Source organism: Sarcophilus harrisii, chromosome 4 (genome assembly GCF_902635505.1).
Source record: "Sarcophilus harrisii chromosome 4, mSarHar1.11, whole genome shotgun sequence".
NCBI classification, from domain to species: Eukaryota; Metazoa; Chordata; class Mammalia; order Dasyuromorphia; family Dasyuridae; genus Sarcophilus; species Sarcophilus harrisii.
This window is the reverse complement of record NC_045429.1, coordinates 274,927,538-275,215,895: the sequence shown is the minus strand read 5'-3', so window position 1 is coordinate 275,215,895 and position 288,358 is coordinate 274,927,538. Positions and strand designations below refer to the sequence as shown.

Sequence of the window (288,358 nt, the reverse complement as noted above, 5' to 3'; positions counted from 1 at the left end):
TATGGACAATACACACAAAGTAATGTCCAGTGAGGCTTAAAAGATAAATTGGGCTTAGAAAGAAAAGGTTGTTGGAAAATCTATGACTTTGTCCCAAAAGTTCAGCAATAAGCTATTTGAAACCAATTATTCAACATCATGATCAAATTAGTTTTTGACTATATAGAGAACAGTATATATAACATAGGATGAAATGATCAACATAATTTGAGTTTTCTGAATCTAGTCATTATTCCATTATTGACATTTTATACAATATACCTAGGGAAGTGTTAATGAATCAAAGTTTAAATGTTTCCACAAATTTTTCACAAATGATTTTCACAATCAATTACTGATGACTGATTTTGAATGGACTACATTGCACACCATGGTAGTAAATTATTTAAATTTTAATAGATTATTTTTTTGTTTATGTTTAATTATTCTTTGCCAGGATTTAACAAAGATATGATAGAGCAGATTTTGGTTCCCAGTCCACATTCACTGAACTGCTCCCTTTTTTCCTATTGCTATTGTTCTCATAATTTCTTGTATATTAAGATAATAACAAATGTCATTTGTTCTGCCATCAAAACCACTTTGGCCTGTCTACTTGTCATTTTTGTTACACAGTCAATCAGCCTTTCTGAGTTAATTCACCCTCTTTGAAATTTAAGCCTTAATTTTCCTAATTAAAATTTTAGGTACCTCTTATCAGGGAAGTAGGATATTATGGTTAGTGATCTTACAATTTGTCAGAAATTGTCACATATTCCTAGTTCTTGATATTTCCTTAAATTTGGACCAGAAATAATTTTTCCTTGACATTACCTAGAAATGAATAGGTTTCTAAATAAAAACATGTTCCAAATAAACATAAATATTTTAGGCCAATTTGGATGCTTATATGAACAAAATTTATATTTTATAAGATATTTGTATCTTATATATTCTCACAAATAATAATATATTATATCTCATTTTCAGATCACTTTTTAGGGACAATCAGTATGCCCATTTGCTTATGGAGACAGTGGCAGGAAGCTCTAATATATTTCTCTCTCCATAGATCAGTAAAGATAGATAGCTAAGGCTTTTCTGCCAAGCTTACCATGATACCCCCACTCCTGGGAACTATGTTCAGTCCTTCACACATGTCCAGGAAATATAGAACTTTCTTAATGGTTAGTATTTGTTAAGGTTTGAAAAAGCTCAGTGCTTTACTCTCAGTTCTTTAGTGTTGGTGAGCCTCTTTTCTTTAATGCTGTCAAACTTCCCCTGTTTTATTATCTCCAAATGGAAAATTTACTTAGCTCTGCCAGCATTTATAAACAAATACAGACTATTTATCAGCCTGCCCTTCTCCTGTGGAGGTTTAAAGACAATTGAACCAATGTGAAAGTCCACATTCTTTTCTACTCTCCCAGAGTAAATTATTCCCAGAAGAAAGTAGAAGGCAGCTATTTGCAAGACCGAATTAGCACCACCACCATTCTCCTACATATCATTCTTTGACCTGCTCATGGGGTTCTGTGAAGACTTTCTGATTTTCCTTTGGCAGGTTGAGTCTATGTAAAATTATAGAGCATAAAGAGTGCTATTGCTTAGTAGACCTTAGAAATATTAGATTTCTAGCTACTGTAGGCTTAATCAAGTTTTACATTTTTTGATTTTTTCTTTCATTCTATAGCAAACAGTTTCAAAACTGTTGAAAAAAAAATTTTGGCAATAGATGTTCCTTAAGTTCAGCTTTCATTCAATAACAAGCCTTACTTAACATTTATTAAATTGATATTTCAGCACCTCACTGATTATCAGAACATACTAAATCATTTTGATTTTTATTCTACCCTGATTTTCATACTGATATTTTTTATATTTTGTAGTTGTATGAAAATGTGATTCATGTGTTCAAATGAGATAAAACATGTAAAGTGCTTTGCCAACATAAAAGTACTATAAAAATATTAACTATGATGGTGATGGTGGTGGTGGTGATGATGGTAGTGGTAGTTGTGACAATGATAAATTATAGGGAGGATAATTTTATTTAACATAAAGAAAAATTCTAATATTTGAGCTTTCCAACAATAAAATGGATTGCCTTATTAGTTAGAGAATTCACCACTGCTAAAAGTAGATACTAGATGAACACTTGTCAGGAATATTTTAGGAGAGATTCCTATAGGGATGAAGGAGGGAGTATATGTGTGAATTATATTACTTCTTGTGTCCCTTTCAACCTTAAGATTTATTCTAATTTCTCCATAGTTCATCAATAATTTGATTTATGCCATATCACTAGCACCCACTTGAGCCCTGCCCCTCAAAAGCCATTTATAAAGACTATTGAAATTATGTGATTCAACAAATAATCAAACATGAATTATGGTTGTGTTAAAAATCATTCTGAATTCACTGACTGGGAGAAAAGTCAAATGAACTGAAGAGGAATATGGAAAAGGAGGGAATAAACATTTATTAAGTGCATTCTATATACCATGTACTATGATAAGCATATTTATAAATATAATCTCATTTGATACTCATGAGAACTCTGGGAAGTAATTTTTAACCTTAAAATCTGACAGGCTAGATTTTAACTTGAATATTCCTCACTCTGGGCCTGCTACTCTATCCATTGTATCCCCTAGACAGAGAAAACAAAGGGAAAATATTTTAATTTCATGTATTTCTACCTTTGATTTTCTATTCTTGATTGCCCACTGCCTGATTTCCTTCAGATTATGACAGTTATGACAAGCTTCTTTTTCACAGCTGGTTTCATTTCACTATACTTTGTACTGTAGATTTTTTTTTTCTTCCCCAGATTCTTTTGCCCATGATCATTTGTTTTAGATAAAACCATCTCAGGAGCAATCAACTAGTTACTCTCAAATTATACTTTTTCGAGGGAGATACAATTAACTTGGGGCCTCTAAAGGAAATAAAAGAGCAGGTGTCCTTAAAGCAGTCAATCAGTCAATCTGCCAATACATATTTAAATATTTATTATGTGCAAGGTACCACTTTAAGCATTAGAAATAAGAAAATATTTTTTAAAGACATGATTCCTGATTCCAAAGAGCTAACATTCTAATTGGGAAGACAACATACAAAATATTGTACATATAAAATAAGCACAATGTTAGTACAAGGTAATCTCAAAGTGAAGACACTAGCTGTGGTGTATGGGGATTGGAGATGAGGGAGATAGGACCAAGAAAATCCTCCTGTGGAAAGTAGAATTTGAACTGAGTCTTGAAGAATGCCAAGAGATAGATCTGAAAAAAGATAAAAGTATAAGTATGGGGATAGTCGGTAGGATAGTCAGGGGATGGAGTTCATATGTAAGCAGCAGCAATAAGGTTAGTGGCAAAAGATCAGAAAGGACATGGAGAAAGATAAATGGTTAAAAATAAGTTTTTGTTGTAGTGGTGATAGTGATGGTGGTCTTCTGAGAGGCCTATAATTCTTAATTTGTCTTTATACATTCTATCTTTAAGATCAACATATTTTGCTTCTATAGAGAGGCCATTTTTTTCTATTGTTATTGCTTTTTGCTTCCTCTTTTTTTTCCTGTATTCAGACACAATCAGATCTTTCTCTGGGTATGGATAGCATTTTTCATTGTTAAGTCCTTCAGTATTGTCTTGGATCATTCCTTCCTTCCCTCCTTTCTTTCTCTCCCTCCTTCCCTTCCTTCCTTCTTCCTTCCCTCTTTCCCTCCTTTTCTCCTTCCTCCCTTCCTCCTTTCTTCCTTCCTCTCCTTCTTTCTTTCTTTCTTTCTTTTCTTCTTTCCTTCTTATTTATTTATTTATTTATTTTGCTGAGGCAATTGAAGTTAAGTGACTTGCCCAGGGTTATACAGCTAGGAAGCATTAAGTGTCTGAGGCCAGATTTGAATTCAGATTCTCCTGATTTCAGGGCTGGTGCTCTATGCACTGTGCAATCTAGTTGTCCCCTGCTCATTATTTCTTATAGCACAATAATATTCCATCACAACTATATACCACAATTTATTTATCCATTCCCTAACTGATAGGCATCCCCTCAATTTCCAATTCTTTGCCCTGAGAAAAAGAGCTGCTGTGAATATTTTTGTACATATAGGTCCTTTTCCTTTTTTAAAAAATCTCTTTCTCAAAAATTCATTCTCAAATAGTTGCTAGCTGCGTGGTCCTGAGCAAGTCAACGAATCTTGTCTGCTTCAGCTTCCTCAACAATAAGATGGGGACAATAATTAATCTTTATTTAAAGGGTTATAAATATTGAAAGGAATAATATTTGTAAAATGCTTTGTATAGCACTTGGAACACAGTAAGTGCTAAATAAATGCTTCTTTTCTTCCTTTCTATCTCTATAAATGAAGAGGAGTAAATAAGTAGGTCTCAGGAATTGAGTAGATTAGAATGCTTGAAGAAGTATTAATACATATGGTGAACTTTCCTAGTATGAGAGAAGGAGCTGGAGAACAGAAAAAGACTGTAAGCCAGACACTAAACTTATTGAGGAAAGAATAAAGAATATCTGAGGTTCAGTAGATAGCAGCTATTAGAATCCTGAGAGGGTGAAAAATTTAGTTTGAATGATCCTCAAAGGAAGATAGATTACTAAGGGGAGAGAGAAGGGCTGAAAATAACAAAGAGGAACAAGGAATATTCCAATATCACTACCACATCCAGTGAGTCAGAGGGTAGGAATGAAAGTGTGAAAGGCAGCCAGGGATGCTATGTCCTCAGGAAGAAGTCAAGAGATGAAGGGAAAAAGAAAGGAAATGGTTTGAGATGAAAGAAATTTTATTTTTTGAAGCAGGCATATTAGAGAGCAGAGTGGAAGGAATGGGTAGATATAGAAAGGGATACTGGAGAAGCAGAATTCAAGGGGAAAGGCATAAGTGACTTGGCAATGAGGTATGGAGAATGGGGTTTGTATGGCAGTGAAATATCAGAATCACTGATATAAGGAAAGTATAGCACATACTATGTACTTAATAAATGCTTGTGGACTGGCCATCTGACTGATAGAATGTGCTAGAGATGAATCCAGATAGAATATGAGAGGCTAGAGAAAAGTCCATTTAGGAGAATTAAACTGTTTAAAACCCTCCCTCAAGATCCACTCTCATGGAAAGAGGCTGAACCAGAGTTGTCACACATTTGGTCCACAACACTCTTTAGTGTGATCAGAGCCAAATTAAAATGTAATTAGGAAATATCTAACAAAATAAATAAAAATATAATAAAAGATAGATAATGTTAATGTGTGATTTTCTAAACCAATTTGTATCTACAGGGTTTTTACATAAGTTTACTGGTTCCTGTATCTATTTGAGTTTTATTCCACTGGTCTAGACAGGAAACAAGAGCTGGCAGCTCTAGGTAAGTCCGGTCCAGAAACATGATGCATAGCCTGAGAGAAGGCCATGGAGCAAAGACAGTCTAGGATGTGGATGATGTGGAACCAGAGCTGGCACAAGGTTCACGGGGAAATTTCAGTATCAAAGAGACCTGAGATGGGTAACCTGAATCTGAACCCGAAATAGAACTCCCTGAGAAGGACCTGGGTTGAAGATAGAGACCTAGAGAAAGATTGTCAGGATCTGTGACTGATCCACAGCTCCCTGATAAGCAGAATTCAAATTCACTTGCACCATCCAATTTCTCTTTCTTTCTCCTGGACCCTGCCCCAGAGGAGGAAGGGTGAATATAAAAACAGATAAATGGGAAGATATAATAATTATTATTATAATTGTAGAACTAATCAAATGTTAGGCACTATGTTAAGTGCTTTACAAGTATTGTCATTTGATTTTCACAACCAACCTTGAGAGGTAGGTGCTATTATTTTCATTTAACAATTAAAGAAACTGAAACAAATGGGTTAAGTAACTTTTTTTACTAGAATTTGAAGAGGTCTTACAAACTGGGTCAAACATACCATTATGTGCAAACCTAATTCTTTACCTTCACAATGAGAGGAGGAGCAAAAAAGGAGGAAAGAGATTTCAGAACTCAAAATTTTAAAGAATGAATATAAAAAAATGTTTTTACATGAAATTTTTAAAAATTTAAAAATAATCATGCTACAATGTGGAACTGGGAAGAAGGAAGGAAAAACTGTGTTGAAAAATATGGTTCAAGATACAGAAATGAAAAAGACAAATGGTTTATGTAATCAGTGGTTCAGTGGTTCACAAACTTTGTGCTCACATAGCTAGATATGAACTTTTGGGGCTACCTAGAAAATCATATTCATTTTAGTTTGTTAAGCCCCAACATAGACTAAACTCTAGGAAATCTCAAAATAAAGCTTGTGCTTAGTTTTCCACAAGCATAAGTAACTGAACCCTCATCTTTCATATAAACATTGCATTTGAGAAATGAAATTGCATTTGAGATAGCTATTATTTCACACCCCCCCCCATAGAAAATTTTGAAACTGCAAAAGATAAAAAAGATCCCATAGCCAAATGAAGACAAACATATAAAGGAACTGATAATAGCTCCTAAGCAATAAAATGTAAAAGTGAAGTTGGATGATTTATTCAGTTTCATTCCACTTTTAGCAAATAATCAATCATAAACCTTAGACTAAGTTTGAAGAGTTTTTGAAATTCCTTTAACCCAGAAATCCATTGCTAGTCCTATGCTCCAACAAGATCAATGAAATAAGAAAAAAGGTTATTTATATGCAAAAATATAGAAGCAATTCCAAAATCTGCAAACAAAAGTATTGCCCATCACTTGAGGAATGGCTAAATAAGTTATGATATATGAATAGATTAAAAATTACAATGCAAAATGTACTGTAAGAAATTAAGAAACAAAGATATGGAAGGACTCCTGTGAACTGATGAAGAATGAGGTAAGTTGTAGAGAGCCGCAGATAGTGGGGGGGACTCTGAATGAGGTATAATACCCTTCCCCAGAGGAAACCTGCTTAAAATATCTGGTTTGGCTTCCCATTTTCCCTTTGGAATTTCTCACTTCCCTCCCTGAGAAGTCAGTGAGGGCATGACCACCTGTGTTCTATTGGAAGCAAGGATATTTACAGCAGAGTGCTTATAGTAAACACTCCCACAGTGTGATTGATGAGATAATGGTTCTCTAGTTCACATATACTTAGTGTGATATAATGATGTAATCACTCTAGTTGGCATATACTTAGTGTGATATAATGATACAATCATATTGTGGTATGTAAGGGCTGAGAGGACTGGAGAAGAGATCTTAAACTTAGACACAGAGAGGAGAGACTCAGTCACAGAGGAAACATAGAAGATGGAGACAGAAACAGATCCTCCTGGTGGCTCTCCTGCCTTCATCACTCCTCCACCTAAGACCAAGGCTCGTCTAGAAATTCTCCCAAGAGCTAGTCCAGATATCACATTTTGGAACCTGAACAGGGACCTCCAGAAGGACATTACATTTTGGCACTAAACGTGGGGCCCTCAACGTAAGGCTCTAGACATAAGGACCTACACTAGGCAGTTTGACTGACGTGATCATAAACTCAGTAGAGAAATCCCTGTGACCAGAAAATAGGGTAAGTACAAAAATAGACAAGCAGGATACCTTGGTAAGGTCTAAACTAGTCACTTTAATTTTTCAACTGAAATGGGGCAAATGCTAAGAAAAGGGCCTCCCCCACATTGAGGGGAGTGTGTAGCATGCATAGTTAGGTTAATAAAAAAGCAAGGTTTGTTAGTAACTTGGAAGGAGATCAATGGACTCTTAAATATATTAGAGTGCACGTCTCTTTGTGTGAACTGATGAAGAGTGAGGTAAGTGGAGCCAGAAGGATAATTTATATTAGAACATCAATAGTACAAAAATGAACAATTTAAGACTTTATAAACTGATTAAAAATGAAATGAACAGAACCAAGAGAACAAATTTCCCAGTGACAGCAATCCTCTCAAGACAAATTACTCTGAAAGCTCTAATAGCTTTGTGATCAATACCATCTATGATTCTAGGGGACTGATGATGAAATATGCTGTCCATCTCCTAAAAGAGAAGTGATAGATTGAGGGTGTAAGATTAGATGTACTTTTAAAAGTAAACCATCAATGGGGGCTATTTTGTTTGACTGTACATCTTTATTAGAATTCTTGTTTTTTTCTTTTCTCTTTTTCTTATCAAGTAGTATGGGGCACAGGCTTTTAAGGGAAATAAAATAGATTTCTGTTCATTAATAAAAATAATTTTTAAAAATAGGTTGAGAAGTACTACAAATATGAAATGTTTCATGCACTTTCATATGATGTTACTGTAATGTTTTATCATTTTATTTTGTTATAAGAGAGCTCCCATAGAGTGGAAATAATTTGTAAATAAAAATAAGTGCAGCAACAAAACTTTAAAAGGAAGAAAGAAGGAAGGAAGGAAAGGAAAGAAAGGGGAAGGGAAGCAAAGAATAAAGCAGAGAAAGAAAGAGAAAGGGAGAAAGGAAGTAAGAAGGAAAGGAAGTAAGAAAAGAAGAAAGAGAGGAAAAGAAAGAAGAAGAGAAGGAAGGGGAGAAAAAAAAAGGGAGAGAGAAAGGAAGAAATGGAAGGAAGTAAATAGAAAAAGAGAAAGTGAGGAGAAAAAGGAAGAAAGGAAAGGAGGGAGAAAAAAGAAAGGGAAAAGAAAAGGAAGGAAGGGAATGAGAGAAAGAAAGAGCAAAAGAGAAAATGAGAAAAAGAGAATGGAAGAAGGGAAAACAAGAAGGAAGAAAAAATGGCTTTTAAAAAAGAAAGCCTTTTGGTGACAGGAAATGACATCTGACCATGCTTGTTAGGTAATAGAAGCCTAATATGTGTTTACTTACTTAATGATTGACAGACAAAAAAGTCTTTTCCAAAAAACTGAATTAGAATTGGAATCCTGTGTAAGAGCATCAAGTTAAGTGGAATCAGAGTTCCAGTAGTGGTAAGCAGGAGAAAACATTCCAGGATTTTATTGAGAAGTAACTATTCGGCATTTATTGAATACTATATACTAAGCAACTACTAATGGCACTATTGTCACTTTATTATATTGAAGAAAATGACATTAGACACCATAGTCTTTAAACTGACTGGGGAGAACAGGTGTAAACAGATACCAAAGTATTAAAAGGAATTAAGTGACATGTGGCCTGCCACCCAGGCATCTGATCCAACAGGAGATTTTGCCTCAACATTTTATCAGATTAGAAAGATAATGAACCAAATGCAGATGAAAACGATTTATTTATTCATCAAATTACTATACTCTATGAGAACCTCAGCTTCCTGAAGTGCACCCTTATAAATCTTGATTAGTATTTCAAAAGGAAGGAAAACAGAGTGAGAGATCAAAGAGAGATAGATCATTTGAGAGAGCAATCCATTTACCTTTTCACTCATTGAGAAACCCAGGAGGTAATTTTTATGTGATGGATCCTTTAGCAGTTTGGTGAAATCTATGGACCCCTTCTCAGAATAATATTTTTAAATACCTAAAATAAGACACATAGGAACACAAATGAAACCAATTATGTTGAAATATAGTTATCAAGGGGGCAGCTAGGTGGCAAAATGGATAGAGTGTGGGTCCTGAAGTCAGGAGGATCTGAGTTTAAATGTGTGAACCTGGGCAAGTCACTTGATCTTGTTTGCCTCTGCTCTTCATCTGTAAAATGATTTGAAAATGATATTTTTTTTGTATATTTGAAAGAAATAAGAAATTGAGCATTGTAGATTTGCAGTTTCATGTACAATCTTCTTTTGTTATTGTAATGTAAGATTGAAATGCCTGTTTTATTCCATAAATTTAAAATAAAAATTTAAAACATATTTTTGAAAATTGATTTGGAGAAAGAAATGGCAAACCATTCTAATATTTGCCAAGCCTCCCCTCCCAAAGCAAACAAACAAAAAAAATCCAAATGGGGTCATGAAGAGTCACACAAGATTGAAATGACTCTGAATATTAGGGGGGAAAAACAAGTTCACAAAACCCAGGTCAGGAAGCTTTGATTCTTCTCTGATCACCATCTTAAACATTCCCCATACCCAGCACTAATTCTGATGAATTATCATCCCTACTTCTCAATACTGGCTTAAGGGGAGGTAGAGAAGAAGGCTTGTGAGAGAGGGGAAAATGGAAGTGTCTTGGGTTGTATGGGATAACAAAAAAGTAAAGAACTCGATTTATGCTGAAAACAAAATCAAATAAAATTTTAAAAATAAAATTCCTCTCAAAGGGAAGACACTAGGGGAATGGTGGAGAAAGAGAGGTGGAAAGAGAAAATGACTAAAGAGAAAGAACAGAGAAAAGCCTCCTACTGAATGTGGAATTTGAGCTGAATATTAAAGAAGGCCAGGAAATCCAAGAGGTGAAGGTAAGGAAGGAGAGAATTCCCGGCATAGAGGATAGCCAGTGAAAAGAAACAGATAATAAATATTGGAAGACTGAATAAATGATTTCAATGGGCCAAAAACCCTACCTCTTCTCATTGGTCTGATCTCCGAATTGTGTATCAACTCACTTCTCTTTCCCTTAGCCTCATGAAGTCTTTTCAAGAATTTATGCATATTGCTATTCTAGGTCTTTTCTTGATTCTTTTTGTAAGGAGAAAAATTATCCTCAAACTTTCTCCATATTTTCTCTCTTTGTCCAGCTAGTCATCTTTCCCATAACGGGTCCAGATGTTCAACCTCACTTCAGAAGACTGTCTCTTTCTCTCTACTCCACATCTGGCTTTCCAAGGACTTCGTGATCCACTTCTCTAATCTTCCAACCTCTCTGCATTTGCCAGTTTTCATCAATACACTCCTCCCTCTAGCAGCATAGTTATGTCCATGTCTTTCTTCCTTTTCCACCACACTCTTGCTTAGCACACATATGTTCCTTCTTCCATGTTTCCATGTAGGGAGATTGTTTATGAATGGGCCATGGGCCCTCATTTCATTCTTCCATAGTCTGGGGCACACCCGTGCTTACGGAGAATTGCATAACATATTAATGGCTTCTGAAAATAATACCATTCCTCTTGGAAAACCAGGAGAACATTCACTTCAAATAAAATGACCTATGCATGTTTGAAAAAAGAAACCCACAAGAACCATTTTTTTTTAAACAAAACAGAAACCTTTTTGGACTAAGGCACTTCCTTCAATTTACTTGGTCAGGCCATAAAAGTCAAGCAAACAAGCCCCAACAGATACTTCTAGTCTGTTTCCCACCAAGTGAGTAAGGAACTCCATTTCCTCACTTTATCCTTTCATATGGACTAGAAAAAATACTAGATTTATATAACTAGATTGTAGATTCTCCTAAGGCCAAATTCAAACCCAGTCTTCCCCAAGCATCCAATTGTATCTCCAACATTGTTCTTCATACTTAAAAAAAGTACCATGTTTTGGCAGATAGAGAGTAGATCTTGGAGGCCGCAAGATCTCAGATCAAGTCTCATTTCTGATAGATAGTAGTTTTATAATACAGAGCAAGTCCCATGACTTTTCAAAGCTATAGGCAGTTCTCTAATAATGTAAGTTACAGATAAATTGGTAAATGAAGCTCTTCACTGGGAACTCCCTTCACTAGTGAAATTAAAGGTCCAATCCCTAGCCATATCACCTCAGAAAATGTACCTAATTTGCCATCAGTAAGATGTGCTATTTCTTTGAGGCTTCCCCCCTTCCCTCCCAATTGGGAATAAATCACAATAATCCTTCTACTTTTCTAATTAATAGCATAGTGAGATGGCTGCCTACAAAGTACAGAGAAAAACTAATTATCCCATTGGGGCATTTGAATCTTGTTCATGATTTTATTAGCACTCAAACTCCAATCAATTAAGCTAACAAGTCCCCCATAAGCATTCTCTGGGTTCAAACTGTCCCCTCTCCCCAGTATTTCTATAAAAAAGTCAGAATTGTTAATAATGGCAGACTCCCCAAACAGCAGCTGGATCCACATGCAAGGGTGGAGTTGATTGATTTACTCAACCTCAGCCCATTTAAAGTAAGTGATAAGCCATGCTATCAATCAATTCAATGAGAAGACTAACTGTAAATTTGAAAAGTCATTCTAACTGGAATGGCTTTGTTCAAGAATCCTCCTCAGATGGGCCAAAGAAACTTGGCTGTGCTCTGGGGATTATCTATAAATTATCAAGCAAGTTGAGAAGGCATTCATACCAGAAACTGGAGTTAAATGTGGTTTTCTAGCATACTCTGAGGAGGAACTGCCTGGGGCAGGAAAGGCAAAGCTTTGCCTTTTGCTTTGGCTAGAGACTTTGAAGGAAGACTTTGGAACTCTCCTAGCATCCTGATTGACTATGGTGTCTATCAAGAGCTTCAAACAGATGGACCCAGATCACTATGCTTGAAGAAAACTTTTTGAGAATACTGTGAATAAGAACTGTAGATTACTCCTTTGCCACATGTACTCTCTAAGTCAGGAAAAGAACATTTATTAAGTGTCTATTATAATAGACATATATGTCAGGCACTATGTTAAACATTGGGAATATAAATATGAAAAAGAAAGCCAGTCCTTGCCTTCAAAGAGCTTACAATCTAATGGGGAAAGACAACAATCAATAGGGGAGCAACTAGGTGGTGAAATGGTTGGACCACTGGGCTTGGACTCAGGAAGAGTCATCTTCATAAGTTCAAATCTGGTCTCAGGTACTATGTGACCCTGGATAAGTCATTTCACCCTGTTTCCCTTAGTTCTTCATCTATAAAATGAGCTGGAGAAGGAAATGGCAAACCATTCCAGTATCTTTTCCCAGAAGACTCCTAAGTGGGGCCACAATTAATTGGACAACTGAAATAATAACCACAACAACAACAAACATAAAAGAAAGCTGAAAAATAAGAGGTTGGGGAGTGAAGTACAGAATGCATTTCATATGATGGAGGTATTGTGAAAAAGAAAAGTCAAAAATATAGTTTTGTAACTCAGGGCAAGACTTTTTAAAGCTGTAGGCAGCTCTCTAATAATTGAAGTTATAGATAAATTGGATGAAGCTCCTCATTGGAAATTATCTTCACCAGTGAAATCAAAGGTCGAATTCCTAGCTATATCACCTCAGAAAATGTACCTAATTTACCATCAGTAAGATATGCTATTCCTCCCCTCCCAATTGGGAATAAATCACAATAATCCAGCTACATTTCCAATCAATAGCACACATTTGTGAAATAGCTGCCAAGAGTAAGAGGTATAATCCATACAGAGTACAGAGATAAACTAATTATTTGCCAAGAAAACACCAAATGGGGTCACAAAGAATTGGACAGGACTGAATATCAATAAAACTCTATACCTGAGAACTTTGATATATTGTATTAATATGTGAAGATGACAGCAATGATTTTAATGATTTTCTGTGTATTAATATATGAAGATGACAGCAATGACTTTCTGTGTATTAAATAGTATAGCCAAGTGGGAAATGAAGATGTGCTGTCCTTAAATGGATGTTTTGAAGTTTACGGTTTCCCTTCTAATTAGAAAGGCAGAGGGTATGATTACTGATGCGTATTCCATTTTGGGAATGACGAAGTTTCCCAGTGATGAAATTCCTGAGCATGGTAGAAGAAATCAGAGAGGTCCAAAAGTAATGCATCCAGATGGGAAATGAGTGCTAAATTTTAAGTACTCTTTCCTTTTGGTTGTCGCTATCCTTGCCTGAGAATATGTTACAGGGTTTTGGAAGAGATGCTTTGCTTTAATAAGTATCCATTTGTAAAATTTGTTTAAGGCTGGTTGATGGAATCTATTCTCCATGGTTGATCTTGAGGGGACAAAAACCAAAGTGGGGTAGGGGCTTGAACTACCCTGAGGGGAAGAGGTAGCCTTGTTCTTCAACCCAAAACTCATCTGTGAGAGTAGGACTTGGGATAAGGATCCCAACTTACATGGACTGCACAAATCAAAGACCTCTATGTGTGTACATTATGGATATTATTGCTTATTGAACTTTTTTTTCCTGAGGCAATTGGGGTTAAATGACTTGCCCAGGGTCACACAGCTAGGAAGTATTAAGTGTCTGAGGCCAAATTTGAACTCAGGTCCTCCTGAATTCAGGGCTGGTGCTCTATCCACTCCACCACCTACCTGCCCCACTGTACAATTTTTTTTTTTAATACACAGAATGTTATTGCTGTCATCTTCACATTAATACAATATATCAAAGTTCTCAAGTACAGAGTTTTATTGTTCAGTCCTGTCCAATTCTTTGTGACCCCATTTGGTGTTTTCTTGGCAAAGATGTTAGAGTGGTTTGCTATTTCCTTCTTCCCCTCATTTTACCGATAAGGAAACTGAGACAAATAGGGTTAAGTGACTTACCCAGGCTTACATAACTAGGAAAAGAGTAAAGTCAGCTTTAAAGTCAGAAAAGTCTTCCCAATTCCCAACCACTTAGCAGCTTCTCCTCACCAGCACCCACCCAGTTTGCTGGCAACTAGCTCCAGCCACCACTGGAAACTCAGGCAAACTCTCTCTGCCTTTAGTTAACTATAATTGCCTATTAAATATGAATGTTCTCCATTAACACATGAATACAGGGTGGGCTTTTATGGTTTTCAAAGTGAATTTTGGAACAAACAATAATACTACAATAGCATTAATTAATTGCATAAAACCTTCCTACTAGTATAGGATGAAAACTGTGTTAAGATAGCAATGGATATGGAAAAAAAATCTGAGTTGCTGGAACAAGATTCTCATACAAAATGCTGCTTCTTCCATGAAGTTTTCCTTGAGTTCTCTGATCTCTAATAACTTTCATTCTTGGACATCATACATTACTTTATTTTACCATGCTCTACCAGTGCAGATAGGAGACTTTATTTAAATTTATAATACTTGTTTGAATTGAGAGGTTAAATGACCTGTGTGGAGGTCTTACAACATGTACAACCAGTACATGTCAGAGAGGAAAAGAACCTAGATCATTTTTATAAAGATTTTTTAAAGAGTTACATTGAGCCAACCATTCTCAAGAGCAATTTGGAACTATATCCAAAGTGTTACAAAACAGTTTCTATCCTTTGATCCAGCAATACCATTGATAGGTCTTTATCCCAAAAAATCTGACAAAAGGAAAAAGGATATATTTGTACAAAATATTGATAGTGGTTGCTAAGAATTGTAAATTTAAGGGATGCCCGTCAATTGGAGAATGACTAAACAAGCTGTAATTTTAATGGAATATTATTATGCTATATAAAATGACAAGCAAAATGATTTGAGAAAAATCTAGAAAGACTTACATGAATTGATGCATAGTGAAGTAAAGAGTACCAGGAGAACACTGTACACAGTAACAGCAATATTATTTGGTGAAGAATTGTGAATGACTTAGCAACACAACGATCTAAAACAATCCCAAAGGGCTAATGATGAAATATACCATCTGCCTTTAGAGAAAGAACTGCTATTTTTTTAAAATATAGATTGAAATACGCTATTTTTTCATTTTCTTTCTTTAATTTTTTAAAATTCATGTCTTCTTGTACAAAATGACTAATATGAAAATATTGTTCATGTATAACCTATATTTGATTACTTGCCATCTCAGGATGGGGTAGAAAAGAGAGAAAAAGGAGGGAGGGAGGAAGGAATAGGATTTAGAACCCCAAACTGTAAATATATATGTTTTAAATTGGAGAAAAAAATAGGAAAAAAAAAGTTATGGTTATTAAAGGTCAGTTATAAAAGAATAAAAAGCAAAGGAGAGAGTAAGTCAAAATATTCTAATATGGAAAATTCTTATAAAATACACAAAGAATCATTATATTAAAAATCAAAATCTAGGTACAGATGGGTAATAGAACCAGTATTTCCATGAATCAACTTTTTTTCCTCCCTCCCCTAAAATACAAAACTGCCCTTGGAACTTAATTGTCCTGGTCTTCCTAATCCGATTTACTTTTCTTCCCCTCTTTTCCATTCCCATCATAAGGCATAGACCACAGGCCAACCCTCCCTAATCTTTAGAGATTCAATGTTTTTTGTTTTTATTTTTTTAGGAGTAGAAAGACTATGGCAATGACAAAGAAAAGGAGCCCAATTGTCCTTAGCTTCCTTGTGGCAGATTCCTAATAATTTAAGAGCACAAAATTTCCTAATCATGAGGACTTGAAGCCTCTTAGACAGAGTGGATTTCTGAAGACTATAGGAGTTAGTATTTCCTTCATTATACCCTTTGCTATGACCAGATGGGTATCCAGAAAAACTAAATATCATATATTGTAGCATATCCTTGCTGTGTTGAGCAAAATAAACCTCCTTTTGTTAACAGTTCAATAGATTTCAAGGTCATCTCACTGAGTCTGAACTATAAGAGAAATAGTATTAAGAGACACTTCTGACAATAGGGAAAAATATTGCTTTACTTACAAATGGATTTCAGGTTAAATGGAGAAAGAGACAGAGACAGAAATACACAGGAAGACACAGACAAAGAAAAACAAAGACAGACAGAGAGAAAGAGGCAAACAAAGGGAGGAGAGAGGGAGGGATTGAGGGAGAGATGGAAAAGGAGAAAGGGAAGAAGGGAGGAGGAAGGGAGGGAGAGGAGTCAGGGGAGAGGGGTTTGATGGATCTTCTTTTTCCATTAGCAATTCACAGACTGAAGCTAGGATTCCAGAATGGGAGAGAGAGGTGGGGGGAGAAGGGGGAAGCTTGGACTAGCTACATTCAGGATGAGGAACAGGATTCCCCATCATGATTGCTAAAGCATAAACCTCCTTTCAAACTCACCCCTCACCTGCCCAGGGCCTCTCTGTGACAAGACATACCTAGCAATGACATTTTGAAGTTGCCTCTCAAAAAGGATATATACAAAAGAGGGAGAGAAAATCATATAACCAAGAAGAAACATAAAAAAGTTATGTAAACCTGAAATAATGTTAGGAAAGCTAGAATCTTGAACTAAGGCTTGTAATTAATAATTATGATGATAACGATAACAATGATGAAGATGAGAATGATGATGATATGTTGGGCAACAAAAACAACTTTTAGCAATGATTTCCTACAGTACTGGCCAGGCATTTCATGAGTCTTAGAAGAAGGTTCATCCTGGATGAAACACTTTAGCAAACTATGGGAATCAGTGGTGTTCTGTCAAAGGGGGCTATTTTCAAGAAGACCACTAAATTAAAAGTTATGAAAGCAGATTCGTCTGCTGGAAAAGCTTTTCCCCCTGCCCTATGTGAATTGGCAAACTGTTTAAGGGAATCCTGCTCAAGAGATAGAGAGCTACAGTTCATCTGGACATTGCATCCTGTGTAAAATCCTAAAGGAAAAAAACACCAATAATCTTCAAAAGTGTTCTTTCTGAGCTGACTTAGCCTGGTCATAGACTTAATCTTAGCATAGCAATAAAATCCTTCTATAGGAGAGGCTTCCTAGTAAGACACAAAACATTTTTACACAGAATTTCTTAATCTCTGACTCCACGTGTAAGGATAAAGAGAGTGCAATAGGAATTTGGACAGGAATTTTAGAAGTGAAAAAGAAGAATGGAGGCTAGGGTTAAAATATCACTAGTTTGGATCAGACTTCCTCTGATAAAGATGTAGACATGCAACAGGGTCTTACCTCTCCTGCAATATTATGCAAGGGGACAAGAGAGTAACTAACAGTATTAGAAGTCCAACTTCTGTCTGTTTCTAGTCATTTTTGGTTATGAGTCTCAATTGTTCTGTATGTAGAATGAGGGCAATAATATTTATACTACTGAGTTAGAAGAGCTATTTTAAAGATCAAATGATTTGATCTAATCTTCACAACCCCTTTTGGGATTTTCTTGGCAAAGATGCTAGAGTGGTTTGTAATATCCTTTTCCAACTCATTTAGATGAGGAAACTAAAGCAAACATGGTTAAGTGACTTGCACAGGGTCACACAACTAGTAAATGTCTGAGTAAGTTGAACTTAGGTCTTCCTGACTCAGTCCTGGTGGTCCATCTACTGTGCTACCTAGTTGCCCCTAACCTTACCATAACATAAATCTGTCATTTTAACCATTTTCTTCATGAGAATAGTATAGAAAGTGGTTGACTACATTACCTAAAGAGCTGAGAGCAAATGTGGCATTTCTTGGCCTGGAAATAACGTAGGAGTTGATGCTGTGAGATCAGCAGATGGAAAACATAAAGGAGTAGATGCTAAGTAGAGAGGGTATAGTTTAACCCACTGCAAAATTTGAAGAGTTTTAAGTTTCAAAAACTTTAATTATCTCTAATTTGTCATCAGATAACCCAATCAGACAAAATCCAAAATCAGCAATTTAATCAAGCAAGCAGACATTTGCTTTTTTTTTTTTTTTTTTTTTTTTTTATGAGGGGATCCTTTAAGGACATGTTGAAGTATTAGTTAAATCAAACATAGTACAAGAAGAAACTCCATTAAAACTAAAAAGAACACAGCATAGTTTAATTGACAGGGAGTTGTATGGATTATTGGAGGCCAGTTTCAAACTCTTGTTTATTTTTTCACCACTCAGAATATGTCTGGACTGCTTCCCTTTGCCCTCATTTGGTGCTCTGGGGATGCAAATTCATTTTAATTCATGATGATTCAGAAGACATGTGCAGTTTTACAGGACTTCATGGTCATCATTATGAACAGAACTTATTGTAGCCTTTATTTGAAGGAGTATGGGTTAACAGAGTTGTGCTTAATAGAATGTAGGTTAAACAAGATTTTACTATATAAAGAAGCTTACTCTCTAATTGCAGCATTTTTTCACAACTAATTGGGGAAAGCAGAGGAAAAAAAGAAAACCAATTTCATGTTGTTTTTTCAAATTTTTTCCCAATTTCATGTTTATTTATTTATTTTTGTCATTCAGTCATTTCAGTTGTATCCATCTCTTTATGACTCCATTTGGAGTTTTCTTGGTAAAGATATTGACATGGTTTGCCATTTCCCTTTCCAGTTCATTTTACAGCTGAGTAAACTGAGGAAAACAGGATAAAGTAACTTGCCAAGGGTCACACAGGTGGTAAGTATTTGAGGTCCCATTTGAATTCTTATCTTTCTGACTTTAGGTCTGCCATCCTATCCACTGTGTCACCTAGATGCTCCAATTTTGTGCTTCCTTTATTTAAAATAAAAATTATGTTTCTTCAAAAATGTAAGATTAGTCATTTATTGTGGTTCATCTCAAAGAACAAAGGTATTAAACAAATTTTGTAAGCCATAATAATGAGGGTGGTAAGGCCTTTTAGGAAGTGTACTGAATAAACTCAGGTGACCTGACACTATTTCATAACTTCTTGTCTTGTTGAACTAAACAATGTGATAGTTTCAAGTTTGATCTTGGCTGTATGGCAGCTTCAGGAGTAGGCCAGCAAATTACTGGACTCTATTCTGCATTCACTAAATTCATGAAAGTTTTGATAAAGAGGCTTTAGTTTTGATGACTTCCTAAGCTAGCTGTCCTGCCTCTAAGAAATCAATAAATTCCTTAGATAATTCCATGATGGTATGGGATAAAGAATATGAGTGACTGTTTCTGAGGCAGATAAAATAAAACTCAAAGCCCAATGACCTGATAAATGAAGGAACAAGCATATAAGTGTTTACCATGTTCCAAGCATAGTGCTAAGTGCCAAGGATTTAAATACAAAAGCCAGATAGTCCTCACCAGTAAGGAACTTCCGTTAATTTATTTTTAATATTGAACTCAAGCACCAAATAAAATGAACATTTCCACATAAAAGCAAAACAGACAAAAAAAGATTATGTATGAAATTGCAAATTTCTATTATATATAGCTTACTTTACTTTTTAAACATATAATACATTCAACATGTAGCTTTCTTTTAGAATTTGATTTCTCTTGATACCTTTTGTTTCTTCATTGTCTAGATTAACACCTGTCTTTCCTGCCCCCTCTCCTTCTCTGTTCCAAAAAGTTATCCCTATTGGAAAAGTGGGATCAAAAACTACCCCCCACTCACTTTGGCTTGATACCTTAATTAAGTGAGAACACATTTCAGTCAGTTGGTCAATCAAAAGACATTAGACTAAGTGAGAAAAGTCTTTGAAAGCCATTTGATGAAGTGAGGAGGTATGTTCTAATGATTTGGGGATTTTGTCCCACCCTTTGGGTCCTATTTAACAGCATCAACTAAGCTGGAATGGGGAGCTTTCCAGACATTGGAGCATGTTGCTTTCCAGCACAGGAACTGCCTTGAAGGAAAGAGAGGCCCAGTTCTCTTTCTCTGATAGTTGGTCCTTTAACCTTTAACATCATAGAACCAAAATTACATTGTCTTTCTGAGGCAAATGCCCTATATATGGGCATCTCCTCCACATGTAATGTTTGGGCTAGCTTTCTGGAGGTCCTTCGGATGGGCCTTGGTTTCATCAGGATAGACACCACAAGAATGGTCAAGAATAGAGTCTAGAGTCTTTATTCTGGCCCAGTCTTGATCTTAGTGTAGGAGGCAGGAGGATGGTCAAAGATAAAATGTCTATCTTCCAGTCCTTCTTAGCCTTATATACCTTATTGTAATTATATAATTACAGCATACTGATTGTGTGAACTTAGAGAACCATTACATCACTATGCTAATACTAAGTATATATGTGAACTAGAGAACCATTATATCAATTCCACCGAGTTAACACCTTGTTTCAAGTATACGTCTCCAAAGTTCCATCTTCTACAGTAACAGAAGAGTAGAAATCAGATTTTAATAAAATTATATTGGTGCTAGTGAAGAGGATAGACTATCATTCAAAAAGAATATTCTAAACACATTTGGAAAAAGAAAATCATATACTGTTCTATCTTTATATTCCCTGTGATATGACAAAGGAGTTTGGGTTATTGTTTGCCTTTATCTTTCTTGTAAAGAGATATTCACAAAAATTGACTATATATGAATAACTCACATCACTAATACATAGTGTCCATGAACTTTTAAATATAATTATTATTCCATTTCAGACAATATTTTTATAATAAAAATGGAATATTTTGCATAAAACAAACATTCAGATGTTACCGTTAAAAATAATGATAACAATAATAATTGTAACAGAAGGAACATATCTGCCTTTCTGGTTTCCTTTGAATGATCATGTTCATATATCAGCTCAGTTTGCTTTCCTTTTACTTGTCTCATTACTTTTTAAGATGAGACAGATTCATCCTTTAATCTTTTCTTATCATCGCTGAATTCTTTCTGCTGATTCAGCGACTATAACTTTCTTCCTTTGTTTAAATCTAAAAGTAAAAATTTGCTATCATGTATGAGTAAATATTCTCAAGGTGATTGGAATTGAGAATTTCATATGAAATATTTCTTGACTCACTATCTATATATGTAAATGATTTCACATAATCCATCAGTTAATCCTAACTTAATATTCATTTCAATTCTATCACAGTTTTTATGGATTCTTACCTAATATCAAGCCATCCTCAAATTCTGTGTTTATTTGGATTTTTCTGGTCAAGTGTATATCTTCTTAGGGGACCACCCTTCTTGTTCTTAGTCTAGATAAAGGATTGTCCATTAGTGATAGGATTTGGGATAGTGGTTCCACTCTTCACACTCACTCAGTACTAATGCTGCTGTTGAAGGCCATAAAATGAGAATTTAATGTACTCATTCTAAGAAGTTAGGTGGTAGAGTAGACTGAGTGCCTGGCCTGAAATCAGGAAAACTTTTTGAAAACAAATTTGAATCCAAATTATAAATGTTGGAGGAAGTACCAAAAAATAGGCACATTGATGTGCTACATAGATGGACCTGTGAATGAGTACATAGACATTCTGGAAAACAATTTGGAATTATACACAAAAAGTTACTAAATAATATATGCTCTTTGCCACAACTATGCCAATGCTAGACTTATATACAAATGAGTCCTATTATGTTATAAGAAATGAGGAAAGGTAATTTCATAAAGATAGGGAAAAGTATAGGAAGTATTGGAAAGCAAAGTGAACAGAACTAGAATAATAATTTATACTATGATATCAATAATATAAAAATCAACTATTTTGAAGTCTTTCACAAAGTGATGAAGAATGCAATGAGCAGAATCAAAATAATGTGATAAGAACAACCTTGTAAGGACAAGTAGTACAGGATAGTACACACATATAATAAAAGTTTATGTGTAATGTGTATGTATGTACATGTATGCATATATGTAATATTTCTCTATATACACATTTATTGTCTTGACTGCATATTTTTACAAGAAATTTCTTTTTTTTTTCCACCCAATGTAATGGTGGGTAGAAACGAGAGAAAATAAAATGCTATTAATTTTTTTAATAGGGAAGTGTGGGTGTCCTACAAATGTAGAAAGCTGCATATGTTTTCAAATGAAGTTACTTCATTATTTTACTTTGTTTTAAGTGAACTCTCACATAGTGAAAGCAATCTGTAAATGTAATGTAAAAACAAACCACACCAAAAAAATTTTTTTTAATTTCCTTTAATAATAAACTGCTGAGAAAGCTGGAAAATATTTTGACAAAAATAAGTTTAGATCAACTTTACATACAATATACCACAATAAATTTGGAGTGAATAGATAATATAAATATAAAAAAAATGCTGTAAAAATTGAGGCAAATAGGAGCTTACATATTTCATAATTGAGAGTAAATTAAATATTTATAAATAGATATGGGATAGGAAATATGATAAAATGTAGAACCTCTCTATTATATACAATTAAAATATTTTGCATAGACAATATCAATGCAGCCAGAACCAGACCAAATATATGGATTTGGAAAATATTTATGTGAATTGTATCTGGAAAAACTTTAAAGTCCAAATTCTAGAAAGAACTGAAGTAAATTTGTAAGATTAAAGCTATTTCTCAGTTGATGAATGAGGGAAAAATTAGTTTTCAAAAAATATCTGAACTATAACAACTTATGAAACCACCAATAATTTTTAAAAATTATACTAAGACAACTTTAATCATTTAAAATTTATCATTCTATTAAAGACAGAAAAGATTGGAAAACATTATTTTAAGAGCAGGGATAAGTCAGACATTTCAATACACTTGGTGAATAAAGCTGTGAATTAACTTTAGTCATTATAGAAAACAATTTGGAATTATGCAATTAAAGTTTCCAAATTCATAGCCTTTGAGACAGATCATCCACTCCTGAGACAAAGGGCATATACTGAGACTGAGACAAAGAGGTTACTAATAGCTATACAAATATTAATAGCACATGTTTTTGCTATAACAAAAAAAAAAAAAACTGGAAACAAGATATGTACCCAATAATTGGAAAATGAACAATTATGGTCCAGGAATGTGATGAAATTGTACTGCAATATGAGGAATGATTAATATGAAAACATTTGAGAATTTTGGGAAGAAAGGTGAAGAAAGCAAAGACAAAAGAACATGTACAATGACTACAATGATGTAAAAAGAGTCAATATAGAGAAGCAAACTCAGTCAAAAAGTGGTCAAGATTAATATCAGATTGTCAAAATTAAAAGGCAGATTCTTTCTTTCTGTTAATAATCTTTAAACCATCTCACTTTAGCAAATGTACTTTGAAGGTCTATGGCATATGTATATGTCTGTGTAAGAAGACATGAATTGGAGATTTGTTGGGAAATATTCACCCAATAAGCATCTGTAAGGCGTTTGTTTTGTACCAGGTACTGCATCCTAAATGATAGGGATATAGAGAAATGCAAAAACTATGAAAACAGTCCCTTCCCTTAAGGAACTTCTGTCAAGAAACATCTTTGTATATACAAAATACATGAAATGGAGGGCCTGTTATATCCAGGCAAAATATATCAACATATTATTAAAAATGAAATAACCAGAAGAAAACTGAATGTTGTTGAGTTTTTTTAGTCTTTTCTGACTCTTCATGGCCATCTTTGGGGTTTTTTTGGCAAAGATACTGGAGTTGCCATTCCTTATTCAAGCTCATTTTACAGATGAGGAAATTGAGGCAAACAAAATTAAGTGACTTGCCCAGGGTCCTACAATTAGTAAGTGTCTGAAGTTAGATTTGAACTCAGAGAAAACAGAATATTGATATATGATTCCAACTGGTAACTCAGTGAAAGCCCAGATCACTTTTTTTCATTATTTATCAATTTATGACTAAAGAGAAATTTAAAGAAAAATTAAATTACCATAAAATGTCATTATTAAAGATTTAAAAAAGAAACAGAGAACATTGCGTAGTTTGGTGCATATTTATCTCCATTGAAATTAGGGGGTATATAATAAGCATGGTTTTGCTCTCCTGTTTTACACAGCAATATTTCAAGAGCCTAGAATTTTGAGGTGGACTTTATTTCTCATTATCTGACACACTTCTAACTTATGTAAACAGTAAGCATTTATTAAATGCCTACTACATGCTAGGCCCTATGAGAATATGATCACAAAAATAAAATAGCTTACATTCTGAGAGACAATATGCATATATATGTGTGTATACACATATATACAAACACACATGCCAAATATACATATATGTGCATACATACATGTAGAGAGAGGGGAGAAAGAGAGAAATACATATATAAAGAAAAATATGTTTATGTATAGGTACATATGTGTGTTCAGAGAGAGAAAAAGAGAAGGAATAAAGAGATAAAAAGAGGTGGAGACAGAGAGAGGGAGAGAGGGGAAGAGAGAGAGAGAGTATAAAGGTAATTAATACAAGGTAGTTAAGTAGGAACAACAGTACTAGCATTTGAAAAGACTTTATGTTAAAGTTCATAATTTAGCCAGGTCTTGAAGGAGATAAGATATTCTTTTAGGTGGAGGTAAGGAGAGAGTGCCTTCCTATGTGGGAAATAGTACAAAGGAACAGAGTGAAAAATTGAAGAGCTGTATTTGAGAAACTTAAAAGTGGTCAGTTTGGCTGGATCACAGCAGGAAGGAAGGGTATAAATATGCAATAAGGCCAGAAAGATCAGTTTAGGTCAGGTTTTAAAGAACTTAAAGGTCAAACAGGAGAGTTCATATTTTATTCTTGAGGTAATAAGAAGCCACTAGAGATGACTGAATAGTGAGGTGATATGGTTAGATATAAACTTAAGGAAAATATAACTTCAGGAGCTGGAGAATGGATGAGATTGCAGAGAGACCAATTAGTAGTTTGTTGTCTTAACTCAGGTGAGAAATGATGAAGGCCTGAACTAAAGTAGTTTCTGTGTAAGTAATGAGAAGGGGGAGCAGATTCAAAAGATATAAAAAAGTTAGAAATGGCAAATTTTGGTAATTGATTGAATATGTGGTGTGAGGAAGAGTAAGAAATTGGGCTAGAGTGGAGATTACAATCCTGGCACAATGGAAAGATGGCCCTCTATAAAATTTCAATAAGAGGGTGGGATTTAGGGGAAAAATAATGAACTCTGTTTTGGACTGGTTCATTTTGGGATGTTTATGTTTGAAATACCAAATAGGCAACTAATGTAGTTCTAGGAGAAGCTAGGTGGCACAGTAAAGAGAGTACTGAAGTCAGGAAGACTCATTTTTGTTAGTTCAAATCTGGCCTCAGACACTTACTAGCTGTGTGACCATAGACATGTCATGTCACCCAGTTTACCTCAGTTTTTTCATCTGTAAAATAAGCTAAAGAAGGAAAAGGCAAACTACTCCAGTGTTTTGTTTTGTTTTTTTAATTTTGTTTTGTTTTGTTTTTTTTTACCAAGAAAACTTCAAATAAGGTCATGAAGAATCAGACATGACTGAAAAACAACTCAACCATGACAAATGGTTCTGGAATATAGGACAGAGTCTGGCTGGATATATAAATCTGAGAGTCATCCTTATAGGATAGATAATGAAACTCTGAAAGCTGATAAAGTCATCAAGAAAGATCTTAACTCAATAGATTTAGATTATTTTAGAAAGAAAATCCAACAGACCAAGATTACCTTTAAAAGTCTTAGAGATAGTTATTGAGAAATTGCCCATGACTGTCTTTTTTTGTTGGTGCTGTTCAGTTGTTTTCAACTATGTCTGACTCTTCCTGACCCCAATTTGGGGATTTCTTGGCAAAGATACTGGAGTGATTTGTCATTTTCTTCTCCACCTCATTTTACAAGAGAGGAAACCTAAGGAAACAAGTTAAGTGACTGAGGCCTGATTTGACCAGGCCTGGCCACTTGCTGAACCTATGATACCTCTTAAAGCTATATAAGTTAATGATAGACTGATGATGAGCCTAAAGAAGAATTACTAACACACAGTGAAATACAAGAAATTCCAACTCCTTTTAGAAAGTGCTAACAGGAAAATCATTTTCTTATTCTGCACTTAGAATTCTTTTTTCCTGCCTACTTCCATGGAGTGTTGATTAGGACAGAATGCTATATTTATATAAAGTGGCAAGATATTCAGTCCAAAACAAAATGAAAACAAAACTATACTGAAGATCTTTCATTCAGCAATTTTCATAATAATATTTGATTGGTTGGCTCAGTTAGTTTGAATACTGTTCAAATAAGCCCAAACTGATGATTTGGTTCTAATACAGACTGGTTAATATCCTTTTGTTCCATGGCTACAGATTATTTCTTTAACTCTGGCTAGCCATTTTACATGTGCAAAGAGTTGGTCACAAGGGGAACCAGATGAAAGGTTGCAAATGGATTAGTGATAATCCAAAATAACTCAAAGCATATGCCTTACTGTTGATGGATTGTATTACCAGGTTCATTACTATTTAGGTTGACTAAGAAAACAGGAGACTGTTTCCTTGAAGTCAAGATTCCCAATATATCCAAGCTCTTGTCCCCTCAGGCATAATTTCCTAATTCAATTCCTTCAGTCTCAACTCCTCCAGTGATATCCTTCATATAATTACCATGCATAGATATGATTATGTCCTTCTTCTATGGATCCCTATTCCTTATGAAATATAGCTCTTAAAATTCTTCATATTTTTGTACATATACAAAATCTTGTCACTATGCCTTTCCAGCCTTATTTCATACACCTTCCTATGACATAGTCCAAGCATTAGTCAGTTGGACAATTTTCAGCCTCCAAAAAACATTTTCCATTTCTGCATTTCAGTTTGAACATTTTAGTTTGTACAAACTGTACTATCCCATTTTTGTGCATTAAAATCCTATCCACCTTTCAATACACAGTTTAAATGATGCCTCTTCCACAAAGCAATCTAGTGTAGTGGACAAAGCACTGGACCTGAACTCAGGAAAACCTGTGTTCATTTTCCAACCTCAAACTCTTGCTTGATGAGAAAACTTTGAACAAAATATTAAACTTCTTTAGCTCTCAGATTGTTCATTGACAAAATAAGTGTTGGCCTCCATGATCTCTAAAATTCCCCTCCAGATCAGAATATAGCAGTCTTTGAAACCTTTCTTGATAATCTCAATTGGAAATGATCCTTCCTTGCAGCTTATATAGCATTTGGTTTATTCCTCTAGTGATCTTGCTATATTCTTTCTTGTATTATAGGTGTTTCTTTATCTGTCACCCCATTTTCTCCCTCCACCTTGGATAGATTATAGGAGGGACCAGTTTAGGGACTACAACTCTATCTTCCCCATCAGGCAGTACAGTGCCCTGCACATAACAAATTACTGACATACTTTTGTGAATCAAAATTCATGAGAAAGAGTTAAAATTGGGAAAAAGAAGAAATGGGAGAACAGTTATGAAAATGTTGAAAAAGGAGTAGGATTTTAGACTGCTTTTGAGGATATCTCAACTATTTGAGTTTTATCGAGGATCAGTTGGGTACAGAAATTTTCTGACAATATTTAAATACATCATATCAACAAACTCAGTTGAGCTCCTACTGCAACAAGAAGGACACACTGGTATAATAAAATGATACTGCTTAAACCAGAGTATAAATTATACATTAAATTGGATCTTAAACAAAGAACTGAAGCTTTGTTCTTTTTATCCGTTACAGCCAGTGCTAGATGCAGTGGATAATGTTACTAATTATAAACAAGTAGACAATAGAGTTTGTTTTTCACACAGAAAAAGCTGAACTCACTCTCAAACATATTATTGAAAGAATCTCTCCCTCCTAGAAAATCATCCAAAAATCTACTCCAAACAATTCACAGCTTTAGCAAAGTTGCAGGATATAAAATAAACTCACACAAATCAACAGTATTTCTATATATTACTAGTAAAGCCCATTAACAAGAGATAGAAAGAGAAATTCCATTTAAAATAAATGTAGACAAAATATTTGGGCATTTACCTATCAAGACAAACCCAAGAACTATATGAATACAAATACAAAACACTTCTCACACAAAGAAAGTCATATCTAAACAATTGGAAAAATATCAATTGCTCATGCTAATATAATAAAAAAGACAATTCTGCCTAAATTAGTCTATTTGTTCAGTGCCATAGCAATCAAACTTCCAAACAAATTATTTTATAGAACTAGAAAAAAATAATAAAATTGATCTAGAAAAACAAAAAGTCAAGAATATTAAGAGAATTAGTGAAAAAAAATATAAAGGATGGTGGCTTAGCAGTACCAAACCTAAAACTATATTATATAAAGCAGCAGTTATCAAAACCATTTGTTACTTGCTAAGAAATAGAGTGCTAGATTAGTGAAATAGATTAGATATATATGACACAATAATCAAAGACTATAGCAATCTAGTATTTGATAAATCCCTAAACTTCGGCTTCTGGAAGAACTCACTGTTTGACAAAAAATGCTGGGAAAACTGGAAAATAATACCAAAATAAGGTATAAGATTTGGGCATAAAGGATGATACCATAAACAAAATAGAGAACAAAGGATAATTTACCTATCATATCCTTGGAGAAAGAAGGAATTTATGACCAAAGAAGAACTAGAGCACAATCACGAAGAGCAAAATAGACAACTCTGATTACATTAAATTAAAATGATTTCGTAGAAACAAAACCAACAAAAACAAGATTAAAAGGGAAGTACAAAGCTGCAAAAAAACTTTACATTATTTGTTTCTTATAAAAGTTTCATTTCTCAAATGTATAAAGAACTATGTCAAATTTATAAGAATACAAGTCATCCCCTAATTTGTGATCAAAGGATATGAACAGATAATTTTCATGACAAAATTAAAGCCATCTATAGTCATATGAAAAAATGTTTTAAATTATCATTGATTAGAGAAATGAAAATTAAAACAACTCTAAGGTACCACCTCACACCTCTCTGATTGGCTAAGATGACAGGAAAAGATAATGATAAATGTTGAAGGGAATGTGGGAAAACTGGAACACTAATACATTGTTGGTGGAGTTGTGAAATGATCGTTCTGGAAAGCCATCTGGAACTATGCCCAAAGGGCTATCAAACTATGCATACCCTTTGCCCTAGCAATGTCACTATTGAGTCTGTATCCCAAGGAAATCATAAAAAAGGGAAAGGAACACCCGTGCAAAACCATTTGCAGCAGCTCTTTTAGTGGTAGCAAGGAATTGGAAAATGAGTAGATGCCCATCAATTGGAGAATGGCTGAATAACTTGTAGCATATGAAGATAATGTAATATTATTGTTCTATAAAAGCGATGAACAAGATGGGTTTTAGAAAGACCTTCCTGGAAAAGAATTACATGAACTGATGTTGACCACAACAAGCACAACCAAGAATATATTGTACACAGTAAGCAAGAATGTACAATGATAAAGTATAAAAGACTTGCTTCTTCTCAGTGGTTCAGTGTTTCAAAGCAAGACTTTGGACAGAAAATGCCATCTGCATCCAGAAAAAGAACTATGGAGATTGAATATAAATCAACACATGCTATATTCATTTCTTTTTTCTGTTTTTTTCTCTCCCCTGGTTTTTCCCTTTTGCTTTGCTTTTTCTCTTCCATTATGATTCATAAAGCAATGTATATTAAAATAAATAATTAATAAAGAATCACTTCCAAATTTGAATACATCTTAAATTGTGATAGAATTCAGAAGTGCCTTTTTAATCCTTCATTAAATAGAACATATGGAGGTAGATGAACATTTCAATACTAAGAATTTCAATTTTCATACTAAGAAAAAATTCTTCTCTGTATTCAGAGAAGGATGTTAAGGGATGTGAAGATTAGTTTTTTTTTCTTCCACATGGTATTCTAGGGTTGAAAACAATTTTGAGGGGTTATCTCAAATTCTACATCCCCCTATCTCCAAAGAGAAAATTATCTAAGCTGGGACATATCTGATTTCCAGTAATCTCCTCCTGGGGCATTCCAGTGGTCCTCAGTTCCAGGAAGTTTTTCCTCATAGCCAAGTCTAACATTTATTGCTGCAGCTTAAAACCATTTGGCAGTGTCCTGATGTCATGGCAAAGAGGGGATAAAGTTCATCACTATCCTTTTTACAAATAATATCAATGTGACATCTTTCATCTTTCTCTTTTCCATGAGTAGAAAAGACATGCAAAAAAGATAAGTAGGTAGGTCTTTAAAAAGCAATAACTAGCCCTATATTCTTTATTGCTCCACCCCACCTTCCTTCTTTAAAAAAGTAGCTGAGAACAACTTCTAAGGGTCTCCTGCATTGTCATCTGTTGGCATATTTTTTAATCATTTCTTCAAAGTTCCCTATTATGCTTGATTTAACCCCCCCCCCCCAAAACACACACACACACACACACACACACACACACACACACACACACACAAAGTAAGCAGACAGGTAAAGATCTGTATGAGTATTACTAGAATTTGTTTTCCAATATCTTCTGCATTATAGTTCATCTGAAGTACAAAGTTAATTTCTGCAGGTTTAGAGCTCAGGCTGATTAGAGCATCAAAGCTTTGATTTGACCACTTGTTTTTGTACTATCAAGACCAATAGAAAAGAGATTTACCTCTTACCACAGACACCTGAGATGCCTGGGGGGAGTGGCCTGGGAAGCAGTCTGGAGTTTTCTATAAAGGAAAGATCAAAGTGATGCAGTTTGGATTAGTCTAAGCTCTTACTTAAGGAGTCATAGAGTCATCAGGAGAAAAGACACAGAAGAGATGAATTACTGTGTTTAAACATCAAAGAGAAGGAAAGACCGATAATGATTGAATATTTTAGTAGTATAGGGGAGATGTATAGAAATAATCAGATCTTGAAATGGTGCATCAGCTATAATGATTAATAGGGAAAGAGGGAGGAAGGAAGGAAGAAAGAAGGAAATAAGGAAGAAAAGGAGGGAGGAAGGGAAGAAGGAAGGCAGAGAGAGAAGAAGAGAGGGAGGAAGGAAGAAAGGGAGAGAGGAAAGAAGGGAAGGAGGGAGGAAGAAGGGAGGGAGAAAGGAAAGAAGGGAGGAAGGAAAGAAAGGAGGAAGGGAGGGAGGCAGAAAGAAAAGAAGAGAGGGAGGAAAGGAGGGAGAATGGGAGAGAGGGAGGAAGGGAGAGAGGAAGGAAGGGAGGGAGGGAGAAAACAGGGAGGGAAGAAGGGAAGGAGGAAGGAAGGAAAAAAGGAATAAAGAAAGAAAGGAAGGGAGGGAGGGAAGGAGAGAGGGAAGAGGGGAGGAAGGAAGGAAGGATGGAGAGAAGGAAGGAGGAAGGGAGGGAAGGAAGAAGTACTCAATCTACTGGACCATTTTTCTGTTTTCAAATTAAGTCATATTCAAACTTGCCTAAAAAAAAAATAACAACTGAAGGTAGCAGACATTCAGAGATCATGAAAATAATTTATTTCTCAAATTTTATTTACTTTTTGATCATTATCATCATTATTATATCTCTACATATGGTTAGAACAAACTGGGAGTTAATGCTCAAAAAGCTATCAAACTGTGCATACCCTTTGACCCAGCAGTGTTACTACTGGGCTTATATCCCAAAGAAATTTTAAAGACGGGAAAGGGACCTGTATGTGTAAGAATGTTTGTGGCAGCTCTCTTTGTAGTGGCCAGACTGGAAACTGAGTGGATGCCCATCAATTGGAGAATGGCTGAATAAATTGTGGTATATGAATATTATGGAATATTATTGTTTGATAAGAAATGACCAACAGGATGATTTCAGAAAGGTCTGGAGAGACTTACATGAACTGATGCTGAGTGAAATGAGCAGGACCAGAAGATCATTATATACTTCAACAACAATACAATATGATGACCAATTCTGATGGACGTGGCCATCTCCAGCAATGAGATGAACCAAATCAGTTACAATAGAGCAGTAATGAATTGAACCAGCTACACCCACAGAAAGAACTCTGGGAGATGACTATGAACCACTACATAGAATTCCCAGTCCCTCTATTTTTGTCTGCCTGAATTTTTGATTTCCTTCACAGGCTAATTGTACACTATTTCAAAGTCCAACTCTTTCTGTACAGCAAAATAACTGTTTGGACATGTATACATATATTGTATGTAACTTATACTTTAACATATTTAACATGTATTGGTCAACCTGCCATCTGGGGGGAGGGATGGGGGGAAGGAGGGAAAAAGTTGGAACAAAAGGATTTGCAACTGTCAATACTGAAAAATTACCTATGCATATATCTTGTAAATAAAAAGCTATAATAAAAAAAAGAAAAAAAAAGAACTGGGAGTTTAAAAGACTCAAGATCAATTGTTCCCTCAAAATACTTCTCAGAACCAACAGCAGGATGATTTCAGAGAGGCCTGGAGAGACTTACATGAACTGATGCTAAGTAAAGTGAGTACAACCCCGAGATCATTATACATGGCAACAAGAAGATTATACATGGCTCTCTTCAACAATGAGATGATTCAAACCAGTTCCAATTGTTTAGTGATGGAAAGAGCCATGTACACCCAGAGAGAGGATGGGGAGAACTGAGTGTAGTTCATAGCATAGCATTTTCACTCTTTTTGTTGTTGTTTGCTTGCATTTTATTTTGCTTCTCTCTCTCTTTTTTTTACTGTTTGATTTGATTTTTCTTGTGCAGCATGATAATTGTATAAATATGTATGCATATATTGGATTTAACATATATTTCTACCATGTTTAACATATATTGGACTATTTGCTATTTAGGGGAGGGCATGGGGGCAGGGGGGAAAATTGGATCACAAGGTTTTGCAAACGCTAATGTTGAAGAATTTTCTACTCATATGTTTTGAAAAATAAAAAGCTTTAATTAAAAAAAACACTTTTCAGGTAAATGATCTCAGATAGGTCATTTAATTTCTATTTGCCTCATCTGTAAAGTGGGGATATAATAGCATTTAACTCCTAGTGTTGTTGTGAGGATCAAATATTTGTAAGTCACTTTAAAAACTTTAAAATTATATATAAATGCTAGCTGTTATTATTATCATCAGCCATGATAAGAACACAACTACTAATAAATTGTAAAGTTGGGGGGGGGAGCCAAAAAGTATTTTTGCTAAGCTATCAATATATGTGTCTTTCTCCGAATAGCAATACATATATGTATGTGTATACACATTTGTGCATGAAAAAACTAGACAGTGACTTCTCTCCACTTAATTTTGAGTCCATCATTGTTGCTGCCAACTTTGCCACTTCCAGCTCTATTCTTATTTCTGGCTTGAAGGACTTTGATTAAGAAGTTCGAGGGATACCACTACCCCCAGTAGGACCTCTTCTCTATCAAATACTATTTTCCTTTCATTTCTTTGCAATGTCCAGGCTCTTGGACTATGATAAAACCTTTTCATCCCTCTGCTTGATTAATGTGTTTAGGAATCACATTGTAAATTCTGCATTTCTTTTGCCTTGAAAACAGAATCCTAGAATTTTAGGGGGGAGATTTTAGAGGAGACAAGATGATGAAATTGAGGGCTATTGAGGTAGAATGAATTGTGAAATGTCATCTGGAAAGAAAATGGCAGATCCAGGAATCAGAGGCCTTCAATCATTCTTCTATTTACTCTTTCCAGGTTAAGTCATGAATAAATTGTTCCACTCACCACCTCATAGTTATGTCTTTACTTTGAAATATTAAATCTTTGGATTATTGTAGTTTCTTTATGTTCCAGCAAATTATATGTGCATAGAGGTAGATCTCCAAACTCACCTTTAGGTATTGAAACCAGTCCTCACTCAAAAGATAGCTTTGTTCTCTCTGGGCTTCTAGCCATCCATCGCATCCTTCCTCAATTCTTATTGATTTTATCTACACTCGAAATGTGGAAGCAACTATAGGGCATCAAAGGCCTAAATACCTTAACATGGCTATGTTCATCTGTTACTAATGCACAGTGAATGCAAACATGAGCTAACAAAGGCAAGGGGGATAAGCACATTTAAGCCAGACCAATTTCCAGGGAAATCATTTTAAAAAGGTTCAAACAAGTGCTTCAAACACACACGTACAAATAATGATTTCCCCATGGAAGTATTTTGTGCTTGTTGGCAGTATAACTTTGGCTTTAAATGCAGGACCTAATAGAAAAGAAAAGTTAAGATCAAGATTAAAAGTAATAAACAACTCACAATGAGGAAAAGCCATTTGTGTTGTAGCAACAAAGTCCTTCTCCAAGATTGGCCAGCCAGAGCCCACTGACTGAAGATTTCAGATGCCAGCTGTTATCCACAGAAACAACATGTGTAAGGATCCTAGAAAAAGAGAGAATGAGACTGCTGCTTCCTGTGACATTATCTGTTCAATTGTAGAGGTAGATCAGAAAATATTTCCTGGGAAGTAGGTTTTCACATCATTATTCCCCCCCCCCCCTTTATTTTTACAGGTCTGAAAAACATGTAAAAAAAAAGAGATAACAAATAATTCACTGCCCTTTTTAGTTCTCATTTCTAATCTTCTAAGCAATACTAGATGAGTCCACAACAACTTTAAGTTATTAACCTCAATTGGACCCTTCTTAATGCTTGGTAATTTTTTGGAGCATCTCTAGTTGACTATCAGTAATGTTCCCAACATGGAATGTTTCAAACTTCTGTACTTTCCTTGAGCCCAGATTCAAGACATCTTTGCTACCTGACTCACTTAAACAATCTGACATATATCTTCTCAACTTTAATATAGCTATAATAATATTTTTAGTCCCATCTCTCTTACCTCTGTCAGATCCTTAATTTAGCAACTATCTACCCTATTTTCATTGCATCTTCAATCTTTCCCTCTTTACTGAATCCTTCCCTTATGCCTATAAACATCTCTAGGTTTCCTTTATCCAACCTACTCTGCTTCCCAAACTAACAATATTCAACCCTATTATGCCTCCAGGTTTCCTTCCTTCCTCAATCAATCAATCAACAAGCATTTATTTAGGGCCTGACTGTGCTAGAAATCATACAAAGAACTAGCTCGGTCTTTATCCTCAGGAAGAGACAGTATGACATATTCACAGATAGATACATGACATCTATATCTCTATCTCTCTATAGATAGATAGATATAAAAAATAAATACATAGTTGGAAAGGTGCTAAAACTGAAGAAATCAGAGAAAGGCTTTTTGAAGGTATGGACATGAACTGAGGCCTGAAAGGAAGTAGGGGTTTCAAGAAAAAAAGTGAGGAAGGAGAATATTCTGGACTTATGGGAAATATCTAAGCGAAGAAAAAGTTGGAAAGTTGTGTATTTTGTTATTCAGTTATATCCAGCTCTTTGTGATCCCATTTGGGGTTTCCCTGGCAAAAATACTGGAGTGGTTTTATATTTCCTTCGCCAGCTCATTTTATATATGAGAAAACTGAAGTAAACAAGGAATAAGGAAGGAATAAACATTTATTAAGTGCCTACTATGTACCAGGTACTGTGCTAAGAAGTACTTTTTTTGGGGTGGGGCTGAGGCAATTGGGGTTAAGTGACTTGCTCAGGATCACACAGCCAAGGAAGTATTAAGTATCTGAGGTCACATTTGAACTCAGGTCCTCCTGACTTCAAGGGTGGTGCTCTAGGGGCAGCTAGTTGGTGCAGTGGATAGAACACCAGCCCTGAAGTCAGGAGGACCTGACTTCAAATCTTGCCTCAGACACTAAACACTTCCTGGCTGTGTGATCCTGGGTAAATCACTTAACCCCAATTGCTTCAGATTGGCAATGTAAATAAATGGCAGATGAGTATAAAAATAAAAAAGAAATACTTTTTAAACACATCATTTCAAAGTAATACATAATATAAACATTACATAATTATATTATATATCAATTTATGTTATAATATATAAGTACATATTTTATTATAAACTTTAAAAGTAGTTCTATGTCCAAGAGTTGCTGTGAAGACCAGGATTTCCTGAACCCAGGCTTAGAATTCCATCCAGTGTGTCATCTAGCTGTTTCAAGTCAAAATAACTTTTTAAACCTGTAGATAGGCTTCATGGTCATCATTTTCCTTTTCACAATACTGCATTGAAATGACAATGTATTTCATAGATTTATCTGAGATGACCTCTGGTATATTCTCTGTAGTTTGTCTACAATAGAATTTAATTACATCTCTGCTTGACAACCAAATCTCTCTTGGATTCTGACAATGGTTGCCTTTGAGCCCAATATCTTTTAATTATTCCAGACCTTTCTCTGACATTTCTGTCTAATATGCTGGAATTCCCTGAAGCTGAATTAAATTAAAAGAAGAAGCACCACTGCCCCACACTTGACTCTTCAAGTTGTACTGTTTTTTTTTTTTTCCACAGTTTTGGCTTTCCCTGTGTTATCTCTTAGTTCTCAGTGAGCATCAGGAGCCCCTTGTTTTGCTGTGATATATCTTCCTGTTGTTCACATTTGAAGATGATGTTCTGGAAAGCACCATAATTAGATCTATGCATTAGCTATGGCCAGAAGAATTATGACCTTTTCTCTTGAATCTTTGAATAAGGGTAGACAGTTTTTTATTCAGTGGCCACTATTCAGAAAATTTATAATTTTTGATGCCTTTACCTCTCAAGTACCATAGTTTAGCCAAAGGATGTACTCACAAGCAATCTTCTATTTTTGATTGCCCTTTAGTATCTGGAGAAAGCAGGCAGAATTGGGGGCACATGTGCTCTCCCGAATTGGGTAGATATATATTTAGGATCCCAAGGAGTTGAGTAGAGTATACAAGGCCTCCAGTGACTTGTCTCCCTGGGAAAGCTGAAACAATGAAGATCCCATGCAGGTTATTCATAGGCCACATGACCATTGTCATCTGTGGGGTGGAGGACTCTCTTACCAAAGATATATTTGTTTATTTTATAAACTCAGTGTCATGTGTGTATTCAGAGGTTCTTGGGTGGCATAAAGCTTTGTTGGACTGTTTTGTTCCAAGATGAAATAATGGAGGAGCAAGACTTGGGGAGAGGGAAACAGTCCCATTCATAGCTGGGGTTTTAGCTTGAGGGTAATAAAACTAGCAGATAGGGTGCTGCTGTTCTAAACAAGTCAAAGGAAACTATGAAGAGCAAATTGTGTGTTTCTCCAGAGTTCTGGGTGTGTTTAATGAAGGAATGAATTTCTTTTCCCCAATGAGAGATAAAAGGACCAGTAGGACCTTTGCTTGTTGCACATTAAGGCAAGTCTCTATTGAACTATGCATAGAACTCCAGTCCACATTTGTTCCAAATTACTCTCTAATTATTTGTATGTTTGTGGTACTTAACTTGGCTTAAGCCAAGGGAAAAAATTCTCACCACCCAGAATGGACATGATGGAAGAGATTTTTTTGAACTGACCACTATAGCAGTGGCGAGGAGGTTTTCATTGAAATGCCTGGAGCCCTAAGTTAAATCATTTGGACTTCTTATCTCTGAGATTCAGAGCGCAGACTTGGGGTCACCAAATATGGTCTTTGGAAATTCCTTGGGAAATCTTGCTATTTTCCTCCTATTGTGATCATAACAGACACTTAATTGGTAACCAAACCAATTTTCAAAGAACTGAATAAAAGTCATGTTCAAATCAATAGAGTTATTTACATGTAGATACTAAATATCTTGTTCAATTTTCATGCCTGATCTAATCCTGAAGTGCAAAATCTAGAATTATCAAGCTGGATTGTGCTTTCAAGGAAGGAGTACTCTCTATATTGTGTTCATAAATTTATTCAGGCCAAGTCGATAAATATTAGTACTAATTATGTGCCTGTCACTATGTAAAGCACTGGGAAACAAAGAAAAGCAAAAGCAGTAGGGAATGAAAGTAGGGAAGAAGCTAGGAAAGGCTTCTTATAGAAGGTGGATTTGAGCTGAGTCTTGAAAGAAACCAAGAAGCAGTGATAAGGAGGGAAAGTATTTCAGCACAGGGAGCAGCCAAGGAAAAATCACAGATCTACAAGACAAAATTTCACGTCCAAAAAATGGCAAGAATGCAGAGGCTGATGGATTGTAGAATGGGTGTAGGTAAGCAAAGTAAAAAAAAAAAGTCTCAAAATATAAGAGGGCTCTAGTTCGTGAAGAACTGGAGTTTATTGAGTAGGGATGTGTGTGTGTGACATGATAGGACCTAGGCCTCAGGGAAAAAAAAAAGACTAAATGGAAAAGGAAGTACAGAAACTAAGTGAAGAAAACAACTCCTTAAATGTTAAAAATGGGCAATTGGGAGCTATTGGAACATTAAGAACGAATCAAACAAATGCAAAAGAATGAAAAAATAGATAAAGGAGAGTAAGTGGAGGCATCAATTGCAGAAATCTCTATCAGGAAATTTAGCCATGAAAGACATGAGATTATTATTCAGGATGGCTGAATCAAATGTAAAATATTTGTTTTAAGAATAAAGTAATACAAGGATGTCTGAAAGCACTGAAGTAGACAGAAGATAGGGAGAGGTTCAAGGTTAGTGAAAGAGTTGGGGTAATAGACAAGACAATCTTTTGGAGTAATCAATAGGAGGTCATATCAAGAGTTTTTGAAAAGGGATTGGCTTTGGCAAAGAGAAAGGACAACTCTGTCAGAAATCAGAATGAAGGAAATAATGGAGGAAGATAGCTGAATAATGTGAGAGAAGAAGAGAGGAAGAAGGGAGGCATTCTATGAATGGCCTTAATTCTTTCAGTAAAGTACAGTAGACCTCACAATTGATTTGTGATTTTCCTCAGCTTGGTTCAGCTATACATGAGTAGGAAAAAAGGCAGCGGATGGTGGTCTCAGGAAAATAAAACAAAGTGGTGAACATATTCTGTAGAAGCAAGAAGAGTCAGAGGAACATTACTTTCTATCTCAAAACTAGAAGGAAACCTTTCTCAATCTCACATAAGACATTCTCTTTAAATCATGTTCTTTTCTATTTTTATCCTTCTAATGTTTAGTCTCATGTATGCAAAAGAGTATTCTATGTGCAAAGATAATACTACTCAGCCAACAGCAGCAGGATATTGCTTTAAGTTGTTTTTTGTATAGCAGTTCTGAATTATAACTGAACTATTCATACTCAAACTCACTCCCTTAACAAGCTAGCTACCTTTTCATAGCTCTGATCACATTGCTGAAGAAAGCACTTGAGAGGTATCTTTGAGAAAAAGTCTGGAATCATTACAATCCCTTCTCCAGAATCAGGTGTTTTATTATCCTTTAATCTTGGATTTCAATCAAATTTACAAAAGAATCTTGAGACTGATTTACTACAAATTTTTGCTGCTCTTTGTTTTCCCTGTTATAACTATACCCCAATGGAAGGATGTATATAAAGTGCTGGACCTGGAGTTAAGAACACTTTTGACCTCTGACACTTATGAACTTGAACAAGTAACTTAACCTCATTTGCCTCAGTTTTCTCATCTGTAAAATAAGCTGGAAAAGGAAGTGGCAAACCACTCCAGTATCTTTGCCAAGAAAACTCCAAACAGGATCTTGAAGAGTCAGACAAAACTAAAAAAAATCAAAAACTGAACAACAGCAAAGCACCTTAATGTAGTCTGATAGAAAAGGACCTACTCTGGCATGAGAGGACCTGAATTTGATTCCCACTTCTTTTTACTAGATATGTGATTTTGGGCAAATCATTTTATTTCCTTGGGGCCAGAACCTTGAGACTGGTTTACTACAAATGTTTGCTGCTCTTTTTTTTTCCCTGTTATAATTATACCCCAATGGAAGGATGTGTATAAAGTGCTGGACCTGGAAAAAAATCAAAAACTGAACAATAGCAACAGTACCTTAATGTAGTTTGGTAGAAAAGGACTTAGTCTGGTATCAAAGAACCTGAATTTGATTCCTACTCCCTTTTACTAGCTATGTGACTTTGGGCAAATAATTTTATTTCCTTGGGGCCAGTTTCCTTATTTTAAAATCTAGAGGTTAGAATAGATAGCACTAGGTCCCTTTTTACATTTATAACTTCATGATTGTAAGCTGTAGATGAAAATTCAATTATCTCTCAATCTATCTTATTCTTGCACACCCTAGTTCCCATCACCCACTGCTCACATTTTCTATTGAAAATCTTTCACTATTGGCAACAGAACTCCCTCAATCCTTTGTCTTTTGTATTATATTTCTTCTACTTCTTCATATTGATGGACACTTGGCTTTTTTCTGAATATATTACATAACTATACTTTTCAGTTCTGCCTGTTAGTTAAAAACTTTGCTCCTCATTGCTAGCTACTTCCAGACTTGTGCTAGAAACCCCACCTTCTTTGAAGTTTATACCATTTGATTCTATCATCTTTTCCTTATACAGCCTTTGAAGAAATCCTCCCACATTGAATAATGACTTCAGTACCTGCTTAAAGTATTCCACTCACTTCCATAGTCTGGATTTTATATTGGGGTTGACGATCCTTCTAATTCATTCCTTGAGTCTTTAAACTCTTTTCTGCCACTCATCTTCCTACTTTGGTCTCTTTACAGAGATGGTCCCACATTAGACCTTGCAACTACTTTAAATGGCCAAATATTTAACTCTGCAATTCTTTTATCTAATCAAATTTCCTATTCTTCCACATCTCTCATATCCCCAGGCCTGAATCTGTTCTTTCCACTCATTGTAACATCTGATCTCTCCAGCTGCTCTCCTAGTCCATCATATCTGATCTCATTTCCCCTGAAGCATGTGGAGCTATTTCAAAGATTTCTCTCAAATCTCCTGGCTCCCTTGATCTTTTTGCCTTTCTGACCGTTATTATTCTTAGCCCTGGAAAATCTTCAGTGCTCACCTTCTCTTCTTCTTCTGGTGAACAGAGAAGAACTAATGGAAGAAGACATAGAATTATGCTGATTGAGTTGAGGGGACAGTATGCTACAAATGCATGCTATCTCATTTTAGCTGGACTCAATGATGCATGATAATTTTTTATTTATCATTTATTTATTCCCCATCACATGTATTTTATCAAAACATCCAAGTATCATATTTCTCATAGGAATTGTTCTCAAAATATTATATCTCCCTCTTTTTGCTATTAATGACTCACCTTTTAGCAACAAACCTCATTTCCTACCTTACTGAGAAGACAGCCATCTCCCTCAGTTCTTTTGTCCATGTCACAAACCTCTTCATGCCTTCTCTGATCCTCTTCTCCTTCCCTCCTGCCTCTGCTAATGAAATGGGTCTTATCCTTGTCAAAGTTAACTCTATCATATGTGTCCTACTTCCATTTTATCATCAATAATCATCTCCTATCTCTGTCTCATATATACTGCTTCCTTCCACTTTGCCAATATTTGTTGCATCTCAAACAATTTCTTTTTCCTTCAATGAATGAATGAAAAAGCATTTATTAAGCATTTGCTAGGTGCTAGGTATGGTACTAAGTGATGAAGATGTCAATACAAAAAGCAAGGATCTACCTGTATGTCTTACTGACACTTCAAATTCAATATGTCTATACAATTAACAAGACTATCAATCAATATAATCAAGCCTAGATTCACAGCATATTTTCTGTCACTCTGAATATTTGACAATGACTCTCTGGTTCCAGTTGGTTTCAGCAAATTTGTGGAACTGACATTTCTCAAGTATTCAGACCTTCATGTTTCCTTTTCTATAGGTCTCCAACCTTTTTTATTTCCTTCAGAAATCTTTACTTTTTTATCTTGCTCTATCTCTTTGTTCTTATGGGTTCCCTGAACTTCTTTTGATCAATTTAGTTCTTAATTTGACTAGTTGCTTAATCAACCTTTTCACCACTGTGAGTTTGGACCCCTTCACTTCATGACTTTCTTTCTAGACTAGGTTCTGAATTTTAATTCTAATGTCAGTCTTCCTTAATTATCCATTATTCACTGAAATAAACTAACAGGAATGCCACAGGATCTTGGCTTTGTCTATTTGAAAAATAATTCATGGTTCTACAATTTATTAAAAGAAGTATTATATATGCATATACAACATTGTATATGAAGATAAGCAAAAAACCTTATAGACTTCTTTAAGACATTCCTCCCCCGCCGCCCATTAGAATGTGAGCTCTTGAGGCCAGGCACTATTTTTTGCTTTCCTTTCTATCCTCAAAGCTTAGTACTATACCTGGCACATAGTACCTAATAAATGCTTGTAGACAGGTATAATCTTTTTGATACCTCTTTAAAATTATAAATTTTTAAAAAATTACTAATTGTAAAAGACTTACTAATCTCTATTAAGAAAGTTCTATATACACACAGACCTATATTCCCCCCAAACAATTTTATTCTTTTAAAGGGTAAAAATGAAAATGTTGGAAATATATTTCTAATTAATACATAGTCACTTGATCCAAAAGGGAAGTTATTTTCCATATAAAAAAAAGTTTGCTGCGAACTCCTAGACAAAACACAGATGGCAGGTTTGCACACTCACAACATCATTTGGTAAATACAGACATTTCCACGCCCATGGAATTTCATAAACACCCAATATCCTTGTTTGATTGCTGCATAGCTGTGGTTTCAGGCTGCCATCACTTCATCACTTAGTTGGATTTCCCTACTGTACTTTCTTTTGAAATACAAAATGAGAAGGGAGGGGGGAAATTTGTTTCTGTGTTGTCCATTTTGGTTACGTATATGTCCATATGAGTTCATATAAATGCAATTTGAGGGGAGGTATGAATAGTTTTCTCTGGAATCTTTCCCCCCATTTCAAGAGAGAGTAATTCTTCTAGATAGAGGGACAAAAGACTAGCCATTTTGCTTTCCTCAGACAGGAGGTATTAGTATCTGTCTGCTTCCCTAAATATTGCTAGTGTAACAAAATTGTTTCATTCTTTGTTTCAAGCTGCTTTCCTAGTCACTATTCCTTAAAGAGGAAAGAATACTCTAGGCTTATATTTGAAGATTTGGTCCCTTCCCCCCAAATGCTAATTACATAAAAGACCATCACAGATAGCAAATAGAAAGTAAATCCATTTATCCAATCAGATAGCCAAGACAAACTGGAGATATTATACAAATTAGAATGCACCATACCATACAAAGAGAGAATGAGTATCGCACTAGGAGCAATATATCTCAGCTCAAAACTATCTCAAATACATGATAAAGATTCCCTGATCTTATCCAAGGGGAAATCCCCCAAAGTCTGTTGGAAAGGGGGAACCTGTTGAGATATAGACCTTTCTTTATAGCTACCTGTTTCCAAAGCCTCTGTCTTTGTCTTTCGTCTTTCTGTCTCTGTCAGTTTGTCTGTCTGTCTGCCTCTGTCTCACTGTCTTTCTCTTTGTCTCCCTCCTCCCTTTCCTCTTCCCTCTTTCCTTTGCGCTCTCTCTCTCTCTCTCTCTCTCTCTCTCTCTCTTTCTCTTTCTCTCTCTCTTTCTTTCTCTCCTTCCTGCCTCCTCCCTTCCTTCCCATCCCTAAAGGATCCACCTGGATCTCCTCTTGAAATAGAAAGGAAAAACATGTTCCCTAAACTGTTGTGGGAACTTTACCTCTCATGCAGGCATTTAACATCATCCTCTCCATCAATGAAAAGAATCTTATGTAAATGTACTAAGCTTGAACCCTGGGTAACAAAAATAAATTCCTTTCATTTCCAAAAGATACTGTGTTCACTACCTCAATGGTACCTTAGGCTGTAGGTGAAACCACAATTGCTTTTATAGGGCTAAATTCAGTGCTCATTATGTGTTGAGCCCTATATCATTTGCTATGGTGCTGGGGAGTGGGAAAGAAAACCTATAATCATCATTTATTTATTTAGAAAATATCTAAAAAGTAGATTCCTATGTGAAAGGTGCTAGATGGGAAATACAAAAGTAAATAAAAATACATAGTTACTGTTTTCAGTGGGCTTATAATTTATTATAAGGCAATTTAAATTGCCTTGGGGAAAAAAATAAACAATTTGTCTACATTTAAACAATTTGTCCATATGTTGAGTTCCTTAAAATTAATATTTAATATTGACTTCTATATGTTAAATTTTCCATTATGTTCAGGTTTGGTTGATAGAGAATCCTAAAAATCTGTAAGTTCATTAAAGTTGGAATTCTCATTTCTCATTTTCTCATTCAAAATTATAGATGATTTTGCTGGAAATGATATTTTTGGCTTCAGACCTATTTTCTTTGATTGTTGGTAAATATGATTCTAGGACTTATAATATTTTATGGTAACTGCTGAGAAATCTTGTACAATTCTAATTGTAGCTCCTGCATATTTAAATTTTTTTTGGTTTGTTTCTTGAAAATTTTTCTCTTTGATCTGGAGGTTTTTAAATTTGGCAATAATATTTCTGGGTATTTTCCACAAAAGGATGTCTTTGAGATGGTGATCAGTGATTTTTTTCTATTTCTATATTCTCTTCATGTTCTATAACTCCAGGAAAATTTTCTTGGATTACTTCTTGCATTGTTGTTTTAAGGTTCTTTTTTTTTGGTCACAACTTTCAGGTAGTCCAATTATTCTTATATTTTCTCTTTTTGATCTGTTCTCCAGATCTGTTGTTTTTCTTATAAGATGTTTTACATTTTATTCTATTTTCTCGTTCTTTATAATGTTTTGTTATTTCTTGGTCTCTCACTGGCTTCCCCTTGCCCAATTCTAATTATTTTCACCTTTCAGACTCTATTCCTCTTTTTCTAGTTGGTTAACTTTTTTCAAAATCTTCTTGTTTTTCTTGAATGGTTTTTATGTTTATTTTTTACTTTTTCCTCAATGTCTCTCATTTGAGTTTTAAATTCTTTTTGAGTTTTTCTATTAAGGGACAGGTCATAACATCTGAAGGAGTTGCAAAGCAGCCTTTGCTGACACAGGTGTTGCAGACTGGGAATGAAATAAACTGGAGGCAGAGGGAAGAGAAGAGAGGCCAGGCGATGCAACAGCTTCTCAGAAAGGTCAGAAAACACCAACTGCTTCTCAGTCGCCTTGCATCATCCTCTCACACAAGGAGATCCATTCTGCAGATCTGGGTTAGATCTCCAGCAGCCACTGTCAGGTGACTCCCGTGTATTCCAACATTCTCTCTGGGCAGGGAGCCATTTCACATTTGCTTTTTGGGGTAAAAGCTTTTTTTTTTTTTTTTTTTTACTGAAGTGTCATCCTTTGAAGATGAACCCTGGTCTTCCCTGTTCTCATAATGTTTCAATGGTGGGATTCTTTCTTCTTTGCCAGTTTTTTTTTTAAATGAAAGGTATTAGTGTAAGCAAATCATGAAGTAGCAACAAGCTTCCCTTCAGCTCTCCCCTCTGACCAGGAACCCCAAAACAAGAGCTCCACTCTCCTGCAAGTGCCCACAGCCAGCAGGGTCCCTGCCCCACTGCTTCTGTATTCACTAATAAAAAAAAGTAGTACTGGTTTCTTCTTACCCAAGAGCACATCTCAGCAGCACACCAAGGTTCACTTCTTTTTCCTGGATTTAAGTCCTAACTAGACAAACAGTTCAGGAAGTGAAAGTCTCTGCTGTTCCTGTTGAAGCTACAGTCACCCCCAGATAGCTGGAGGGGGTCTCCAGTTGATGTGGTATTTGTACTTCACACGGGTTAATCTCCAGCCCTGGCTCATTCTTCAGATCTTCTTGGAGTATATCTGGAGGATCCCTATTCTGCCCCCAAGTCTTCTTTATTTTTCACCACTCTACATTCATCTGAGGTACAAATGTGTTCTATTTGTGGGAGAAATTGGGAGCGCTTGAAATTTATCAACTTAATCTGCCATCATCCCATCTTGACTGTGTGTACAATACATACATGCACATATACATATATCTTATTCTGGGGGAAAGGACACTTAAGTTATAAAACATATGTAGCAAAGGATTAACTGTTAGCTCCTGATTGAATGAAGTGCATTATTCCTCTCTATAAAGTATTCAAGAAATTCCCTTTGGGCATAGTATATAGCTACTTAAGCTTGCCTTCTGGAACCACAAGTCCCTTGTTACTCCCCATACAGATACAACCACCAATAGCCAATAGTTATTTTTTTTTTTAGTACATGATACTAGGAGGCTGATGGAAAGGGGAGAAGTCCAAAATCCTCTGTACTTTTTTGAGCTTTCAAGGTCCTCTTCCAGTCAAGGTGAGAGGAAAAGGAGAGAATCTTTTTTTTTTTTCTATTAAAGCTTTTTATTTACAAAACATATGCACAGGTAATTTTTCAACATGACCCTTGCAAAACCTTTTGTTCCAAATTTCCTTCCCTGCCACCTCCTCCCCTAGCTGGCAGGTAGTCCAATACATGTTAAATATGTTAAAATATATGTTAAATCCAATATATGTATAAATATTTTTACAGTTATCTTGCTGCACAAGAAAAATCAGATCAAGAAGGAAGAAAAAACTGAGAAAGAAAACAAAATGCAAGCAAACAACAACAGGGAGAGTGAGAATGCTATGTTGTGGTCCACACTCACTTCCCATACTTCTCTCTCTGAGTGTAGATGGCTCTCTTCATCATTGAACAAGTGGAACTGGTTTGAATCATCTCATTGTTGAAGAGAGATCAATTCCATCAGATTGATCATTATATAGTCTTATTGTTGCTGTATATAATGATCTCCTGGTTCTGCTTATTTCATTTATTATCATTTCATGTAAGTCTCCCCAAGTCTCTCTGAAATCATCTTGCTGGTCATTTCTTAGAATATTATTTTCTCAGAAATACTATATTTCTCAGTCATTTCTTAGAAAAATAATGTTCTATAACATTCATATGCCATAACTTATTCAGCCATTCTCCAACTGATGGGCATCCACTCAGTTTCCAGTTTTTTGCCACTATAAAAAGGGCTGCCACAAACATTTTTACTCATGTGGGTCCCTTTCTAAGGAGGAAAATCATAAACTGAGGCTGAAACTGAAGCTCTATCCTCCTTCCCCAAGTGGCTACTCTGTAGAGATTTTGCTAAGATGCTGTCTCTGGTTTGCATTTACTCTCTTGGTCTCAACCTAGCTTAAAATTTTATATTAATATTCCTAGAATTGACCAGATTTCCCCAACAATCTGAACATATTCCCAGTGAAAGGCTAGTTGAACAAGGACGTTCCTTCCTCACTTAGTCTAAAGACTGATAGATTGATTGAAATACATCCTCAAGATGTAAAAAGAGATGAGATGATTCACTAAATTCATTAAATCTACTACTCGAGTAGGGAAGATAAAAATCTACTTTTTGGGGAGTTCCTAATCCAAAGAATGGCATGGTGTCCATTTCTGTGAAGTATTTTATAGAAGACACAATTTCTGAAGTGGGATTCAATGACTCTGCTTAATTATTAGGTGATTATGCATGGAAGTAGGTTTATACTATGTAGACCTATGAACAAGACTTAGTGTAAACACTGTGATAGGGAATTCCAATTATGAAGAAACACTCTATTACTGCCCTCTCTGTACAGTAAGCCATTCCTTGTAATGGCTCCAATCATATAGTTCGTAGAGAACAAGGTAGGTAGTTTTAGAGTTTTACAGAGAACTTAGAAGTTCAGTGACTGCCCAGTCACATAGTCAGTAGTTTCAGCGATAGAATCAGAATCCAAGTTTTCTGGCTCTGATGTAAGCTCTCTATTCATTATGCCACGCTCCCTGTTAGAAATCTTTGAATATATGCCCATGAATTCTTGCTTAGCTACAAAAATTTTTTCTTCAAATTTATTTTTTAAAACAGTTTGCTTTGAGCTGAGACTAGAATACTTGGCCCTGAAAATTATTTTTCAAAAGGCTGAGAGCCATTGAAAATGGAAATATAATGGGGGTTTGCATGTAACCATTACCCTGATGTTTGCTGCTGCAAAGGATCTGACTCCAGAAATAACATGAGCAGCTGTGGCTACTAACATACACTCTTCTCCTAAACTCTGAACCTTAGGCTTTAGGAACAGACAGATTGTCTGGGGGTGGTAGAGTGGGGTGGGGATAGATAAGAAAAGAATTTTCAATTTTATCTCCTCTCCACTCCCACTCCTAACTTCTATATGATATTCCATTCCACTTGTGGCCTGGCCTGGCCACCTAGTACACTACGTTCGTGCTTGCTTTCCTGGCCTCTGCAGGGGATCTACATACCAGATTAGACACATGCATGGTCTGGGTTAGGGAGGAGGTGGAGGGCAAAGCTGTGATGTCCTGGAATTGTGTGTCTTGTGGTTGAATACTCAAGATTTTGACGTAAGAGAATTAATACACGGCAGAACCTCAAACCCACTGCAAACACCCTGAGACTGCTTCTTGAAAATAGACAGGGGCCTATTCTGTAAGTATACAGTTTCTCAAACAGTTCATTTAGTGTGGTTATGTCTGTGCTGGAAAAGATGGATGCCAGGAGACTTGTAACTCCAGCCTGGACATTTTATGTCTCAAGGGGGCTCTTAGTAGAAATCAGTAGAAAAGAAGGCTGAAAAGAAGAAAGAAGGGAATAGAAACTGAAATGACCATCAAGCAACTAAGCTATAGGTTTCATATCATAGTAGGGATAGCTAGATAGTACAGTAAATAGAGCACTGACCCAGGAATCAGGGAGACCCAAGTTCAAATTTGAGCTCAGACACTAAACGGCTGTGTAAACCTAAGCAAGTCACCTAACTTTGCCTCAGTTTCCTCATCTGTAAAATGGAGGTGCTAATAACAGCATTTACCCCATAGGGTTTTTGTGAGGATCAAATGAGTTAATAATTGTAAATAACTTAGCACAGTGCATGGCACAGAATATACACTAGTAAATCTTAATTATTATTAATTTATTTGATCACTTGGTAATTCTACATCCCTCACCCTGGATGAAACTGAAACAGGTATTAACTTTCTTTCTCTTTCATGTTGACTAATTCTGAAAAATTGCTTCCAGACAATAGGTACCATATGAACTATGAGAGACTATGAGAATGTCCTTACTGAGTGGGTCTTATCCTTTATGCAGTCTGGGTCCCTTCCTCAAATACTTTACTTAATTTAAGATACACTTTATATCATCAATTCAAAGCCAAAATTCCATTACTACCAATAGCTATTTGAAGTAAGATATGAACCCAGATCTTCTTAACTTCACATATCACTCTATCTACTGGGCCACCTTGCTGCCCAAACAACCTGCCCAAACAAATCTTAGGAAACATTTGCTAAAATAAAAACATTTAGTTAAATGGACCAGAAAGATAAAATATCAAGGAAACTACACACCCCCTTCCTACAAACAGGGATATAGCCTCTCACAGGAAGAAAGGGAAGAACAACCATAACCTGGACAACTTATTCTTTTAGAATTATATAATAGCAAGAACCTAGCACTACTTCCCTAGAAAGCTGCTGAAGTCATCTGGGGGACTGCTTTGTTCTCCATACTGCCATCTGCTGCTCATTTGCTGAATTACTGTTTCTATGTGGCTTCATATCTGGGGGGTAAAAGGCATAAAAAAGGGACTAGAACCCTGTTATGAGGGTTTGCTGAACCCTTTCAGGGCTACTCATCCATCTTTGGTGCCCACTTTTTATCCGGTTCTCACCTGTGGCTCCAAAAACCTGTAATATGCACAGTAAACTGATCAGATGGGCTAAATCTGGTTGACAATGAACAATAATCTCAAGTCCATCAGTAAGTTAAGGGGATATCTACCCCAAACATGTGAAGTTTTCCTCTGGAGAAGAAACAAATGAGAACAGTTTGTTCCAATGGCCATGAAGGCAGTGGAAGCAGGTTCTTTGGAGTGCTTAGAACTTGCTCAGACATTAAAGATGCCCAGGTCATCCATTGCAGCCATCATGATTTTTATCTTGACATCGAACTTTGATGACTCTGGAAGGGAAAATGACTTCCAACTCAAGCATGAATTGACTTCTTCTTATTTTGTCATTGATCCACTAAAAATCAAGGACAAACATGTGGTTTCTTCAGAGAAGAAAGTCTGGCTACTCTAAAAAGAGTGTGTATGCACAAAAGTGCATGTTCTCTAGACTAGTAGTGTAAAACTCAAATAGAAATGGAGGACCAGTACATAAGGATCCCTGTGAGGTCCCATATTAATCTGAAAAAGCCACATATAAACATATCTATGTTCTATTGTGTTTTTACTAATTTTGTTAAATATTTCCTGGATATATTTTAATCTGGTTCAGGCTACAGTGGGAATATTGCCAGCCCACAGTATATTTAACACCTACTCTGTGACAGCCTCATGGCTATTACAGCTCTTTAATGAGTCAGATCCACAATCATACTCAAAACAAAATAAGATTTCCATAAGTCAAGCCTTCTAGTTGAATTTCTTTATGTCCCCTTCATCAATTTCTCCAGACCCATCTGAGATATGAAATCTGGATTTGGATGAAATTCCTTTCAGCTCCCATCCTATTTCTAACGCTAGGACCATGAAGATTACTCATGAGTTTTATGTAGAGAGACTAAAAGGGATGAAGCAAAGTTTATGATTTTTGTCCTGTTTCCTCATGTGCCAAACAATAATGTATTGCTTCTTTATGCATAAATATAAATCACTACCAAAATTTCATTACCAAAAAGATTAAGTTCCTCTGTGAATAGTACTATATTCAGTTTTCTACAATGCAAATCATACTTACATTTTGACTATTATCATCATTATTAATATACAATTTTTACTATTTAAGTATAAGACCTTGAATTCAGAAAATTGTTGATTTTTCTGGGCAAGACACATCTGATATAACTGATTAGTTCTTATTGTTGCATTTGTGACTGTAAATTAAGAATAGGAAAATATATTGCTGGATGTTTTATATTAATGTTGTTAAACTAAATTAGATCACATTTCTATATGACTTTGAGTTCTCTGAGAATTACCATGGTATAGCTAGCAAGAAGGAATCTTTTACAGCCTAAATCTCCCCCATACAAATTTTGTTTCACAGAAAAATGACCCTTCATTAGGACTTATATAAATTTGATCTTGCCTCTGAAGGATATTGGGCAACTAATTAGTTTCAAAGCACTACAAGAGAGAAGGTATTTGAATAATGAATTGAGGACCAGAATTTTCTGTCCTGGAGATCTCTGAGAACATGATAAAGTTTCATCCACCTGGGACATTATAGGGATAGAGTAAGAAAAAGGGCAATAGGTGAGATGAGGCTTTGACCAATCATTTAGTCTATAGGGTTCATCAGCCTCATAGTCTCCAACTGTATGTAGGACCATCTTCAGTTCTCCTGCTCTATATCTGGCCACTGGACCCAGATGGCTTTGGAGGAGAAAGTGAAACAGGTGACCTTGCACAGCTCTCCATCACTTAAATCCAATTCACTTGTATATCACAACATCATTTTCATAATGTTAGGGTCTTCTTTGATAATGAAGGACAAACAACAGTCTGCCTCCAGACACTTAGTCACACATTTCAAGGATCTTTTCTGTACTGCTAAATCAGAGTGGAGTTGGACCAAAACAATCTGAAGTAACAGCAACATATTCCCTCTCCTCAATTTAGACTTTCCTTTGTTGTTTGTTTCCATCTCTCTTTTTTTTTTTTGTCTTCCCAATATATTCTCTTTTTTTCAAAGTTTCATCCCTACTCTACTACCCTTCAACAAACATCCTGAATGGTTTTTAGGAAGAGAAGATCACAGAAATCCCAAGTAGAGAAGAAAAAAGGAAGATTACAAGATAGAGGAAAGTTCAATTTGTCATTAGGCCTGTTTTTTGATTTCCATTTGGTCCACTGATTTCTATCAATTCTCTGCCTTATTTGCTTCAGACTCTAGACATATAGGTAAAGGTAATTTCTATGGTAAGATTACAGTATTATATATATATATATATATATATATATATAGAGAGAGAGAGAGAGAGAGAGAGAGAGAGAGAGAGAGAGAGAGAGATCATTGAAGAGCCAAGTTTCATGCAAAATGCACAGATTATTACACTTGGAGCTATACTTAACCTGAGTTTGAATCCTACTTAGAACACTTATTAGTTGTGCAATTCTCAGCCTCAATTTCCTCATCTGTAAAATAGGGATAATAGTGCCTATTTCCCAGGATTGCTGTGAAGATGAGATAAGATAAATATGTGCCTAGATCATGGTAGGAATTGGTAAATATTTCCCGATTTGATATAGTCAGCTTCATTCACTGGAAGTTTAACTCCAGGGTCTCCCTTTTCTACCCCTAGAAACTCCCAATTGACTGAGATACAGAGTTCATTAAACCTTATTTATGCTATCCTTTCAAGGTGTTAGAAGTCCCATTCCCCAAGTCTCAGAAAACTTTCTGGCTTGGGCATAACTTTATAACAAGTACTTTTTGTCTGAGGTGCACAGGCAAACAGAAATTTTTGCCCAGTCCTCACTCTTGGGAGGAGACAAGGCTGGAACAGATGGAATGAAATCAAATTTTAAACAAGTTTTAAACACTTACAAAGAAACATAAACAATTACAAACAAATATCAAACAAATGGAGTCCACAGATGCTAAAGACAGATTGCTGAGTAGATCTAAGCAGGATTTCTCCAGGAAAAAAATCAGAGGTGTTGAGTTTAGAACAATTTAATAAAAATGGACTTAAATGTTTAGTTCTTTGTTTTCATGTTTGTTTCAGGCAAGCACTCCTCAGCAAAAACCGGGAAAGCATTTGGATGTGGATCAGAACTTCCAATTGGCTGTTCTCTTTTGCCTCTTGTCTTTCTTTCTCACCTTGCTGGGAAACATTCATAGAAGGGAGGAGGGTATTTCCCAGAGCCAAAAGTACTTGGATGTCCTGAGTGGGACTTGTAACGAGCACTTTTCTGCATTGCATAGATATACTAAGGAGGAACATATTTTAGCTTGAATTTTTTTTTTTGCCTCTTTGACCCTAAAGTGTTTTCAAAAGAGAGACATGGTTGGGAGGTACCTTTGCCAAAGTTTTCAGCAGTTGCCCTCATTGTCTGCCCTCCTGTTTCCTCCCTCCTTTTCCCTTCTTTGTGAAGCTTTCTGTCTGAAAGTGTGAAAATTACAAATCCCAAGGATCTGCGATCAATACTCTACCTAGGGAAACTTCAGACTATCCTTGCCATAAATATCTCTCCAAGGCAGCCTGACGTCAGAGACTGGGAGGGAGGGAAAAGAGAGAGGCGAGAGGTTGGTCTGAAAGTGAAAACAGCAGTGGTTTCAATCTGAGTACTGTACAGAACAGAGAGGAAAGAGGAGGAGGACAAGAGGCACTCTGTGTGGATTATAGGACTACAGAAATCGGGGAGCCAGGACGAAGCTATGGGATGCACAGTGTGAGTACAATGACCTCAGCCCCTCTGTTCTGTTTCATGCTGTTGGGAGGATGGGTTTAGGAGATGGCAATATGGAGCAACATTCAGGGGATACATCTTTTAAAAAACTTTCTTTACAATCTTTAAAGCGGTTGGAAAACATTGCTCTGCTATGTGCAAGCTGTTTTGTTTCTACTAAGTATACATAGAAACTATGTACATTTGGGACTTTGTTGCTGCTGCTGCTGCTGCTGCGTGTGTGTGTGTGTGTGTGTGTGTACGTATTGGCACATTTGTATAAAGGAAATGTCTTTGGAAAACTTTAAGAGGAGAGGGGGAGAGAAAGATTTGTGGATGTGAAATCTGATTCCCTGATTGTCACAGGAGCGTCAACCCAAAATGAACTCTCCCAACCCCTAAATACTGGCAACTTTCCTGTGGCTTTTCCCCAGTTCAGGGTCCCCAACTGGCTCCTTGGATTGGTTCAGTTTTAACTCCTTCTAGACGCAACTCCCAGCCATGCACAAGTTGTCTTGACTGCAGATGGGGCAGAGTGAGCAGTATCTGATCCCCCTCTTGGTGGTAGTGGAAGCTTTCTTTAGTCTGGCCCTGTGACTTGAGCTACTCAGGAGGAAGAATGCCAGGGACTGGGGAGGAGAAATGGCATTTGGGAATAAACTCCTTGCATTTATAAGCCTAAGCATCCCCAGTTAGCTACTGCATAACTTTATTGTTTGGGTTTGATGTTAAGGGGAGTTTGCACTGAAATTTATATATGGAGGGAATCGGTCTGAGGGACAGGTAATTTGTGAGGTGGATAAAAAGGAAAAGGAAAGGGAAAAAAGAGGAGAGGGAGAAGGAGGCAGAGGAGGGGGAAGTGGTATAGACTCTGGCACAGGCTAGTCCCCAGTCCTGGGTGGGGGGAGAGTGGGCTGGATGTCTCTGCCACATCTGTCCCACAGCAGTGTGGGTGCTGGGTACCCCGGGGAGTGTTCAGTGCCCCAAACAAGATGTGAGCCTGTAACATAAAGAGAAGTATCTGAGCTGTGGGGTGGAGAGAAAGATTTTTATCAAAATTGAACACAGATTGCTGAGGTCTGGGCTTAGTTAACCCTTCCCTCTGCCTTATACACTCATTCACCATACTCTGATTGATGCAAGAAAAGTTCTGCAAGGGAATAAATGAAAGAATCCTTGAAGTTTCCCCTAAATTATATTTGAGAAAAGTGACATCCTTAAATCTGTAAAGATTTTTAACATTTTCCTTAGTTTCCTCCCAACCCTATCTAAACTGCTCAGTTTGGTGTCCATTTTGAGAGATTTCTTTCAGAAGATTGGTTGTCCTAAGAAAGGGACTCACCTTGGGACTTAACATGAAAGAAACATGGTTTTGTTCAAATGGAAGAGGGGCAAAAATTGGATTGGGTCAGGATTATACAATACATGGCTCTCTGAAGTCAGTAGTCAGTTTCAACAAACAAGAGACCACAGAAAAGATTATTTTCAGCTTTCATCTAAGAAAGTTTCATTCTGGTTTGGCATTTTTGAAGAAAAATTTTGGTGGGAGGGGTAATGAGGGAATTGGTAGCTAATACCCTTTGGATTAGTTGACTGAAAAATTTATTAGATTCTTCTCATGTGGAGGAAATTCTGACAAGCAGACTTTTGTCCTGAAGTGTTTTGGACTAAGATTGTCTTGAATATTAGACAAAGTGACTTTTTTTTCAGAATAAGAGAACTTAATCAAGTGGAATTTATATAAGTAATTCAAATCCTGGAGGATATTGCCATTTGGGTGTTTAGAAACCAAATGAACTTATGTATTGGCACTTGTGTGCTCATGTGTCTCCCCATGGTAACATGCCCCTGTATATGTGAATATGTGATGGGATGGGGAAGGGATGAGTGTTAATAAGCTCACTAACTCATAATAGCAGTAATACCTAGAAGCTATTAATTCATTTAAAAAGTTATCTCATGCTACATCTCTACTGCCTATCAGACATCTTCATCTGGAGGTCCAATAAACATTTTAAAATCAACATATCTAAAATTGAACTCCTTATCTTTTCCCCCCCAATACTCCCACTCTTTCCAAACTTCTTTCCTATTATTGAGGGTAAACTCAAAACCTAGATGTAATCCTTGACTCCTCACTCTCTCTCCCTCCCTTTATGAAACCAGTTGTCAAGACCTGATTTCACCTTTATGACATGCCCAAAATATACTTCCTTTGACATTGCTACCATTGTGATACAGACCCTGATGTCCTCACATTTGGTCTATTGCAATAGCCTGAAAATCATTCTGCCTGATGCAAGTCTTTCCCCACTCTAGTCCAGCCTTGAGTCAATTGCTAAAATGATTTTCTTAAAGTACAGACATTACTATGCCATCCATCCTTAATCATTAAACTCCAGTGTCTTCCAATTAGCTTTAGGATCAAATAGAAATTTCTCTGTTTGGTATTAAAAAACCTTTTGTAACTTACCCCTTCCCACTTTCCAATCTTCTTATAGCTTACCCTCTCTCAAGTACTTTTGGTACAGTAATACTGGACACAGTGACTCTGTTGTTCTTCAAACAAGAAACTCTATCTCTTAGCTCCAAGTATTTTCTCTGACTGTATCCCACAAATAGGATATTTTACTTCCTCACCTCTATCTCCTGGCTTTCTTCAAAACCTAACTTAACCTAAGCTAAAATCCCACTTTCTAGAATAAGCATTTCCTCATCCTTCTTGATCCTAATGGTTTATCTCTGTTTAATTATTTTGTACTTATCTTGTATATTGTTTGCACATACCTAGTTTTTGCCTATTGTCTTCCCCCATGAGAATGTGAGTTCTTTGAGAACAGGAATTTACTTTTCTTCCTTTCTTCCTTCCTTCCTTTCTTCCTTCCTTCCTTCCTTCCTTCCTTCCTTCCTTCCTTCCTTCCTTCCTTCCTTCCTTCCTTCCTTCCTTCCTTTTCTTTCCTTCCTTCCTTCCTTCCTTTCTTTCTTTCTTTCTTTCTTTCTTTCTTTCTTTCTTTCTTTCTTTCTTTCTTTCTTTCTTTCTTTTTTTCTTTCTTTCTTTCTTTCTTTCTTGTATTTGCAGGCCTTAGCACTACAACTAGTACATAGAAGATGTACTTATTAAGTGATTGATTGATGTTTCTCTGGTTCCCAAGTAATGAATTTGATTCACTGATAAAATTTCAAAGTCTGGTAGATAGGTAATCCTGAGGAAAACTTTTTCCCCCCACCTTGAGTAGACTTACAAAGAAAGAGGGGAAAAGACTCAAGTCTCAAAGAGTTCAAAGAGGGAAACAATATATAAATAACTATGTAAAATATACAGGATAAATTTGGAAATAATTTTATAGATATTTGCTGTCGTTCAGTCATGTCCAACTCTGTGTGACCTCATTTGGGATTTTCTTGGCAGATATACTGAAATGATTTGCTATTTCCTTCTCTAGTTCATTTTATGAATAAGGAAACTAAGGCAAATAGGGTTAATGGCTTGGCCAGCTAAAAAGTGTCTGAAGCCAGATTTAAACTCAGGAAAATGAGTCTTCCTAACTCCAGACCTGGCATTATATTCATCATACCACCTAGATGACCTGATTTCAAAGAGAAATTGCTAGTGCCTAGCAATTAAGGAAGGTCAGGAGAGGCTTCTTATAGATGGTATGATTTTATCTGACTTAAAGGAAGCCAGAGAAACCAGGAGGCTGATACAAGGACAGACGGCATTCAAAATCTGAAGACACAATGAGTGAAAATGCAGTTTCTATTGATCTTGTGTGAGGAATGAGGAAATAGTGCCACTGAATTATAGAGTAGATAGAGGGGAGTAAGGTGTAAGAAGTCTTCCCACTGTGTCAGAACTTAATAGATGTTTGCTGATTTACTGATTGATTGCTTGCTAAGATTTGGATAATTAAGTCTCCCTAGTCTGAAAGCTCTTCTATTCACATTTAGCTGTAAAGAATGATCTGTTTACTCTATTGTTAAAATTAGTTTCAATTTGTATTTCATAATTAGGAGAAATTGTACTATAATGAACATAGAGCCAGATTTAGTGCTTAAAGACCTGTGTTTGAGTCCCAATTCTGCTGTATAAGATTCAAACAGTATGCATAGGACTTGGTATCTACATTTCTAATTCTATGTCCTTAAGTAGTTACTAAATTTGTATAAGCTTCAATTTTTATTTTATTTTTTTATTTTTAGGCAAACCATTTCTACAAAAACCATGTTGTAAAAGAAAACATAGATTCCTGTCTGAAAAAAAAGAAAAGAAAAACTATAAAGGGAAAAAAGTATGTTTCAATCTGTATTCAGACACAATCAGTTCTTTCTCTGGATATGGAGAATATTTTTCATCATAAAATCCTTCAGAGTTGACTTGGATCATTGTATTGCTGAGAATAGCAAAATCATTCACAGCTGATCTTCTTACAATATTGCTGTTACTTTGTACATAGTACATTTCACTTTGCATGAGCTCATAGTAGTCTTTTCACATTTTTCTGACAGCATCCTGCTAATCATTTCTTATAGCGCAAATAGTATTTCATCATAATCACATACTGCAGTTTGTTCAGCCATTCCCCAATTGATGGGCATCCCTCATTTTCCAAGTCTTTGTCACCAGAAAAGAGACGCTATGTTTTTGTAAACATGGGTCCTTTTCCTTCTTAAAAAAATCTCTTTTCAGATATATCTCTCAATTTTTTTAAAATGAGGACAATAATATTCATACTATTGAACTAGGAGAGCTATTCCAAAGATCAAATGAAATTATTTTTATTCAGTTATGTCTAACTCTTCACAATTGCATTTGGGATTTTCTTGGCAGAGATGGACACTGTTATGGTTTGCCAATTCCTTCTCTAGCTCGTTTTATAGATGAGAAAACCAAGACAAACAAGGTTAAATGACTTGTCCAGGGTCACATAGCTGATAACTGTATGCAATTTGAACTTAGGAAGTTGAATCTTCCTGAGTCCAGGCCTGATGCTCTATCCACTACACCACCTAGCTGCCCCAGTGAAATTATATTTATGCATGAAGACTTGAAGCAATGAAGCTTTTAATCAGCCTCAGATATCAATATTCCCCATTTTATTGATTGTGCAGACATTGAACTCGGGATCTCAAGTCAGTATATTTTCTATTCATGAAGCCACTTATAAAAGTTTCTAGGGTTTCATACCACATCTTCAGTCCTAGAATAGCATCCAACAGTGTAAATTACTAAACCAGACCCATTTAGGCCTTGCTAATTCTGAGAGAAGGAATGATTAAGTTAGACACCAAGTACTGTAGATATAACCCTGGGTTATCATTACTCTATGTGTTTAGGATTTGGAAGATTGGCTTGAGGGCAGAAGAGACCCACTAATCGTTGAGAACAATGCTGAATCAAATATGGAAGAGACTTTCCTGGGATTTAATGAATGAAAAGGTTGAGACACACATAAAAATCCAATTCCAGAATTGGGGCCTATGATACAGAATTTGATTTGAGTTTCCTCTTCTCCCAGATTTATTCCAAAATGAACAAGAGATCTATCAGAGATAGAACTGCTCTTTTTCTGAAGATGCAGTTATGGGCTTTCCAGGCCTATTCAATGTTTTCTAAGAGATTCTTCAAATTGACATTTATGTCTATGTCTTTGAAGTGCACATTTGTTTTTATTCAAGTTTTCGCTGTAACTATGTCCTGGGATGACTTTACAACTTTTAAAAGACTTAGCTAATGGCCAACTTCTCCAGAGATGTTCTAGGCAAGGAACATGTAAACCTGCAATCTAATGGCAAGATGTGTTTCCCCATCTCTCCCCAATGAGATTTTTTTTAAACTGAAGAGGATTTTAAAATGTTATAGTAGAAGTGCGAGTGATATCTGGTTGCTCCCTTTCCCTCCCCACAGTATGCATCCCAAGAAAGTCACTCAAGATCTGAGGTATTTAGTAGGTCAACATCCTTTCAAAAATTGAGAAAAGTAGCCCCAGACAAGATACTTTCTTTCACAAGGACAGAGAACATATTAGTTCAAAGCAAAAGGCATTTAATCATATATTATAAATTAAATGGCAAAAAAGAATATGTTTGAATGGGATATACTTTCCCATGGGTTACAGTTAAGAGAGCACACAGAAAATATATTTGTCTGGGCCACATATATAAATTTTGCATACATGACTTCTTGGAAGGGTAAATCTCCTCTAACATGGAAGACTTACTGCCATCCTCTAGTGATAAAATAGTTTTGTTCTATAATGGACATTACATTATCTTCACTCTCTAATGTATGACATTACTTGCTCTATAATCACTGGATTGCATTTTGTTACTATCTACTAGTGTAGCTAGTGAGTCTTTTTATTGCTAATTGCTGGCTTCTATCTGCTATGGTATTGTAGATTTTAAATCTCCTGGAAAGAAAGGGTTAATTGTGGAGAACACAATTTAGAACTATGTACCATATCCAGAGTAAGCAAAAGTTACTAGAAGCTCCAGGCTAAATTTAAATAAATTACTCTGATTACTCTTCCTTTAGGGTGGACTTAAATATCTGACCTCAGCAAACTACTAGATTTTGGATTAGAAAATTCCTTTTAAATCCAGTCAAAAACTTCATTGTCTACCTATATCTTTAATAGTCCCAGGAACTTCATGTGAGAGGGCTGAGGTCTGAACTTTCCCTTAAATCCTGTAATTCTCCCTGACTATCATACAAATCAACCTGAAGGCAAAATCAAAAGAACCAGAAGAAACTAAGAGAGCTAGGCTTCCATCTTTGTTCCATACTGTGCCACCTAAGTTCTTGTTGTTGTTCAGCTGTTCAGTTGTATCCAACTCTTCAAGGACCATAGCACATCAGATCTTTCTGTCCTCCACTAACTTTTGAAGTTTGTCCAAGTTCATGTTGATTATTTCCATATCATTATCTGTCCTGTTTCTTCTTCTTTTTGCCTTAATCATTCCCAATGTGGGGGTCTTTTCCAATGGGTTCTGTCTTCTCATTAGGCATCTAAAGTATTTAAACTTCAGCTTCAATATTTGATCTTCCAATGAATAGCCTGAATTAATTTGTTTAAAAGTGTTGACTCATTTGATCTCCTTGATGTCCAAGGAATTTTTCTCCTGATCTATGGTTTGAGAACATTAATTCTATAATGCTCAGTTTTCCTTATAGTCCAACTCTTACTGCCATGTATTGTTACTATAACTATCCTAGCTTTTGTTGTAAGAAACTTGGTCGGCAAGATGATGTCTTTTGGGTTAGTGCAAAAGTTGTAGAAATTTCCACAAATGGATTTTCTCTCCAGGCTCCTTGTAATGATAATACTGTTCTACATTTTTATATTCATTTATTCTTATTCAGCTAAGTAGTTTTGTGCTATTTAAAATTTTTTTATTTTATCCAAGAAAAAATTGTCCTTGTTGTTCAGTGATATCCAATTCTTTGTGAATCCATTTGGGGTTTTCTTAGCAAAGACACTTTCTATTTCCTTTTCTAGTTCATTTTAAAGATAAGGAAACTGAGACAAACAGGGCTAACTTGTGTTACTTCCACAGGGTTACACAGCTTGTATGTATCTGACCATATTTGAACTCATAAAGATGAATCTTCCTGACTCTAGACCAGATCCTGTTCTCCTACTCTCTATCTTTATGCCATCTAACTGCTTAGCAATATCATAGACAATATTAAGTGACAGACTTAAATTAATGTTTTATTAAGGAGATAAGGAGAAAACCATTATAATAGGAGCATCACCTGGTTTATGTAGATAAGACTAGTCTTTTGAGGGAATGGGGGAGCCTTTTGACTTTCTTTACACCTAAGACATAAAAGGTCCAGCCTTTAAGGGAATGTTGGTGGAAGTTTTAACATAATTGCCATTGCTCTGCCTTTTTGATCTGGCATTATATTCTATATTCTTTGGTGAATGTGGAGATAGAAAGTAGTGCTTATTTTAATTTAAACAGAAATTGCATCATTTTAAATTTAATAATCAATAAATAAAAAAATTGGTTTTGTTGCATTTTATAGCCCAAGTATGTCTCATTAGGACAGTGGAAAGAGTGTCAATCTGGAGTCAGAAGACCTAAATTCAAATCATTTATTATATGTTACTTATTAGCTATGTGACCTTGGGAAAGCTCTCTGACTTCTTCTCCTCAGTTTCCTCATTTGTAAAAAGACATGTTGGACTAGTTGACTTTCACATTCTCTTCCATTTTTAATCTATGATCATTGTGTTGTAAACTCATGCCTAAATCCACTAAATCCAGCATAAACCCTCTTAGATTAAACATTTGCTGGAGATAACTAAGGATAGAAGAAGGAGGAAGAAATGAGTTACAGATACAATTTTTTGAGGGCAGTAATTTTGGCCCCCAAATCTGTTTTCAAAACCCTGAATTATCTGGACAGTTTTTAAACTTATATTAATTTTATCTAACATTAAGTTTTATCAACATTAGATTACCCTTGAGGTAAAATTGTCCATCTAGATATAATGATAATAATAATAATAATAACTAATAATAGCTAACATTTACATAATGTTCACTATGTGCTAAAGATTTTAAAACTATTTCATTTGGTTTTCACAGCAATGCTGGAAAATGGATGCTACTATTCCATTTTTTAGATAAGGGAACTGAAGCAAATAAAAGCTAAGTAACTTTGTGTGGAATAACTGGACAACAAAGTGTCTTAGTTCTGATTAGAATTCGGGTCTTCCTAATTCCAGGCTAACCACTCTGAGCCTTATGGTGCCACTTAGCTGACCCATTTGTTTTCTATTGATCAGTTGTTTTTATTTTTTTAAATGATGGTGTCTCTTTCCTTCCCCAGGCCTATTCTTCCCTCTTCTGATTTCCTCTGGCCTTTAATTGGAGATACATTTAATAATTGGAGAAAATATGATAAATGGGCTTTGGAGGATTGTTTTAGCTAAATAATGACTGGTGGCTATGTCTTAAAACAAAGTTCATTTATTTATCTCTCCTTTTTAATATTATATTCAGGTAAAACTTTGTGTTCTATCTTGAAGGTGTTCTAGCCATTATCTGATTTTCCTATAAGTGCAGTTATACCATGGCTAGATCAGGTAGGGCATTTTCCCTGCCCTTCATCACCTTTGTACCTCTATCCTCAAAACTTTACTTGAGAATAGATCTACTATAGTGTTTGAGATTGAGACTGGTTTGAAGGCTTGCTTATAATCTGGAGATAGGAATTAGACAGACCAGTTGACCTTTGGGATTTCCTCAGAAAATGGTTGCTGTTGGCTCTGTAAAAAGAGTCGTACCCAGGGAGTCTGTTGGTGTTCAACTCTCTGTCCCTTTGGGAACTCTGGCTTTATATTCAGATTCAGTATTTACGTCATAACTGGGTTGTTTCTGCCAAATTTGACTGTTTCTTGTGGTGAATACTTGATTATTACTTCTTTTGACCCAAAGCTAGGTCATCTCTATTGTGTTTTAAGCTTTTCTGGGAGAGAAATCCAAAGTAAATGCCAAAGTCAAGCTCTCCTCTATGATTTAAATTTGATAAACCAAAATCAATATACCAAATCAAATTGTTTGAGGTTAAGGTTTACTTATCTTCTATTACTTTCCCTAACTTAGTTTCTTAGAGAAGGGCAGAGGAGGGACAAACTGAAGTGAATGGAAGGAAAAAGTTAATATCTTTCTAATGATAGCAATAGTATTTGTAATTAACCAAAGTAGCACAAATGATTATGTTCATTTGGGATAGTCAAAGGGACAAGAGGGATCAAATCATTCCAGAAATATTATTGCCATCATGAGAGGGTCTTATTACAAAAGCTTTTTTTGAGGCAGATCTATGTTTACTATATGTTAACTCTCCTTCATTCAGCTGGAGGAAAGCCATATTGACAGAGAAGGATATCTGTTGCCACTATTTCTGTTGGAGATGATTATCATCTATTCATGTAATTATTGTTAAAAGAATTGATCAATAATCAATCATCTTGGAGGAAACTCAAGTTTCCTTTAAAGAGCATTGGACTTTACATCAAGAATTATGTTTGAGTTCCAGCTCTAACAGTTACTTCCTCTGTAGACCTGAGAAAAATCACTTACCTCTTTGGGGCTCAATATTCTCATTAAGAAGTTATATATTAAGGGCAGCTAGATAGCACAGTGGATAGAGCACTGGCTTCAGAGTCAGGAAGATATGAGTTCAAATCTGACCTCAGACACTTAACACTTTCTGTTTAAAACCCCAAAGTTGTATATTAACTTAGATTTCACTTTTATCATCTCAGAATAGCAAGAAATGTGCCAATTAAAGGAGTAAGAACTATAATAATAAGAGGAGGAAGGAAAAATGTCCGTACTAGGTAATTCCTACAGAAAATATATAAAAGGCAGAGTTACTATCCTAGTATGCCTAAAAGTACCTATTCAGCACTCCAACTTACCATTTTATTCACTGGGCACTTATGCAGAGTTGTTCTCAGCAATGACCCCTTAAAAGAGAGAGATCATTGAATTCAACCAGCTGAATAGTCTATTAAAAAATAATTAAGCAGCACCTTTCAACTAACTTTAAAAGCACCAAATAAACTAAAAACACCAATTAAAAGAAGAGAAATAAGAACTTCCAGAACTTGAATACTAAGAGTTTATATCTAAGCCAACTCTCTTCCATCACTTCAAAGCAGAAAGTAATACATGAAATGGAGTTAACAAATAATAATAGCAAACATAAAGAAATATTAGGAAAAGTCACATCACATAAATGAGCAGTGACATGATAAAGAAGAAAAAAATGAACACGCTTCTAGGGAAAACAAAAACATGCAATAAATACTACAGACTCAAGAGTTCCTACTGAAAAAAAGAAAGCAAACAAATAAATTCTATGGGACTTCCAGAAATCATAATGAGGAAATACCAAAACCCCTCTAAAATTGAAAGAGAAATAAATCCATTAAAGGAAACATTAAGAATGGAAGTAAAGGCAGATATCAGAACTTGTAAGGAAAAAAATAAGAAAAGCAAATGAGAGATGACAACCTAAACATAGAATAGCAATATTTTCAAAGTAATACGTGTTTGGGGAAAAATAGTGGCAGAATTGGGATCCAAGAAATTGAAAATGGAAGAAAATTTGATGGAGAAAAAATTTTTTTAATGAACAATAAATAACATGAATTTTATACAAGTTAGAATGATCTCATAGATGAGTATAGAAATAATTTGAAGATTACAGACTTTCTAGAAAGTTGTGACATTAAAAACTCCAACATGCTTCAAGAATTAGTTTTAAAGTTGTCCAGAAAATATATAAATAGGTGGCAAAAATCCAGATTTATTAAATCTATAAGATACCAACAGAGAAATACTCCAAGAAAAAAATATATTCATCAAACATTAGAACATCGATGTCAAACAAAAATAATTATAAACAGTTGAGAGAGTCATATGAAGGAAAAATCAATTTTAATTATTCTAGTTTTCTTATTTATGAAGAATCAATAGAATAATTAGAATATGGCATTGTGAATAATAAAAAGAAATAAAAAATAAAATAAAAGTTAAAAATAAAAAATAGTAATATCTTGCAAATTTGAGCCTAATATCTTAGAAATTTGCATGATGCCAAAGGGATATAAAATGAGGAGAAGGGGATAAGAAACTCTCAGCTGATGGTTTTAATTAGATATTACAGCCCACATATAGGACTCTACTATTCTTGATGCTGGAAAAAAAACATCTTTACAGATACATTCTATCTTTCTTTTATTTCTTGCCCTTATATTTTTATCCTTAAATGCCCTTGAAATCACTTTGATTATAAAGTATCTCATCATACTTTCTTTAAAGTAATTTTACCTTCTATTGCTTTGTTCTGTATTATGAGGCAATGGTATTCATAATCTATCTTCAATCATTCACTTCCATAAAATTCTACAAACTAGTTCATATTTGAAACTGGTTCTGCTTTTGGCTGCCATAATTCTTCATTTATCAAATAAATCAAGTATTTGCGGACTAAGGGACTTACTAGCCTCTTTTTATCTCTTAGAGCAACTAATTTTTTTAAAATTCAACTTCTATATGAAATAATTTGTCATTTTTCTGTCATTTTAATCCATATCTTCTTTTTTTTCCCATCAAATATAACTTCTTTAAATGGGTCAGGATAGAATTGTCTTAATTTTATGCCATATCTTTGTTTCATATTTTATTGCTTATTCCAGTTTTATATCAATTTTTATCTTATCTCTAATATTATAGTGGCACATAAATATGATTTGGAAATGACTGACACATCAGTAAGGAGTTATTGTTTGTGTCAAAAACATAATAAATTTCTTTTTGTGTGTGTGAATGATATTAGGTAATGTTATTTAACATTTTCCATGCCCACTATATGTGTATTCTTTCCTCAAAAAAAATATTAATGATATACAGCTATGAAGTTTCTGTGAACATCTTCAGTACAAAGTCTCTTGTCTTTCTATTTTTTTTTAAATTCCTGATCTACATTTTCAAATATATTACTTGCCATCTCTACCTGTTCCTATTTTTGAACTCAAACAAATGAATATCAAAGTATATACTGATAAAATTTGGAGTGTCTTGGGGAGTTCTTTGTAGAATTTCTTTATCTTTTCATTCTCACAACAGATGTTGGTACATATCCTGCCATTACCTTCATGGTGGTCTTTATGCAAACACTTACCATGAGTTCTACCATATGAGTTGACCAGATGTCCTGAGAATTTTTTTTTGCCTAGAGATGCATGATAAAGTGAAGACATGCCACACTTTTCTTTATTCTTCAAAGCAGAAGCTGAATTGTCTTTCTACTTAGTTGCCAATTTTGCCTTCCCTCTGGTTTCTTTATTAGTTAAAATGTCAAAACTAACATGATCAATCACTCATTGAATGAGTTTTTATTAAGGGCTCACTATATGCTAGGCACTGTGGTAGGAACTCAAGATATAAAAGAAAAAAATGAAACCGTTCTTCCAATAAGGTGTTTATGTTCTATTAAGGGAGAGAACATGTACACAAATAAGCATATAAAACTAACACAAGGTAAAATTTGTGGGCAGGGAGTACTTGTAGCCCAAAGATGCAGACCAAGACTAAGAGTTCTTAACTTTTTTGTGCTTTAACAATCTCCTAAAGCCTATATTTTTAAACATATAAAATAAAATGCATAGGATTACAAAGGAAAATAATTATACTCAATATTCACAGTTATCAAAGCATGTTTTTTAAAGCTAGTTCTTGGATCCTTGATTAAAAATTTCTTGATATCAGAGAAGTTGTCTTTTGAGCAGTTTTGAAGGACATAAGAATTTTAAGAAGCTCAGTAAGGTAGTAGTATATTCTGGATATATGAGATAGCCAGTTCAAAGGAGCAAAGACAGAGGATGGAGTATCATGTATGAAGATTTGGTTGGACCATGATATGTGGGAAAGAGAATAATGTATAATAAGGATGGAAAAGTAAGTTGGGACCAGAATGTGAAGATCTTTAAAAACTTCAAGAACTAAGAGGAGCTTAGAGTCTTAATTTGGGCTCAGAGATCATAGAAAGCTGCTGAAGTTTATTGTATAGGGAAGCAACATGCTCAGATTCAGTTAGTTGTCTATTAACTTTTTAGTCAATAGACAAGGATCTTCCATTTAGACTACCAACAAGCAAACTAAAGATTATAGGTGGCCTAACAATTATGTAGTTCTTAGCACCATCTGTCTGTTCTTTTTGCTACTTTGCTACTGTCCCTACAGAAGAAAGCTTCACAGGACTAAGGGATTTCTCAACTACATACACACACACACACACACACACACACACACACATATACATACACACACACACACACACACACACACACACACACACATATATATATATATATATATATATATATATATATATATATATAATTTTGTGGGTGGTGGTGGCCAGATATTTCATCTCTACATGGCTGGCCTCCTGCTGATGAGCCTTTCTATACTTTGTAGGATTGGTTCACAGAAGATAGAACAGTGTTAGTTCTAGGAGCATATCAAAAGCTTTCCCAGCATGATTATACCATGTAATAATGTTTCATTGGCATAACCTCTGAAATCTAAGGTCATGATGAGGTATTCAAGCAGGACTTAGTGGAGGAACACCCATCCAAACTTTTGCATTGTGACCACTTAAAAAATGCCTATTTGTATATTATTTAAAAATGCATGAAAAGCAACCTCATTCTCCCCTACCAACTCCCCCCCCCAAAAAAAGATCGAACACCAAACTCCTGATAAAATTTTCCAAAAGTTTTCTCCCCCAAAATACATTTGAATATTTAAAATTTACAAAAGCAAAGAAGCATTTTCTTCTTAAGCAACTCCATTTTTAACAAGAAAACAGAAAAACCTCTGGTAGGGACATGGAAAAAATCTATCTTCATTTGAGTAGGTCTCACCAGATCATAGATATGAAGCTGAAAGAGAACTTAGGAAACATCTAATGAAAAAGAATTTTATTAGGTGAGAAAACTCAATCCCATTGAAGGGAAGTGAATTGTCCAAGGTCATACAATACAGAGCAGATTCAAGATTTGAATCCAGGTCCTCTAATTCCAGAGCCAGTGTTCTTTTAACATTGCCTCTCCTCAGTAATGAACTGAACCAGCTATGCCCAGAGAAAGAACTCTGGGAGATGACTAAAAACCATTACATTGAATTCCCAATCCCTATATTTATGCCCACCTGCATTTTTGATTTCCTTCACAAGCTAATTGTACAATATTTCAGAGTCTGTTTCTTTTTGTACAACAAAATAACGTTTTGGTCATGTATACTTATTGTGTATCTAATTTATATTTTAATGTACTTAACATCTACTGGTCATCCTGCCATCTCGGGGAGGGGATGGGGGGTAAGAGGTGAAAAATTGGAACAAGAGGTTTGGCAATTGTTAATGCTGTAAAGTTACCCATGCATATATCCTGTAAATAAAAGGCTATTAAAAAAAAAAAAGCAAGGTAAGCATTCAAAGTGCCTTTAAAAAAAATCTTTCCCTGTTGGCATCCACTTATATGTCCATATCTTTGTATCTAGCACTGAGCAGGACCTTGATACACTGGGACATGGAATGTACTTGTGATTTCATTGATACCAGAAAAACCCAGGAAAGGAAACTTTTTTCTACCAGTGCAAGTCAGTAATTTCTTTGCAACTTGGAGCCTTACAGAGATAGTAGAAGCACAATAGATTTTTGCTGATTTATTGACTGATAATGTCTGAATCTAATTTCCATTGAATGTAAAACATAGAAATAGATCTTGCCATATTTTTTCTTACTCGTATTTCATAATGACTCTACTGACTTATTTGCATGTAATTGAGTGTTATTTCCTTTATAATATTGTAATTTCCTTAAGAACAGAACCTTTTTTTCCCTCCCTCTTTTTGTATCACAAGTGCTGGGTTCAGAGTAGGTATTTAATAAATGCTTGTATCTTGAAAAAAAAAAAAAAAAAACATTGCCTCTCCTACCAACTTGCCCTGGTGAATTTTTCTGAAGGACAATCTGATGACTTCTTTATTCCTTTATCATCTCCTATAACTTACACAGCCAAGGCTGCCCTGGATTGTAGAGGGCTGAAACTCTTGAGTTGATGCATTGAGGTCTGGACAGCCAAGCACTTGAGGCTAACTACTAATTGGACAATACTCTATGGGCATATGTTTGGGAAATGACCCTTCCCACTATCCTGGGCTTTCTTGATGATTGGTGTATACAGAGAATTGTAGGAGGTACTAGGGGATGGAGTAAGACTAGCCAAAGTCACTTTGGCCTTAGAGGAGGGAGAAGGAGATTGCAGAGATTCTGCTTCCATCCAATTCAATCCTGCGCCTAAAGACCAAGAATAAAGACTGAGGACTTTTGCTTATCCTGATTCTAGCTGCTTCTAAGGTATCCAGGGTGCTAGCGTGGTCATCACACTGGATGCCACTCTTTTAAAAGAGGTTAACTGGCTTTGGAGTTAAACTATAACCTGCAGTAATATAGAAAGTTCCTCACTGGAAATCTCTTACATCAATGAAATCACAAGTCAAGTCCAAGAAAAAAGTTTATGTAATTTGTTAAATAGATTCCTAGGATTTAGACTTGGAAAGAACATTTTTGTTGTTGTTATTTGGTCATTTTTCAGTCATGTGTGACTCTCCCATGATTCCATTTGGGATTTTCTTGGCAAAGAAACTAGAGGGGTTTATCACCTACTTCTCCAGTTCATTTTATAATAAGGAAATTGAGGCAAAAATGATTAAGTAACTTGTCCAGGATCATAGAGCTAGGAAGTATCTGAGGCCAGATTGAACTCAGGAAGAGAAGTCTTCCTGAGTCTAGGCCCTCTATCCACTTTGCCATCTACTTCTTCCCGAGAGGTCATCTAGTTTAGCTCATTTTACAGAAGAAGATAGTGAGAGTCAGAGAAGTAAATAATTTGCCCAGGCTCTTATTAATAGTGAGCAGCAGAGTCAGGATTTGAACCCACATTCTTTAATCTGTACTCCAGTGATCTTTCCAGGGTTCTGGAAAATATACCCGTGATATAGTGATTTTGGGATCAGTAAGATCTGAGTTTGAATCTTACCTTAGGCATTTACTAGCCATGTGCCATTGAGATAAGAAACAACCATGGTTTGTCTCAGTTTCAACCGTAAAATGGGAATTAGAACAGTAACTCCCTTGCAAGTGTTTGTGAGAATCAAATGGGATAATAGTTGTCTTTTTTATTTTTAAAGCAACCCAGTGCCTGATAAACAGTAGGAGCAATATATTTACTCCCTTTTCTTAACCTCAATTTTCTCATCTGTAAAATGGAGACGAAAATAATACTTCTTTATCACAGGGTTGTTGTGAGTATCAAATGAGATGTGTAAAGTGACTTGCAAATATTAAAGCAACTCATATTTTCTATCTGTACTTACACTGTCCTTAAAAACTCCCCCTTAGAGTTGAGTTGAAATCCTGACATTGGCTAATGGCATGAATTCCTGACAATTGTTAGAAGGATCATCTATACCTTGAGCTCAGCTGAGATCTTCCTACAGTCAAATGTTGACAATCTTGCCACAAAATGTTTAAGAAAACAGATTGACAAGCAGTTGTAGATTCCAGAAACAGTGTGGATTGTTTGCTTTGGGAAGAGGGGAAAGAAGGATACCTGTTTCAGGTGTTAGATGTAAAAAAGTTGCCATATTTGGATTCATAATTCGCATTAGAGAAGCTCTTACTCTTGAGCACACTGGAAGGAGGGAGGAAGAAAGGAGAGGAAAAGAAAGAGATGGACATGGAGATGGAGACTATATTCTAGTCTCTGGAGAAGAGTACTTACTGGAAGACTGTTTCACTTATTTTTCTTATTTGTTTTTCAAGATTTCTATTTTTCCCTTGTTATTTTAATAAAACTTATCTTCTCCTTTAATGCTATATTCTTCACACTTAGAAGGAAAACTGCTTCTGGGGATGAGAATGTTGGTCTCAAGGATTGCTTGTATATTGGATATATCATGATAACCTCACAGGAGAAACTTTTTGGTGTAAATGCAGGACACTTGTAACTCAGGCTAAAATTCTTTCTCCCACCTCCACTTCATCTGGATCAATAAGAATTTTCATCATCCTCAAGTTCTTATGCAGTACTCAGTGCTTTTAGTAAAGGAGTTGTGTACAGACTTCAAAAAGTGCTTTTCACATACTAAGCACTTAATAGATGTTATTCTCATTCATTTATTCATTCTAGTGAAAAGGAAGCTGGTATGTGAAGATGTTCAGGAGGACAAAACAAGGTCCCTGAATTTATGCTTTCATTTATCTTCTAGTTCCTGCCTTTGGAACATTGATAATACAATAAGATACTCATCATCTTACAAATAAGATCTTACAATGCATCTTACAAATAAGACACATTAAAAAAAACCCTTTAGAACACAAAGTATACAAGTGAAAAAAATTTTGGTCTAGACTTATGAACTCATCTGATGCCTATTAGCAGTTTCACTCATCTGTCTGCGCTAAAACTACCTTTCTGAAAATTAACCTGGTAAAAAGTGAATTGAGAGGGACATAATAACAGAGTAATTGAAATTGGTTGGGATTAGTACAGTACAAAAACTGTCTTTCTAGAGAAGAGCTTTGAGAGAATACAGGACTCCATATGAAATAGTTTTCCTTGATCTTCCTTGTGTCAGCTGATAAAATTATATTTGACCTACGTGCAGTAAGGGACAGCACAACATTCCAACCTGATGAAGAATGGGGAATCAATTCTTTCCAAATCCTGTCAAGTATGTTTGACTAGGCCTAAATACAAGGCTATTAAGGACAGTCTAACAAAAATCTGACTGAGAAGACTGAGCCCACAATGTCCACTTGGGCATTCTTAGAAACGTTTTCCATTCTTATGTTTGAGAACCCCATTAAACTCGAGGGATTATGTACGTATTTCAGATGTATGTGTTTGTGCATATATGTGTGTGTGTTTTCCATCTTGTGCTGATGGCAGCTGAGTATTTATAGCTCAGATCTAGAGAGCCGTTCTCACGTGGTTGCAGAAAATTAAAACCTCATGTGGATTTTGTTTTGTTTTCTTTTTCTGCCTTTGCCATTGCAAAGTTCTCCCAGTTCCTAAACCCTTGTTGTTGTAACCAGAGCTGCACTATGCTTTGCTGCTATTGCAAGGTTATATAAATCTAGTGTTCCAGGGGAAAGAACTTACTCTCTTTGGGTCTGGCCACAGAGTAAAAGATGACATTTCTCTTGGATATAGCAATAATGGTGTAGAATCTTTGTTGTTAAAGATCCTTAATAATATCACTTTCAGAAAACTTTCCTTGATTAAACTCTGCTTGAAGCTGAGTAACTTTGCAGTAATTTGTTTTTAACTAGACCTATGATTTCATCTCTTAGTGAGAATCATCTTTCATGAATATAAATGGGTACTTTCTTTGCAATTTACAGGTCTGGTGTTGCCTGGAGCGCCGATCATTTGCATGACTTGCTAGGGTCACATTGTCAAAATATGTAAGAGACAGAGCTTTGTCTTGAGTCTTTCTTCCTCAGAAATCAGATCTCTGTCTGTTACAACATATAGCCTCTCTTAGTAATATGGACTCCACTGATGATGTTTTGTTTTATGCTTGTTACAATGGTTTTATGATCTTAAGTATTTTTTTCCTTCTCCTATGAATCTGTTTCTTTTATTAGACCAAGGGCTCTTTGAGGGTTGGAACTATTTTTCACTTTTCATTGATAGCTCCTGTGAGATGGTAGGAAAATACCTCCTCCTTCCCTTTATGGTGTTTCATAATCAGAAAGGTTCCATATAGAGAAAGAATTGAGTGGATTGACATATTTAAGACTGCTCAGGATAAAGTCTATTTTGAGGCATTTAAAACCATTCAATTAATACTCAACAAGAATTTATTAAGCTCCTATTTTGTGTTAGGGCTAGGAATATAAGTACAAAAAATACAATTCATATTCACAAGGAGTTTAGTTGCTAATGAGGAAGATAAGTACACATAAGTACACATAATGAGGAAGATACACACACATACACACAAACACACACACATAAATAGCATAAAGCCAATAAATACAAAGTAATCATATACACATATAAGCTATATAAATATAAAATTAATAAATACAAAGTAGTTTAATATAGTTTGTAAGGCAGGATTTTCCACTTTGTAGGAATCAGGAAAAAGAAAATAGTTCTGGGCTTTATTATCTTAAAAGAATAAAGAGGACATAAAAAGGCATAAAGAGAGACTGCATTCTAAGAAAGTGGGATAATCAGTATTCAGGTATGAAAACAGGAAATAGAGAGTGTGAAGATCAGAAAGAAGCCAGGTGGTGCCTCTCTTTTTAATTAGGAAGCAAAACCCATAGTTTAATTTTTCACTTTTAGGTAGAGCATCGTGAGAGCACAAGGGGATAAATTTTGGAGAAATATGACATGAAACCAAAGAGCCTGGGGGTGGGATGAGGCTGGAGAAGGTCAGGGATGAGACATTGATAAAGAACATTGGCTTTGTCAGATTAACTCACTTTCAGCTGACAGCACTTTATCTGAGTTGGCATGTCCTTTCAATTACTGCTCATCCCCAAGATCATCAAAGCATTCCTCACCATATTCCTACCTTTCAAAGTTGGATTTCTTTTTGCTCATCTTCTCATTCCCTTTTGTTCTATTTTCCATGAGGCTAGAAATTGAGAGCACTGTTTCTGTAATCAGAGGGCTTGGATTCAAATCTCATTTCTGAGACTTTCCATCTCTTGAACCTTAGGCAAATCATTTCACCTCAATTAGCCCTTGTTTCCTCAACTATAAAATGAAAGGGTCGGATTTTTGTTGTTCAGTCATTTCAGTTGAATCTAACTTTTTATGACTCCTTTTGGAATTTTCTTGGTAAAGATACTGAGTGATTTGATATTTTCTTCTCCAAATTATTTTGCAAATAGGAAAATGAGGCAAACAGGGTAAAATGACTTGACCAGAGTCACACAGCTAAAAACATCTTAGTTCACATTTGAACTCAAGTCTTTCTGCCTTGAGACCTGGTACTCTAGCCACTATTCCACTATACCACGATATTTTCTAGAGGCTTGAAGAGAATGATAATCACCAGCCTTTTCTCCCTGAGTAAAATACTTCCAATTTCTATGACAAAATAACATCCTCTATTGCCTTTAACTTTAACAACTTGACTCCATTCCTTTGGTTCCTCCCCTTTCCTCATTGTTTTCTGCCTCCTTCTCATTACTCTGATTCTCTTCCTGTGAGCTCTAGAGGGTTTCCAGACCTGTGGTGAGCCGGTAATTCATTAGCCTTTGTCCTGTTTCCAAGAATCCCAAATATACAAGAATTCCTCAAAGAAAAGCCAAGCATTCTTGGGGGAAAGTGTGTGTCACCATGCAAGAAGGAGAATTCCTCACATTGTGAAATTGGGTCACAGTCCTGTCCAGTAAAATCAATGTGGATTTACGAAATAGATGGAAATTGAATATCCCAAAAGGATTGGCTCTCATTGACACGGATGTTTACCACCTTTTTCACAGACCACAACCAGGGGAACTCATCTTTCCAGTTCATTTCAGGGCAACATACAGATAGCATTTTCCTTTGGACACAAAAAGTATTAGATTGCAGATTTTATGTGTTTGTTAGTTTTCCTGACTGCTTCTTGTGCACCCTGTTATTTTTTTTTTGAGGAATGCAAAAAAGGGGCATAGAATAATCTATTCCTAGTCTCAGTGGAAGGAGTACAGTTCCTGTACTCAGGGATCCTTATTCTAATGGGATATGAAAGGTTTCTGCCTTGGAGATACATAGATCTAGCTATAGACAAGTAGATGTAAGTCTTTTGAAAGAGATCAAACACTCAGTAAAACTACATGTAGAAAAAATATAAATTAAATTTACAAACTAATTATCAAACAGGGTGTAAGGTGCGCAATAATCAGGAAAGCTTTAAAAGGAATTTTTTTTTTTAAACTGGGTTTACCAGAACCATGATTTAGTGGAAAGAAGACATTAGTCTGAACAAAAGACAAGACACAACTCAAGTTGTGAAGAAGAAAAAAACTTTTATAATTATTGTATAAGAGACAGCAGGAATGGCATTGTAGTCTGCAAGTGTCTGGGAATGGGAGACTTTTTTCCATTAAGCATTAGGTTTTCAGGTCGATTTCCTAGAGTCTCTTTTGGTTTGCTTTGCAATATTAGGAGGCGTTTCTAGCTTTGGCTGTGCTTTGGCTTTCCAATCCACAGAGAGTACAACTGCAATGGGCTGATCACATTGTTCAAATGCAAAATGTAAACTTGTCTAAAAGACAGTTTTATGGAGAACTCACACAATGCAGAAATTCAAATGGTGGTCAGAAGAAGCAATATAAGGATACTCTCAAGGTTTTTCTGAAGAACTTTAGAATTGATGGTGTGATATGGAAGACATTGGCAATGTCCAAGAGTAGCATACCTGCATAAAAGAAGGTGCTATGCTCAATGAGAAAAGCAGAATTGAAGTAACTCAAAAGAAATTCTGGATATGTAAATTTTAAAAATTCAGCCCAAATGTTCTTAGGGACTACTTGTGTCTAGCTGGTGTTAGAGCATTCTGAGTCATATTGTTCTGATCAGCCACCGTCAGCCATATTGTCACTTGACTTTATTTAACATAGTGATATTATTTTGGTCCTCTTTGAGAATGAAGTGTCCAACCAACCAACTAACTGGGTTCCCCATATACAAAATGAAAATTTTTCCTGCTCATCCATCTCAAAGACAAAAGAGTTTACATTCTATCAGAAACCATATAAGCATATAAATATATTATTTATAATAATATATTTATAAAAATATTTATAAAATCTATATGAGCTAATTTTAGAGGAAAGTGTTAATAGTTAAAGGGCTGAGAGAAGGTTTCCTGTGGATAGTGGATCTAGGGATAGACTATTTTTTTTTTTAAATTGGGCATTTTAAGAAGCAAAAAAGCAAGTCCAAAGACTTGGAGATTAGGGATATGGAAGATGAATTCACAAGAAGGTGAATTTGCTTGATTATGGAGTGCCTAAAAGAGAGTCATATTTAATAAATCTGCAAAGGTCATATTGTGTATCTGCTGGCCTGTGAGTGCTAGACAGCCATTTCTCACTAAAGGGCCCCAGTTCTGGACTCACACAATCTGGATTCAATGCTAGAGAAACTTGAGCTCTAAAGAGAGTTAGGCTTTTATCTTCTTTGTCTCTTCTGTATTACACCCCCTCTGTAGAAGAGAAACTTGGGCAGCAACAACTTAAATAAAACTTAGGCTTGATTCATTATTAGGGACTTCCCAAAAGGGCTTAACAGGGTTCTTTCTAGAAATGAGCTCAGTGTCTAAATACCAGTTATTGTGTTGTTAATTATTTCTTCCTTCACAGAAGAAAGGCTTAAAACATAACAGAACTCATAAGCCCACATTGATAAATATGTATTTAAAACATGAAACAGTAGTTCCTAAATCTATTACACTCTTCTAATGATTGATACTTAAAACATCAAAGACTAGATATTTTTGACTCTATGTTGGCTCTGCACAGTCCGATTCATTCAAGGTCCATGTGTTCTGGAAAGCCAAGATATGGCTTGGGTTTGAGTCACTTTCTTTTCTGAGAAAAGTCACAGTAGTTGCAGGGAATATATCTCACAGGGCTACTGGCCCCAGCTGAAGAAGGCAAAATCACTGAGGTAACCATCAGATTCAAAAGGTTCATTTCTCAGGATTGTTATTCATTTAGCTGTTTTCCAAGAAAGAAACAAAAGAGGCAGACAGAGATTCAAGGTCCATTCTCAGGCTCACCCGGAGAACCCCATGCTCTTGATGCCATGTGTGAATAGCTGTCGGAATGCCAAGCGTGGGGGGAGGGGAAGAAATCCCATCCTACTTCTCACGGAGAATTCTAATGGTGAGCTTGTCATCGACTATTCCATGAATTTGGAAGAAAGGAAGAAGAGAATGAGAACAGATGTTGTCCCTACCTTTAAATTCTACCACGTGGGCAACTTTTTCTATTCAATGGCCACTATCTTTAACAGAAATTCTCTTTTCCCATGGTCCATATCCATTATTTCTGTCATGGGGGTGGGAAGAAATGACATATTGGTTTTAACTGGAAGTCGCAGGTTGTGCTTGCCCTTCATCATCAGAAGCAACTAGAATGCAGATCCATCCCTGGGCCTATTCCATGAATTAGCTCCCATTGTACTCTCCTCTTGTCTAAATATTTGTTATCCTCAGCAAATCAATTTGGGTACATTGGTGCATTTGTCCATTTTTCCAATTTTAGAGATTTCTCTGGGGACCCAAGGAGTCTCAAATATCTTCTTTTAGAATTCCCCACACCAGTCCTCCCAAATAAAGTGCCTCAACAAAGTTTATGTAACAGTTCATTTTTCTTCAAATATTTAATTTTGAACTTTCAGATATCAACAAACATGATTATTCTATATATATAATGAATAGAAAAAATGCATGTGAGACCATACATCTCCATTATATACAGTATTCCCTAGATAAATAATAAATTTAGTTTAATTCTAATACAGCTCTATTTGTTTATTCCTCTTCCTAAAATTGCTTCTGCCTTCTGTGCATTTTATAAATATTTCATTACTATTTTTTATTTCCTTTTTGGCTTCATTTATCTGACATCACTCTCATCCTCCAAAATTATCTCTACAGCATAAAACTTTCCCCTTTCTAAACAAAAAACAAATGTCCACCTTTAGGTAAAAAGTATACTCAAGTAAAAAAGATCCATAAATTGGTGATATAAGAAAATAACATTAATAATTAATGCTTACATCATGCTTATTATGTGTTAGGTACTATGGTAAGTGCTTCATAATTATTATCTTATTTAATTTTTACAACAATCCTGAGAGGTAGATGTTATTATTATTCTCACTTTACAAATGAGAAAACAGGCAAACAGAGGTTAAGTTACTTGACCATGGTCATATATTCAGCACTCTCTTCACTGGAATACCTAAGTGCCCCAAATGCACTCTTTCTGGACCTCTAGTCTTGCATTTTTCTGTCAAGAAGTAGGAGGCATGATTCATCATTGATGTTCTGGAGACATGGTAGTTCAATATGTAGATCAGAGATTCTTAATGCTTTCAAAGTGGTTTTCCTTTAATAATACTGGAATTTTTGCATAAACTATTTTCCTGGTTCTCCTTATTTTACTTTCAATCAATTCATAACATGTTTCATATTTCTCTTAGTAGTTCCTTCTGAATCTATTATTTCTTATTTTCCCAATAGATGGACTCCCTGTTTCTTTCCAATTCTTTGCTGCAATAAAAAAGTACTCAAACATATTTTAAACATAGAGGTCTTTTCCCTCTTTGAGACCTTTTTGAAGGGATGGATTCCCAAAGTGTGTAAAAGATATGAATAACTTAATGACTTTTGGGTATAGTTCCAGTTGCTTTCTAGAAAGATTTTTTTGGTCTTGTTTCACCAAATGATAGCTCTACCAATATTATCTGCCTTCCCACATCCCATGCAATAATTGCAATTTTCCTCTTTTGTCATTTACCAATCTGGTGATTAAAAAAGGGAAACTTTAGAGTTGTTTTGATTCTACATTTCTCTTGTTATGGGTGACTAGGAGAACTTTTTTATATGGTTGTTGAAATATTATACATTTTAAAAGAATTGACTATTCTTCTTCTTTGATTATTATGGCATAATCCTTAATGTCTTTCCTATTTGCCATTCAGTATTGTTGCTTAAAAAAACAACCTTCCAAATGTGCTGTCTTTTGTTAGGCTGTCTCTTGACTGTTAGGTGAGAAACTAAGTTATTCTGGGCAAAATTTTTTTCTTGGATTCTTCATAGGTCAATTTATGGATTCCTTAATCAATCTCCTGCCATTGAATGGGACAATCAAGGTAGAGGTCTAGGCAAAAACCTCTCCCAGGAGAAGACCAATCACAGGAGGATCAATGATGTGTTAGAGTAAGCTTAAATTTGGTTATTCACAACTGATAGTTGCAATTGTACTGTGAGCATTTAAACCCCAAAAATCGTCAAATATAAATCAGATCATGATTTATTGTTCTGATGATTATCTAGATTTATGAAAGTGATGGAGAAAATGTTGACAGTGGAGATTTTATTTAAAAATGTGTCATCTGTACTTTTTATTTTAGACAACAATTTTGTTAAATATGTAAGAGTTATACCCTTGCATAGGGAACCCTATTTTCTCCAATGAATCCCTGCAAATTTTCCTAAAGCCTTCTGAATGAAGTTGTGAGCTCACTTAATGATAGAATAAGCAATCTAGTAATTTTTTTTAGTATTTTTTTAAAAGAATTCAAACAAAAAACTGCAAAAAAGGGGATTCCACCAATTGGCAAATGGGTGAATAAATTATACATAATGGAGTATGATTTTCCTGCAAGAAATAACAAAAGATATAATTTCAAAGAAAGTTGTGGAAAATTGCATCAACTGATTCTGAGTGAAATGAACAGAACTAGGAAAACAATTTATATAGCTACAATAATGTTGTAAAGAAAAATAACTTTGAAAGACTCAAGACATTTGATTGGTGCAATGACTAATTATGGATCCAGAAGACTTATAAGAAAGCATACTAACCACTTCCTGGCAGGTGAACCCAAGATACAGAATGTGATATATATTTTTGTACCTGAAAAAAATTTTGCTATAAAAGTTTTGGACTTTCTTTTTTTATCTGAGGGTGAGGGATTTAAGGGGGAGGAGGAGGGATCTAGCTATAAGGTTGCCAAAAAAAGAAAGAAAAGAGGGTCACTGAGGAATTTTTTAAAAATGCAAACAAAAAAAATTGAATATATCAGAAATAAACATTGGCAGACAAAACAGTTTTGAAAGGAACACACTGAATTTATTATGTATTTTTAAAAGCAAGTTGTACGTAAGGGAGACATTTTCACAACACAACATATTTTTCTGTATATAGATTTTTCATATATGTATATGATTTTTCTTTGAGTTCAAAATAAAATAAGATTTAATTTTTTAAAAGGATGTAAACAAACTCAGTTGATCCTTGAGCCCTTGGGGTTTCCAAAAAGGAATTAAGCACTTGAAGTTGATTTGAATAAGATCCTTAAGAGGGTCTTCAAGGTAACAATTCACAAGCTGGGGCGGGGGGCTGAGGTACCCTCTCCCAATAAGGTGCATCAGTTTTGAATTCACTTTCAGATTTGGTCCTGGAGGAGCCTTACTTCTAAAAAGGGAGTTACACTCTTCTTCCTTTCTCTTGCTCACTGTCCCTGACTTTACAAAGTAGAACTATGCAGATGAGCCTTTAAATATTGGCACATGTCTACTATTTCCTTAGAAGAGATGCATAAAACTCCTTTGAGAAAGATTTTCAGTATACAAAGGAGATCAGGTATAGGATTGCTATTTATTTCCTTTACTAAAATAAAAAAAAAATGCTTAAAACACAAAAAACTTATAAGTGTATATAGGCAAACACTTAAAGCAAGAAAAAATAGCTGATGGCTTCTATTATATTTTCCTGGAAGATTGATACTTCAAGCAATAAAACATGAAGCATTTGTGGGACTGCTGAATAGCCATTTCAATTTCAACTCAGCTCTGCATTTCTTTAGTCAAAGTCTATATCTTAAGTCAATTCAGGGCATGGGTAGAGTTCATTCTTTTTATGCTAGTAGTTTTCTCTTTTAAGAATTATATTGTTGAAACTACTAGTCTTTGGACTTCCATGTCCACAAGGTAGCTGCCAAGACCAGAAGTATTCATTTCAGAGTTTCTGTTCATTCACCTGTGTTCAGGAAAAGAAAACTCAAAAAAGAGGCAGCCAGAAATGTAAAGTCCAGTCTCAGACTCATTTAAACAAGCATATAATCTTGTTTCCATATGCAGGCAGCTGCTATAATTACCCAGGGAGGAGGGGAAGACAAAATTTCCCCAACCTCTGTGAAGTTCAAGGAAAAGCTGTCAGAGATTTAAGAAAGGAAGAGCTAAATGAGAGTTTTCTTAAAAGTCTACTGAGTGGACTAGATGGCAGAATAGAAGGAGGAACTCACTTGAACTCTCCCAAATTTTCCTCCAAACAACTTTAAAATAACTCCTTCAATTGAATTCTGGAGCAGCAGTGTCAATGTAAGGATTGGGTAAAACAATTTTCTATTCCAAAAAATACCTTAGGAGATCAGCAAGAAAGGTTTGTTACACAAAAGTGATGTTTGGAGGCCTCAGAACCACACAAGTGACAGGCCTTTGAGGCAGATGTGACAGTAATAGCAGAAGCTTAATGATTCCCAGCCTACAGATAGTAAGGAAATTGGAAAACTGATTAGAGATTTCAGGAGACCTTTGAGATGCTGGGTTCAGAGCTCTGTTTCATTAAACCTATATAACTCTAGGTCATAGTCCCAGTGTGAAAAAAAAATGCACCAGTGTTTATGACCAAAGACAAACAAGGACCCTGGTCACAGTTGCAAGGCATAAAAGATTGCTTTGGTCTTTCATGAGGGAGTAGGGACCCTGGTCTCAGTAACGAGGTAGAAAGGAACACAAGTTTGTAGCTGAAAAAGAATAGGACACCTGGTTCAGGCATCAAAAGGAATGTTAGTACTTGTGGGTAAAGAAAAATAAGATGCCTTTTTGGATAAAGAGCCTTATCACTGAGTGGGCCACATCCACTTGGTCTAACTGAGACCTGTTGAAGATCTTAGCTTAAAAAGGACAAGATTTCCTATTGCATCCAGGGCCATCTCCAGGCATCCTGATCTATAGATCTTGCCACTGCACCCAAATGGCTCTAGAGTGGAAAGTGAGACAGGTGACCTTGCACAGCCCTCCCTCACTTCAATCCAATTCACTTTCATGTCATAGCATCACCTTCTGATGTCATGGTCCTCTTTGAGAACGAAGAAAAAATAACAACAACCTTAGATCATTCAATTTTGGAAGTGCCAAAAACTTAACAAGCCACCAGAACTGGTTCTGAAAGCAGCAGCAAAACAACAACAACAACAAACAAACAAAAAAGAAAACCTGAAGCTTGGGACAGTGCTCCCCTTCACTCTGGGAGAATAGCTGAACTTTAACATAAAATTACAAATCAAGAAATAGGCTATAAAAATAAGCAAACCAATAACAATAACAACAACAAAAGAATCTGACCATAAAAGTTACTGTGGTGGCAGGGAAGTGCAAGACATAAGCTAAGCAAAACAGTAAAAGCAGCAAAACAAAGCCTCAAAGAAAAAAAAATGTGAATTGCATTTAAATTCAACAAGAATTCCTAAAAGGGCTCAAAAAGAGCTTTAGAAATCAAATAAGCAAAATAGAGGGGGAAAATTAGAGAAATGAGAGCAAAGCAAGAAAATTATGAAAGGAGAGTCAATAATTTGTAAGAGATGCAAACAAAAATACTGATGAAAATAATCTTTAAAAACAGTATTGATCAAATGGTAAAAGAGGCACAAAAATCTACTGTCCATTAATTGGGGAATGACTGAACAAGTTGTGGTATAAAATTGCAATGAAATTCTATTGGCCTATCAGAAATGATGAGCAGAATGGTTTCAGAAAAAATTGGGAAGATTTATGAAAACTAATGCAAAGTTAAGTGAGCACAATCAGGAGAATCTTGTACAGAGTAACAACATTATACAATGATCGTTGTGAATGAATTTAGCTATTCTGAGTAAACCAATGATCCAAAACAATTCTGAAAGACTTATAATGAAAAAATGCTATTTACTTCCAGAGAAAGAACTAAGGTTGTTCTAATTTAGATTAAAGCATTCTTTTTTAAATTTTTATTTATTTTTCTTGCTTGTCTGCTGGTTTGGGGCATGGATTTGTTAGGGGTTGTATTTTCTTTTTTAATAGCAATAATATAGAAATATATTTTATGACCATATGATTGTATATATCAAATTTCTTGCCTTTTCAAGGATGAGAGAGAAGCGAGAATTTAGAAATCAAAAATTTAAAAAGAATGTTAATTTTTTTAGAATCAAGAAAATATATAAAAGAAGAGAAATAGAAATATAGTCTATAGAGTGAATTTTGATCCAGCCTACTATCATGCCATCATGGTAAGGAGAAATAGCACTTGGAGAACCAATCAGGTTCTTTTCATTGTTTATGTCTTTTATCTAAAGGCCAAAGCATGTTTAAGGCACAGTCTCAAAACTCCATGGGAAATGGCTTAGTCAGAGGATTTTGTGTCATTGGAAACAGCAAGGTCTCAGACCTATCTATCTATGATAGAATAAGCAATCTAGTAATTTTTTAAAATATTTTTTTAAATCACTGTTACAATAGGTTGGAACCATGTTGTGGTGGACTTTAAATGACAAACAGAAGTCTGTCTGATTCTAGTGGCAAGAAGGATTTGCTAAAGTTTTTGTTTTTAATTTATATTAAAAAAGAACTAAAAAAAAAGAAAAACAAAACAAGACAAAACGGAGCATTGTCATATGCTCAGCAGCATATGAGGGAGAATTCAAAATATATAACAATAAATCACCAGTTCAAAAAAAGATATATAATAGTAGAAATTATAATCATATATATATATATATATATATATATATATATATATCTGTCTTATTCTTGACTTCCTTGTAAATTGTTCTTTTGTTCTCTGCTATGTACTTTTAAAATTTATTCTTTTTTTTCCCTCTTTCATTCCCCCCTCACTTCCCCAATAAGGCTATAATTAAGTTAGGATATATTTATGTATGTATCTATGTAAATATATATATACATATCAACACATACACACACACTCCTGTTCCCTCCCCAGCACATATGCACACATACATCTTTCCTATCCCTTCTAACTTTTTGCTTTACTTCTGCTCCTTAATTTGCTTACTATTACTTAACTTCTCCCCACCCATGGATCCCTTCCTTTCTTCTTTCCCCACCTTTTACTTTCCCCTGTGTCCATCCCTCCCTCTGTATTTCTTTATAGATTTTGGAAGTTATACCCTTCATGGTATATATGTATAACTCATTCTTGATGTGGAATTACATCAGGAATTATAAGCCCTTCTCCTTCCTCTAAATGCTCTCTATTCTTTTTCTGCACCTTATTTGTATAATTACTATTTTTACTTTAATTATGCCCCAATCTTTCTTTTGAACTGCCCAACTGCTGATATCAATCTTAAACATATGGTATATTTTCCATGTAAAAACCATAAACAATTTGTCCATGTTAAGTTCCTTGAAAATGATCTATCTTATATGTTAAATTTTCTATTGAGTTTGGATCTGGTTGAAAGAAAGTCCTGAAAACTTGCAAGTTCATTGAATGTTCATTTTATTTTCATTCAATATCATAAATAATTTTGTAAACATGATATTTTTGGCCACAGGCCTAGTTGTTTTGATTGTAAGTATATATGATTCCAGGACCTGTGGCCTTTTATTGTGGCTGCTGATAAGACCTGTACAATTCTAATTGTAGCTCCAGCAAACCTGAATTTTTTTTTTTCTTGTTTCTTGCAAGATTTTCTCTTTGATCAGGGTTTTTTGAAATTTGGCAATAATATTCTTATGTGTTTTCTACAAAGGATCCCTTTGAGGTGGTGATTGGTGGATTTTTTTTCTATTTTTCCTTTCCTCTCATGTTCTATCATTCCAGGACAATTTTCTTTTTTTTTTTTTTTCTTTCTTCTTTTAAACTTTTATTTGTTTGTTTGTTTATATTTTTGTGCTTAACTTTCTTTTTTTTTATTAAAACTTTTTATTTTCAAAACATATGAATGGATAATTTTTCAACATTTGCCCTTGCAAAACCTTGTGTTCTAATCCCCGCCCCCTTCCCTACTCTCTCCTCCAGATGGCAAGTAATCCAATATATGTTAAACATGGTAAAAATATATGTTAAATCCAATATATGCATACATATTTATACAATTATCTTGTTGCATAAGAAAAATCAAAGCAAAAAGCAAAAAAAAAAAATGATAAGAAAGAAAAAATTCAAGCAAACAAAAAGAGTGAAAATGCTATGTTGTGATCCACACTCAATTCCCACAGTCTTCTCTCTGGATGTAGCTGGCTCTCTTCATCACAAGACCATTGAAACTGGCCTGAATCATCTCATTGTTGAAGAGAGTCATGTCCATCAGAATTTATTATTGCATAATCTTATTGTTGCTGTGTATAATGTACACAGAGATGTACAATGTTCACTTTATGTAGCATCAGTTCATGTAAGTCTCTCCAAGCCTCTCTGTATTCATCCTGCTGGTCATTTCTTACAGAACAATAATATTCCATAATATTCATATACCACAATTTATTCAGCCATTCTCCAATTGATGGGCATCCACTCAGTTTCCAGTTTCTGGCCACTACAAACAGGGCTGCCACAAATATTCTTGCACATACAGATCCCTTTCCCTTCTTTAAGATCTCTTTGGGATATAAGCCCAGTAGAAACACTGCTGGATCAAAGGGTATGCACAGTTTGATAACTTTTGAGCATAGTTCCAAATTACTCTCCAGAATGGTTAGTTCACAATTCCACCAACAATGTATTAGTGCCCAGGATAATTTTTTTTGAATTATTTCTTGCATTATAGTGTCACGGTTCTTTTTTTGGTCACAACATTCTGGTAGTCCAATTATTCTTGCTCCACTATCTCTGCACTCACAAGGTGTGTTGGTTCCTTCTCACCCAGAGCCATGTCCCTGCAGTATAGCTGGGACTATCTAATCAATGGAGGTTCCCTCTGTCTTCTTAGACTCAGACTCCCAACTTCCTGCACTGTTGGAGAGGTGAAAGTTTCTATAATTCCTGCTGAGGTTCCACTCAAACCCAGCTAGCCCCAGAGCACCCCATTTGCTATTTGTGTGGAGCTAGTCTGGAAGTGTTTGCACTTCATATTAGTTAATCCACAGCCTGGAGTCTTTCTTTGGATCTTCTTTGGATCTTTGGATTTTTCACCAGTCTCTGTTCGATGTAAGATGTAAATTTGTTTTGATTGTGGATGAAATCTGGAGACCTTGAAATTTAATGACCTATTCTGCCATCTTCCCAGAGTCCTCCCTCTGAAGGTTCTTAAACAAGAAACTGGAGTGGCCAATCCTTTGTTTTTGGAATATCAATTTAGTAGCTATATTGAGGATTTATTGGAGACGGGAAAAATTTAAGGGAGGCAAACAAATTAGGAATTGCAGTAGTTCAATGGACAGATGATGCTGGTCAAAACTAGGTCGGTATCCATGTGAATGAAGAAAAGGTCAAACTTTTTAAGATGGGACTTCCTTCCAAAGATTTTGTAGGATGTATCCATAGACTCTGTGGGTAATATGCATTTTTTATCTTTTTTTTTTTTTTTCTCATGAGGAGAGATTATCCCTACACTCAGAATAATAACATAAGCCCCTGGATAGTGCACAGTATCTGAGCTTCTTCAAGATGTGTCCAATCTTATCTGAGGATATAAAACAACAAATCTATTTCTCACTTGTTGATTTATTACATATTGCTTTCTTATAACACTTCCCAGTTGTGATGTATAAAAACTTTGAGAGATAGGTCTAGGTAATTAACCATTTTTTATTAAGATGGCAATAATTAATAAAATGTATCAGTGGCACTCTTAAATGCCAAAGACTCCCCATGGAACTCACTCAGTTCTTGGAAGAGTGGGTATTCCTTGAAGAAAATAATCAACTCAGATTGGTTAACAAATAATTGAAAGAATAAACATTATAAAGAAAGGGAGGCTTATTCTATTAAGGGTCTGGGGGAATGTGACTGATTATTTGGTTCTGGTCAAAGAGACTTATCTATATCCATATCTCCCTGTCTAAAGTAATCTAGACAAAATGGAAAATCCACTTTCCCCCAGACTTATCTGTGTAAAACCCAGAGGGCTGGAATCTATCAATTTGCCTAACTAAAATTTATTTACCTTTTGAACAGATTTGAGTTTTCCCTTTCATTATCAGCCCTTCACTTCAAAGGCTGCCTGCATATCCTATGGGGGCTGATTCCTGAATGATGAGGTAGAAACCGGAAAAATTTTGGTCCTCATTTTAAAATTGGTTATTAGTAGAAGAGAAATAATAATTTCTCTCACAGTATAGTCAGCTATGATGGTACCCAATGATTTCTTCTGTCAAATCTATTTTATAGTTAGCATGAGTTTCAAGGATAGTTATAATTGTGCTTCTTTTTAACGCTACATAATGATCTTTTATGGGTCTTATGACACTGCAGTTTAAATTGTCTTCTCAAATTAAATAAAATTTTCTGTACCTCTTGCTCATCAAATTCTCTCCTGCTTCCAAGCTTTTGAGAGAGTTTGTGTCTGCATCTAGATTGCCCTTTTCCTTTCTTTCTGCTTATCCTTTCCCTCCTTTTTTTTCAAAGTGCTTAAAATTCATCTTTCCTGAAAACTTTCAATAATCAATTTACCTAAATTTGAGCCCTCCTTCACTGTCAGTATTTACATACTTAGTTTGAACTACATTCATTTGTTGGCATATTGCTTTGTATGCATTCTTGACTTCTCTCTAATGTATTTCCATTCTACTCTATATATCTCATAGCCAGAAAGTTTCTTCTGATGTCTAATCTAAATCCTTCCTGCTACAGTTTAAGAATTTGGTTTCTACTTTGCAAAAGGGAATCTTCTTGATGGAAGTACACAGTATTAACAGTATCTTTTGAGAAGCTCAGAGACTGTGCAATACCATTCACTTCTAGGGAATCAGCGGTCCTTTAATTTTTTGATTCAACATTTAATGAGCTTGTGTTTCCACTAAAGACATCTAGCACTCTCTCTAATGCTCAACCACCAGACACAGCATTTGCTTATGAACCAGGGTTTTACCTTTGTTTTTAGCTTACAAATATTCATGGTCTCAATTTCTTACTGAATTTTTAAAAAAAAGTCATGTTTAACATTCTTGTTGCCGTAATGGAAACTTTTGTTCTTTAGAGAGGCCTAGGGTCAGATTCCTCACTAAAATCTGAACAATTGCTAAGAGATTTCTTTCACCAGGGAGATTGAACCTTTGATCAAACTGTAGTTGAATTCCATTTTTAAGCCTCAAAATCTCAAGACAGAGATGTTGAAAACTATATACATTCACTAGAAAGTCTGGAATACTTGAACAAATCCCTATTTAAGGCTGAATTGTTCTTCAATCTCAACCTCCCAACTACCAATTTCTTTCATTCTCAGGTGAACAGTTAGTTAAAGGGTTTTTTGGAATGAGATGAAAGTATCTGAATCTGAAGAGTCTTTGAAAAAATACATGTTGCTTTGCTAATGTAGACTCCAGGCCAATGGTCCCTTTATGACATTAAAAAGATCACTTGAGGGGTTATTGCATGTCTTGGTGCATAAAAAGGTGGTTCAATTTGGAGAGTTGGAGATTGAATTACCATCTTCTGGGCATTATGTAAGTTTGTATTATTTTCAGGGAAAATTAGGATTTGATGCATGTAATGACAAATGAAATAGTTTGTACAGAATAAATTATACTTTTTTGATCCATCTCCATCCAGAATGATGTAGTAATTTTTCCAGCAGTGGTTATGGAAGTATATTGAAGCAGAATTGAATAGATCTAGTTCTTGTCTTTGGACTGAGATTACCTAACAATGTGACCTAGGCACACTACTTCTCCTCTCAATGCCTCAGTTTCCTCCTCTGTAAAATGAGAACACTAGCTTAGATAATCTCTGTGGTGTAGTGGATAAAGCTTTGGGCTTGGAATCAGAAAGACTCATCTTCCTGAGTTCAAATGTGGCCTCAGACATTTATTTAATGTTGTGTGACCCTAGACAGGTCACCTAATTCTGTTTGCCTTGATTTACTCATCTAGAAAATGAACTGGAGAAGGAAATGGCAAATCACTCCAGTATCTTTGCCAAGAAAACCCCAAAATGAAGTCATGGAACTGAACTGAACTGAACTGAACTGAACACAACTGAAATAACTAAACAACAAAATAGGTCTTTTCCAGATTGAGATGCTGGGATTCTATGATCTACCTTCTTTTAACTCCCCTACTGAATGACTGGGATTAGGATTGTAAACTGTAGCTGTCTGTGGAACAGAAGTTTTTTCTCCAGTTGAGAGTAACTGAACCATATGGGGATCTAACCCATAACCTTGACCTCATTAGCACTATGATTTAACTAACTAACTGAGTTGACCAGCCCAGACAGAATGTTTAACATACGCCAGCTGTGAAAATCACTCTATAATTCTTGCTTAACTACTGGTATTCACCTGCTGAATGAAAAAACACAGAAAGGAATGGAAACTGGGCAAGAAAAGAATATCCATAAGAATTGGAGTCTTGGGAGAGTGCAGTGGGCCAGAACAAGAAGAGCTAGAGAGAGAAAATGGTGAGTATCTCAGGCAGTAGGGAGAAATGGGTTTGCGAGCAAGAATAGGAAAACCATGGTTTGAAGACAAACTTCAATAACAAATGTGTATGTTACCAGCTTTGTGGGCAACTAGCTAGAAGCCAGCAACACTATTATATCCTCTTTCATCTTGTAACACTGATTGGATATTTAACAAAAATGTAAAAAAGGATATCAGATTTTTTCCAAGGGCTGGGGAGAGTACAAAAATTGTTAAAACAAACAAACAAACAAACAAAAACCCCAACAATATAATTTTATTTTCTAAAGTATATTTTTAAAAATATATTCTATGTCATAGGATGTATATATATGAATTATGTTCTCAACTAGACTATAAATACATATATACACACATAATGCATACACATTGTACACATACATACACACATATGGGGAAAGTGGGGAAAGGGCCTATGGCATAGTTCTCCATAATGCCCTAACCTAGAACTTTGTGCAGAGGCACACATTCAAATATTTGCTGATTGCTGATAAGGCATAGGGCACCGTAGGTTACCAGACAGAAAGAAGCAGGTGGGAAGGCTGTAGGTGTAGCCAGGCATTACTCCTTACACCACTAGAACTCCTCAAAAGTCTCTACCCCTGTGATGAGTACAGAAAGAGCTCCGGCTTCCTGCCAGTCTGCCTTTTTTTCTGAGTCTGTTTCTTTTCCCTAGAGAAGGGAGACTCCTTCCTCTTCTTTCTCTCCCCACACCCCCTTGGGGGAGCTGTCTCTTTAAGGAAAGGCAGTAGCTTACATAGTAGCAAGCCCGTCCTGCCTCCCCCGGCTGTTCTGGGTTAGAGCAGGGACACTGAAAGGAGTAAGGAGCGGCGGCCGGAGCGAGTTTGTGGGGGGGAGAGCAGGCCTGAGTCCGAGCAGAACATCCTCATGCATCAGCACCCTCGGAAGAACCCCCCCACCCCATCCCTGATCCGTTGTCCTGAGCTTCCACCCCCAGGCTCTGGCTCTTGGACACAAGATGGCCATTCTTAAAGACTGAACTCAGGATCCATAAAAAGAAAGTTGGGAAACAGCTGGATGAACTTGGTAAGTGAAACCCCAAAGTTGCATCCTCCTTCTCTTCCTGGAGTGAAAAAGTTCAGGTTTTGCGCTTCTTCATCCTCTCTGCAGACACCAGCCTTTTTCTTAGTAAGAGGGTGTATATGTTGGGGTAGGTGGGGTGTGGGGTGGTGCAGTCAGGCAAATGCGATGGGGTTGCAGAGTTTTCCCTCGGGACTGAACATTTGGGGACATCGGGAGGTAATATGACGCTCCTAGCTCTTGTTAAGAGTGACTTCTAGCACTAAGACAGAGAATTAAGTGTTGATTTTACCGACTCTAATTCTAAAGTGTGTATGCGTGTTGAGTGGGAGGTTGGGGTGGAGAATGAAGCGCATAGGATTTTTTAAAAGGGGTAAAGAGAAGCTAAGAAAGATTGCTTCATTTCTCTTCAGCCTGGGATAAAGAAATTAGGACAGTGAGAGCCCCAGTGATTTGAGAAACTATTGGGGGCTAAATCAATTTTGCTGTCTTGAGGAGTGAGGCTGGAAGAATGAGCAGCTGGGGAGATTGGAGTTTAGTCTGGTTAGGAAGCTTGAGTGTCAGTTCCTCTCCAAAGGCTTGAAAGAGTATCCATATACACTCCCTTACCATTCCTTTTCTAGTCCCCCCCCCCCCCCCTCCACATATTGCTGACACCCTATGCCAGTAAGAGAAAGGTATGGCTCATTTGAGCTAGGAACCGGTTTTAATATGGAAATGAATTTAGTACATTGTGGCCAAGTAAAAGAACTATTTCTAGAGAAAGGCAATAAAGTATAGATGTTTCTTATATCTGGGAGCAATGCTTTAGTGTCACAGGAAGGTTTGAAGAATTCTCTAAGTCCAGGCAATGGAAAACAGAGAGATGAGATATATTAGGAGATCCCTGGATCACTGAAACAACCTAGAGAATATTATCCTTTTACCTTCCCAGTCCTCCTCATGCTGTTGCTTGGGTATGCTCTCCCCCCACCTCCATGCCCACTCCAAAAACACATGTTTAGAAGTAACCTGGGAAACACTTTACCCTGTTTGACTTTTCTATGATGAGAAGGAACACTAGTGACCTCAGCTCTCAGGCGCTCTAATAGCCAGTCATTCTGAGAATGTATTTAGCTGGCTGTGGGAATGGTGGTTTACCCTGATCTCACCCCAGGCAAACAGTTCTACCTTCATCTCCTCTGCTGTTCTTACAGAGTAGGGGTTGTATTTAGAAGATCAGGTAAAGAGATGATGGTTATGAAAGTTAAGGGAATAAAGTTAAGGTCTGGGAAAAACTTCTTGAGGCACAAAGACTCCCACTTTTCAGTTGTGAGATGCTCCCTGCCCACAAAGTCTGAATGGAATATTCAGTTTAAGTCAGGGAAGTAGAAGGAACTATGAATTAGGGGTCCTAATTTCTAGCTCCAACTCCTCCCCAACTTGCCCTATGAGTTATTGTATAGAATAGGCTACACAAAGAGGGGAGTTTATCTCAGACAGAAAAGGACAAGTGAAGGAACCCCAATATTTGTGATTATCTGATAGCCACTGAACCACCAGTCTTTCCTTCCAGTCCCAGAGGTCAAGTGGAATGAACAGCTAGATTATGCCTTGAGCTGAAAACCAAGAAAAGCAATATTTATTACAAAGCCCAACCACTCCTTGAGTTGTCTTGGCTGTGGACACACCACTTGATGCCACTGTACTCAGAGCCAACACTCCTTCCAGATTCATATTTCTCTCCAGGCCCCACACCCAACCATTCCCCATGCATTTCAGGGTAATGGAGAACTGCTTTGTCATGGGAATGGAGGTGGCAGGAAATTTAATTAATGCCCCAGACATTAATATTACATGGTTCTTCTGATTTTTGTCTCCTCCTCCTCTTCCTCATTCTTCCTTCTCCCTCTGCCTTACATTGCTTTAAGTTCCTGGTATGTGGCACAGGATGGGCATGTATAGGGCCGGAAACACCCTTCAACAGACACCCTGATGAATATTGTCTCTCATCTTATGCCTCCATTGCAGTGTATCTTTCCTGTTAGTCCCTGAACCCTAGCAATGGCCATGCCATTCTAGGAAAGTGCACCCTTACCATATGTTTGGGTTCAAGTCTGTCCTGCAGCTAAATCTATCCTTTGCTTTGTAATCTGAGCCTGCTCCGATTTCTGCACCACCTGATCGAGTATCCATGTTTGTTTTGACATCCAGTGTGATGCATGGGGGGGAACAACTAAAGTTCCAGATTTCAAAGCAAGAATTTTTTTACAGCAGCCGCCCAAGGCCAGGCCCCTACCAGCTGCTATGCTCCCATGTTAGCGTTTTCAGTTAATTAAGAAAACAAACCCCAAATCCCTGACAGAGACAGTTTTCTAAATACTGGACAGAGTGGGTCTGTGTGAGCTTTTACAGGAGCTGCCTCAGAACAGGACACACTGATTGGGGTACCGAGGCCAAAATTGAAAGGGAGGAACCAAGTCAGTAAGGGAACAAAAAAGGGAAGAGTATAAACCAGAGAGAAGCTTGACATAGAATCTTTTCAAGACAGTATTGGATGGGATGGGATGGGATGGGGTGGGATGGGATGAAATGGAATTAGATGTGTTGTTCTTCCTCAGAACAACCTTAAAGTGATCTTGCTATTCCTGAAAAGCCCTTGACAGAATATTAAGGAGCTGAGGATATAACTTTTTTGGGGAAGGAGTCAGAGTGGGAATGATCTTTTTTAAAGATAAATAATATAAAGATGGATAAGCCAGATCAGAAGAGAGAGAAAGAGGGAAGGGAAGAGGAGAGTAAGCCACATGAGAGAATGATTTCAAAGTTTTCCTCTTCAGGTCTGAATTTCCTTTCCAAGAATTAAGTTAGTCCAAGATAAAGAAGGATAGAAAGCAAGTGATGAGTGATACTTAATGGAGAGCTTCACATGACCACTTAGTTAACTGGTATCAGTTTGAGCTTCAGGAGGGAACCCCTAAAGTCTTTGATTCAATAGATCCTTTCCTTTGTCCATCTGACAATGCTCCATCTCTATCAGGATCTGTAAATGTCCACATAGAAAAACAGTATTGGGAAAGTCCCAGATTCTGAAAAAACATCATAATTTATATTTAATCAGCCAGGAGAGAGGAGGGCTCCAGGAGATATTTGTAAAACCACCAACTTTTGAATATAAATATTTGAGTTATCTAAAATATGGATTATTGCTGGCAGATTTTAAACCTGGAGTGACTTTTCTGCATATGTCAGGATACTTCTGGGTCATCTCCCTTGTTGTTAGTCTCAGTGTGTTAATATTAGAGTCTTTAATATTAGTTAGAATAAAAAAATGTTTATCCCCGAGAGAGAATGAAGTCAGTAAAAAGAGCATTGGCCCTAGAATCAGAGTTCAGTAATTTCAGTCATGTCCGACTCTTTATGACTTCATTTGTGGGTTTGCCATCCCCTTTTCTAGATTGTTTTATAGATGAGAAAACTGAGGCAAACAGAGTTAAATGACTTGCCTAGGATCACACTGCTAGTAAGTGTCTGAGGTTACTTTTGAACTCAGAAATTTGACTCCAGGCCTGACACACTGGTTATTGTGCCACCTAGCTACCCATGTCTAGAGTTGAGGTTCAAATTTGAGGTTCAAATTTCATCTCTGACATTTAGAAATTATCTTTGAGATCAGCTTCTGGTCCTACCAGCACTCTTAAATACCCTGGTTAGGAGGATGGCTTGCTTGCTCTTAGTTTCTTATAACCTCAGGAGTTTTTGAATAGGTAACTTATCATATCATTCTCTTGATTTTCCCCTTGGACTACATTTTTTTTTCCAATTCAGCTGATGTAAACCTCACTAAATCTGTCATGGAGCTGTGCTTTTGGATCATTAAGTTTCATTCCAGGTATCATGCTGAGGACGAGAGAAAAGAGAAAGGCAAAAAGGGCAGCTAGTTGGTACAGTAAATAATAGAGCATGAGCCTTGAAGTTGGGAGAACCTGAGTTCAGATGTGCTCTTAGACATTAGTTGTGTGATCCTGAGCAGTCACTTAACCTTGATTACCTCAAAAAAACAAAAACAAAACCCCTCCCCCCAAAAAAAATGAAGAAAAAAATGGTCTTTTTTCTCAAAGAAGCTTCCAGTGTGATGAAAGAAACAACATGAAAAACAGCTATGTATAAACAAGATATAGATAAGAGATAATCAACAGAGGGAAAGGCATTAGCATTAAGAGGGATGGGAAGGGACTTTTTGCAAAAGGTGGGATTTAAACTGGGATTTAAGCTGGGATTTGAAGAAAGCCAGGAGATTCTGAGGAGGAGGAAGAGCATTTTAAAATACTATTTCGTTTTTCCAAATACACATAAAGATAGTTTTCAACATTTGCTTTTGTAAGATTTTGCGTTCCAAATTTCTCTTCCTCCCTCCCTTACCTTCCCCCTACCCAAGATAACAAGCATTCTGATATAGGTTAAATATGTGCAATTCTTTTAATCATATTTCTGTATTTGTCATGTTGTGCAAGAAAAATTAAATAAAAGGGGAAAAAGCAAACAAATAATTTTTAAACGATGAATATACTATGCTTCAATCCACATTCAGTCTTTATAGTTCTCTCTTTGGATGTGGACTGGAGTTGCCTTGAATCACCTCATTGTTAAGTAGAACTGTGTCCATCACATAATCTCATTACTATGTACAATAATCTCCTGGTTTTGCTCACTTTATTCAGTATCAATTCATGTAAGTCTTTCCAGGCTTTTCTGAAATCACCTGCTTATCATTTCTTAAAGAACAATGATATTCTATTATATCCATATACCATAACTTATTCAGCCATTCCCCAACTGATGGGCATCCACTCAATTTCCAGTTCTTTGCCACTACAAAAAGGGCTGCTACAAACATTTTTGCATGTATGGTTCGTTTTCCCTCTTTTATGATCTCTTTGGGACACAGGCCCCATAGTGAGACTGCTGGATCAAAGAGTATGCAGTTTGATAGACCTTTGGGCATAGTTCCAAATTGCTCTCCAGAATGGTTGGATTAGTTCACAATTCTACAACAAATGCATAGGGTCCCATTTTTCCACATCACCTCCAACATTTATCATTAAAATTCTTGATATAGGGAATCTCCGGTGAAAATGTGTGGAGTTAAGTGATGGAGTGTCTTGCTTGAGTAATAGTCAGGAAGCCAGTGTCACTCAGTTGTAGAGTATGGAGGGGAGTAAAATATAAAAAAAGACTTAATAGGTACTTATGAAGGACTTTAAAAGTCAAACAATTGACTTTATGTTTCATCAAGGAGTTTATTGAATAAGGGGGTGATATGGTCAGACCTGTACTTTAGATAGATCAATTTGACAGCTGAGTGGAAGATGAATTAAAGTAGGAAAAGACTCACATAGGGCCTGTCAGAAAGGTGATGAACCATCCAGAATACTAATGGAATAGTTTGAGGTTGACAAGATAACTGTACCAGAGCAGTGTCAGTGTCTGAGAGGAGGGGGAGAAAAGCGTGAGAAATGAGAGATGTTGCACAGGTAGATACGATAAAAAAAAGAAGTGTATTTTTTGTTTACATATGTTTGGTTTCTTGTGGGGTGAAGGATGATGCTATGTATTTATTTTATATGTGGTTAATTTTCCAATCTTATCCCATATTAATCCTTACACTTCATAAAAATTGTACTACTTTCCATTCACTATACAGTCTTCTAATTTCTTCCTTACCTTTCTTGACTATGCTTTTAAACCCAAATCACTGGCTTTCACTGATTGGCCCCAACCCAAGCCTCACTTGCTCTTTGTTTGGATTTTAATGGCCTAGTGAGTAGCCATTCTTTCTGTTCGGGCCAGAAACTCTGAGGATCTTCCCATCCCAGATCCATTTTTTTTTAAATAATGAAAATAAATTAGACCATCTTTTGCCTCAATTTTTACCTAGCCTTTAATTACTAAATGAACATTCTCTTAGTCGAACTGAGAACTGAAAAGGTCTAAGCTTAAAAAAGATAAGGTCTCCCATTACATCCAGGGCCATCTCCAGTTATTCTGATCTACATCAAGCCACTGGACCCAGATGGCTCTGCAGGAGAGAGTGAGGCAAGTTACTTTGCACAGCTCTGTTTCACTTAAATCCAGTTCACTTGCAAGTCAAAACATCATTATTCTCATGTCATTGTCCTTTTTGAATGGAGAAAGAACAACCTTTACTCTCCTCTGTGTGTGTGTCTCTGTGTATGAGTGAGTGAGAGAAAGAGAGAGAGAGAGAGAGAGAGAGAGAGAGAGAGAGAGAGAGAGAGAGAAAGAGAGAGAGAGAGAATTAATCAGGTTCAGCTCTTTATGACTCCACTTGGAGTTTTCTTGGCAAAGATACCAGAGTGGTTTGCCATTTCCTTCTCTGGCTCACTTTACAGATGAGAAAACTGAGGCAGAGTTAAGAGATTTATCCAGAGCTAGAGAGTTATTAAGCATCTGAAGTTGGACTTAAATGCAGATTCTCCTAATGCCAGGGCTGCACTCTATCCAGTGAATCCTTATGCTTGGAATCTCTTTCCTTCCCTTCTATATTTATTGAATTTTCATCTGCATTTTAAATCTCAATGCAAATGTTCTCTGTTCTATGATACTCTGATCCTCTCAATTATATCAACCTGCCTTCCCCCTTGAATTTCACAACATGGCACTTTGTTTCACAACTCTAATATACTCGTTGTGGAATGCTGTGTAATAGTTACCTGGATTAGTGTCTTACTTCCTCACTAGACTATAAGCCGCATGAGGACAGGGACTATGTTTTACCTTCTCAGTACTTATTAAGGTGTTCTGTACACAAAAAAAGGCTATGTATGTTTAATAAAGCAGAGAAGGAGAGGAGAGAGGCAAGAGGAGTGAAGAGGGGAAAGGACAGGAGAGGAAAACAGGAAAAGAGAGAAGAGTAGAGAATAGGAGAGGGAAGGAGAGGGCAAGGGAGAAAAGGAAAAGTGAGAAGATGGAGGAAAAGAGAAGGGAGGGGAGGAGAAGAGAAAGGGAGGAAGAGGAGAGAAGAATTTATTAAATGTCTACTATATACAACAGGGGTAGCAGGGCAGTGCAATGGATAGAGCATTGGGCCAGGAACTCATTACATAATTATTAACTCATCTTCCTAAATTCAAATCTGGCTCCTGACAATTACTGGCCCTGTAACACAATGCAAATCATAACTGTTTGTCTCAGTTTCTTCATCTGTAAAATTAGCTGGAGAAAGAAATAGCAACACACTCCAGTATTTTCACTAAGAAAATTGCAAATTGATTAACAGAGAGTTGAACAGGACTGAAATAGCTAAACAACAAAATAAGTCTTCCAGATTGCGACACCACTTATAAATATTATCTCTTCAGGTTACAGGCTATTATTCTTCTCATTTTACAGTTGAGGAAACTGAGGCAGTAAGACAGTATTTTGTCCAGGGTCATATAGCTAGTAATTTGAATTAAAGTCTTCCTGATTCTAGGCACTGTTCCCCTATCTGCCTCAGAAAGCCATCTATTTTAAAAGAGGTTTAAAAAGAAACAAACAAACAAAAAAAAGCTTGTCAGGAAAGCTGACATCCTCTATGTCTGAAAGTATGCAATATAGCTATAATTTTCTACTTCTGCAATGAAGGGAGGAAAGATTTTTACAACTATCTTTCATAGCTAAGATCAGTCATAATTACTGTATTGTGTTGTGTTAATGTTCTTTCTTCTTAAGCTGTTGTATTCATTGGGTATATTGTTTTTTCTAGTTGTGCTTATCACTAAATTCTTCATATTTGTCATTTTTGACAATGTAATAATATTCTTTGTAGTCACATACCACAGTTTGTTTAGCCATTCCCTAATTGAGCATCTACTTTGTTTCCACTTCTTTGCTACCACAAAAAGTGCTGTTATTACTCTTTTGTTATATGTAAGACTTTTCTCTCTGATTTTTAACATGTGCCTCACAATTATAAAGCACCTACTACATGCCAAGCACGTGCTAAGTGCTAGAACTACAAAAAAGGTAAAAGATAGTCCCTCATAAAAAGCTTACAATCTAATGGGGAAGACAGAATGAAAACAATTATGTATAAACAAGCTATAAGCAGGATGAAAAGGCAGTAATCAATCAAGGGATGACACTAGAATTAAGAGAGATTGGGAAAAGCTTACTGAAAATGTGAGATTTTAGTTGGGACTTGAAAGAAACCAAGCCGGGGGGCAGACATGAGGAAGAACATTCCATGTCTGGGAGACAGACAATGAACATGCTTAGAGTATGGAGGTAGAATGTCTTTTTCAAGAAATTGCAAGGGTGCCAGGGTGTCTGGATCAAAAAGTACATGAAAGTGGGTGTGAGGAAGGTTGGAAATGGCATAAGAAAACGGGAAAGATGGAGGGTAGGTTCTGAAAGGCTTTGAATGACAAACCAAGGGTTTTTTTTATACTTCACCCTGGAGGTGATAAAGAGTCCCTTGAGTTTATTGGGGAGGAGGAGTGGTGTATAACATGATTAGACCTATGCTTGGACTAAAGACTATGGAAATTTTAGTCAGTTTTTAAAGCATAACTCAAAATTGCCTTCCAGGATGGTTGAAGCCATCAATAGTGTATTACATATTATATGTTGTATTAGTGTATTAGCATACCTGTCTTTTCAGACCACAAACATTTGACTATTCCAATATTGTGTCATCTTTGCCCATTTGTTGGATGTGAGACAAACCTCAGAGTTGTTTTGATTTTTCATTGCTCTTGTTTTTAGTGGTTTGGAGCATTCTTTCATATGGCTCATAGTTTGCTGTTCTTCTTTTGAGAATTGTATTTCATAGCCTTTGACCACTTATCCACTGGGGATGTAATTGCTTTTTAATGCTTTTTCCATTACGACATGGAATTTAGGCAATGATCCTCGAGGTAGGGACAAGTTCAGAATAGGAATTCTCTTATGAACTACTAAAGGTAAGCAAGATAGATAATGAATGTCACAGAAATGGGTGAAGATCAGATGATGAAAGGAATCCTACCTGCACATTGAAGATTATGGAGTGGGAACGAGAGTTAGACAAGGTATTATCTGCATTATTTTTGAGACTTTTCCAAGTGGGAAAAAAGTGACATTTTCCAATATACAACCAGCTTTTGCCTTGATTTGATAAATATTGAATCTCCTTTATACACACATAGAGCCATAGACTTAAGAGCTGGCAAAAGTATCTACTAAAGTATGACTTGGGAAGTTTTCTGTCAGCTGAGGCATGTTGGGTAAAGGGAAGGACATGATAAATCTGGTTTATATTTGTTCTGAAATAGTGAACTTTCTACTTTCCCAGCCCAAATTGCATCTAGCTGTAAAACATCTGGCAAATGTTTAAATATAAAGTGAATGTAAGGGGTGTCTTGGGGGACATTGATATGCTAAGGCCCAGTCTCTGATTCAGAGATCCTGAGATGAATAGATAAAACCTCCTCTCCATCTGCAAAGGAGGAGCCCTCAGGAATCCTCAAGCATCTGGTAGAGTAGGAGCCACAGTTGTGCAGTGGGAACCTATTGTCCCACGCCATATTCAGGCCTTAGGGGAGTGGGACAGAGGTCTGGACTTGCTCTTAGGCCTTTCCCAGGCAATTTTCCCTCCTACTGAGACCAGCTGGGCTGATGGAACCAGAGGGCTGCAGGAAGAGGGGGTGTTGTACAACATTACTTTACCAGATATTGAGAGCCCAAGCTTGGGAGATAGAATATCTGGGTTTCAGCTCTATATGAGTTGAAACTACTTTCTCCTGACTCAGTTTACCTAGTTGAAGGATAGGGGTTGTAACCTTGATACCAATTCAAAGATATACAGGAATTGGAAATAATATAATAGCTATCCTGGACAAAAAAGAACAAAAAAAGAGAGGAGTAGGGTTGGATGGTTTTGCATAATCAGAGTATCTCCCCCAGTGACTAGACTAAATGGGGAGTTCACACTGCTGCTATTCCACTGGATAAAAGACAGGTTCTCTCCTATTTCAGCTTTCATTTAGGTGAATGAACTATCATTTACTAATTGACCACGTATTCAGTAGCCTGACTCATTTCTTCTGACCTGGGCCAGCTCCCTTTCTTCCCTATTATTTGAAGACTCTTCTTCTTGTTCCTGTTCTGTTTCATTGATTCTTTTTTTCCCCTAGTTTTAAGTATTCTTTTTTTATTTCTTTTTTTATTATAATAACTTTTTTATTGACAGATTCATTGATTCTTGCATTTACCCACATCTAACTCAGTACAAGTAATATAAATAGGCTGATTCCCAAAGGACTCAACTTGGGCAATTCACCTCTCTTTGTGTTTCAGTTTCTTTTTTAGAAATGAAAGGTTTGGGATTAGATAGTTGAATCTGTCTTAGTCTCCTTCTAGCGTTGAAATTCTGTGATTCTATGAAGGGAAGGTTCCCTGCTGCCAGAGGCACTGGGGATGTTCCCAGAAATGTCCTATTTGCATTTCTACTTGTTGCTCTTGTGGTCTTCTCAAAGTCAGGTGGGAATATTTTCTTATACATCCCAAAGTTTAGTACCTTTTCTGGAATTCCTAGGATTTGGAGTCAAGGGGAAGATGACGTAGGTTCTAATGTGTTTTTTTTTTTTTTTCATGAAATATTCTAGGGAACAATAGTCTCTGTGTCTCCAGGGCTGACCACCAAGCCTGGCTGGTAGATTGGTTGACAGGGAAGTATCTAAGAAGTTATAGAATGTTTGCTATTAACTTTCTCTAGAGGACACAGCAATGTTGTCTAGTGGAAAGAGGTAAAAGATCTGAATTCAAATTCTGATTCTGTTACTTAATATCTATGGAACCTTGATCAAGTTACTTGAACTTTGTTACTAATTCTTTGCCATCTTAAGTAAGCCTGCTCTGACCCTCAAAGACTATAAAATAAGGAAGTTAGACCTTTAAGGACCTTTTCAGCTCCAAATCTGTGATCCTCAGATTAGTTTAGCTGTTTGACCTTGGACAAGTCAATTTCCTAATCTAAAATGATGTCATTCACCTCAATAACCTCTAGCCAGCTTCAAATCTTTGATTTTATGATCTTCTTAACTCTAATCCTAATCTCACTCCCCTTCTTAGTGAATTTACTAGAATTTGTGTTGAATGTCATTATTGGATGCCATTATTCTAGGGCCGAGGGTACTTGGAGAAAGAAGCAGTGTCTTGAAAGAAGTAGTAGCTTGAGCACAGAAGCTCCCTTTAGTTTTCTGGATCACAACTAATATTTGAGGAAACCCAGAGGAAGGAACAGGTGGAGAGGGACAGAAGAGAAAGCTCATCTGAACACACCCTTGAACTCTGTAGCCAGCTCTGCATCTTGTCGTATAAGAAATATGTGCAATATGGCCCGATGAAAGACATGATGATGGGGAAAGTCCTAAAGACTCAAGCTGATGAGAAGAGACTGAAATAACTGGAATTTTTCTTTTTAGAGAAGAGAAGTGGACAACTTTATAACTATCTCCAAGTTTTTGAAGAACTTTAGCGATTGTGTTATGTCTTTTAAGAATCTGGGAAGTTTAGGGAAGTTTCAAATGGGAGAAATCAAGCCTGGGGTTGAAGAAAAGCTTAAATAAATCTGTATTGAGCTATTTGGAGAAAAGCAGTGTAGATATGTGAGGGCATTTACCCAAACCGCAGCTTCTCTGTAGGCCTGTCCCAAGGGAGAAACTGTCCCCAGTTGCTTCTACTCTCCTGGCTTAAAGCCCAGAACAATCTCAAGCCTGAAATGCTGCCCTTCAGAATCTCTCACCCTAGCTTCTACTATTATCTTTTGGATGTCTCTTGTTTCAGCTCCCTTCCCAAACTCCCTACTTCCCCTTCACAGCCAAGACATAGTGAATGTAGAAAGAATTTATTTTACAAGGGAAAATTTAAGAGGATTGCATTTATATAATAGGAGACAAGCACACTCAGAATGTTATCCAAAATGACTGTTGAGTACAGACTCTTGAGTGTTGCCTAAATTTCATTGAAGGAGGCCAGGGAGGATCAGGAGCAATGAGTGGAAGATTTAGATGGACAATTTGGGCTGGATGTAAGAAAAAGCATTGAAGGACAAGAGTGATCTAAGGCTGCCTCAATAGATAGATGAGTTCGGGAGAAGGCTGAATGACTGCTTCTGGGATATTTGGTAGATGATTTCCTTAGTCAGGGACAGATTGGACTTAATGGTCCATGAGTTTTCTTCCAGCTCTGAGATTCTGTGATTCCATAGATAGCTATTTACTTATCTGTAACCCTTTTCTGTGGCTTGACCTCATTGGTGACATTAGTTATATTCTTTCAAAGAGAACTGGACTTGATGATTTCTAATATCCCTTGCCTTTTTCAATCCACAATGCCTTGGACCTCTAGGAAGGCTGTCCTAATCTAAATACAAGACCAAAAATAACAAAATATACAAATCTTTTGGGATCATGAAAAATATTGACCCACCCTAAGCAGGTGATTCCCTAGCCTGGCTGATGGGTTCCAGTTTGCCCTTCCCTTTCTCAACATATGGAGCTTTACCCATTTTCCAATTTATTCTATTGGTAATATAAATCATACTACTATCAACCTGAGAATGGACATCAAATACCTGATGAAGCTTAGTATTCTACCCATACCGTTTCATATGAATGTAACAGCCTTACCCCAGCTGAACTAATACTATCTTCTCTCAAAATTTACCTTTAAATTCATAAAAATAATATCTAGTATTTATATAATGCTTTAAAATGTAACAAGTATATATTATTTGATCAATGCTGTATTATTATTAATTCCATTTTACAGATTAGGAAACAGAGGTAGCAAAGTTATATGACTTGTTCAAGGAAACATAGTTAAGCAAATGTCTGAGGCAAAATCTGAATTCAGGTTTTCATGATTCCCAAGTCTAGTGTTTTATCCACAGCACAATCTAAGCTACCTCTACTTCACAAAACATGGATAACTTTTCATGTAGTTGTCTAATGTTCTTATAGAGAGAAAGGGGACTATCTGGTTTCCATCCCAGACCTGAAGAGATGATGGTTTGACATATAGCTTTTCTAACAGTCTAGGGATTAGGGAGATTAGGGAGCAAATGACAGCCAGGCTAGTTATCACCTGCTTGGGGTGGATTAAGATTTTTCATGCTCCCGAGAGATTTGGGTATCCTGTTATTTTTGGTCTTCTTGTATTTAGAATATGACAGCCTTCCTAAAAGTACAAGGGATAATGTATTGAAAAAGGGAAGGGATATTAGAAGTCATCAATGCCAACCCTCTTATTTTGTTGGTGAAAAGTTTATGAAGGCAGAGAAGTTGTGATTTGCCTGGGACAAACTGGGTAATGGATTGACACTCCATCCATCTATCTCTCTCCGGACTGTATCTCACTGAATTACCTTTGCCAAGATAAATTTCTTTAGATAGTGTTTAATTAAAATGGTTAAAAAAAATAACAGTACAATGATATCATAGCACCCACATAATCCTTTCACACATCACAGACAACAATTGTTATTAAGTCCTCATGCCAATCATCTCAAGTAGCAGTGAGATTCAAACCCCAGGAGTTCAGTTCTTGGCTACTTCTGATTGGAAACTGAACAAAAGACAGTTCTTTCACCCACAGGTCCTTTCAGTCACACTGCATTCATGAATGCAACAATTGCTGGACTTCCTGATAGCTACAGTCGTGCTCACCTTCCTCAGACTACCTCCCCATTACTCATCTCTCTCATTTGAGGGATAAATCAGTTTACATCTCAGTCCCTTCAGTAAAAAACTATTTCTTTGTATCCCTGTCCTTAATACAGTGCTTAGCATGTAGTACATGCTTCATAAATGCTTGGGTGTCTCCAAAGAGAGATTGGATTTCAAAGTTCCTCCAAATACAAATGACTGGAAAGAAGACTGACTCTTTTGCATCTAATCATCTTTGCTGTCTTCTCATTCTTAGTGTATTGGCTATCAACCATGGGGCCTATATGTGCTCACTCCAGATTGCACTATATATAATAATAATATATGTGAAAAATATATACATATAAAATATCCAGATATATACAATATATAATAATAGCTAACATTTGTATGGAGTTATTATGTGCAAAGTCCTATGGGCTTTATGATTATTATCTATTTGATCCTTGCAACAACCTTAGGATGATAGGGCCTATTACTTCTCTCATTTTACAGATGAGGAAACTATAGCAAACAAAGGCTAAGTAACTTGCTCTGAATCAGTCAGCTAAGGCTAGATATGAACTCAAGGCCTAGCACTATATCTACTACCCATTATATATTTCTATTTGTTCCCTTCCAAGGTTGTAGCAAATGAATATTGAAAGCAAAGCACTTAAAAAACAAAATATTCCCCGCCCCCCCAAAAGCCCAACCCTTTAAAACACTATATAAATCACTGAAGCTTAATATTGCTAAAAGTTGTTTTGTTTAACCTTATCTAAACCTGACATATTCTATGACATAATCTGAATCTACATGAAGACCTCTAGTGAGGTGCACTGCCCCACTGCATCCAGAGCCATCTCCAGTTATCCTGATCTATATCTTGCCACTGGACCACAGTGACTCTAGAGGAGAAAATGAGACCGGTCACTTTGCATAGCTGTTCCTCACTTAAATCCAATTCACTTGCATGTGATAGCATCACCACTCTGATGTCCTAGTCCTCTTTGAGAATAAAGAACAAACTTTGGGATCTAATTGGAACTATCTTGGGCAACATACCTCTTTTCTTTCCTTTTTCCTTTGTTGTTTTCTTTGTATTTCTCTTTGCTGTGCCTTCTCCACATATCATATCCTTACCTGTGAATGTTTTACCCAAAGGCATGTCAGTTTTGATCATCGAAACTCACAAACTATCTTGGAATTTATAGGATAGGGCCATGCCTTAAACCCAAATCATTCTCTCACTGATTGACAACAATAGGTCTTATTGCCAAGCCTCAGTTGGTTTTTGTTTGGGCATTGATTGGCTCAGAGTAAATGTAAATAGCAATTGTTTCTATTTTGGTCAGAAACCCTATGGATCTTCTCTTCACAGATTGATTTTCTTGTTTTGATAGATAAAAAAGGCCATTTTCTGCTTCAATTCTTATCTAGCCTTAATAACTGATTGGGGGTTGCCTCAGTCAAATTGAGACCTGATGGCAAAGGTCTCCTATTTTCTCCAGGGCCATCTCCAGTTGTTCTGATCTATAGCTTGCCACTGGACCCAAATATATCCAGAGGATTCCAGGTGACTTTGTGTAACCTATTCTCTATTAAAACCAATTCACTTGCAAGTCATGGTCCTCTTTGAGAATGAAGGACAAACAACCACCCCTGTCTTATAACCCATTCCCCTTTGGGACAGAACTAATTGTTAAGATGTTTTCCCCGACATCAAACTTAAATCGGCCTCTGTAGCTTTTTATTCATCATCTGCCTTCTGGGACAAGGCATATGAAAGCCTTTTAAAATATTTGAAGGCTACCATAAAATCACTTCTAAGTTTTTTCTTCTTTAAGCTAAACATCTCCAGTTTCTTCAACCAATCCTCATAGGATATATATACCCATGCTACTTCCCTAACCTGGTTCCCCTCATTTGGATTAGCTCTAGTTTATTAAGATCTTTCTTAAAATATGCATATCTTTTGATCCAGCAGTGTCTCTACTGGGCCTGTAACCCAAAGAGATCATAAAAAAGGAAAAAAGAGCCACATGTTCCAAAATGTTTGTAGTAGCCCTTTTTGTAGTGGCAAAGAAACTGAGTGGATGCCCGTCAGTTGGGGAATGGCTGAATAAGTTATAGTATATGAATGTCATGGAATATTATTATTCTTTAAGAAATGATCAGCAGGATGATTACAGAGAAGCCTGGAGAGACTTACATGGACTCATACTAAGTGAAATGAGTAGAACCAAGAGAATACTGTATACAGCATCAAGAAGATTATACATGATCAATTCTGATGGCCCTGGCTCTTTTCAACAATGAAGAGATGGAGAGAACCATCTGTACCAAAGAGAGAACTGTGAGGACTGAGTATGGATCACAACATAAGCATTTTCACTTTTTTGTTGTTGTTTGCTTGCTTTTTTGTTTTCTTCCTCATTTTTTTCCTTTTTGATCTGATTTTTCTTGGGCAGCATGATAAGTGTGGAATATGTATAGAAGAATTCACATGTTTAACATATATAGAATTACTTGCTGTTTAGGGGAAAGGGTGAGGAGAAGGGAGGAAGAAATTTTGGAACACAAGATTTTGCAATGTTGAATGTTGAAAACTATCTGTGCATATATTTTGAAAATAAAAAGTGTTTTAAAAATATGGAACCTAGAGCTGAGCTCAGTATCATAGATATGGCATGACAGGAAAATGATCAATTACTCAATCAATAAGCATTGATTAACTTCTTTCTGTGTGTCAGGAAGGTGGCCAAAGAAAATAAAAAATCAGACCTTGTCCTCAAAGAGCTTCTGTTACAATGGGGGAGACAGCATCTGCAATATTTGGAGGGAGGATGCTAGGAACTATGAGCTAAGATTTCAAGTAAGAAGTCGTAGTTGATCTGAAGCTTGGTGAAAAAAAGTATTTTAAGAGGCAGAGGTAAGGAAGAACATTTCAGGCATGTGGGATAGCTCAATGCAAAGGCCTTGGAGTAGAAAGTGGAGTGTCATCTGTGAAGAATTGCAAGAAGGCCAGTTTGGCTGAATGATAAGAGTATGAAGGGGAGTGATATGTTATTAATCTGAAAAGGTAGGTTGGGGCCACATTGTGAGTATCTTTAAATGTCAGAGAGTTTATATTATTTCCTAGAGTGAATAGGGAGCTACTCAAGTTTGAGCAGTGGAGTGACATGGTTGGACTTTTCACTTTAGGAGAAAGATCACCCACTCCCCCAGTCTTGTTGTTTGTCCTTTGTTTGGGGGGAAAAAAACAAAAACAAAGACATTACTGGTGATGTCTAAACTTGACAGTGAAATTAGATTTAAGTGAGGCAGCATTGCACATAGTCGTCAGGCTCCTTCTCTCTTTCCAAGTCACTGAAGTTCAATATCAGGACAAAAGTTAGTCAAAGTATTGCCCAGGCTGCAATGGATGACCTTAACTTCTTTGATGAATGACCAAGTTCTAAGCACTTCACAGACCCTGTTTCAGCCACATTTGTGGCCATTGGAACAAATTGTTCTCATCCACCCATTCTACTGGGGGAAGTCTTCACAAGCATAAGGTATACATCCCTCTAATTCACTTCCAAGCTTGGAGCCTGTCAGTTACCCTCAACCTGGTTTAACCTGAGATAGTTTATTGGGATATGGCTTTCCTGTCACACTGTTGACTCATTGATTTTGCAGTCTATCTGTTTCAAGTCAATTGTTTTGTCATTTGCTTTTCCAGCTCATATTACAAATGAGTAAATGGAAGCAAACAAGGGTTAAATGACTTATCCAGGACCATACAGTGTCTGAGACTAGATTTGAACTTGGGTCTTTCTAATTGCAGAAATAGCGTTCTACCTGTTGAACCACCAGCTTTCTTTTATGGCAATGAAAATATCCAATTTGCTTTGACTCCTAAAAACAATTCCTATAAATGTTTAAGTTTTGAGAAGGTGAGGAGGGAAAAAATCCAAACAAAAGAAAAAAAAAGAATATGCTATTATTATAGGGTTTTGTTCTAAACTTAAAATCCTGACCCAAATCAGGCTTAATGATGATCTGTAAACATATTTTAGAAGTAGCTATAAAAGTATTTTGCTCTACAGTGTTACTACTGGGCTTATATCCCAAAGAGATTATAAAGAAGGGCAAGTGACCTGTATGTGCACGAATGTTTGTGGCAGCCCCTTTTATAGTGGCTAGAAACTGGAAACTGAATGGATGCCCATCAGTTGGAGAATGGCTGAATAAATTGTGGTATATGAATATTATGGAATATTATTGTTCTGTAAGAAATGACCAACAGGATGATTTCAGAAAGGCCTGGAGAGACTTACACGAACTGATGCTGAGTGAAATGAGCAGGACCAGGAGATCATTATATACTTCAACAATACTATATGATGACCAATTCTGATGGACCTGGCCATCCTCAGCAACGAGATCAACCAAATAATTTCCAATGGAGCAGTAATGAACTGAACCAGCTACGCCCAGAGAAAGAACTCTGGGTGATGACTAAAAACCATTACATTGAATTCCCAATCCCTATATTTTTGCCCACCTGCATTTTTGATTTCCTTCACAAGCTAATTGTACAATATTTCAGAATCTGATTCTTTTTGTACAGCAAAATAACGGTTTGGTCATGTATACTTATTGTGTATCTAATTTATATTTTAATATATTTAACATCTACTGGTCATCCTGCCATCTGGGGGAGGGGGTGAGGGGTAAGAGGTGAAAAATTGGAATAAGAGGTTTGGCAATTGTTAATGCTGTAAAGTTACCCATGCATATAACCTGTAAATAAAAGGCTATTAAATAAAAAAATAAAAAAAGTAATCGAGATAGAAAAAAAAAAGTATTTTGCTCTAGACAAATTCAAAGAAGACACTAAATATATCTGGTCTGATGCTCATACTAAGGTTTTGGGTTTGATCCCCATATAGACCACATTTGTTTAATAGTGAGGCAGCATGGTAGAGTGGGAGAAAACATTAGCCTTGGAGTTAATACACTTCAGTTTAAATCTCATCTCTGATGCTTTCTACCTGTGTGACTTTTAGACTTTCTCCTTTGTGACCCTCAGTTTTCTCATTTGTAAAATGGTTGGATTAAATGGTCCCTAAAGTCCCCTCCAGTGCCAGATCCCTGATTCTGTGTCCCCAGATTACTTCTTTGACCATGTATTGAAAAGATCAAAGTTCTGGGGACCAGTGGAACTCCCCATCTCCTCCAACAAATGCTGACAGTCAGCAAAGCCTAGGTTTCATGGCAGCTGAGGAGTCTGAAAGTCTGATGCCCACACATACTAATTGAATAGAGCTGTCTTATGTTGCCAACATTTTTCCTTTTCAAGTTTTCCTTCTAGTAAAATGGAAATATACATAAGCATTGGGGAAAACAGTACTGTACTTCGGTAGTTTTAGTTAAGATTTCACTAAAACACTAGACTTCAAAATACAATTGCCTGGTGCCATGGTAACCTAGCTCTAGGGATTTGTCAAGCCTTGGGCTAACATAACCCTCCTCCCCCAAAGTCTTGATGGATTTGGGGGTTATTTAGCCTGGCCTGAATCGGGGAGGGTGGAATTGTAATTGAAAAGAGATGTGCTATTGTTTTTGTGAAAATGCTGCCTGATGAGAAACAATGGGCCTGGGAGAGAAAGCTAGGATTTGTGCTTCTTTGTAAAGAGAATGAGATGGTCTTTAATGAGAGCCCTGGTAATTCTGGATGAAGGGGGTATGATTTTCTCCACTAGGAGATGGAAAATAAATTTGGGTGATAGACTGATGACATGGGGTGAAGAGATGAAACAAGCAACTGTTAGAGGTCTTAGGGAGGAGCGGGAGATAGAGATTCAGAAAGACAAAAGGGAACAGTTTGAATTGACAAGGAAGAATAGTTATACTAAATATAATATGAAATAAAATGAAAGGGAAAAAAAGGAAGGAGTGAGCCAAGGAAAACAATTTTTTTCTCCTTAAAAGTCTCATTTCAAACTTCCCTTTTTTGTCAAAGGCAGAATCATTCCTCCAGTTTTCTAGATTCACTGCATCACCATTGTCATCATCAGTCTGCCTCTCCCCGAATTGCCTTAATTTGTTACCAAACCTTCTCATTTCTTTCCCATTCCAAAAAAATCATTTACCTTAGGCCCCTCTTCTACTTAACAATCTAACACAAGCCTAGTTAGAGACCTTATGATCTCTCACTAAAAATCTCATAATTTTTGTAACTTCCTATTAAGTTTCCTCTTTTCAAGTCTCTCCTATCTCCTATGTATTCTTCACACAGTTGATAAAGTATAGTTTTTGTGTCACTGCTCAATAAACTCCAATAGCTCCCTGTTAACTCTAAGATAAAATGCAATTCCTTTGTTTGGCCAAAAGGTCAGGAAGAGAGCCATGAGGAATGCCACCTTTGGGAGAGAGGAGGAAGAAGGAGAAAAGCCAGTAACAGAGACAGATAAAAAATTAGGAGAATGAAGCAGTGCTGAAACAGAGGAAAGAGTTTCAAGAAAGAATTGGTCAACATTATAAAATTATTCTGAAAATCCAAAGAAGTGATGAACAGGATAAGGCACCAGATTTGGCAAAAAAAAAAGTCATCGATGAATAGGAAGTATGTAATTTAGTTATTGTTGAAGGGTTAAAAGCTGCATTTCAAGAAGTTAGGGAGGATGACAGCTGAGGAAATAGAAACATCAGATTTGGATATTTGATAAAAAAATTTGGTATCAAAATCAAAGAGGTACAGTAAATAGGATCAGTAACAAAGTCAAAGTTTGTTTGTTTTTTTCTCCCTCTTCTTCAAAACGGAAGGAATGCTTCATGCAGGGCAAAGAACCCTGGATTTAGGTTTAGCTTACCTGGTTTTGAATTTTGATCAACATTATCTTAGACAAGTCAATTACCTGTTCTGGCCCTGTTTCTCCTGTAAAATGTCATCAGGCTGGGTCTCTTCCAACTTTAACTCTAGTTAGTCTATAAGGCAGGGATTCTTGGGGTCCATGACTTTTTTCTTTTTTTAAAAAAAACTGTATTTCAATAAAATGGATTCCTTTTATAATCCTATTTATTTTATTCCCTTAAAAAATGATTCCAAGTCTACCAAAAGAGCCTATAATAACAACAAAGGTTTTATACATATGCAAACCCATACACACATGTGTTTGTGTGTGTCTGTATATATACAGAGAGAGTGTGATAGCAACAGAGAGACATAGACACAGAGAGAGGCAGAGACAGAGACAGAGAGACAGCAAGACAGAGTGAGGTTATATAGACCTTGCTAAAACAGCGTGGAGCAAATAACTTGATGTGGCTAATATAGACACCAGGTGATGGTAGGTACCAAATGTTGAGGCCTGGTCATGTGAAGAATTCACAATGACCATTCTCTTTGGCAAAAGGTAGGTTTATTTAGAGAAGAGGTTACAGCTAACATGATGGGATACAATTGAAATAGAGTGGGGGAGCATATGAAAGAGGTTTTAATAATTAATGATGGCGGGCATCTAGGTGGTGCAGTGGATAGAGCATCAGCCCTGAAGTCAGGAGGACCTGAGTTCAATTGTGTTCTCAGACATTTAACATTTCCTAACTGTGTGACCCTGGGCAAGTCACTTAACCCCAATTGCCTCAGCAAATATATATAGATAACTAATCATTAATTAATTAATTAATGGCAAAGTTAAGTTTCCTAGTTGAAGTGCCTTTACCAGAAAAAAATGAACCACCCTATGAGGTTGAGAATATATACCAGGAAAGGTAAATATGTAATATAATGGGAGAACATATAAAAATAAGTTCTTAGTGAAACTCAAAATTACCCACTAGAAAGAGAGCACCCCATAAGGTTGGGGCATGTCCTTAACTGATACCTGAAAAGAACTTAGCACCCTAAAAGAATTAGCTATAAGTAGAAGTGGGGTTGAGAAACATTGTAGAGTTAGGGGAGGTACCACATGGAATGAGGGAGGGGTAAGGGAAAAGCTACCATGAGACAGGGTGCCAGTGATAGACTGACCCAAAAGAGGGCAGTAGGAGACCCTACTTTTTTATAGGGAAAATTTAGCCTCAGGAACTTGAAATAACTTGAATTCCTTACTGAATTAGCTCCAGAGGGTGGGACCAGGGAATCAAACTGATTATCAGAACCTTCTTTCTGCCTGTCCCAAGGTATACTTTTTTTATTTTTTATCAATTCTTCAGTTTCTCTCTGCCAACCACACCTAACATTCAGGATCTCATCAACTGTCATTATCTATCTTTTAATACAAGGAGGGAGAATTGCAAGGGCATATGAGACACTAGATCCTTTTTCTTCATGTACTGGCATTCTGGAAGTAGAACTTATTTCTTAGAATAAGAGTATCTCACCTTGCAAAATAGAAAAGAAAATGAGTCTTTTATGGATTTTATGACAAATATATTTATTATCACACACACATACACACAAAAGTAAGCTATATTCTGATTTAAGCTATAAATTCCATGATCAGATTTAAATGTGTGCATACATCCATACACCCATACTTTTAAATGGATACTCTTTACTAAAAACAGTCACGGCAAATATATTCCCTAGGTGATTCGTATGTTTTGTAACATATTTGTGTCTTTCCCAGACAGAAATTTGTGTCTTTCCCAGACAACTCAATCTATGGAAGAGATAGGAAGCAAGTTGGGAATTTATGGGACAGAATGTTTATTCCTGTTTTTTAGGGAAACTAAGAAATCTCTTTAGGATTTTTCTATTTACCCACTCATTGAGTCATAGGGTGATAAGATATAGAGTTGGAATAGACATTAAAAGAAAATAAGTCTAGTATTTAGATCAAGGCTTAGTAAAGAGTAAACATTTAATAAACATGTTTTTCATTTCATTCATTTCAACATGCATGTTTTACAGGTGACGAGTTTTAAGTCCTAGAGACCTTAAGAAACTTGCCAAGATCACATAGGTAGGAAGTAGAATAGATATAATTTGAAATCTCTTTCTATATTCATTCATTTAACAACCTAAAATATATCATACTGAGTTAGACTCTGGAGAGGAGCAAAAATAGTCTCTACTCTCTAGTGGCTTGCAATCTTATTTGTAAGAAAAGACATAAAATTAAATAATAGTAGATAGTATCCTCTATGGCATTGCTTCCTTCAGCCTACATTTACATTGCAGGCTGAATTCTAAGATGGCACTTGACTACTATTCTCAGAATTCTAGAGATAATCATGAATAGCTGTGTGGTTTTTTTTATTTTATTTTGTCCTTTTACTTTACCTCTCTTTTAAAAAATAGTATTTTATTTTTCCAAACACATGCAAAGATAGTTCTTCTCTGCAAAAGCTTGTGTTTCAGATTTTTCTCCTTTCCCCCCCTTTCCCTCCCCAATACAGGAAGCAATCTAACATAGGTTAAAATATGAGTAATTCTTTTAAACATGTCTGCATATTTGTCATGCTGTACCAGAAAAATCAGATCAAAAGAGAAAAAACATGAGAAAGAAAAAAAAATACCAGCAAACAAATCAACAACAATGAAAACTCTATGCTTCAATCTACATTAAGTTTTTATAATTATCTCTCTGGATCCAGATGGTATTTTCCATCACAAGTCTACAGGAATTGAAGGACTGTGTTTTTTTTTTTTTTAATTCTGTTTTAATTCTGAACCCATATTCATTAACAATAAACCAGTTGATTCCATTACCTTTTACGCAAAGAATTTACTAAACATGTATGGTATGGCCAGTTAGTGCAACACCACTGTCTCCCCCAACCAGAGAAACACAGCCTCTCATCATTTCTCAGTTTTTTTGAGAGGGAGGGAGGGAAAGAAGAGCAATGAGATTGACATGTACAGACCAAATGAGGCTGAGGGTTATCTCACAACTCCTGGTACTTGATGAATATTTTTTCATTCATGGAGTCCTCACCAACCTCACCTTAAAAGTTGCTGGCTAAGCAACCCAGCAGTATTCTGAGAATCCATTCTTCAGTTGTATACATAACCATCACTTTTCAAGGTATTGCACTTCTTGAAACTGTTGTACTTCTTGAGTGATTATCTTTCCACATATGTCTGAAGTAGTTTCTACTATCTGAGATCCTATTACTGTGGTCTCTTACTGATAATACCCCCATTCAGCCCTGGCTATTGTTAGCAATTGAAAGACCTAGGGCTTTCCTGAACCTCTATAGATGCCTAACCACTTCTATCTCTGAATACATATTTGCTTAAGATTAGGAAAATAAAAACACAAGGAGATAGAGGTTTATATGTTTGTAAAGGACATAGGTAGGTAGGAGACAGGGTTGCCACCTCTCTCTGATTTGATTCTTGGAACCAGCTTTAATTAGTTTTGACTCCTTTCAATTATAAAGGTAAAAAAGAGAGGAGAGGGCAGGTTGCCCCTTTTGTATAGTCACTTAATTCCAGGTCAACAACCCACAAGTCATTAATATTTCTGACTATAAAGCCAAATGGAGAATATTTCATTCCCACATTATACCAACCCCTTAGTCATCCATATGATCCCTGTAACTGAAACCAAGTAGGGAATTTCTGTGTATAATAAAAAACTGGATTCCCATGGCTGTCAGAAAAGTCAACATGACTTTGTGCTAGAATAAGGGTTATAGATTATAAGCTCCTTGAGGGGTAGGATTGTCTTTTACCTCTTTTTGTATCCTCAGCTCTTAGCATACTACATAGTAAGTGATTAATAAAGGTGTTGTGCTGGTACATAGTAGGTGCATAATAAATGCTTATTATTATTGTGATTATTATAACTTTTTATTTACAAAACATATGCTTGGGTAATTTGAAAAATTACCCAATATTGAATATTGAATTCAATATTGAGTAATATTGAAAAATATTGACCCTTGCAAAACCTTCTGTTCCAACTTTTCCCCTATTTCCCTCCACCCCCTTCCCTACATGGCAGGTAGTGTAATACGTGTTAAATATGTTGAAATATATATTATATATATTTATATGTATATATGTATACATATTTATACAGTTATCTTGCTGCACAAGGAAAATAGGATCTAGAAAGAAAGAAAAAAAAAACCTGAGAAGGAAAAATAAAATGCAAGCAAACAAAAATAGAAAGAATGGAAATGTTCTGTTGTGGTCCACACTCATTTCCCATAGTTCTCTCTCTGGGTGTAGCTGATTCTCTTCTTTACTGAACAATTGGAACTGGTTTGAATCATCTTGTTGTTGAAGAGAGCCACATCCATCAGAGTTGATCATCGTATAATCTTCTTGTTGCAGTGTATACTGATTTCCTGGTTCTGCTTATTTCACTTAGCATCAATTCATGTAAGTCTCTCCAGGCCTCCCTGAAATCATTCTGCTGATCATTTCTTACAGAACAATAATATTCCATAACCTTCATATACTACAATTTATTCAGCCATTCTCCAACTGATGGACATCCATTCAATTTTCAGTTTCTAGCCACTACAAAAAGGTCTGTCACAAACATTTTCGTACATGTGGGACCCTTTCCCTTCTTTAAGATCTCTTTGGGATATTAAGCCCAGTAGTAACACTGCTGGATGAAAGGGTATGCACAGTTTGATAACTTTTTGAGCATATTTCCAAATTGCTCTCCAGAATGGTTGGATTCGTTCACAATTCCACCAACAATGTATCAGTGTCCCAGTTTTCCCACATCCCCTCCAACATTCATCATTATCTTTTCTTGTCATCTTAGCCAATCTGAGAGGTATGTAGTAATATCTCAGAGTTGTCTTAATTTGCATTTCTCTGATCAATAGTGATTTGGAACACCTTTTCATGTGACTAGAAATAGTTTCAATTTCTTCATGTGATTATTGTCTGTTTATATCCTTTGACCATTTTTCAGTTGGAGAATGGCTTGATTTCTTATAAATTTGAGTCAGTTCTCTATATATTTTGGAAATGAGACCTTCATCAGAACCTTTGAATGTAAAAATGTTTTTCCAGTTTACATAATAAATGCTTTAATAAATATTTTAACCTCAGCTAGTTGATGCAGTGAATAAAGAACTGGGCCTGGAATCAGAAAGATCTGAGTTCAAATCTAGCTTCAGACATTTACTAGCACAGTATTTTTGCTTGGATTTAATGACCTTTTAAGGTCCTTTCTTCTGATAAGGATAAGGACTGGACCTCTGATTTCATTTGTCAAGAAAACTTCCAGGTTGAAGAAAACAATTCAGATTGCTACTTTTACTTCAGCTGCCTTACAGAGTTGCCTGAAATACTGAGGGATTAAGTTCAAATCTGACCTCAGAAACTAGCTATATGGGCTTGGGCAAGTCACTTAACCTCTCTGCCTCAGTTTCTCCATCTGTAAAATGATTTAGAGAAGGGAATGACAAATCACTCCAGTATCATTGCCAAGAAAACTCAAATGGAATCGAAGAGTTGTACATCACTGAAAAATGACTAAACAATAAACAGCACTGCCATCCCATTAATTCTAGTCTTGTCCTGGGAAAGACACTTATTCAGCCTATCCATCATTGTCTGCCCCAATTCCTGGGCTACAAACCAGGCTCCCTGTTGCCTTAAACATCTGTTTTCATTTGCCCAGATAATTTGGACCTACTCTCAGAGGATTCCACTTGACCCTTGGAAAGGCCATGATGATTCTCTGTCTGTTCTTAAAAATTGTTCCTGACTTTTCATTTCTTTCCTTTTTCTTTATTAAATTGAAACTGAAAGCTAGAGAAGTTATTTGATTTATCTAGTGTCACACAGAGTTAGTAAATGTCTGAGGGTGGATTTGAACTCAGATTCCTCTTGACTCCAGTTCTAACCTTCCACCCATTGCACCATCTAGCTGATGGATAAGATATGGAGGGCCAGATACAGAGAAAATCTACTGTGACTCCTAGCTTGTATTGTGAGTTGGTGGGATTTAGTGTCATTCTTGAATAAGTTGGAAGGAAATGATAGGTGGGAGGGGAGGTGGTCTGAATCAAGGAAAACAAAGTATGTGGTACTTCTATTATCATCAAGTTTCTTCAAAACAGTTTGTATTTCAAGAATGGCTTGATTGAAGGAAAGTAGAGATGAGTCCTTCTGGGTATCTGTGTCAAGTTTGTGATTACTTTAATGACTTCTCACTTTTCAAGTGAAATAGAAAGAAATGAATTATAAGTACAGCGATTCTAAAACCCTACTATACCTCTTGAGGACATTTAGGCCTTCTTGCTTTTTACTCCAGGCTATACTCAAAGAAATTCAAAATTCAATCAATCAACAAGCACTTATAGAATGCTAAACTGGGGATTACAAAGAAAGGAGGAAAAAGTTAAGGAATTTCTATCATTAAAAAAAAATTACGACTCAGTCATCCCATCTCATCCAGGCTACAAGTACAGAGATTTACTCACTGGTCTGATCCCACTGTTCACTGGCCTCATCTCAAGAATGGCAGAGAGCTTGACCTACTCCATTTCTGAATATGGTCCCCCTTCTCTTCACTTCCCAACAGTTAGTTGCATAGCATATTAATGCAGATACGTGATTGGCATGGCCCCCATTGTAGCTCAGAAAACTCCTGAGCTCAAGAGATTTGGCAGCCTCAGCCTCTCCAGTGACTGGATTACAGGTGCACATTACCATACCTGGCAGATAGCTTACATTCTAATGGGGGAAACAACATGTGAATAATTAAGTACGTACAAAATACATCCTGAACAGTTTCTAACTTTGGCAGGGAAAGAGACCCAACACTCTCATAACACATTCCAATACGATAATCTTAATTTTATTGATCAGATATTCTCTAAGTCCCACTGGCCATTTAGAGACAGGGATTCTCCAACAAGGGTTTGGTTTCCAAAAATGAGGTAACCTAGCACAGCAACTGCTGTTTAGGAGTGGAAGTGAGGTATAAAAGAAAATATGTTGTTAGAACAAAGTCAAACTGTGGAGTTGGGCTGGAGATTTCTGGGGAACCAACCCCATGAAATCAAGGGACAGCAGTAGGAATGGATAGAATCATAAAGGGTTCTATGTCTACAGCTTTTAAGTTGACTACTTGCCTTTCCTGAGGGACTGATTCTTCCTTTAACTCTGCACAGAAAGAGCTATATCCTCCCAGCCCACAATAGAGGCATAGACATTGGATCTGGAAGAAATTGCCTCAAAAGAGTGTATTTTAGAGATGAAGAAACTGAGGATCAGGAAGGAAAATGGACTGACCAACCACTCTAATTAGCTAATTAGTTACAGACCCTGGACTCCAGGCTTCCAATCTGATTCTCTTTCCACTTATACTCTGCTTCCTAAAAAAGAGGTAGTGATGGCAGTGGTAGGAGGGAGCTGTGTGCATGAATCAAAGTTTCATGACAACTGAGAGTTTATAAGGTAGTTACTTAAAGGGAAAGTTTGGGGGAAGAGAGGGAAAAAAGCATCTAGTAAGCCAGATATCATATTAAGTGCTTTTATATATTATCTCATTTGTTCCTTGAAACAAGTTTAGGAAGTTGGTGCTATTATCCCCATTTTACAGCTGAAGTGACAGTGTTTAAGTAACTTTCTCAGTGTCACATAAAGCTATTAAGTGTCTAATTTCCAATTTGAACTCAGGTCTTCTTGATTTCAGACCTTGATTTCAGCTGTTTGCTAGGTTACTTTGTTGCTACCAGGCTTTACAGTAGCAAAGGGAGTAGGTTCTTATAAGTGATCCAGTTTATATTTTCAATGAGTTACGTGCAAAGAGAGGTTATCTTTTTAACATGAAGAACAACATGATACATAGTAATGAATGGAAGCAGCTTGATACTTGTCCTCCCCTGACACTGCCTATATCCAGGAGAAGGAATGTGTTGGTGTTCCAGTGTTTATGTCCAGCAGGGCCCTAAAATATAAACAGGACGTTTTCCAATGTGAATGCAGGATGCTAGAAATAGCTAGAAATCTTGTCTAAGTCTCATTCTGTGATAGTCAAGCACATTTTGGATATTCCCTCCACTTAGTTTTTTTTGGGCCATTATCCACCCCTCTCCCCATTCTCCTTTCTCTAATTAGGATAGCACACAGCCTTGGACTAAACAAAAATGGAAAAAGAAGAAGAAATTGTTGCTTTTGGCATCAACAATGGCTTTGTATGTGCAAAGCTGGCTTTGCTGGTGATGATGCTTTTCAAGCTATGTGTTGTGATGCACAAGACACCAGAGTGTCATAGTAGGAATGAGAGAGAAGACAGTTATGTTGGTGATGATGTCCAGGGTAAGAGAGGTATCCTGATTCTGAAATATTCCATTGAATCAACTGGATAATATGGAAAAATCTGGCATAATACCTTCTACACTGAACTTTGTGTAGGTCCTGAGGAACATCATGTTCTGTTAACAGAAGCTCCCTTAAATCCCAAGGCCAACAGAATGAAGATGACATAGATCATGTGTGAGCCCTTCAACACTCCAGCCATAAAAGCTGTTATTCAGACTGTAATGTCATTGTATACCTCTGGTCATACCACTGATATCATATGGACTTTGGTGATGGTGTATCTGTGAAAGTTATTCACTTTCCTTACACAATCCTTCATCTAAACTTGACTGGCCATGACTTGACAGACTAACTTCACACCCATAGCTGAAAGGGAAATTATTCATGTCACTAAGAAGAAATGGTGCTTTGGACTTAGAACAGGAGACCACCACAGCTGTTTCATCCTCATCCCTAGAGAAGAGCTATGAGCTTCCTGGTGGCCATGTGATCACCATTGGAAACAAGAAGTTCAGGTGTCTAGAGGCTCTTTTTCAACCACTCTTCCTGAGCATGGAATCCTGTGCCATTCATGAGACCACTTTCAGTTCTGTCATGTTGATATCCAAAAAGATCTATATGCCAACAATGAGACTGTATTCCATGCTTTTGTTGTTCATTTTTTGATAATACCAGTTAGGGTTTTCTTGATAGAGATATGAAAGTTGTTTGCCTTTTCCTTCTCCAGCTCATTTTACAGATGAGGAAACTGAGGCAAACAGGATTTCCCAGGGTCACATAGCTAGTAAGTGTGTGAGTCCAGATTTGAACTCAGGAAGATGAGTCTCACTTCAGACCCCACACTCTATTCACTGTGTCACTTAGCTCCCTGCTTCTTAAAATGATTTGTGTTCTCATATGGGGTCTTATAACTAAATGTTAGGGTCATGAAATTGTGATTTATTACCAGTAAATGTTTGATTTGTATACCTATTTTATATATCTATATACCTGGAGTCACATAAAAATTTCTCAACAAAAAGGAGTTGTGAGTAGAAAGGTGTAAAATGCGAGGACCTAGCTGACAGAATGCAGAAAGAACTCACAACTCTGGTACCTGGAACAGTGAAAATTAAGATCATTGCTTTTCCTGAGATATTTTATCTAAATTGGTAGCTCTATTCTGGCTTCTCTCTCCATCTTGCACTCCAGATATAGATCAACAATCAGTAAGGAATATGATGAATTGGGCCCATCCATTGTCCATTGCAAATGCATCTAAATGCATTACTAGAAAATGTGTCACATTTGCTGTATGAGTATTTACAAAGTAAAAATTTGCCCTGGAAAATAATACACTTCTTTTTTAGCCTCATGAAACATGAATAAATATTTGGGAAAAAATTGTGCTTGGGGAAATTTATATCTGATATAAGATACATATCACTTTTTAGATTGTTGAACTGTTACTGATTTGACCTTGTTCCCTTGGTGCATATTTTAGCATATCCTATACATATCTTTGATCTAAACCCTAATACAGGTAGGTCACTTCATTTCTACAGGCCAAGCTAAGAGTTAACTGCTTTAGAGAATTGACCAGTTAATATGCAGTATAGTAGCTGACTGGTCGACACTCAGTAGCTGTACAGTTTAGTTCTATAAAGCATCAGATCTGTATAGGTTACCTATAGGTCAGATTTCCAGCATCTAAAAGAGCTGACTTGCAGAATTTCTCTCCTAAGGCTGGCAACAATTTATTAAATGTGTGTTCACCATCCTAGCAGGAAAATACATTTTGAATACAAGCATTAGAAACCAGTTTTCTTTTCTTAATCCATTATTTTCCCCTGATGTCATGGGCCTAAATTACTTATATGTTGCAAAAAAAGTTCACATTTAAAACTTGTAAATTTGTGTATCTAGTTAATTTATGTGAGATTTTTATATGTTGCCTTAATGTTTTCACATAACAGTAGAGTGCCAAAATTTGTGAGACATTCTGAGACTTGAGAATTGTAATGCCCAACACATTATTGAATAAAGAAAAATAAAAGTGCTGAAGTAAAATTTAAAAAAAAGGAAAAAAGAAATCATATCTTGGTTTTGGTGCAAGAGAAAAATAATTAGGAGAAACTGAAAGGCCCATTGTTCTCCTGATACAAAAGTGATGGAGCCTTGGGTCTCAAGCCTATGCCACATCAGATATTCCTGGCTTTGTCCTACCCATATAAATATTGGAACTCTTCAGGAATAGAGACAGATTCACTGAGATCATGAAGTTTAGAAGAATAGGAGGAGAAGTTTCATGCCCTCCAATATACTGTGTTGAGATATACCAATGGGAAGAATCATGGTATATCTGAAGGAACACTAGATTTCAAGTTAGACAACTTGGGTTAAGATAAAGCTTCTGTTATTTCCTATCTCTCTGGACCTCAGTTTCCTCCTTTGTAAAATGAGAGACAAATTAACCTCTAAATGAGGACAACCAGAGCAGGAGAGCCTCTCTATTTCTTACCCATCTCTGAAAAGCTGATAGTTCAGAACAAACTCCAAGCTGGGAATTTTCATTTTCTTCTTTCCAAGTTTCTTTCCTCACCTCCCCAAAACCTCATCTCTGGCCTCCATCTGATTGATTCATTCACCCTCCAGCCTTCTTCTAGAAGGAGCCCTGGGGGAGGGGGAGAGTAGGAGGGAAGATTGGAAGAACCAGTTTCTCAGAGGGGATTCTGGATCAGACTTTGCTTTCTCTGTCTTTCCCAGAGCAGAGGGGAAAACCACTTTCTTTTTGGGCGGCTGCTAAAAATAGCACCCCAGTCCTGGAAAGAGAACTTGGTTATTTCGAAAGTGCTTCCCCCAACCCCCTTGCCCCACCCAGCTTGCTGAAGGAAGGGCTCACATAATAAGTTCTGTGCTCAGAATGGAACCTGAGACCTTCAAGAGAAATGAACAATATCTCGCTGTGTTTCATATTTGGAAAATGATACCACTGTAGTTAGCAATATGGATGAATATTCCCTGTCTGCATAACTTTGTTTTGGGAGTGAGGAACATGTAGCCAGTCAGACCTTACTTTCAGAAACCTGGTTAATTAGGGAACTATGGTCCCTTTCCTCAGGAAGTCTATAGTCTGATGGAAGGTAGAGAAGACATTAATTGCCCCATTTAAAAGTCCCCAGAATATTGGAGGCAGATATGATTCTAGTTCTCAAAATCCTTCCATGCATGAAGTTGTACATGAAATAATATATATTCTGTTATATGCATGAGAAAAAGGACTACTGTAAAATACTAAAAATTAATTTTAAATGAAGATTAATAGAGTATCAATTGAGAGAGGTATTATCATGTAGCTTGTAAAATGGGCTGTGGGTTTGGAATCAGAAGTCCTAGATTCAAATTTGACTCTTACATGATAATTGTTTGAGCTTGAATAAATATATGTTTTGTGCCTGCTTTTTCACCCATGAAATGAGAGAATTAGAGAAAATTGACCCTGAAGTGTTTTTTAGTTCTGATTCATATGATCCTTTGAGAAAAAAAAAAACTGGAATAAAAGAATGATCAGAATTAGATATGGCTAATCAAAGAAGGCTTCCTGGAAGAGACCAGTTTTGAAAAATTTTTTGCAAATTCTAAATTCATTTGTTAGAGAAACTACAGGAAAAAAAGTTTGTGTAAAAACCTGGAGGCAAGAATGAATAGATAACAGGTAGGAGACGTACCAGGGGAGGCAAGGAGGTCTATGCTCTTCAATAGTAGTTATGGGTCTTCATTAACTCACTTAACCTATCTGAGTTTTGGTTTCCTTATCTGTGAAGAGGCAGCTAACAAAAACCTATGACCCACCTCACAGGATTATTGTGGGGGAAGCACTTTATATAGTGTAAATCAAAATTGTGCATTGTTGTTTTTCATTGAGTAGCTGGGCCTCAGAACTTGGTCTCTGCGTGACCCTCTGTAGCATGCAAATGGTCAGATATATGGGACGCTCTGGGCCCGTGAAGCAGGAAATGGTTTGCATTCCTTATTTTCTCCACAGCAGCTTTGGGAAGAGCCAGGCCCAACTCCCAGACCCCAGGGGCCTCAAGGGACCCCGTGGAAAAAGGAGAGCAGGAGAGGAATGTCTCAGGCCCTGGGAGTGGGGGCAGCTCTGCCTTCAGACCAGGACATCCTCCTCCTCCTTCTTCCTCTTTTCCCTTTAGTCTCTGTTAGAGTCATGGCAAAACAGCTGTAACCAACACTCATAAGTTTGTCCTACCATCTTCAAAGAGCATCATGGGAAGTCAGAGGAGCTAATTAGCACATCCTTGTGACTTTCCTGAGATTATTCAGAAATCGAGCCAGGAGAGTCAGAGCTAGAAAGAACTCTCAGAGATTCTCCTTTTCCTTACTTTCCATGTTGCGATTTACCCTGGATCAAACAGGTAGCAAATAGCAGACATGGAATTTGAACCAAGAATTCCCTGACTCCAAATATAGCTAGGACATGGAATCTATTAGGGCTCTTTTCAGCCTATTATAGAGTCACCACAGGTCACAAATGATAAGAGCAAAGGAAAGGCAATAGGAAAGAAGAATTTATGGGAGATTATATGGATTCTTCAGTCATGTCTGACTCTTCGTGAGCCTATTTAGAGTTTTCTTGTCAGAGACATGGGAATTATTTGCCATTTCTTCCTCCAACTCATTTTACAGATGAGGAAATTGAGACAAACAGGGGTAACTGACTTGTCCAGACAGCTAGTAAGTGTCTGAGGTCAGGTTTGAACTCAGAAAGATAAGTCTTCCTGACTCTAATTGGCTTTCTATCCACTTTGCCACCTGGCTGCCCTCCATTTTTAGAGTGTACTTCTTAAAGTTTGTAAATAGCAACTGAATTCCTTTACATACAAGGACCAAAACCATTTTGGGATAAAGTTGTTGATCAGAGCCCAAGGTGAGGAGTCTTGAAGTCTGAGTATTGCATTCATTCTGATGAAGCACTACATCTGCTTCCAAGTTGCTGTAACAGATATTTCATAATTGCCATGCTTACAAGGTTCTGAACTCAGTGTTTGGGGCAAGAGATATAGGAGAAGCTTGCCTATGGCCCCTCGGAATCCCTGCATTAGAGATATTTAAAAATTTAATAAGTCCTATTCATTTGGGACAAGAATCAGGGGGAAGGACTTTATTTGGTTATTTTAAATGTTCTTGCTTTACAGTTTTTATCTTGCGTTTCTGCATGTGTTTAGAGTAGTGCCAATAGTTTGTTGTTTGTCCTTCATTTTCCAAGGGGACCAACTACGTCACAGGTTTAACTCATCAGGAAATGGATAGGACTGAAGGGAAATCAAAAATAGATTCAGAACAAAACAAAGCTGTTTAGTGTTGGTGAAACAGGAATAGATAAAAACTAAAATTATAGTCACAGAAACATTTACAAATGCAAATTAATATTTTATTAAGTAACTATTAATATTAATAATCATGTATTAAGCATCTCCTGTGGGTCAGGTATTGTGCTAGTCATTGTAGATCAAATACAAACATGGGATGATCCTTGCCCTCAAGAAGCATATACTTTATTGGAGAGAATAGATGTTCACAGGTGAAGGAATACAAGATCTATATAAAATAAATGCGAAGTGTGTGAGGGAGATTAACAGCTATGGGAGTTAGGAAAGGCTGAGATAGTCCTTGAGATGCTTTTTTCTTTAAAGAAAACTAAGGATTCCAAGAGGCAAAAGATGAGGACAGGGAGAATTACAACCATTGGTGATATCTTGGGCAAAGACTTAGAAGCAAAAAGTTGAATAGAGAAACAGAAAGGAAACCAGTATAACTGCACATGGTGTCTATTAGGGGGAAGTGATATGTACTAAGTGATTCTAAGTATATTTGAAAGAAGGATTGGAACCAGACTTTGAAGAACTTTAAATACCAACCAGAAAACTTTGTATTTTTTTCCTAGAATGAATAAGAAGTCACTGAAGCTTCTTGAATAAGGAGATGGCATGGTTGAAGCTACACTTTTGGAATGTAAATTGACTGGCAAGAGGAAGATGGATGGGGGAGGGGAAAACTTGAATTCAGAGACATCGTTTAGGAGATTGCTGTAATAGTCTAGACCTGAGGTGAAAAGGCTCTGAACATAGGTAGTTTGAATTGAAATAAAAGTAAGAGATGCATAGAGGAGTAATCCAATAAGATAATCCAATAAGTAATCCAATATCCTGATTAGATATGGGTGGGGGGAGAGCTCAAGAAGACTCAGTTTGGGAATCTGGGGGACTGGAAGAATAATGATGTGATTGACAGAAATAGCAAAGTTAGGAAGAGAGAGTGAGGTTAAGGGGAAAGGTAAGACAAGTTTACTTTTGGACATCCATGTAGAGGTATCCAGCAGACGCTTCAAGATGAGGGAACCCATGAGAGAAATAGTACCTGGGTATGCTTGTGCACTGGCATCGAGATTATAAGTTGAATCCATAGACATTTATGGGATTTCCTAACAGACGGCTATAGTTCTGGTTTGTTCTCTTTCCTACCCCAGTGTTAAGTCTTCAAAGCATCACCAGCTAAAGTTAGCAAAGATATATTAGAAAGAATACTGGAACTAGAGTCAGAGGACCTGACTTCAAATCTTACCTCTAATACTTATTAAACTGTGTAATTTCAGGTAAGTCACTTAGCCTCTTTAGGCTTCAGTTTTTTCATCTACAAAATGAGACTTGAACTAGATGACTGACTTTTAAGGTCCCTTCAAACTTTATATCTTTATCCTTCTGATCACTTTTCTCTAGGCCCAACCCTATTACTCACTGTCCAGAGGAGCTGAGGTAGCTGAATTTCCTTTATATGCCTTACTTAAAATGGCTTGGAGTCTCAAGACAAAACATAGCTGGGAATTTTTGTCTGCTCCCTAGACCCTGGATGTCAAGCAGGGACAGCTTCTCTAAAGTGGGCCTAACATGTCCCTAAAATACCAAGCCAGTCCTGTTCTCTTCCTGTTTGGAAAAGGGCAAATGGTTCAGATTACTCACTGGACTCCAAGACACAATGCCATCATTCTCTGAGGGATTCTGATATTCTGCAAATCCAGAGCTAGAAGGATTCTAGAGTTGTTGGAAGGGAAGAGATGGGAGGCACATCTTACTGGTGGAGGAGAGAGAAACAATCCAACCTTCTATTTTCCAATCTTTTGGGATACTTAGATATTGGTACTGTTTTAAAGTAAAATAAAAGGGAAGAAAGAGTCCACTCTGGGAGATAGAATAGAAGGAAGAGATTCAGTGAAGAAGAATAAGATGGAATCTTGCTCAGGATATTGGACTTCCTCACCACTTTCCTTGGCACTCAGATATCAGGGCAGATAGGTGGTGAAGTGAATAGAGCACTGGACCTGGCATCAGGAAATCTTGAGTTCAAATACAACCTCAAAAACATACTAGTTGTGTAATGTCTGACAAATCATTTAAATCCAGTCTTTTGCAGGTACCTCAGCTGTAAAATGGAGATGATAACAGCACCTGTCTCCTAGGATTGTTGTGAGGATCGAATGAAATAATTGTAAAGTGCTTAGCACAGTGCCTGACACATCCTAAGTGTTGTATAAATGTTATTTGTTATTATGTTTATTGTCATCATCTTCCTTATGGAGATGACTATATGTATAAATCCATCCTTGGTTTCTTGCCTGAGTTTCAGGCCTGAGTTCAGGCCTGAGCAGCCTGATGTCACTAATGAGATTTTTCAAATTCAAAATATCCCACATAGAACTCATCATCTTAACCCCCTCCCCTCCCCATCTATTCATCTTCCCTCTTTCTGTGGAGGACATCAACATCCTTCTAGTCATGCAGATTTATCATCCCAAGAGTAATCTTGACTTTTTACTCTTCCTTGCCCCATATATCCAACCAGTTGTCAGGTCTTGTTGGTTCTATCTCACTCCTTTCTCATCTGGTCCCCTCCCTATTCAAAAACCCACCATTGTACTTCAGACCCTCATCACCTCTCACCTCGACAATTCTAAGTCTTTTCCTCACATTCTCTCCAATCCATCTTCTACATAACTACAATTCTGTGCCAAGTGGGTATATGGGAGTGATCAGGGAAGGCTATCTCTCTGGCATGAGGGCTTGCTAAGCTCTTCTCAGGGCTGCTCTTCTACTTTTGCTCTGCACTTTTCACACTTGCTTTTGGGCGGTAGTCATATCCCATTGTCTTGGCAGATGGTCTAAACCAGAGTTACTGACTCTGTTGGTGAGTTAAGGGGATGTCTACCCCAAGAATGTAAAGACTTCTCCCATCAGAATGGATGGATGAGAGCAATTTGTTTCAGTGGCCATGAGGGTGGAGCACTTAGAACTTGGTCAGACATGGAAGACACTAGGTCATCCACTACATCCAGGCTATCATGAGTCATCAGGACTTTTTTCCTGCCACTGGACTTTTATGTCTGTGGAAGAGAATGGAGTTGAAGACTTTGTTTCACTAAATCCAATTCACATACAAATCAAGACATGACATTACCCAGGACAAACAGCAATAACTCTGTGACAGGTGATGTCCTTCAAGGATGAATCTGACCAAAATCTGACCAAACTATTCTTGCTCAACCGGCTTCAGTGCCTCCCCATTTCCTTTATTATCAAATATAAATCCTTCTGACATTTAAAGCTTTGTATAACCTGACTTCTTTCTATTTTTCCAAGTTATTATTGCTTTTCTATAATTCTCCTTCACTCTCTTGTCCGGTCAAACTGGTTTTGTTGTTGTTTTTTCCATATGACATTTCATCTACAGTTTTTTTTTTTTTTTGCTATTCCACGCTTGGAATTCATTCCCTCTTTACCATCACATTTTAATCTCTAGCTTCCTTCAAAGATCAAATAGAGTTCTAGTGCTGGAATCAAGAAGGCATAAATTCAAATGCAGCCTTTGACACTTATTCTGTAATTTCTTAGCAGGTGACTAACTTTTTTTGTTTTAACTTTCTCATCTGTAAAATGGGGCTAAAAGTAGTACCCAGAGTTGTGAGAATAAAATGAGAGAATATCAGTAAAGTACTAAAGTAGGGAAGCTAGGAGGCACATTGGATAGATTGCCAGGCCTGGAGTCAGGAAGACTCATTTCCCTGTGTTGAAATTTAGCCTCAGATGCTTTCAAGCTGTGTGACTCTAGGCAAGTCACTCACTCTGTCTTAGTTTCTTCATCTGTAAAATGAACTGGAGAAGGAAATCACTCCAGGATCCTTGACAACAACCAAAAGCATATGGGGTCACAAAAAGTCAAGCACAAGTGAAACAATTGAACAACAAAATCTTAAAGTACTATATAATTGATAACTATTATTATCAAGTGAGATCTCTTGCAGCACTCTCAGCCACACTCCCAATTGCAAACCTAATTAAAATGTAATTGGAAAATATTTGACAAAATAAATAAACATACAATAAAATATAGATAATGTTAATAGGTGGTTTTCTTTAGTGTTCCTATCTGAGTTTTATACCACTTTTCTACTGGATACTTTTAGATATTAGTATTCACTCAAACTGTCTAATATTTAGTTTATATATATTGTGTTTATATTTTTGCACATGAATCATCTCCTTGATAGAATGGAATTTTCTTGGAGGCTAGGAGTATTTCATTTTTGTGTTTATACTTCTAGTGCCTAACACAGTCCCTGGCATAATATAGGTGTTTAATAAATCCTTGTTGATCAAATAAATAAAAAAACCCATTTAGTAAGTACCAAGCACTGTGCTAAGGAGACAGTACAAATACAAAAATTAGATAAGATTGAGAAAGTTTTTGTCCTCAGAAGGCTTACATTTTAGTAAGACATTATACGTGATGTTCAGGGAAGGAAAGTTATGTATGGAAGTCATGGTGAGTTGATCCATAGGACAGTTAATTGACAGGCCGTCTCCAGAAACAGTGGTAATATTATTCTGGTTACTGATTAATCTGATTGTAGTATTAATGGTAATATTAATTTAATTAATTGGAACTCAGAGCAAGAAATGGAAAGGAGTTGGAATTTGCATCCTTCATAATGGAGAGCTGGGACCATCCAGATATAATGGGCTAAATTCACTCATTCATCAATGAAGTCCAGGGTGAGAGTTCCAAAACTAAGTTAGTCAACTAGCTTAGAGATTGGGAGCATTTTTTTTTTCTGGTGATAATTCTCTGAGGCAATTGCAGCTGAGTAATGGAGCACCAACAGGATAGATAGCAAGATGTTCAGGTTGGATGACTGGATAAGATAGGGAACAAGTTGATTGACTGATCAATCTATTGATTGTGAAATGCATCTAAGTCTAGATTAGTTTGAATAATGAATCCCCTGGAGTGGCCCTATTATTTTTATCTTTACTGCATTTTTTCCATTGGGCTAGAATAAATTTCCATTATTTTACATGATTATAAGCTGAAATAGTGGGAATTTGAATACATTTGAAAACTTTGGGGGTAAGGGGGAGAGATTCATTATTTGCCCTAATTGGGACTTAGCTATAGTATTAGGAAGGACTGGGTGGGGATCTAAACAGGTCATTCTTCTCTGGGAAGTTGCCTTCCATCCTAAAATTTGATTTCTCTTCTATGATAGTAAAATAGAATTTTAATGAAAAAAGGAAAAAGAGTGCTTAGTAAGGGAAGGAGGAGTGGGTGATGGTGTCCCCAGTACTGCAAATTCAGGAGCTATCAAACAAGACCCTTAAAAGGGCAAACTATGTGGTGCTCCCCTGAGTGCTGAGTACTCAGATCCTTCTCAGCTTCCTGTTTGGAAGGTCTGTGACTACCCTGACCCCAACTGGGTATGGGTAGCTATGGATTCACTCCCACTCCCTTCTCTGGTTCCTGCCACCCTCTCCTTTGTCAAGTCAGAGTTGGCAGCCAACAAGCAAACTTGGTTAGTGGAATGAGGGAAGAAGGATAGAATTGGGATGCCATCAAAGAAATCTAGCCACTGGTTTCCCAAATATCACCCCATCTATCCCCTGGGCCCCTATCTCACTATCATCCTAACCTCCTGTAACCTCGAGACATTCCCAACTGCGGTATGAGGAGGTCATTATAACTTCTCAATATGCCACAGATCATCCAAGCTACAGTTGTGTTTGGAGGCAGCTAAACAAAAAGGATTGAATTTAATTCTTGTTAGACACACCAGGCTCTACATGTAGCAGGTATAATCACAGGTCATCTGGTTTAGTCTCAACAGAAAAGCTTGAATGAGAGGGAGGAGTGGAACTAGGGTAATAGAGGTTCAGCCAAGAAAAAAAAATAGCCAGGCAAACTAAGCTGGAGTCCAGTGTACAGGAGGGGGCCAATATCAGGCAGTAAGCCAGAATCTCACAGAACTGAAGTGAGGATTAGGCTGAGCAGTAAGTGCACTGGTGGGAACATGCTCAGAGTCTTTGCCTCTAGCATTCTTTTCTGCCTCCCCCTTTCTTTTTTTTGCTCTTAACATTATTCTAATAAGAATAGTTAAGAGCCAAACAGGGGAGCATATATTACAGATAAGGGAAATGGTGTAAGCCAAGGTAAGGGTGGCTAATGTGTGCTCTAGGTTTATAGAAGTGTTCTTATCTTATAGAATGAGGGAACTTGGGCTGTGTAACAGGCAAAATAGTCATATATTCTGCCATGTGCTGAATAGCACTGGCCTGAAAGCACAATCCCATTTTGCAAGCATCAGAATATGTTGAGAGATCCAGGTCCCTTGCTTATTCTATTGCCTAAAATCTCACAGAAGAGGCAAATTGATAGTTGAGAAAAACTGAGGAAGTAGTTAATTCTTGGTTTTCAGTTGTACTTAGAAAGGAAAGAAATAAATATTTATAAATGCCTACTATATGCCAAGGCAGCTAAGTAACACAGTAGATAAGAGTGCTGAGCTTGGAGTCAGAAAGCCCTGAGTTCAAATTTGACTTCAGACACTAACTGTGTGACTTTAGACAAGTTACTTAATCCTTTCTGCTTCAGTTTCCTCATCTGTAAAATGAACTGGAGAATGAAATGGCAAACAATTGCACTATCTTTGCCACAAAAAAACTCTAAAAGGGGTGACAAAGAGCCAGTGATTAAAACAACTGACCAAGGAAAGCAGGATTGCCAGGAACTGTGTTAAGCAATCTGCAAGTTATTTCATTTGATTCTCACAACAATCCTAGGTGGTAGATATTATTATTATAATCCCATTTAAATGTTCAGGAAATTGAAGCAAAGAATAAATAACTTGCCCAGGGTCACACAGTTAGTAAGTGTCTGAAATTAGATTTGATTTCAGATCTTCCCAACTCTAGGCACAGAGCTCTGTCACTCTGGGAGCACCTTGAAGGCAGGAGTTATGGTTTTCCAATCAGATTAATAACTCAAGTGTGAGGATACTATATTTTCCTTCCTCTATATATTATATAATCTTTCACTTGATTTAATATACAATGTGCAGAGAACTAACAACAACAAAAAAAAAAAAACCAAAAAACTTCAGTGAAGCTGTTAGAGTCCCGGCTCTCATAGTTCATTCATATTAGTTAAATTGGAATGAGGAAGAACACTATTCCAGGAGCCATATTTTAAAAATCAATATTCTTTTCACTAACCACTCTCACCCATCACTAGCCCACTAAAAATCATTTCCAAATCAGAAATTTCAAAATGAATCAGGCCATGGGTTCAATGGAAATTGGATAGTCAATTTTAAAAAATCAAATGTGGCCCATGTCCTTCTTTTACCTCCTTTGAAAGATTTTGTTGGGGTTCTATTGTGAAGAATTCTGACTTTAATTATTGCAAGAAACAGGGTAATAAGGTAGAAACATCTTTGGATGGATGCATCTGTGAGCTCAATAATCAGATCAATAGTACCATGTGATCATTGTCCTCGATGCACTCATCATTTTTGTAACTCCCCAATAACTTTCTTCCTGGACACTACTATGCTTATGTGTATAATCTCTCTCTATTAAAATATTATCTCCTTGGGAGCATTCTTGCATATTTTCATTTGAATATTTGTGTCCCCAATGAGGAACTGGGTTTGCTGAAAGAATGGCCATGGGGCATTCAAGATAGAGTCATTGACAACAAATGTCTAAGATGAAAAACTTTTGATGATGATCTCTGATCCCTGGCTTCTCACATGTCCCCTTTTCTCTCTTTCTCAGATCACGATGAGTAGATAACGGGGTTCCCACTGACCATGGCTCCCTGGAAGAGGAGTCGTCATGGCCTGGGCTTTCTTTGCTGCTTTGGGGGCAATGACATCCCGGAGATCAACCTCCGGGACAACCATCCGCTGCAGTTCCTGGAGTTCTCCAGCCCTATCCCACCTGCAGAGGAGCTCAATGCCCGCTTTGCAGAGCTTGTGGTCAGTATCTTCTGAAGATAGTGAAATGGAGAAGGGAAGCTGTAGAGCTCCTAGGGCATTAGGGACATGGGAAGTTCAGTGGGCGACTATGAAGCAAGACTATATGGCAGAAAGAAGAATGTGGGGGAGGAAGACAGAGGCAGAAGAACTAGGTCAAGGAGTTAAGTATGATAAAAGAGTTGGATTTGAACAGAGTCAAAGGGCTTGGGCTTGAATTCCAGCTTTGCTGCTTATTACCTGTGAGAGCTTGAGCAAATCACTTACTTTCTCTGGGCCTCCATTCCTTCATCTATAGAATGGAATTGATTCACTGTTATCTCTAAGGTTTCCTTGTAGCTCTAAATTTATGAGCTTAAAAGTAGAGAAAATCAGAGAGACCTCTGTGAGATCAGATGAAATTTTGGGCTGCTGTAAGTTCCTTCAGCATTGCTGGAAGAATAGAGCTAATAGGTTAAAGGAAATGAATGGTTCCCATTGGGAAGGGGCCTTTGCACTAAGTACTGGTCTCCCCTTAGACCTGGGATATAGGGGGGCAGATGACGTGGATTTCTGGGAAATCATTTATTTACTAAGTTTGAAAAAAAACTTTCTAATAATTGAACTCTTGTCTTCTTTCTATGTGGAATTTCCCTGGTTTTGTTTGCGAGGTTCTCTGGGTATGATCATTACTGGCAGGACTGGCAGACATTACTGGCAGAACAGGGAGAAGTTAGCTTGAGAAGATGAAGGGAATATGCATTTTGCATCTGATACCATGTTACGAAGGCTAGATTTTAAAAATCTAGCCAGCCAAGATGAAGATCTAGTAGTCACTTGTATTGATCAGAAAACAAGATACCTGCATTCTATTACCAAGTCTAAACTGACTTACTGATCCTTTTAGTCATTACCTGATCCTGAGTTCTATCACTCTATCACCCAAATTAGGCACTGGTAAAAAAATATTAGGGGCATCTAAGTGGATGAAGTCTAGTCTTCCTGAATTCAAATATGGCCTCAGACACTAACTATATGACCATGGGCAGGTACTCAACTCTGTTTGCCTCAGTTTCCTCACCTGTAAAATGAGCTAGAGAAGGAAATGACAAATCATTCCAGTATCTCTGTCAAGAAAATCCCAAAATGAGGTCATGATGAGTTGGACACAACTGAATAACAACAAAAAAGAAATTAGTAGAAACAGGAAGTATAGTTCTATTCCTAGGGTGAGCACAGCCTATTAGGGAGAAAGCATCCCTGTCCTTGTTTATCAAACAAGGTCTTCCCAAAGGAAGCCCCCAGTTTAATAAAGGAGACAGGAAAGAAACTCAGGAAATGGACACAGGGGCTGGCATAGAAATATCAATACAGATAAATGTGTTTATAATAAGATCCTGATAATCTGTTCTAGCAAAAGGGAATATAATATAGACAATTTAAAGTCATTAATATTTGGCTTTGTAATATACTTCTCTTTGAATATGGACATGTTGGATCTAGGAATTTGTAACATTTCCAATAAGAAATAAAGTTATTTCATAAAGCCTCAATTCAAGAGAAGCAGGAAGGATTTCTTTCCTTCCTAGTTCTACTGAAAGATAGAAATGACAACTATCAGAGTAGCCCAGGTGATGTCTTCACTAAACTCTTGATTTTTCAGGATCACACCTTTCCTCAGAGTAATAAATGTAATAAATAAATATTTATTAAATACTCACTATGTGTCAGGCACTGTGTGCTATATGCTGGAGATATCAAAAGAGGCAAAAGAAAGGTCCCACACCAAGGAACTTACAATTTAATAAAGCAGATAGTATGCAAACAAATACATACAAAGCAAATTATGTATAGGAGAAATAAGAAATTGGAATTGGAATTAAGAGGGGTTGGGAAAGACTTCTTTTATAAAGTGGGATTTTAATTGAGAAAATAAATCAAGTATTTTGGTTTAAAATAGTATTTTAATTTAAAACACCACTTTTCCATTAGGAAAAAATAATTCAATTCTACCCAATAAGCAGACCAGACAAGATAGAGAATGTCTACTACTGGGAATTCCAGGGATGGTGGATGACTTGAATTTGGGAAATCTGAGGTATGGCAAGGAAAAAGCCAAGCAGATATCCAATATCAATAGGATGAACCCTAAGAGCAGAGCAGAGCCCTGAGATAACTTGAACTGATAAAGAAAAGGTAAATAGCCACAAGTCTGAAATTGAATAAGCCAAAGCAGCAAGATCAGGCCAGTGAGTGGTCTCCATGTCTTCCTAATCTAATTTTACCTTTCCTTATTTGTGTATGCAGTCTCTTATGTCTCGAAGGGCCATCTCTTACACTGCTTGCCTATTGAAATTTTTCTCTTCCTTCATATCCCAGTTCAACTCCTTCAGCCTTTCCTGTACTCTGTAGTAATTCCTTGCTCCTCAAATCAAAAAGTGATTTGACCTTCTCTAATACAACTGATTATATTCTAATTATAGTTGGTGTTATTTGGTGACATGGAAAGACTCAGTCTCAAAAGAACCAAAACAATATTCATTAGATGCTTTCTCTGTGCCAAGAACTATGATAGAGTTTAAAAATGAAAAACAGTCCCTCTACTCAATAAACTAATTCAAACAAAGAATTTATTATAATGTTCTTTAAAAAGCCTTAATGAATTAAATTAGTTTTCATTGTCAATAAGTAGTTAGAAGATACCGATGCCAGAAATGAAAAGAAGTTCAGAGAATTCTCTTCTGGCTCACTTTAGCTCAAAGAACGTTTATTTAGAGCCTAATATAATTACTAGGTATGTGAGCCTGGGCAAGTAACTTAACCGTGTTTGCCTCAGATTCCTCTTGTGTAAAATGAAATGGAAAAGGAAATGTCAAACCACTCAAAATATCTTTGAAAAGGAAAAACCTGAAAAAAACTTATTTCTGTCCTCAAAGAAATTAGCATTTATTAGGGATTAAGGCAGAGTGCAAAAATAACTTTAATCCAAGTTAGAATAATACAATATTGTAGTGTTCTGGTTGGTTTTCTGGAGGTCTCTGGACCAGCCTTCTTTTCAGCAAAGTAATCACCATGAGAATAGCGAGGGATAAAGTCCAAATTCTTATTACCTCCTTCACAATCTAGTTTCCTTGCCTGGGGCCCAAGCTAGTTTTCTTGAGGTCCTCCAGAATGTGTCTTGGTTACTTTGGGGGAGGCAGGAGGACCACCACCCCAGTCTCTGTCTTGGAAGTCCGAGAGCTTGTGCTCCAGCCTCCAGTCACTGTCTTCTCCCAGTCTGTCTCCGAGCCGAGCCTTTCTAAGTCTGTCTCTGAGCCCTTCTGAGTCTGTCTCTGGCTCAGATGGACCTTGGTCTCAGTAGAGATATGCAGGAGGACAGGTCAGCCACCATGGTGGTGTGAGATAGAATGAATCTGGCTGAGTTTGTCCCAGCTTTTATGCTCTATTATAATTACATTATCATAGGTGTGAATCTTGTAGAACTATATTAAGTACTAAGTACATGTACTGAACTAGAGAACTTTTAATCACCATGATAACCTAGAAAACCATTGTCTTATCAATTCCACTGAGTTAGCACCTTGTAAGAATCCTTGTTTCAAGTATAGAGTTCTGGCCCATAACACAACTAATTAATATAATATACTAATTATATTTTGATTTGTTTTGAGGAGGAAGAAATCCTTGCTAAGTAGAAGGAAGGCTAAATTTACTGACCTGGGATATGAAGAAATAGAAAAAAAAATCATCAAGCAAGAGATATGGGAGAAGGCCCTTTGAGGCATGGGTAATTGCATGCATGACTGAAAAGAGACAGGATGATATCAGAAAAATGTTTGACTAAAGAATGAGACTACTTGAAGGGGAATATTTTGGAAAAAATGACAAAAATGTAAATCATAGCCAATTTGCATATATCCTTGAATGTCCAGTTCAGAAGTTTGCATTTTATTTCATAGACAGTACACACACACACACACACACACACACACACATACAGCTAGAGCCTGTGTATTAAGGTTGCTTTGGTACCTTTATAGTGTTTGGGGAGACTAGTAAGAAGATTCTTAAAGTTTTTGAAACAAAAGGTAATAAGAGCTTGCATGAGAGTGGCAGAACCATTATACTCTGCTTAGGAAGCATTATAACCTTATTCACCGCCATCTGTGCCAGTACACAAAATGACATTAAAAATTGTAGCTTTTTCTACATCTGGCCAGCTCAGCCCAATAATAGTCACACTTGGCCTTAATTTTACCTACCATTCCTCCATATCTGTACACACACCTTCTTTAAAGCAATGTTCTTCCTATGCTCTGGCTCTATCATTCACAGTTTCAACAATGAACAGGATATTCATAAAATAGGAGGTCTACTTACACTTCTCCCAATCACTTCATCAGCTACTATCCTAGGCAGCCTTGCTCTCATAGGCACGCCTTTCTTAGCAGGCTTCTACTCAAAAGACATTGAGGCTATAAACACATCACATGTCAACACTTGAGCCCTATGTATTACCCTAATTGCCACAACACTCACAGCAGTCTATATCATACAAGTAATCCACTTCGCCCTCCTAAAAGAACCTCCATTTCTCCCCATATCTCCACTAAATGAAAGCAACCCAAATCTAATCAACTCAATTATACCACTAGCTTTGTAAAGGCAGCATCTTCGCAGGATCCCTATTAACATCAAACTTTCCTCCAACCACTATAATTCCTATAACAATATCAAACCTCACAAAACTATCTGCCCTAATCCTAACCATATCAGGAATCCTAATCGCCACAGAACTTAACCTATTAACAAATAAAATACCAAACAAATCCTTAATTCATACACACAACTTCTCAAGTATGCTAGGGTACTTTACACACACATTTCCCACCAACTAAACCCTCTAGCAAATCTACAAACAGGCCAACACATCGCTACCATACTCATTGATCTAAGCTGATATGAAAAAACTGAATCCAAAGGCCAAGCCAACATATGTATTGTATATACAATATTACAATAACAAAATAATAATAAGTCAAATTAAGTCAACAAACATTTATTAAGGGTCTTCTTTGTGCCAGCATTGTGCTAAACGCTGAAGATATGAAGAAAGGCAAAAAGGGTCACTGTCCTCATGAGCTCCCAGTGTAAAGGGGAAGACAATATCTAAACTCTGTATATAGACAAGATATATACATGGCAAATTGGAGGTAATCTCAGAGGGAAGGCACTAAAATTATGAGGAATTGGGAAAGCCATTTTGTAGAAGGTGGAATTTTAGTTGAAACAAGGGGAACCAATAGATAGAAATAAGGAAGGAGAGTAGTATCCAGGACATGAGGGACAGCCAGTGGAAATGCATGGAATCAAGAGATGGAGAATTCTGTGTTTTGTTCAAGGAACAGCAAGGAGGACAACATCATTAGATCACAGAGTATATGGATGGTACTCTGGTGCCATATAATTGGTGATGAATGGGGACAAGGTCCCAGAAGAGCCATTTCTTCCTCTGAATCTGAAAGTAAAGAAGAGATGGGAGAAGACAGTGTAGCAACAAAGCAGTTCCTGTATGATGGCTTTGGGATTTTCAGGAAAGGATGGTCAGGTCACATGTGAAAAGTATAAGGAGATTAGAAAGGAGGGCAGCTAGGTGGCACAGTCATAAAGCACCAGCTCTAGAGTCATGAGGACCTGAGTTCAAATCTGGACTCAGATACTTACTTACTAGCGTGTTACCCTCAGTAAGTCATTTAACCCCAATGTCCTCTTTATAAAGAAGAAAACTAGAAAGTAGGAAAAATCAGGGTAGGGAATGCTATATTTTATTTTATTCTTTTGCTGAGGCAGTTGAGGTTAAGCGACTTGCCCAGGATCACACAGGTAGGAAGTGTTAAGTTCAAGTCTGAGGCCAGATTTGAATTCAGATCCTCCTGACTTCAGAGTTGGTATTCTATCCACTATGCCACCTAGCTGCCCCTGGGGAATGCTATAAAAGCTAAGAGAATTTTATCCTAGAGGCAACAACTGGAGTTTATTATATAAGGGAATATGAACAGACTTTTGCTTTAGAAAAATTTATTTTTTTATCTAAGAAGAAGATGGATAGGCATGGGGAGAAAATTGAGCAAGTAGATTGTTGCAATAGTCCAGATACAAATCAATGAGAGCCTTCTGGGAAAGTGGTAGTGTCAAAAGAGAGAAGGTGGTATATGAGAGGTGTTACAAAAGTAGAATCTGCCAGAAAAGTAACTAGTTAAATCAATAATGAAAATGAGAGAGGAGAGCAGCAATTGATGATGAATAGGAATAAGATCCCAGGAGAGATATGTCTTTTTTTTTAAATTAATACTATTTTAATTTTTCAAATATATGTAAAGATAGGTTTCAATATTCACCTCTGTGAAAACTTGTGTTCCACATTTTTTTGCTCTTCCCCTTTTTTCCCTCCCCCCCCAAGACAGCAAGTAATCCAATATAGATTAAACATCTGGAATTCTTCTAAACATATTTCCATATTCATTATGTTGTGCAAGAAAAATGAGATCAAAAAGAAAAAAATTAATAAAGAAAAAAAAAACAATCAAACAAACAACAACAAATGAAAATACTATGCTTTGGTTCTTCCATGATTCTTCCTCTGGATGTAGATGGCATTTTCCATCCCAAGTCTATTGGAATTGCCTTATTGTTGAAAAGAGCCAAGTCATCACAGTTGATCATCACATTGTTACTGGATACAATGTTCTCTTGATTCTGCTCACTTCACTCAACATTAGTTCATATAAGTCTTTCCAGGCATTTTTGAAATCAGCTTGCTCATCATTTCTTATGGAACAATAATATTCCAGTATATTCATATGCCATAACTTATTCAGCTATTCCCCAACTGATAGGCATCCATTCGAAGTCCAGTTCCATGCCACTACAAAAAAGGATGCTACAAACATTTTTGCATATGTGAGTTCTTTCCCCTATTTCATGACCTTTTTGCAATACAGATCCAATAGAGACACTGCTGGATAAAAGATTATGCAAGTTTGATAGCTCCCCAGGCAAAGATCCAAATTGTTCTACAGAGTGGTTGGATCATTTCACGACCCCTCCAACAATGCATTAGTGTCCCAGTTTTCCCAAATCCCCTCCAATATTTATTATCTTTTCCTGTCATTTAACCAATCTGAAAAGTATGTAGTGGTACATTAGAGCTGTCTTAATTTGCATTTCTCTAATCAATAGTCAATCAAAGAATTTTTTTATATGATTAAAAAATGGCTTTAATTTCTTCATCTAAAAATTGTCTGTTCATATCATTTGAGCATTTATCAATTGGGGAATGATTTGTATTCTTATAAATTTGAGTCAGTTCTCTATATATTTTAGAAATGAGACTTTTATCAGAAACACTAACTGTAAAAAATTTCCCCCAGTTTTCTGCTCCCCTTCTAATCTTGGCTACATTGGTTTTGTTTGTGCAAACCCTGTTTAATTTAATGTAATCGAAATTATCCATCTTGCATTTCAATGTTCTCTAGAGAGCCATTTCTTCCTCTAAACCTGAAAGTGAGGAAAGGATGGGAGATGATAGGGGAGCAATGAAGAAGCTCCTATGTTATGGCTTTGAGCTTTTCAGATCACGTGCTGAAAGTTAGATTTGGGATCCTAAGTTAAAATGGTGAAACTAATTTTAATATAAGTGAATATGGAAATGCTACTATTTGGTATAGGTCCTCAAAACTCCTCAACTCTGGTGTCCTGCTTCAAGTCTCTCCCCACTTCAGTCCATCCTCCACTCAGTTAAAAAAAAAAAAAAAAAAAAAAAAAAAAGCTTTTTAGCTTTCTAAAGCTCTAGTCTGACTATGTCCCTGCTCTATTTAATAAACTCCAAAGGCTCTCCATTAACTCCAGAACCAAGTATAAAATCTTCCATTTGGCGTTCAGGCTAACCCTTCCTGTGTTTGTAGTCTTCTTATCTTCACCTTATGTACTCTGTTTCTAGCAAAAAACAAAAACAAAAACAAAAACCCTTTGCTCTCTCTGCAATTTCAGATTGTCAAAGTTCAGAATGATCTCCCATCTCGTCTCTGCCTCCAGGCTTTCCTGGATTCCTTTAAGTCCCAACTAGACTTCTACAAGAACTTCTTCTACAAGAACTTCTGTCCTGACTTCTGTTAATGCTAGCATTTCCCTTCTGTTGATGATCTACAGTTTATTCAGTTTATACAGTGTAGTTTATCTTACATAGTTGTTTACATACTATCTCCCTGTTAAACTATGAGTTCTTCGAGTGTGGGGACAGGACTTTTGCCTCTATTTATATCCCCAAAATTTAGCATGGTGTCTAGCACATTTTGGTATTGTTATTGAGTAGTTTCAGCTGTGATTGATTTTTTGTGATCCCTTTTGATTGTTGTTGTTATTTATTTATTTATTTTTTTTTTTGGCAAAGATATTGGAGTGGTTTCCCATTTTCTTCACCAGCACATTTTACAGGTAATAGAATTACAGCAAATAGAGTTAAATGACTTGATAAGGGTCACACACACAGGTAGCCATATTTGAACTTAGGTGTTCCCTACTCCTGGCCCTGCACTCTATCCACTGTGCCACCTAGCTGCCTGCATGGAACAGAGTAGGTGTTTAATAAATACTTACTGATTTATTGATTGATTGAAGTAGATAGGGATTTAGACGTGATAAGAGACTGAAGCTTCTTCTAGTTAAACAGAGAATTTTGGAGAAAGAAATAGGGAAAGAAAAGACTTTTTTTCATAGTGGAATGTTTCCCATGTGCTACAAATGTAAAGGGACAGGTTCTAGAGGAAATCGCTGTCCCATCAGAATTCAAAGTGAACCCAGTCAAGAAGAAACAAGTCAGTATAGAGAAGAGGATATTTTTTATGTTAACTCTCAGAAGAGGTTGGCAACTTGGTGTTTGGTACATTCTCTGACTAATTTTGCTTATTCTTATGCTTTGGAGACTTGATATAGCCTTAGTCCAGAGTTTCTTGAAGAGTTCCAAAAAGACATATATCTATAGACAGTAAAAAAGGAACATTAAATCAGAGTATGAATAGGTAGTGAGGTATTTACATGGTGTTCAGGTCAGAGAGAGGGCATTTTAGGAGTGGAGTGGGAGGAAAACATGAAGGTTGTTTATATGATAATGATAACATTGGAGAAAGAACTATGAGAGGTTCTTGTTTGGACAAGGTAACATAAGGGCAGATGTCAGCAGGAAGAAAAAAAAGCAATGAATCAAAACTCAGAAGATGTTGAATCTAATCCTTTGTCATCTGATGTTGTATCTGTCACAGACAATGCATGTGACTTTAGAAAGATTTCTAACCACTGTGCCTCTAGTTCCTTCTCTACAGAATAGTGTAGTTGGTTAGCTCAATGTTTCTCAACATTTGGGGAATTCTGGTCAGTGAAGTTTATAATCCTCATCTTGGAATAAAGTTGTTTAAATGCATAAAATAAAATATGTAGGATTTCAAATGAAACTAATTATGTTGAAATTCAATTACTAAAATATTTTAAAACAAGTTCATAATATAGAAATATGTTTAGAAGAATTGGACATGCTTATCCTATATCAGATATCTTGTCTTAGGGAGGGGAAGTGAAGAGGGAGAAAAATTTGAAACACAAAGTTTTGCAAAGGTGAATGTTGAAAACTATCTTTGCATGTATTTGGAAAAAATAAAATAGTATTAAAAAACAAAAAAGGTCACAGATCATAAATGAAAGTACTTTTTCACTAATAAAACTGTGATTAATCCCATAAGGCTTCATGAAGGAACTGAAATTTGAGACCTGTTTGATGGGTTGGTAAGCTAGATTGGAGAAGACCTTTCAAGAGAGACAGGTATAAGGCAATTGGATGAAGATGTCACCAAGATGAACAGAGAAAATAAGCTGCTTTTAGGGAATCATTGAATTTATGATGATATATAAAGAATCATCTCATAAATGGTCAAAGGATATGAATAGACAATTTTTAGATGAAGAAATTAAAGCCACCTTTAATTTTAAAATGCTCTAAATCACTATTGATGAGAGAAATGCAAATTAAAACAACTTTGAGGTAAACCTCATATCTATCAGTTTGGCTAAGATGACAGAAAAAAATAATGCTAAATGTTGGAGGGTATGTGGGAAAACACCATTGCTGTAGTTGTGAGATCATAAAAAAAAGGAAAAGGACCCATGTATGCAAAAATATGTTTGTAGCGGTTCTTTTTGTGGTAGCAAGAAATTATTGTCTGCTAAAATTTTTTAACAGTTTCCCATTGCCCAGAAAGAGGCATAGCACAGTGGACAGAGAACTGGCCCCAGATTCAGGTGGAGCTGAGTTCAAACATGATATCAGACACTTACTAGCTATGTGACCCTAGGCAAGTCACTTAACCCTGATTGCCTCCTTACTCCCCGAAAATAGTTCCCTATTACCTATTGATATTATAGTTATAATATCAAAGAGGAAATAAAATGGCTTTTTAAAATTATATTTTATTTTTTACCAATAAACCTTCCTTAATGTAAATGATATCTTTCTATTCCTTCCCAGCTACCATTTAACAGCATCTATTTTATGGCTATCTTTCTAGCCTTATTTTGTGCTGTCCTCCTTTATGTGCTCTATATTCCAGTTAAACCAGTCTGCTCACCATTCCCTATTTTTGTCCTCTTCATGGTTTTGCTCATGCTATCCTCAGTGTCTGTCCTCAGAGAACTTACATCTACTAAGTGGCACCTGACTTGGAGTTTGAAAGAAAAGATTTCAGTGGGTAGAGATGGTGGGGAGTTTTAGGGATAGAGGATAGCATTAGGGAATTAATAGTAGTGAGAAGTATGGAGGGGAGAATCTGGAGGTGGAAGATCAGTTAGAAGATAATAGTTTAGGCAAGAGATAATGATGAAGACCCAAAACAGAGTAGAAAGAATTAAGATTCAGTTGCTAAAAGTAAGCAAGAAAAAGCATTTAATTCTTCCTGGACAAATATATGTTCTTTAAATCTTACTCTGATTGTTTGGGGAAAAATTTAGCAGGCATACTGATAGCAAGTTTTATATTTTGTTTTGATAGTTTTGTTTTAAACAGAAAAAAATGCATAATCTTAGGCAGGCATGCAATGTTAACCATGATTCAATCAACCATACTTTATAGGAAGCTAGACTGTGATTCTCTCTGGTTTAAGCACCACTGTAATCTCTCATGATAAAAATCAGTAATCTCACACTTGGAAATGGAATTAAATGAGCTAGAAGAATCTTTTGGAACCATTTAGTACAGCCCACTCATTTTGTAGAAGAAAAAACTGAGCTTGAGATTCAGTAACTTGCATGAAGGTCATCTAGCTTTAAGCAAGTAGTAGAGGTGATAATATGAATGACCCACCTCCATTTGTACCTTAGCTTTTCCTTGAGTCAATTGCAATCATCTATATCATTGGAAGGAAGGAAAATGGCAGTTCAAATCCTTTGATAGTGAAAATTGGGTCAAGTAGAAATTTTAAAGGTGGGGAGACAGTTGTAAATATACATCTATGTGTATGTGTATGTGTGTTTATATGTATATATGTATAAAATTTAAGGCTGAAAAATGGGTGAGCCATAAAATTCCGTGGAGTTGGATTTTGCTACAAATTACTGTACCTCTGATGATATTTTTTTTGCTGTTTTTTCTTCTCCTCTACAGGATGAGTTGGATCTCACAGACAAAAATAGGGAGGCCATGTTTGCACTGCCATTGGAAAAGAAATGGCAGATCTACTGCAGCAAGAAGAAGGTACTTTCTCTACTATTTCTACCATTCCCCTTTATTTCTAGTTTTTTGATCTACCAGCTATTAGGATGGACTTTCTTGTTCAAGGAAAGTTATCTATGCCATATAGGTCCATGAGTATGAGAACCACATTTTTTGAGACAGTATATTGTGGATGGAGAGGCAATGCATAAAACACTGGGACTGGAGTCAGAAAAACTAATCTTCCTGAATTCAAATTAGACACTTACTTAGCTGGGCAAGTCACTTCTTTACCTCATCTGTAAAATGAGCTGAAGAAAGAAGCCAAATACTAGTATCTTTTCTTTTCTTTTTTAAAAATTCTTTTAAGTAGATACTACTTGGTTTATTATATAGAATAAAGAATAAATATAGAAGACCTATATAAGGAACTTGGAAGAAATGCTCAAAATGCAGTATATTTGGATTGGCTTTGTGTTCTGGGATTTCTGTCTGCCAGTACATTGCAAGTCTAGTTTAATCCCATTGATTATTGACACCAGTAATCCTTGAGTCCAAAGAGAATTTAATATAGTTACTTGTTTATGCTGCATTATCCAGTATCTTTTCCAAGAAAATTCCAAATGGGGTCATAAAGAGTTGAACATGGATTCCTGGCATGAGGGATGACTAGTGCAAAGACACAGGAACAGGAGATGGTATTCCATGTGTAAAGAATAGAAAGAATGTTTTATTTAGGTCACATAATTTGTGAAGGAGAGTAATGTCCAGTGACTCCAGCAAGTTAGATTAGAGTTAGATAAGGCTTTAAAAGCAAAACAGAGGAATTTATACTTGATCTTAAAGGCAATAAAGGGTCAATGGAATTGATTGAGTTACATGATCAAATCTGTACTTTAAAAAAAATCACTATGGCTTTTCTGTGTTAGATGGACTAGAATGAAGAGAGATGAGGAGGAGGCCCAATTGGGAGGTTATTGCTAAAATGCCTGAATAAGATTGACAACTATTTGAGCATAGAAATGGAGTAGAAACAACAAAATCTGGCAGTTCTTTAGATATGTGGTGAGGAAAATTGAAGAGTTAAGGATAATACTAAATGTTCCACTCTTAAAAATCATTGAGCTTCACTGTATATTGTCAGAAGAGCAAAGATCAAGTTATCCCTGCTTTTACAGAAGGACATTCAGATTGCATTCATCCATTTCACATAGATTCTTACCTCCTTTATATAGAAGTTATCACTGCTTCCAAATGAGTACAGAACTGGGCTCTGTCAGGGACTTAATTTTTTTTCATCTCTCATTAATTTTCATTGTTCTTATCTCTTCTTCCTCTCTGTGTTTCATATCTATCTCTTGGTCTCTCATTCTTCTTCCCCCACCTCCATCTTTTTCTGGTTGTGTCTCTTTTGCATATTATCTCTCTTCTCCCCTCCCCCCCATAGCTTTACTTATCTAGTTCTTAGGAAAGCATTTTATAAATTGTGTACCAGATAATTGAATCATTATTATTGTCATTTCACTGCATCTATTTCTTTTTCTTTATCTTTGTTTCTTCTTATTTTCTGGCTTCCTGTCTTTCTTCAAAAGATTCAAAGGTTATAGGACCATTGTTTCAAGCTTGAAGGGAAGCCTCTAAGTGGAATGCCCTAATAATCTGTCCTTGGCCTGTTCAACTTTTGAAATCAGTGAATTGAATGATGCATAAATTGCATGTTCCTTGGATTAACTTGGATAATGTAGAAATGATTCCTGGTCAGGTGTAGGGTAAGACTGGATAATTTCTCAGCTTTAACCTTGTTCTGCTTTTGCCTTTCCTTCCTCTTATGCTGGACATCCTTTAGATTGTAAACTAAGAGATATAGGTACCATATTGATGGCAGTCAAAGACTAAAATGATCCTTCCTGATGGGAACAATGGACTGAATCTTATAAGATGAGATTTAATGGAAACAAATTAAAAATGGAGAAATATTTACATAAATAAATGAATTTTAAACTCTGTATTTTACAAATCAATCAAACAAGCACAAATTTGGGGAGTCATAACTAGGAAAAAATTCCTGTGAAAAAGATCTATGGGTTTTTATTGAACTGCAATTTCAGTGTGAGTCAGTGTAAAACAGCACCCCCCTCCAAAAAAACAAACAAACAAACATAAGAAAGCCTAATTCAGACTTAAACTGCATTAATAGAAAGGAATAGTATTCAGAATGAAGGAAGTGATGGTTCCCCTGTAATGTCCTTTGACCAGATCACATTTATAGTATTTGTTACTTAATTATGGATGCTTCATTTTTAAGGAAACCACTGACCTTTTTTGACACTTGTCCAGAGGAGAGTCACTAGGGTGGTAAGAGGACTCCATGCCTTTGAAGATTGATTAAAAGGCCTGAGAATAATGAAGGTGGAGAATAGGAGACTTAGAGAACATATATCATCTGTCTAACTATTTGAAAAGAGAGTACATGACAGTGATCTGTTCTGATTGCTGCAAGGCAAGAGCTTAGAGCAGCAAGAAGTATTCTGCTGTCAGAGGAAAAAGAAACAAATAATACCTTCCTGACAATTGGAGCTGTCCGGAAGTGGAAGGTGCTGCCTCCAAATGTAGTTAGTTTCTCCTCATTTGGAGGTATTCTAATAAAGCTTAGATTATTTTTTGCCAAGGATATTGTGGAGATGATTCCTGGTCACATATGTAGGGTAAGATTAGATGATTTATCAGGCCTTTTACTTTACTCTGCTCTTACCTCTCTCTCTCTTTTTTTTTTTTTTCTAAACAGCCCATTAGATTGTAACCTTCTTGAGAGCAGAGACTGTATTTTGCCTCCATATCCCAGGGCTTAGCATAGAACTTGGCACTTAGTAGGTACTTAATAAAGGCTTATTGATTGATCTCTTTTTAGGACCAAGTTTTGAGTAGAGACAATGTATTTGTTGTTTCTCTTGGTTCATGATTCATTTGATGTTTTCTCAGAAAAGATACTACAATAATTAGCCATTTCCTTGTCTAGCTCATTTTATAGATGAGGAAACCAAGACAGATATAGTTAAGTGACTTTCCCAAGGTTACACAGATAATAAGTGTCTGAGTTTGGGTTTGAACTCAAGTCTTCCAGACTCCAATCCCAGGGTTCTATCCACTCCCAAATAGCTGTCTTTAGAATATAACTTCAAGATCAATTAGTCCAACATTCATTCTATAGATATGGCAATTAAGGTGGGGGAGGGGAGAGTTAAATAATATGCTCAGCTGAATCAATTGATCCATTGAAGGAACTGAGAGTGTTTAGTTTAGAGAAGGGAAGACTCCAGGAAACATGAAGACTATCTTTAAGTATTTGGAGGTTGATTAATGTAAGAAAAGGATTAGATTTGTTCTACTTGGTCACACAGGACAGAATTTGGACCAACCACTTATGTACTTAAATACTAGGATTATGGAAAAATAAGCAAAAAGTAGTCCTTGTTCTCAGGAAGCTCACAAACTAGTTGGGGATGGGGATAGAGAATGCAAAAGTTATGTACAAAAAAAGAATGCATAGAAGAAGCTTGTTAAAATTTCAGAAGGAATGTACTAAGGCTAACAGGGACAAGGAAAGACCATAACTCAGAATTTGAACTGACACAAAATGAAAGAAGTCAGGAGGTAGTGAAAAAGGGAGAACATTCCAGGCATGGAACATAACCATGTTCCATAGTACCTAGAGTCTGGAGAGCAAGTGTTGCATTCAAGAAATAGTAAGAAGGATTGTGTCATTGTATCATAGACTATGTCAAAATAAATAAATTATAAGAAGACTAAAAATGTGGGAAGGGACCAGGTCATAAAAGGTTTCAAACACCAAACAGAGGATTTTCTTATTTGCTTCTGGAGGCAATAGAGAACACCCTTGCAATATCATTAGTCCTCTTCAAGAAGAAGGATGATAAATAAACAGCAATAATTGAATAAGGCAGTAATATAGTGGGATTTGTATCTTAGAAAAATCAATTTGAGTTGAATGTAGGAGAAGTTGGAGTGGGGAGAGATTTGAGATGCAGAGACCAATCAGAAGAATATTGCAATAGTCCAGGTAGGAGGTGATGAGGACTATGCTAGGGTGGTAGTAATAGCAGAAGAGAGAAAGTGTATTATACACTGTTCTCAAGGAATTTGCATTCTACTGGGAAAATAATTTATACATATCTAAGTATACAGAATAAATTTTCTATATCTATATATATATACAATATATGTAAGTAAATAAAAAGTATTTAGAGAGAGGGAAAGCAGGAAGAAGAATTAGAAAAAGCTTAGTGGAGAATCTTAGAACTAAATCTTGAAGGAAGTAGAAAATTCTATGAGGTTGAGAGAAGGAGGCAATGTATTCCAGGAAGGGGTAGAGGGCAGTGCAAAGGCACAAAGTAATAGATAAAATGATGTGTATGAGTTACAGAGAGATAGCCAGTTTGGTTATACCCTAAAGTACAGGAAAGGGAAAAAATTAATAATGAAGTTGGTAAAGTAGGTTGAGGCTAGGACATGAAAGGTTTTTAAAAATGAAACATAGGATATTTCATCTTAGAAAAACCAGGGAAAGTTGTAGAGGGAGAGATTTTTAGGCTTGAGATAAGGAAAAAAAAAAAACCTTCTAACAGAGCTGTCCCAAAGTAGATGGGTTTTTGTTGTTGTATAGGCAGTAGTAAGCCACTTAATCCTGTTTGCCTCAGTTTTCTCATCTGTAAAAATGAACTAGAGAAGGAAATGGCAAACCACTCTAGTATCCTTGCCAAGAAAACCACAAATGGATCATGGCTGAAAAACAACTGAATGACAAAGTCATCCTTTAACAGAAGCCTTCAAGCAAAGACTGTGTTTCCGGGGGATCAGGAAACAATTATTGTTAACATATGGGTTGGACTAGATTGTGAAAGAAAGTGCCATCCACATCCAGAGAGAGAACTATGGAGACTGAATATGGATCAAAGCATATTATTTTTATCTTTTTGTTGTTGTTGTTTTCTTGTTTTTTTCTTTCTTTCTTGTATTTTTTCCCTTTTGATCTGATTTTTTTTTTTTGCACATATGATGAATATGGAAATATGTTTGGAAAAATTGCACATAACTTATATTGTATTGCTTGCTGTTTTGGGGAGAGAAGAGAGGGGAGGAGAGAGAAAAAACATTTGGAACAACAGATTTTGCAGGTGAAGGTTGAAAGCTATCTTTGCATGTATTTGGAAAAATAAAATACTATTAAATATTAAAAAAAAGAAAAAAACATAGTTTGGACTAGGTGGTCTCTGAGGTCCCCTCTAAATTTGTGATTCTATCAGTTTCCCAAGCATATGCAGCCTAGCCCTAGTCTCCTGAGAATTATTTTGCCTATGGAGAAGAAAAGTATCTAGAGATCTGGAAGTTTGACAAGATAAGACTCTTAGACAGCATTTAATCTTGGTACTAATATCTTTGACAATGTAAAGAAACTATGAGTTCAGAAAGGACCTGGAGAAGACATCAACAGCTCCTTAGCTTTTTCTTGAACACTACTTCCACCATGGTGATTTTTTAGAACCTTTTCTTAGGATGGGAATAGCCTTTTCACTTCAACTTCACCAAATACTTTCCCCATAACTCTGTAAGGCATTTATCATGTAATAATCTATACTTAAGATATTTAAATTATAAATTAAATATTCTTGAGAACAGGGATTGGATCTTATTTAAAGATTGTCTTACCTCCAGTCCCTAGTACAATATTTTGCATGCAATAGGCACTTAATAACTTTTTACTGTCTTTTCCCAAACCATAAATTTCCAAATTATTTTTTTAACTTTCCACAGTTGTGCTTTACTTGTTTCTTTACTTGTTTCAGGAACAGGAGGATCCCAACAAGTTGGCGACCAGCTGGCCAGATTATTACATTGATCGAATAAACTCCATGGCTGCTGTGAGTAGTCTCTTCTTATTATTTTTGAGGAAATCCTAAAAAATTTCTGATGAGATGCTTACCTGGGCTTCAACATTGATAACACTCAGCCCTCCTCCAGCCCAAATAGAAAGTCTACACTTGTGTACCCTAACTCCTAGATTGTGTTTTGCAACTCTTACCTTACCTCAAATATAATGTGTCATATTTTTGTAGTACTGATATGCTTATATTTTATATCATTTTATGAACCACTTTTTTAAGCTGATCAGACAATACGCATTCATTAGCAAGTACTTCCTATGTGCCGCACACTGTGAAAAGCTTTAGAGGATACAGAGAAAGGCAAAATCAGCCTCTGCCTTCAAAGAGCTTATATTCTAATGGGGGAGACAATATATAAATATAAGATAGTTACAGATGGAAGGTAACCTGAATGAGAAAGCATTATCTATGAGCTATCCTGAGTAGAGAGGGAGAAGAATATATAATAATTATAAAACCTGGCATTAGTAGTTTGAAGTTTTCAATACACTTTTCATATGTTATTTCCTTTTATCTTCACATAATCTTAAGTAGTAGGTGCTATTATACCTATTTTGCAGATGAGGAAGTTGAGGCTGAGAGAAAGATGAAGGGATGCGTGTAGGGTTACATAGCTAGTAAATGTCATTGGAAGCAGGAATTCAAACTTAGACTTTCATGACTCCAAGTCAAACTCTTCATGTATTCCACCTCAAGGCAGATAGGCAAAATGACCCTTCTCTCCTTTGCTCCTTTAATACACACATTTTCTTCCTTATTTCTACTTTCTCAACAGATGCAGACTCTGTATGCCTTTGATGAAGAGGAAACAGAGATGAGGAACAAAGTTGTTGAAGACCTAAAGACAGCTCTTCGCACTCAACCCATGAGGTAACTCTGAGTCCTCTCCCTTAGCCTTGATTCCCCTGGATCCAGTTCACCTCCCATGCCTTCCCTTCAAGTTGGAGGACTTTGGAACATTACATTCCTTCTTCACTCTTCTCTACACCAGCCCAGTTCCATTCCTCTCGCTCTACCTCACTTCATACCATTCTGACACATTTTATTTCAGTTTACCATTCTTTGGAGCTGGGAGGTAGTCAAGGTTAAGGGCTCAGTGTTTAAGGGGATGAAGAGGAGAGAAGCCTGAGAGAGAAAATTTCAGTAAATCATAAATCCTTGAAGGATCATCTTGGGAGAAGGATAGAGTGGCTATTTTGGTTCTGTTCATGGTTAGGACAATAGAGAGATGGGAGCCAGGTTAAATCTGGAAAGGAATTTCTACAACAAGGCTGAAACAAGTTTCAGAGGCTCTTCTGAAGGATTTTGTATACTCCTCTCCACAACCAACCAACCAACCAACAAGCATTCAGGTACTGTGGATACAATGGATGTAGAAAACAGTTGCAATCCTCAAAGGGCTTATATTATGATGAAGGAGGCAACATGAGAATAAATAGATACATACCATCTATGTATAGAATAGATGCAAGACAGTCTGAGAAGGGTAGGCATTAACAGCTTGAAGATCTTGAGTTAAGTCCAGAAAGAAATCTGGGAAACTAAGAGACAGAGGTAATAAGTAAGAGCATTTCAGACAATGCAAAACAGCTAATACAAAGACATGGCGATGACAGATGGACACAGGTAGTTCAGTATGAGGTAGAATTTTTCCTGATTTGAGAAAATAAATAGATAATACATTGAATGAAGGCCAGTCTGGAAATTCTGTAATGTACCCAGATGAGATTTTTCCCTTTCTTTGCATCAACAGAGGGTCAGGCTGGATAAAAAGTAGAAATTATTATATCTGCCCTGTGTGTGATTTTCTTTCTTGAGGCCCTTGATTCTTCCTGCTGCCTTTCTTTGCTTTATCTTCTTGAATTTCTGTTCTTGTAACTAGGGTCAACAACAGGAGAGGTGACATAAAAGAAAGTGAGAAGTGAAAAGTGAAGGGCTTAATGAGTGGTGTCAGTCTCTGATTTCTCCTTCCCTCTGAGTCTATCATTGGCGAAGGGAAGGGAAATAGAACAACAATCATTTTCCCCTTCCAACCAAGAGCAGAGAAATACACAAATAAATGTAAATGTGCCTTAAGCTCAACCCTGTTTGGAGAAAGATACTTAATTTTTTTTTTCTTTTTAAGATTTCTTAAAGAGATGCTTAGGCTCCTGTAGAACTCTTTCCACTATTCTATAGCATATCACTCTGATAAAGTCCTTCCAATTCTCTCATCTAGCCTCATTGCCCTTCTGTAATAGTATCTTCTTCTTTTTCTGCCTTGAGACAAAGGAAAGTTGAGGGTTGGAATAAGGAGCATTTAGTAAAGCTAATTATTATCTTTCTCACCAATATGCAATCAGTTAATCCACAAGCATTTCATAATGCCTACTTTGTGCCACTTGAGGCACCATGGTAGGTGCTGGAAGAGAAAAAAAGGGTCAGTTGTTTCCCTCAAGGAGCTTATATTTCTTTCTATCAAGCAAAATAACACCTATGTACAATTGGTTGTTGTCTTTTGTTCTTAAGAGGACCAAAATGATACTATGCCGGGGTCAAGGTACAATGTGTTTTGATTATATCTGAGCAAATAAGTACAAGCTTGGGAGATTCTACAGATCAGACACAAGGAGGCATATGAATATACAAAGTAAATATAGTGTTATTTTGGTGAGAGGACTATACCCCCTGGAGAAATTCTTTTAAGAGGAAGCATTTCAGCTTGACTTTGAAAAAAGAACAAACAAAAACTGTATCCTTTTAGTGAATTTATGGACACAAAAAGGATAGTAATTAGAATATTAAGTACTATCTGCCCCATCCTCAACCATTTTGATCAAGGACAGAAGGAGAAGATGCATTGGAGGAGGGCAGTGAAGCTAGACAAGAGAACTGAGAGGACTTCATCAGAGTATCATGGTATATAGAGATGGAGAGAAGTCTGTAAGAGTCCAAGCATCTCTTCAAAAAATCTTTTAAAAATTAGATAGCTCTTTTCAAAGGAAAGGAATCTAGGTATTCCAAGAAGCAGAGGTAAGAAAGCATGCTTTCTAGGTTTGGGAAGCAGCTTGTACAAAGAGCAAAGAAATTGAAGATAGAAAGGCATATGTAACAATCATCAAGGTCAATTTGGCTAGATTTTAGAGTGTATGAAAATCTGTAATAATCTAAAAAATAAATTGAACTCTATCTATCAATATTTATTAAATGGCTATGTGCCAAGCTCTGTGGAATACAAATGCATCAAAAGACAGAATTTGCTCTCAAGGAGCTTATCTAAAGCCAGGTTATGAAACAGAGCAATGCCAATCAAATGATAGGATGGCAAGGAACTGATGTGTGGGTGTAATATATTTGGAATACAAATATGATATGAATGTTATATATAGTAGATACATAATATAAATACCTGTATAGCTATGAAGAGCAAATTGGTGCATAATGGTGTGGGTTATTAGGTATTATTGTTATATTATTAGGTATTACATATGTAAAAGAACAAGGTAGTTGGAATGACAGATTTGGAATCTGGAAAACTCATCTTTCTGAGCTCAAATCTAGTCTCAGACATGAACTAATTGAGTGACTATAGGGAAGTCACTTAATCCTGTTTGCTTCAATTTCCTCCTCTGTAAAATGCAATGAAAAAGGAAATGGTAAACCTCAAATGGGATCATGAAGAGTCAGACACAGGTGAAACTACTGAACAATAAATAATAGCAATAAAATGTGGAATGATATGTCAGTGTACCTTACCTACTTTCATATTCTTTTCTCCCACTCCACACTGCCCTCCTTATTCCCCTCTCCAGATTTGTGACTCGATTCATTGAGTTAGATGGGTTGACCTGCCTCTTGAACTTTCTTCGGAGTATGGACCATGCCACTTGTGAGAGCCGAATACATACGTCCCTTATTGGCTGCATCAAGGCACTGATGAACAATTCCCAGGGTCGTGCCCATGTGTTGGCACAACCTGAGGGCATTAGCACCATTGCCCAAAGCTTGCGCACTGAGAATAGCAAAACCAAGGTGGCTGTGCTTGAGATCCTGGGTGCTGTCTGCCTGGTGCCTGGGGGCCATAAGAAGGTGCTCCAAGCCATGTTGCACTACCAGGTATATGCAGCTGAGAGGACACGCTTCCAGGTGAGGGATATGAGAACAATATGAAAGTTATTCACAAAGCTACACAAGAGTGCTGTTTCAAATGGGGCATGAGGGGTATATATGATAAGTAAAGGGACTGGGGAAATAAGGTGATGAAGCTTAAATGGAAGGAATTTGAGTATGCATGGAGATAGCATATAGATAGATGGTATGAGGAAGGCATCATGTAAAGAGTATAAGGATATATCAACTAGATGAAGGGACTTGGGAAATAAAGAGCTAATATAGGGAAGGGATGGACCAGAGATGTCTCCAAGAGGTTGACAAGGAAAACGGGTTACTTTTATAACTGTTGGTAATAATAATAATAGTAAAAGTAATATAGATTTTGAAATATCCTGGAAAATTCAATCAATAAATTCTCAGGGTATCAGGACATCAATAGTTGTGGACCACAGTTGTTCTAATATAACATTGATTCATAAAACTAAATAATAGAGTTAATAAATGTTTCCATACTAAATATTCACATCTCTAACCAACATGGAACAAAAAGCTTTTGACATATAGAGACACCTAGAAGAAGAAATTAAAACCACGTGGTAGGAGGAAGATGTATATATGTACATCCTTGTACGTATATCCTTGTATCAAGAATGCTTTTATTGAACCTTTGGACAATAAGCTCACATTCTAATACTTTCATTTAACTACAAAAATAGAGAATTTTTTTTGCAATGGTTCATAGAACATCAAATATATAAGAATAAGAGCAGTTTAGTGATCTGTTCCAGCACTATTTCTTTCTGAACCCCATCCAAAAAGATGAGAATGAGATGTTTATAATAATAAGATGAACAATATTGATATTCATTTGCAACTTACAGTTTACAAAGCACTTACACTTTGTAGGCAGAGAGGTAATGTAGTGAATAGAGTGCTGGACATTGAATCAGGAAGATTTGAATTCAAATCTGGCCTCAGATGTTTACTAGCAGTAGATTCCTGGGGAAGCCACTTAACACTATTTGCCTCAGTTTCCTTCTCTATAAAATGGGGTTAGTAAAAGCACCTGCTTTTCAGGATTTTTACAAAGATCAATTATGATAATATTTGGAAAGCACTTAGCACAGTGCTTAATGCTTAGTAAATGCTATGTAAATATTAGCTATTATTATTTTACTTGAACTTCACAACCACACTGTGACACATATGTGATTATCTTCATTTTACAGATAAGAAAAATGAGGCTCAGAAAAGTAAAGGGACTTGCCCATGATCAAAGCTAATAAAAGACATAGGTGGGATTTGAACTCTGGTCTTTCTAATGTTAGGGGCTAATACTTTCTGCTGCCCTGCCTTTCATTGAAGTTAGATATTTCAAAGAATGCTCTGACAGGCCTGAGGCCAAAGTCCAATGACCTTATAGATGACCAAATATTGCCTAGAATTCTGGCCCACAGGAAACTGTCCAGAATTTCAGGCAACTGATATTTATTGGTCTTCTTCATACCTAAAACTTCAATTTAACTCTCTCCCAACCTTACCCCAAACCTAGCATAGAAATCCATTTGGAGTTTATTTTTTGTTTATTTTTTAAGCAATTTTCAGTGCCTGCAATGAATAGGTCTCTATATTATGAACTTCAGAAAAGATATAAAAGAAATAAAAGAAATTGTTCCTTCACTCAAAGAACTTAAACTCAGTTGGAGTAACAGAACACAGAACACAAGCAACTCATAAAAGAATTTAATTAAAAAAGCATTTTGTCAGCACTTTGTGATAATATAACTGATAAGAGGAGGTAAAGCCTTAGTCAAAAGGAGTCAAGATAAACTTTAAGAGAAGCTTTAAAGAAGGCAATAGGCAGCATGGGGGTGGGATGGGGCAATAGAATAACATGAACAAAAGCAGGCAAGAAGTCAATATTAGTATTAAGATCTCCTGTTTTCTTTCCCCTCCCAGACTTTGTTGAATGAGCTGGACCGAAGCATGGGGCGCTATCGGGATGAAGTGAATCTGAAGACAGCCATCATGTCCTTCATTAATGCCGTCCTCAATGCTGGTGCTGGAGAGGTAGGTCACTTTCCTCCCAAATCCCTAGTCTCTTTCAGAGTACAGTGTTATCTTAATTAGGTTTTTTCCGACTTAGGGAATCCTAGGGTAGAGTAGGAAGTCAAAGGAGGGACCTTTGACTTCTTATTGGGCAATGTCTGTCACCATCATCACTTTTAGGGAGTTCATATTAACCTTCTCTCTATATTAAGCAACAAAATTAAAATGTGATACAAATACAAAGTACAGGCCAACTGTTACAATACAGATGTCATGTACTTGGATACATCATAGGCCAGGGTCATGCCCTCTGAAATATAACTAATTGAAGTATCAGCCTGATAAAAGCAAACTAAATAAAAAATAAAATGTAAAAATGTGTCTCCATCATACTGATACTATGAAGAGGAGAGGATCCATTATATTTTCATTGTATCTACCATTGAAATCAGTCTTAATGGTTGCCATCAGACATTAGTCAATTCAAGAAATAAGATCCTATTTATATGAGTTTTGTTAATGTTAGCTTTTTGTTTCTTTTAAGTAAAAAGATTGGTCTTCATTTTAAAGCCATTAGAGTCAATGAATAAACAATTAAATATTTAGACTTCAAAAATCTTAGTCCATGCTAAGTGTCTTGAATTTCACAGCAAAGATCACTTTAAATGCTGTGATTGAGGCTTAGCTTCTTACTTAAACTAACAAGCAATTATTCTTCACAGAGCAAGTATAAACAGTTCTTCTCTACTGTTAACATTAGTCAGAACAGGCCCAGTATAAAGTTTAAAATTTAAATGCAACAAGACCAGTTAAATTAGGAGACTCAAAGGCTCTGATCTCTCTCTCTTTTTTTTTTTTTTTTATCAATCCCAGAAAATAGATAGATAGATAAATTCAGGAAAACTTCCTGAAAAAGGAGAGAGATCTGAAGTATATTTGAATAATGGAAGACAGTCCAATAAGTTAACCAGAGCAAAGGGAGTAGATATAGCTTATTATAGTGAGAGGGTTTGGAGAGGAAGCCAGACAAATCAGAAAAAAAAAAAAGGAAAATGGTCTTATCTGAAGGATCTAAAGCAGAGAGAAATCCAGGATGGAAGCAGAGCAGGAATTTAAGACAATATTGGAAAATGAAGAATTAGTGCTTGGGAACAAACTGAAGAATAAGGAGTATGGGTTAACACTTCTAGAAGAACTTTCTGAGATGTTGGTGATATTTTTACTTTTGAACTATGTTCAGAAGATATGATTGTAAATTCTGAACCTCATGCTATCTTGATATCTTTTTATTGTATAATAATAATCCTTAATGCTCTTAGATCTCAGAGTTAGAGCTTATCCCAAGACTGACTAAATAAAATTTTAGGAATAAAGACATTAGAAAAGTAGCTATAGTGTACATGAAAGGGTACCCCTAAATGAAACAGGCAGCTCTCAGCATCATCTTGTTCCAGGATAGGGCTAATACATGTTCTCAGCATTGTTTTTCTTTCCATTATCTTCCTTATAAATGACACCCCAATCTAGTCCACCAGGACAGTGTCAGAAGTATGATAAGTTTCTGATAGTGGCTTGACCTTGTGATGGTGTTATTACTTAGGTCCCAGAAGCCTAGAATATGTACCAGTTTTGCTAGACAGGCTAAGCCAAAGTTGTATAAGTAATATATTCTCCAGGTTGTATAGATAAAACTTTTTTACATACCTGCAGGTTAAATAGGTAACATTCTAATAGGTAATATATTGTATATTCTCATTAAAAGACTAATAAGTTGAATAAAGTTTGTATCTTCTCTCTCTCCCCTCTGGGTGGAATTTCCCATGGGACCCTGTAAATTTTGGAGTGACCAAAAGCATATATTATAGGAACTAGTGTAGGATATCATAAGAAAGTCAAATCATCAAGCATTTATTGTCTATCAAGTATCAGGATGCAGAAAAAGGCATAAAACCCTTCTTTTAAGGAGCTCACAATCTTAACAAGCAAACAACTATGTACAGATAAGAGATATACAACTTGGAGAATTAGGAAAAGCTTCTTGTAGATGCGAGATTATGGCCAAGATTTCTGGAGAGTCAAGATGACATGATGAAGAGCGAGAGAGATATAGGGAGAAAAAGTCAGTGAAAATACATGGAGTTGGATAATGGGATGCTTGAGAAATAACAAAGAGGCCATTGTCATAGAATTGTAGTGCAAGAAAAGTAAGATATAGAATATCTGGAAAGGCAGGAAGGGCCCCCATTATGAAGAGTTTTTAAAAATCAAACAAGATTTTATATTTGATCCTAGAGGCAATAAGGAACCACTGGAGATTATTGAATTAGGTGAGACATGGTCAGACCTTCCTTTTAGGAAGATCAGCTTAACAATTGAATAGAAGATGGACATCAAGTAGAAGGCTGTTTCAATAATCTAGGCGTTAAGTGATGAGTGGCTACATCAAGATGGCGGCAGCACCAGAGTGGGAAAGGGGAACTATAAAAAAGATGTTGTAAAGGTAGAATTGACTAGACATGGCAACAGATTGGATATGGGGTACGGTTTGGGGGAGAAGTGCATTAGGGGCTTAAAGAAAACATTAAATGATGGTGGTTTTCTGATCTAGACAATGAAATAAATGTTTCTTTACTGATTCTGCTCCCTGTCCCACTCCACCCCCATTCCAATTTCACCCCATCCCAATTTTCTTCAAGGATAATCTGGAGTTTCGGTTACATCTGCGATATGAGTTCCTAATGTTGGGAATACAGCCTGTAATTGACAAACTTCGCAGGCATGAGAACGCCATATTGGACAGGTAGGGGACAAAACAAAAGACTTATTCATTTCATAGTGGAAGAGGAGGCCTAAGAATAACAAACTCAGGATGGTGGGAAGAAGCACAAAAGGAACAATCCAAGGAGAGTAAGCCTAGGGTAATTATCAAATATCTGAGAAGACTTCTAAGAATGAGAAGTATAGGGAAGAATTTATGGTACCCAGATTAAGCTAGACACTTCACAATTTGGTGTAGACTAAAATCTATGAGTCTTTTAAAATCTCTTTAGTTTCTTTTCTGCTTGACCATTTCTCTGTTCACCAACCTCTCCTTCAAAGCAAAGTAAATACTCCCTGCCCATCTATGTAGAGGAGATAGAGAGTAAATGCTTGGCTGAAAGGGGCGTTTGGCTCTTATCTAATTTTGCTTTCCTTACTATGAGATACTGCTCAGTTGTGACATTCTTTATCTTTTCCTTGCCCAGGCACTTAGACTTCTTTGAAATGGTCCGGAATGAGGATGACTTGGAATTAGCCAGAAGGTTTGACATGGTGAGATCCACCAGGATGCAATGCAAGCACAATATGTATCAAACCTCCCAATAGTTTCTTCCGAGGTTCCTGAAGGATGGTACACCAAAGTGGGCATTCTACAAAGAGCATTATTAGCTGTCTTGTTTCTAGGATGCTCACAATGTCCAGATTCTGCCAGGACTCTCTGTAGAATTAGCATGTGTCCATAGGTCCTGATTCTCAAAGGAAAGAAGGCATATATATATATATATATATATATATATATATATATATATATTTTTTTTTTTTTTTTTTTGCTGAGGCAATTGGGGTTAAGTGACTTGCCTAGGGTCACATGGCTGGGAAGGCATCCATTCTTAAAGAAACATAGAATCAACTCTGTATTACCTGTGTCTACTATATGGATTAAATTATAATTATCCAATATATGGATGACTGATAAACAACATAAGCCTTGTGGGATATATCTTCTTGTCATCATTTGATTTGTATTTAAGGAAATGTAGTGTTATATTAATGTCAATCTCAACAAAATATAGCAACAGGATAGGTTCTAGATCTGTGATTTTCTAAGTGTAGGGAACTTCTAGGTGAGGTATATAGGTCAGCACCTTCTTAGCAACTTAAATTCTTAGAGAGCTGCTTACTGTACTGGAAGATTCTATCAATTGTGTCACATAGACAGTATTGGCAGAATCCCAGCTAAACAGTTCACACCATAAAAATGTGATAAATTCCCAAACCAGATAATTGTCTATATTTTGATTATCCACAACAATATTCTCCAGATCATCAACAGTTAATTATGAACTTCTTTACTTATGTATAAGCAAATTGTGGGTGGAATCTCTGGCTATTTATGCTGAGACAGAGGGGAGATGAGAAATGGAAGGAGGTCTTGGGTGGGAGGAGATATCTCAGAGTTCGTTTCTTTAAAACTCAGAATCATCTCCTTCCTTTTCTTGCCTCCCTCTCTCCCTTCCTTGGGTTCCTCATTCATTTATTCCTTACTTTGTTTTTCCATTAGGTACACATTGATACCAAGAGTGCATCACAAATGTTTGACCTGATCCACAGGAAGCTGAAACACACAGAAGCATATCCCTATCTGCTCTCCATGCTGCAACACTGTTTACAGCTACCTTGTAAGTCCTGTCTCTTCCTACACCATTAGTAGAGACCACAAATATTTAACTTGGGGAGATGGGAGAGAGCCCCCTTTTAGCAGAATTTTCCCAAGTGTGATTCCCTGGGAAGATATTCAGATGACTCTTCTAGGAGACCAGGACATATCAAAAATGTCCAGAAGCTCAAGCTACTATTAGTTCCTTGTATTTGGGGAAAGGAAAATATGGTTTTAGGTCCCTACCTCTACTTTATTCTGAAGAACCTAGACTCTTGGGAGGAACAGGAGACTTAAATAATTGAGTTGCCAGTGTCTTTGACCAACGAGCATCATCTTGATCTTTTCATTTCAAGGTCATGTTGTCCCCACTTTCCTATTTCTGACAGTCAAACTTTCCATTTTCTTGTAGAGTTTCCAGTTAGGAAAGAAATAATATTTGTGCTGAGTAAATAGGGGAAATCTTATTAAAGATATCTTTCCCCCCTAGTTTTACCTATTTCCCCATTTTTTCCTTTTCTACTTTCTACTTGCCCACATACTTCTGTTTTCATCATTTTTAGGCTTGTTCTAAGAGTACAGATTAATCACAGTATTTGTGATTACTACTCTCCTCTGAAGTCATAAAGACTTGAAAAGAAGAAATGGGTTTAAATTGCCATAGAAAGAATTTAAGTTAGACATAAAAGCAGAAAATTTTTTTTCCATAAGGATTACTGGATATGGGAATGGACAAAGAAGGGGGAGTATATACATTCTATTTCTCTGAAAATCTTTTTCAAGAAATTTTCTCCTACTTGCAGTTATATATATATGAAATATCTATTCCATAGCTGAAAACCTCTGCTTTGCCCACTCATCTCATTTTTCCTTGAGGAAAAAAGAGTATAACAAACAAATACAAAAAGTCCTATAAAATGTAGAAAGGGAGAATGATGGGAAAAGAATGATGGGAAAGAAAGGGAAAAGATGACAATGAAGCAAGGAACCTGCCACTGCTTCTCTCCAAAAAAGAAGACAGAGGAAGTGGGAGGTCCCTCTATTTCCTTCCTGAGATTTAATTTTACTCTCTTGGGTTCCAGTCTTTTTGGACTACTTGTTTATCATGATAGTGGGTCTCATGTGGGACAGTGAGGATGAATCTGTATATTCTTTGTACAATTGAACTTTGGTGTCCTGGCACCCTCCATCCCTGAGATTCTATGATATTATATGGTCAGATTCCCCAACATTGTTTTTTTCCTGTGATTGCTAGAAAGCATAGGAAGAAGTAGAGGATCCATTTACTCAAAGAAGCAGATTAGGTAAATGGGGGTGAGAGGCAAAAGATCAGAGATACGTCAGTAACAGTAACACAAATCCTCACATGTCCAGTCAGACTAAGAATAGAGTTCAGGAGGGACTGGAGTGCAGCTAAATGACTAGAGAGCAATGACCTCAATAATGCTAGGCCTTTGAACAAACAAAACAGTGTCTTCCCCTGTATAAAGGGACTTCCTCTGGGATGCCTTCCCTGAGTAATACTACTCATTCTCCATTCCACAAACACAGTCAATGACCCCTACTCTTCTGTAATATGTTATATCTATCTCTCAATTGTCTGTTCTTATGGAGTAGTGGCATGAATAATTCAAAGCACAATCTACTTTTCATTTTTATTTTCCTTTGGAATTCATTAATTTTGTAATTGGTTCACCTTGCTAAATATACTTTCCTTTGGAAGATATGAAAATGAATTTCTCTTCTTAACAAAAAGCTAGGAGAGTTAGACCTAGCTAGGGGAATGATAAGAGATGGACCTGGGGATTTAAAATTCCACAGCAGATAAGCTCTCCAATTGGGAGTGAATTAGATTTATGAATTTCCAGGAGCTACATTTTTCTGATCTCCCCTCATTAGATTGGAAGTTTCCCCAAAGTGCAGACCACATCTCCTTCTTCAGTTGGGGGCTGTGTCTGCTCTTTACTCTATGCCCCAGGCTGTGATACCCAGGCCCTAGCCCCTGGGGCTCAGTTAAGACACAGTGACTGCCTTGCCTTCAGATAAGCGGAATGGTGGGAGCATCCATCATTGGCAGCTCCTTGATCGGATCCTCCAGCAGATCGTCCTACAGGATGAGAGGGGCGTGGACCCTGATTTGGCACCCCTGGAGAACTTCAACGTCAAAAATATCATCAAGATGTGAGCAGCAGTGACCCTTCTCCCTTCCTTCTCCCTACTCTTCTCTATCCCTTCCATTCATAAAACCTCAACTTTCTCTTTCCAAAGACAACATCCTCCAAGTAGTGTATAGAATGTTAATTGACTCTCGATTATCCACTTTGAGGTTTATGCACAACAAATGTTTAGTTCCAGTCTGATTTCCTTTTACCTCCTCTCCCCACCCAATATATTTCTCGAGCCATTTCTACATGATCAATCAGTGTCTATTTAAATAACACAACCATATTTTAGTATCAGCTTGAGCCAAATATCATTAGGGGAGTAAATCTGTTTAAAATAACTCATGCTGTGTATTTTTAAGCCAAGTAGAAATGGTTATTTTAATTATACAGAGTTTTGAATTATTTTGTGCCACACTTCTCATTAGCCCAGATAATCGAGAGTTTGCTGCATTACTCTTTTTAGGAAGCTTAAAAAACTGACCCTACACTGTTGGGGAATTGAGGAGAGTAGAGGACAGTTCCCTCCACTAACACAGAAGCTGAAAATTTGGACCACTGGTTAGGGCCAAAAGACTAGCATCTCTGCCCATAACAGTTTTCCTCTCCCTTCCCCAATCATCCTCATTCCAGCTAACATGGAAAACAGAAGGTGGGATATAAAAAAATTATTTTTTTAGTTGGGGAGGAGAACAGGTGAGAGTAGAAGAACCATTTTCTAATGGCACTAATCTGCTGTGTGACCTTCAAACCATTTAAACTTTTGGGGCCTTATTTACATGGTTTATAAAAAAATGAGAAGATTGGGCTAGATGATCTTTAATATTCTTCCCAATTCAAATATTTTAGAATACTGTGAGTTGGATAAGATAATGAAAATTTGGGGCAAACCTAAGGATATCGATTGGGAAATCAATTGACCAGTTTTGGTCAGTTTAGGAGAAAGGAGGCTGAAAGGTTAGAAATTAGACTGGATGGAGGGGAAAACAAGCTAAATGGGGCAGAGGGACAAGCTAAAGGTTGAGTAGATGTAGTGAAAGGGATGAATTTCAAAGATTATCAACAAGTGAAAGATAATTTCTTTCTTTAGGCTTGTCAATGAAAATGAAGTGAATCAATGGCGAGATCAAGCTGAGAAATTCCGAAAAGGTAAGTATGTATGAACAAGGCTGCCTGCTTTGTTCCTTCTCACTCCAGTCTTTTCGTGTTCCAGAATCCTTCTTGCCATGATTGGTAAGATGGTGACTCTCTTTTTCTTGCTGATCCTCCCTAATCGCCCAGAGCACACAGAGCTGGTGAGCCGGCTAGAGCGGAAGGAGCGAGAATGTGAGACAAAAACCATAGAAAAAGATGAGATGATGAAGACTCTGAACAAGATGAAGGACAAGCTGGCCCGAGAGTCCCAGGAACTACGTCAAGTCCGAGGACAGTTGGCAGAATTGGTAGCTCAGTTTAATGAGTTCTCGGTAAGAGTTTTAGGTTGTTACATCCTTTTGTAACACACACCTATACCATGTGAATGTGCCAGAGTCAAAATCCAGGACTAGGGATGAGAAAGGGAGTGTACCAGGTTTCCAGTAAGGAGGTTAAATAGCACTACCGAGGAAAAGGGGGGAAATCAGAGAGGGGGATAAGGAGAAGGGGAGGACTGAGAAAACCTAAAACTAAGGGGAAGAGTTAAAGGGAGTCCTAGAAGTAACAATGAAGCTGCATTGAATATATGCAAGGCTACATCCATCATTGCAGCCTTGTGTCAGTCTGTGTCTCTGTAATTATGAATATTCCAAATATGTGTTATGTGTGTTTCTGTCTTTGTATGCTTTCTTATCCATGTGTTGTGTGTTTGTTGGACTTGGAAAGACAGACATGAGGATAAGGGTGAGTGCAGGAGGGAGGTCAAGGTTTAAAGAGGAGAGAAAGAAAACAATGAGGGTTAGGGTGGCTATAAAGTTGAGGATGGGAGTGTGAGTTTAAGATGCAAAAGCAGAAGTAGAGTTAAGAGGTCATGGATTATGGACAACACTGTTAATGATTACTTTGATTTCCTTTTGTCTTTCAGCCCACTGGTACTTTGTCTTCCCCTCCTCCTCCAGGAGGTCCCCTTTCCCTCCCCTCTTCCAAAAACTCCACTGACTTACCTCCACCCCCACCTCCCCTGCCTTTCTCCTGCAGCCCTCCACCCCCACCCCCACCTCTTCCACCTGGTGGACCTCCCCCTCCTCCAGGAGCACCCCCTTGCTTTGGTGTGGAGATGCCCCCTCCTCTAACTTCTCTACCTAGCAGCTGCCTGCCTCTCAGGAAGAAGTGTGTACCACAGCCTTCCCATCCTCTGAAGTCTTTCAACTGGGTAAAGTTGAATGAGGTGAGCAAAAAGACCTGGATTACTTCTGTGTTCTTTATCCTGAGATTACATTCCTTAAATATATATAGTCTCCAGAACCCTTAGCTAAGTGTTTTGGATGAGTATATAGGGAAGAAGAGGTGTTGTTTTGACATCTGAGGAGCTCTCTCCAACTGGAGAGCTATGATATGAGAGAGAGGGAGAAAGAGAGAGAGAGAGAGAGAGAGAGAGAGAGAGAGAGAGAGAGAGATTTTTAAAAAACCATTTGCAACACAATATAGAAACAAAAGAAAAATACTGTAGTGAAAATTAAATTATTAAGTGCTAAGAGGACAAAGAGTACAGTAATCAGAGCTGGGTGAGATAATCAGGGAACTTTTCCTAGAGGGCAATGAATTATAAATTTGATTTTTAAGTAGACTAGTACACATGAAGAAAAGGAAAGAGAGCAACCTGAATAAGGAGAGCAGTTTGTTTACAGTCTCCGATGAGAAAAAGGCAAGGAATGCATAATGGAGACTTGAAATGACTAATTCTTATCAAGAGATATAAGAGCAAAGTGGAGAAATCTTGCCAAGGAATAAGGGTAGAAACAGAGTCTTCAGTCAGTCAATCAACAAACATTTAAGTGCTTACCATCATTCTGGAGGTAGTTTTGTTGTCACTGATATGGGGAATTGTTTAAAAGTCTCTGGCAGTTTTTTAAAAATCATAATAATATCTAGATGTGTCTATGAAGGTTCAGGGCATCTAACCACACTTTTTAGACCAACCTCATGATATTATTCCATTCATTTCTTTGACATATAGATACACAGACACTTACTACTCAGACAGTTAAGTATTATCTCCTCGCTATGAGGAGCTACATAAGAAAAAAAGAGAAAGACCCATTTAATATTTAGAAACACAGTTCACAGCTTCATCATTAATAAAATTAATCAGTCAATAAGCATTTATTAAGTACTTGCTGTATACTAGATATTGTGCTAAATGCTGGGGATTTGGAAAAAGGTTCCTGCCCTCAAGGAATTCTCAATTTAATAATGAATGGCTAAAGATGCCTTTCACTTGCATCATCAGAATGAGAGTTACACATAACTACCCATAAATAGATGTGAATACACAAATATAGTACATAGTTGCAAATAATTTAATACATATTAATTACTACTTAAGCAGTGGTTAAGCCAGTAGTGTATAAATTTGTAGCCAGAACTAATGAAATCCATTGGCATATGTACCAATTCTTAATGGAGTTGTATTTTATACCTACATTTCTAACTAGGAATGTTTTTGCTTTTGGCAAAAAACTAATAAGAGAAGACAATTCTAATAGGGAAAGAGAAAATAACAGTGTAGAGAATGATTTGATGGCAGGGTTAGTATGCTAGGGAGGCTGTCAGTGCTCTGAATGTATAAGGTTAGTGTCTCCTGGAGAATGGAGGGGTGGAGGATCTTAAGGAGAGATACAGGAATAGCAGTTGCCATGGACAGGGAGCACAAACCATCAGATGTTCATGCCCTGGGGCAAAACCTATTTGTCCCATGCTGGTTATGACTGTTTATTTAAGACTGGTGCCCCTGAAAAGAAGTAGCCATTTAGAGATGTAGAATTGAGTAATGAAGTTGTCTCTAAATAGCCTAGCCACTGGCATAAACAGATAATAGGATTGCAGAATTTTGAAATTGGAAAAAAGTGTAGAGAAATTTTAGACCAATTCCATCACTACAGGTGAGGAGACTAAGATGGTCAACCATTTGCTAGGACTCTTGTTATTTTCAAGCAAGTCATTCAGCCAGCCAGTCAATAGATATTTATTAAGTATCCGTTATATGTAAAGCTAAATTAATTGCTAGGAAAAGATACATATAATAAGAATGAATGATCCTTGCCCACAATGGGCTTTTTCTCTCATAAAAGAAGGTGGGAAACCTCAGTCTAGTAGTTAAATTTGGGATAAACTGGCTGTATGATTTTAAATAAATGAGTACTATTGTTTCACTGTTGATTTGTCCAAGGAAGGGAATGTATGATATCATCCAAACATGTAATTTAGTAGGAGAGACACTGCATAAATAAATAAATTTCTATTCAAAAAGGTATTCAAAAAGTCCATAGGATTTTTTTAAAGTCCTGAAATAGTTGATAGATATGATTTAACAATATTTAATGCTATCTACTCTTGAAATTATAAAGTATAATAGCAATTATTACTATAGTTTAGGACAAATATCTCTTGCAGCCATCATTGTGTAGTGGAAAAACTGTTGGATTTGTGATCAGAACACCTGTGTTCAAATCTTGTTTGTTTGTTTGCTTGTTTGTTTTTTAATTTACAACCAATGTGACCTTAGGTAAGTCAATTAACTACTCTGGGCTTCAGTTTTCTTAACTGTAAAATATGAGGATTGTACTAATGACTTGAAGGTTCCGTCTACCTCTAAATCTATGATTCTGTGATGTTTGTTTAATTCCAGTTCTGTAACAAATGAAAATGGTTGTTATAGATGAGAAGGTAAATTGTGTCCTATGGCCAACAGAACTGAAGATATAGGTAGATAAAACATTTTAAGCACTTAATCTGCATTAGGCACTGTGCATCAGGCACTGTACTAAGTCCTGGTAATGCAAATACAAGCAATTAAGTCATTCCCTGCCCTAAGAGAGTTTGCATTCTAAAAAGGGAAGATAATTCTAATAGGAGGGAAAAAAAAGAAGAGATAAAGAGGTCGGGGGGGGGGGGGGGGGGGGGGGGGGGCATGTTGTGAAAGTGGCTGAGAAATGACTCTGGAGATATGGTTGCTGGAAGGATAAAAACTCACCTATGAAAGGCAGCATCCTAGGGACAAAGACCAAGGTTTCTATAAGCAGGGGATGACGATAATTGGCAGAATGGAGGTATGGTATGAAGATAATTATGAGAACAAAATTCACCTTTCATTACCAGAAATATTGCTGATTATCACTCATATTCATAAAAGCTAATTACTGAAGCTGAAATGATATATGTTTAAAAACCAGGCAAATCTATATAGACTACAAACATGAAGAGTTAAATAACAATTACAAGACAACAGAGAAATGAATGAATGAATGAGGCATTTCTTAAATGTATATTATGTGTTAACTGTTGGAGATACAAATAGTAGAGCAAAATCCTACTTTGAAGAAGCTCACATTCTTATGAGAAAGCTGACACATATGGAAGTTTTTAATTGCAAGTCAGATGGAAAAGTCCACAGTCCTTAGGGTGCAGTAGCCTCTTCTTTAATGGAATCTCTGCTGATAAAACCATATCCGGTTCTATGTTTGAAGATATTTGAGATGTCACAAGTCAGTACATGGAAATTACTCAATCCAGATAAGAGATTAGGAAAGGAAATAAGCATCTATTAAGTGTCTTCTGTGTACCAGGTACTATGCTAAGCACTTTACAAATATTATCTCATTTGAATATGGAGAACTGTTATATCTCTTAAGAGAGCAATCATGCTGTTTAAAAGTAAATGTGAGGAAAGTATTCTGTAAACATTTAAACCTTATATAAATACCCCCATAATAGTAATCTCCAAAAGATTATTTAGATCCTTTGACTACACTGGAATTGTGTTATATTTGTTTTCAATTGAAGTAATTGAATCATCATTCAGAGCTGTTTGAGCTTTCCATCATAAAAAAGATCTTTATTATGATTTGATCTTTTATCATTTATGTATTCATTTAAAGAGAATTTATCAATTTATATTCCTTGCTAGATTCTGTGCTAGGAGCTAGGGATAGAATGTTTTTAAATGCTAAAGAAGGGAATTTTTATTTTATCCTAAAGGTAATAGGGAGCCATTAGAGTTTCTTAAATTAAGGTTTAACAAGGTCAGATCACTACTTTAGGGATAGTAATTTGAAAGTCACATGGAAAGGTGAGAGACTTTCAAAGGGGAGACTAGTTAGGAATGGTGAAATTCTGAATGGGGATGATGGTCATGTAATCAGAAAGAATGGGATAGATGGGACAGATATTGTGGATATAGAATCGTCAAGATTTGGCAAGTGATTGAATATGGTGGGGGAAGAGAGAGGATGAAGACGAATAATAATTTAAGAATGATTCCAAAATTGTAGACATCACTGACTGAATCAAAAATGCTCTTAACATAAATAATGAAGTTAGGAAGAAAAAATGGCTTCAGGGAGGAGAGGGAAGGGAGATAATGTTTGAGATACCTATTGGATATTTATTTCTAAATGTTCAAAAGATAATTCACTGGAGTGAAAGAGACCAAAATATAAAGATCTGCATGTCATCTGCATAGAGATAAGAGGTAATGTTATCAGTAGGAGAAGGTAAATTGAAAAGAAAAAATATAGGACAGAGCATTAGGGGTCATCCATAGAAAGGAGTGGGATATGGTTTATGATTCAGGGGCTAAGAAGAGACAGATAACTAGGAGAAGTACAAAGAGAGAGCTCTGTCAGGATGGTCAACAAGTGTCAGGTGTTTCCCTAACTATTCTAGGAAGACTAAGAAAAACCATTGGGTTTGGCAATTAAAGGACAGTTAGAAACTTGAGAGAGAGAGAGAGAGAGAGAGAGAGAGAGAGAGAGAGAGAGAGAGAGAGAGAGAGAGAGAAGCAGTTTTAATTAAGTCCTGAGGTCAGAAGCCAGAGTGCATTTATTCTGTATGTTTTATATATCATTACATATAAATTAAGATCATGTTACTAGGGAGCAGCTAGGTGGTACAGTGGATAGAGCACCAGCCCTAAAGTCAGGAGGACCTAAGTTCAAATCTGGCCTCAGGTACTTAACACTTCCTAGCTGTGTGACCCTGGGCAAGTCACTTAGTCCCAAATGCCTCAGCAAAAAAAGAAAAGAAAAAAGATCATATTATTATGATTTGTGAAAAACCCTTGAGAGCTACAATATATAGGTGACTGCTTGACTGCTACATGTGAAGTAGGTTGGATTTCAGAGCTTTCAGTTCTTCGGCATGACAATGACAAAATGAAAATATTTCTGAGAAATATTACTTTGGAAGGGTTGCAGCAGTAATCCATGTGTAGCAGGTATGGAATAATGAAGTCCTGGACTAATATGATATGGAAATTGATTCTGAAAATTATTATAGAGAAAGAATGATCAGAACTGGGTTATAGTAAAAGAAAATGAAAAATAAAAAAAGACTAGGAGGTGTCATTGAAATAATGGCCAGTGGATGGGGGATGGGGGAGATAAGCAGATAGACAGGGACAAATTGTGACAGTCAAAAGAAAGGAAGGAATATGTCCCCAGACAATATGTCAGAGAGGACACATAATGCAAAGGCCAAAGGTGTGCATTGTCATTCATATGTGAGGAATAGCAAGAAGACCATGAATTAGGTGAAAGAGAGTAAAGCATAATAAGACTGAAAAAAGAAGTTGGAGTCAGGTTGCTAATGGACTTAAATGTCAAATAGAGAATGTCTGGTAAATAGAAATTATAAAGAGGGAAGAAATTAAGACAGGAAGACTAATTAGTAGAGTATTTCAATATTTCAAGAGACATGAGATGGATTATAAATTAAGGTCATGACCACATGTGTAGAGAAAAAATGATGGATACAAAAAATGTTCTGGAAGGAGAATTCATGAGATACAACAACTAATTGGATATGTGGAACAATGAGGAATGAAGAATTGAATATGATTCAGACTGTGACTCTGGGTGATTAGGAGAATGATAACACTTTGCTGGAATTAGGAAATCAATCAATAAACCAACATTTATTAAGTATCTGCTGTCTTCCAGACATGTGTTAAGTTCTGGGAATGCAAAAAGACAAAAGATAGTCCCTGCCCTCAAGAAGTTTACGGTCTAATGGGGGAGACAGTGTATATATATATATATATATATATATATATATATACACATATACATACATATCTCTATATACATATACATCTACACACATATGACAAAAAGAGAGACAGAAAAAAGAGAAACAGAGACAGAGTGTGAGAGATATAGAGGGATGCACAAGATAGGATAAATAAGAAACAACAGAGGGAAGACACTAAAATTAATAAGCATTGGAAAAAGCTTTTCATACAAGATGGAAAAATTAAGAAAGTTTATGTTTAGGGGAAAAGAGAATGCCTTCTTTTTCAGATGTATTGAGTTTGAAACTCCAACAGAATATCTGGCTTTAAATTTCAAGGAGTTATTTGGTAGTATGGGATTGGAACTCAGAAGAGAAATAAAGCCTGATTATATACATTTGGGAACTAGTGCTAACAATAGCAATAATAAAAACTTGTATTTATATAGTGTGTTAAGGTTTTCAAAGTGCTTTACAAATATCATATCTTCACACTAACTCTGGAAGGTAAGTATTATCTCCATTTTGCATATAAGGAAACTAAGGCGGACAAGTTAAAGACATAGATAGTAAGCTCTGGAGTGAGATCTAAACCCAGCATTTTTTTTATTATAGATCTGGCCTTTTATCCTTTGTGCCAGTTACCTGCCTTAAAATTAGCTATTAAAGTCATGGGAGCTGATGAGGGTACCAGTAAGAATATAGTTAAAAATTCAGAAGAGTTAGGAGCATGACAAAAATGGTGATTCAGAAAATATATTTATTTATTTGCTTGTTCATGAAGTCTTGGCTGCATTGAGGAATAGCTTCCAGGAATAAGGAATAATAATATTCTACCCTAATCAAAACACATTTGGAGTATTGTGATATATCTTAGGTGCCGTGTTTTTGAAAGGCCATTGGTATGCTATGGACCATATAAAGGAAGAGAACAAGGATGGGAAAAGATACTAAATCTATATCATATGAGGACTGGTTGAAAGAAGTGGGCATAGTTAGCCCTGAGAAGGGAAGATTCAAGATGCTATGATAACTGTCTTCCAAGTATTTGAAAGGTTAACATGCATTCGTTTTGGCCCCCATAGGGCAAAATCAGGAACAACTAGCAAAAACTGGAAAAAGCAAATTAAGCTTGATGTCAGGAAAAACCTTTGGAGAAGGCTCTGGAAGAGGTAGCAAACCTTAGAAGTTTCTAAGCAAAAACTATATAACTATTCATTGGGAATATTATAGTTGGGATATAGGTTGAACCAGATTGTTGCTGAGGTCCCATCCACCTGTAAAAATGGTGTGATTCTCTGAACTGGAGCAAGATTTAGACAAGAGGTTATTTAGAGAAGTCCAACTGTAGTAGAGCTTCCCATTACAAGATCCTTGCAGCAATCCTCACTGCCACTCCCCACTCAGCTACCATCCTTTCCTTTCCCAGTCATTTTTCATCCTGACCCTCTCCTATACTCTCTGCTCTCCCTCATATTTTCCCTCTGATCCTTCACCCTGAGGAACCTGGCTTTTCTCCCTCCTTCCTCCTCCATCTATCCCTTCCCCTTTTCAGAAAATTATCCCACTTCCCCAACACACACACACACACACACACACACACAAACACAGACAATCCATGGTTATTTCTGCCTCGATAAGAATGTGTCTGTGTTGGACTTGGCCAGATGCCTAGACCCCTTGCTGCTCCGGACTCCCTGGCCCAACATTCCTAGTGAGGGTCCCAGGGCCTTGGGAAGGCCGCAGGAATGTTCTTACCCCATCCCTGCCCCCACCCCAGTCCAGCTTTTTCCTTTCTTTTCCCAAGTTTTTAAAAATAGAACTAAATGAAAATGTAAGTTACATTTTCTGAGCTTGCTGAGAAAGCAAGAGAGGTAAGGCAAGGATAAATTGGTGTTGGAGGAAAGGAAAAGCAAAGGAAAGAAAGATCTCCCTTCCTATGGACATTGTGAAAGATACAATTTAAAGGACCAGGTAACATCTGAAAATATGTAGGGATTCTGAATTGAGGTGGCAAGGAAGATGAACCAAAGAAAGTGTGATGGAAGAGGTTTGGTCAGGGCAAGGGGTGTCTGTTAGCTCTGGTTTAGAACTATGAAAGATGGTTTAGAGAGAACACTTCTCTCCCCTTATCCACAGTCAATCCTTGGGAATCATGGAAATAAAAACTTTTGTCCTGGAAGAAGAAAAAAACTAGAATCTCTCAGTTTTCTTTTGATGTAAGCCTGGCATCACCAGGAGACCTCACCTGAGAATGAGAAAGACAATAAATAAAATGCTGAGCATCTAGACTGTTTTCAGCTATTTTGATTTCTAAGTATTCAAAGCAGGTGAATATTTGCTTCAGAGATGAGGAAGAGAAAAGCTGAGCTAGGAGACCCAGGACTTTACATGTATAACCAGAAAAAAAAAAATAAAGGAGAAAAAGAAATATCTGTTTGTTGTAAAGTATTTTGCAGATCTTAAATTGATATAGAAATATTAACTATTCATTGTTGTATTTGTTATCATCATCATCATCATCATCATCATCATCATCATCATCTGGCCAATCCTTCCTCAGTAAAGAACTGAGAGTAGTATACATGTAGAAATTGGGTAGCAAATGATTTTAGGAGAGAACTTCACCCATCTTAAGTTACAGCAGTCCTAAAGGCAGGAAGCTTTTATCAATTCTCTAGCAGCCTTTTTATTTTTTAAGACTCTAAGGAAGTGGCAATTAAATTCCAAAAAAAAAAAAAAAAAAAAAAAAATGAAAAGGACAAGAGCTGACTCAACAGTAATGCTTTGGGTTTGACCAAGCACTTTGCTGGGACACAGGGATTATTCCTCCTCATCCCCCACGAATGATTTGGTGCAGCCGACTCCAGAACATTCCTACCAAAATATAAGTAATCATGGATATGTGTATAAGGAATGCAATGAGAACATAGGAAAAGGTGAGAGGAGGGAGTTAGAGTGGGCAGGAGTTTGAATCCAGCCTTGAGTCAATCTGGCTCTTATCAGAGTGTCTGGAGGAGTGGTACTTTCCTTCCCTTCTTTCCCCCAGTACTTTTCAGGAAATGTTGTCTATTACACCTACTGGATTATCAATTCTCTATGTGGGAGATAGTGAGTGGGTTCAGGAAGGAGAGAGAGATGTTTTGGAGAATATTGGAGAGGAAGCTTTCCTTTCCTGAGGGGTAGGCTAGAGGTTTCCCTAAAGGCAGTAATAGAGAGTGAGAGAGTTGTGAATAGCTTCTGTGTGGAATGGGGGTGGAAGTTTAGCTTTATGGGTAGGAGAGAGAGGAAATTTGGAATTTAAAAAAGTTAAAAATAAGAAAAAGAAAAAGTGTAGCCTTGGGGTCTTAATTCTCTCTACTGTGCATTTTAGGAACGAATCTCTGATACTGTGTGGAATGAGATTGATGATCTTCAAGTATTTCGGGTCTTGGACTTGGAGGACTTAGAAAAAATGTTCTCAGCCTATCAGAGGCATCAGGTGAGGTTTTCTATGTGCTGTCTGCTTCTTGCCCTGTCTTTTCTTTACCCTTGGGCCCCTGCTTCTTTCTCCTGATACCTTCCTATCCCTGCTCTTCCTTCCTTTCCAAACCCCTCCAGATTTCTCTCTCTGGCACCAAATGGTTGGTCTCCTTCCCCCTTCTCTACCCCATCCCCATCCCCAATCCCAGGGAAGATTCAATATAAGGAGGAAAACTGCCCACTTCTCTTCTGAACCTGGAGACTGGGGATTACACAGTTGAAAAGCATAAGAATGACAGGAACCTCACATTACACACAATTTCTGATGGCATTTTAAAATTATTTTCTATGATTCCTCACAACAAACCTGTAAGTGGAGTAAATCTTATCATGACCATGAAAATGTAGAGATAGTGAAGAAACACCTTAAAGGTACATATGAAGGAAAAGGGCTAGGACCCTGGAGAGAGGCAGAGGCTTTGGCACACTGAGAAAAGGCTACATCTACTGTAGACATAACAGCATAATGATCAATTATGATCAGCAATAAAAAACACATAATCAGGTATTTCATGATTAACTTCTTTTTTGAGCGGAGAAGAGACATATATTTATCCTCAGCACTGCAGTATGAGTTGATCAAATGCCTGCATTGTAATATTTCTTGCTTTCTTTGGCTGTCCAGTAAAATTAACTCATATTTATCTCTCTAAAATAATAATAAATTAAGAAAGGGGATAGAATAAGATTTTATTAAATAGTCATTCACTCCACTAAGTGCTTTTATAAATATCTCATTAGATCTTTACAACAATTCAAGGGAATACGTACTGTTATTACCCTCATTTTATAGTTGAGAACCCAGGGTCACATTGCTAAGGAGTGTCTGAATCTAGATTTGAACTCACATCTTCTCAACTCCAGGCCCAAGACTTTGACCACTATAATGCCACCTAACTGAGGATTTGTGTACTCTTTCCATTTTGCTATAACTTGTTTCTTTTTATTTCATTCATATCAAGCATGTTAATATTGATGCCCCTCAGTTATTCTGATAGTATGTCACCTGTCTTGGTCATTGATCAAGGATTTAAGCTACCAACAGAGTTAAGTTAATGATAATGTACGTCGTTTCTATAACTTTGCCTAAGTTGTTGATAAAAATGCCCCATGTCGTTTTCCACCCTCTCTTATTCACGCTACAGAAAGGAGAGGCAAACTCCACAGAATGAAAATATTTCATATTTTCCTTTGTTTCATGGCATTGTCTTGGCCAGAGAATCCATCATCAAGTGGCTCCTGGTGATGTCTCTCTCTCTTTTTTTTTAATGATCCTGGTCCTTAGGAAGCAGACAGTCTGTTGCCAGGACAAGGCTTCAATTCCTCCAAGGCTGACATCATTCTATTACTGAATTACTAGTTGTGTGATCCCTGAACAAGTCACTTGAATGTCTTGATGTTCTCATCTGTAAAAAGGGAATAATAACAGCACCTACCTCCTAGTGTTGTTGTGAGCATAAAATGAGATAATATAAAGTGTTTAGAATAATGAGGTGTTTTAAGCACATAGGAAATGTTTTTAAATGCTGATTTCCTTTCTTTCTAGTACAGCTAAAAACTAAGTGGGGTCAAATGTGTTGCTGAATTTATGAGCAAAGCCATTCCTATGAACTCAGGCCCAGCTGGATGAGTTGAGCTGCATTAGCTGAGAATGGAATTCTCATTTTGCTAAGTCAAGGTTAGGAAGTTTCTCTTGAGCCTGTTCATCTTGCCCCCTAATCTGGGAGCTGGGTCAACTCAAGCTGCTGCAATTAAAGGGGAAGCCAAGTTTCTGTCTCTCCAACTCTCCCTCTAATTCATACTCAGTAGGGCTTGTTTTGTCTCTAATTTGGGACAAAAGGACATTCAGGATGGGGACAATTGGGAACTTTGCTACCACAGCTCTGTCTATGATGGAATTCTTTGACTCCACCAGAATTTCAGGAAGCAAAAATGCTATTACAGTCTCAGGCCACTTTCCTTTCTTTTGAGTAATCAAGGGAAAAGTGAGACTGTGAAGTATTATGGAAAGGGCACTGGATGAGAAAGTAGAAACAAGCTCTAGGTTGAAGTCCTAATTCTTATATTTATTAGCTGTGTAATCACAGACAAATCACATGCTTCAATGGGACTCAGTTTGATCATCTTTAAAATGGGATGATAGTACTTGTATTGCCTAACTTTTAGGATTTAACTCCTTTCCAGATTGAGGGAGAGAATAAAGAACAAAGTCTTTCTTTCCTTTTTTGTAATGAGAACAGTTTTTACTTGTTTCCAAATCAATTTTGAAAAAAATTATTCTTTTGGTAAAATTAATAACTGGAGAAGGGAGTGGGTCTGTGCTTCAGATTCCTGCCTTAAACACCCCAAAATTATCATCCTGAGCTAGGGATAGGGGATTGGGAGAAGGTCAGTTAATTTTTCTCTGCCTCTGCACCTTATTGAATTCATCCCAACCTGCCCCCTTCCCCTCCCTTTTTTTTTGGAGAAGTGGATTGGATTAAATGAGTGTTGATTTAATTAGAGCATGATTGCAAATTATGATGGGCTGCATGGAGATTGGAATGAGATAGATGCTTGAGAGCCAGGGTGTTACAAGATTCTATGCTATTGCTTCGGGGTCCTTGGGGTCTGTAGAATCCCTGTAACTAATGTTCTGCATGTTTAATTCTTTGTTTTCTGTGGCTGCTGCCTAGGACCTGCTAACTAATCCTTCCTTTAAGCAGGTGAGTTATTCTTGGGACTCTGAAAACTCCAGCTTCTATCCCCCTCCCAGTTCCTATTGCATAGACTTGGGTCCTAGAACAAAGGAATACTTATCCACCCAAACCCCAAAGGAAAGAGTTATTGAGAAAAGATAAGAATGTCTAGAGGAGAGATGGGAGGGGATGTTTGGGGGAATTCTAACAGGAGTTTTAGGGGTTATCTGGATACTTAAACTTCTCAGTTCTGTTCAGATGAACTGGTTTGCTGTTGATGAACCTACCAAAGGAGAGCTAAGAAGTCCTACTTCTGTGACTGAGACAAGGGGAGAATCCAGGGATATGCTTTGTCTCACTGGGAGAAAGGGAACTTTTTGTTCCTAAATCTCTGAAGATTTATTTTGTACTTATATTGTAGAGGCTTCAAATTCCCTTCTGGCATGCATTTGCTCAGACTCCCTCCCCTTGGGTATAAGGCATAATATAAAGTCCTCAGGACCCAGGGAGGGGACAATCATTGACCATTTCTGAGCCAGTTTCTTAGGAAATTGTTTAAGTCATGTCCAACAACTAACGAGATGCATTTGGAGTTTCCTTGACAAAGATACTAGAATGGATGCCACTTCCTTCTCCTGCTTACTTTACCAGGGGAAGAGAGGGGAGAAACTGAGTAAACAGGATTAATGATTTACTATGGATTACACAGCCAGTAAGTGTGTGAGGTCAAATTTGAATTCAGGTCCTCCTGATTCCAGGCACCTATACCACTTAGCTAGCTGCCTGGGGAAATACTGAAGTAATCTAAGGGATGGCAAAAATTGATATTGCTCTAAGTCTTAAGAGTCAGATAATTCTGTATGTTCCCAGAGCCTAACTACTCTATCTTGGACAGGAAGAATTAGTCCATAGCCCTCCAATTTATTCCAATACATTTTAATCCACAAAATCAAATATTTCTTCATATTTTAATTCAATATCTACCTGCAAAGCAGATTTTAATACCAACCCATTTTGGGGGGAAGCAATTAGGTTTAATTGACTTGCCTAGGATCACACAGCGAGAAAGTCTGAGACTGGATTTGAACACAGTTATCTCTGAATCCAGACTTAGGGCACTATCCACTGTTCAGCCTTGCTGTCTGTATCAATCCATGTTTTTTGATAATAGCTTTTTATTTTCAAAATATATTCACCCTTTGACAACCTTGTTTTCTAAATTTCTTCTCTCACCCCTTCCCGTAGACAGCAATTAATCTAGTATTTGTTAAATATGCAATTTTATTATATACATATTTCCATATTAATCATGATGCACAAGAAAAAGCAGATAAAAAATGAGAAAGAGAAACAAGCAAGCAAACAACAACAAAAAATGGTGAAAATAATTGTTGTGATGCACATTCAGTCCCCACAGTCCTTTCTCTGGATGCAGCTGGCTCTCTTCATCACAAGACCATTGAAACTGGCCTGTATCACTTTGCTGAAAAGAGCCACATTCATCAGAGTTGATCATCACATAATCATTACTGTGTACAATGTCCTCTTGGTTGTACTCACTTCACTTAGCATCAGTTCATGTAGGTCTCTCCAGGCCTTTCTAAAATTATCCTATTTATCATTTATTATAGAACAATAATATTCCATAATATTCATTCCCCAACTGGGGGACTTGGGTTCAAATCCTAACTCTGGAATTTACTACGTGTGTAACTTGGCCAATCACTTCATCTCCCTGGGCCTCAGTTTTCTCATCAGTAAAAAGATGGAGTTAGACTAGATGGCCTCCAAAGATCCTGTGAACAGATTATATGGTCCTTTCCTTGCTTCCCTATCTCCTTGGTAACAAATAGTCTGGTGGTCAGACAGTTGCTGGGTATCCAGGGAAGCCAAGAAAAAGCAAGTCCTTAACCTCTTCCCTGCTTGATTGCAGAAAGAGATGGGTTCCATCGAAGACCTCTACCTGACCACAAGAAAGGTCAAAGAACTCTCAGTCATTGATGGCCGAAGAGCCCAGAATTGTATCATCCTCCTTTCCAAGTATGTGGATTTCCTCTACCATCATACTAATTTCTACACGTGACCTTGCATTGCAGGATATAGATCTTCCCATAACAGGAACTCCCAGGCTGATTGAAAATCTCATCATCTCTTTTGCCCTTAACTTGGGGACTTAGGATGGGGACAGCTGGAGACTTTGCTACACAAAATTCTGCTTGCTACTGAGTTCTCTGACTCCATCAAAGCTTCAGGAAACGAATGCTACTACAGTTTCAGCCCCTTTAATTTTCCTTTAATGATGTAAGGAAAAGTGAGACTTTTAATTTAGCAATGTGGAAAAGGCACTGAACTATTTCAAGGATACTTGAACTCTGCTTTTAAGTCCTGATCCTGACATTTACCTGACATCTGGGTACCATGAAACTTAATAAGAGAAGTCTATTCTCCTAGAGTACTGTTTGTAATGATGACACAAATGCAAATGATTGGTGATACAGGTGCAAATGATGATACAGGTGCGAATGATGATAAAAATGCAAATTATACCAGGTGCAAATGGCAAAAGTGACACCTCAGTATTTCAATGTGAGGGAACAGAAAACAAAAGACCAATGAGAGCCAGATATCTAATTAGACCTCACCATCCATCTCTTATTCTTCCCATCTAAAGATGGGAGATTATAGATTTGCAAGGGGTAGATCAAAAAGAAGCTGAGGCTTCTCCACATCCCCAGACTGCCTGCCTAAGTTACAGAGACTTCTGGTTATCTGGGAAGAGTCAGGCACCTGATTAGGGTCCAGCAGCTGCTGTTATCCCACAGGGATCTGAGCAGGAACACGCATCAAGGGACTGAGCTCAGAATATGCCCATGGGGTTGAATGATCTCAGTCTCAAAACATGTTGCATTACATGCTGAACAAGACAGGCAGTATCCAAGCTAACAGCTCTGCTTCTGTGTGAGACCCCCTTGCCTGAGCTTGGGGCCACAGGTCACAGTCTCATAGCTTATTCTTAGCTCTGTTTTGGATTCACTCCCTTCCTTTTATTGGATCAGATCCCATCCTACCTCATGCCTCAGTTTCCCACTCTTAGTAATGGGGAGAAATGATTTTCTATAGCAAGAATTTTTAACCTTTTTATTTTATTTTTTGAAATTATTTTGATAACTAATAAGTATGTATACATATATACATACAACATATAATATATATTATTGTAATGCATAATATATAATGATTTCCTTTATAATAATAAGATTATAAAGTACTGAAAGTACAGTACATAAAGTACTGAAACATTATTTTTGAAAAGGGTTCTTTAGATTTCATCAAGCTGCCAAAGGGGTCCATGCCACAAAAAAGGTTAAGAACTCCTGCTCTATAGGGTTCTGAATTGAGAAGGCAGCCTGTTCTCTTGGGAAAGAAGAAGAAAATGTTATGGCATCTGTCCAGGCACTTGAGTTTCCCAAGATCCAGCAGAAGGTAGAACACTAAGGCCACTTCTGAGTGCCAAGAAAGTAGACAATTAGTCCCTTGATGAGAAGGCAGAACACAAGAGTGCCATCAATTTTTAAGAGATGGTGGATAGGCTTGATAAATGCCTAATAAATATTTGATTGATTGTTTGATTGATGTGTAATGTTTGAGGAAGGAGCCAAGAGCCTTTGTCCTATCTCTAGAATCAAAGTTAAATCCAACTAAATAACAGCTAATAAGTTATAGTGTCTTTGCCACAGATGTCAGAGGCAGCCAGGATTTAAAAGCAAACAAACAAAAAGAAACCAGTAGAAAGTAGTAATACAGGCAATTCTGTGTGAAGGAAGCCAACATTAAAAAAAAATTCAGTAGGAATTAGATGATTGTAATACAGGCAACTCTGTCTGAGGGAAAATAAGTTAAGTAGTTAAGTTAAATTGATGTATTGAAGAATGAACTGGTTTTGGTTCATCTTGGAAGGTTTTCTATAAGTGGTGAACCTGAGCTGAAGTGCATTTTTACTCAAACAGAAGTATATTTATAATACATTACCTGATTTTGATGGGGAAAACTAAAAAAGGAGAGAATGAAGGATCTGAATGATGGGTTTAGGAAATCTCTAACGGTGGTTGCTAACAAAGTAGAATCTTGTAATTAGGTTGAAGCTCTCTAATGAGGAAATTCGACGAGCTGTGCTTAAGATGGATGAAGAAGAAGACCTGGCTAAAGATATGCTGGAGCAGGTGAGACCTGATGTGACCATGCAAAGGGAATATGGGGCTCTTTCTAATCAGATATCCAGAATGAGTAGCCCAAAAAGAAATTAGGCTAAGCAAAATTGAAGCTAAGAACTCAGAGAAATTTTAAGAAAAATCGAAATTATCCTGTTGCAAGCATTCTTTAGGGGAGGAAGGGATAGAAATGAGACAGTAATGGGAAGAATAAAATAGCAGTCTCTGCTATCATAACACTCTTCTTTGAGTCTTAGCAATAATATCCTCTCATTATTTTCAAGGCAGAAATGGTGAGGGCTCACATTCATAAGAGGAACTAAGGGGGACATTCAGGGTTTCATCCCTAAACAAGAAGATTTTAGAGTTATGTAATGGGTATAGCCAAAAAGGTCTATTCATCTGTCCTGCCCTTGGGCAGAACTAGACCTAAACCAGTGGAGATGGATTAAAAACTGGTTTATTTATAAACCTTCCCCTCCCCTATTTTAAGTAATTATGAGATGGACATCCTTTCCTGCCAATCCCTGTTCCCCAGCTTCTTACTAAACTAATCTGTCTCCCATGTCACTCTATACAGCTGCTCAAGTTCATCCCTGAGAAGAGTGACATTGATCTACTGGAGGAGCACAAGCATGAGATAGATCGAATGGCCCGGGCTGACCGTTTCCTCTATGAGATGAGCAGGTGTGGACACAATCGGTAGAAGGCTTGAGTGGATCAATATATGTGGCCTTGAGCTGACTTCTGTTCAATGTGGACAGATATGGGCCAATGCTAGAAAGCTAGAGAGGGATGAGAGTGTGAATAAGGGAGTAAAGGGGGAGGAACAGAGCTGGTTTCATGGAGAAGCAAAGGATTAAAGAAGAAGATCAGAGTCTCATAACTCTAAGCCTTCAAGGGGATCTCATGGGCTATTTAGCCCAACTCTCATTTCACACATGAGAAAACTGAGGCAGGGAGCAGGAAATGACTTCCATGAGATTCCAAAATAAGTTAGAAATAGAGCTGGGACTTCTCAGGTCTCTAGACTCTTATTTTACTGAATGCATTTTCCATAATTTAAGTATTACCCTGTAGTCCTGCAGCATCACACTCCTAAAACTTGAAAAGAACCTCAGAAGCGTTCTAGTTCAACTCTTATCATTTTGCAGGTGAAAAACCTGAGACCCAGAAAGATTAAGTAGCTTGGAGCAAGTAAAAGACTTTGGACCTCTAGCTCCTCTCTATATTCTTATCAGTCTTATATAGGAGGCTGGGGCTCCTGATGAAAACATGGAGGGATGGACCTATTAAAATCACTCTTCATGATTCTCTTTCCTTTCCCCCATAGGATTGATCACTACCAACAGCGTCTACAGGCCCTTTTCTTTAAGAAAAAGTTTCAAGAGAGACTGGCAGAGGCCAAGCCGAAAGTAGAAGGTAAGGTTGAGGGAGGGTTGGAGGAGGTTCTGGAATATACAGAACTGGCGTTAACTTTCAGGATAGATCTATTTAAACATGGAAGAACAGAGAGAGCAGAAACAAACAAACAAAGATCAGAGTGCTGCAGGGCAGAAAATGGCTTATAAAATCTCTGTAGACTTGCAAACAAACTCAAAGTCAAATGCAAAATTGAAAACTAACCCCAATAGAAGACAAAGGTATGTGTATGTTGATACAAGCTTTCCAGGTAGTACATGTGGTACCTTAGCATGGCAGATGCTAAGGACTTCAATTTCCTTCTCTGTAAAATGAAGGGATTGTGGTCCTTTTTAACTCTAAATAGATGATCCTAATGATTAATTAATAAAGGGAGAGAGTTTTATTATATATGACTATATCTTATAGCAATTAAGCATGGGATAGAAGTTACATAAACACAGAATTTTTGGTATAAATATAGAATAAATTTTAGAATTCTAAAAGCAGGGATGGTTGTTCTAGAGGAGAGGCAGTAGCGCAGGGAAGAAGAGATGGAGGAGATGGACAGAATGTGTTTAGTTGGCCTAGAATGTCTAGTTCTTATTTGGGGGGAGCTATTCCATGTTAGAATGAAAAGATCTCAGAACTTGGAAGTGAAAAGACATGACTATACCAATAATCAGCTGCATGATTTTACAAGAATCACTTAACCCCTCTGACTTTAGACTAGATAATCTCTTGGACCTTTTCTGGTTCTGGATTTCTCTGCTTCTCTCCAGGTAGGGACATGGAAAGCAAGGCTGAGCTCATCAAAGTATGTCTCCCTCTCCTCACTAGACCTCAGGATATACTGAGACTTGAGGCTTTCTAAAAGAAATGATAAAAAGGACCTAAATGACTGAAAGGAAAGGTAGTTAACTTGGTAGGAAGTGAGAATGTTGAGGGAGTCCATGAAGCGGAGAAGAAGTCGGGTGTTTGAGGAAATAGAAGATGAAATAGCTTTCTGACTTCCATTCCTCATCCCACATCCAACATTTGGAAAAGTAGTCCATGAGTAAGACTAGGAAGCCAGAGGTCCTGACTCACCCTGAGACCTACATCTAAGCAATACCTTGAGCACCCTCTGCTGGATACCAGAGCTTCAGCTCTCAGTGAGACTATCCATGATAATTTTCTCATATGGGTATCATTAGAATTTCCAAGGAGACACAAATGAATACAGAGACTCCCCATTCACTTCAAGTCTACTCTGCTGCTACAATATAATTACCCCATCCCAGCCTGGGGTGGGGCAAGGAGGGGCAGTGAGCAATCTAGCTTTCCAGTCTCATCATACAAATGGCACACATAAGGATCTTACCATTGGGCAAACTCCCAGTTCTATAACAGAAATGGACAGGGATTCAGGATGCACAAATAAATGAATGTACTTTTGAAAAACTATAGCATTTAAATAAATTCTGCCTTTTTATTATTATTTTTTGACTGCATGCAGGTTAATTATCATAATTATTAACATAATTAACAAACAATAATATCAATGGCATATTTATGTTATTTTATGCAAGTTGCTAACATAAAGAAGGTAAATACATATAACATTGTAATTATATTAAAATGTATTACAATTACACAATATAATTATATATAATACGACAGGAGATTATATGTAATACAATATATTATTTATAAGAATGAAATATATTTTCAATAACAATTATATTGCATATAAAATAATTGTATTATATATGATATAATGTGATTGTATTATATATAATAAAGAAATAGTACGTTTACATAATTTATATACCATTATATAAATACAAGTTATATAATGTATTTATACATTATATTTATATAATACAAAATTTATGGTTAACAAAAGAGGCAGCATGGCATAACTGATGGGTAACAAGACCTGGATTCAACTTATGCTTCTAATACTGACTGTGTAATCCAAGGCAAATCACTTAACCTCTTAATGATTCAGGTAATTCTCTAAGTTGCCTAGAAAGAAGGAGGTGGGGAGGGGGGAGTATACTGGCATTGATGGAGGGAATTTCCATCTGGGAGTTTCTTTTACCACTGAAATCACAGTTCCAATCCTTATCAAAATCCTTAATGTTAATCAGACACTGACCCTGGAAGGGAAGGGGAGGTTAATGATTTCCATGCATTGTCATTCTTACTTTGCATATGACCAAAGTGAGAGGGGAAGATCTATGATCAAAATTAGGACATGAAACTGGATCTGGTAAAGGGGATAAGATGGGAATCTGGTGTTGATTTGTTTACCACTTCTCCCTCCCAAGCATAGAGATAATTGAGAGTTGACTGTAATTGTATCATGAATAAGAGAGGGGTAAATGTGGACATCCCTTGTAAGCGCAGCAAAAATTAAGATTTGTATGGGAATGAAAATTCATGGTTACTCTCTCAGTTAATCCAGGAAGGCAGGAAGAGATGAGCTTTCACCCACCTTGCATTAGTTGAGGGGCAATGCTTACTGGGAGCTAGTTGGATGACCACTACTATTCTGAAGCCTCGGCCAGTTCTGCTTTGAGTTTTGTATTGGAAAAGCCTTGGGGGATGGGAATTTGCCTTCCTTCCTTATGACTGTCCCCCAGGCCAGTGTTAGGGGTCTCATTCAGTTCTGGGGGTGACCCACTCCTACCCCCTAGCCCTCCTGCTGGCCTCCAGGGAACTGACCCGCAGCAACCGACTAAAGCGTCTCTTGGAAGTCGTCCTCGCCATTGGCAACTACATGAACAAGGGACAACGAGGGGGAGCTTATGGTTTCCGAGTCTCCAGCCTCAACAAGATTGCTGACACCAAGTCCAGTATTGACAGGTGCGAGCCCTCCCTTCTACTTCCAAGCTCTCTGTCTTTATGCTGCCTTGCTTTCTTGCCCGGGACTGCACATTTCCCTTGTTTACTGTTTAGATTTCTTTTTTAGTCTCCTAAATCTGTGCCCTCTGACCAACTCTTCCCCACCTCTCAACTGCAGGAACATCTCTTTGCTCCATTATCTGATTATGGTTTTGGAGAAGAATTTCCCTGACATCCTCAACATGCCTACCGAGCTTCAGCATCTTCCTGAAGCTGCCAAAGTCAAGTGAGTGGCTATAACCTTCTCTATTATTATTCCAGACAGCCAGGCTTGGATTTATCCAAAGCGTTTCTCCTGGGTCCTGGTTATTTCCACTGGTTTCCTATGGCAAGGAGGGACTGAGAAAAGGGAGAACAGCTCCCAGAATTGTACTGAGTGACAGGGAGAAGACAATCAGATGCTGAGCTTTTGCTGTGGATAATCTACAGCCAAATGAAAGTTGGCTGTGTAGAATTTATTTAAACAAGGTTTTCTTTTTATTTTTAATGAAAACATAACTTTGCACTTGAAAACCTAGGTTTTAAATAAATATAATGAATTCATATAGAAAATCAGAATCTTGTCTCCATGTGAGATCCCAGCTCCACCAGGGAAAGGGTTTATTAGAAGCTTCTGTGGAAGAAGGAGGGTCAGGGAGACTCTTCTTTCTTTTCTCTGGTCCCCCATATTCTGCCTCTTTATAAATCAGGAAATTACAGCCCAGTCCCCTAATTTGTTTCCCCTGCAGTTTGTCAGAGCTGGAGAAGGAGATTAACAACATCAGAAAAGGGCTGAGAGCTGTGGAGGCGGTGAGTATCCCTGGATTCCCATTCCCTGAGACTTGGAAATTGGTATTACATGAGGCAAGAGTTTGGCCAGAGCTGCTCATAGGGATGAGCCCTCTGAGTGGGATGGCAAAGTCTTTCTCTGTTCATCAGTGTTTGAGGTGTATTTTTTGTCCCCTTAACTATATTTAAGCCATTTATTGAGGCTTGGGATTGCACTTTATCCTTCCCTGTATCCTGCCCTACCCTAACCCCTATCCTGTCCCTCCAAGGACCCACCCATTACTTGGCACAATGCTACAGTCACCTAGTAGGGACTCTTTTCCAACTGGCACATTGATTGATTGACAATAACCATAATACCCCCTCTAATTTTTGCTCCTGTTTAGGGTTCAAATGAGGACAACAGGTAATCCAAAAAATCATTTCTGTTTGGCACGAATTCATGGTTTCAATTTTGTCTTCCTAATTATGTTTAACTTAGATTGATAAAAAAACGAGTTTATATTCCTTCTATCCTGGATAACAGGGCCAGGGGTTGAAAGAGCTGGAGAAATCAGGAAAGGAAGGTACCATACACATATGCCAGGAAAAGAGAAAGAGTTAGTCCTGGAGATGATCCTGGAAAAGGTCATAAGATCATAGACCCAGAGCTGAAAGACACTTTAAGAGAACATTAAAAATGCATATTTTATTGTATGAACTTAAAAGCATAATTCTGAAAAGGGATATCTAGGGTTCATTGCACTGACAAAGGAGGACCATGACACAAACTAGACTAAGAACAAATGATTAAGAACCCTGCTGTAGAGGTCATTTGTTCCTATTCCCCCATTTTATTTTATTTCTATTTTTGGAGGTAGTTGGGCTTAAGTGAATTGCTAAGGGTCACACACCTAGTAAATGTCCAGGATTTGAATTCAGGTCCTCCTGACTCAAGGGCCAGTCTTCTATTCATTGTGTCACCCCTATTCCCATTATTTTACAGTTGAGGAAACTGAGACCTAGGGGAGCATAAGGAACTGGTCAAGATCATATCCTACATAACAAGTTCAATTCAAGATATTGTCTTATTTCTCTTCATCCCATTCTTGGGAGGTTGAAGACTCTTCATTTCTCTAAAGTCAGGGTTCTAGAGCATCCTAGCTAATGTCTCCTGGATATATTGGTCAAATATTGAAATACCCTGCAGCCTCTCTCTGAGCATCTGGATAGCTTCTTCTAGTGGGTGTGGGAGATAAAGAAGCAGGGACACACATGGCTTTCCTTTCCCCTCTGGTTGGGTGTGGTGGTGCAAGGAAGAGATTTGTGGACCAGAAGGCAGGCAGATGAACAAGTCCAGACAGACTGGTAATGGGGTTTGATTGTAACTGCAATTGCTTGAGGCTAGATAGTTGGAAAAACAGTTGCATAGAAGAGTGAAGAATCACCTATTAAAGATGATTCCCTAAAAGAGGAGCAAGTTCTCTCCTCCTCCTCCCAATCTGTTCAACCAGAGGATACAAGTAGTTATAGATGGAGGAAATTTTGAGGAACCTCTCAGCCCAAGAAATTCTGATATTGCCTCCTTACTCCGTTTCTGTTAGTGGAAGGAAGGAGAGGAGCTTTGTATAAGGGAGCTTTCCACCTAATCACTCTTTCCCTCTTAATGCTGGACATTTTAGGCTTAAACGCCCTTCTTCTTCCGTTTTTTCCTCACTTCATAGGAGCTAGAATATCAGAAGCACCAGAAAAGGGAGTCAGGTGATAAATTTGTCCCAATCATGAGCGACTTCATCACCGTTGCCAGCTTCAGTTTCTCAGAGCTGGAGGATCAACTTAATGAAGCCAGGGACAAGGTAGGGATACTTCCACCCTCCCATCTTCTTGGTCCTTGGCTCCACCAACTCCTCTGAGACAGGCTAAAGATCCCTCAGCCTGAATTTCCTTATTCCTTAGCCTCTGATAACCAATCCTCCATGCCCTGACTTCCTCCTCGCTCTGCCTCCAATGACAGTTTGCCTTGGCACTGAAGCACTTTGGAGAACCCGAGGGCAAGATGCAGCCAGATGAGTTTTTTGGCATCTTTGACACCTTCCTTCAGGCCTTCTCTGAGGCCCGGCAGGATCTGGAGACCATGAGGAGAAAGAAGGAAGAAGAGGAGAGACGGGCACGGATGGAAGCCATGGTAGGGAGAGACTGAGGGGGAAGAGAAGGGTGGGTTGTAGAGGAAAGGGGAAGAGGAAAAAACCCTGAAGAACTGGGAGATCATTGGGAGAGTTGACAGTGGTGCAGGCTAGGTGTTCCTTGGTAGGGAGAAACAAGGCAAAGTTTGGGACTGTCATGGGTCAAGATGGAACTCATGAAGACTGAGCTCAGTGGCCTGGTTCTCCCCTTCCCTGGCCCCAGTCATTACAGGAACATGATAGGAAATGGACAGGAACTGAAAGACTGAGGGAAGGAGCAAAGACCCTGAGGAAGAGGATTAAGGAAAGATTCAGCTTATTTCAAGGAGAGCTAGGAATCTCTGTGAGGCTGGTTGTGGGAAGGGAACATCACTCACAGAATACCCACTATGTGCTTCAATCCTTACAACAATCCTAAGAGCAGATGTTATTATTTCCATTTTTCAGTTGGGGAAACTGAAGCAAACAGAGATTAAGCCACTTGTCCAGCATCATACAACTAGTATCTTAAGCTTTGTTATCTTCATTTTTTAATTGGGGAAACCAGCATCACACAACTAGTATCTTAAGCTTTATTATATCCATTTTTTTAGTTGAGGAAACTGAAGCAAACAGAGGTTAAGCCACTTGTCCAGCATCATACAAGTAGTATCTTAAGCTTTATTATATCCATTTTTCAGATGGGAAACCAGCATCATACAACTAGCATCTTAAGCTTTATTTCCATTTTTAATTGGGGAAACTGAAGCAAACAGAGGTTAAGCCATGTGTTCGGCATCATACAACTAGTGTCTTAAATCTCAGTTAAATCAAGTCTTCCTGACTCCACGCCCAGCTCTCTATTCACTGCATCCCACTAGCAACCTGTGTTGCAATTTAGCAAGAAAATGGAGCTAGAGATCCTCTTTGGATGTATTTTTCCATTTATGTAAAGTGCTTTATTGTTGCAAAGCAAACCATGTTATTTAAATGCTAATAGTTAATATTTTTATTATTGACCAGAAACTGGGCCATTTTTGAGAAAGAAGGGAGATGAATTCCCACCTTCTTTGGTTCCCCGGTCAGGGTGCAGTGAAAGAAACTGATTTCCAGTCCTTGCTTGGGCTGGCCTCTCTCCAACCTGTAAATTCGGTATGTTTATTTTCTCCCCCAGCTGAAGGAACAGCGGGAGCGAGAACGTCGACAGCGAAAAGCAGCTGTTGGGGGCAGCTCCTTGGAGGAGGGTGGAGAGTTTGACGACCTGGTCTCTGCTCTGCGCTCAGGTGAAGTCTTTGACAAGGACTTGTCCAAGCTCAAACGAAGCCGCAAGCGGTCAGGAACCCAAGCACTCGAAATAAGCCGGGAGCGGGCAGTGAACAAACTAAATTATTGACTTGGAGATTTTGGGAGACAGAAAGTGGAAGGCTGCAGCTCAAGGAAACTAAGGGAAGATTAACGTGGCAAAGTAAGGGGTTGCCTAATTGGGTGCTTAAGCTGGATTTGGGGCAGAAGTATGTGGCTGGCCCAAGTATATCCATCCCCCTTACTTCTCTAACTATTCTTCTTGTGTCCTGCCCCATTCTGCTGTAAGGAACTCCTACTCTGAAAGCATCTCCAATGATCTCTATTGTTACTTGGCCAGAGGTCCGGTGATTTCCAAGGGATGCCTAGAAAGAAGTTGTTCTGAGGGCCCATGGCCCCACCTGCGTGTTGACATAAAATAGTTCTAGCATCTCAAGGATCAGCTCTGAGCTCCTACTAAAGGCAAACCAAGATGTTGTTGAGATTTCATTGATGGGGAAATGGTAGTGGGAGGAGGGACATTTTCTTTGTATGGCCTCTGAGCGCTAAAGCACATAGTCCCCTCATCCTTGGTACTGATGCCCCTTTTTCTTGACTAAAGACCTGGAACATCTAGGGTAGGGATAGGTCTGTCTGCAAACCTGAAGTCAAAATGTTCTACTTAGATGAAAGAGAAAAAGGAAAAAATTGATTTTCTGGAAGCTGCCAGAATACAGACAAGCTTTGTTTGTTGATCTTCCATGTAAGGATTTTGGATAAATTTGTCTAAGAGTGATTAGAATGTAAAGGTGATTGGAGGGAAGGAATGTAGCCAATGCCAAAAAAAAAAGTGGTTCAAGGAACAGGAAGACAGTCTAGATTGGTCATGAGCTAGAAAATTGGGTTATTTTCCTTAGTCCAATTTGGTATAGAGGAGAGACTCAGTATTAATAGCAACTGTCTGGGCCCTGCCTTACCTTGAGTGAATCATTTGTATTGTAGCCAAAGTCAGAGACTTGGGCTTATGTATAAAGACTGTATTCCCTACTCCCAGAATGGAATCTGGCTTCCTCTTCTTCCTCCTCTTGAAGGGGAATGATTTGGAATCAGCTGCCTAAGCCCTTTTCCAAACTCTACCCCCTAACTCTGGACCATAAACTCAAACACCTGCCCTCTCCTGCTCCAATGTTCACCTCCTTCTTACCCACCCCACCCCAACTCCTATTCAAATGTACATACCCACTGACCATTGTCCTGGAGACATGGAATATAACCATTCTCTGTCAGAAGCCCAGAGAACACCAGCTCTTCATAGCCGGGTTTGATTTTTTCTGCTCTCTTGAAGAAACTAAATTGCTCACAACCTCATTTCTTTTAGACTATGCCTAATTCCAGTGCAGCCCATCTCATAAAAGTGGGAGCAAATAGTCCCTTCTCTTCCCTGGTCATTCAAACCCTACCTATCTTAGGAAAGGCCTGGGTATATGTGGGACAGATAGAGAACCACTTATAAGAAAACCATCTCTTCCCTCAGCTGAAGCATGAAACATCAATAGGCATGAGTAAGTCATTTTCCCACACTTTCTAGAGGTGGTCACATAGTTTAAAGCCATACCCTGCAAATCAGGCCTAATGTAGCAAGTCCATGTTTACATATCTCCAATGAGGGATTGACCACTTGGGATCAATGGGGTCAAACTCAGATCTAAAATGAGGGTTGTGGATTCAAAGAACTGATTCCCTTCAATAAGTGGTCGATGAAGAGTGGAGCTTGGAACCAAGAAGTGGGTATGGCCTCCAGCCACTTAGCTCCCAGCTCATAAATCTGTTTCCCACTTTCTAGCTGTCCATATAGGTAACTCTGATTGGAGAAGGTGGAGTAGACAGGGGGACAAGTTAACAAGACCTGCTGATAACTCCCTTCCAGCTCTCCAGATTTTTCTTCATCCCCTTCCAGTCTTATTTCTCATCTTATACCGTCCTTTGGTTAGTTCACCTACAGCCTTGCCCTTTCATTCCTGATCTCTAGAGAATCAGAAAGACCAGAGATATGGTAGAGGCAGGAAGCTTCCATTCGCAGTGGACTTTCCCCCTTTATTGCTCATGACCTTTTAAGTGCCTTCCACTTGGAGTCTCACAACTAGATTCCCCTCTTTTTACTTAATGTCTCTTTTATATTTCTTTGCTCTGATCAAATGGGTGACCTGATATCAGGCCCACTCAGAGTCCAGCTGCCAATCTTCTGGCTTTCAGGCGGGCGAGGGGGCAGTGAGCATTCTGGATGACCTGAATGTATTGAAGGCAAGGCACCAGGGTCTTGCCCAAGAAAAAGGCTAGGAGAGCCCAAAGGGAAGGCCATCCTGCCTTCTGAGAAGTATGTGCTCAGCATGTGTTGAGTGTGAATTGGACTGGAGGAAGGGATAAGGAAATGGGAATGGGGTAGCATAGGATGGAAAGGGTCAAAGATAAAAAAATCTGGACTTTTGTCTGGATTGGGGGTGTTAGAGAGGGATGCAATTATGGTTTTGGTCCTCTGGAATTCTAATTATAAGCTGCTCCTCTCTCACATACACTCCCTAATCCCAAGGAGGCATTGGGAAGGATTTCAGCTACATTTGTCCAAGGAGTGAATGGGGTGGAAGGTGAGATGTTGGGAAGTATATTTGGTCCTGGTGTACCTCCATTTGAAAACCACTTCAGCTTCTTGCCCCCTCCTCCTCCCAAGCCATAAAGCCAACAGTGCTAGCACCCCTGTCCCCAGCCCTAAAATACAGTCCCACTCCATAGAGGGTGGCACATGGTAGGGTAGTCTAGCCATAGCATGTGTTTCTTTCTCCTGGCATCCCCCTTGTACTGCCACAGAAAAGCCCCAGATACTGACATGTGGAGATATGTGGTGGATATTGTGCTTTTTGTCTAGGAGCATACAGCACACACAGTTTTGTTTAGTTTGTTTTAATTTAGATGAGGAGACCCATCAGCCCTGGCAGCCCGTTTTCTATTTATTGTTCCCTAGTTCCTGCTGGCCCAGAGGGCCAATGGGAGCAGCGAAGGCTGCTTGGCAAGATTAGCTCCCCAACATCCCCCCAACAGACTGACTGAAGAGGCTGGCCCAGCAAGAATTGGGGGGAAACGGAGTCATGGACCGATGCCCCTTTAAGGCTGGGTCTAACAGGTACCTGGTGTACTGCCTCATTTTATTCTCTTTCAAAACCATTAAGTTTTGCCCTTCTCCCCGTGGTCTGCCTTTTCTCAAGGTAAATTTTCTGCCTTAATTTTACATCAGATGCAGAATTAATGTTTGATGTAATGCAGCCCAACCTCTCTCTTTTCCCCCCAGACCCCTTGAACCTCCCCATCCCCATCCCCAACACAGAATTCACCCCCCACCCACCCTTGGCCTCCACCTCTAGGTCTCACCTGAGAGAAAGATGCTGGAGGAGGAATCTAAGGCAGGGGTGGGAGGGGGAAATATATCTCCTCCTCTTGTCAGTCTCTTCCTCTCACTTCCTCACCTCCTCCCCCTACCCCCCCCCCCACAGGCTGGGGCTGTCCCCTTCCATCAGTGGCATTGTCCATTCACCAGCTATCTCAGACAATGAGTCTAATGTACAAAATCTGTAGTGTCCTTTTTATTCGCACCTTTTTTTTATAAGAATATACTGTAATACTAAAAAATATTAAATCCGTACAGCCCCTTTACTGCCTGTCTTGTGCCTAGTCTTTGTTATCTTTCATCTTTTTGCTTCAAAAATGAGTGTTTATGTTTTGGAACTGGGGAAGATGACATCGAGATGGAACCTGGGAGAGAGAAGGTTAGGTTAGGGCCAGGAGGCAAAGCCTAAGACCAACTGAGGGTGGAGAGAAATCTTGGATTTAAACAAAGAGGTGGGTCCTGGGGAATATGCTACTGCAAAAACAGGAGTAGAGCCTTTTTAAATCTCATCATTGCAAAGGGAAGCCTTTTTTATGGTCAAATGTGTAAAGTGAGTTAAGTTGTTCATGGATCTTCAACTGGTGGGAAAAGGGAATAAGTTTTCCTGTGGTGATGGCTGGGGAGAGAAGGTGGGGGAAGGAACATGGGACCTAAGGCTACCAGCCCAGGGCTGGTCTGATCCCTATTTTGGGGGGACAGGGGATGCAGGGAAAGGTTCCATTTGATACTACAGTGGGAGTCTGGGCTGTACAATTTCCCAAGAAATCCTAAGTGGCTGAAGGTGAGAGGGGGGTGAGAAAGGAGGCCTGGTTGCTACAAATCAGCCTTAATACCACATCCTCCCTCAATATTAACTGGACGCAAATTTAGAGAATAAAAGGGTTTATTAGAATCAACCTTTGGAGGATAGATACCTTGTTTCTAAGACTCCTCCTAGATTATTAGCTTTGTCAAAAATAGGCAAATTGGGAGGATTTTGAATCAGTGTAGAGGGAGACAGGGATGAGGAAGAATAGAGCTGCCTTAAATCTTTATAATCACCTCTCCTACCCTTTCTTGACAAAATTCTCACATTTTTCTTTAAAAATCATAATCAAGGATTTATTCATTCAATTATTGTTCATTCTTTTTTTTTTTTTTCAATCAAATTTGATTCATTGTGACCTCATTTGGGATTTGCAAAGATAATGGAGGAGTTTGCCATTTCCTTTAGCTTATTTTACAGATGAGGAAACAGAAAAACAAAGGGAAGCACCTTTCTCAGGTATTGGGGGTGGGATTTGAACTCAAAAAAATCTTCCTGATTCCAGACCCAATATCTATCCACAGTGTCACCTACTTATGCCAACTCTCCTTTCTTGTTCAATTAAACAACTAGGTATCATTCAGTGAAAATGAAGAAGAAAGGCAGTCTTCAACCTTCTTGTTCCCATTTTCCCTGGGAAGATGGAAACACTAGGTAACTTTAGAAGCCAGACTTAATTACTGTCATTTTGCACAGTTGTCAAACCAGTGGTATCAGATGTTAGATACTCCATGATCTGACAAGATGGCACTGTCAGAGTCAGATGGAATGGAGAGGGAAGACACAAGAAGGAGGGGTCATTGTTAAACCTAAAACTGCGAAGACTAAAGGCTGATGTATAATGAAATGTCTCTCTAAGCTTCCCTGTTCACAATCCCCTCATATCTTATAATATACAGCTGGAATTTTTACTGTACCTACTAAGTACCAGGCACTATGTTAAGTGTCTTGTAAATCTCATTTGATGCTCACAACAGTCCTGCATGGTAGCTACTGTTATTATCCCCATTTTAGAGATGAGGAAATTGAGGCATGACTTGGGATGGTCACAAAGGAAGCATCTGAGGCTGTATTTGAACTCAGTCTTCCTGTCTCAAGGCCAAACAACATCCACAACACCATTTCTGTGAAATAAGATAATTAATGTGAATCTTCAAAAGGATATGGGTTATGGGGTAAAGAGTCAGACTGCATTCCTGAACCAGAAAGAAATAAATACAAAACAGGAATGGTAACTTAAGTTCCCTTCAAAGTCCATAGCTCATTTGAAATCATCTTCATTTATCTGCACCCAAAAAATTCCTTTTCCCACCCCACCTAGTTTATAAACTTCCTAGGAATGGGGAGAGAAAGGAATGAGTGCTAACCAATCATAAATCTTTGCTTCTCTGGTTGATTGGAGCAAGGTTATCACAAGCATAAGAATAACTCAGATTTAAAGAAGGGATGAGGAAAGAACCCCCCTTCTTGGGTTGTGAAGGTAGGAAATGACTGCTTTTGGATGTCAGGTTTAGTCTTGACCTTGGCTGGTTTTTCCTTAACTATTTGTTCGTATCATAAAAGAAGGCTTATAGAGGGTGTGGGAGGGTATATCTGGAAATGATTGTAATGTTAAAAAGGAAATTAAAGGTATCAATAAAACAATAAAAAATCCCTAGGGTCTGTAGATTCTCCTTTCCACATCTGAAAAAAAGAAAATGGATCAAAATCCTCTCTAAGGAAGGGAGGGAACATCAGCCTGTTTGGGATGGGGGTGGGGACCTAAGGCAAGGGAGCAACAATCAAAGTATAATATCCCCAAAGTTGTGGTGTCCCTTTAAGCTATAGTAGTAGAAACTGCTCTAAGACCTGAACTAAGGCAAAACAAATTAGGTGGAAAAAATGGTAAGGGAAAGTAAAAGCATATTGGGGGTGGGTTGGGGTATTAATAAATTTTCTTATCCAGGGCCACTGATACCATGGATATAAAAGCATTTTGAAAAGTGTTGAAAGCTCTGCAAAGGTAAAATATTCTTATTCTCAATATCCCCAGGTATAAAATGTGAGTTCTAATCTCATTTCTGCCTCTGGCTAGTTGTGTCATCCTGACTCCTTCATCCCAATTAGTTACTCTTCCTCTATGGGCCTCAGTTTTCTCATTGAAAAATTACAGTTTTAACTAGATGTCTCTGAGGTCCTTTCTAAGCCCTGACTAGATTATTCTTAAAGTACTTCCGAGCTTTGACATCCTTGGACATCCATTGGTCCTGGATAATGGGGAGTGATCGATGGGTACAGATGACCCCAACTCATTCCTCATCCTAGAGGCTGCTACAAAATCTGATGCAGATTCTAAGGAGAAGAGGGGTTTTCAGTCTGTCAGAGTTGGGGCTGAGAGGGTTCAGAATTTGAGCTTCGCTTAAAGTCCCCTCGCTGGCCCCCGGTTTTGCTGAGCAATTTGATCTCTCCCAAGATGATGTCCCTGCTGACTGCTTTGCACATGTCATAGAGGGTGAGAGCAGCTATGGTAGCAGAAGTCAAGGCTTCCATTTCCACCCCAGTGGGGCCCCAGGCCCGACACGACGCCTGGATCACCACGGCATGGCGGGCTGAGTCCATCTCCAGCTGTATCTGGGTGTGGCTTAGAGGCACGTGATGGCACAGTGGGATCAGTTGGCTGGTCAGTTTGGCAGCCTGGATGCCAGCCAGTTGGGCCACGGCCAAAGCATCACCTTTCCGTAGCTGGTTCTGGTGGATGAGGGCGAAGGCCTCAGGCCCCAGGAAGACTACTGCTGAGGCCACAGCCACCCGTTCTGTGATTGGCTTTCCTCCCACGTCAACCATGGCAGCGCGCCCCGTTGCATCCAGGTGAGTTAGCTTGTCTGAGAGGGGAGAGGGTCTGGGGGTGGCTGGGACAGCAGGGGTCTCCGTGTTAAGGCACTTAGTGCTGTGGTCAGGATCTTGTGGGGAAGAACTGTAGAATCTCCAGGGAGAGCCTGCCACTAACTTCAGCTGGGTTGGAAGAAGGACCTGTGGCAATCTCCATCTTGACCACATGGCTCCCATGTGGCTGGAGAAACTCCCACTGGCTCTGAGCCCCTGGATATGAAAAGGGTCCCCCGAGGGAAGGCTAGATGAGGTCAGAGGAGCATCTTGGAACTTTGGGAAGCACCCTAAATGGAGAGAGGGGAGAAGAGAAGAGGTTAAAGGCAATAGTGAACCGACAGGAAAAGGACGGCGGGCAGAAAGCCACAGAGACATGGGGAGCTGAAGGGCAAGAGACAAAGGCAAACCCTGAATTAAATATTTTCTTGAAAGCTTTCACCCTCCCCCTCATCCTGGTCAGCTTTACCAATGTACTAAAAAACACCGATCTGTACTGTGCAGTGAACTCCTATCCTGGGAAACCCTTAGGAAAAAGAAGCTACTTTCCTTCTATCTGTCTATTATGATTTAAGAGTTAATGAGCCAGATGACCTTGCAAAGTTCCCTTAAAAATAATAATAATAAAACCTCTTTGATTTTTACTTGGGGAAGCTAGGTGGCACTGTAGTGCATCGAGTGCTAGGTTTGGTGTCAAGAAAATTGCATCTTCTGAGCTCAAATGTGGTCTCGGACACTTAGTAGTTGTGTGACCCTGAGCAAGTCACTTAATCCTGCCTCAGTTTCCTCATCTGTAAAATGAGCTGGAGAAAGAAATGGCAAACCATTCCTGTATCTTTGCCAAGAAAACCTCAAATGGAATCACAAAGTCAGATAGGACTGAACAACAAAGATTTTCTACTTATAGGATCATAAATTTAGAAGGGGAAGAAACCAAAAGGCCACTGAGTCTAAAAACTCCCCCTTCTCATGCTGTATATGAGAGTGGCACAAAAATAGGGTCTAAAATAGGATTCAAACCCAGTCTCTCAGACTCCAAGATATCCACTTTGCTATGCTGCCTTTGAAAACAGAGTATTCCATATTATTGTTCTGTAAGAAATGACCAACAGGATGATTTCAGAAAGGTCTGGAGGGACTTACACGAACTGATGCTGAGTGAAATGAGCAGGACCAGGAGATCATTATATACTTCAACAACAATACTATATGATGACCAGTTCTGATGGACCTGGCCATCCTCAGCAATAAGATCAACCAAATCATTTCCAATGGAGCAGTAATGAACTGAACCAGCTACGCCCAGAGAAAGAACTCTGGGTGATGACTAAAAACCATTACATTGAATTCCCAATCCCCATATTTATGCCCACCTACATTTTTGATTTCCTTCACAAGCTAATTGTACAATATTTCAGAGTCTGATTCTTTGTACAGCAAAATAACGGTTTGGTCATGTATACTTATTGTGTATCTAATTTATATTTTAATATATTTAACATCTACTGGTCATCCTGCCATCTGGGCGAGGGGGTGGAGCGTAAGAGGTGAAAAATTGGAACAAGAGGTTTGGCAATTGTTAATGCTGTAAAGTTACCCATGCATATAACCTGTAAATAAAAGGCTATTAGATAAAAAAAAGAAAAGAAAAAAGAAAACAGAGTATTCCAAATGTGCAGCCAATTGGAATGTCAAAGACCATCCAGTAGTGCAATTTTGTTTTACAGATAAGGAAAATGAAGCAGGAAGATCTGCCTAACATTACATAAATAGGGCTCAGAATTCATATTCTAATCTGGGTACCTAGACTCTTGTGTCACACCCTTATTCAGAATTTTTGACAGCTTCAAAAAAAAAAATGAAAGGAAGGGAGGGAGGAAGGAAGGGAAAGGAAGGAAGGAAGGGAAGGGAAGGAAGGAAGAAAGAAAAAAAGATGGAAAGAATGAAGAAGGAAGAAAAAAGAAGAAAGGGAATAAAATAAAGAAAAATGAAAGGAAGAAAGAAAGAAAAAGAAAGTGAATAGATGAAGGACTAAAATGTACCCAGATGAAATTATCTCCAGTAAAAAGTCTGTTAAGCAAATTAACAAGTATAAACAAGATACCACGGGAACCATTTACTGTACTAAGGAGAACACATTTTGTCAACTGCTTTCAAGCAGCCCTCAAGCATTTTAGACTTGCACATTTATATATGTTGGACAGGTTCATTTCAGGATGGCCTTTTCTCTTCCTTAAAGTAGGCCTTTTTGAGGACCTTTCCCTTTGGGGCACATTTTGTTAGTCTGGTTCAAGTCATTTTACATACTTGAAAATGATAAAACTTCATTGGAGGTATCCCAAAAGTAACATTGGACAAGGAATCAAGAGATCTGGGCTCTAGTCTTGGCTATTGCACTAACTTGCTTTATGATCTTGGACAGTTCTACTCTTCTATTCTTAGCCTCGATTTTCTGAAGTAATTATAGAATTTTAGAGTTGGGAAAGATCTCAGTAGGGTTCTAGACCCACTAACCAAACCAATAGTGAAATGACTAATCAATTTTCACTTAACCTCTTGCTTTCAAACCTCTAACAAAGGGGAACCAATCCACTATCAGCCCATCCTACTTACAAGCAATCCTTCTCCTTTACCTTATGCATCCATTTGTCTAAGTATTATAACTCCTCCATGACATGTCTCAGATATATCCTCTTCTGTGGACTCACATAACTAACATTCCAATTTAGGCTTTTGTTACCTGCCACCTATTTGCTACAGCTTTCTAATCAGCCTCTTCTTGCTTCCTTCAAGTCTCTCATATTCCAATCAAAAGCTGCCAAAGTGGTTTTTCTAAAATGTAGCTCTGTGTCACAACCCTGGCTCAATAAACTCCAGTGGCTTCCTATTACATACTCCAGGTGCTAACAGAAAATCCTTTATCATTTTTCAGTGATATCTGACTCTCCATGATCCTATTTGGCATTTTCTTGGCAAAGACACTGGAATACTTTGCCATTTCTTTCTTCAACTCCTTTTACAGATAAGTAAACGGGGGCAGACAGGATTGAACTCAGGAAGATGAGTCTTTCTGACTCCTGAACTGCCACTCTATCCCCTTTGCTACCTTTTGGCAGCTCCTTAAACTTGGCCTCTTTTTATGTTGCCAAACTTTTAAAATTCTACTCTTTCTCATCCATTCTAAAATCCAGAAATATTGGTCCGCTTGCTATATTTAAACACAACCCCTTCATCTACCAACTTTTATATTTTTGTCTGGCAAATCCTCAATCCCAGAATGCCCTTCTTCCTAACTTTTGACTTTTGGAATCGATGGCTTTTTTCAGGACTCAGCTCAAAAAAGGCTTGCTTTTCTTACTCTCCACTGCTACTGCCATCTCTTTGTGAGACTTATTCTGCATGTCCTAATTTCTGTTGTCTAGATCATTAAAATGTGAGTTCCCTGAGGACAGAGACCTAATTGTTTTAGACTTTCTAGCTCTAGAATTTAGCACCAAGCCTGGCACATAGTATGTGCTTAATAAATAATTGCTGATTGATTCAAAGATATTTTTCCTGATGTGAAATGTAAATTTCTTCCTTTGCAATATCCTCCTGTTATTCCTGCTTCTACCCTTTGAAGCCAAACACAAGAAATCTAATTTCTCTTCCACACTTGAGGACTTCTCCAAGTTATAAATTATTTTATTATCATATTAATAATTATTAATTTGGTATTCAAGCTTTCTTTCTATTTTTTTTTTTATTGAGGCTTGGCTCTTCTAGAAGGTCTGCCTCTGAAGGACATGACTGAGATTATCCCTAACGCTCAGGAAACATGCTCTTCAATCTTAGACAAGACCCCTTGACTAGGAGACCTTACTCTTGTTTAGAGTATAATCAAAATCCAGACGAGGCCAGTTCTTACTCAGAGGGAATAAGCCCTCTTCCTGGTACCCTGCCCCTCCATTAGAGTTAGGTGATCCAGCTTAGGAAGGAGAAAACTAGAACAGAGTGGTTTGGATGGAGTTGGGTTCCCCTGTCCAGAATGCTGGAAGAGGTTTAGTCTCATGATAAGCTACATTCTCAGGAGAAGGTAAAGACTTCTAGCCTACTTCTTCATTAAATATCCACCAATCAGGATTGATTTTCAGTTTTCAATGGAAATTCCCTTTCAAGGATTATTTAAAACTATCAGGATCTCCATGGCTTTTGTCTTTTGTTACCAAGAAAAATCACTATTGATTGCTGGCTTAATAATAATTAATAAATTGATTAGTAATTACTCAGAAACTCTGCATCTCAGGGTTTTTCATTCATCATACCCTACTTGAAGGATACTTAACTTGTAAAAATGAAGGCATAGGGTTCACTGAACTTTATGGTTTCTGACAAGATTACAATCCTATGATTCTAAAAATGTCTTTGAATTGGTAGAGAAGGGGAGAGAGGTTGGAGTTGTGATTTCAGTGATATGAGGAAATTTCTTATACATTTAAGTCAGCACCTTCTCAGTTGCTTATAGTTTTGGAAAGTTTGCCTAGAATCCTAAAAAGATAGGATGTTTTGGTCAGAATTAGAATCACAAAGAGAGTAAATTCTAGACTTGAAGACTGACTCTCTAAACACTTATGCCATGCTGCCCTCTTATTAGAAAAAAGTCTTTAGAAAGTCTGAATTATGGGACTGTTCTTATTACATATATATGATCATCACTCCTGGGAACTTGCTAGTTCTTTACCCCCATCACTTCTATTCTATTGGATGTACATATTCTTTAGATTAGACTAGGTGGTTCAGTAGGTAAGAGTGCTGTCAGGAAGTCTAAGTTTAAATCTGGTCTCAAACATTTACTAGCAGTGAGAACCTGAGCAAGTCCCTTAATTTCTGTTTCCCTTAATCCATGGGAGAAGAAATTGGCAAACCACTTTAGTATCTTTGTCAAGGATATCTCATGGACAGTACTAATGTGATATGGTTTGCAGGGTCATGAAGAGCTAGATGTGACTAAAAAACAACAAATTCTTTAGATTATAAAGCAGTATGTGTACCTCTAAAGTTATATTTTTATTTATAAGTAAACCATTTTTAATAGGGCCTCTTTGTCACTTTTGAGATGAGTTTTACATAATTGTTTTTGTGATTAAAGAAAATCCAGGGGAAGAAACCCCAATCAATTTAAAATCCTTTTTTTGGCATTTCTCTTCTTTAAATTATAATTTAATTCTATTTTGTATTTTAAAAAATCCCCTTCATATGCCATGAAGAACTCATGGGAAGAAACCCCAACCAATTTGAAGTCTTGTTTTGGTATCTCTTTTCTTTAAATTACAAATTAATTCTATTTTTTTAAATCTCTTCATATGTCTTGAAGGAGTCATGGGAAGAAACCCCAACCAATTTGAAGTCTTGTTTTAGTATTTATTTTCTTTAAATAATGAATTAATTCTATTCTGTATTTTTTTTTAAATCACATTCCTATCCCATGAACGACTCATGGAATAGTGAATGTGCTGACTTTAGAAATAAAGAATCTCAGTTTGAATTCCAGTTTTGACACTTTTTTGCCTACATGATCGTGGGCAAATCATTTAACCTTGTTTTCCTCATCCATAAAATGAGTGGCATGAGGGTGGGGTAGAATGCCTCTAATATAATAACATAATGCCTCTAACTCCTTTAGCAGTCTGATGAAGCCTAGGAATGCCTGATGAACTCCTTTTCAGAATAATGTTCAGAATAATGCATGAAATAAAATATATAGTATTGTGAGGGAAACCACTTATATTGAAAGAGAGATAATTTTTTATCATACTATACCCTTCCCTGCTATGAAATCTATTCATGGACTCCTTGGGGGTTAGGATTAAAAAGCCTTGTTGTAAGACTCCTTACAGCTCTTAATTCATGAGCCTACAACCTTCATTATCCCCACATCAGTGAAGGTTTCCCTTACAAGTTTGATATGAAGAAATAAGACAGATTCTATAAGAATTATATGGTGAGCACCTGTTTTGTTATTCTGTAGGCAATTATTTTGCAGGCCTTTGTAGACACCATTATTGTTTCTCAAAGTCTAGTAGAAAAAGCCCTGGCTACAGATTCAAGAATTGGGATTCAAATCCCATCTCTGACATTTGCTACCTATGTGATCAACCCATTGAACCTCTTTGGGCCTCAGTTTCCACATCTGTAGACTAGATGTCCTCTGAGTCCCCTTCTAGCTCTAGGTCTGTGATCCAGTGTAATCTTCCCCAATGGCTTCTAATGAAGTGAAGGTGATCCAGGATCTTCAAAGGCACAAGCTTGGAGAGTTCCCCAAGCTACAAAAGTGAAAAAGATGGGTTTGGTGACCAGCCATATGTGTCTGTTTCCTGAGCACCAGTCTAGCTAAACAAGGAGAGCCTCATCAGCAGGGAAGTTGGCTACAGCTGCCGTTTTTGGCCATCTGACCAAGATATGCATGAAAAGCTCATGTCAATAGAAGGTATACTGGGCTGATGAAATCATGGATCCTTGATATAGTGCTCATATTAGTCTGCTACGAGCCCACTGGGTATTAGTCAAGTGGCAGACATCATCTGTTTCTGAAGCAAAAATCTTGCATCTTGATAACAGAGGTAATATGTAGCAAAATTAAGATTCAAATCTAGGTCTTTTCACTCCAAAAGGCAGCTAGATGCCACAGCATACTGAGCCTAGAGTCAAGAAGATTTATCTTCCTGAGTTCAAATCTGGCTTTATTTAGACACCAGTTGTGACTCTGGGCAAGTCATCCAATCCTGTTTACCTCAATTTCCTCATCTAAAAAATGAGCTGGAGAAAAAAAATTGGCAAACCATTCTATTATCTTTTCCAAGTAAATCCCAAATGAGGTCATCATGAAGAAAAACAACTGAACAGCAACTTCTGACTTCACATCCACTATACCTCCTCCCCAAAGTTTAACCCTAACCACCCTACTTCTTGGATTGAACTTTAATGAAAAGGAGATCTATTGTTAAAGATCTGATAACCTCATTGTTCCTTCACTGACTTCTCAGCCACCCAATTCTCTCTCCTTCCCCCAGGGAGTCTCTGAAGGACAGGGAAGGGTAAAGGCAAGGGTAAAGGGAAGGGAAGGGCAAATGATTACGTACTGATGGATCACCCACCGATGAGGATCATGGGTCGGTTCTTCATCTGAGCAATGTTGAACATGCCTAAGTTAGGGGGGAAAATGGGGAGGGAGAGAAAGATGGGACAGAGGGATAGATCAATGAATGGAAGAGATGAATGAACAATATATACACATGGTATAACAAATACCTGTGTGTTCATGCACAAACACAAATGTCTACACACATATACACAGGGAGGCTATTTTTAGGATAACAGGGAAATGAGGTTTCCAGACTCATTGACTTTAATTCTTGATAAACCCTCAGAAAAAGTGGGGAAAAGGGAATAGAACAGAGAAGAGAGAAAGAGACTAAGCAAGGAGCTTATCTTCCTCCTCCATCCTCCCTTTTCCCTCATCCATGGGAGAGGAACATTAGGCACAAAGGGAATGACTAGGGTAAGGGAGAATGCTGAGTTCCAAAACCTAAGACTCTTACCAAGACTTAAACTGTTGCCCTTTCTCCATCCCCAACCCCAACGCTCATCAAATTCCCTCTCACCCTTGTCAATAAATGTCTTCCTTTCCCAACCTCAAATACCTGCATGTTGTTCCTTCTTTCGGCCCACAGCAGCCCCAATGATACTCAGCAGCTCCTCCTCGGAGGCCCCAGCTCGAAGGTGATCCCGTAGAGACACTTCTGAATTTCCAAAGAGGCAAACCTGCCAAATATCACAACATAGAATCGATGACAATCATCCTCATTCCTGAGATTTAGTCCCTCAGATGGGGGCCAAATATCTTCCTCCCACCCTTGACCCACTGATCTTGGAACCAAAGGAAATGGATTAGTGCTATATGAAGAAAGGATGAAGGCAGATATAAGGATGCAGGCTGGTACAGCAGAAAAATCACTGTTTCTGAAGTCAGGGGACCTATGCTCAGATTGTGATTAGGTGATATAATATGTAATGTAATCAAATTGCTGTTTGTCTTGGAACAGGGGGAGATAAGGGAAAGAAGGAAAAAATTTAAATGCAAAGTTTTATAAAATGTATATTTAACATTTTCTTTACATGTATTTGGAAAAATAAAATAGTATTGGGAAAAATTAGATGATACAGGAGACAAAAACGTGGGACGTGGCAACAGGAACCACTAGTTTCAAATCCAACTTCAAGCACATACTTGTAGTAAGAATTAAAAGACATATATAAAGCATTTTGCAGACCTCAAAGCTCTATAGAAATGTGTCATTCATCTTTTTTTCAGTCATGTCTAATTATTCATGACTTCATTTGGTCTTTTTTTTTTTTTTTTGGCAAAGAAGCTGAAATAGTTTGCTATTTTTTCTCCAGCTCATTTTATAAATAAAGAAACTGAGGCAGATAGGGGTTGACTTGCCCAGTATCAGAGGCCAGATTTGAACTCAACCTGTAAAGATCTATCTATTGCATCACCTAGATGTCTATAACTTCACTTCCCTGGACTTCATTTTCCTTATTTGTAAGAGGAGAAGCTTCCTAAGTAAGTAGCTTCCAGCTTAGGATCTATATTCATGGGACATCATGACAATAATAATAATAAAAAGATGCTCTTGGGTATTCAGAGGAAAAGGCTAACCAGCTTAAAGATAGAGGGGGCCCTGCCAGGATGACCTGCAAAAATCATTGCGCAGATTTTAGGTCAGTCACACATGAGTGTCCCAAAGTTTTTCCACTTGGAAGTTCCAGTCAACTCAGTTTCTAAAACTGAAATCGTCCTATACTTAAAATAAACTTTTCTTCCATAGGTCTCTATTTCTGCCAATGGTTCAATCACTCTTTGTCACTCTATGACCATAACTTCAGAATCAGCTCTGGGAAGAAGTCACTCATTAAATTCTGTTTTTTTTTATTTTCTTTCAAAATATTTTTCAAATCTGGAATTACTAAAATGATCTCCTCATTGGTCTCCTTGCCGCTAGTTAGCTCTACTTTAATCCTTTATTCACTAAAGAATCTTCCCTCTAAATGTATTATTTCCATCCTGCCCCCTACCAATTGCCACCACGCCATTGCCAAGCCAAAAATCTTTGGTGGCTCTCCACTGCTTACAGGACAAAGTCCATATTCCTCATACTACTAACTGAGGCCTTCCACAGTCTGGTCCCAATTTATTTTTTACCAGGCTTATCTCCTCTTACTTTCCCTTCTCTACATTCTCTGATGCAATCAAACTGATCTAGTTACCATTTGCTGAAATTTAGCTCTTTTATACCTTTGTTCACAACACTTCCTGTTCCTGGAATGCCCTTCCTTGATCTTCTATATCTATCCAATTTCTACTTGGCTTGTCTCTAATGCTCCCACCTCTAGGAAAAGTCAGGGCCACCATTCTAACACACAATAATAGCACTTTTTTCTGATCCCTGCAGTACTTGGAACTGTACCTTGTAGAAAGGTTGCCTTCTTTAAAAAAATTTTTTTTCTCATGTATTCTTTTCTCTGAAACTATAAGAGTTTAAAGGATAGAGTTATACTTTTCTGCATGCTTCTCCCACAGTAATCTAGAATGCTGGGCACCCTGAATATAATCATTAAATACTTATTAGATAATAAACAGGTTCATTGTCAAGGATAATATCACTAGCTGCAGTGTCCCAAATTGGCGGTCCTGAAGCAGAGTCCACATGACTCTTCCAGTCTTTGGTTTTAGTAAGCTCCAGCCTCTTTGGTTGAACAAGGGGATATAACTGGGATTATTTTTTTCAAAGCAAAGAAAAGGAGAATAGGGCAGAGAGGAAGCTTCTAAGCAATCATAATCCACCTTAGAGTCAACCCCTAGCCTGGAGCTCAGAGAGTCTCATAAGGCTTAAGAGGAAAGCTCATCCATAGTCCTTTTCCAATTATCTCCCAGGTAATGACGCAGAATATATCTCAAGGTTGACCTGTCTCAGCATGTCATCTCTGTGTCCTGTTTGCTGAAGAAATCCCTAAATCAGAAATCTCAACCTCTCTTGTTTCATGGATCCCCCTGGTACTCCAGTGAAGCCTAAGGATCCCTTCTCAGAATAATGTTTTTAAATGAATAAAATAAAATATATAGTATTACAAAGAAACCCAATTATATCAAAATATTCTAAAAATTTAAGTTCATGAACCCAAGATTAATAACTCCTGGTTTATAAAGTCAATCTTTTTCATCATTTCTGTACCTATCCCCTTATATAATATCTCAGGAGGAAGAAAGGGAAGACATTAAGGATGGTGGAGAAGGAAGGATGGGGAATGGAACAACACTGGGGAAACAAAACACTTATTTGAAATGACAGATTTGCTGAGGCAGGATGGGGAAGGGGGGACCCACCTTGAGGTTTCCATCAGCTGTGATGCGAAGGCGGTTGCAGCTCCCACAAAAATGCTCAGACATGGAAGTGATGAAACTGATCTGGCCTCGGGAGCCAGGGACTTTGAAGGCCTGAAGGAGAAGAAGAAACTTGGAGCTACCAAGATTGTGCTAGGGAGATGAAACCTCTCTTAATATCTTAGCAGGAGCTACCACTACCTAACCCTTCCTCCAGAAAGACTAATTCCCAATGCATTAAGGGTTTTTTAAACCATCTCTTGCTCTTCATACCAAAATATTCCCTATGTATATCATGGAGGAGAGCTGCCCTCCAATCCACCCCAGTGCTCCCACTCCCCCAAGGGATCCAAGACACATGGGAAGTTTTTATTTTATTGTTTTATTTTCAATTATCTTACCTTACTCCCCCATCTTACAACACCTACCCCAGACCTCCTACTCTGACACACCAGTCACTTCCTTTGGGGGGAAGATACGGGCTAAGCTCTGTCTTAGATCCCAGTCCTAGTTCCCCTCCAACCTTAGACGTGCTACAGTCTTCCTCTGGAAGCTTCTCCAGCTCTGGCCAGCGCTGTTGGATCATATCCAGCATTTCCTTATAACTGACCATCTTCTTAAAGTTCCATTTGTTACCTGTGGGGTCAGCACATAGCAGCCTTGGTCACTTTCCAGAAAATCAAAAATTGCAAATTTCTGTAATCTTGAACAAGTCACTTTAGTTTCCCTATCACTAAGATGGACATAATAGAGCTATTATTATCATTATAAAAATCACAAATTTAGAGATTCATAGGATATTCATTCATATGGGGCAGGACCCCAAAATTAGGCGGGTCCTTATTTTCCTTCTAGTATAAGAATGTAAGTAGCAAAGTGGCAATGGACAAATCATTTGACTTCTCAAAGCCTGTTTCTTCAATTGTCAAATGGGGATAATGATACTTTCATTACCTACTTCATAGGATTTTTATATGAGAAGAGTGCTATAAACTATAGAGTGCTACAAAAATGTGAATTATTAATAGTAAACAGGCAGCTAGAAGATGCAGTGGATAAAATCTAAACCTAGCGTCAGAAAGACCCAAGGCGAAATCCAGCTTCAGATAATTAGGAACTGTTGATCTTAAGCAAATTAGGATCTATTTGCCTCAGTTTCTTCATCTATAAAATGGGGATAATAATAGCACCTATCTCCTCTGGCTATTGCGATAGTAGCATAAATCAGCATTTGTAAAGAAATTACAAAAATTAAAGCTCTGTACAAATGCTAGATTATTATTATTATTATTTGGAGCTACATAATTAGAGTTCAAATCCCCAGATCTCCAACTCTGGGCAAGCCACTTTGATTCTGTGAAGCTCGATTTAATTGTCTATAAGAATAAGAAAGTTGGACTAGATAATCCCTAAGGTTCCTTCTGGCTCAAACATGATTCTTCAATTCTAAAATCTACTCCAATCCCTGCTATCCATGGCTCCTCTTCTAGGACTTAGAAATGGGTAAGTCGTTAAGACATCCTCAGTGAGGGATCACTGAGAAGTTCTGACACATTATCAGAATTCCCAATCAAAGAGATCCATTACTGGGAGCAACTAGACCCCTCAATATTGAGGCCATGATGATGCCCTAGCAAAGCTCAGTCTTGTAGGCCTTAGGACCCTTCCCATAGCCCAGTCACTAACCATCAAAGGGCATGTACTCTATGAAGCGCACATCCAGTGGGAGTCCCTCACTGAGGGCCACAAAATCCAGCAGCTCATCTTCATTGAAGCCACGCATTACTACGCAGTTCACCTGGCCAGGAAGGGACAGCATGCTCAACATTATCCAAGTTATCCCCCCTCCCAAGCAGCCCCAAATACAACAGTCCCCTGGGAATCTAAATAGCTCCTGGAACTTCCCATTATTTTTGTCCCTCCTCATCTTCCTTTTTGTGACCCCCTCCCATTCTTGCTTCCTTTTGGGATCTGATAATGTCAAATCAATGGGGCCAGAAGAGATGAAAGGTTGGGAGCTAAAAGGAAGAAAGAACATGCACTGAGGGGCCAGGTAGTTGATGTGAAAGGAAGGGACTAGTGAAATGAATGAAACAAGGAATTAATAGCAAACAAATACTCCCTCACCTTCACAGGATAAAAACCCAATTCAATGGCCTTGTGAATGCCTTCCATAACTTTGTGGAAACCTGTATGGGAAAGAAGGGAAATGAGTGGGAAAATTAAGGATTCTCCACTTGCAGTTGTTGTTGTGGTGGCCATTATTGCTATACTCTATGCTGAGATGTCGCTGGTGTTTCTCTCCAATGTCCAAATTTACTCCCACTTCATTTTTTTCTACTTCCCCTGCTTATGCTATTTAGCAGAACCATTAGCCAAGTCTAAACTCCACGGAAAAGCTCAATCTGTTATGTATAAATCTTACAGGGAATTCCAAAGCCAAACAGAATTTGCTCTGATTATTCCAGTAATATGGATTACCCTCCTATGGACTGCCATTCCAGTTTATGAGTGGGTAATAGAAAATCTTTGAAAGCATCCTGAAGTTCCTCAGGCTTGAGAGATTAAGTGACTTATACATTAAGTATATGTCAGAAGCATGACTGAAACTCAGATTTTTCTAACTCCAAATTCCACTGTTTATCCACTTTATCCATTCATTGTGCAAACCTCCCCAGTGCAGAGTGAACTAGATTAAAATGTAATTGGGAAATGTTTTTAACAAAGCAAGTAAAAATACAATGCAATAGAAATAATGTTAATTTGTGGTTTTCCAAGTCAATACAGTGGATACCCACCATACTACATTGCTTTTTCAGTTTCCTTAAAGAAGCAATTCAGTAAGATTCCTATTACAAAACAGGTAACAGTTTGCACTGAGGGAAGAAATTTCCTCATTAAGAGTTCTTTAATTTAAATCATTAGGAGTTCTCTATATATGGAAATCACAATCTGGTTAAAAAAAAAAAGTAAGACTGTCAGACATCCTTTCATTTGGTCCCCTAATCACTTACTTCCTATCTCTGTAATCGTTCTCAAAACTTTCCTTCTCCACTTAAACTACCACTGCCACCCTAATTCAGAATATCCCACAGATTGGGATCCCTCCGTCCCTTCCATCCATTCTTTAGTGCCACCCTCCCATGTATCTTTTCTGGTCACCTTTCCTACGAGTGATGAACTCAAACTTTGCTGGCACTAGGGTGTCTAGGCTGATATTGATGGCATTGAGCCCAGCTCTCTGGAGCTGAGGTAACAGCCGGGCAAGGTTGATCCCATTGGTGGTGATGGCGATACTCTTCAGACCATCCAGCTGATGAAGTTGAGCTGAAGGATAAATAGAAAAGAGGCAGTGAAGGTACTGAATTCAGAATAGTTTGTGTTCTTTAGTAAGATAAAGGAAAGAAAGTAAAGCTTTTGATCAAAAGGAAACTTTTTAAACCTCTTTAGAGCTTCATAATCCAGGTTGTCCCTGGAGACCTTAAATAATAGGGATGGAATTAGAGTGAAGGTTAAATGCCATAAAATTCACCATATCCAATAAGTGGACTTTTTTTTTTTTTAAAGCAATATGATGGCTTTCAAAATGAACTCTTCCACTCTGGCTTCCCACTCTTGCCCTCCACCCAAATCACTGCTTGTGAGCATTTTTACACAACCCTTCTGATAATTTAGTTCAGTTCTATGCTTCAACATGAGCCTTGAACCAATAAGGAAATCAGACCAGTGAAACCATGAAACCAGACAGTAGACCTATATAATCAGATGCAGAATTGGTTCAGTTTCATTGTGTGGTTCCCCTTTGCTAGGAGTAGGGAAAGATTTTGATTATTTCTTGTAGGAGCCACCAGTTGGTTGATTGGATTGGTGAGTCAGGGGAGATAGTGTAGACAGAAACAATAGCAACTTTCACAGCTTATAAGATTCTGAGCTAAAAGGAATCACAGAAGTCATTTAGACCAGAGGTATTAAATAGGCAGCAAAATCCATATGAGGCGGAACCAGATTAAAATGTAATTGAGAGATATTTCACAAAATAAATTAAAATATGATAGAATGCAGATAATATTAATATGTGGTTTTCTAAATCAATATAAGGCTCACAAGGTTCCTGATGAAGTTTCGTATCCACATTTTTATTTTTCAAGTGTGACATCTCTGATCCAGATCATCCCTCCACTTTACAAAAGTCCAGAGATGGGTAGGGATTTAGCTGAGATTCAGACCTAGATCATCTGACTCCAAACAGTGATCTTTTCACTACAAGGTCTGTCCCCCTTTCCTAGTCTATCTTCATCCTCAGGCATGGTCTGATATAACTATTTTCATCAAAGAAATATTTATTAATATAATATGAAGTCCTGAAGTCAGGAAGACCTAAATCTAAATGTGGCTTTAGACACATGTAAAGTCTTGCCTCAGTATCCTCTTCTGTAAAATGAGCTGGAGAAGAAAATGGTATAGTACTCCAGCATTTTTGCTAAGAAAAACTCAAATGGGGAGTTGAATAGTGCAGTAAATCAAGCACTGGGCTTGGAATCAGGAAGACTCATCCTCATGATCTTAAATATGGCCTCAGATACTTAGTAGTTGTGTAACACTGGGCACCTCAATCTTGCCTTAGTTTCCTTATCTGAAAAATGAGCTGGACAAGGGAATGACAAACCACTCCAGTATTTCTGCCAAGAAAATTCCAAATGGGGTCACAAAAAGTCAGATGTTATTGAAACAACTGAACAACAAAATAATATGAGGATAAGCTAAGATTATACCTTAAAGCTGAAAGTATGTACCAGCAAGTCTTCCAAAATGTGAGAAATCAGGGCTGCAGTTTTCTAAGTCTTCCTAAGGAAGAAGGTGCTTTACCTGCCATCTTCCCAACCAGAGGCTGGGAGATTGATTGGTCCTTTCAGGTAGCTTTTTGAGGCCAAATCACAATCAAGGCTCTGGCTACTGATGCTATGTAGGCTATCACGTATCATATCTATGGAGAGCTGTGGAACACTGGAAAGATCCCTAAGTCTGAGGGAGGTCTGGTTCCATCCTGTGTTTCCCCAGGGAAATCCCTTCACCTCTCTGAGACTCATATTCTTTCTCAATAAAATAAGGATCGTGATACTCACACATTTTACTTTATAGGATTGGTGTGAGCATCTGAAGAAATAATGAAAGGAAAGAACTCCATTCACTATATTGTGCCAGCTGTTATTGCTACCTCTAATCCAGAACCCTGCCCATACTATCTCTCCAGAAAAATATGGTAAAACTGAGGTGTGGGGACTCTGAGAGGAGAAAGATGGGGAGGGAACTGGCACCAGACAGAGTTTATGGGATTCAGAATAATTCTAATAGAGCCTGATTCCCTAATACCAAGGCAATACCCAGGAGAGCTCAGCTTCCTCAAGGAAACCATTTCCTTTGAATGAATGTTACCAATATCCCCAAGAGAGTGCTGAGGGAGAGAGGGGGAGGAGAAGGGATAATAATAATCACAGGATTTACAATTGGAAGGGGATCTTAACAGATGAAGCAGGCCAATCTTCTTGTTTTATAGATGAGGAAATTTCAGCCCAAGAGAAGGGAAATTATTTCCCTAAATTCACAAGATGGTGAGTAGCAAGAGTAGGGTTTGAAGCTGATTCCAAATCTATATAAGGAAGATTGGAATGAAATGCTATCAGGATTTTTAAAAGTGGGCAGAGCTCAGGATGAAGCACAAATGCAAGCCAAGGAGCTAAGAGGTAGGGGAGGGTTGGGGGAGCAGTGCTTTTTGGTGAGGGTGAAGGTTAGAAGGAGGCAAAGTAGGGTGCGAATTTGTTCTTTGGGTATATGACCAGAATTCAAGGCTGTTGTAATAGCCCCAGGTGGCTTCTGCAAACAGCAACTGTAGGCTTTAAGTCACAGGACAAGCACACGACATATTTTACAGATACTTCTGGAAAGTGAAGGGCTAGAAAGTGTTAGATTTAGCCCAGATATCCACTACACCCAATTGGATGACTGTGTCTGAGGTGAGAAAGGAGGGAAGGCAGTAGCAGGGATAGGGGGTGAAATTCCAGATTCAGCCAGGACTCACCCACAATGTCTAGCACATCTGGTCTGATGAGAGGCTCCCCACCAGTGAGCCGGATCTTGTTCACCCCTTCCTTCACAAAGAGTTGGGAAAGGATCAGAATCTCCTTTGTGGTCAACAGGTTAGCCTTGGGAGTCAGTGGGACACCCTCCTCAGGCATACAGTACTGACCTGGGAAAGGGCGAGGGGGAAAGTGGGGAAAGTAGTCAGGTCCAAGGCCACCTCAAAGAGCAATTTTCTATTATCTCCAACTCTTGTGCTTCCCCCCACTACAACATAGTCATAATCTTCACCCTAAACACAGCTACAAGCCTGACTCAAGCCTTATGTGACCAACCTAAACAATCTTTTTTTTATTCTGAACTTAATAAAACAAGCATTTATAACATGGCAGAATAGAAAAAAAAAAAAGGATGATTGCATATGAAATTGCAAATCTACTATGTACAACCTGATATTCCTGTAAAAAATATAGTAAAATTATCATGTAACTTTTTTGTTTTTCCCCATTTTTTCTCTCTTCCCCACAACCATGGAGATGCTACCATTAGACACAGTCTAAATCTTACTCTTAAAAATACAGTCTTACTCCTTGCTCTAGCCCTAAGCCAACCCTAAATTTCATCACTTGTGTTGAAATGTTTATTATTGGAGTGGTTAAGTATGGAAGCTCCTTGTCAATAGTGATCAGTAAAAGTCATGAATTCTTCTCTGAACGGATGGAAGGCTTCCTAGAGGAGAAAGACCTGGGGAATCATTTAACTTATGGGATAGATGTTTGGCTATCTGGGATGGGAGCAGTAGAAAGCTAAAATAGTTTCAATGGTGGGAGGGAGGGAGAGGAGGAGAAAATGCCAACTTACAACGAAGGTTACATTTCTCAGTGAGGGAAATGCGCAGGTAGTTGTGTCTTCTGCCAAAGGTATCAGTGAGGAAAGCAGAGAAGGGGGCAGCATGATCTCGTAGAAACTCCCTCCTCCTGGCTGGGGATAGTGCCTGCAGACATAAATCAGTTGGTATATATTAAACACTTAGTATGTGCCAGGTTCTATGCTAAGCACTGAGGAAAATGAAGAAAAAGAAGGGTTAGATTAAGGAAGAGAAAACCTGTTCTAGAATGGTCCCAGATTATCTTCTTCATTACTAAATCAAAAATTGGGGACATTAATGCATTGTTAATGGAGATGTGAACTGATCCAACCCTTCTGGAGAGCAATTCGGAACTATGCCCAAAAAAGCAATAAAACTTCATATTCTTTGATCCAACAGCATCATTCCTAGGTCTATATCCCAAAGATATCATAAAGATAGGAAAAGGACTTACAGATACCAAATGTTTATAGCAGCTTTTTTGTGATGGCAAAGAATTGGGAAACTGAGGAAGTGCCCATCAACTATGGAAGGTCTGAACAAGTTGTAATATATGAATACAATGGGATAGAAATTTGCTATATGAATTGATGAGCAGTTAGATTTCAGAAAAAACCTGGAAAGACTTATGTGAACTGATGCTATGTGAAGTGAGCAGAACCAAAAGAACACTGAACACAGTAACAGCAAGATGACAAGCAAGAGTGAGTGCTTGCTCTGTTCTAAGTTCTCTATAAAAGTCTTTTTGGCCAGTGTACATCTGGCATTCAAATAGATCAAAGCATACTGTTTTCACCATTTTGTGTGTAGTGTGGGTTTTTTCCTTTTGTTCCATTTCTTTTTTCAAACCATGACTAATGGGGAAATGTTTTACATGATTATACATGCATAACCTGTATCAGATTGCTTAGAGTCAGAAAGATTCATCTTCCTAATTTAAATCTGACCTCAGACACTTAATAGCTTTGATGTCCTGACAAGTCATTTAACTGTTTGCCTCAGTTTCTTCATCTGTAACAAAGTAACAAGGAAAAGTGGAAGGCAATCTTAGAGGGAAAGTTATCATCTCTTGCAGGTAACTAAGTACCATTGGCTTGCAATGTCTTACCTGCTTAAGTCCTAAATAGTTGCCTAAAATGCTGAGAAATTAGGTGATTTCACTCAGTAACTATTAGGATCTTGACTCAGGTCAGAGTGGACTTCAGAAGTCATGTAGTCTAACCCCATCATTTTACAAATAAGGAAAATATGATCTAGGGTTTGGTGTAATTTGCCAAAAATCACACAAAAAGCTTAAACTCAGAGACTCCAGAACTAGTTTTCTTTTCATTTTACCACTTTGCCTCCTTCCTGACTCAAAGTCTACCACTCTATCAAATATAAAAGTGCCTATCATTATTATATTACTATTGCTATAATGATTATAGTCATAAGAAGACATAGTAATTCAACAAAATTATCTTGTTATCTGCATTGATGAAAGGAATACTCCTACCTAAGAGATCACATATCTTTGAAGTACTGATCTTTGTAACTCGTTGGTTTGTCTAAGCCCATTTGGGGTTTTCCTGGCAGAGGTACTGGAGTGGTTTGATATTTTCCTTCTCTAGCTTATTTTACAGATGTAGAAAATGAGGCAAAGAGTAAAGTGACTTGGCCAGGGTCATATAGCTGGCAAGTATCTGAAGCCAGATGCTCTATAGTTTGTAACTAAAGAGGCTTTGAACCATTGTCTCATAAATCCTCTTCACAGGAACAATGAGGTAGGGAATACAAATATGATATGACGTCTTCCAAAATCAATGGCTTCCTACTATTATAGTTTTTGTCATTGTTCATTCTTCATTCTTGAAGAGAACTAATGACATCAGGAAGGTGATATCTTGACTTGCAAGTGAACTGGTTTTTCATGAAGTAGAGGTGTACAGTCATCAGTTCCACTCTCCTCTTCAGAGTTATTGGAATCCAGTGCTAAAATACAGGTCAAAACAACTGGCACTGGCCCTGGATGCAGTGGGTAACCTTGACTTTTTTAAGCTAAGATCTTTTCTCAGATTTCATTTGTTTCATATCAAAACTCCCTTCCCTGGCCACTACTTTCCTGTATGTGTTATCTCTTCCCTTGATATGAGTTCTAAGAAAATAGAGTGGTCCTCTTTGATAACAAAGCATGAACAACAACAATTATTTCAGTGACATTTGATTCTTTGTGACCCTATTGGAGATTTTCTTGGCAAAGATACTGGAGAGGTCTTCTATTTTCTTCTCCAATTCATTTTACAGATGAGGAAACTAAGACAAATAGGGTTAAATGATTTGCGCAGGGTCACACAACTAGTAAATGTCTGAGTTTGGGTTTGAACTCATGTCTCCCTGACTGATTGATTGAGACAATGCCTATTCAATAATTAAAGGCTAGAGAAGAATTGAGGCAAAAAATGGCCTAATTTATCTTCAGAAAAAAATCAGTCTGGGAAAGGAAAACCTTTTCTTGCCGAAACAGAAACAATTGTTTTTGACATTCACTCTGCACCATCAAAACCCAAATAATGAACAGACTTCCCACTGCCTATCAAATAAAGGATAAAGCTTAATCCTGGCAGCCAACATTCCCTACTTCACTCTAAGACCATTTTACCAGCTGTCCTGATAAGGGGACTGGACACAGTACTCTGGAGGACTAAAGCTTCTGAAGTTCTAATTGATGAGTTCCCATGTGTGGGCCAACTATACCATGCTCTAGCCGTCCTTCAGTGGTCTCTCTTATCTGCCATTTTCTCAACACCACCTGAATCAGAGACAATGATATCCTGGATCAAATCAATACAAACAATGCTTCAGGAAAGGGTGTCTTAATCTATTCTTTTATGACTCCAGTCACCTTCTCCTGTCTGATTGTTAAGTTTTCAGCAAGAGAATTTATACCTTAGAAATCAGCAAAGATTACAAATCAGAGCTTAAATTATTATTTTCTTGATAGTCTAGGCTCAAGAAAGTAATGGCAAAATGTTAGTAATTTGGATTAAAGTTAAAACCTTGTTGTGCTCACATTTTCCCCAGAAGACCACTTGTTAAACCATGTAATTTACCAGCACATCCCCCTGCTTTTAAGGGGCAACTAGATGGTACAGTGGATAAAGTGCCAGGGTTGGAGTCAGGGAGACAGACATAAGTTCAAACCCGAATTTAGACATTTACTAATTGTGTGACTCTGGGCAAGTCATTTAACCCTATTTGCCTCAGTTTTCTCATCTGTAAAATGAACTGGAGAAGGAAATGGCAAACCTCTCCACTATCTTTGCCAAGAAAATCCCAAACAGAGTCACAAAGAATCAAATGTCACTGAAACAATTGTTATTGTTTATCCTTTGTTCTCAAAGAGGACCATTCTACTTTCTTGGAACTTAATCAAGGGAAGAGATAACACAAATAGGGAAATAGAGAATAGGGAAGACAGTTTTAGTGTAAAAGAAATGAAGGAACAACAACAAGGCCTGCTTATAACTCCAAAATAAAATTTCCCTCCCTAGCTACTACTCTCCAAAAGGTGTTGAATCCTCCTGGTAGAATTTAAGCTTTCCCTCCCTAGCTACTACTCTCCAAAAGGTGTTGAATCCTCCTGGTAGAATTTAAGCTTTTTGAGAGTAGGGACTGGTTTGCTTTATATATATATATATATATATATATATATATATATATATATTCTTAGTGCTTAGCAAGATGCTTAGCACAAAGTAAGCATTAATAGTGATTTTTATATCCATTTATTAATTCAAAATCTGACATTACTCGTCTTACATAACTAAATTAAATATATTGCACATTCCAGCCAAAATAGACTGCTCTTCTTTCTCCAATCTAATTCTGCCATTAAGTCTTCACTCCCATCCCACCATTCCTGGAATGGATTCTTTTTCATTTCCATTTTGTTTAAATCTCTCCCTTTAAGGATCAACTCAGATTCCACTTCTAGGAAGCCTTACAACTTCATCCCTACTGTCAGCCTCAGCAATCTTTTCTTTCTCAAATTCCTCATAGCATTTTTCCTGGACCTTTCTTTTAAATTTCTCCTTCCCTCTTCCTTATATCATAGCTGGTTGTGTCTATCTTTCTCATTTAAAGTTAATAATCATAAACTTAGAATCATAAACATGCATTCATAACATAGTACTCCTATACCCTTTGATCCAGTGGTTTCACTACTAGGAATATATGTACCCCAAAGAGGTCTTTGGGGGGGGGAAGAAAAGAGGAGGACGGCTTAATCTTTATAAAAATACTCCCAGGAGTACTATTTGTAAAGGAAAAAAAAAGAATTCCCCCCAAAAAAAAACCCTAAAAAACAAATTAGTTGCTCACTGATTGGAGACAGATTGAAAAAAAATGTTATATGAATATAATGAAATATTATTGGTAATGTTCAGTCATTTCAGTCCTGTCTAATGCTTTACAACCCCATCTTGGCAAAGACACTGGAATGGTCTGCCATTTCCTTCTCTGGCCCATTTTATAGAAGAGGAAACTAAGAAAAACAGGATTAAAAGACTTTCCCACATTCATACAGCAATAAGTGTCTGAAACCAGATCTGAACTTAAGGAAGATAAGACTTAGTTTCTACAGATCTAGCACTTTATCCACCGCATCACCTAGTGCCCAAAGGAATATCACTATGCCATAACCCCCCCTAAAAAAAATGGCCACAAGATTTAATGGATAAAGAGCTGGCTATGTGTGCAGGAAGTCTTCAGTTCAAGTTATGAAAAGTCGGTTAGGACTGACATGATTGAAGAATAACAATAATGCTGGGAACTAGACTAGTGAATTCACCTGGTCTTTATTTATTTTTTTTTTTAAGAATCAAGTAGTATGAAAAATTCACAGAAATTCACCTGATTTGACTCCAAGCAAAGAAAGCAGAGCCAAAAGAACTCCAAAACAAAACCTGTGAAGGCAGCTATAATCATGTAAAGTCAACAATAACAGCAACAAAAGTTACGTTATATAACCAGAAGCAGTTGAACAAGATCAAGAACAAAAGGTCAGTTTGGTGCAACTATTTAAAGTTAAAACACTCATTTTTCAGATTGGGTTAAAAATTAATAAATAACAAGTTTCAGACATGTGAAACTTTTTTATATTCCTGGTTTCTTTCTTGCTTCCACCTAAATGTTCATTTTTCTTATGTTCTCAGTCATCCATGTGACTATAATGATAAATGTTATTTGAACTTTCATTCATGTATCTTCTTTAAAAGTATGCAGGGATCCATACCACAAAAGTTAGTAAATTCTAAATATTCTTTACCTTAGGATAACACTATTAGACCCATATTCCCACAGCTATCAAAGAGAGAAGAAAAAGATCAAAATGGACAAAAATATTTAAGATAGCTCTTTTTGTTTTCACAAAGAACCAGAAACTAAGGAAGATGCACATTAATCTGGGAGTGTCTTAAGCAAATTATGATGAATGCAATAGTATATTATTTCACCAAAGAAACCTGAGAATAATTCTATGAACTGATAATTAAGTGAACAGCTAAGAGAAGAATTTCTGCAATAACATTATCAAGATAGACAACTTTGAAAGCCCTAACAACCCTGATCAATGTAATAAACTGACATGATTCCCGAGGATACAGAATAAAACATGCTACCCATCCATTGAGAAAGGAACTAGTCCCATGATACAGAATAAGAAATACATTTTCAGACACAGCTAATTCAGTAATTTGTTTTACTTGGCTATGCATGTTCACAAGAAGGACTTTGATTTTCCTCCTTTTTTTTTCAATTGGAATGGAATGGGAAGGAAAGAAGGAATAGGGATAGACAAACACAAAAAAAGGAAATAAAAAATTAGTTTTTATTTTTAAATGCACAAAAGAGCAGAGAAAGAAATACAGTTACAGATTAAACAACTTTGAATGTTACAATGTTAAAAGAAAAACAAGAAGCAGAAAACAGAGACCCAAAATTCAAACATAAATAATCCTCTTCTGTAAAACCTTTTATATGGAAACACTCTCTTTATCTAGTATTTAAATTGAGAATTTAGAAGAAAACAAAGTTGAAGCTTTACTTATTTCTCCCTTTCTCTGATAGCACAATGTTTTGAACATTGCAAATATTTAATAAGTTAGAAAAAATTTCTTTTCCTTTTTTTAACCTCCTTTTGAACACATGCCCTTCTCTCAAATAATGGGATCATTACAAATAGGTCCTAATTATTCCTTGCCTGGAGTATTGCAATACTTTTCAAATTGATTTCCCAGCCTTAGGACTTTTTTTTTTTTTTAAACTCCAAATCCTCCACCATAAAGTTGCCAAAGGATTCTTTCTAAATCCCATGGATTCAATAAAATCCATTGTCTCCCAATGGCCTTTAGGATCAAATATGAATTATTCTGTTTGGATTCTAGAGCTCTTTGCAACAGGGCCCCATTCTACCTTTTGAGATTTCTTAAACATTATTTCCCTCCACCCACATACAACTTTCCATCTCCTCTTTCTGAGTCTGTATATTGTGGCCCTATGTCTGGAATGTACTCCCTCACCTTCCCTTCTTCAAATCCCTGATTTCCTTCAAGATGTAATTCAAGTGAGACCTTCTACATGAGGTCCCCCCTGGTCCTCTTACTTATTTGTCCAAGGCTATCTTATATCTGTTTTGTTATACTTATTCACTGATATGTTCCCCATTAGAATGTAAATTCCCTGAAGGCAGAAGGACTGTTTCATTTTTGTTTTTATTCTCATTGCTTATCACAAAGTGTGGCTCCTAATAGATAACTTAATAAATGCTTACAATTTAATTGACTTGGCCCAGTTCACTTCAAACCATCAGACTTCAACTTCAGAGTTCTTTCTATTATAGCAAGTGATACAGCATATGTAAAGCGTTTTGAAAACTTTAAGAGGCTATATGGAAGCCAGATGATAACAATGATAAAATAAGAAGAAAAACAAAGAAAAGAAGGGGAAAGAGGAAGAAGAGGGAGGAGGAGAAAGAGGAAGAGGAGGAATAAAAAATGATGATGATGATGAAGGAAGGAAGGAAGAATGGAAGGAAGAAAAAGGAAGAGGAGGAGGAGGAGGAAAAGAAGAAAGAGGCAGTGTGGGAGGAGGAGAAGGAAGGGGGAAGAGAAAAAAGAGGAGGAGGTGCCGGTAGTTATTTCTCATCTCGGTACCTAGAAATTTCTACCATTCCACTCTTGTCTCTCCTCCCACCCCTTAATTACTTACTATTTCTAAGTTTCCAGACACTTTAGCCCTAAAGAGCTATCAGCAGGGAGGACTCTGGAGGGAGGAAAGGGAGAGGCAAGCAGAGGGTTAAAGGAATTAGTGGGATTTCAGATATAAAAGGAGATGGGAGTTCAGGGAGTAGGCAACAGAGTAGGATCCCATCCCAAATCAATCATACCTTTGAGGTCAGGCTACCTGGCAGAACATCCAGGGTGTGAGGTTCCTGGACTTTGGAATAGTATTCTGGTTGGTCTCCCTGCCTCAATTCTTTCCCATTTCCCTCCATTCTCTACTCAGCTCCCAAAACAACCTTCTTGCAAACCTGACCATGCTACATTCCTCCCCCAACGCAATATACTACAATGGCTCCTATTCCTTCTAGGATCAAAAAAAAAATCCTATTTGGTTTTGGAAATCTTTCACAACCAAGTCCCTTGCTATATTTCCAGTTTTCTTTTTCTCATTTCCACATGCCATTTGATTTACTGACACTGGCCTTCTTGTGGGTCCTCCATTTTCTGACTACATTTCCCTGGCTATCCACTTGGAATTTTCTCTCTCCTCCTCTTTACCTCCTGATTTTCCAGGCTTCCCTCAAGACTTAATCAAATCTAATTTTCTGCAAGAAGCCTCTCCTGCTACTCACCAATTCTAGTACCTTTTGAGATCATGTTCCATTTACATTTCCATTAGAATGGGAGCTCCTTGAGGATAGCAATCACATACATAGTAAGGCTGAATCATTGTTAGCTGACTGACTGACAAATCTAGACTTTCTTTCCCTCTGTGCCTCATCACATATTTCTGGCTTTGTCCCCATCATCTTTCCTGATAAGAAAATGTTGTTGTTGTTGCTAGTCTGTTGTTTTTCCCTTGTTTTTGATGAGGACAAATGACATCCCAGATGATGTCTCTATTTGTGCACGAATTGAATTTAATCGAGGCAGATTTGCAGAGTCATCAGCTTCTCTATTTCAGAGTCATTAAAATCCAGTAATAGGATAAAAGTTAAGATGACTGGTGATGGCCAAGGTCATCTTCAATTTCTCGTTTCAGCTGCCTTTGTGGCTATTGGAATAATCTGTCCTCATTTACCCATTCTTCCAAGGGAAAGTCTTCACATGCTAGGAGTAGACATACCTCTAACTCAGCAATGGGTTTGGGACCTGTCCATTAGCTTCTATTGGTTTAGCCCAAGATAGTATGCCAGGGTGTGGCTGCTAAACAGGCTTCTTGGAGCTTTAGGTAAAATTTGGGTGAAAGGTGCACTTTAAGGTTGGATGAGAAGCTCTGAAAAGGCTTCAGCAAGTCTTTCATACCAGAAATGCTAGTCCTTCTTAAACACCCCATATACTCATCCTCATTGCCAAGAAGTAGAAGGAAGCACAGAAGAGAGCTCGGGGGTAGGTATGTGGCTCAAGGAAGGGCTAGGTACTAGCCCTGTAAAAAGATGAGTTCATTATTATTCATCTTCACTTACCCCTAGAAGCAAGGATCAGTCTCAACTATTAAGGAGTTCAGAATTAGGGATAGAAAGAGGAAAATGGAATTATCCTTGCTCTTGAGTTTATGTTCTATTGAGAGAGACAACAACTTATGAAGCACCTACTATGTGTCAGGCAGCTAGGTGGCTCAGTAGATACAATGCTGGTCAGGAGTCAGGAAGACCTTGGGCATTTGCTGGTTGTGTGACTTTAAATAAATCATTTAATCTCCATTTGCACTGATTCACTGGAGAAAGAAATGGCACTCCACTCCAGTTATCTTTGACAAGAAGACTCCTTATGGGGTCACAAAGTCAGAATGGCTGAATGACTGCAACACCGTGTGCCCTGTAGAAGCTTACAATCTAATGAAGGTCATATACATACATAAATATATACAAAATAAATGCCAGGTTATCTGATGGAAAGAGTCCCTGTGGGGGGGAGTGTGAGAAGAAAAGAAGAGAATTAGGAAAGGCTTTGAAGACACTGGAGATGCTAAGAGCTAAGCCTAGAAGGGGAGCCCAAAGTCAGTAGAGAATTCATTCTAGGCAGTTATTAAACTGTGTCAGGACCTCATGGACCAAACTATCCAAGGCTGTATTTTTTTGTTTAATACTAGAGTAGTTTGCCATTTCCTTGTCCAGTGGATTATGGTAAATAGAAGTGAAATGACTTGCTCAGAGTCACATAACTAGTATGTCTCTGGGGCTGGATTTGAATTTAGGTCTTCCTGACTCAAGCACCCACTCATTTTACAGGAGTAGTTGTTTATTGAGTTGTTTTTCAGTGGTATATGACATCATTAGGGGTTTTCTTGGTAAAAATACTGGAATGGCTTTTCATTTCCTTCTCTAGTTCATTTTACAGATGGGGAAACTGAGGCAAACAGATTTAAGTGATTTGCCCAGAGTCACACAGCTAGGAAATGTCTGAGGTTGGATTTGAATTTAGGTCTTTCTGACTCCAATACCTGCTCATTATACAGTAGTAGTAGCTGTTGTTTGTTGAGTTATTTTTCAGTGGTGTATGACATCATTTAGAATTTTTTTTTTTTTTTGGTAAAAATATTGGAGTGGCTTGCCATTTCCTTCTCCAGTTCATTTTATAGATGGGGAAACTGATATAAATGATTTGCCCAGAGTCACACTGCTAGTAAAAGTCTGAGGCCACATTTGAACTCAAGAAGATGAGTCTTCCTGACTGCAAGCTTCGTGCTGTCTCTATTGCACCACCTAGTTACCCAAGGTACAGGGGAGCTGTATAAGAAGCAGAATGATGAAGATATTATGTCAATGAATGTTAGTGTAAAGAACAGCAGGAAGTCCAGTTTTCCTGGGCCATAGAGTATATGAAGGGGAGTAATATCAATGAGTTGTGGTTTAAAAAAAAAAAGACACATTAGTTGGGTAAAGGCCTAGAGCATGCAGGATATGAGCAATAATCAAGGTTTGCCCTGGGCTGTGCCTGAATGACTTATTACAGTGTAAAGAAGCTACTCCAGCATTCTTTACAGGTGTCCCAACCCAGAACAAGACAGCCATGAATCCATTCCTTTGTTACCAAATGACTACACCTCAGGGTGTACTGGAGGGACTGGGGTTTTTCTGTTGGCATGACCTCTAATGCCCGCTGGGGAGAAAAGCACCAAGTCTGCTCAGTCTGTGCTGCTCAGTAGCCAGTCCCTGTACCTGGCCTTTGGGGGATTGTGGGAATGCCTAAGGAGATGAAGGAGACCAAACCTATGGTTTCCTTAGTAGGAAACAACCCCTCCATCAATATAGTTTGGTTCTTGCTCTGCAACTGACAGTCTTTAAGTTAGGTTAAATGTCTTGCTCTGACAATAAGGGAATATATGTCAAAAGTGGATTTGAAACCTAGGAGGCAGCTAAGTAGTTCAGGGAATTGGAAGGAAGACCTGATGCTTACTTAGCGGTATGATCCAGGGCAAGTCACTTAACCCTGTTTGCCTCAGTTTCCCCATCTGTAAAATAAACCACTCCAGCATCCTTGTCAAGAAAATCCCATGCACAGTTATAGTCCACAGAGTCACATAGAGTTGGACACAACCAAATAGCAGACTTGCACTTAGATCTTCCTGTTAATGAAGTTGGTTCTTCAATACTCTCTGCTGTTTTTTTTTTCTGTAATACAGGTAATAATAAATGCTTGTTGAATAATAATTGGCATATATTGTTGTGACTATCAATGTGATTAATCCTTTTGCCAGACCATGCGTCTCATAAGGATAGGGACTAAGTGTTCTCTAAATTTTGTTATACTTTCTGTGATGAATATAGTATTTTGTATACAATATGCATTTAATAAATGCATGTTGAATGAGTGCCACTATGCCTATCTCATGGAGGAAAGAAGAGTTTATATGTTTAGATGACACATCTAATAAAGGTGTCTTTTTTTTTGTGGAGGTGGACAGGTATGGCTAGGTTACTAGAAAGCTCTAGATAATTGAAGGGAGAAATCAGGCTGCTTCCCCCATCCTTTCAGATTCTCCTTGGTCATTCCACTAGCACCAGAGCTAAGAATATTTTGCTGTTAGGGCATAGACTATTACCTCATCAATTAATCAGGAACTAAGAGGAGAAGGGGAGGTAAAGGGAGCTTAACACAGTCCATCATATGGTAGCTCCCTGTTTTAAACAATTATTGCTAACTAGATGTTAATCTCTATTGTTATAGGCAGCTGAAATTCTTCAAGTGATGTTAGTATCCTCTAACTCAGGAGTTCTTAATCTTTCTATAATATGAACCTCTTAGATAGTATGGCAATGCTCACAGACCTCTTCTCAGAATGTTTTTAAAAACATAAAATACATAGGATAACAAAAACCAATTATATTGATATATAATTATCTGTATTTATATTTTAAAACTATGTTCATTGAACTCCCAAGAACTCCTGTTCTAAATTTTGAGCCCTGTATCTCTTCCCCCTCCTTCTCAATACCAGCTGTTAAACAAAAATGACTTAAAGTTATCCAACTCATGGCAATCCTCAGGGCCTGAACACCAGGCAAGGTGAAGAAACCAGTGTTATCCTGGACACATGCCCACGTTCCTGCCTCCTGAGCTCTCCTTTCCAAATCCCTGATCTTTGTCTGAACAACTTGAGCCAAGGATCCAAGATACCTAGGGAATTCATGTTTATTCCAGGGTTTGGGATTGTTTGTTTCTGGTTTTTTTTTTTTTTCCTCTCTTCCCTTTAAAACAGCTATCCTGGTCTCCTACCTCCCTTAGGGCCTAAGTGTCCCACTCCTGATTCTACCCTGGAAGACAGATTAAGCCACCATGAGTGGTGAGAGTTTAGGGGGTGGAGGGAATAGGAAAGTGAAATCTAAGAAACCAGAAACTGAAGAAGGTGAGAAAGCCAAGGGAAATGATTCAGCAGGAAGGGAGTAAAGCAATAATGAAAGGCATGGAGGGCCAGGGAAATTTCACTTGAGGGGTACAACTTGTGGTTTACTCAGATTCTGCTATACTCTAACTCCTCCTATCCCCATATGCCCAGATAAACTTCTGAGAGAGAGACAGACAGAAACAGAAAGACAAACAGAGATAGAGACAGAGAGAAAAACAAAGAGAGACACAGGCACACACACAGTGACAGAGACAGAGACAAAGACAGAGAGACAAAAAGAGAAAGACACACATACATACCTACGAATGCAATCACATACATAAGAAAGTAAACATTCCTCTCTGACTACCAAAAAACCCCAAAATCTAACCCAACATGCTTAATAACTTTGAACTCCTTGGTGTCTTATCCTTTCCATCTCCCAATAATCCCACCGTAGTAGCTCCCATCCATCCTAACCTAAAACTAGGGGCTCAGGCAGTAAATTATAAATGCATAAATACTCCATTTTGGCATTTTCCATGCCAAATTCCCTGTGGTTGCAAAGACAGCAAGACCAAACGAGGGAGTGTCAGGTCCAAAGGGCAGTGACCCTGAGTTTGCTTCCCCAAGGGCACAAGAACCAAAAAGAGCAGAGGAGATGAAATAAGGAACCAGGCCCCTAACATACTAGATCTTAAATCACTACTGTTGGGGTTTCAGGCTCCCATGAAGCCATGTACCCACAGACCAAGGCAGCTTACATCAACACTGGCTCAAGAATTTATATATGTAAAAAAGTTTCTTCATACACATACAATGGGGGCGTCTTTCTTTTAAAGATAAACAAGCATTATCTCTTAGCTACAAGTAACTCTCAAGATAACAGTGCTATTGATTCTCGATACTAAACTTTTAAAGACCCAACTCTGCCACTAATTAGTTGTTACCCTGGATTACCTACTTCAGTTTTAACTAGTTAAGTAATTCAGCAACTATTTAATTAGTTTTACTCCTCTGAGATTCAGTTGCCTCATCTGCAAAAAAGATATTCATTGAAGTCCCTTTCTAGCTGTAATACACAGCACTATATATTTATATCTATATACCTGTACATCTTGAATGTACATAGTTGGTTGCATATCATCTCCGTCAGAATGAGGAGGCTAGGGACCCTGTTTATAGGGACCCTTTCTTTATTTTTTTAGTGCTTAGCATAGTGCCTATCACATAGTATTCACTTAATAAATGTTTTATTCCCTATTTATTTATTTAACTAACTATAGCTGGTTTTTCCCCAATGCTGTGTCCTCATCATCTTGGTGGGACATGTATAGGTACAGGAGACCTACTGTGACAGCCATAAAAATCCTAACCATATAGACATCTCCCTCCTCTGAAATCCCACTACATATGTTGATATACACACAAAGATAATTAGCAACAGTAAATAGTACATGTATAAGTGAATGAATATAAGTGCATATATAAAATAACAATATATAATAAGTGCCCAAGAAGCAGAGCAATGTGTAGAAAGAATTCTAGATCTTAGTCAGAGAATCCTGTGCCTCTTATGTAGATCCTGTGTGACTCCAGGTAAGTCGATTAACTTCTCTGGACCTGTTTCTTTCTTTCTTTTTTATTTGCCATTTCAAGTCACAAAATCTGTGATCTTGGAGTCAGGACTTCTGTTACGGAGTTTATTGCTTATTTTACATCCCCTGAACCATCAAAATCACCCTTGAAGAAGAGAATCAATAGCTAAAAATCAAACAAGGTTTGTCTAAACACCCTAGTTAGTGACAATGTCCCATATCAGCTGGGAATGTCTGGACCTATTTCTACTTCAACAAAATGAAGAGGTCAAACTAGATAACTTTTATATCTAACATCTGATGGTCTTTCTGAGATTTTCCTTATCAGAAAAATGAAGAGGCCAGAATTGATGATCTCTAAAGCCCCTTCTAACTCAGAAATCTGTTATTTTACTATAAAATATTGAGAGTAGAGACTTCCATGTTCATTTTTATATCCTCTACTCCAGCAATTACCCATAGAGCAAGTTACTCAATAATCTCCTTTAAGATAGGCAACAATTATTTACCCAATTTTTCTTGACAAAATCTTGCATTATTAAACAATTTGAGAAATAGTTGTCATTGTTGTTTAGTTGTTTTAGTCACTTCTGACTCTTTGTGAACCCATTTGGGGTTTTCTTGGTAAAGATACTGCAGTGGTTTACCATTTCCTTCTTTTGGTAAACCAGGAGATGGTTCCCCATTGCACACAGGACTGTGCAATGATCATTTGACAGCTCAGGAAACCAAGGAAAACAGGATTAAGTGACTTGCCCAAGATCATTCAGTTAATAAGTGTCTGAGGCCAAATTTGAACTCGGATGAGTCTCCTGACTTCAGGACAGGAACTCTATCCACTGTAGCACCTAACACCCTAATAGAAAGAAAGGAGAATAAAGAAAAAAAAAATTAAAAGAAACTCAGGGCCTTGAAGGAACTTCCAGTTTGGTGATAAAAGTCCATGCTTTTAGGGACCTTCCAGTCTGATAGGAGTAGCATGGGAGTAATGGTCCACAATGTGATGGGAGAGGAGGGGAGACACAGCGTCAGTTTAGGAACTTGTCAAACTTGTCTTGCTCTGACCAACTGAGGTCAGAGGCTAGTAACGATATTTACAAAGTCCTTAGCACAAGTCCCTGCTAATCTTTGGGCTGATGACCATTTAACTGGGGTCTGAGTTAAGAAAGACACACACACACACACAAACACATACGACATGCAAGCAAAGGGACATTTTTAGTCTTTTTGAGAGGGCAGGTCAGAGACACATTGCCCCATGAGGTGCCCAGCCTTCTATATCCATTAGTTGTGTATAGTGTGGGCTCTCTACATCCAAGTACGGGGTTCCCACCCAAGGGAAGAAGCCCTCTCCATTACAGACTGCCCCCAAACAGGAAGGGATTCTCACCAGAGGACTGGGGACTTTACTCCTTCACTGCTTACCTGATAAACTTTTCCTGTAAACTTAAAACAAATCCTAATGACAAAGAATATTATGTAACACCATCCATAGCCTTTGTCTAATCAGAAGGGTACTTGGCAAGGGGGAACCCGACCTGTGAAAGAGATAATGGGCTTGACTCGGAGCAGCGCGAGCCCGCTTCTCCCCTGCGGGAGGAAGGTCTGGAAAGAGAAAGCACTATTTATGACACCACGCGAGACGGATGCTTCAATGAAGCCCGGTGCCATAGTCCAACACCAATCTGCAAAGTCTCTACAGTCCCAGTTAATCAGAGCTCGGGGAACAAGCAACACCCCATACTCCTTTATCTCAGATACAGAGCCAGAGTCGGAGAGGTCAGGGACAGACTGGGAGGTCAGGGACAGACTGCGTTTGGACCACAGGGTCTCCGACTTCCCTTCTAGCAAAAGTCGGTAAACTTGGGAGTCCAAGGCTCTGCAAAGCCGCAGGGGAGCTCCTTCCTGCCGCCCTACGCCCCAGCCCAGCCGCGGCGCGCATCCATTCCTTTCTGGCTCCTCCCCGCTTTCTGAGGGCTCAGGGGCCGCCTGCAAAACAGCCCCAGAGGCCGGCGCTGGCGGGGCCGGCGCTGGCGGGGCCGGCGCGGGGATGCATCTCCCCAAGGAACGCTGGACGCCCGAAGGCGCTCGCTCACCTGCGCTTCTGGCAGAGCCGGCCCCCCGCTCCGAGGCAGCGTCACGGGGCCCCCGGAGCTGCAGCCCCTGCCGGCAGCCCGCAGCAGCCCCCGCACCGTCCGGGACACTGACCGTGCAGCCATGGGCCCGGGAGACAGTCAGCGCGCTCCTGCCCCGAGGACTCCCAGCCACTAACTGATCCGCGCTAGCTCAGTTCCTATGTACCCCCTCGGAGAGATCCGAACTCAGGAGAGGCGGGGCGGGGGCGAGGCCCGCGCAGCCAATCCGTGGTCAGCGCCGGGGCCGCAATGCTTTCGGGGACCTGTAGTCCCAGGCGCCTTTAAACTAGGGCAGGACACTTTTCAGTAGGGATATTGACTCCGAATTGAGACTAGGAGATTTGGGTGCAGATTATAATCCCGCTGCCTAATTTCCTGCCCTGGACTGTGCGTCGGGATCGTTGGGGATGGACGAGAGTGCCCTTTCCACCCACGCAATGACAAACTGGTCCCCGCCTAAATAGAAAGGAAAAGCTAAACCAAACCCTGACTCAGGCAGGAACTTAAGAAAGGCAGGACTTGTTTTTGTTTGTTTGTTTTCTTTCTGTTTTTACTTGTATCCTTAGCGCACGTAATAAGAGCCTCTGGTCCTGGCCAGATTTAACACATTGGGTGACTTTGTCTTACGAGCCTTTTGTTCTTGGGAACCCGTGCAGTTTAATAGATAGAACAATACACCGGAGTCAGAAGTGTTATTTAAATGCTGACTTTGACCTGCATCTATTTTACCCCAAGTAGACAAGATTTCACCTCACTCTGAGAATCAATTTCCTTTCCCGTATGAGGTGATGATCATGGTGAACTAGATGACCTCTATCAATCAATCAATCAATCAATATTTATTAAGGAGCTGCCATGTGCCTGGCGCTATGCTGAGCAAAGAGCATACAAATAAAAGAGAAACAAGCCCTGCTTTCAGAGAATGTACTAATGGAGTAAACAACACGCAAAAAATATATATATACAAAGCAAGCTGTATAAATGGAAAACTGGAAATAATTAACAGAGTCGGGGAAAGATTTTCTGTAGAGGTAGGATTTTAGTTGGGAGTTAAAGAAAGTTAGAGAGGTTGATAGTTGGAGTATAGGAGCAATGAGGGACAACCAAAGAAAATGGCTAGTTAATTTAGTCTCTCTTTTTTGGAACACTCAGGAGATAACCAGTGTTACTGGACAAAAGAGTAAAATTTGGAGAGAAAGGTGTAAGAAGGCTGTGTGTGTGCGTGTATGTGATAAGTTATGAAGGGTTTTGAATGTTCCTTCTTTTCCAATTCTAAATTCAGTTATTCCTTTATTGTACCTCTCCCCATCCTGCAAGGTCTCTAGAGATGGCCCAGGCTGCTTTGTCACATGGGAGAAAATGGTCAAACATATTTAACCACCGATCTGTTTCATTTCCCATCGCTCTTCCTAGATAAATGTTGTGGCACTGTTATCTAGTCTTTTTTTAAAATATTGGATAATATCAATTCTAGGTGAGAGTTGAGGCTTGGTGGAGAGATAAAAGTCTAAGACATGAGATATCCTGAGAAAGAGCAGCCTTTCCCCACGACATCATACTTGGAGCTTTAAGTGATTGTGGAAAGCTTTAGCACAAAAGTTAACCTGATCTTTTGCTCTTAAGAAAAGATTCAGCATGACTTAAGGAAGAAAAATTAATTTGGAAGGGTATCTAAAGGCCATCTAGCCTAACCGCTCCCCCCTTTCCCCCCCCCACACAGTTATGAGTTCATTGGTGACTAGAAATCCCTTCCACAACATAAATTAAATTTATAACTTATTAAAGTATTTTTATATGCCTACCTCTGTGTATAGATACAAAGACAATTTTGGCCCTTGCATACATTTTACAGGAGAATACATGTAAATCAGATAAGGCAATAAAAGATAGTCTATAAATTGGAAGAGAATATTAGCAACTTAAAAAAAACAGGAAATGCAATACAAAGGAAGTTAAGGAAGGAAGTTACATTAAAAAATTACATTAAAAGTTACATTAAGGAATCTTTGAATTAGAAGGTGGGAGGGGAGTGAAGTCCAAGAATAGGGTTGAATGGCAGCATGTACAAAAGCACAGAGATGGGAAATGGGATACTGAGTTTGGGAAGTAAAAAGGCAAATTTGTCTAAAGTAGGGAATGTATAAATGGAAGTATATTTATAAGTGAATTTACAAGTAAATATACTTTTGCAAAAATAAGTCCTGAAAGGTAGGTCAGAGACAAATGATATAAGATTTTAAATTGTCTAGCTGAGGAGTTTGTATCTTGGAGACAATAGAGAGCCACTGATAATTTCTAAACAAGAAAGTGATGTGATAAAACTTCTGAGGAAAATTATGTTTTCATCTATGTGGGAGAAGAATTCAAGAGAGGAGGAGTTGTATATCTGACAGAATAAAGCAGAACAGGTAAAAAGTAATGAGAGCCTGAACAAGAGTGGTTGCTATTTGAGTGATAAGAAGGAAAGAGGTGCAGAACATTGTGCAGATAGAATCATTAAGATTTCACAACAAATGATTAGTCAGTTCCTATTTCCTTAGCCTTCTTAAATGCCAAGATCTACTCCCTCACTCCACTTCTGTCACATTCTAGATTGGTCATATTCTAGATATCACCATTACTCCAGAAGTGTTCCACTCCCCTAATTAAAAATTCGAACATCTTCCAATTTGATCACTATCTTCTGCCATTTTGACTCGCTGCTCTTAAATCTATTCTTTATCTCCATTAGGACCTCCAATCAACCCCTCTGCCTGGGATTTCCTAAGGCTCTGACAACCTCTGATCTAAACTTTCCTTTTCTCTCTTTCCAATATCAGCCATTTCAACTCTGTACCATTCTCTGCTCTTGAAAGTTCTGATCCCTTGACTCTACCCCCCTCTTGTTTTGCTAAATCCTGGCCTTGGATTATTCCCACTTTCACTTCTTCTGATCCTATTCATGAATCTGGAAGAAGTTTCATGACCATGCTGATTGGCTACATGACAAATCCATTTTATCCAACATCAAATGAGCCCTTGCTGCAGCAAGACAATCCTTTTATGCCTACCCAATGAGCATTCCACACAGGCAATTAGGTGGTATGATGGATAGAACACCCAGCCTGGAGTCAAGAAGATTTCAAGAACAGTTCAAATCTGGCTTCACCTACTTATTAGCTGTGTGATTCTGAGCAAATTACTTTACCCCATGTGCTTTAGTTTTCTCATCTGTGAAATGAGATTGGGGGAGGAAATGATAAATCACTCCACTATCTTTGCCAAGAAAACCCCAAGTGGGGTCACAAAGAGTCAGACATGACTGAAAAAAAAATAGCAAAAAGCATCATTCTTCAGAGAAACTATCACAAACCTTTTCCCTCCTAAAGTCTTCCCCTCCCTTATCTGAGGATCTTGTCTCTGATTTTATGGAGAAAACCAAGTCCATTCCTGTTGAAGTCTTTCTTTCTCATTCTCTTTATTGTAAAATCCCTTGACATTTCCCACTATCACCTCCTTTCCTTCAGTCCCTAAAAGAGATGACTTTTTTCCTTGCTAAGACCAATTCATCTATATGTGTGTTTGATCCTCTCTCTCTCTTTCTGTTTCTGTGTCTTTATCTGTCTGTTTGAATGTCTGTCTGTTTTTCTTTCTCTCCACCCCTACCCAATTTCTCCCTATCTACTGGATCTTTCCTTCTCTCTCTACTGCTTTAAAGCATGCCCAAGTCTCTCCATCTTAAAAAAAAATCCTCACTGAACCCTATCATCCCTTCAAAATTATGTCCTATATTTATTTTTCCTTTTTTCAGCCAAATTGTTTGAAAAATTTGTCTATATTTGCTGCCTTCTCTCCTCTTGCCCTTTAGACTTTTGTAACCTGACTTCTGACCTCATGATTCAAATGAAATTGCTTTCTCCAAAGTTACCAATGATTCCTTTACTGATTGATATTCTTTTCTTAATCCTTATCCTTCTTAATCCATCTACTGCATTTAACACTCTTGACCTTCCCCTTCTCCTGAATATTCTCTTCTTTCTGGAGATGACTGATATTTCTGAGATTTTTTGCTAATTTAGCCTCAACTGTGGGTTTTCCTTTAATCTAAGTCCTGGATCTTGTTTATTTCTCCTTTTTCATTCAGTCTCTTGTAGAGAAGAGATAACTTCATTAATTCCCATAAATTTAACAATCATCCCTATTGACAAGACTCCCAGATCTATTCAGCCCAGTCTCCCCTGAGCACCAATCCCATATCACCTATTAGGCATTTCAAACTGGATGTCCTAGAGACATCAAAAAGTCATAAATATGACTTTTAATAATAATATATATAGTAATAATATTAGTAATAAATATAAATCATTATCTTTCTCCCTAAACTGTCCCTTCTTTCATATTTTCATTTTTCTTTTGAAGGCACCACCATCTTTCTGGAGGTTTATCACTTCCTAGATCACTCTCATTACTTTCTTCTAGATTGCTGTAACTCCTTCTTAATTTGTCCCCCTATTTCAAATCTTTCCACATTCTAGTCCATCCTACACCCTTCTGCCAACACACTTACCTTAAATACGATGATGTGCTTCCCCAATAAATCCAGTGGCTTTCTTCATCTACAAACTCCTCTGTGGCTTTTGAAGTATTCTAAAATCTTATCCCAACCTATTTTTCCAACATCATTGAATACTACTCCCCCTCCTTCACTCCATGACACCCAAAATGTCCTCTTCTGTCTTCCTCATATATAAGAATCGTCCTGTCTTGTCTCTGTAATTTTGCCTTGGACATTCCTTCTATGTGCCTGGATTGCATTCTTTCCTCACCCCAATCTCATAGAATCCCCTTCCCTTAAGATACAACCATATACCATCTATTTTCTGATTCCCCAGCCAAAAACTAGTGTCTTTCCTCCCTAACTACCTTGTACTTAATTACTCTGCATTTATTTTTATGTATTCCCTTTGTATTTATTCTGTATGTACTGACATATGTTTTATTATTGTCATTGTTGTCCTTATTGTTTCTTTCATTAGAATGTAAGCTTCTTGGGATAGGGATTATTTCATTATCTATACTAGTATCCCCAGTTCCTAACATAATACCTGATATGGAATATTTAATAAGTGCTTGTTAAATTAATCAAAACTTTAAAACTTCAAAGTAGAGGAACCTGCCATCTCTGGACATAATTCATTTCATTTGTGGTCAGACTTGTTTATTATACACTATTTCCCCCTACTCTTATCAAACCTAAATCTATCTCCTAGAAAATTGTTCCCATTGTTCTGGGTTTGGCTATCTGACATTGATCAAGAAAAGTGAAACACCTCTTCTACTTAATAACTCCTCAAATATTGACATAACAGTTAGCATGATTCCTGGACGTATTCTCTTCTTCAGGATGCTCATTCACAGGTCCCTGAACTGATCCTTGTACAGTATGTTCCTTAGGTCTTGCTCCCCATCCTGGTCAAGGCTTGTCAATACCCAGAACTGATTACAATACTTCACTCAGTCAAATGCTGTTTAAGTACATTGGTAATAGAAATTAGAAAGAAAGGCAAACTTTTCTCAAGAAGGTATATGCTCCAATGGGGAAGTCAACATATAAAAGAAAACTGAAAAGAGGAACAGGCAGGGAAAGAGAGAATAAGAGGCAAAGGTAGCCAGTGCTGGGGCATAGTAGAAGTCCAGATTACAATCTGGAAAGGATTAAGACATGGCTGATGCAGACATCCTCCTTAAAATGGAGATTCTGAGAGTAGCCCTTTATTCAGAGGGACAAATCTACAAGGGCAGAGAATACATCTAGTGTAAGAATCTTGAGACTGCAATGACCTTCAGAAAGAAGAGCTGGAGAAAGTCAGAAGTGCAGAAACTCAAGATATGGCTTAATCAGGGTTAAATATAGTGGAACTATTAGATTTCATATTCTATAAATAAACCTTCCCTTAAGGCAATTCAAGATAGGATTATTATTATTATTATTATTTTTAACAAGAGGCACGTGATTTAATGTATTGAATAGAATGTTGGTCTGGAAGTAAAGAAGATTTGGATTCAAATCCTATATCTGACAATTATTAACTATTACAGAAAAGTCACAATGTTTTAGAACTTCAGATTCCCTATCTAAATAATCCTTGTCTCACAAGGTTCTTGTAAAATTGAAATTAAACAGTATACATAAAGTACTTTGAAACTATACTCATATATATATATATATATATATATATATATATATGTATATACACTCATATACTTTTTTTTCCCTGAGGCAATTGGAGTTAAGTGACTTGTTCAGGGTCATACAGTGACTTGTTCAGGGTCATACAGCTAGGAAGTGTTAAGCGTTTGAGACCAGATTTGAACTCTGGTCCTCCTGACTTCAGGGCTGGTGCTCTATCCACTGCACCACCTAGCTGCCCATGGCTTCTGTTTCATACTTTTGACTTATACTAAACTTGCAGTTTCTTAAGTTCCAGATCTTTATTCATATAAGGATCCAGAGAAACTTCCTTTATTCTGCACATGTGAAATTTATCTTTTGAATTTATATATGTATAAATCAACACATACTTTTAAGTGCTTGTTATATACCAGGCATTGCTAATCAGTCAATTGTAAACAAATAAGCATTTAGTAAGTACCTATTAAGTCCCAGGCCTGAGAAACTAGTGGTGGATAGAGTGCCCAGGCTAGAGTCAGGAAAACCTGGGTTATAATCTGGCCTCAGACACTTATTCATTGCACAATCCTGACAAATCCCTTTACTCTGTTTGCCTCAATCTTCTCATCATAAAATAAGTTAGAAAAGCAAATGGCAGATCACTACAGTATGTTTGTGAAGAAAACCCCAAAAGGGGTCTTGAAAAGTTGGATACAATTGAAACATATGAACAGCAATAATAAAATTGAGCTATTAAATTTCATTTAATTTGTTTTAGCCAATGCTCTGGACCTGTTGAGGACTTTTAAAAATGTTGTCTGACATCTAACATCAATTAGCCATTCCTCCCAGTTTTCCATCTACAAAATGAAGAAATGTGTCCTCTATGCTTTTATTCAATTTATTTAACAAAAATTCAAGGACAGACCTCTCTTTAGATTGACATCAATATATCAAAAAAAGACAAAAATTAATCTTTGGATCCAGTCATTCAACTGTTTTTTTTTAACTGTCTCAGAGAACCCTAAACCTTATTGCTCTGTCTTGTCTGTCATGAAAAACTTTGTCAAAAATATTTTTTTTGTTAAAATTTTGTTAAAATCTAAGTACGCTATTTCTATGGTATCTTTCTAATCTATTAGTAACCTGACTTATAAAAAGGACATATGGTTAATATAGTCTGATCTATTTTGTATGAAATTATGGAAGCTTTTGTAATCATTACTTCCCCTTTGATAATCTGTGTCTTTATGAATGTGTTCTAGAATTTTGTGAGGAAAAGAAGTTAAGTATACTGATCTGTAATTTGCGTATTTTTCTTCCCTTTTAGTTGCTACTTAGTTCATTGAGTTAAGCTAAAGTATAACTAAAGCTAGTCAAAGTTAAATAGAAACCACTAATTCATTCCTAAACATTAATATTTCTTAAAACTTTGTTTCAAATGGTGATTTCTCATTTGGCTAACATGTTAATCATACAGATGGACTAAGGGGCAGTTATGGAAAAGGTACTAGATTTATATGTGGGTTCAAATCTCATTTCTGCTATGTGTTATCTATGTTACTTTAGGGATCTCACTGGACCTCAGTTTGAGCAGTTGGGATTAGATTATCTTTAAGGTCTCTTTCAACTCTTAAATCTTGAGTCTCTATTTTCTATGGATAGATAAGTGATATCTTTGAACTTTGGACAAGAACACACGATACAGCCAGTTGTGCTATGAAAATAGAACTTTATTAAAACATCAGCATACAGCTTGATTAAACTTTTAATTGAGTTTACCTACTCCCATTCAGGTAGATTCCACAAAGTTGTTTGGTGTTACAGGTATAATGCCCTGGAGGAAGTAAACAATCTTTATTTGAGGTTAAAATGAGGATTATGGGGGAGGGAGCAAATCTTGGCCAAATATTGAACTCTCTTAGTTTTAGATTCCATGTCTATAAAATGGGGCTAATAATAGCACCTACCTCCCAGGGTTATTACAAGGAAAAAAATATATGAAATATTTTGTAAATCTTAAAGCATTATATAAATTATGAGTAAGCCATAACAAGATTCAGGGCCTCTCTCCTCAGGAAAAACAAATGATGTGGGGCTCATCCTCTTAACATCCACATGCACTGGCAGGTTAGGTTTCCAAAAGATAGCTACTACATCCCTTTCAGGCTCCAGGGTTAACCTTAATGGGTTGGAGTGGTAGGGGTAGAGACTGCATTTTTTAATATTAAAGCTCATAAACTTCCACTGGGGGCATCTTCCATTGATTATCCATCTATATAATTTTTCTTGTGAGTGAGAAATTGTGAGCACAGGCAAGGAAATTGTATCAAATCATAGGATCATAGATTTAGATCTGGAAGTTCAAGCATTGCCTGTCCCCTCCTTCCCTCTCTTACCTTCCTCTCCATTAAAAAAAATTAAAACAACAAGAACATCAACAACAATCACCACCCTCTTCACTGAAGGTCTCTGTTATATGAAATAATTTTCCTTATTCTTCCTTCCCTTTCCCTTTCATCTTTCATCTTTCTCAGCCTTCTATTTTCTTTTGAGATTATCCCTATACAATAGATTCACATCAATGGCCTCTGTCTAAGTAGATTTCTTATAACTGTCCTAGAAATGATGAAATTCTTGGAGGTTATATGTATCAACTTGCCATTTGGGATAATAAATGGTTTAATCTCATTAAATTTCTCATAATTTCTCATTCATATTTATCTTTTTATGCCTCTTTTAAATTTTGTGTTTAAATGTCATATGTTTCTATTCAGTTTTGCTCTTTTCACCAGGAATGCCTGAAAGTCTTCTATTTAAAAAATTATCTATTCCCCCCTCCCCCACATATGATTATACTTAGTTTTTCTAGGGAGGTTATTCTGGGTTGTAATCCTGGCTCCTTTGCATTTTATAATATCATGTATTAAACCCCCTGATACTTTATTGTGGTAATTACTAAATTTTATATGATCTTGACTGTTGTTCTATGATATTTGAACAGTTTCTTTCTGGTTGCTAATTATATTTTCTCCTTGATTTGGTAGGTCTGGAATTTGGCTATAATATTCCTGGAAGTTTTCATTTGGGGATATTCTTGAGGAGATGGTCAGTGGATTCTTTCCATTTCTATATTGCCCTCTAGTTCAAAAATATTGGGATAGTTTTCCTTGATAATTTCTTGACTGATGTCTAGGTTCTCTCCCCCCCCCCCATTTATTTGTAGGTGTCAGGAAATTCAATAATTCTTAAATTATCTCTCCTTAGTTCATTTTTCCAGATAGGTTATTTTACTGATGTGATATTACAAATTTTCTTCAATTTAGTCATGCTTTTTAATTGATTCTTTTTTTTTTCCATGTCTGGTGAGGTCATTAGTGTGCACATAGCAAATTTTAATTTGTAACCAATTATTTTCTTTAGTGTGGTTTTTACCCCTTTTTTCTTTTGACCAATTCTGTTTTTAAGGATTTATTTTCTCTTCAGTATTTTTCTGTTTCTTTTACCAAGCCATTAGTTCTCTTTTTATAATTTTATTTTTCTCCCTATTTCCCCCTACTGTTCATATTTTATTATTGTTTTTTTCCTTTATTAAAACTTTTTTTATTTTTCAAAACATATGTGTGATTATTCAACATTAGCTTTTGCAAAATCTTGTGTTCCAATTTTCCCTTCCTCCCCCAACCCTCTCCCCTAGATGACAAGTAGTTCAATATATGTCAAACATGGTAGAAATATATGTTAAATCCAATGTATGCGTACATATTTACATAATTCTCTTGCTGCACAAGATAAATTAAATCAGACCAGAAAAAGAGTTGAGAAGCAAAATAAAATACAAGCAAACAACAACAAAAAGAGTGAAAACGCTATGTTATGAACCAAACTCAGTTCCCACAGTCTTCTCTCTGGGTATAGATGGCTCTCTTCATCACTAAACAATTGGGACTGGTCTAAATCATCTCATTGTTAAAGAGAGCCATGTCCATCAGAATTGATCATCATCTAATCTTGTTATTGCTGTTTATAATGATCTCCTGGTTCTGCTCATTTCATTCACCGTCAGTTCATGTAAGTCTCTCCAGGCCTCTCTGAAATCATCCTGCTGGTTGTTTCTTACAGAACAGTAGTATTCCATAGCATTCATATACCATAACTTATTCAGTCATTTTTAAAAAAATAATTTTTTAAAAAAGTGCTTTTTCTAGCATTTCTAGAAATGCTTATTGAGTTTGTGTCACATCTTAATTTTCTTTTGAAGCTTTTCTTGTAGATGTTTTCACATCATTGTCTTCTCTGAATTTGTGTCTTGAGCTTCCTTGCTACGATAGTATTTTTTAATGGCCAGCTTCCTTGTTGTTGTTGTTTTTTCATTTTTCCAACTTTTTTGAAATTTTTATTACAGTTGAGTTCTATTCACCTGGGTAGGGTTTTTTGTTCTGATGTTTTCACAGCTAGTTCTGAGGGTAAGTTTAGGGAGCTTCCAAGATAATAAAATCTGGGAAGACATGTGGTCACTGCTCTTCTGATCTGTGATCAGATTTTTCTCCAGGTAAGAACCTGGGTATTTGCTTACATTCAAAACTCCTCTCTGGAACGGTGATCAGAACTATGATCCCTTTCTCCATACTAAATGGTAAATACTCTTCTCCATCCTGGAAGTGAGACCCAGAACTTAGTAATGGAGTTTCCAGATTGCCCTCTCCTGATTCCAGTGCTAGCCCGGGTATCTCAGGTGTCCAATCTCCTTACTACCTATATGTGGGTAAACAGTGAGAATTCTTGGTATGATGCTGCCCTTCTACCTCCCAGATCCCTACTTGTTGTCAGAGCTGCATTTCACTCACAGTTATTTCCTACTTTGGTGGGGCTTCTCATTTTGACTTTCAAAGTTGTCTTGAGTTGTCTTGTTGATCTTTGTTTATGGTTTTAAAAAATTATTATTTAGCTCATGCCATTTTAGAATTTGATGTGATGCATTATTTTAGATGTGGTTAGAGGACAATGTTGAGAGAGCTCAGCTTGAACTCTCCTTTTGCTCTGCTATCTTGGCACCTGATTCATATCTGGAAGGAAGGAAATCAAGTCCAATCCTGTTTCTTTTATAGAATGAGGGAACAGAAACTTCAAGAGATCAAGTGATCTATCCATAGTCACATAGCTATTAAGTCTTAGACAATATTTGATCCAAGTTCTTCCAAATACTTAACTTAAGACATCATGATTAGACTATAGTGTCTCGCAAACAAAACAAAACTACATTACAGAGAAATTAAGATAATTATGAATGAATGCATGACTTCTCTAGAGATTGCCTAGATCAAAATCATTCAGATAATCTTGTTCCTCATTAATGCACTAAATCAATCCTCACCCTAATTCTGAATGCCTTCAGCTGATGGTGTGTACAAGTCCAGTCCAATTCAGCCACTGGGTACAGTTTGTTCTCTTGAGTTGTTAAATTTCACTTTGTACTCTGAAACAGTTTACTTAAGTGCTAAAGGCATCTGCTAAACTGCATCTGGAATTGGAAAATAATTAAATTTGAAGTTTGAGAAATATATATTCCAATGTTTTGAAGCTTTCTGTCACTGTCTCATTGTGATAATCTTAACATCTTCAGTTTCTTGAATAATGTCAAAGAGTTTTGACTATTGGAACATTAGCTTGCCATTTTTTCTCCTTTAATTATTATGTCTTTGCCATACATTCTATGAGACTTTAGCACTTTTCAATTGGGGATTATACCTTATCTTTCCCAACTTTGGACAGATTTGTTTGGGTTTGAACCAAGCTCAAATTCCCAACTATCTTGTTAGATAATAGCCCAAGCTCACATTGCTAGGAAGTAGCATATGCTTTGACTGCAGACTTAGCATGGAGTTTGGTGAGGAGTCACAGGATCTCAGAGCTGAGAAAAACTTCAGAGAGAATCTAGTGGTTCTCAAACTTTTGTTCTCAGTATCTTCATGTTGTTAAAAAACTATCGAGGATCTGTTCAAAGAGTTTTTGTTCACATGGGTTATATTTATAGCTATTTACTATATTAAAAATAAAAAAAATGTTGAATTTGTAGACCCTCTGAAAGGGTTTCAGAGACCCCACCAATTCTTTGTACTACACTTTGAAGACCACTGATTCTAGACCAATACATTTCCCATTGTAAATTTCACAAATGACATGCCCTTTGAAATTTTGTTTGAAGGCTTTGGGTGACAAGGACCTAAATGCTTTTGGATCACTTACTTCCTCCCAGAAGTGGCCAATTTAATTCTTCAAAAGTGTTTACTGGGGCAGCTACTTGGTGCAGTGGATAGAGCACTACCCCTGAAGTCAGGAAGACCTGAGTTCAAATGTAGCCTCAAACACTTATTACTTCCTAGATGCATGATCCTGGGCAAGTTACTTAACCGTAGTTACCTCAGCAAGAAAAAAAAAAGTGTTTACTTACCTCAAATCTGAATTTATCTTTTTACCTTTTCCACCCATTGCTTTTGGTTCTGCCCTTTGGGTCAAACAGAATAAATCTAATTCCCCTTCCAGGAGCAGTCCTTCAAATTAAATACTTGAAGGCAGTTATAATGTCTCTAAGTCATTATTATTAGTACATATTATTCCACAACATATAGCATTATATATCATATATATACAAATATGTATGATATATAAAAATCATGTAATTTATATCACATATATGAATTATATAATGTATATGACATTCTTAATATATTTTAATGATTTCTTTAAATTAAGTTTATTACTTAATTATAGCAATATTCATATATTGATATATATAGTAAAATATATAATACATAATGTTATAAAATAATTAATGATATTATATATTATATTACCACGTAATAACATTAACAACAACAACATCTTTATCTAAGTTCTTCAAGTTACACATTTCCAGTTTTCAGGGCTTCAAGTCCTTTTGTCCTTCTCTGTTTCCCTACTCTATGTTTGTGATCAAATAAAGAGAACTAACTCTGTATTCAGGACCTGAGTTCATTTTCTGCTTCTATAGCATGAGCTCTGGGACTCAAGTCTCTCAATCCTCATTTTCATTTGCCTGTTGGTCCTCAGAAGGTAGCTAAATCCCCATAGGGTTCTGGTTAACTCTTATGGGCCCAGAGTGGGAATGGGGAAAGATGACTTTCTAATGTTGTACTCACAAGTCCCTTACTGTGGGGCTTCCTCGATGATCATTCAGTGATTCAATAAGCTGATCAGAGGTTTAATTTTTAAACAAAAAATGAAAACAAACAATCAAATATAGTATATTAGGTAAGAATAGTTGATAAAATATCCCTCCCTACTTCAAACAGGACGTGTAGTCTCCTAAAAATGCATAAGTTCAGAGAAAAGTGAACTCAAGGTTAGAACTAATGAACTCAGGTCAGAAATGTGCTGGGGAATGTTTAACAACCAACTCTCTAGGGGGAAAAATGTACACATAACAGGCTTTTATGTGTAACCAGTATTATTAACATTTCCTCTGTCACTTTTTAAGTCTAAACCAGTGGTTCTCAAACTTTTGTTCTCAGTATCTTCATGTTATTAAAAAACTATCGAGGATCTGTTCAAAGATATTTTGTTCACATAGGTTATATTTATAGCTATTTATTATATTAGAAATAAAAAATAATTTTGAATTTGTAGACCCTCTGAAAGGGTTTCAGAGACCCCAACAATTCTTTGGACAACACTTTGAGGACCATTGGCAATCAACAAATAAGATAAGCAAAATCTAGTTAGAAACTTTTGCCATTTCTGAGATGTAAATGCTTCCACAGAAAATTAGCAAGTAGATTTTAGCTAGCTTTATCCAGCACAAATCCTTTTCTATCTTTTGGGGATACTTTATGAAATTCTCTTTATGTAATAAAATAAGCCTTTGGTTGACTACTTATAGTCCTTGAAGGTGATTTTCCCTCTTCAATATATATAATTTTTCTAGAACTTTAATGCAGAAACTGCCAATATCCACTGCGGTTCTTGAGATACTACTAAGACAGGGATGAAAAGTGATTGTTCACAATCAACCAATCAACATTTATTAAGTGCCTATGATGGGCCAAACATTGTATTGCTAAGTACTGGAGGGAAAAGTAAAAAAGGCAAAAACAAACAAATAAACAAAAAATTGGTCCCTATCCTCAAAGATCTTATAAATTAATGGAAACTTGCAAGGAAATATGTACAAGAGAGCTAGATACAGGATAAATGGGGAAAAATTAACAGAGGAAAAACATTAGAATTAATAAAGTTTGGGGAAGGATTCTTGTAGAGAGTGGGATTTTAGATAAGAGCTAAAGGAAGTCAGGGAGGTCACTACTTAGACTGGAGAAGAGAGAGTATTTGAGGTAAGAGGGAGGGTGAAAGGCGATAGTCATGAGGTCATATGATTGAAAAATAATTGTCAAAGAGCAAGGTATAAGAAGACTGGAAAGATAGGAGGGTGCTAGGTTAGCAAGGACTTTGGCATTCAAACGTCAAACAGTATTTTGTATTTGATCCTGGAGGCAATAGAGAACTACTGGAGTTTATTGAGTAGAGAGGTGACATAGTTGAATTTGAGCTTTAGAAAAATCATTTAAGTGATTGAATGAGGGATAGATTGGGGCTGGAGAGAGACTTGACTCCAGCAGACCTACTGGCAACCTATTATGATACTCCAAGTATGAAGTGATAAGTATACCTATATGTAATTTCATGGCTTATACCAGCGTGGTGGAAGTATCAAAGAAAAAGAGAAATATCTGAGACACATTGCCAAGGTCATCTTCTTGAGGTGAAAGGAAGAGGATATTCTCTCCTCTTCCTACAAAGAATTCCTTCTCTGGAGTATAACTGGAATGGCTCTTTTCTCACTCACCATGGAGTCATTCTGCTTACTAAATTAACTTGTTCTTCTCACAGGGTGTACCAGGACATAGTCATTTAATACCTGATTTAATAGAAATGTTCTCAACTGATAAAGTTATCTAGGCTATATTTCCTCTGAGGACATTTTCAGATCTAGATTTGGTATCCTGTGGCCTGAGTAATTTTTTGTCTTTTCCAATCTATCAATTTTTCTTCCTAAACTGCAGACAGTGGAACTGAATATAGCATTTCTGACCTGATCAGAAAACAGTGAGATAAGCTTTCCTTAATCTTAGACATCACCTTCTCAAACAAAATATTTTTTATAAAGGAAAGTAGTTTTCTTTTTGTAATTGCTAAGAAAGTTTTATAACACAAAATCTTGTATGCCACCAAAGAAATATCCTTTATAGGAAAATACAAATGAAAGACATTTTTTAAAAACCAAAATTACTTATGTGGAACACAAAATATCTTTTTCAGGTTACGCTGTGGGGAAAGTCATAGGCTTATAAAAAATTAGATATCATTTAGTCCTATTTTCTTACTTTACAAATGAAAAAGTAGAATCCAAGAGATAAAAACTTCCCCAAGAGTACAAACATAGTAAGTTTCAATGGTGGAATTCAAACATAAGTCCTATGTTTTAAAAAAATCATATATTCTTGCCATTACACCTTAGTACTGGAATCATTATCCCTATTTTACAGATGAGAAATAAAATTAATTAAATGTAGTATTGCATAGTAAGTAAACATTTAAGCCAGAGCTGAAAGTGAGAGCTTTTGATGCCTTCTCTCATGTCTTTCCCATTACATATATAGCACATATTATTATCGTTTAGCTGTTTTCAGTCCCATACAACTTTTTTGCCACTCGCTTTATGATTTTCTTGGAAAAGATACTGAAGTGGTTTGTCATTTCCTTCTCAGGTTATTTTACAGAGGGGGGAATTGAGGCAAGCAAAGTTAAATGACTTAGCTAGGGTCATATAATCGATATTCGAGGTCAGATTTGAATTCAGATCTTCTTGATTCCAAGCTACAGCACTTTATCCACTGTGTCACTTATATATATATATATATATATATATACACACATAGTAAGTGCTTAATAAATGTTGACTTAATTATTCTTGGTGCCTCTTTAAAAAGATGCTCTTCTGTACCTGATCTAAAACTATTATAAACAGGGGTCATATCAAAACTATTTGGAACTGGCTAAGAAATAGTGTAGTGGATTAGTGGAATAGATTAAGTTGACAATAGTCAATGACTATAATAATCTAATGTTCCCCAAGACTCCAGCTTTTAGGATAAGAATCACTGTTTGACAAAAATTTGTTGGGAAAATTGGAAAATAGTATGGAAGAAACTAGGCATTCACCAACACCTAATGCCTTATACCAAAACAAGGTCAAAATGGGTTCATGATATAGACATAGAGAATAATAGTATAAGCAAATTAGAAGAATAAGGGATAGTCTATCTCTCAGCTCTGTGGAGAAATAAGGAATTTATGGCCAAAGAAGAAGTAGAGAATAAAGTGAATAATTTTGATTATATTAAATTAAAACGGTTTTGTACAAGTAAAACCAATGCAGCCAAGATTAGAAGGGAAGCAAAAAAAGTGAGAATTTTTTTTTACATCCCAGGGTTCTGATAAAAACCTCATTTCTAAAATATATAGAGAATTCATTCAAATTTATGAGAATACAAGCCATTCTCCAATTGATAAATGGTCAACGGATATGAACAGAAAAATTTCAGACAAATTATACATTTCTAGTCATATGAAAAATACTCTAAATCACTATTGATTAGAGAAATGTAAATTAAGATAAGTCTGTGGTGCTTCTACAACCTCTCAGATTGGCTAAGATGACAGGAAAAGATAATGATAAATATTGGAGGGGACATGGGAAAACTGGAACAATAATACATTGTAGGTGGAATTGTGAAATGATCCAACCATTCTGCAGAACAATTTGGAGCTGTGCCCATATGGTTATCAAACTGCACACCCCTTGATCCAGCAGTGTTTCTATGGGTCTGTATCCCAAAGAGATCATAAAAAAGGGAAAAGGATCCACACACGTACAAAAAATGTTTGTAACAACCCTTTTGTTGTGACAAGGAACTGGAAATTGAGTGGATGCCTATCAGTTGGACAATGGCTGAATAAGATATGGTATATGAATGTTAAGGAATATTGTTCTGTAAGAAACAATCAGCAGGATGATTTCAGAAAGTCCTGGAAAGACTTATATGAATTGATTTTAAGTGAAGTGAGTAGAACCAAGAGAACATTGTACACAGCAACAACAAGATTTTGTGATGATCAACTCTGATGGATGTGACTCTTCATAATGAGGTGATTCAGTCCAATTACAATGGACTTGTGATGGAGAGAACCATATGCATCCAGAAAGAGGACTAGGGATACTGAACGTGGATCACAACATATTATTTTTACCTTTTTCTGTTGTTGTTTGTTTGCTTTTTGTTTTCTTTCACATTTTTTCCTTTTTGGTTTTTCTTAGCATGATAAATGTGGAAATATGTATAAAAGAATTGCACATATTTAACCTACATTGGATTGCTTTATGTCTAAGGGTGGGGTGGTGGGAAGAGAGGGAGAAAATTTGGAATGCAAGATTTTGCAAGAGTAAACGTTGAATATGATTTTTGCATATATTTTGAAAATAAAAGCTATTATTAAAATGCTTTTGTTTTTTTAATTAAAGAATTACTTGAAAATATTTCATTGGTACATTTTCATGTGGTTTTAAAATGATTTGCTATAAATAATAATGAGTATCAATGCAATCAATTCCACTTGTTTCACAATCATTTACATTTTCGAGGAAAGAAAAATAGCTTTTCTTCCCATCTATTTTTAGGAATGTCTTCAAATCAAGAGATGAGACAAATATCCCTTAAAAATCCTAAGATTTTCAGGCATATTGGAGTTATTTTTTTATTTTTTATTTTTGAAGATCTTTAAAAAAAAGCACAGGGTGAGATTTAAGGGGAGGGAGGAATATATTAGGAAATAAAGAGGAAGTGTAAGCAATATTATATCCTTAAACTAGCCATATTTCTCTCATATTTGGAGATATCTGTGGGATCTTAGTTACTTCATGAAGAATGGAAACATGCTTTAAGAGCTAGAAAAAATATAGAATTGAGTACTGGAAAAGAGAGAAGGAGCATAACTGAGTAAGGTGACTTGTGCAAATGTTACTAAGAGGGCCAAGTTAGGGTATAGAAAGAAACAAGGAAGTGAGGAAATAGTAAAGACATCAAGATTCTCTAACTGAATTTGTCATCTCTTGCAGATTAATTATATCCTAGGGTAATAATCATTCCTGTTCAATAGATAGTGAACGTTTCTTTATCCATATAAGGAAGGTAGCCATTTTAAAGGCCTAATGATTTGTCCCGTATAAGTTAGCAAACGGCAGAAGCCAGATCTGAATTTAGGTTTTCATATTCACTCTCATCTCTATTATGTCATACTGCTTATTGTACCTTCATGATGATAAAATGGTTGGGCAACAGGTAGGTGGCAAAGTTGATAGAGCACCAGGCCAGGGATCAGAAAGATCTGAGTTTAAAATTTACCTCTGACATTTTATTGGCTATGTGATTTTGGGCAAGTCAATTAACTTGGTTTGCCTCCGTTTCTTCATCTATAGAATGAGTTGTGTAGAAAGAAATGGCAAACCACTCCAGTATTTTAACCTCAAATGGTACAGGAAGAGTTAAATACAATTGGATAACAATCTTTGAGGAATTATACTTGAAAATTTAGAAACCTATTCCAAAACTGCATATGGTCATTTCTCAATTACCATAAAAGGGAAGAAAGTGAATTCTGTAAATGTTAGAGTGACCCATTAACTTTCTCCACTGGCAAAATTCTAGGTTAAATTGTTTAGTGAATGGTTTAGAAACAGTTATTTAATTATTCTGTTTCTTTGTAGTTACTGCTTTTATAAGAAAAAGTCATTCAACCTACTCTCATTTCCTTCTTTAACAGGATTATTAGACTAGGCCAGGGAATGCTAGGGACACAAAAATCTGGTTTTCAGTTAAGGCTTTGACAAAAACTCTTCAAGATATTCTTGTGGATTGGCTTAAAGAATGGTCTCAGAGAATGTTGGGTGACCATCTTTTGGTTTTTTGATATTTTGCAGACACCAGTGCAATATTCAGATTGTATCTTTGTTCTCCCTCTTTTTCATTGCTTAACTAATTGTACCTTTCAACATGGTGGGAGTGCCTTCTTGAAATACTTCAGAGCTCTGTCCTTTGTCCTCTTTTTTTCCAACATTGTATTCACAACTTAAATGAAGATGGATATTGCTACAATGCATGTTAAATTTGGGGATGAAACAAATTTTGGAAAAACAGCTAATATTTGGGATGACAGAAGCAAGATTCAAACAAAACAGAAACACTTCATTCTGAGCTCCGTTGTTTCTAGGATAAAATGACAGCTTTTCAATCTGGAATTGAGAGCCCTCCATAAACTGCTTTCCATCTACTTTTTTGGGTTGATTTCATATTATTCCCCAGGTCTACATGTTCTCCATTCCAACAAAATTGGGCTACTGGTAGTTTCCTGAATTCAACAGTTCATTCTATGTATCTATTATGTGATGTCTTTGCTTCTGTTTTTTGGAATCTTTATCTTCATGCAGGCATCAACTCTGGTGCTACTTCTTATATCAGACCTTTCTTTGATTCCCTCCTTTATTAGTGTGTGCTCAGTCTCTTCAAATCACTTTGCATTTATTTATCTGTGCAAAAGCTACATCCTTCTAGCTCCTTGCAAATTTTTTTTAACACAGAGACTTCTTTAGTTTTTTCTTTGAATTTTCCAACCCCAAACCAATGTCTTGAGCATAATGGGTACTTAATTGAGCTGAACAAAGGACAAAATCAAACAAGATGAAATATACACACACAAACACATTGACACAGACATAGATATTATGATGGATCCATGATCTTAGCACTCAGGATAGATAGGCCAGCTTATTGGAAGGTGTAGGACAAGTGAGTGAGAGAGAAAGAAGGTAGGATGTTGCAGGGAAGTTAACTCCCCACCGTTTCTACCTTGACCACTGTCTCATCTCAAACTCCAATAAAACAATTCAAGACCCTGAACCCAAAGAACTTTGGAAATGGCAATGATTCTGCCTCAATGCCTTCAGTCATCATCTTGGGAAGCAAAGTGAGGGAAATGTAGCCTGGACATTGTTCCTGTGGGTATTAAAGCCACAGTTACTGAAGACCAGGAAATAAACTTTTGCCATCAAAATCTTGGTTGAAATCAGAAAGTGATAAAATTTCATCAGTGGAAACTAAATTTAAAAAATGATATCATCTTCTTTGCTGTTATATCCCAAGGACCACAGGACTTTTTCATTTGACTTCCTGCTCAAACCTTCCTTATATGTTATTTTCTCCATTACAATAAGACTTTATAGAGAACAAGACTGTCTCACTTATTTTTTAATATTCCCAATGATTAATGCAGTGTTTGCCCATAGTAAGAAAAGACTAAATATGGCTTTAATCATTCATTATCCATTTGGGTACTCCTTCATGCACTGATTCATTCAACATCCATTTGTCAAGGGTTACTGTGAGACCGGTTCAGAAATAGATGCTGAAAATACATAGAAACAAATGGAACATTTCCTGCCCTTAGTTTATATTCTACTGAAATTTGCAAAAAGATAAAATAATAAATACCAGACAAGATGAGAAGGAAGAGATCACTAATACCTTAGAGGAAAAGGAAATGGTCCAAAGAAAGGGTGACACCTGAGCTCAGACTTGAAAGGAAGTTAGGGATTCTATGAGGAGGAGAAAGGGTATTATAATTGAGGGTATACTAGTACAAAAGCATGAAGATAAGAGAAGAAATGCTGTGAATGGGAATAGCAAGTTGACCAGTTTATTTGAAACATAGCATCTATGAAGGAGAATTATGTGTAAAAAAATCAAGAATGGAAGACTGGCAGTGAATTGTGTGATTCTGTAAAAGCCAAACAGGGGATTTTGAGATCCTAGAGGCAAAGAGGAAGTCACTAGAACTTTTGATCAACAGTTTAATGTGGACTGGCCTTGACAACTGTCAATTTGGCAGACTATAGAGGAGAGATTGGAGAAAGGAGTCAGAAGGCAAGCAAATGATCAGGAGATTAATGCAATAGTCCCATAAGAGTGGATGAGGACTTGAGCTGGGGTGGTAGTTCTATGAGTGGAGAAATGGTAAGAGACATGAGAAATGTAGACACATTTGACAAGATTTGACAATTCATTGGATATGAGAGATCAGAGAGATATAGGGGTCCTCAAACTACTGCCTGTGGGCCAGATGCGGCAGCTGAGGACGTGTATCCCCCTCACCAGTGCTATAAAGTTTCTTTATTTAAAGGCCCACAAAACAAAGTTTTTGTTTTTACTATAGTCCGGCCCTCCAACAGTCTGAGGGACAGTGAACTGGCCCCTTATTTAAAAAGTTTGAGGACCCCTGGAATAAAGCATCAAGAAGGACTCCAAAGTTGTAAACCCAGTAATTTGAAGGTGCTTTCTATAGAAATAGGAAAGTTAAGAAGAATAGAGGGTTTGGGAGTGAGGGTGTATGGGTAATGAGTTATAATTTGAACAAATTGATTGTGAGATATCTATTGGATATGTAATTGGGAATGTAAAATAGTACTGAATGTAGAATGGTACTGTAGCTCAAGAAAAAAATTAGGCTGCATATATAGATTTGGGGCTTTTTTTGCATAGAATTCACATGCTGCTGAATGAAGCTGGAGAAAATCACAGACTTGTGCAGATTAGGTCCACTATATATTTATGTTACATAATCTCAGCTAGGTTGCACTGTGGTTAGATCACCTAGCCTGGAATGAGGAAGCCTGAGTTCAATTCTGACTATAGATACTAGCTGTTTGTCCATGAGCAAGTCACTGAATCTTGTTTACCTCAGTTTCATCATCAGTAAAATAAACTGGAGAAGAAAATGGCAAGCCACTCCAACGTCTTTTTCAAAAACAAACCCAATAGGATCACATTCCAGTATATATATATAGTAGTTGGAAGATAGTTTAAGAGGAAAAAAGAATCAGTAGCTAGGGGTACTTGGAAAGACCTTTTGCAGAAGATAGCATTAGAGATGAATCTTGGAAGAATTCAGGAAAACCACAGACTTGGAAGTAGAAGGAATCTTTAATAGTTGAAGGAGCTAGCTAGGTCAACCTTCTTGTTTTAAAGATTGAGATAATGAGACTCAAAGAAATTGCAATGACTTGCTTAAGGTGATACAGGAAGCAAATGGCAAAATAATGCATGTAAAATGAAGTACAAAGAGCTACAGAAATGCCAACTATTATAGTTGTTATTGTTGGGAGGGATAAAAAGTACTTTGGAATTTGCAAACAGAGGAGATTATTGCCTGGTTTGAGTTGCAAGTATAGGCATGTGATGGGTGCAGGTGTGCTGTGAGGGGAACAGTAGACAGAGCCAGAAACTGGGATTACTCCTGGAAAGGAAGTGCCCGCTTATGTATCGAATAGGGAGGGGCAGCAGGGAAACTTGGGAAAATAATCACCAGGTATGAAAGGCTTTGGTTTCTTACAGGATAGGCACAAGGCTAAAGCATTCAAATTATACCCTTTTCTGGATAGAAAAATATTCACAGAAGCCAGGGCATTAACAAGTCTGTGCCAGGGAATGGGGCCCAGCCCACTGTGCCCATAGATCTCTATGGGCATCTTTCTAGGGTCAAAGTGCTTTAAGCTCAGAGTAACAGCCTGTTATAAAGTGAGTCAGATTTTAGGCTGCTCAAGATATTTAAGATAAAATCATTTAAAAAAGCATAGTCCAAGGTTGTTATTAGCATTTAATCAATATACCAACCTTGGGAAATTGAGAAGTCACCACAATTCCTGTCACCTACCTTTGATCTACTCCTCTTCTGTGTAGAACTTTGCTATCCTGAGAAACAGGAGATCTGGCATTTATTTGTTATTAACTAGCTATGTAATTTTAAACAAATTATTTCCTACTATATGGGTCTTAATTTCCCTTCTTTAGGAATGAAAGAGTGGAATTAGATAATTTTCCAGATTCATTTAAACTCTGACATTGTTTCATTATCTATAAATTTATAACCATCTATAAATTCTTCAAAACATCTTTTAAATCATTTTACCTGGATCCCTTCCATTTATACGACCACCATGTGAGAAACTGTTAGGATCCTATGTAAGAAGAGACTTTAGACTTCTCCAGTTTTCTTGTTTTACAGGTTGTGGAAACTGTAAGGCTTAGATTTTATAAGAGCCAGAAAAGTCAGAGGTGAGCATGGTCACTGGGTCTGGAGTCAGCAGGACTCAACATCCTGAGTTCAAATATGGCCTCAGACAATTCTATACAATACTAGGAACCTTGTATGATGATCAACTGTTTTTGTTGCTATTGTTTGTCTTTTGTTCTCAAAGATGACCATGACATTAAAGAGGTGATGCCACAACATACAAATGAATTGTATTTAAGTGAGTGAAGGCTGTATATGGTTACCAGCCTCACTTTTTCTTCTGGAACCATCTAAATAGATTAAAGCAAAATATTTTCACTTTCTGTATTTTTAATGTTCTTTTTTCTTCTACAGACTATATAAAATTGCTCACTGTTTTAGGAAGTGAGAATGACAGAGAGGGAGGAAAAAAAATTGGAACTCAAAAACCTTGTTTTGTTTAATAGCATTTTGTTTTTCCAATTACACGTAAAAATAGTTTTTAACATTCATTTATTTTGCAAGATTTTGTAACTCAAAATTTAACAAAATTGAATCTTAGTTTATTTTAAAAATTAAAATTGTTAATGAAAATTTTAAAATTGAAAATGTTAAAAATGAATGTTATTATATGTAATTGGAAAAATAAAATAGTATTAAAAATATTAATAAATATAGTTAAAAATGAAGCAACAACAACAGCAACAAGGGCCCCAGTATCCCAGGATATTCTTGGTTTCTAGTTTCTTTCCTTCATTCTCTTTTGCATTCCTCCTGAATTTGGGATATTTTTTTTCCTTCTGAGCCAAATAATTTCCTAATATCTTTTCATGTTCTTTCCTCAGCTAATGTCATATTTCCTTCCCTATTATTGGTTGCCCTGGATGTGCACAAAGCTTATTCTTACAGTAACTCACCCTTCCCCCAAGGACATTGTTTTTAATTTCTTCACGTAAGCTACTGGATAGACGAACATGATATTTTGTAACCTACAATGGATAACAATCAATGAACAAATATTTATTAAGTGTTTAGTATGTGCCAAGAATTGTATTAAACAATAGGAATACAAAGAAAGGCAAAACTGATCCTAGGGAACTCATAATATAATGGAGGGAAGGGAGTCAACAGGCAAATAACTACATAAAAACAGGATATACACTGAATGGATTAGAAATAATCATAGAAAAAAGGCATGACCATTAAGCTAGTCTTTTTGGAGAAGGTGAGATTTTATCTGGGACTTGAAAGAAGCCACAGAAGTCAAGCTACTTACCTTCTCTAGGTCCTGGTTTCCTCATCTATGAGGGTTTTAGATCAAAGCTTCTTGAACATGGAGTTATATAACTGAATGTGAGAGTAGCAAAAAATTTGGAAAAAGAGATATCAAATACTACTCCAAGATTTAATTCCTTTGTAAAAATAAACAAGCTCATCCATCTCATTAATATGCAAGTTTGCTTTCATCTTTAATAAATGGTAAAATTATATATATGCATGTATATGTATACATACCAAAATAAAATCTTTATGATTATCAATAAGTGTTTGATTTGTATACATATTTTATATATTTATTTACTTGGGTTGCATAAAAATTTCTAGGGGCAAAGGGATCAAAGTTTAAGAAGAAGCCTTGGTTTAGATGATCTCTGAAATTCCTTCCAGATCTATTTCTATATTACTTTGAGCTTCTTTGACATTGCCAATTCATCCTACTGAATGCTCCTTGTGGTCTTTTTATTTTTTTTCCACTTTTGTCTTATTATCCCTAGCACGTAGTTCCTGGTATATGGTAGGTCCTTCATAAATGTGTCCTAATTGATCACTCAGTCTAACCCCCATTATTTTATAGATAAGGAAACAGGCCCAGAAAGATTAGATGTATTGATTGTCTGAATTCTTGGTCTATTTCTCTAGTGACAGGTTAACAATACCCAAATTAATTCATGGTATACCCCTTTTTAGCTGAGGTGATTGAACAATGCTTTTGATTTAAGCCTTTGATCACAACTAAGGCTGGTTTAGTACCCTCATTTACACTTAATGGTTTGCTCCCAGTCTCAGCCCCAGTCTATTCCACCTAGAGGAGCCCATGCAACTGGGAGAGAGAGCTCATGTCTCTTGTTCCTCTCGTGAAGTAGGCATAAAAGACTTTTATACCCATATGTAGGCAATAAGGGCCCCTGAATATGAGATAAGTGTAAAAATTCCTGGATTTAGAATCAGAGCACTAGATTTGAATTTTGCCTTACCTATGTGGTCTTAGAAAGTCACTTTCCCTTTGTGGGTATAAATTACTTCACCTATATAATATATTTGAATTAGGTTTCTAAGTTTTCTTCTGAGTCCTATGACCTTACTTTTCTAGGTTTTCCTCTTTTAATTTCCTTTACCCAGCCCTCATAAATAGGGACAGGGACTGGCAGGGAGAAAATAGATGGATTTCTGTTTAAGGGGGAGAATTAGCAGAATTGCTTTGCCTCTAATCCTCATCCACATGCATCTGTCCTATTGGGCATCCTTTGCTGCCTGTGGAATTTTGATTATTAGGCCACCTCACTGGCCTAGTAACCTTTCTGGGTTCTTAAACTACCAACCTCTCCAGGATTCATTTTCCTTATTCATAAAATGAGGGGGTTGTACTAGAGTAATAGGACACATTTATTGGGTTATGTAAGATATAGAAAGTTCTGGATTTCCCAGTGACCATCAGAACCTTTACTCAAGCATATGGTAGGTATTTAATAAATGTGTGAGATCCTCAACTATGTTCTATGTGTTAGAAACTGTTAATTGAAGCTATATCCCATTATTAAATGGCAGAAAGTTCCAAATTAATGACCAGTCATAACATCTGAAACCTGGAATAGAGCTTGCTTGTATTCTGGAGTAATAAAGACAGATTGGTGTCCTGAAAAAGGCACTGGATTTAAAGTCAGGAAGAGAGAGATTCAAATCTCAATTTAGCTACTTATTTAATGAATGATCCTGAACAAGTTACTCAAGCTCTCTGCCTTAGTTTCCCCATTTATAAATAAGGGATTGGACTTGATGGTTTTTAAGATTTCTTCTGACTCTAAATCTATAATAAATCATAGGATTCTGTGATTTGGAACAAAGAAGGGAGTTGTGATGCCCAAAACCAAGGATGTCATAGTAGATGCCAAGGGATGCTAAAGTTTGAAAGACAGTTAGTAAAAGATGATGAAAATGTCAAAGTTATGCCAAAGACTTAGGAGGAGCATCCAGGAGTATAGATGAGAGAAGATTACAAAAATCAGACATTGGGAAATTAAATGAGAAAAATACAAGGTTCAAAGCCAACATAGAGCAGAATACATTTTTTTTTAAATAACAGTAGTTGACATTTATATAGTATTATAACACTTGCAAACCATTTTCTATGTATATATTATCTCTTATTCCTCATAATAACTCAAATGAAGAAAAAGCTATAGCTCTTATCACTCTCATTTTACAGATGAGGAAAGTCAAGCTCAGAGTAAATTGCTCAGGATCACACAGCAAATAACCATATTTACAAGTCAGTTGTTTTTCCAGTGAGGTATTTTTGTGGAAGATATCATGTTAAATTTCTGAGTGTCCATACATTTGCAATAGTCCAGTCTTTGGCTTATTTTCCTTGAGAGCAGCTAGATGGCACAGTAAATAGAGTGAAGGGGTCCCGAGTCAAGAAAACTCATCTGCATGAGTTAAAATCTGATTATTTACTATCTGTGTGATTCTGGGCAAGTTACTTTGCCCTGTTTGCCTTAGTTCTCTCATCTGTAAAATGAACTAGAAAAGGAAATGACAGACCACTCCAGTATCTCCACCAAGAAAACACAAAAGGAGTCATGAAAGACATGGCAACTCAACACCAGCAGGCTAAGGAAAAGATAAATAAAACATTTATTCAACTTTTACTGAAGATACAAATAAAAAGAAGCAAGACAATGCACTTATTTTCTAATAGGGACAAAGACTACACATAAAATGGAACTGGGAACAGGACAGTTTGTTCTGTTGGAAACAAGGTAGAGGTTTGATTCTGCCCAGCTAGGAGGTTCTTCCCTACTTTCTCTTTGCCCAAGATCTAATCCGTCTTTTAATAAACAGTCAAGGATAGCTGAGCTCCTGAGCTCCATTCATCCTTCTTTCTGTAGATATGATCAACAAAAAAAGACATATTCTTAATTAGATTTGTCTTAGATTCTGGATCAGCAGGTTAGGTAGAAATGTCTCCTAGTACTAATCCTCTAGAACCTTTGTACCTTTCCATTTGTAAAAGCATTCGGTTTCCAGCACTTTACTGCACTGCAGTTGGAGGGCATGGATAAGTATCTGAGCAGAGAGAATGTTGTTTAGCCTCTACAATTATTTTTGTTGACGTAGAAATAGGGGCTTACTGCCATGCCCAGCCTTCCAGCAAGGAGCAATCATGGGGCAAGTGTTGTCCCATAGAAACCTGTCCTCTTCCTCATGATTGCTCAAGCTTCAGGTATTATTGACTAATTCCTAGTTGATCCTGAATGCTAGCTCCCAAACCATTTCTTGCTTCATTGTTCTACTTAGTTTTTGACTGCTCTATTTATCTGGTTTCAATTCATTTCCTAGTGATTATTCCTGCTTGTTCCCTCCATGTTAGCTAATTGGCTCCTTTTCTCACCATTGAATTCTTTGGTTGCCAAAGTAGCTCATACTATAGGACTTAGCTTTCCCTGACTTCCTGGCTGCCACCAAAAATTAGTAGAATCTTACACAGACTGTAGGATATGAGAGTCACAAAAGTTAAATTGTGAGCATACAATGACAAATGATGCTGATTAGGAATTAAGGGGGACTCTTTTTCCCTGCTGCCTCTTAGTGTTCCTAATATTCTTTATCACTCAGTTCAAATTCCATTCTTTCCAACCCTTTCCCAATCTCCACTACTAGTGCAGTTTAGAACTCCTGAACTCAACATTGTTGTTTTTGTTTTCAGAGAATTAATGTGAATTGGATTTAAGTGAGGCATAATTGTATAAAGTCACCAGACTCACTCTCTCTTCCTGAGTTCAGTGGCAAGACAAGTCAAAATATTTGACTTTCAGGGTATGACCTTGGCATCTTTGATACCTAACCAAGTTCTAAGAAATCTACAATTACTGCTTATGGCATGCTATCTTGAATTCAAAAGACCCACGAGCTTTAACTTCTCCAGCATCAGGGATTCCAGACATTTAATTGACCCCTTTGACTGTGTGGCCCCAAGATGCTCTCTAAGGTTGTAAATCACAGGGGCATTGCTAATTTATATTGGTATATAGAATTTCCTCACAGGGAATTCCTTAGAACAGTGAAGTCACACCTTGATTCCCACCTGCACTCATAATAACAAAAACTAATAGGGAGAAGAAAAACATTAATAGCTGATGATAAGGAGAGACTTTCTGGCTTCTATCTTTTTTGAATGTCTTTTGGCAAACCAAGCTGGGACAATACACAGTCAATAGGAGCTAATGCTCATTTAAAGCAGGTAGGTGTTTCAATCTTCTAAGAGCAGAATAACAACATGTATTGGTAACTTGAAACCATTAGGAAGTGATCCTTTTGAAATAAAGGAGAATGGAAAACATCCCAGCAGACTGGGGATGGAAAATTTTGAACCATTTTTCACACAAAAAAAAGGGGGATTTAATGGAAATTATCTATTGATGACATCTATGAGTTTGGGAATCAGTCATTAGCTTAATTTGAGATGAATAAATAAAACAGATGATTTGTGATTATACACTCCTAATGATTAGCCTCCTTTTCTAAGTCATGTCAAATTAATTTAAGATTGATAGGTGCTGCAGTGGACAGAACACTGAGCTAGGAATTAGGAAAATGAAATTCAAATCTTACCTCAGACCTTTTCTAGCTTGTGATCCTGGGCAAGCACTTATGTTGCTTGCTTCGATTTCCTCAACTGTAAAATGGGGATAATTATAGTTCCTTATTCCCAGGGTTGGGCAGAGTAGATTTAACACTAGGCCTGGAGTCAGGAGAACTCAACTTCCTGAGTTCAAATCTGGCCACAGGCACTTCTTGACTCTGGATAAATCATTTTACCCTTTTTGCCTCCGTTTCCTCATCTGTAAAATGAGCTGGAGAAGGAAATGCAAACTTCTCCAGCATCTTTGACAAGAAAATCCCAAATAGGGTCACAAATAATTAGATATAACTGAATAATAGCAACAACACTCCAGGAATTTTGGGAGAATCAAATAAAATAATATTTGTAAAGTACTTAGGAGAATGTCTAGCATATAATAGGTTCTTAATAAAAAAAAAAACTTGTTTCCCTACTTGACATGCTTTGAAGTTCCTAGATGAATGTTGTATGTTGTAGATATAAGCAAGGTGGCTCAATATATAATGATATGGTATGAGTGCTGAGTCTGAAGTTAGGGGCACTTATCTGCCTGAGTTCAAATCTGGCCTCACACACTTACTAGCTGTGTGAACCTGAACAAGTCACTTAATCCTGATTGCCTAAAAAAAAAAAAAAAAAAAGATATAAACATGATGGAAGTATTCTAAATTTAGAGCTAGAAGGAAGACTCAGGTTTAAATGTTAACTCAGCCTTTTACTTGATATGTAGCATAATTCACTTCATTTTTTGGCCCCAAGAAATGATTATCTGAAATAATCATTTGACATCAGTAGTAGGACCTGATAAATAAGATTTGCTCTATCTACTCAAGAGACTTTTGAGGGTGAATTTAAATGGTTATAAAGAAGCTTATTAACTTTAAAATATTATATAAAATGTAGTTTTTATTTTTTTTCCTTAAGCCATTTGACAAAGTCTCCCAGGAAAACTGAAAGGGCTGGTGTTACAATGTAGCCATGGGGCAACTGAATTCTAACTTGTAGCCAGTCTAGTGTTGGGAATTTGCTCTATTCTACCTCAGATTATATACATGTGTGTATATATATATATGTGTGTGTGTGTGTGTGTGTGTGTGTATGTGCATTTACATATATATACACACATACATATATGTCAGATAAACAGCGTTCATATAAAATTTGTATGTATTTAAATATATACTATTTAAACACACACATTATTATATATATCATTTAAATATCCATATATTTCTATATCCACATTTATTTATTTATTTTTTAAATTTTTCATTTATTTATTAATTTATTAATTTATTTTTTTAAATAACTTTTTCTTGACAGAACCCATGCCAGGGTAATTTTTTACAACATTATCCCTTGCACTCACTTCTGTTCCGATTTTTCCCCTCCCTCCCTCCCTCCATCCTCTCCCCTAGATGGCAAGCAGTCCTATACATGTTAAATAGAGTACAGTAGATCTTGGATACAATATATGTGTGCAGAACCGAACAGTTTTCTTGTTGCTCAGGGAGAATTGGATTTAGAAGGTATAAATACCCTGGGAAGAACCAAAAATCCAAGCAGTTTACATTCATTTCCTAGTGTTCTTTCTTTGCGTGTAGCTGCTTCTGTCCATCCTTGATCAATTGAAACTAAGTTAGATCTTCTCTTTGTTGAAGAACTCCACTTCCATCAGAATATATCCTCATACAGTATCCTTGTTGAGGTATATAATGATTTCCTAGTTCTGTTCATTTCGTTCAGCATCAGTTCATGTAAGTCTCGCCAATCCTCTCTGTAATCATCCTGCTGGTCATTTCTTACAGAACAATAATATTCCATAACATTCATATACCACAATTTACCCAACCATTCTCCAATTGATGGGCATCCATTCATTTTCCAGCTTCTGGCCACTACAAACAGGGCTGCCACAAACATTTTGGCACATACAGGTCCCTTTCCCTTTTTTAGTATCTCTTTGAGGTATAAGCCCAGTAGAGACACTGCTGGATCAATGGGAATGCACAGTTTGTATATCCACATTTATAAACATATATACCATTTAAATATCCTAAAATATATTGCATATATACATATATGCATATATGCTTATAAACAAATATGTGTGTATATACACACATAAATGTATGTGTTAAATGCATACATTTTTAAATGTATGTATTTAATTATGTAAATAATATTAAATACACACAAACTCCGTGTGTGTGTGTGTGTGTGTGTGTGTGTGTGTGTATATGGAGGACAGTCAGTGAAAATCTCTGAAGTCTAGAGATGGAGTATCTTGTCTGAAAACTATCAAGAAGGCTAGTATCTTTGGATTAAAAAGTGTCCACAAGTGCAAGGTGTTAGAAGATTTGAAAAGTAGGGTCTATATGTGGGATAGGTTATGAGGACTTTTAAAGTCAAACTGAGAATTTTGCATTTTATCCTGGAGGCCAGAGGAAAGTATTGAAGTTTATTGAATAAAGGAGGTGACACAATAGTATATACACTTTAGGAAAATCTTAATTTAGTGGCTGAATGCAGAATGGTTTGGATTGGGGAGAATCTTGAGGCAGCAGACCCTCCAGCAGGCTGGAGGCAGATGAATGTTCCTGACTTCAGATCCTGCATTCTATTCATTGCACCACCTAGCTACCTGACTACTTCATTATCCTAAACATATAACTTGCCTGTACCTACTTGTCTACATCAGGGTTTCTTAAACTTTTCCCACTTGCAATCCCGTTTTTTGCCTAAGCAATCTTATGTGACCTATATACTTGGGCATATAGGTATATAAAATAGATATACAAATCAAACATTTATTGGCAATAAATTATTAAAAATTATTTTAAATCAATCCTTGGTGTGTATATGTATAATTTTACTATTTATTAAAGATGAAAGCAAATTTGCATACTAATGAAATGAATGTGCTTGTTTATTTTCACATAAAGAACTATATCTTGGAGAATATTTGATACCTTTTACTGCTATTAAACTATTTGCAACTCCCACATTAAGTTATATGATCTCACATGGGATCATGAACCACAGTTTAAGAAGATTTTGTTTACATGGTGCTTCTACCATTAGAATGCAAGTTCTTTGAGAACAAGGGCTGCTTTACTTTTTTAATCCCCAGCTCTTAGCACAGTGCTTGCCATATGTGAAGCACTCAATGAATGTTTGGTGACTGATTAATTGATGAACCTTTTGTTCATAATCCTTTAGGTACTATATTTACCAGAAGAACTATGGATAAAAGTTCACAATAGTGTATAGGCAGTAACATTCCAAAGAAAAAGAAACAGAAGAAAAAAAAATGGCTGTATGATGAAGCTTTATAAATAGCTGGGGGAAAAAAGGAAAAGGAAAGTTAAAGGAGAAAGGGAAAGATATATTCAACTGTATGCAGAATTCCAGAGAATAGCAAGGAGAAATAAGATAATTTTCTTAAATGAACAATGCAAAAAAAAAAAAAAACTGAAGAAAATAATAGAATGGGAAAGAAGAGATCTCTTCAAGAAAATTAGGAAAATCAAGGGAACATTTTGGGCAAAAATAGGCATGATAACAAAATGGATAATTTTGATTATGTTAAAGTTAAAAAGTTTTTGTACAAACAAAACCAATGCAGATAAAATTAGGAGAAAAATGTTTACATTCAATGGTTCTGATAAAAGTCTCATTTCTAAAATATATAGAGAATTGACTCAAATTTATAAGAATTCAAGCTATTCTCCAGTTGATAAATGGTCAAAGGATATGAACAGGCAATTTTCAGATGAAGAAATTAAGACCATTATTGATCAGAGAAATGCAAATTAAGACAAGTCTGAGATACCGCTGCACACCTCTCAGATTGGCTAAAATGACAGGAAAAAAATAATGATGAATGTTGGAGGGGATGTGGGAAAACTGGGACACTAATACATTGTTTAATGGAGTTGTGAACTGATTCAACCATTCTGGAGAACAATTTGGAACTATGCCCAAAGGGCTATCAAACTGAGTATACCTTTTGATTCAGCAGTATTTCTATTGGACTTGTATCCTAAAGAGATCAGAAAGGAGGGAAAGGAACTCACATGTACAAGAATGTTTGTGGCAGGTCTCTTTGTAGAGGCCAGAAACTGGAAACTGAGTGCATGCCCATCAGCTGGAGAGTGGCTGAACAAGTTATGGTATATGAATATCATGCAATGTTATTGTTCTATAAGAAATGATCAATAGACTGATTCAGAGAGGCCTGGAGAGACCTACATGAATTGATGCTAAGTGAAATGAGCAGAACTAGGAGATCATTATATATGGCAACAACAAAATTTTATGATGATCAATTCTGATGGAACTGGCACTTCTCAAGAATGAGGTGATTCAGAGTTCCAATGGTCTTGCAATGAAGAAAGTCATCTGCACCCAGAGAGAGGACTGTGGGAGCTGAATGTGGACCACAACACTCTTTTTATTGTTGTTTGCTTGCATTTTGTAGGGGTGAATGCCAAAAATTATCCATGTATATATTGAAAATAAAAAGTTATAATTAAAAAAATAAACATGATAAAAAATAAAAGTGCTAGGGATTTAACAGAAGCAGAAGAAATTAAGAAAAGATGGCAACAATATACAAAAGGACTACACAATAAAACAATTAAGCAATACTATACAAGAAACGTCTTCACATCATCCATAATCACAATGGTGTGGCTACTGATCAAGAGCCAGACATTTTGGAGAATGAAGTCAAGTAGAGCTTAGGAAACAATGCTAACAATATGACCAGTGGAGGTGGTAGAGTTCCAGGTGAGCTCTTTAAAATTGTAAAAGATGCTGCTACTAAAATGCTATGCTCAAAATGCCAGAAAATTTGGAAAATTCAATAGTGGTCACTGAATTGGAAAAGATCAGTTATGTCCCCAGTCCTATTAAAGGGCAATGCCAAGGAATGTTCCCATTATCAAACAATTGCACTCATTTCATATGCCAGCAAATTTATATTTAACATTGTGCAACTTAGGCTTCAGCAGTTTGTAAACTGAGAAGTAACAGAAGAACAAGGTGTTTTTTGAAGAGGCAGAGGAGCTAGAGACCAAATTAGTAACATTATGCAGATTTTGGAGAAAGTAAGGAAGTTCCAGAAAAACAAACAAAAAGCTAACACCTACTTCTACTTGATTGACTACACTAACACTATTGACTAGGTGAATTTCAGCAAAAAGTCACAAATCCTCAAAGAGATGGGAATACCAGATCATCTTGTGCCTTGAGGAACCCAAGAAGCAAGCGTTAGAACCAAACATGGACAACTGATTGCTTTAAGATTGGAAAAATAATACGACAAGCCTGTATACTGTCACTTAATTTATTTCATTTATAAGCAGAGTACACATGTGAAATACCCGGCTGGATGAATTAAAAACTGGAATTAAAGTTGCTAAGGGAAACATCAACAGTCTTAGATATGCAGATGACAACATTTTGATGTCAGAAAGAAGCCTCTTGATGAGAATGTGAAAGTTGGCTTGATGCTTAACATGTAACTAAAACAAAAATAGAAAATAACTTAACATCTTGGAAAATGGTCCTATCACTTCCTGGCAAATAAAGGGAGAAGAAATGAGGCAATGTTAGATTTAATATTTCTAGGCTCAAATGTCACTGCAGATAGAATGCTTCAATAAAATTAAAAGATGCTTGCTCAATGGAAGAAAAGCTATGACAAATTTAGACAGGCTTACTAAAAAGCAGAGACATCACCTTGTCAACACAAGTCCATATAATTAAAGTTACAGTTTTTCCAGCAGTAATATATGTCTATGAGAATTGGACTATAGGGAAAGCTCGGTGTCTCAGAATTGATGCTTTTGAATTGTGGTTCTCAAGAAAAGTTTTGCAAATTTGGACATCAAGGAGATTAAATTAGTCAATACTTAAATTAACTCACTATTCACCAGAATGTCAAATACTATAGCTAAAGCTATTTTGGTCACATAATAAAAAGATGGAATTCATTAGAAAAGATTCATTGAGAAAGGTGGAAGACAAAAGGAAAAGGGGATGGCAAAGGATAAGATGAATAGAGAGTGTCGTTAAAACAATGAACATGAACTTGGACAGACTTCAAGAGATAGTGGAGGATAAAAGAGACTGGGGCATTATGGGCCTTCATAAAGAGTTCAACACAATTGAACAACGAATTGATTGGCAATTAATCCTCAGCATTTAGCACAGTACCCTATACATAGTAGACACTTAAAAAATATTTATTGAATGAATGGCTTTTTTAAAAAAGGGCTAATTTCTATTTTCTGTGTGTTTTGGGATCTCTAGTAGAATACAGTGGCAGATCAATTTCTATCACAATGTGACATCTACATGAAATTTTGGAGATTGTAGTTGGCTAGTTGACTCTTCACTTCTCTCTCTCAACCAGAAATAGTCAAGGTCAAAAGATTTACCAACTTTCCTATTTCTAGTCACTGAGACTGGCTTGGAACAGAACTTTCTCCTCTAATTTCTGTCCTCTCTTCTTCTCTTCCTACTCCCTTAGTTTCTTTGCAGATGCAAATCCCCAGCATTATAAAAGAGGGAAAAAAATCAGACTTGCAGTCAAAGAAACTCTAGATTCAAGTGGAATCCTCTCTCTGGTCTTGGAGATTTTATAAATGTTTTAAAATTATAAATAGCTTGTGAATAGCTCTCAGGTGGTCTTTTGAAATATACTAAGCCAGGATGGGAAGACTCTACCTTATATAGCTTATATAACTTTATATAATATCAAATCTACTCAGAGGCATCCCCTTTACAATCAGAAGAGGCTTTGCCTCCTCAAACTTCCCAGACATGCCTTGGCAATCATTTTCTGTTTCCTTGTGAACAAGATGGAGAGAGAAATGGGCTAGAAGATTATACAGTTGGATGATTTGATAGCTGAATGCCTTTATCCCAAAGAGTTATGATTAACGTATAGAAGCTAAATAAAAAGGATAGTGGCTCTTTCAGCAACTTGGATAAAGGTATATGCAGACAGCATGGTGATCAAATGTACAGATGTCAAGAATCAGGAGGAGGAATGAAAGATATCTATCAAGTCAGATGAAAGAATTCAAATTCAAAAACATCTCAAGAAAAACGGTCTGAAGATAAGATGAGCTTTGTAAGGATAAATGTGAAGTTTTACACATAGGTTTAAAAAAATCAGTTGCACAAGCATAGAATAATAAAAACCAATATTTGCATAGGCCATTACAGTTTGCAAAGTGCTTAACATATATCAGTTTATTTGAGTTTCTTCACTATCCCAAGATCATATCACTTATTAATGTCTAAAGTAGGATTTTAATTCAGACCTTCCAAACTCCAAATCTAATAAAACCTCTACTAGCCAAGCTGCTTCTAACACAATGGGGCTCCATAGGTCTTGTGAAAAATCCTTGGAGGGTTTAGTAACTTGTAATTTCAATGTAAATTGCCTATAAGAAAAGCTACTAGACTCTTAGGCTGCTTTCCCAGAACTCCTTTGTAGGTATTTAGAAGAAGGGGAGGAATAAGATGTGGCAGCTTGGTGGATCACTGAATAGAATCCAGGGCTTGGAGTCAGGAAGAACTGAATTACTAGTTAGGTGATCCTGGGCAAGCCACTTAACCCTTGTTTGCCTCAGTTTTCTCATCATGAGTTGGAGAACGAAATGGCCAATTACTCCAGTATCTATATCAAGAAAACTCCAAATGGAGTTAAAAAAAAAGTCAGACATGAATGAATAACAAAAATAAATAAGTGGAGTAAGTATCAAAGTAATAATATAGTAATATGCCAGGTACTCTGCTAAGTATATTTATAAATATTTCAATTAGTCTTTCCAAGAACTCTGAAAGATAGGTTTTATAGCAGTCATAGAACACAGAACATTAAAAATGATATATAGAGTACTGAATTTGGAACCAGAGAGCGTAGCTTCAAGTCTCAAAACATTTTTTTAAAATTTTCTTTTTTTTTTTTTTTGCCTCAATTTCTACCTAGCCTTAATCCCTAAATGGGTTCAGCCTCAGTCAGATGATTGAGGTCTGTTGAAGATCTTGACTTAAAAAGGCCAAGATCTCCCAGTGCATCCAGGGTCATCTCCAATTATCCTGATCTATATCTGACCACTGGACCTAGATGGCCCTGGAGAATGAGCAGGTGAACTTGCCCAACCTTCTCTCACTTAAATCCAGTTCATTTGCATGTCATGGTTCTCTCTGAGAATAAAGAAACAATAACTATTATAAGCCCTATTTTGTAGTTGAGGAAACTAAGACAAATAGAGATTAAGTGATTTTCCCAGATTAGAAAGTATCTAAATTTTGAAATAAGAGCTTCCTGCTTCCAGGTCTAATACCTTATCCATTTCACTACTTAGCTGCCTTGCCTAGTGACTCTCTAGACCACACTGTATGGTAAAATTTAGTCCTCAGAGCTGTTGTTTGAAAGAAAATGATGAGCTGTGGTCCAAAGCTTAGGCATCTGGATAGCAAAGACCCTTGGATATTTGGGGAAGAGCTGGAGAAACTTAATCAATCCTCAGAGGGCATTATTTAAATATTTAATATACTAAATAAAATAATTTAATTTATCAGATTATTAATTTGATTTATTGAATCATTAATTAAAAATTTAAGCTTGGTTTATTAAATTAAATAATTTTAATTGTTTTATATTTTAATATATTAAATAAAACAATACATTTTCTATTATTAAATAAAATTCAGATAATTATTTCTTATATGACTAGGGGCAATTTTCCATTCAACTTCCTCAGCTGAAGGTGAAGTGTATTTGCTGCACTATAAGGGACTTTCCAGATAGAAACCCCTTAAATCTGTCTGACTTGGACTTCTTAATTATTCCATTCGGTGCTCCACCGAAAAAAAGTAGGGAAAAGTGTTCCCTACTTTTGGAATCAAGAATGTGATGGAACTAACTCCTATTGGAACCACTTGTTAAATTTCCAACGTGAGCATTTATATTTCAGAAATTAGCAATACCTACAAACCAGGTCTTGATATCCAGAATTTATAGAGACTTGAAGAAATCACATTCCATTAGGTTAACTGATGGAAGTATCTCTGCTTTTTGGCTCTTCAGCCTCCTGGCGTTGATTCAATCCCTTGCTCTCTAAAGTGACCACTAGATAGCGCCACCACGCAGCACATAGTGATAAGTTTGCCCTCATTCATTCCAGTTCCCCAAATGCTAGACCTTTTGTTTCCTAGATTACAGAAACTCCCGAGTTGGGAGAGACTTCTGAGGTCACTGTAGCTGCTCCTTGTGTTCTGGTGCTGAAGATTGTGGGCAGATCCTTCAGGGATCTCAAACCCAGGAAACCCGTGCTTCCCAGGACTCAGAGATTAGGAGCAATGAACCTTCATTATGGTGTGGGACATCTTATGGGTGTATCTCAACTCCAGCCATTTTTTGAGGCAATTGAGATTAAGTGATTTGTCCATAGTCACCTAACTATTAACAGACTGAGGTTAGATTTGAATTCCTGACTCCAGAGCTAGTCCATTATCTTGAATGATGACTTGAATCTTGACTTGAATGTCTTGAAATGAGACTATCAGACTGGCTATAAATTTAAAGTCAGTCCTGATTGGGGGACCCAAATATCAGATTTTCCACATTTCACATCCTTGAACAGAACTTCTTGCTACCTTCACCTGTGTCCTTTTCACTATCATCATCAATAATGTTTGTACAACTCTTTAAAGTTTCTAAAATACTTCATATTTTTTATCTTACGATCCTCAAACTAAACTGCAAGGTAGGTGCTGTTATTATCATTTCATAGATGAAGAAACAGTCTAAGAAATTAAAAGATTTGCCTGGGATTGTATAGCTAGTAAGTTGAGGCATAATTCACACGAGACTCCCTGATCTGAGAAGTTGGGGAAGCTTCCTGTAGAAGGTAAAAGATTAAATTAATGTGTGCTTTTTTTTTTTCCTGGAGATATGGGTATGCTATGCATACCTTTGTATTGCTCTATAAACATTGCTTGAGCTAAGTAAGAATATAGTAGAAGGATCAGGAAATGAAGTTGTCACCAATTTGGAGATTGTATGATTGGAGGCTGCTGCTGAAGATAATGATGATGGTGAGAAAGAAGATGATGAAGATGAAGATAATTAAAATATTAAATTAAAGGAAGTCACTAGTCATAGTGGAGACTGTAGATTATTTCAGAGATGGGTGAACATTCAAAGAAAATGCCCAGAGTCAAGAGAAGGAATGTCTTACTTAGGGAATAGTAGGAAAGAATATGTACTAGAGAGTAAGGAATAAGAAGATTGGAAAGTTAGGAGAAGGGTAGATAAAGAAAGACTTTGAATGCCTATTTAGGACATTTTGTCCTATTTAGGACATTTTGGATATTATATTGGAGGCAACAGAGATCCACTGGAGTTTATTGAGTAGTTAAGGTGTCATAGACAGACATGAACTTTAGGAAAATCACTTTAAAGGCCATGTGGAGGCTAGATTGGTATAGGCAGTACTGAAGGCAGTTAGGCCCATTAGCTGGCTAATGCAATAAGCCAGGTGGTGAGGGTCTGTACTAGAGTAGTGTCAGTGTCAGAGGAAAGAGGCATTTAAAAAAATGAAATCAGCAGATCTTGGCAACAGATTGGATATGGAGGTTGAGAGACAGTGAGAAATATAGGATGATTCCTTTTTTCTGAATTTTTTTGTTAAATTTTCTTTAAAAATTTATTATCTTGAATTTCTCAATCATCTTTAAACATAAGTATTTGCATAAATATATACAAAGAAAAGAAAAATATTGTATATGAAATTATGAATGTCTATCAGATGTAACTTATTTTTTATAAAGCTTTTTATTTTCAAAATATATGCATGGATAGTTTTTCACATTCACTCTAGCAAAACCATATGTTCCAATTTTTTCTTCCTTATTTTCCCTCCCTCCCCTCTCCTACATGGCAAGTAATCCAATATATGTTAAGCATGTATAATTTTTCTATACATATTTCCACAATTATCATTGCAGCTTATGTTTTTATAAAAAAATACACAACAAATTTAACATTTTGAAAAGCTATCCTTTTTGTCTATATGGTATTCTGAATTGTATATTCTCTTATGTGCTGTTCTTAGGTTTCAAGCCTGAGGGATTGGGAGAATGTTGTTGCTCTTGTACTATGGAAGATAGAAAAGGGGGGGAATAATTAGTTTTGTGTTAGAAATAATGAGCTTAAGATATCTACTGGACATCCAGTTTGAAATGTCATCAAAAGAGTTGGAGAAGTGAGAGTGGATGTCAGTAGATACTTTGCTGAAGGACAGGTAGATTTGAGAATCTTTAACATGTACATTGTCATTAAATCCATTCAAACTGATCACCCAGAAAAGTAATATAGGAGGAGAAGAGAAGAGAAGAGGGCCCAGGATAGAATTCTGGGGGACAGTCATGATTAGAAGGCATGATTTGGAAGAGGAGGCAGCAAAGGAGGCAGAGAAGAATTAGCTAGAAAGGGAGGGAACCAGGAGATAGTAGTGTCCTGAAAACCTAGAGAGAAGAGAATACCAAGGAGGAAAGAGTGATCAATAATGTTAAAGACCACAGAGAGGTCAAGGAGAATGAGGACTGAGAAGAGTCCATTGGATTTTGCAATTAAGAGATCATTAGTAATTTTGTACAGAGAAGTGATTAAGTTGGAAGCCAGATTATAAGGGTTAAAAAGGAGAGGAAAGCGGAGGCAACTGTGGTTAGATACCCTTTTAGAGTTTAGCTATGTAGACAATTCTCTCTTTAGGTAAATTTGCATTTTACAAATCTGATTTAATGTAAAGAATTCTGGAAAAAATACACATTAAAAATGCCTGTTAACTTTGTACATGATTGTGCTCTCCCTCTCTCCCTGCATCCTTCTCTTTCTCTCTCCCTCTCTCTGGCTCTTTCTCTCTCTGTCTCTGCTATTTTTCTCTTTATCTTTTTGTCTCTATCTCTCTCCTCTCTCTGTCTGTCTCTGTTTCTCTCCATGTCTCTTTGTCTCTGTCTCTCTCCTCTCTGTCTCTCTCTGTCTCTGTTTTTATCTCTCTCTGTTTCTGTCTCTGCCTCTCTTTTTGTCTCTGTTTCTCTCTGTGTGTTTCTCTTTCTCTCTCTGCTCCTGGTCCTTGGCTCAACACTCTGCAACCTTCCAACAACAACAACAACAAAAAAAAACCTTTTAAAAATGCTACAAAGTTCTCTAAGTGAAAGCAGAATGGATTTGGAGAGAGACTAATGCCACCAAATAGACACTGGACTTAAGACCTCTGATGAGAAAATTAATCTTTGCCTGATCAATCCTTGAATCCACACCTGCTCTGTCTGTGCTCTATATAGAAGTCTGTAGAATATAGTGGGAATTATATAGTGATAACTATTTGCAAAGAGCAGAGGAGAGATAGGAAGATAGCTGGAAGAAAAAATCAAGTAAGGGTCTTTTTCAGAATGGGTAAGACATGAGCCATATATGTGGACTGTAGAAAATGAGCCAATAGACAGGGAAAATTTGAAAATAAGTGAAAGAGTATAGATGATAGCGGGAACAATCTGTTAGAGGAGACAGGATAAAATGGGGTCACTAGAACAAGTAGAAGAGTTAGTCTTAAAGAGGAAGGCTAATTTATCATGTATGGCAGGAGTGAAGGAGGGAAGAATGGCAGAATGCATCTGAGTGATAGATATGGAAAAGGAGAACACATTTTTCTGTAAAATATGAGGCAAGTCTCTGAGCTGAGAAAGGGAAGGGAGATGAATGGGAAGTTTTGGGGGGGATAAAAAGGTTTGAGAGAGCTGCAGGGGAGAGTTGGGATAGGGAGTTGATATGGGAAGTAAAGTATAATTGCCCAGCAGCAGTGAGGGCCCAGTTTAAATAAATTTGTAGTAGATCCTGTCAGAAGGGTTGAGTGAACATCAGTAACATATGTATAGGATTGAAGGTGACAAATGTTGGGAGTGATTGGAGGCTGAGGCTCATCTGGGAGTAATCAGTGATGAGATGAAAGAAACAAGGAAGAAATAATTTTTGAGGTCTGGATATGTGAGCCTATTATTTAAAATCAACCTCTGCTGAGGCATGAAACAAAAAAAAATTCTTCTTGCCTCCTTTCTCCATGCTTTTACCCCAATCCAAGCTTGGCTCTGCTTCTCCAAAATCATCTATATTTTCTGTCCTATTCAATTGCACAACCGCAAGCCCCTATTTTCTTATTAAGAATTTTTGTTTAAGTACAGGCCTTTTCACATCACACTTTTTCAGTCCTCAGGGAAGCAGGAAGTGAAAGCCTTATTTGTTGCAGAAGGTATCTGGAGCAAGGAAACTCCTTGTGGTCACCTCTAGGCCACCTATTATCCAACAATGGCTCACCCCATTTGCCTCTGATATCCTGTCCAGGGCCTCATCATAGTCTCACCTCATTATCTAAGCCTTCACTGATTCATAGATAAATTAAAACAGATTCAAAAGATCTCTTAGACTCCTAGAGATTTTCTACCTTTATCCTGTCTCTTCTCCAGTTTATTCCAGTAAGGAGCAGAGACCATTGTATTTCTGCTCCCAATATCTCAAATTTTATAGAAACTTCAGGTTGGGAAAAAAACCTTACAGATATTATCTTATTAGATCTTCAGCTTAGCCTTGTGAGATAGGTTGTGATTATGAGCTCCATTTGCAAATGAGAAAAGTAAAGCAGACAGAGGTTAACTTATTTTTCCACTGTAAGAGAGATCCTAAGTGTCTGATGCAAGATTCAAATCCATATTTTTCTGACTCCAAGGTTAGCATTCTATTTATTATACTGCTGCCTATTAAATTCCAGTGAAAATAATTCTGAGACTCACTCAGTAAACATTTATTAAACATGTTCTAAACTATGAGGTTGCAACATAAGCAAAAGATCATCTTTGCTCTCAGGAAACTTACAGTGTAATGGAGGACACAACATACAAATAAGACACATATAGGAAAAAGTGATGTATACGGATAAGTGGGAGATTATTAATAAAGAGTAAGCACTAACATTAAAGGGAATTGGGAAAGGTTTCCTATAGAATGCATAATTCTACATTCGTACCTGAGGGAAGCAAGAGAAACCAAGAAGTGAAGAAAAGAAGGGAGAAAATTCCAGGTACGGGGAATGGACAAAAATATTCCCGTCATAGCCCAAGTCCCATAGCCTATTGGTGTAGGACTTTTTTCTTCTTTGCTGGAGATCAGTACCCTCTGTCTGACCAATGTAAGGAGGCAAGGTCGAGTCAAAAAGAAAAAAGAGAGATCCATTCTCTTGATTTTCTTTCAGTTTCTTGAGTACCTTTAGAGACTGTAATTGCTTTGTGAACTTCTGGCTTCCAGATTCAAGAGAGAAGATGCATGATGATAACTCCACTTCAAATCCATGAAGGGAGAATAAACTCTGAGAAGCAGCTTACATGGGATGAATTGGAAATTTCCATCATGTCCCTTTTCCTAGCTTGCTACATTGAAGGAGATGGCAATTTCTTCTTTGGGTGAGATTTGAGACTATTTTGGTTAAACTCTCCCAATGGGAGCACTTTATCTTATATATTCTCCTATGTATGGTTTTTTTGGGTATTTAGGTGGCAAAATGGACAAAGTGCCAGATCTATAATCAAGAAGACTCATCTTCTTAAGTTTAAATATGGTTTCAGATACTTACTAACTCTATGACCCTGGACAAATCACTTTACCTTGTGTGCCTCCGTTTCCTTACTTGTAAAATGAACTGGAGAAAGAAATGGCAAACTGTATCTTTGCAAAGAAAACTCCAAATAAAGTCATGAAGAATTAGAAATGACTGAAGGACAACCTATTTTCTTTGATTTTTATTTTGCTATTAACTTGAATAAATGAGTTTTTTTTACTATTTACAATATGTGTTCATTGTGGAACTGGTATTTGGTGAGAAGAAAGTCAAGACTTGAATATAAACTTAGGGTTCTCCCTTCCTCCTTAATGACTAAAAATCGGAAATTTAGTTTTTTTGAACCTTAGGGTCATATCATCTAGACTAACAATATTTAAGGGAGCAAATAGATATAATTCAAGCCCAGCATCCTTTCTCTCTGGAGAGAAGAATGTGGACAAACTTCTGGCTGGAAAAAATGTCTTTTTAGTGAGGAAAAAAGAGGCTTGAGATGTCCATTGATGTTTCCTTGTAAGCTACATATGACATGTTGGAAACATTTTTACTAGTCATAGAACTGTCCCTAGAAGAATAAAGTGAGGGATATAGAGGACAGGACTATCCTGGAGTAAAAGAGCAACTCTGCAGGATATAGGAGAAAAAACACTGACTCTAGAGACAGGAGATCTCATTTCCTGAGTTTAAATCTTGCCTTTGACCGAACAAGTCACTTAATTTGAGTTAAGAAAACCTGAGCAGATTTCTTGAACTTTAATTTCATGATGAGATTGGACTGAATGACCAATCAAATCTTTTCCAGATCTAGAACTCTAATGTGGTATATAGTGAGGACTCAATATTAGGAAATATCCATTCTAGTTGTAACTCTAATCTCTATCTCCTATATATCTAGGGATAAACTCTTAGGCAATGAGAGAAGTTGAGAAGGGGATGGAAGCTTGTTGTGTGATGTTATAAGTGGTAAGAATACTGGATTTGGAAACAGAGGTTCTGGTTTCAAATGTGAGCTCTGCTAAAGGCAGCTAGGTGATGCAATAAAGTGTTGTACCTGGTTTGTTAGACCCAAGTTCCAATCCTGCCTTAAAAATTATTTATATTATTCTAGGCAAGTCATTTAACTACTCTCTGCCTCAGTTTCCTTATTTATAAAATGAAATAATAACAGCATCTACTGTTCTTCTGGGTTCTTCTGGGCCAGTACAACTGGTACTTAGTAGGTACTTAACAAATTCTTCTTTCATTTCTTTTACTTAGTATCTGTGACACATGAGGCAAAGTCTCTTCTTCAAATCATCTCTGATCTTTAATTTCCACATCTAAAAATGTTTCTGAGCTCTTTAGATTTTTTTGTTAACTCCATCAACTTCTAGTTATTTAATATTTAGCATTTCAGTTAAATTGGCCAATGCAGTGGCCCCCTAAGACTTAAGTAGAAGTCATTTCATGTAGGCCCCTGCCTATAATCTCATGGTAGGTAGAGATTGAGGAAGGATATTATTAAAAATCTCTAAGGACTGAGAATTTTTACCTTCTAGAAACCACTAATTTCAGAACTTTTCAGATCATCGAATCTGAAATCCTGATATATCTATTCGGCCAGATAATCAAACTGTCCCTTGCTCCTTGACTCAGGAAAATTGAGTAAGAGACAATGATACTCAGTCACAGAGCCAAGTTCTTGGATCATTTACTTCTTGCTAGCTGGTTAGTTAGGAGCACATTGAAAACTTTCTTGTCACTAGGTTAATAAGAGAAAAAGAGACCTTCAATTCAGAGTTGAGTTTATATATAGTTCTTTAAATTACTGGATCTTGGGCAAGTCACTTCAGCAAATTTAAGCCACAGTTTCAGGACTATCTAAAATCACTCCTAGGAGTCTGGATCTAAAGGAAAAGGATCAGAAAGTTATATCCCCTGTCCTCCCCAAAACAAAAGAGGTAACCTCTTTCCCTTCAGTCTCAAGCCTAAGCCCATTTCATTCAACCATCATAAATTAAGCCTTGAGTACACAAAGATGAGGGACTTCAAGTTAAAGGAGAGAGGGGCAGAGGAATACGAATTGTCCTTTAAAAATATATTGGTGGTTGGTCATTTAATATAAATATATTTGGTCTCTGTGTAGAATTGATAGATATCTAATCTGTGATCTGGCTTGTCCTGTTTCAAAAGAAGATTGCAGTTTCCTTTTTTTTTGTGTATAATAGGAGGTTTGAGCTGTCACTGATAGCCTGGCAATGAGGAAAAAGGGCAGTCAGGATCCAAGGCTACTGTGGCGGTAATCTCTCTTCTTCTCTTCTATCTCCAAGAAGGATATCAGGTTAGAATCATATCTATTTACTATATATCGAATATTTATAGTCCTAAAACATAATAGGAGTTCAGAATAAAAGTCAGAACTACACTCAAGGGGAGGGTAATAGTTAATTTACTCTCCCCAGTCTAGCTCCCTCCCACCAAATACTGATAACACACGTGCATGTACACACACACAAACACTCACATAGACACACACATGACAATAGGGAATAACTAGTAAATCTCTTTATCAAAGTAAACAGTAAATAGAAATCAGGAATATTATACAGATCAGAATAGGGAATAACTAGTAAATCTCTTTATCAAAGTAAGCAGTAAATGGAAATCAGGAATATTATACAGATTAGAATACATCAAAAACCACAGAGAATTGTGAACTCTGTGAGCAAGCTCAACCATGGAGAGAAAAAAAAAACACTGGAGCAAAAGAAGAGCTGGAGAAATCTGCTCTTCTCACTGTCTTCAATTTCAGGCACTAGAAGTCAAGGGACATGTTAGGACCAGCTTTTCCATATGTCTCTGGCTTGTAGGAAATCTCTGGTCTGTCATTCAAAAGCTCCAGTTTGTGATGCCAGAGGACTCTTGAAATATGTTGCTCACCTTATTTAGAAATATGTTCTCAGGACAGAGATTGAGACACAGTTTTTTTTTTTTTTTTTTTTTTTTTTAGATATGGTCAATTTGGGAATTTGTTTTTCTTGACATTACCTGCTTGAAACAGAATTTGTTTCTTTCTTTTTGTTTGTTTTTACTCTTTCTCAGTGAATTGGAATTGGGAGGTAGACAAGATGGATTTTCATTGATTGAAAAAAAATTTAATTAAAACACAAAAAGCAAAAGTCCTCATTTGCTTCTCCAGAAAAGCCTCTCTCTACCTCCACTTTCAAAGTGATTGCCCTGATTCATGCAAGTATGAATCATTATTGACTCAGAGGCCTCTCAGCCCATAAGGAATTATATCTTACAGCAGGTCTCAGAGCTGTCCCTCAGGAAAACTGGCTCAGGTTTGGGTAGAAGTAGGGTTTTATACACAAACTGGTGTGATTGCATCCTTAGAGGGAATTGTCCTTACTTGGTTAAATGATTATTTCAAAATACAAAAGACTGGTTAGTGAATGAGTAAAGAGTGACAGCAAGTCAGAGATAAGACCCAACAACTCCAGTTTTTATAAATAGTGACAGATACTGCAGTTACCACAAAAGAAAGAACTATGGGTATTTTGGAGAGGAAATCATAGAACTTAAGCATTAGAAGAACCCTCAACAACCTTTTAGTCTAACTAATAAATGAAAGTAATTGCCATAAGAGTGTACCCAACCAATGGTTGTCCAGATTTTTACTTGAAGATCCCCAAGAAGGGAAACCCAAAACATTTTTCAAAGCAATGCATTCTACTTTTGTTCAGTTCAATAGCTTTCAATTATCATTGACTCTTTATGAAATCATTTGGAGTTTTCTTGGCAAAGATATTGGAGCCGTTTGACATTCCCTTCTCCAACTAATTTTACAAATGAGGAAATGAGGCAAATAGGATTAAGTGACTTGCTCAGAGTCACACTGCTAATAAGGTCCTGAGGCTGGATTGAACTGGGAAAGATGAATTTTCTTCCCTCCAGCTGCAGGGTTCTATCCACGTTAACACCTAGCTGCCCCATTCCATTTTTGAAAGGCTCTCATTGTAAGAAATTCTTCCCATAAATTAAGCCTAAATTGACCTCCTTGCAAATTCTACCCTTTACTTCTAATTTTATCTTTTCCAGCCAAATAGAACAAATCAAATTTCTTTTCCACATGACATCCCTTCAGATACTTATTCCTTTTGGGTCTTCTCTTTCCTAAAATAAATATGCCCAGATCTTTCAACAAATCCTTATGACATGGACTGGAGACCATGATGTTAACCCTTTCTGAATATTTCATAGCTTATTAATGTCCTTACACAGTAGTTCTCAGGACTAACCACAATATCCAAACATATTCTTCTTGGAAGTAGAAGGATAGATTTCACTTTGCATGGTGATCTATGGTTCTCTTCCAATGACAAACCATCATCACTTGATCCCCAGACTCCTCATTCTCAGGGTTTATTGTAGATAGACTTTACACATACTTCAAACTGCCTTTAATCTATGCCCAACCAATGGGCAGAAAAGAGAGAAAAAAGCTGTGTATGAAGCTCAGAGAGTTGTGTATAGGTTGGGGAGTGATGCAAATATAAATATGTTTCTCATTTCAAGAACTTTCTAAATATATGGTTATTATTTTCATATACTTATATATCCTGTTTGGGCACAACTCAGTAAAGCTGAAACATTATTCCTATTTTATAGATGAGGAAAAATAATCAGAGAGCTTAAGGTCACAATAAAGGATGGAGCTTAAGTTCAAATCACAGTTTTATAACTGATCTGTTTGGTTTTGTTTTATTTCCTACTACATATGCTCAATATTTTTAATTCTTGCCCATCCCTGGGAGGTCAAGAAGAGCAGGAATTATTTCTCCCATTTCACATATGGAAAAACAGAAGTCCTAAACTTTCAATTATTAGCCCAAGGTCAAGAGCAAGTCAGTTCTGGGAGATAAGACCCAGGCATTCTTGCTCTGCCTCTGTGAATTCTAATAGACATGAGTGATATAGGTCCGTCAGAGTTTGCTTTGGGTGACCCCCAGCTGCTACCTAACTAGCTTACGTCCTCACTTAGGCTGCACCTTTTCCCCAGGTGCTGTGTAGACTTTTTCCTGAATTGCCTTCTCACCAGGTCAAGGTAGAATGACCACCTTGAGGTCCCATCCTCATTGTAAAATCAGCCACATAATTAGTGGATTGACTCCTCTATCTCATTCTATACTTCTTTTTCTTTTTTTTTTAATTATAGCTTTTTATTTACAAGTTAAATAATTTAATTTTACAGCATTGACAATTGCCAAACCTTTTGTTCCAATTTTTCCCCTCCTTCCCCCATCCCCTCCCCCAGATGTCAGGTTGACCAATACATGTTAAATATGTTAAAGTATAAATTAAATACAAAATAAGTATACATGTCCAAACAGTTATTTTGCTGTACAAAAAGAATCGGACTTTGAAATAGTATACAATTAACCTGTGAAGGAAATCAAAAATGCAGGCAGACATAAATAGAGGGATTGGGAATTCTGTGTAATGGTTCTTAGTCATCTCCCAGAGTTCTTTCTCTGGGTGTAGCTGGTTCAGTTCATTACTGAACTGATTTGGTTGATCTCATTGCTGAGGATGGCCAGGTCCATCAGAATTGATCATCATATGCTATTGTTGTTGAAGTATATAATTATCTCCTGGCCCTGATTGTTTCACTCAGCATCAGTTTGTGTAAGTCTCTCCAGACCTCTCTGAAATCATCCTGCTGGTCATTTCTTATAGAACAATAATATTCCATAATATTCATATACCACAATTTATTCAGCCATTCTCCAATTGATGGGAATCCATCTATCCTTCTTTTCTACTGTACTTTCTAGGCTTCTCTTCTCTATATCAATCAATCAATATATCAATCAAATTAATCTCTATAATGGGATAGCAGAAAAATCAGAGGCCCTTATTTCAAATACTACTTTTGCCACTTAGTACTTGTGTGACTTTCCCTTAAATCACTAAAAATCTCTAGGCTTCAGTTTCCTTATCTGTAAAATGAAGGAGTTGTTCTGGATGACCAGGTGACTCAGTGGATAGAGCACTGGACTTACACAGTCATGAAAATCTGAGCTGAAATACTGTCTCAGATATTTATGAGATGTGACACTTGAAACTTTCTTATCCTTAGTTTCTTTATCTGTAAAATGGGTGGGTGGATGGTTTAGAATTTCTGGCCTCTAAGGTCTCATCTAGCTCTAACTCTATGATACTAGATCTCTTGTTTTTATATGTTCCTTTCATCCTGTAGTGCCCTGAACACTAACTTTCTCTTGAAGACACTTTATTTTCTTAGTATTCTCTCCAAATCTGGCTTTTTTTTTCTCTCATGTTCCCTAACACACAGAATCAGAAGGAAGATTCACCATATTGCTTATTCCCCACTGCCACCTTCAGACCTTCCCTTTGTAATTATCAGTCATTAACCACCTCTCTCTTTTAAGCTCACCCCATCGTGGCCAGTTTCTTGTTGCTGCTGTACTTCCAGATCTCTTTGCTTGGTTTCCCCAAAGTTTGGTAACTGACTCATAACCTTCTTCATCTCAGACTTTGGCCATTTCTAACACTTTTACTATTCCTCAACTCCCATTCTCTATATCTGTAGTCGATTGCACTTATGTATAAGAAGTGGTCTTAGATACTCCCCAAACCCTACCACCCAACTGAATTTATTCTAATGTGTCAAAATTCCTAGATACAGCTCTGTCCTCAGTTTATACCAGAATTAGATGATCATAGGGACATTGAGGTGGTATAGTATGTAGAGTACCAGGTATAGACTCAGAAAATTCTGAGTTCAAATCTAGCTTCAGATGCTTACTAATTGTATGACCCTAGGCAAGTCACTTTACCCTATTTGTCTCAGTTTCCTCATCTGTAAAATAAGTTGGAAAAGGAAATGGGCAAATCACTCTATTATCTTTGAGTAACAGAGGGAATCAGGGTCTGATCTTGAGATTTCAAGCCTAGGTGCTTTCCAGTATAATAGAAGAAGTTACTTTTCATATAGTCTTGCTTTCATATACTAAATGCAAGCTCTTCACTGAAGGAAGCCTCAGCGTCTCTTCTTCTTTTCTATTCTTTCTTTGGATGAACTTCAGGATGGAGGAAAATCAAAAGGGGAAAGGAAAGGAAAGGAGGAAGGGATCTGGGAAAGATAAGGTAGAGAGCAAAGCAACATCTCAGAATGGGAACTGAGCCACTACACATTGGGCAACCTGAGCAATGGGAAGAAGATGCAAAGGAGGGCAATTTAAGCAAGATGACAAGAAAATTTACCAATAATCAGAGCCATGCAAAAATGGATGATCATTTTTTGAGGTATGGTATAATGGGGCTTTCCATTGTAGGCTGAACTAGACGGCCTCTAAACCATATTCCAACTCTTAAAATCTGTGATTTCATGGAAAAAACAAAGTATACATGGGGATGCTGAAGTATTTTAAGATTACAAACTTATTAAGTGTCATAATTGTAATTGATCCAACCATTCTGAAGAGCAATTTAGAACTATGTCCAAAGGTTATAAAATTCTGCATATCCTTTGATCTAACAGTGTCTCTACTAGGTCTGAATCACAAAGAGATCATAAAAGAGGGAAACAGAGTTACATGTGCAAAAATATTCGCAGCAACCATAATAAATTATGGCATATGAATGAAATGGAATATTATTGTCTATAAAAAATGATGAGCAGGCAGATTTTTCAAAAGCCTGGAAAGACTTACATGAATTAATGCTGAGTGATACAAGCATAACTAGGAAAACATTGTACAGCAACAGCAAGATTTTGTGATGATCAATTATGATAGACCTGGTTCTTCTCATCAATTCAGTGATCCAAGGCAATACCAATAAACTTTGGATGGAAAACTCCATCCACGTCTAGAGAGAGTCTGAGTGTGTGACATCTACAAAAGAATATCTAGATGTGTCCTGACCCCTACAGAGTATAGCAAAACCAACACTTTACTTTTTCTGGGCATTATTGTTCAATTATTTCAGTCATGTCTGGCACTTTCTCTTGGCAAAGATACTAGAGGAGTTTGCAATTTCCTTTTCTAGGTCATTTTACAGAAGAGGAAACTGAAGCAAATATGGCTAAATAACTTGTGCAAGGGCACATAATTACTGGGAAATCTTTTTTCCTAGAAAGGTAAGAAAAACACTAACTCCAGAACCAGAAAATTTGGGTTCAAGTCCTGCCTCTTAATGCTACTAGCTATTTGATCTTGGGCAAATCACTTAACATACCTCTGTTGTATTTCTCTCATCCATAAAATGAGAGAGATGCATCAGATGGTATCTGGAGACCCTTTCAGTGTTCGGTCTATGTTGCTTAATGAACTATCTTCAAATATCTAAAGGGTAGGTGTATAGAAATTTGCAAGATCATAGATTAAGAGCTAAAAACATGAGTCAAAGGTCACTTAGTTCAGATCTCTTATTGTTCTTTTGGGTATCAATCAATCTCTTTCACTCCTCTTTCAACTTCCTTTTATGTGTTGTCTTCACCCACTAGAAAGTTAGCTTTTTGAGGACAGGAGCCATCTTTTTTTTTTTTTTTTTGCTTGTCTTTGTATTCCCAACACTTAGCAAAGTGTTTGGCACATAGTAAGTATTTAATAAAGATTATTGACTTGATTCACCTGAAAATCAAAAAGAGACAGACAGATTCAGGATTGATAGAAATTCTTAACTATCAGAATCTTTTTTTGATTATATTTTATTTTCCCAAAGTTTTCAATATTCATTTTTGTAAAACTTTGTATTCTAAATTTTTCTCCCTTTCCAAGACAGCAAGCACTCTGATATAGGTTAAATATGTACAATCCTTTTAAATATATTTCTACATTTTTCATGCTATATAAGAAAAAAAGGGGGGGGGAAGCATGAGAAAGAAACAACCAGACAAACACAAAAGGTGAAAATACTATGCTTCAAACCATATTCAGTCATCTTAAGTCTCCATAGTTCTTTTCCTGGATGCAAATGGCATTTTCCATTCCAAGTCTATTATCAGAATTTTTTGAAAGTAGAACTAATGCCCCGTCATTTGAGCTTTTCAAGCAGAAACCCAGAGACTACTTTTCAGCGATATTGCAGAGGGGATTCTTTTTCACGATACAGCAAATTGAATAAGCTTTATTTACCTTTGCAACTCAGACTGGTGGGACTCTGCTTAAGTCTGACCAAATTGCTGACCTATTGGGGACAGTGCTGCAGCTGCTGCTGTTGTTCATACTTCATTTTTTTTCCAGGTCAAATGACAAAGTTTATCATAATTGTAACAATTGAAGAAGGTTAAATTCCAGTAGAATTTAACTAAGAACCAGGAGCAAGTAGGTAAATTTATAGGAAAAAGGGAGATCAGGTGCTTCAAGTCACTGATATGATAATTTTATTGCTTAGAGGTACAATTGAGAAGTGGTCTTACAGGTGGAGTTGATATCCTTGATTTTTGAAGGGGACCAGTAACATTATGGGGTGATATCTTGACTTGTTTGTGGATTGCATTTAAGTGAGGCAGAATTGCTCAAAGTGTCAGTCTCACTTGTATCACTACTCTGATCTCCTGGGTAAGGGTAGATGATATCTAATACCCCTTCTCATATAAATCTCATGATTCCTAGTGCTCTGAAAGTTCTCAGTTTAGAACTTGATTCCTGCTATCAGAATACTCTCAGTTTACCAGACTAGATTCTCCTTTCTACTTCCATCCCAAATAGTCTTGGTCATAACCTTAATTGCTCAAGATCCTCCATTTTACACAAATAAACCAATTGTATCAAAAAAGGCATGAGATAAGCTTATAGGGATGAAGTGGTTTTGTTTCCCATCCTGCTTAGGAAATGAAAATTAAGAATGAGGCTGAGAAAGCGCTTTTAGTAGGAGTAATATAAATGTATCAGGCTAGAGAAATACATATAAAAATTTTTGATTACATATCTCTATTAACAAAAACAATTTTAAGCATGGATCCTCATTTTATATAGATTTATTTTTCAATTATATACAGGCTTTACTATGCAAATGTATGGTGTGCACTATAAAATGTATAAATAAAATTGTAAAAGTTAAAATAAAAATATTTTAAATTTTTTCTCTATTAATACAAAACTTTTTCTCACTAAAATTAATTATAATTTTAAATAATTAATAAATGATAAATCTTTTAATATCTTGGTTTAGTACTGACATACAATGAATTGAAGATATGATTTAGTTTATTTTAACTGGTTTGATGACAAGTCATTTACTGCAAAAGTTACAAAGATACATTTATTTAAATGAGAAAACTGCATCATTGGTTACAATTAATATATCACAGGACACATTTTCAGTATTATTTATCAATTATGAAAAGGTTTTATTAAAATTTGGCTAATAAAGAAAAGCCTCTTATACAGCTAGATCTTGAATAGCACTAATAACAAATCTCCTCATATGGTCGTATTATTTGAGTTCAAACTGCATATTTCCATTTGGCTGAAAAGAATAACCATATTTTAACTATGCTAAAATATTTATAGCAGCCCTTTTCTGTATTAGCAAAGAATTGGAAACAAAGTAAATGCTTATCGATTGGGGAACAGCTAAACAAATTGTGGTACATGAATGTAATGGAATATTGCTGTGTTATAAAAATGACTAAAATAGTGACTATAGAGAAGTATGGAAAGATTTATATCATCTGTTTAGAGTGAAGTAAGCAGAGCCAAGAAACCAGCATTTACCATGACTGCATCAATGTAATTGGAATGAACAACCATAAAATAATCAAAAGTGAATGCTACAAAATGAAATATAAAAAACAACTATGTCCCCAAAGAAGAGATATAAGAAGATTTTCTTCTCTCCTTCTTTTGTAGAGATAGGATAGCCATATGTTGCTTAGACTTGCAAAGATTTTTATGAATTGCTCAGTTTTGCTGATTTTTTCTCTTCTTCCCTTTTCTCTTCCTCCCTTTTCTTTTTAAAAAATTATTTGTTGTATGAGATGGAGGGGGCAATGGAAGAGCTACTGATGAAGAAAGAGAAATTCTGGTGAAGTAAAAAAAGTAACCCAAAGACATCAATAAACATTTATTTAAAAAAAAATCTTACCTAGTAAAATGATTCTAAGTCATTTAAGGGTGATAGTGGAAGACTGACAATAAACAGATTTTTTTTTAAATGCAAAAGGTCTGTAAAAGTTGTTTTTGATTTTTAAAAGAAGCTCCCCTCCACCCCCCCCATCAATGACAGTGTTAGAATCTGAAATGAGATGGAGACCTTTGAAAAGCAGAGTAACTGTAATACAATTTCCGTTCTCCTGCCTGGCTTTCCTTCTTTTCTACAAATACCCTCTTGACTAATGGAATGAATTTTGATGATTTCCAAAGTCTTACATGGTGTAATTGGTTTTTGTTTGTTGTTAAAGGAGAAGGGGATATGAACCTCTTGGATCTGATGCTCATATAAGATACATACAAGTGTTTGTCCTTTAATACCATAATGACTTATATATTGTATTAGGAAACAGAAGTAGCACCAAGGAAAACAAACTTGAGAAGTAAAACAAAGATGGTCAGAACAAGACCAAATAAGTGTACACAGATAAAATCTATGCTTGTAGGCAGCACGATTTTGAGGGCATTGAGAGAATGATTTTAAAATATCTCAAAAAGAATACCAAAGTCTTGGGGGGAAAAATCCCTTGGTGCTCTAACAAGGTATCTACAAGAATTAATAGCTTTTATAAAGCACTTTAGGATTTATAAAGCACTTTACAAATATCTTATTTGCTTTTTACCACGTTCCAGGGATTTAAGTGCTATTATCTCCACATTACAGATAAGAAAACAGACACAGATTTTCCTATCTCTATAAAATTTTGATGAAAATAATCACATGTGGATGGAAGGCAATTTTGAGTAAGGCACAATAAGGGAAAGGAAAAGTAAAGTGGTTTACAAATGTCATTCTTTGTTGTTTTTCAGTCATGTCTTATTCTTTGTGACTCCATTTAGGATTTTCTTGGCAAAGATACTAGAATAGTTTGACATTTTGTTCTCCTGCTTATTTTGTAGAAGAGGAAGCTAAAGCAAACAGAATGGAATGACTTGATCAAGGTCACATGGCCAGTAAGTATCTGAGGTTGGATTTGAACGCAGAAAGGTGAATTTTCCTGATTCCAGGTCTGGTACTCTCTCCACTGAGCACCTGTGACATTCTTTAGTAGATGCTATCTTTACCATCACACCAATTGATAGGGAGAATACAAAACAATACAAAGTATATTGGTTGTTTGCTATAGGAAAGTTTTTTTTTTAAATCTGTGAGAGCAAATTAGTCTTAAAAATCTTCTCTTTATCAACATAGTGTCTATACTCTGTGCATAATACAAAATCATATGCCAAGGAGTACCAAACTTTTCCTTATACAACTATTCAATTTCTACAGGGCTATAAGAAGGGGGAGAATCTCTAGTTGTGGAGAGGGTTCTGGTCATTCTGTCTTAGATGTCTATGTGTGGACATAGTGTGGGAATGTCTCAGAGACTAAATATTTTGAAAAGAGAATTGAAAGGGAGAATAAACCAATAGGGAATGGCATGACTGCCAAGCTCAGAGATTCCAAACCCTGATGCTGTCTATCCTCCCCTTTTCCTCTACCATGGAGTGCTATGCCCTTCTGGGGTTTGAGACATTAAACTTTTCCATTCTTCTCTTGCAATGACAGATTTGTGAGCCTTGATTTAGCTGCCCTGATACAGACACTGAGTTGTTTCCTTATGTTTGGAGATGCAAGTCTCTGAACTCAATACAGCTCTGTCCTGCCTGGTAGGAGAAGAGGTAGAAGCAGATCCTCAAAGACTCAGTGTTTTTGTGTGGAGAGACATAGGGAATCCAGACATCTAGCTCAGTGTTCTTTGCAGATTGAGCTGATGAGCATGTTAATAATAATAATAAAAGTTATCACTTACATAGTGTTCTGAGGTTTACAAAATACTTTGCATGTTGTCTCACTTGATCTTTACTACAACCCTACGAGGTCAAGGCTATTATTATCCCCATTTTACAGATGATGAAACTGAGACAGAGAGGTTAAATGATTTATCCAATTCATAAGTGTCTGAGAAAGAATTCTTTCTCAGAATTCAAATTCAAGTTTTCCTGACTCTAGGTCCAGTATTTTATCTACCTTGCTACTTACCTGGCTACATTTTGTTTATATCCTGTTGTTCATCCTGCATTATTGAAAAGGACCAATGACATCAGGAAGATGTCATCTTGCATTGGTTGTGAAGTGGACTTAAGTGAAACAGTTACACAAAGTTGTCAGCCTCAGTCTCTTTTCCAGAGTCATCCAAGTTCAGTGGAGGGATAAAAATCAGCAGGATTGAGGATAGCTTGGGATGCAGTGGATGACCCTGGCTTCAAGCCTGTTTCAATCGCCTTTATGGTCTTCAGAATAAATTGTTCTCATCCATCCTTTCTGCCAGGAGAAGTCTTTATATACTTGGGGTAGATATCCCCCTAACTTACTAGTTGGTTTGAGGCTTGTTGGCTATCTTCAACCTGGTTTAGCCCTCCTGCCCACACAATTTTACCAGGGTGACCACTGTGTATGCTACAACTTCTTGGAGCCATAGATGAGTTAGGTGAAAGTGAAAGGTGAATGAGCAGATGTGCAAACCCTTGCACCAGAGGTACTAGTCCTCCCTTAACAACATGGGAAATGGAAAAGAGGGCTTCCAATATCCTAGTTTTAGAGGTATGGCAGATGAATTATTTGGGTAAATAGGGGTTGAAAGTTTTTATTTGTTGCTGTATTTTTTTCTGATTTTAGGTTATATTTATATTTAGGTGAATTGTTTTTTTTTCTTTTAAATCACTACAATTTGATATCATGTAATTAA

General features: G+C 37.1%; 2 protein-coding genes and 1 pseudogene across 6 annotated transcripts; 2 read left to right on the top strand and 1 right to left on the bottom strand.

The window, feature by feature from the left end:
- The first annotated feature begins 53,275 nt into the window (after nt 1-53,275).
- Nucleotides 53,276-194,370, top strand: DAAM2 (dishevelled associated activator of morphogenesis 2). 3 transcript variants are annotated; one of them, XM_031964901.1, is made up of 26 exons: nt 53,276-53,421; nt 132,527-132,729; nt 144,410-144,499; nt 150,319-150,393; nt 151,193-151,287; nt 154,209-154,542; nt 156,469-156,579; nt 159,255-159,358; nt 159,804-159,870; nt 160,880-160,997; nt 163,018-163,156; nt 164,228-164,286; nt 164,419-164,603; nt 165,197-165,499; nt 174,713-174,820; nt 177,537-177,566; nt 179,473-179,579; nt 181,675-181,759; nt 182,328-182,434; nt 183,081-183,169; nt 185,833-186,001; nt 186,159-186,266; nt 186,769-186,829; nt 188,512-188,643; nt 188,802-188,972; nt 190,124-194,370. In XM_031964901.1, exons 2-26 carry the CDS (start codon nt 132,562-132,564, stop codon nt 190,340-190,342), a joined length of 3,234 nt encoding a protein of 1,077 aa, XP_031820761.1. In that variant the 5' UTR covers nt 53,276-53,421; nt 132,527-132,561; the 3' UTR covers nt 190,343-194,370. The 3 variants fall into 3 exon arrangements, with proteins under 3 accessions (XP_031820761.1, XP_023358742.1, XP_031820762.1); XM_031964902.1 differs by lacking the exon at nt 53,276-53,421 and adding an exon at nt 90,166-90,464; XM_023502974.2 differs by lacking the exon at nt 177,537-177,566.
- On the top strand, nt 117,426-123,998 carry LOC116423198 (annotated as a pseudogene).
- MOCS1 (molybdenum cofactor synthesis 1) lies at nt 193,841-230,721 on the bottom strand. 3 transcript variants are annotated; one of them, XM_012549036.3, is made up of 11 exons: nt 230,481-230,721; nt 214,693-214,825; nt 213,833-214,000; nt 210,919-211,083; nt 209,884-209,945; nt 209,443-209,554; nt 208,280-208,392; nt 207,760-207,870; nt 205,013-205,133; nt 204,467-204,514; nt 193,841-197,623 (listed from the first exon to the last, which is right to left on the bottom strand). In XM_012549036.3, the coding sequence occupies exons 1-11, from the start codon at nt 230,601-230,603 to the stop codon at nt 196,830-196,832; spliced, it is 1,950 nt and encodes a 649-aa protein (XP_012404490.1). In that variant the 5' UTR covers nt 230,604-230,721; the 3' UTR covers nt 193,841-196,829. The 3 variants fall into 3 exon arrangements, with proteins under 3 accessions (XP_012404490.1, XP_031820763.1, XP_012404491.1); XM_012549037.3 differs by having other exon boundaries at nt 197,535-197,623; nt 204,452-204,514; nt 230,481-230,719; XM_031964903.1 differs by lacking the exon at nt 204,467-204,514.
- Between the last annotated feature and the right edge of the window lie 57,637 nt (nt 230,722-288,358).

Bases quoted from the DNA above. Each gene is read 5' to 3' on its own strand.
- MOCS1 (XM_012549036.3), bottom strand. From the start codon at position 230,603: ATGGCTGCACGGTCAGTGTCCCGGACGGTGCGGGGGCTGCTGCGGGCT. The intron at 214,001-214,692 runs GTAAGTTGGCAT...GCCCTTTCCCAG, and splicing joins TGAGAAATGTAACCTTCGTT to GTCAGTACTGTATGCCTGAG. The intron at 209,946-210,918 runs GTGACCAGAAAA...TTTCCCATACAG, and splicing joins GTTCATCACTCGTAGGAAAG to GTTTCCACAAAGTTATGGAA.
- DAAM2 (XM_031964901.1), top strand. From the start codon at position 132,562: ATGGCTCCCTGGAAGAGGAGTCGTCATGGCCTGGGCTTTCTTTGCTGC. The intron at 154,543-156,468 runs GTGAGGGATATG...TTCCCCTCCCAG, and splicing joins CTGAGAGGACACGCTTCCAG to ACTTTGTTGAATGAGCTGGA. The intron at 160,998-163,017 runs GTAAGTCCTGTC...CCTTGCCTTCAG, and splicing joins ACACTGTTTACAGCTACCTT to ATAAGCGGAATGGTGGGAGC.